General features: G+C 39.5%; 3 protein-coding genes across 19 annotated transcripts; all 3 read left to right on the forward strand.

Moving 5' to 3' along the window:
• The first annotated feature begins 24,458 nt into the window (after positions 1-24,458).
• TNIP3 (TNFAIP3 interacting protein 3) lies at positions 24,459-87,169 on the forward strand. Of its 2 annotated transcripts, none has more exons than XM_080373602.1 (13): positions 24,459-24,588; positions 35,935-36,020; positions 45,159-45,291; positions 55,968-56,054; positions 57,598-57,687; positions 58,824-58,889; positions 60,181-60,312; positions 64,077-64,205; positions 69,681-69,797; positions 72,983-73,108; positions 75,173-75,331; positions 78,728-78,788; positions 84,182-87,169. In XM_080373602.1, the coding sequence occupies exons 1-13, from the start codon at positions 24,547-24,549 to the stop codon at positions 84,259-84,261; spliced, it is 1,308 nt and encodes a 435-aa protein (XP_080229728.1). In that variant the 5' UTR covers positions 24,459-24,546; the 3' UTR covers positions 84,262-87,169. The 2 variants fall into 2 exon arrangements, with proteins under 2 accessions (XP_080229728.1, XP_080229729.1); XM_080373603.1 differs by lacking the exon at positions 24,459-24,588 and adding an exon at positions 27,673-27,791.
• Positions 87,170-87,220: 51 nt separating this feature from the next.
• Positions 87,221-130,935, forward strand: NDNF (neuron derived neurotrophic factor). 14 transcript variants are annotated; one of them, XM_080373594.1, is made up of 8 exons: positions 87,221-95,919; positions 96,590-97,342; positions 98,125-102,134; positions 102,264-102,542; positions 106,170-106,236; positions 126,642-126,830; positions 127,853-127,977; positions 128,876-130,935. In XM_080373594.1, exons 5-8 carry the CDS (start codon positions 106,217-106,219, stop codon positions 130,267-130,269), a joined length of 1,728 nt encoding a protein of 575 aa, XP_080229720.1. In that variant the 5' UTR covers positions 87,221-95,919; positions 96,590-97,342; positions 98,125-102,134; positions 102,264-102,542; positions 106,170-106,216; the 3' UTR covers positions 130,270-130,935. The 14 variants fall into 14 exon arrangements, with proteins under 14 accessions (XP_080229720.1, XP_080229722.1, XP_080229726.1 ...); XM_080373596.1 differs by having other exon boundaries at positions 98,125-101,899; positions 101,979-102,542; XM_080373600.1 differs by having other exon boundaries at positions 98,125-101,899.
• A 24,843-nt stretch (positions 130,936-155,778) lies between these two features.
• On the forward strand, positions 155,779-253,259 carry PRDM5 (PR/SET domain 5). 3 transcript variants are annotated; one of them, XM_080373582.1, is made up of 18 exons: positions 155,779-156,913; positions 161,957-162,040; positions 170,973-171,095; positions 182,517-182,700; positions 183,320-183,494; positions 184,663-184,755; positions 185,031-185,152; positions 187,470-187,549; positions 193,895-193,979; positions 195,225-195,382; positions 198,980-199,066; positions 200,504-200,597; positions 206,028-206,188; positions 210,392-210,485; positions 216,307-216,325; positions 217,369-217,403; positions 221,031-221,078; positions 222,986-223,100. In XM_080373582.1, the coding sequence occupies exons 1-17, from the start codon at positions 156,821-156,823 to the stop codon at positions 221,045-221,047; spliced, it is 1,704 nt and encodes a 567-aa protein (XP_080229708.1). In that variant the 5' UTR covers positions 155,779-156,820; the 3' UTR covers positions 221,048-221,078; positions 222,986-223,100. The 3 variants fall into 3 exon arrangements, with proteins under 3 accessions (XP_080229708.1, XP_080229706.1, XP_080229707.1); XM_080373580.1 differs by lacking the exons at positions 216,307-216,325; positions 217,369-217,403; positions 221,031-221,078; positions 222,986-223,100 and adding exons at positions 224,288-224,373; positions 237,502-237,606; positions 243,083-253,259; XM_080373581.1 differs by lacking the exon at positions 222,986-223,100 and having other exon boundaries at positions 221,031-221,564.
• The last annotated feature ends 35,099 nt before the right edge of the window (positions 253,260-288,358 follow it).

Below are 288,358 nucleotides of genomic sequence, written 5' to 3' on the forward strand. Positions count from 1 at the left end.
TTTAAGGTTTTCAAAGCTATGGGTTTTCAAAGCAGCTTCTATATGTTGTAATGAATTCTGATTAACAGCAGCATTCTGAAGCTGATATCTTTCTGAGAAGTAGAGTCTTAATGCAGAAACACGACTGGGGGTTAGATTGTATATATTCCTCCAGAAACATTCGTATAACCATTTCTTTTATTTCTGTCTCTACTGAAACTCCTGATATGACTGACACCTCTAAACTGTGTTCCAGGAGTCTTGCTGGAAATTCAAGCCATTGTTAGCTTCCTCTGTTGAAGCTCCAGTGAAGCTAATGGTCTATGAAATTACCTTAAAAATCTCTGGTGATTTGAGATGAGAAAGAATCCATGCTATTAATATTTAGTTAATAATTTATTGCAAGTGGCTCTAGTTCCTCAAAACTGTCAAGATGTGAAGTCCTGCTCAAATGTTATGCAGATTTTCTCTGAGCCTGTAATAGATTCTGATTTCAATTACTATCTCAAACACTGCTATTAGGATGTGGTACTCTCTTCACCAGTTTCTGATTACTGCTACTTGTAGGGGTATTGTTTCCTGTTCTGGGATTTCTGGGTTTTGCTCTGTCTTGCCAAAAGTGGTGATTTTTGTCTTACTGACTTGTCTGTAAACAGCTGCAGTGATTAGAGCTGCCTCATTCAGACTTCATTTTATAGAGTTATGAATATATCTGTTTTAAAAAAAGGTACTTAAATATTTAGGATGCTTGCCTTTAAAAAAAAAGAAATCATACTGCGTGGAGTAAATCAGTGTTTAATCCTTGACTGGATGTAACTGTAGGTGGAGCTTGGTGCATTTCCTCAGACTGAGCAGAACTAATGATAAAGTAGATCTTCACCTTGGATTCAGCAATGGATCTGTAACCCTGTACTAAGTATGTCTGGAGGAATAAATAAGAGTGTAGTTATCTGCTCTCCTCCAGAGTCGCATACTGTCTTACTATGAGAGTTCAACCCCCCACAACCTTTCAACACATCAGTACAACAAAACTTGGTCATTCAAAACCACTAAAACCTGATTCCTTTCATTTCTAGAAATATAGGCTACTGATCCTGCAAGTCAACCTGAGATACCAGTTGTTTTGCTGCAGAAGTGCTGTCCCACAAGCCAGGATTGTTTTTGAGAAGGTTTAAGAGTATTTTTGTGTAACATGTACATTCTTAAAAGGCTGTATAATTTTAGTAGAGATACAAACAAACTTCTAGAAGTTGCAACTGCACCCTGTATTAGGGTGTTTAAAGCGCAAACCAAGACTTGAAAGTTGTCTGCGGCCTGAAACATGTTACTTGAAATTTGTTGACAGATCAGCCTCCTGTGGAATACAAAGCTTTTTACGAAAAACTCTTAGTTCCTTACATTTTCCCATTATTGTTCTCAGAGCAGAAACTTTTGCTTATTTCTTATTCTTTGGGATGAGAAACATCCAACATCATCCATTTATGTCACTTGCTGGTGAAAAATGGGAAAACCTCAACTTGGAATGTTCTCGCTTAAAAAAACCCCAAAACTATTTTGAGCCATATCAAAAGAAACAACTTCAGAGATTCAGTAATGGTGTACAAGTGTTTGTGGTTTTTTGAAGCAGCACTGTGTAGCTGGTCAGCAGAAACATTCTGTGTGTTGGGAGTAAGGGGGATGCTTGGATATCTTCACTTTATTTTTCTCTAGTCTGTTCTTGTTTGCAAAGGTGCTCACATTCAGATAAGAACATAAAAACTCTTGGTGCCAGTACAAGTCCTTCCCTTCCTTCATGTACTTGTTCCTACATAATTGCTGATCTCTAGAATTACCACTTTCAGGCCTAAATTCCAGGTCAGCACAGTGTCAGTCCATCCACTTCTTCTGTTGCTAACAGAAAATACCTTGTTTTATGGAGCATAGCCAGTTTTTTTTACAGATGTCTTTTTATTAAGCACCTGGATAGAAATATGTAATTAAGATCAGCTACTGAAGACTATGTCTGTCTTGATTTCAAAGATCCTGTTCATGTTCAGAAAGCCTTAATCTATTTCTTACACACACTGACCACAACTTTTCCCTTTTCATCCAAAATAAATCCTTGCAGCTACATATAATGCTGGCCTATAACGTTTCTGGTCCTATTGCACAGTGCCTTACCATATTTTCTTTGAGAGTTGTTTTTTTTAGTATAATCCAAGTTAGCCTCCTATGAATTTGCTTTGATGCCTAATTCTGTTCATGATTTTTCTTTCTTTTCCATCTATAAACCTGGCTGCTTGTACTATCACTGTTCAAGCAGTTCTTGTGGGTGTGATGTTTTTTTCCACTTGTTACTAAGAAATTATGACATGACTTGGAAAATTGCATATCTTGGAGTTTTTTACCTGTGAATTTATGTATATTTCTCTTTGTGTGATGGTAACAGTGAAAATTAAAGTTAAATACAAAGTTAGCATGAAACAGTCATTTAAAATATTGTCACCATTTTCTGATGCAATCTTACATTGTTTGCTTAGGAATGTATGTAAGCAGTGTAGTTGACTGGTTACATACTGTTGTGCCATATGGTTAGTTTATGAAAAGGACTCTATCCTAAATGACATAATATTTTCCTTTCCTATAGGAAAACTTGTTTTAAGTTTCTGGTTGAAATCTCTTTATAAAAGCTTTCTAGTTTTTGTTTACTTTTTCCAATAACAGCACTATTTTTTTTCTAAATTAATCACACTAAGGTTTCTTGGGATTCTGTCTTGTCAGGTAAGTTTACTGTTCCCTTGCTCATGGTCCTTCTCTCTATCTCTAATCTTTTCCAAACATGCATAATTAGTCTGCAGTTTTTCAGCTAAGGCTTTAACAGTCCCTCATGAAATAAATATTAGTCTTTCCTGACAGTTATATCTTTGTTTGCTCTCACTGCCAGAATACAAGTGCCTTTGGATGCTTAACTTTCTCCTTGTACAGAATTCACGATGTATGAGTGTAAATGTGTACTTTTGTGCCTCTTAGTAAATGGGAAATTCTGGTTTTCAGACTTGAAATGATTTTTTTCCTACCTCTTAAACTTACAGCTTTAATCACATTCAATTTCTTACTTAGAACATCTTTCCCCCCTACCCCCAAGCAAAGCCTTAATTAAATAATTTAAAATTTAAGGCAAGTTGTCCACAATTTCCTTGTTATGTCTTGCAAATACATGAGAAAGTTTTCAGACTTTTGAGTGCACTTGTAGCTGATTTGTAAATCCATTTCATTTTCCCATCTGAAATAGGTGTCCTTGCTACTTGTCTTTATGCCACCTTGAAAGTATTCTACATACAACATTACAGGATCAGTTTTCCAATAGCATCACAGGTGTACTGTTTTAATATACTTTCTACTTCAACAGTTTGTTCAAGTAAATATTCTACAACTGTGCTGTATATTCCAGCACTGAAGAATGCATTCTTGCCCAAATAAAATAAAGCAGGAAGTACATTGACTTATGTATCCATCCCTCTGGAGGGGTAAAAGTTTGAATGCTTTTTTTTTTTTTTAATGTTGTGCAAGCCAGTCTTTTTGCAGGCAGTTATTTGCTGATGAAGTTACAAGACTAATATTCACTAATCACAAATAGCAAATTAGTTGCCACACAACTATTTTAAGAAAAATAAATCTGTAAAAGAAAAAAGTCAATAGATCTTCTTAAACATTTTGTTTTAACATAACTTTGCTTTATAAATACGTTTTTAGGCTGTAAATCTTCCTGACTCCCTGAAGCTGTGACTCCATCTAGCAAAGCTGGTCTTGGTCATCTTGCAGTGGAGCTCTTTCTATTATGAATATCAAATGTATTTTTTACTTTGCTCATACCTCTCAGAACTTACTGATTTAAATCCTCATTGCAGTGATTATCATAAGAAAGAAGCATTTGCTTCAGAGGTCAAGTTTGAGAGAGTGAGAAGGGGGCCTGAAGGTTTCTTAAATTTTTATAGAAAGACAATTCGCAAACCTGTGCTTCTGCTTGCCAATAGCCAGGCAGCTAAGCCCCTGCTGGCAGACAAAGTCAGGACCAAAATTCTTCCTGACAGAGTAAGAAGTAGAGTTTATGAATAACAGAAGCTCCAGTAAAAAGCAAACCTGCATGACTACTATTATTTGCAGCGCAGTCTGAAGTAAAAAATTCAACAGAGGTGTGATGAAAGGCTAGCAGTGTGAATACTGTAAAGTTTATTGGTCAGGTTGGAGCTTATATGCTTTCTGCTGTGGAGCAGATTAGATTTCAAGATAGATGGGGAGGAGGAGATATAACTGTAGTAAGAGAAGTGTCCTAATCAATATATATGGATTGGGATCTAGATGGAGGCAGTCTCTTTGTATGGAAACGTGTGCCCATAATGAAATGTCTGAGTAGATAACATAAAATTGGGTAATAATTTTTTAAAAAAATACAAGAACAAAACAAACTGCTGTACTGTGAAAGGTTTGCTCTACAAATCAGCTTTAACAAGCTTATGAATTGCTTACTCTTCATCTTAAATGTCTTTCCCAGGTGCCCAGATTCTGCTGTGAAGGGTGAGAAAGCTGCTAACTGGCCTGTGTTGGATTCACTCAGTTAAGAGGCTGAATTATAATTCTCAGTTTGTATGAGGGCTACTAATATTCCAGTGACATCCCCAGGAACCTTGCGCTTTCACAGAGTCACTGAGCTCTCTAGTTACCTATTGCTTATGATCATTTTTTCCTAACGATCACCTTGTTTAGTGGGAAGTTGAGATTTGATTTCTGCCTTTTGCCTTGCTCCTTTCTTTTTTTTGCCTCATCAGTTTGTTTACTTTTTCACTTAGTTTCTGTCCCTTTTTTTCTTTTGCTTTCCCTGAAGCAGTTCCTTGAGTTCCCTGTGACCCCCTGATCTCTTATACAGATTAGAATAACCAGGCAATGAATTTTGATGAAGTGAAGCAGTCTTGTGTTTCAGAATTTGTATTCAATCAAGGCTGACTGTGAGATGTATGAACTGCATTTCCAGTCCTTATTTCAAGCTGTCTGCAGCCTCGGAAAGACCTTGCCCACTGGGCTTCCATATGGGAAGAAAACCTGCGATTATTGAGACACCTGCCCTTACCTAACAGAAGGTTTGCATGTGTTGGGGAGCTGGATATCCACTAAGAGGAGTGCATGCAGCTGTCAGGCAGATGCTTGGCATCAGGCCTGGGTGCAGCTGTAATGACAGTAGAGGTGGTGAGATGGGGCAGTATGGAGAGATGTGCAGTGATGCATGATGGGGGCCAAGCTAGGCAGCACTGGTAGAGTTGTTAAACCCCCTGTGGTAAAATAGATCGGCTCCACTTCACATAGTTGGCATAAACAAAGAGCCTTTCCATCTGGTCCAATGAGTATGTGAAGAAAACGTAACTTGCATCAGCTCAAGCTTCCAGGTGCTTATTAATGCTCTCTTCGTGGTAGCTTGTGTGTATCATAGTATAATATAATAATAATAATAATAAATACTATAATACAAAGAACAATAACAAAATACTGTTTCTGAATTTGAATTTTTATATTTCTATTGATATTCTATTTCTAATGCTATTTATTGACATATTTCTATTTACATATTCTCTTTCTTTGACTTTACATATTTAATTCCTAGGAAGTAAGGCTTCTCAATGATGTGCCAGCTGCTCTGGGAGACCTGATTTTTCTTGCTCCAAGTAACAAGTGTTGATGTCCATTTTCATTGTACAGATGACAGCTGAACTATGGCTAATAAAAAGGTGCAGTAACTTTCTTCTGGGAGTCTGTAAAATACATTCTGTGCAGTGCATTGTGTGTGATAAGGGAAACATAATGCTCTTCTGCTTCTAACATGTGGTTTCCAAAGACACATCTGTTAAGCACTCAGCTGTTCTTGGGTTTGGTCCGTAGCTGGAGCCTTAAGGGCCATGCAATTTGAGAACAAATGGCCAGAAAATACATAGTATCTCCATGGGTAAAGGATAAAAATATATCCTACTAACTATCATATTAAAGCTGTGTCCTCAGTCAGACTTGAATTTCAAAGATCAGATTTGTGGCAAAAATGTCTGAAAAATGTCTTGACCTGCGGCAGCTCGGTCTGGCTGTGTTGTGGCCTCACTCCGGCTGCAGATGGCACCGTTGCTGCACACCAGAAGCAGTCCTGGGCTTGCTCTTCCAGTCACCTTATTCCTAAGAGAATTGTTACCCTACAGACTTCTGAAAGCATGTATTTGATTATAGGATTTGATAAGGGTTTGATAGAGCTCCCCTCTCCCTAGAATTAGTATTAGGAAGAAACATGGAGAGAGATGTGGGTTTTTTTCTCCTCCCCGCTTTGTGTGATGATGCCTTTGAAATGCATTGGTTACACAGCTTTTTTTCTCTGATAGTGCTAATAAAGACTGGGTCTGTTATTTTGGTTCCCAGTGAGAGCTGTATGTGTCAAGGAATTTCTTAAAGGTTTTCCATATTGTCATCTTCGGAGTTTCTGTGATGTGTTCTGTGATAATGCTAACAAGTCTAGTATAGCCATGATGTATTATGGAGGATGCTGAAGTTGAAAGCCTACGCTTTTCTGATAATGTCAGTTTAAACATCTAAATCCATTCTTGAAACTTTAAAGTGGTGTTTTTCCCTGCAGAAAGAGGATGTCACTAGCAGGAAAGGGAATGGGTCTGCTCTGGTATGAGGGAGGGTGCAGTATGAGGTCCTTTGGGCTTACCCATGGCCTGAAACAGTGAGAGGATGAAAACCTTAACTAAGGAGTTAATGCTGATGAGTGACCACAGGTCAATGGTGTAAGCAATCCAATAGAAATTGGCTTTATTGGTTTTTTTGAATCTTACCTGAGATGTTTTAAGTTTTCCTTTCTGAGAGGAACATCTGAAAGTCTTCCCCTTTGCTCGGGTGAACTTCTGTTTTCCAAAACAAACAAATACCACCCTTAGGTCTCTCTGTCTTTTTGGCAACTCATTTCCAGACTCCCTGGAGTGTACTAAAAGACCTATTGTAGGATTACTATATGTAGTCATCCTGCTTCCCAAATCTGATGATATAGTTGAGGGAAGCCAAAGGGGAGATGGGGGGCAGGGGGTGGGTGGGTGGGGGATGTGGAATAAAGAGTTGTTTGTTAGCAATCAGGAGGAACCATTGTTCTGAAATGGTGACCTTAAAAATGCAAGGGGACTCAAAATGATCTGTTTTTATTAGTCTCCATAGATATTCACTAAAACATGCACAAAAAAAGCCTATCAAATCTCAAAGGGAGCGGGGAACATCACAAATTTTTTTTAAAAAAACCCCTAACAATACCCTTATATGGGGAAACAAATATAGTAGCTTGTCAAGATCAGCTGTAAAATACAAGTCTTGCCATAGGGACAGAAGTTAAAGCTCCACAAATACTAGGGCAAATGAACAAATTATTATTTGAACCTGTTAAGAGTTCAATGGAGGATAAGAATCCTGGTTATCCAAGGCAGCAAAAACCATGAGAAAAAGTGGGAAGTCTTTGAAATAATTTGCACCATTCTCATGAAATTATCAAGTTCTTCAAAGAGTTGTTGATGTATGTTTATAAAGTCTGAAGTGGAATAAAACTACTTTACTGATGAGGAGCACAGAAGGACATAGCCACAAAAATGGTTTGTTTTGTTTGTTTGCAAAGTAACCTGAAGAGGCAAAGGAACTCTCTGAGTTTACAGTGATCAGATATTTTGAACAAAATAGTTGATAGTCACATGAAAAACAAGGCAAGCACTTTTTGTTTGTTTTTTAAAGAACATATTAAGGAAATGTTACTGTTCTTAGCATGTGGTCTTTTCCTCTCCAAAGTAAACTTACACAGGTTTGAGTTTAAAGAGAAAGATATCAGGAAAGCCAAGCCATTCATTAATTCATCAGCTATAAAGAGGATCCAAACTACAGCCACCAATAAAAGAAGCTTTAGTCCTGCTAGTTTGTCTTGGTACAAATTTGGGTGGGATGTTCTTGGAAAGCAATATTTCAGTTTGTCACAGTTGCATGTTCCAGGTAATGGTTATGGGCAATGCTGTTTTTTGTTGTTACTGCTTTTGCAGTAGCCTTTTTATTACTTCCTGTTTTTTAATATATTTTGGAGCTCACAAATCACGGAGACCTTTTAAAATCAAGTCCAACTGTAAACATAGCACTGCCAAGCCCACCACTCAACCGTGTCCCTAAGTGCTGCGTCTGCACATCTTTTAAATATCTCCAAGGGTGGTGACTGAACCACCTCTCTGGACAGCCTGTTCCAATGCTTGACCACCCTTTCTGTGAAGCATTTTTTCCTAATACCCAACCTAAACCTCCCTTGGCACAACTTGAGGCTATTTCCCTTTGTCCTGTCACTTTTACTAGGGAGAAGAGATGGACACCCACCTGCCTACAGCCTCCTTTTGGGTATTTGAAGGGAGTGGTAAGAGAGACAATACTTCTGGAGCTTTTCTTCCTAGAAGCTGTGCTGCAGTTGTCAGTATCTGGCTCTTTGTCTGACAGATGACCCTGAGGTATTGAGAAACTACGTCTGCATAGAATACATGAAGCCTTATTCTAAACAGTTTTGATTTAACTCATCCATGCAGAATAACTTAGTTACTGATTCTAGGAAATGTAAAATGACTGCCTTGTAGGGATTATGTTTGGACATGTTATAGGCTGTTACTACTGCTGTCATAGTTGTAATGTATAAATCAGTCACATAAAACATTTCAACTCCATCTGAGACCAAAGTAATGTTTTTGTATTAACTGTATACTGGGTAAATAGACCCTGTGTGATATATGTGCTATATTTTTTTATTAAGTAATCTATATATTATACTGATGTGTGTGTATATCCTAAAGAATATATCCTAAACTTTTTCTCCCATAAAGCCAGGATTTGAGCCACAAGAAAGATAACACACAAAGCCCTCTTACTTCCCCTTGTCTTGGTTTAACCCCAGCTGGTAATTAAGTACCATGCAGCCGTTCACTCGCTCCCCTGGTCACCCAGAGGGTGGGGAGGAGAATTGGAAAGGAATATAAAACTCAAGGGTTGAGATAAGAACAGTTTAATAATTGAGATTAAAATAAAAAGAGTAATAATAATAGTAAGTTATAATGAAAAGGAGTGAGAAGGGGAGAGGAATGAAATCTAAAGGGAAGGGGGAAAAGAAAATTAGTGAGGCACAATACAACTGCTCACCCCCCGGCCAACCAATGCCCAGCCAGTCCCTGAGCAACAGTCAGCAGCCCTGGCCAACCCCCCAGGTGTATATACCAGGCGTGACATCCCATGGTCTGGAGTACCCCTTTGGCTAGTTTGGGTCTCCTGTCCTGGCTGTGTCCCCTCCAAATTTTCTGTGTCTCTCCAGTCCTCTCAGTGGCAGGGCCTGAGAAACTGAAAAGTCCTTGACCACACTGTTCCCACACCAAATCCAAAACACAGCATTACACTAGCCCCCAAGAAGAAAATTAATTCTATCCCAGCTGAAACCAGGACACTCATATGTAAACTAGTTACAGATGTATTCCAAATATAAGTGGAGACATTTTAAATTTGATTTTTTTTTTCAATTTTAATTAGCAGCAGAAGTCCTTTCTATGTAAACTTTCTAATGGCAGTTAAACCTATATGATTTTAAAGGCTATGCACTAGATTATGTTTTCTTTGGTTTTTTTTTTTTCTTTGATCATATGCATGAGACTCTGTGTCAGCCAGCACTGTTGTTTCTTGGAGTGGAACCCACCCATAGAAAGTGAGCAGCCTCCTCGCCAGAGTGCTCGCTCAGCTGGTCTGAACTCTTTACTCCTATCTGGAAAGTCTCTTCAGTGTCAGAAATAGGCACCAGGAAGCTTTGGGAGTGTCCTTTTTCTAGCTTTCCTCCTAATTTTCTATTCAGTTGTTGTCCTAAGCATAAAGGCAGCACATAAACCTCCCAGTTGTATCGTGGTTGTAAGTCTTTTGTGGGTGGCCAGCAGCTAAGCACCTGCACAGCCACTTGATCGCTTCCCCCCAGCGTGCTCCCCCTAGTCTTTATTGCTGAGAATGATGTTTTTGGTAAGCTTTGGTAAGTTTTCTATCCAGAAACATCTAGTTAGACATGCCATTAGGACCTTACCTTCTGCTGTTTTTTCAGGCTCTTCCTTGCACAAAATACAGCTTATGGCAATGGTTCAGCAAGTATGGGTCCTTTTAGGGGGAAAACTGATTGCTCAGGTACAACCTATTAGAGGTGTTTTCCTGGCACAATCCTCAGGATCTGTGAGGACAGAATACAACTTTGCGGTAGAGTTAAGACTGAAGCATGAATCACAGCCCTAATTCTTATTTTAGGTGTGCTGTTTAGTGTGATGTGATGAAAAAATGGCCAACCCCCCTCTGCTTTTGTGCTTGTTTAAGAGTCTCTTTGTCTAGACTGGATTGTGTAGTGAGGACAAGGTTTACAAGCAGTTACATTACCTGTTATTGCTTTGTAAAGATTTGTATTGTCTTGGCCTTCCTGCTCCTCCTGAAGAATGAAATAAGGGCGAAGTGATAATTTAAGGGGTTCTACCAAAGAAATAAGGGGCAGTCCTTAAAAGCTAAAGTGAATCAGCCTAGGTCACTCCTATAGATCGCAGCACAGGCATGTAGGACTTGGCTGCTTGCACCATGTAGGGCATTCTTTGGAAGCTGACTTGTAGCACAGGGATGGGGTGAGTTGGCTTAATTTCTGCAGCAATTAACTACAGTGCACTGGCTGCTAGTCAATAAGCAATGTAAGTTATTATACCTGGTGTACTTGAATCTTTCAAAGCAGGTGAGTGCTAGGTCAGTGATACACGTCGGCACTGTTTGTGAGTAAATATGTCCTCTACTAAGGCTGTAAATCATACTGATTTTTCAGAGAATAGGAAAAATTAGGTACTGAAATGTAATTTCTGTTTGAGATCTCTGTACCAAAGATGGTTTTCAAATGTCAATTAACCCTTCTGTCAAGTGAGATGTGATTTTTTTTTCAAGAAGGGGAGATACAGAGGGAGGTGGAAGGGGGAATAATTATTTTTTTAATCCAACACAGTAGTTTTGAGTTCATACTTTGTTCAGACAGTATTCAATAAAAAGGGCCTTAAGCAAAACTGTAATAAGAATACTAGTATGTCATCATATCTGATGACAACAGCTATATGCAGAACATCTGTGTAGCTTTCAGGGATAGGTGTGATTGGTAAAAGATGGGTATGAAACCTGAATTACGAAAATAAAGTGAGATAAAACATCCTTCCTGGTATTAGCATGGAACTGAGGCAGAGCTGATGATTGATTTTGTTCCTCTTTCTGTATTGGGAGTCTGAAAAGGGGGGTAGCGCTTCTTCTGCTTACTATCATTACATAAAAAGTAAAAGCCATCACAAATTTTTTGGGCTCGTTCATTAAAAGTTGATGCCTAAATTTGACTTGTATTTCCCATTGATCTGTATGTACTTGGTTCATTCACTGTTCAAATTACTGTCTAGCAGCTGAATAGGTCACAACTTAAAGGATAGCACTGCACAAGCAGGCTTCTGCTCAGACATTAACTTTTTTTTTCATGTTTTCAAAACTGTTTGTAACATGCTTCTTAGGAAGGGTAAGCAAAGATAGGGGAGGGTGTTTGCACAGGATTTTGGCTGATGCATCTCTAGTGACACCTTGTGGGATGTTTCACAAATTTCGCTGTAACTCATTTTTGAGGAAGAAATAAACTGAAAGCCTTGCTGGGCAAGGGTATGGTTATAGTCACTGTCTATAGTTTTTCAGGATTGTCTTTGTAACTTGTAGCTAGTAGACAGGATGAAATACACAACATCAAAGATGCTGTTTGGCAACTAAGGACAGCAGGGAACTGAAAGATGATTCTTTGTTGTCAAATTTTAAGGTGACTGTTGTTTCCTTCAGTGTAGTTTCTGGAACTACAACGTTATTTATGAGCCAAATCTTCGAGTTTAGAACTAGGATTTCATATCTGACAAAGCAAATTATTTGAATAAGTAGTTAATCAACTCAGCTAAGCAGAAATTTAGCAATTTGGATTTTCATTGCTATAGAAATGCCATTTCTTTATACATTACAAGTAAAAAATACTAGACTGTTTGTTCCAATCTAAGTTGATTTCATTGTTGATGTTCTCTACTGTTGTTTCTTGGAATAATTTATGCTTTAACTCCAGCATAAAGTCTTCTTTTCCACTTTTTTAATTGGAATGCTGGAAGGAGACAGCCATACAAACTTGCCTTTGGATGAACACAAAGCTGAAATATTTGCATGTTGCTTTTTTATATTTTAACCAGTTCAGTTTAAAGTCTGAAGCTACCTCCTCAAGACATCCTTAAACATCATCAAAGTGATTTCTCCATTTTCCTCAACATACAATATTACTTAGATGAAAAAGTCCATATTTACTCTTACAGTCCAGAAATGGATTTGAGTTTCCTCAGGTGTTAGTCAGGACTGTGCAATTCATTACGCACTGACAATGTTTACAGGCATCTAGCAACCCGTTCCTCTCTTGAATTGTCTGATCTTGTACTTGGGCCTTCCAACAGACTTAGCAGGTTGGTGTACTCCGTGGGTGTGCTGAGTACCATGCCTTAGACATTTTGCTGTTACTAGAGAGGCAATTGGGATGGAGACTCTGTAGCCTGGTAGACAGGACTTTTGCCATTAGTACTACAAGGCTGTAGGTGTCGTACTGGCCTGACAATGGAGTGCCTCAGGGCTTGTCTGGCCTTTAGCTAGCTCTTACTGTGGATGTTGCTTAATAGCTAGGCAATTGTTTATTCCTGATGTATCCGAGCTTTGCTCTGTAAAAACTCTTTATATAATATCTGAGAACCTAGATGCAAATGTTTAAGAAACAATAATCCTTTATGTTAGTTGGAATGGGTGAACTGTGTTGTAATTTGAAACTTAAACTGGTAGCTGAGTAGGAGAGAGCTGTGTTAAAAAAACTCAGGGGGACCCCCAACACCAGTGGTGAACTCCCAATGAGGAACTTGAGATGTTGCTGATAAGATGCCATACCACCCTGGTGTTTCAGCATGAAGACAACTGGTGCTGTTGCCTTCAGGACCCAAAGAGCGAGTATAATGCCAGAGGAAGAACATAAGTAGGTACTAGGAAGTTTGTATACGTAAATCTTAACTGTATTATTAACCATAAGTGTAAGTGGACTAATAACAGTAACTTGTGTTTTAGATAGACTGCTAAGACTTCAATTAGAGTAGCTGGATTTTAGACTGATAGCATATACAATACTCTTTATAGAACAGCTGAAAGTAATTACTGTTCTTACTGAATTTTTTGGTTATACAATCAATCCTCTGGTCTTGTTCCATGGAACAAAAAAAGTGCCAAAACATTTAACTGGTCTTTCACAAACAGCAGTTAAAATGGAAACTCTGTAAACAGCCTCCTGGCTTTTGATTTTTGACAGACTTCTGCTCCCGCGCCTGCCCCCGGCCCCCCCGGCCCAAGGTGAAAGGATAAAGTCATTTGATGCAACTTCCCGATGCAAACCAAGCTACTAATTCAACCAGACTTCAAATTAGACTGGTCTTCTAATGACATATTCTCAGTGAAGAGTGACAGATGTAATGCATCAGATTTAAGTGGGTCCTGTAATCATATAACTGACACAGAAGCTTATTTTTTCCCTGAAACATGAAACACAACACAGACAAGCACAAAAAAAACCCTAGATGAAGAAATACTTGATTGTTCAAAGCACTTTGGCATGCTTCTTCAATTTTGTTTCCTTGGTTTCTGCTACACCAAGGAAGAGTAACTTCCTTTTCATTTCTTCAGCTATGAAGTGGAGTACCTCAGCAGCTTGAAAAATAATGACTATCACAGTTTGATCTTGTCTAGCTACATGCCATTGAAGTTCTTGCTAGATTTGGAGGACTAACGGTAGTCTTAAATTGAAAGTTGCCCTTTTCTTCTGCAGGGCCCGTGAGCAATATGAAAAATAAGTTAGATGCTTGTTCCTGCTCCAGTGAGGGTAAATAGTGAACTTCACTACCATGCTGTAGATGCAGGACAGGGCATGGTAGGACAAGAGGGCTGGAGAAGATGCAAAGATGCTCAAAATCCAAGTGCACACAACTGACGAGGCAAAGCTGGGCAGCAGAGAGAACAAGGTGAATGGTAAAACCAATTGTTATTTTTTCTGCAGGCTAATATTTGAGAAAACGAATGTTTTGCTGAGCCAAGTCTGTTGCACCCCAGAAAGACCAGAGTCCTGTACGCTGGTGGCATACCTGCATACAACGAGAAAATATCTATTGTAAGTCCTTCTTTAAAAAATAACTGTTAGTAAAGAATAAGGTTGATTGTGGTAATAAAGTATTAAGAGAAATACTGTGTTTTCACTGAACATGCCTTCTGAATTTCTGTTTCATTTGCTTTTTTCTTATACAGAGAGCATTTTTCTGCTCTCTGCTGTTATTTCTGGGTAATTTGGTACTAAGTTTTGTGGTATTTTTTTTTTCTTCACAATGTGTTGGCCTCTCCTTTGGCAAAACAAGTCTTTGCTTCATTATGTAAAATGCATTTGGGTTGGCTGACTTAGAAGTCAGTATCTGGTCCATAGTTAATACCAGGAAAAAAACATAGTGATGTAATTTATTCAAAGCTTACATGAAATGGTCTCTCTGAGATTATTTTAACATATTATCTCCTTAATAAATGCTAATATTTTCTGTGAAGGAAATATTTTCATAATTAATTTTCTTTTCTTGCAGTGCTTTGAGGATAACTTTGATGTTGTCTTCAGTACAGCTCTGAAAACTGCTGCAAACCCTGGAAACATGAGTGTCAGCCTGTTAAAGGGTTGGTCCCTCCAGTTGTTTGTTTTACATGCTAAGTACACTGAAAATGTCTCTTAAATGCCTGCTGTTGATGCTAAATGGGGGCATGAGAAACATAGTGCAAAAGGGGAACTGAAGAATAGCAGAATTGCTTTTTAATGCTTGAATCAATATATGATATCTCTGGGGTAATCAGTGTAACTGAACTAAAAATGCAATGGGCAAATTTATCTTGATTTCTGTAGTGAATGGTATGTTTTATATTTAGATGTTAAACAAATACACACGCTCATGCTCCTTCTAGTGAATGTGTATCTGGTATTCAGTCAATTCAGTTTGCTTGTTTGATTATAAGCTTTTTCCAAGAGTTAGCCAGATGAATGGCATGCATAGGAATTCATTGCTTCCCAGAAATATGCTAAAAATAAGCTACAAAGATACACTTTGTCATGTGTTACATACTTTACTCTCTGTGTGTATACATATAGTATTATTTAGAAATAAATTTTAAGTTTTTAAAATACATACATTTAGATTCACATTCAGAAATAGAAATTATGAGAATCAGTTGCAGCTGACGTGATTTAGATGGGCTCAGTAGATAGCTCATTGTCCTGTCTCGTAAAGGTTTGCTGTTCTGAGGGAAAAGCTGGTCGGGAAAAACCCCCGAAGAATTGAATTTTTTTTTTTCTGTTCAAAAACAAGTATTTAGAAAACTTAATCAACATCTTGATCTTGCTATCGAAGAGTTCATTTTTTAGAACCCTCTGGTGATTTTTACCTTCTGATTGTAGGGACCTTTATCCCTACTTAGTGGTACTGGAGTAACTATTTTGACTAGGTGCATGGAAGATCTGTTCCCTGTTGCTTGCTCTCATTTTGTGAAAAGTGCGAAGTCTAGGGATAACTGAAGTCCTCAGTACAGCACCATTTAGGAAATGGATCTCTTTTCTGTCCTCAGAGTTATACACTGGTTACAGCTTCACAGATCTGGCATCTCAGCCTGCTGCCTTGCCCCGGCCAGAATAATATGAATCCCATCTAACCCTGGGGGAACAGAGCGGGTGAGACTGAGCAGGCTGAAAGAGGCTGAAACAAATTCTTACACTAAATAGCAAGAGTCTGATCTCCAGCAGCTTGCCTTTTTGCAAGTGGCTTTCAATGTGAATTCTCATACTGGAGCTTTTTGCTGGCAGAAAGTTCTCACTTGGCACGAGCTTTGCCATTTGGTTAGGCACCACAGGAGAGGACTACTAGGGAACAGACCTCAAGAGCTCTGATCCCAGAATGGCTTGCAGTCAGGTGTGTTTTGGATGTATGGCTAGTTGATTTCAGGTGAATTTTGAAGCCAGTTGCAATGATTTTCCAGAACTGAAGCGGTAATACTAGACTGGGGGAGAATGACCAAGCAGAGGCTATGCTGTGTGAGCACTCAGAAGCAGATAGACAACTGGGGGTGCAAACTAAGATGCTGCCTGGCAGGCAGGCATTCAAGATATGATCAGAACCTAACATATGAAAGTCTGTTCTGCTTGGCACAGCTGGATGGGAAAGAGTAGTTGTCTTTATCTGGATTGCATGATTTAACACTATTGTAGTCATAGTTGGGACCTTTGTAAGGTTGGTTTTTTTTGCAGAAAAATGCTGCCTTGGTGAAATAGAAGAGTCCCGCTGTCCCTTGTCATGAAGAAAGTTCTTTTTTCAGGTCTAATAAGGAATGAGGGAGGACTGGACCACCACTGCAGGGGCTGCAGGAGGGGTGGATGCAAGAAGGATGCTGTCCTCAGGTGCTGCTCTGCAGGGCTTCAGCAGCTGTTTGAGGCGCAAATGCAGCAAGGGCAGCAACAAATCCAGAGCAAGGCTGCTCTTCCTCAGCGTTTGCCTTTTCTTGTGTTTGGAGTAAGGAGGGCAGAGAGCCTGATTGCATAGGGGGTTCGAAAGGGGGCAAATGGGTGGCAGCAGATTCCAGTGTCTTCCTGTGCCTCACCTTACCTGAAAGCAGAAGTGTCAGTCTCGGTGCACTTCTCTGCAAGGGGCAGGGGCTGCGGTATTTGTCGAGTGTGTGTGAAGAGCAGCAAAGGAAAGGCTAGCTGTCGTCAGAGCTAGAGTGCCCAAAGCATATACATATTGATTGATCTGAGGCCAGTGGTTATATGTCCTACTCCTTGCCTTTGGCCTGTTATTTGTCCCCTTTGTCACCTGAAAATTAATTCTGCACCCAATAAAACTACTGTTGTGATTAGTATGTTTCTGCATAAGAGTTGTGGTTTTAATGAATTATCATTTTCAAACAGACTATTTTCTGGAAATTTTTCAACCACCTATATTGCTGGGAGGAGACTATAGTGAGGGAGATGTAGCAAGATAAATTGCTTGAAAAAGAGAGATTAGAAAAGAAGACTGAAGAGATTTGAAAAAGATTTACTGTTTCTTTCTTGCCCAGCAGAATGTTTTATCTGCCTGTGTGTATAAATATAATGAATGTAAATTTAGCTTGGTCCTTTACTGACTGAGAAGGAAAAATTGGAGACTTCAAGAAAATGCTGTGGATTCTCTTCCAGCATACACAACCTTTCCTTTTGTTTCATTCTCCCCCTTACTTCCTTAGCCACCCCAGGCCTTTTTACTTCTATAGGGTTGTGTGATTAGTCCTTTAACTGATGCCTTGATTCCATTGATAGTTTTCTTTGTTTCCTTGTTTTTTCTCTAGATGCAAGCTTTGGGCCACCTGAACCTGAGAAGGGTAAACAGGGGTCTCTAATACCTGAGCTTAGAAGTTAATTCAGAGGATCCATTCTCTTAAAAAGCCATCCACAAAACTCTGCTATGAAAGAATGACAGTTTTACAGAGTGAGTTTGACCTCTTTTATATAGTCATTAAGATTTCATAAACAAGTTGGTGGAAGTGTTGGCTATTTCTCCTACAGCAGCTGCTGTGTAGAAGTGAAGCAATATGACACTCCTCATATAGCTTTCTAATTAATTAATGTATATTTGCACTCTGCTTACCTCTTGCTTTCTATGCCTGACATGTGAAAGTGAGATATTTGGATCGTTGCTCAATGCCATGGTGTCTTGCTTTTGTGCTAACAGTGCAGGTAGATGGCAGAGGCAGAAGACATTGACTTCCTGGTATTGCCTCCTGTTCCCATCTGTCTGTAGTGATGAAGTAGAACTTAGGTAGCTAAACTCAGTACAAAGATGATACCTAAATACAACTATACTCATCCAGCAGTAATATCTTTTATTGGAGGATTGAGTGCAGTAAGAACATTAAGCTGTGCAATTTTCTTATACCTCCTGGACAGAAGTAGACAAATGGTGTGACTTGGTGAGGTAGCACTGTGGTTCAGTGGCAGAACAACCACTGGTTTTATCTTCTGCCTGCTGATCTTCTTCCCCATAACATGACACCACTATGAACCTACTGGTATGCCAGTCCTCTGTGAGAACCTCATGCACTGGGCAGTCACCCAGTTAGTAAAAATCTTAAAGGCTCGCCTTTGTATTCAAGGCAGAAGGCTTCCTCTGTTTGTATGTTCTACGTATGAAACATCCCACATAGTTTGTAACCATCCTCCTGCTTTCATTGTGCGTGGGAGTTTATCTTTACTAGAAACAGTAATTGCAAAAATGACCTTCATGCTTACTGAAAGCAGTAGACTGCTCCACTCTGACTCATGGAATGAGCCCAGGTATTGGGTAATGGCTTGTTGCTTGATAACATGTTTCTCTATTGTCTTGTGTGATAGTTAAACTGAAGCCTAGTTCTGTGTCAGATATGATATTGTAAGTGATGCATATGACAGTTCTGTCTCTACCAGAGTCTAGGGTGAAGCAAAAACTACAAAACCACTGCTGGCTGATGTGTTAGCTCAGCTGGGTTTGAGAGAGAAGGCTCACATTTTAGCATGTTTTCTACTTTCGGTTTTAGAATAACAAATCCAGTTTGGATCATACACCTCTAGCTTAAATAACAGCCATTACTTTTCTTTTGTAATCGTATTGCCTCCCTTATGGATCCTTGGGCTCTCTCTTTGCTGTCGTCTTAGCTGATTTTTGTTTTCTGTAATGTTCATTGGTGTTTTACTTCAGTAGGAAATCCCCTTTTTTAAATGCCTTGTAATGAGTCACTGCTACTGTTTGCTTCAAACTGAAGGGGATTCCAACTATAGAATATTGCTAAAATATAATCCTGTTCCATTGCGTAGGTTGTCTTTAAAACAGAGAAGGGTTTGGAGGAGATGTAGGGTAAACAAGCAATGTTGTTGCTCATTTTGTTTATTAAGTTGAGGATTAATGGCAATTCTAGTAAGAAGTAAGCAGCACAGAATTTTGACAGATCAAAACCAATCTCAAACTGAAAATATTATTCAGCAGTTACATATCTCTGAAGTTCTGTACAATAGAAACCAAAAAAGAACCCCAAACCGTAAGAGTTGATGTGTTCCTAGTAATAAATATTAAGATTGATCAGCAAGAAGCACAGTTTGGTTTGGCCGCCTTTGTGTGTATTCATTATGGATTCAAAAGTGAATTGCTTTAAAAATGTTTCTTTCAGGCATGGAAGATAGCTTTGAATTTCCTTCTTTCATTATGTATCTGACTATCCTCACATCTATATTATTGTCAGTTTAGCCCCTGTTGCTTTAAGCTGCAGTCTTCTGAAACCATCGTCTATAGCTTTCTTTTATCTGGAGTAACTGCTGCAACTCTGTCATGCTGGAGTTTTGATCACGCTTCAAATCTCTGTGTGTGCATGCAGGAGATGGAAATGTCAGTTTGCAGTAGCCTTTGGTTTTGCCTTCACATGTCTACAGAGATACGCAGACAGTTCCGGTGTATTCTCTAAACACTTACTTTGCTCCCCCTTTCTGCTCTGCATTTCCTTCCTTATTTCCAGAATTTACCTGAGAGCTTCTACAGGCTGTAATCCAGGTTCCCCCATTCTGCTGGTGACAGCTACCTCCACACTCAGCACTAGGTGAAACAACTTGTTCTCTGCTTCATTTGGACTCTGAATGTCCTCGCAATTTTTTTTTCCTTGTCCCTTTCTGGTTTTATCTGTCATTTAAACAGAACTCAGCAATTCCAGTTTTACTCTAGGCTGTCTAAGAATGCAAAAAACCCCTGAAAAACCAAACCCCCAAAAAACAACAAAAGGCACCATTTAAAAGCAAATTGTATCAATGTCTTCAATATTAACATATGGAAGGCGGTGGTAATACATTGAGATGCAGTGGTTATTGAGCATTGAAAAGGACCATGAGGTTGCTGAAAACCCCCCAAAGTAACACTCAAGTTTAAAAAGAGTCTCACTACTGGTTTTACTACATATTGTTGTAAAGGAAATAAGTTCATAAAAGCCACAAAGATGTACAATTTCCCATAGCCTTTGACTAATGTTGTAAGAGAAAGAACACTTAAAAAAATACTTTTGACTAAAGGTGAGGGGATTTCCTTGGGAAGAGTGCTTTTAATGGGCCTTGCTTTAAACCAGTGACCTCAGGAGGCAGCTGTTTCTGAACAGCATGAGGAATGTCTGTGCTGATGAACGAGAGGACATAGACAGCTCCATCCCTCGATCCCCAAAATGCTTTTGGCTTACCTCTTTTCAAAGGTATTAAAGTGCTAAAGACTCAGAATTTTACACCAATGCACCTAAATTGCCTAATTTGCTTAGCTGCGATCCTCTTAGAGAAACAGGGCCAGAGAAGCTGGGCTGCCCTGCAAGTACTGTGAACCAGGGCAGTGTGGTGCAGAAGCACTCAGGTGGGTCCATGTGGAGCCACTCTGGGTCTGGAAGTGGACTGGTTTGGCCGGTGCAGGTCAGTCTTCTCCAGTGAAGGTTACTGGTGAGTAAATCTGGGATTCCCCATTATCCCATGCACACTGAGGGTGTCTTAGGGGCCAGCAGTGCAGACTTGCCTCATGTTATGCTAAGCAGAAACTGTTAAGTCCCATCATCCCATCATGCTGCAAACCTACATAGGTCTGGGGGGGTCAAAGCCAGGTTTGGGTGGAGTGATTTGTCTGTGTCTCCAGGGTCCCGAGACCTGGCTGTGGAACTGAGACATTTTTGTGAAGTTGCAGCATGGTGGCCCAAGCCGACTGTTCATGGGACTCTGCTTCGAATCTGCATTTGCGGTCTGGCTTGAACTGAGGCCTGGATAAAACATGGCTGCTGGGAGCTGACTGGTTGAGGGTACTCTTGACAGTTCCATATGGTGTTTAGGTACATAACATGGAGTCTGGCTGGTTTGGAAAATATGGACCCAAGTGTTTTTGTCACTTCTGAAAAGGGAAAAGATTCCATGGATCCTGTAGAAATTTTGAAAACAGCACCCCGTTTATGTAGTGAGATCTCTGTGTAGACAACTAAGTTTACCTTGGCACTTTGATTAGGCTGTGAAACTAAGTTCACCTTGGCACTTTGATTAGGCTGTGAACTGCTAAGAGTCAATTTTTTTCTCTTTGTTTCTATGACCGTTACTATTTTTCTCCTGTGGTAGAATGTCTCATCTGAGTATGTGTTAAATTGCTTTTCAATGTCTGTCTTTGGCTTGCAAATGCTGAATGTGCTTTTTCAGGAAATTAGGTTGAACTAAACTTGAATGCATGCAAACATTTGAAAGACAAGTAGTAACAGGATATTTATGAGACTCACTGGCTCATTGCTGTGGTTCAAGGATTTCTTAAAAGTAGGATGCACAGAGAGGTACGTCAAAAGTTTAGAATAAGGATGTACTTAATAGGTGGATATATATCCCTACTTTATAAAATAATATTTTTCTTAATCTTTTTTTTTAGGTTTTAATTGCTGGGAAAGTACATAAGGGAAGTAAAACTGTTTGCTACAGCTTCCTAGTGCTCCAAGCACTTGCTGCCTTTTTTTTTTTTTTTTTTTTTTTTTTTTATTACGGGGAAAAAAAGAAAGGAAGAAAAAAAGGGCCTTATCTCCACTACAGTAAATGGCTTTTCCTTACATCATTTATAAAAATTAATCATTTTAACAACATTTTTCTTTACTGTTCAAGGAATTTTTACATTTTTTTGATTGTTCCCCAGTGCCTATACACTGCCTCTGTCTACATTTTATGAGTAAAATCTGAATAACACAAGGGTAAAGTTTCCATAAAATTAAGGTCATATGAGGTGGAAATAGCAGCCTAAGATCAGGAGTGCCTTTATTTTTATAGTCCTTTCTTTCGGTAACAGGAAACAGCTCTAAGGCAGTTTTCGTGTCGAACAATATATAGGAATGTTTGCCTTCACATTTTTTTTGTGTGTGTGTGTCTGCATGCTTATGTGATGGAGAGCGGCATTAGAAATGCTCGGATCTGGCTTCTAACAATGAGAGTGCTCTCTCTCTAATGTGGTTATTGGCTTTACCACACGCTTGTATGTCTTGCACAACCATATAGCAAAGTTGTAAGCAGATATTCTTGATTTCACAAAAAGGGAAAATTAGATTCATGTGCTTGGGGTGGAGGCAGGGGAGTGGAACTTCTGCTTCAGTGTTATGGTGAATATTAGTGGTTGTGAAAAGGTCATCAGATCCTCCAGGGAAGCTGAGAAAGGGTACAATTCTTGTCTGAAAAGTGGTAGATGTTTTGCCCCTCACAACCTTCCCCTCTTCTCAAGTGCCTTTCTTCCTGTCCACCAACAACCAGGATACCCCCTATGAGATGCCTTCACTTCTCCGTTGCCCTTGGTCAGCTGCCCTTGATCACCTGGGTTTAGATGAAGGCATCTTCCTCTATTCAGCCACCTGTACTGATGGCAAACTAGATCTCAATGGGTACATTAAGCCTTACTGCCTTTTTCCTTTGATTTGTAAACCAGACTCTTGTAGCTCCTGTGCTCGGTTGACAGTGTACAACCTGTAATAGTAGTGGCAGCTGACAAAGGCAGGCTAAGCTTACTGTTCAAGGGAGTGGCTTTTCAGTACAATACTTGTTTATATTATTGTGTATTATCTTACTCAGTGTCATTCTAGTGTTTTCTTGCCATTATGTCATGGTTTACAATTTACTAGGAAGATAAGTAACTATATCCCACCGGAAACAGGACACGATCACAGCTTCTAATGGTGCTTTAGTTAACGTGACCAAAACCTCTGCTGTGCTTAAATTCCACAGAGCTCTACAGAGAGACAAGAAAATGTAATGAAAAGAGCTAGTTTTTGTAAAGTTTTTTGACATATTTTGAAACACACATTTTTGTACAGTGTATCTTAGAAAGACAGGTTAGCATCAAGAGTGTACGCCTTACACTTAGGGTGGGCAGTGGATGGGGCTTGTGATAATTCTTATTGCCTTCCATGATCTTGAACTTAGCTTTGAACATCTTGCAGGCTATCCATGTACCTTGTACCACTGTTACAGGTGAACATAGTATCTCACTACACTCTCTTGCTGCTAAGAAAAAAATCAAAGACCAGAAACTTATTTTTCTGGTAGATAATCTTGTTGAGAAAATTCTGTACTATTTTGTAGTAGTAGAAGATACGTAAGTCGTCCAGGCTCTGTGGCTGATCTTATGGTATCTCAGCCAAGATACAGCCAAGGCAGAAACATGTCTGCAACTTGCAGTTTTTGGCAGTCCCTGAATCTGGGTGAAAAAGCTTTGCCTCATCCAAAACAACCCTGTCTCCAAGAGGTAAAGGTCATACTTCTGTCAAACCACTAGATGCTGCTTTAAAATTTCACTGACTTATAGAGTAGGAAACTTCGTATGGCTTCAAAGTTGACTTTTCTCTCTTGTTAACTGGTAAGCAGGTTAAACTATGTATGGTAGGAAAGAAATCTTTCTAAGCCTACCTGAGGATGAGAAGGAGAAATCCCTTTCATGGAGGATTCATACATTGCCTAGAATTAGATTTAATTTTAGTTTGTACTAGAATTTAAACACCGCAACATTTCAGCAAAAAAAGTCATGGTAAAAACCAATGGGTGGGCAACCAGCTGAAGAACAAGGTGGCCATGTTGGCCAGAAAAAAAAGTTTGTAGTCAAACTTCCTTGACACTGAGCTGTGTGCTTGAAGTTTGTGGAATTGAAAGATGTGATGGAAGTGATGTTCTGCTGGAACCTGCTGCTAGCTTGCTGTAAGGCCTATTTTCATACTTGCTATTGTATCAACTTCATGAACACCCTCAGGAAACCCCAGTGAAATAGCATGAGAATATGAGTAATAATAAAAAATGGATTGAATTGCCATCTAAGATCTCGTAAAGGAGCTGTGGCATTTCCAATTTTTTCTGTGAGGAAGGGAGAATTTCTTGTGGGTGGTCTTTCATTCATGGCTAAGCAGTAAGCCACACAGGGAGTAGGAACAAAATGCGTGGGAAGTGTCTTGACTTTTAATACATCTCAGGCAAAAACTGTCTTGAGTCCAAACTAAAATCAAAGTGGTTCACTAAAATTTAGGGTAGAACTGTGCAGCAATATCTTCCGCCCTAGGAAAGTCACTTCTGTGAGCACAAAAATGTATTTCAACTTTGTACGAAGTGTGGATAGGAGGTACCCTCATCTTTAAGTGTTTAGTTTACCTCAAAAACATCACAGCTGGGACTGTTGGTCTCATGTTGCTATTTCTTGATCTGTGGCACGTGAAACTGTTCAAGAAATATATAAATAAGAAAGAGGATGGTGGCTAACCTATTTCTGTGTGAAGCAGAAGAGAGTGTTTTAGCTTGACAGAAACGTAAATGTGTGGGAGCAGTTCTCATTCATGCACCAAAAAGAGAAGATAGAGGACAGCTATAGACAGGCAGTGAGTAAGCTTATGTTGAGAACAGCAGGCTGCCTTATTTCAGCAGAATGCCCTAAGTGTGGTATCAAACCATAAACTTAAAACTAAATCTTGAAACTTCCTGGACAGCAAATCTGTCGTCAGCTTTCTATCCAGAACACTGGAGTCCCAAACTGCTTTGAGCACTTCTGAAACTTGCTTTTTTCCAGTCTCCTTTCTTCCTTGTATTGGTCTTTTCTCTCCTGAATAATACTTACATGGCAATTAAGCCCTTTACAAGTCACCCAGGATCTGGTACTTTAAACTGCTGTCTTTACATTATATTAAATTTTCTCTAACTCATTTCCTTATTTTTCCCCTATGGAAAGCTCCTAAACAAACAGTTCTTCAGTGGACAATAAAACAATTTGAATGGCAGCCATCCAATCTGGGCTTTCTCTAGATAAGTGGCTTGGGTATGCGTAAGAAGCAATGAAATTTTTATTACTTAGTTATGAAAGGTTTAGCCAAAAGGGTTTTGCTTTTCTGAATGGGGGGAGTGGGGAGATCAGGTAAAAAGATGCATATGTGATTTCTGCTGTACCCCTACAATTTTCCACTGAAGGTTAAGAGAAAGGATTCCCCCTTCAGTTTTCCATTGACTACTTTTCTCTACCTCCACAAAATATTTTGTTGTGCCTGCTTTGCTGTGATGAAAATGTCATTACTTTCATATCACTAACATTTACAGGAGTTAAAAACGAAACAATGTAATAGTTTGAGTCAAGGTGGCTGTTAAGCTGGTGTTAACAGGAACAGAAGTGCCCACATTATCATTTTCTCTTCTCTGGAAGTAGTAAGGATGCTGTTTCCCATTAGTATCTGCAGAAGGCAGCTGTTGCTGCAGCAGACAGAACGGCACATCCCTCCCTGTGCATACTTCGGGCATGGCTGTTGAGAGGTGCTAGAGGTAGGCAAGCATGACAGTAAATGTGTGCAGCTCAGAAAGACTCCAGCTAAAATGTTTGTAAGCATTTTGCATTTTATTCAGGGAATTTTTCCCAGAATACATTGGCATCTTTGGTCACTTAGCTCGTAGGGTGGCCTGCAACCTTTAAGATAAGAAGGCACCTTAAAGGCTTAACAGCCCTGGCTTAGCCTGGTCCTGGATGAGGAGAAATCTGATTATTCCTGGCCTCCTTGGCAGAAACCACAGTGGTGCAGTTGAACAGGTGATGGATATTAAACCCAGGAACAGAACACATGGGAAGTTTTATTTTAGCCCCATCATCATTGCTGAGCTGATAGATGACAAAATGACAACACAATCCCCCGAACTATTTCCAGTCCCATGGAAGTCAAGCATGTTGGTCAGTCCAAAGTCAAAAGCTGTGTTTGAGTGCAGTGAAAGCCAAGGACATAGAAGACCAAATTCACCGTGCTCTGTGTGAATGCATTGCTGAGGAAGAAGTAATGCTCTTCCCTTGTTGCTCAGTCATGTGGTGGAAAAAGCATTTCCTCTCAGACATGTATCTCTTGGTTTTGATTTCTTTGGCTGCTTGGAAGGATTTGAGTACATGCCACTCACCTCCTGAGGCAGTGCTTTAGCAGTTTGCTACTGAGCTTTTGCTGGTAGCTTCTTTCAAACCTCCCCTGTGGAGGCTGTTCTGCTTTTTATAAATGCTTATATAAAACTAAACAAGAGATCAGAGTAAGAAAAAGTAACTGATGTGGAGCTGAGTGAATAGGATGCTGTTCTGAGAAGTGGAAGATGTTTGTGCCGTTGGTTTGGTTTTTTTTATGATTTTATTTTATTTTAACCAGGCAGACAGTATATCTCAACTCTGTTGGTAAATGTCTTGAAGCATCAAACTAAAGTTACTAACATTTTATCCAATGAAGTAATGGTAAATACTTCACACGTAGTGGAAGACTGTTATTACAAAAGACTGGAGAAATCACCCTGCAGCTCCAGCAGTTAAAACATTTATCCAAGAGGTACAAACACAGTTAAACTCCCTTCAGGGAAAGGCAAGGAAAAGAGTTGAACCTTGGTCTCCCACATCCTGACCCTGGCCTGTTGTTTCCTCTGCTATAATTGCAAATGCCTCCAGAACAATTTTAACAAAACTGAATTTGCAAATGATTACTGTCTGTGTGCATGTGAGAAGCAGAGTGTAAATGGTTTGACAGAAAAAGATCCACCCTGCTCTACTGAGCAGCTGTAATATTTCCTGCTAGGAGGATGAGAATGTTCTCAAGGCAGTTAGATCACTAGTATTTCCAATCCAGAAGGCAACAGGAGTCCCCAAAAAATGTCAGAGTGGGTTCTAGTCCTTGGTGCAAAGCTGCGCAGGTTTTGTAGTCATCAAAACCGAAACCAATACAAGAATTTGGCTTAAAGATTAACTTCTCTGAACTTACTTGTCATGAATCTTTAATTTCTAGCTAACAGCATGACAATGATAATTTGTATTATCTGTGAAATTGCATTAACTTCTCTGTGCAGTGAACTATGGGCTGAAAAAGAATAGTATACTTTGGAAAATGCTGCATCACTTCTTTTCTGGGTGGAGGGAAGAAGTTTCTGCAGTCTCCGCTTCTATACGCCCTCTTCCTCAGAGAAAAAATCAGATACGATAATGTAGTGTTTCTGGCTGGGGGCAGAGCTGAGTATCACTTCTGATGAGGCTATAGCTGGCGGAACAGAGTGCTGATTCTGAAGGGAGACCTTTAGAATAAGTTCTAATTAAAACATATTCCTAGAAATGGCTCCCTGACCTATCTGCCCCTTACAGTAAATTATTCTGCTTCTAGATTAATATTTGTGTTCTATACCTTTTGGGTTGATGCAACTTTTCCACCATGCTAGACCGCCGCTTTTCCCACAGAGCAGCTTTTGCTGGTGCGTGGGCGTACCATTGTGTCACTGTTCCATGGTATTCTGAAGAACAAGAGGGAATCCTCTGTGGTCTCTTGCAAGCAGTGCTTTCAAGTAGATCTGCGTGGGCGGTGTTTGAGAGAGATGAATATGCTCTCAACGTTAGAATGACTTTAAGAAAGGGGTTTCCCTAAGCCTGGTGTGTAGGTTAAACCTTGAGAGAAAGATAGATATATATATATACACACACACACACACATATTTGCCTCCAAACCACTTAGTTCTCATTTGATTCAGAGAGCATTTATTGAGACTAGTACATCCTAACCTAGCAGCACGGAGACGAACACCTTCCCTAAATATGGTGAGTAACTTCTGCATTAATTTGAAGCCCGTATCAGCGGGTCTTTGCCTAGCCTCAAAATGGTCATGTGCCTCTTTTCCCTTGTTATCTACCAAAGAGACCTCAAATCAAAAACCTGATATTTTAAGGGTTTTTTTTCTAAGTGACTTCTTTATTTCTTCATAATTTTTATGTAGAAGGTCTATAGGAGAGTTCTTTTACTTTCTTTTCTTGTACAAAGCTGGACAATGAAAGGTACAGGAATAGTGAAAGATTCTTGCTGTAGAGGCTATGTCAAACAGTCACTTTGGAGTAAATAGAGTCATATGGAGGTTCAGTTCACCTGTACTGGGGTTTGACCCACGTTCCTTCCTTGGATAATACTTCTGCTGAGACCTTTGGAAGTTTTACCTGTTCTGTAGAGTTTGGGGTGTTCTCTGTGCTATTGACTGACCGGAGTGGACACAGGATTCCCTTAGCTGGGTCTGTCATTAGGAGACAGGCAGGCGCTTCTCCACACCTGCTACAAATTGTTTTCTATAATCCACATTGCATTTGAGGGTGGGATAGTCTTCTGGGCTAGGTGGTATTTTGCTTGCCTTGTTGCTGTAAATTGGCGTCAGTGCTGTGTCTCAGAAAAAGTTTTGATGCATTCCAACCCTGAGTAAGGAATACTTGGGAGTCATAGAATTATAAATTTTAAGTGGTATGTTTCAGATTAATAAATATAAATGAGGTGAGCTATGAGAACTTGTGAGGTGAGGTTTGTGTAGAGGGAAAAGAAAACTTTTTTTGGTACTTTTTCCCTTGTTTTGATTTCTTCTTTGATCAAAATATAAAGCTGCAGTACTTGTATCCATTGTAGTGAGAAGCAACTCTTCTGTTTTCAGCGGGTACCTGTTGTGCTATGGCAGCTGTAGGGACTCCAGACTGCCCTACCTCTCCCCTCTCAAAATGAAGCAGAAGTTGTCAGTACACTGTGAAGATTACTTTGCTCACAGCAAACCATTTAGAAGCCTAGAGAAAGAGAGCTTCTTGAAAGTCATCTTCCCTTGACTTGCTTCTGCATCCTTAGTACACTGTGATATGCTGTCAGCAGAGTCCTAATTTCTAGCAGCAGCAGTGCAGCATTTCCAAAAGTGTGAGCACACTAGAACGTATGGAAAGCAACGTGAATTTCTGAGTTCCTTAGGACCAGCAAAATAGCCAAGTAATGCCAAGGGTTTTTTGCAAATAGCTCGTTAGGTCGTTCTTACCTTTCCATGGGCTCTTCTTTCTCTTTTCTGTCCTGACATTTTGAAGCATTGCTGGAGAGCATGACGTTTAAGTAAAATAGAGCTGCATTCCTCATCTAAATCAGACCTATCTTACCTTCTCATTGGTAAAACTTCTGTTCTTGTAGTTGCACAGCTCTTTGCAGGTAGGTCTGCCTGTATCTTGAATTCTTCTCTCACAGCCTTGCTTCCTTCCCAGACACCTGGGCCCTTGGAGCAATCTCCTTCCTGTTACTGTGCTACCTTTTTATACTGCAGAGACTTGATTCCAAAGTCATTGGAGTTGACAGATCCTAAATCTTTTCTTTCTTGGATTGGATTGCACAAGAAAGTTCCATCATTTCTCTTTCTTATCACAGCCTCACAGTTTCACTGTAGTGAGATCTCCATTAAAAATTGTTCGGTAAAAACGTCTTGGGCACTATCAGTGAATATTGTAGTAATTAATCTTGCTTTTATCCTGCAGCATTTTTCCTTCTCACTCCAGTATTTTATCTCTTGGAAAGTTTCCTGTCCATACTTTGGCAGTGAATAATAATAAAGAACCAATTTTTTACTGCATAATTTAAAGCTGACATTTAACAAATACCGAAGTACTTTCTTCCCATCTTGTCTACCTCCAAATAATTTGTCATGCTAGTTGGATTCGGATGAGAAAGTACCATTGGAAAAGCTCATGCAGTGCTATTCCATTAATATGCCTAGTTTGCAAATGTTTTTCTGAAGATCTGTATATTTGGCAGATTTCTGTGTATTTAACAGATCTGTGATTGCTTTATAAATGACTTTTGAAGAAATCAAAGATATTTCTTGTTGAGAGTTTTATTTTATCAACACATATTATACTTTTTTTGGAACTAAATTGTACTCTATTAACAACAATTTGCTTTCACAGAAATTACATAAAAATAGGTATGTCCAAAGTTGTTATTGACTTTCCCCCCAGACCTGTGTACAGTAATTGGCTTCAATTGAACCTAAGATTTTCCAGTGAAGAAAAGATCTTTTCTAAATGTATTAAAAATGAGGAGTCTACATGCAGTGTCTGAAAAATAAGTGACAAGGCTACATTTAAATGTCAGAGGAGCTCAAGTAACTTGAAAGTTAAGATAATGTTTCAAAACACAGAAAAATACTGGGATTTTCTTTAGGTGACATTTTTTGTTGTTATTGTACATCTTCTAGCAATTTCTTAACATGTTGTAAACCTCCTCAAAACAGAAAAGCTTTTATCTTCCCAATTCCCAAACTCATAACCTTATAATAATTAGAAGTTAGTATTTTCCTGGGTTTTTTATGGTCTCTGATGATTGGAGAGAGAGAGAGAGAGAGAGAGGGTGACTACAGGAATCCAGAGAAGTACTGAGGGTGTTTTTAGGTATGCTGTATGTGGCTTTGATGGCTTGACGATATTTATGACTTCCTCTGGTCACTTCTTATGTGAGACTTTTGCATGCTGAAAGTGTAGTCATGATATTTTTGGCATTGAACTTATGTTTTGTAGCAATTCGAATTAGCTTGCATGCTTTAAACTCATCTGTGCAGATGCCCATGTGGAGTGACTGATATGGTAAGCTCAAATGCCAAAGTCTGTCACCTGAGTCCTAGGCATGACTGTGGTTGCTTTTTGGTAAAATTTGTGCCACTGATTTCTATTTGAAGAAAGGATTTATACTCACTGGGGAATATTTTTCTCATTTTTAGATCGAGTTCTTGAGATATACAATCCAGAGGTTTTAAGAAACTGTTAAATGGACTGATTTCCAAAGAGAGAAATATGCCTGAAATTTGGTTTTCTCTCTGTTTTAATTTAAGGAAAAAGTGATATATTTACTTTTAACAAGGTCATGTAGTTTAAAACAGTGTTCTGTACTTACCACTTAAACTACTTTGTGTGTCGACGGAAGCATTTTCACATACCCAGGGGTGGAGGACCAGCACTTGTAGGACCAAAGAGCTATACAGCAGGCATTGTCCATCTGTGCAAAGTCACCCTGCTACCGCCAGTACTACAAAGCAAATGCAGAGATTACGCTGCACATTCTCCTTTCCTGGACTGGAGCCAAAGAACCTGCAGTGCAGAGCCTCTCTGGAGTCCCTTCTGCTCTGCGCTGCCAAAAGCCAGGCCTTCAGTTTTGGGTAGAAGTAGTGTGTTCAGCCCTTAACTGGCTCTTTCCTTGGTCTGGTCCATTTCAAGGGGTTTCTGTTGTTCTGGCTTTTACTTCAGTTGCTACATAGTTTGAGACTGCTTATCAAGCTGTGGATATCACAGCTTCATGGGAGGGCATCTGTGAAGTAAGTTCTTTGGGGTGATTGCTGTTCTGAATCTACCGTTACTCTCACTGAGAAGAATTGTACTTAATGGTGAGATCAGTTTTAAGTATTTGGCATTGAATCTTCTTGCATCACACAGGGCAGGTACCGGTTTTAACTGATCTAAACCAAATTGGGCAAGAACCAAGGTACCTAACCCATCTTTATTTCTGGCAAAAATCAAGCTTCAGATTTTAAATTTCAGTTTGAAACTTGTTTAGTATTGAATTTTCAGCACTTTTATCAGGAAATAATGGGGGGGGGTAGGGGGAGGAGAGAACTGGCAGATCTTGGTGTGTTTGTGGCTTTTTCTCATGCTGCATTTACATGACTGAAGCTGCATTTTTCAGCAGAATATTGGATGCAAAAGCAGAAGGACATCTATTGCAATGGCTGGTTGAAGGCTGGCTGCACTGCACACTACTGCTATTATGAGTACCAAACCTGGGAATATCTAGGTAGGAGGAGACCACAAAAACGTTGTATGCTTGATTTCTTCAGAGCAAAAAAATCTTGGAGACTTAATTCCCGTTTCAGATTAGTTTCAGTGAGTGTTCCTTAGAACCTCCTTCATCAAATGTTTATTTCTTCAGTTCTTCCATTTTGATCACATTTACAGTAATAATCCATTTCTTCCTCCCACTCCTCCTACACAACAGCCACACACAAATAATGTATAACCTGCTTGCTTGTTTATCAACAGCATTTATGATTATATATGTTCCGCTTTGTTTCAGAGCTATTTTGCAATATGGGTAATACATAAATGAGGTAAGTTTACTTGGCCTGGCTGTGACCAGCCCTGGATCTTGCACAGTACAAAAATGGGTATCGCTGAAAGGGTAACTTGTCAATGGGTTTATTCCTTATGTATAATTTGCTAGTATGTACTTCCATTTATTTGGCATACTTTCTGTTTTCTGCAACTTCTGCTGTGACAATATGTCTGTTTATGGTGGTGGTCTGTAAAATGAAATCATTGAACTGATTTAGGCAGGGAAAACAAAACAAAAATCTCCTTTCCCTTCTCTGCCTCTTTTAGGCTAACTTACTTCTGACATTCATTTTATATTGTATTTCCACAAAATACTGCTTTGAAACAACTGAAGAACAAGTGAATTACAGAGCAGGTCTGGGGAAAATGAGCGAAGGTCTGGGAAACTAGGATGCTCTTAAGCCACAAATAGACTTGGAGAAAGAAAAAGAATGGAGCAAGAGCAGTGCAGGATTTTAACATTTACAATACAGATGTTATTGAAATGCATTTTGGATCAGATTTTGAAACTCCAGCCTGATGAGTGCCTGTCTGTCTGTTATAATTTTTTATAATTACGATTTTATTAGAATTAGCGAGTCTGGTCATTCTTGAATGATGTATTTTTTTCTCTCCAAATGTGTTTTTTGTGTATGGAAAACCCACATTTGTTTTTCATGCAAATTAATACTCTGACCAAAAAGTGGGTTTTAGGCTTATTTGGGTATATCTAGGAAGTACTTAGGGCTTGGTGCACTGATAAATTTGGTGGGCAAGCACCAAGGAAATTTTGCATGCTTTTTACCAAACATGTTCAATTATCACAAACCCGTATAGATTGGTGAGCAAAACTGATCATGTTTTACTTCAGGGTGTTCCTGTTCTTAAAAGCCGTGACGGAAAACAGAATTCATGTAATTCTGAGCAATCCTTTACATGACTCTTAAAACCCCCTATTTTCTACAGAGCCTTAATTCTTCAAAGTAACTGTTTTTTATTCATCTTGGCATCAATTTGTATGATCTAATAAAAACGTACATTACATTATATATTATAGTTGTAAAAACTTACGGTTGTTTTAATAACAGTTGCACATGGTACAATAACCTAGCTGTGTCTCTTTCATTCCGGTTCACAACTGTGCATTTAGATTTAGCACAATTTGTACTGCCAACACAGGTCAGACTCACTGCAGTAAATTTTTTGTTGTGAAGAACAAGAAATGATTTAAAAAAATAAATAGTTTGAAAAACCTTTTAGAACTGATGCACTTTACAAAAAAAAACCCGTAAGAAATGAAAGGCAAAGCCATGAGTCTCCATCAACAGTCCCTTGCGCATCAATAATTTGGGAAACGGGGGAGACAAACCAAAGCAGGTGGCAGTGCTGCTTAGCTGGCACTAGCCTAACTGTGCTTAGCTGGGTGGATCATGCCAGCTATCACTGCAGGTAATTTTTTACTACTTTTTCCCGTATCTTGGATGGGATAGAAGAGGGCAAATGTACTCTCATGCTACGATAATGAAATGGCATCTGATAGCTGGGCTAGCTTGTACAGACACGCATTAGATCAAGGTACCCAGCATGCAGGGATGTGCTGCAAAATCTGCATATGGCTAAGAGTCAGGAAATACATACAGTGTGCCTTGTTGAGCCACAGGGGAGGGGACCCCCCCAGCCCAGCAAATTCAGCAGTAGGGTTTCTGAAGAACTGTTTGTTTATGCTGGCTGGGTGCTCATCTGGGCCATGCAGTGATTTGAGAATTGTTGGCTTTAGCAGCATCTTTTCATGCATTTCCTTGGCTTGGCAGAGCAGGGCTGTGGAAAACCTGGAGCACCCGCTATGTGATCCCAGAGCGCTCCCCAGCAGGGAGTGTGCAGCACCCCTTCCCTGTGAGGCCCCAAATCTGGCTTCCCATCCTGCCACGGCAGAACCAGTTTTTCAGAACTTGCATGAATTTTGCCAACCTAGGTATTTTCTTTTCAGTAACATCTAGCCTGTATCCCTTTAACATGGCCTGTATTTCAGCACATGGGCTGCAAAATTGTGCATAACTTGGCAAATGCATCTGAGACTGTTGAAATGTCTGTGCCCCATGTGATGGATTAGAGATGGAGTAGCAGTCTGAACTCTGTGTTGGTTTTTTGGGTGTGCGTGGGGTTTTTTTGTTTGTTTGCTTTTTAATTCAAGCAAGTATGGTCAGATTTCATTTAGTCATTTTGGTTTATTTTTTGTTGTTTCAGTGTTGGTGGGGAGCATTCATTCTAGATCAACATTTTTCAAATGTTGTATTTTCAAGTCAGACACCTAAAAGCCAAGTTTAGGTACTCCAAAACAAGGCTTAATTGTCATTAGTTTCCAGTGTTTGCAGCTCCCATTGAAATCAAACGAATGCAGCTTTCCATACTTCAACATGTTTTTGTTATGATTAAACAGACACTCATAAAACTCAGACAAGCTGGAATCAAGTTTCACATGAAACTGAATTGACATTTTTTCTTAATAGGATCCTTGTAATTAGTGATTACCAGATGCATTTAAAATGTGTGAAATGCCTGCAGGAATGGGAATTAAGAGGGGGGAGGGATGCCAAACACCTCAGATCTTCTCCTGGCAACCTTTCATTTTAAATTTCTGCTCTGCACGTAGATGAAGCGGCATGGTTTCTATAAAATGTTCAGCTGTGGTTTCACATTAAGTTGATCTTACCAATAAAGAGAGTCACTTGTAATTGAAAACTTATTTGCTTATAAATAGCAGGTTTCGCGCTTGATGGCTCCCCACTTTATTTCAGTGGTCACATTGCTGTCCTTGTGATAGGTCTAATGAAACCTGACAGTTTTCTAAATCCAACAACTATCAGAATGCTGTTGTTTGTCATTTTGATCTAAAGAGAAGAATAAGACTTCTGGGCGGCTCCTTTTAGGTGAACTAGAGATGTCCTACATAGCCTGGAGAAACATACCCAGGACTATTATCAGCCTGCAGCACAGGAGGAGAATGACTCCTCTGGATGAGTTGTCGTTGGCTCACTCTTTGTACCATCTGTTTTCCCGCTTGTGATGGAGAGGTGGTGGTACCTTATAAAATTAAAAAAGCTTGCTTTTTTTCCTGTTTAGAGTTTTCAACCAAAAGGGAATATCTAAATGTGGACTGTTTACTGTTACCCTGATGCTTGTTGTCCTTTCCACTGGAAGGAGGGGTGTTCTTTTTTTCTTCGCAAGTGCAGTGCTGGGCAGTAGCTGGCCCTGACCAGAGGAAAGCTTGTTAGGAGCCTGTATAGTTCTTGGACAACACATTCTTGCACAATAGCTCACATATGGCTCCTTTTCTCTCAAAGTGATCTAGATCAGACTCAGGACTCAAATTCTCTTAAATATGGAGCAGTAGTTTTACTGGACACTTCCATGAAGCTTATGAATTTTCTGATCAGTGTGGGGACATGCTAGAGTGTTTGAGATAGTTAATTCTTTCAGGATGAATAATAAAAGCTCTTTCAGCAACATTTCCAATGTTCCTGTGGTGACTGGCGGCTTTGCTCCTTGGGTAGATTCTTGCTACCATAGCCAGAAACTGTTACTGCTCCTACCCTTGCAAAACTGTCTCACACGGAGTGGTGGGCATCAGCGAGGGTGCTGCTGGAGAGGAGGAAGTAGATTCCTGGCCTGCTTGTCAGTCATGTATGGTATATGAAAACAGACATGCAGACCAGACATGGCTATCTCTTCTCATTGTAATAGTGTACTTAAATTTTTCTTCCTAGATGGTTAATCTTTTTATTTCCCCTTAAAGTCTGCTTTTCTTCCTCCCTTTTTCTAATAGATTCACTGTGAGCAGCTCAAAAGGAAGAATAAAAAAGCAGAGGAGCATCCAGAATTGTGCCCCCATCAGTGTGTTGAAATGGAAAGGTATTAACTATCTTAATTTTATGTGGAGAAACTTCTTTTACTTTTATTATTTAAAAAGTAATTTAAATTACATTATTGGAAATATATAGTTGAGTGTTTCCTGCGTGTCAAACAATTTATCTGACAGAGACCCAGGTTAATACTTTTTTCCTCTGTTTTAATCTGTCCTGTGGAGATCTGTATCATTTCTGTTTAAATAAGTGAAACATGGAAATTTTCTGTACTGAGGAGCAAAATCATAGAAAATAGTGTCAATTGGAAGGCACCTCTTGAGGTCATCTGGACTGACCTCCTGCTCAAAGCAGGGCTAGTTAGGTCATGTTACTCAGGGCCTGTCTAGGCGAGATCCAGATATTTCCAAGTATGGAGATTTCACAACCTCTTTGGGCACCTGTTCCTTCAGGAAATCATATTAGTTCTACTGATAATGGCAGTAAAAGAGCCGTTGTAACATAGAGATAGAGAAGTCACATTATGGCTGCAAACTCTAATGAGGCTGTGATGATGGCAACGCCTTTCTAAGACTGTCAGTGAGTAATAAGGAGCTTTAAGGAAATTGATAGTGCTGTGTACGTCAGTGAATACGGCTGTATTCAGTGAATATGGCTGTATTCAGCAAGATAACCTCTGGCAAAAAAAAATAAATTCTTTTTTAGGTAGCTGAGAATGATTAAAAGGTAGTTTAGAAAGTATAGTGTGTTGATTTGAGAGAGAGATAAGAAAAATTGCTTTAAGGTAACTGTAGATTGTTTGGGGAATCTTAGGAAATAATACCTTACCCTTCTTTCTTCATGCAAGAAGTGTGTTTTCTCAGGTTAGTTTATTGTCAAGTAACTGGATTTGAAATCCCTCGCAGGCTGGGATTTCCATTTTTTCAAGACATTGTGAGCTGCTGCCACTGTAGTTTGACTCCAGCCTGTCTCTGGGAAGGGAGGGAAGTGCTAGGTTCCTGTCTGGTGTTGGCATCCCTGGTGAAACCATATGCCAATTTCTGGCAGTTCAAACCCTGGACCTGCGACGCAGACAGCCGTGCAGCAAGATTCCTCTTCTTTTCAGCTTGTCTGCCTAACAGCTACCACAAGCAAGACATTGGCTTGACTTAACAGAGCTGTTTGTCCTCTGTCAGCTACTGTATGTTAAATTTCCTGGCTCCTTTCCAAATGGTATTCATCTGTTTATTCTGCTTGCACTGTTAGTAGATCACTGAAAATATTTCAGGTCTGTGTGGGAGATGCTGACCCAAATGAATCGTGGCTTTGTTTTCCTCCAAGGGTGCAGCCCAGCTGCAAGCCCAAGTCAGTAAGGTGTTGGGTGACACATCCACATCCTGGCTAAGGCTGAACTAGGAGGCAGAAGGGGCTGTGGATAGGTCTAGTTCTGTTTGTGGTGATGCTTGATTTAGGAAAAGGAAAGAATAGTGGTGTAAATTTCATGGTTGACGTTTTTAACTGGTACTTGCAGCACAATCTCAGTTTTCCACAGTAATGAGTACATCTAAGATCTGAATAGAATCATGGTGCTTAAACTGTATCTGTGGAGTGAGCACCCAGTCCAGAAAGGGCTGTGGAAGGGGGAACCATTTAAAAAAGGCACCTACTGTGGCTAGGAGAGTGTGTGAAAAGGTTTGTAAGCTTTTCTAACTATTGGTCTTCACAGAAAAAGAGAAAGCACTTGAAAATATCTAGATTCGTCTCTCTTCTTGTTTTTTAACTCTTAGCTTTCAGTTCTTTCAACACCTTCCTGGCATTGTCTGCCAGCTTTATGCATATGTGTATTTCAGTGGGGGAATTCATCTGCTCAGAAAGCATGTGCTAGTTGGTGGCTCTGCTTGGCCGAGCTTTCTATTTGATTGATTTTCATGGCAAAACTTCAGTTCCCTTGCCATTAGCGATCCACACGCAGCTACATGAGTCCTGGGTGATAAGTCTGCATGACAGTGCTCCTTTTACTGCTTCTCCAGGGAGACAGTCATCTGTAACTCGCTCATGGCTCATTTAAAGCCTGAGAAAGTTAGTGAAAATAATTTAATTGGCTTTCCTGAGGTTTGAACTCAGCCCAAATGCTGTCCATCAGGAAGAAACCCAGTTATGAACTTGGTAGTATAATTAAGCAGAAGATCCAAGTGATGTTATATTCCTTATGTACAGTCTGTATGGGGTATGGAAGTGAGGTGACAGTGTTGAAACCCTGTTGCAAAGGACAGGAACCTCCAGGCATGGAGGGGAGAGGCACCATGTGATCAGTAACGTGTCATTTAACATGAGCCAGCTAGTTGTTGTCTTCTTACATGTTGTGTGTTTGTTAAGGGGAATAGTCAGACTGGGAGACTCTAAGTGCCTGTATATCAGTAGCTTTACTTCTCTCTTCACTGACATGGGATGGTTTATAGGTGCAGCTTCACTTAATCACTGGGCCCCCTTTTTTTTAGGAGGGGGGCTTATTTTCAGAGAAACCAGATGTGTTTCCATTAAGAACATGCACCTCTTTTGTTGTCGTGATTTGTGTAATTCTTAAAATTAAGCAAAACTATTAAAGAATAATTGTTTCTGTTCACATTAACAGCACACAACTTCTCCAGATGTGGCATTTGACAGCCAAGCAGCTGCTGGCTATTAAATGTGCCTTAAAAGCTCCATTTCTTTGTCATAAAGGGAACAGAAGTGTAGGGACGTTTATGGGGTGATAGGCAGATGTTTTGGCTACATCAGATTTGAGCGAAAGTTTAAGTGGTTTCTCTGCTATAGTCGCAGTGTGTACATGTTTTAACCCATATAATTCACCTTGCCTCGTGGAACTCTCTTCTTGGGACTGGAGTAAGATTATTTCTAATCTCACACTTACCTCCCAAGCAAATGCCAGCACTTTTTTCGCAACATCTGGGACATCTCACTCTGAAGACAGTGCAGTTCTGCTAGGTGGATCTCAGCTGTTAGTAGTGGCAGGCTTTTGAAATACTGGGTTGATTTTTTTTGTTGAAACTTGAACTAAAAAATTAAGTTGGAAATAATTTGTTGCTTTTTTAAAAAAATAACATAAAAAACCCTAACCCCCCACAACTTTCTTTTTAAGTATACCCTCATAATTGTCAAAGACAATTTTTGTGTTTGTATCAGCACAGTACATTTTATGCCCAATAAACTGCTTTTTATGGTGGTACATGTGAGATGGAATATAGAACAAGTGGAGCTCAATTTCAAGAGATCTGGCTCAAATTCCCAAGCCTAAACTCTGAGCGGAGATCCACTTGCTGGGTGTTGAGTGCTGGAATAGCACCACTGATCCTTAGGGAGCTACACTACGTTGTAACTATTCACTATTAGCTCAGGATCTGCTAATCTTGTAAGAGCTCCTAAGGCTGAAAATTTTTTTGTCTGTAACAAATGTCTCTGTTTTCTTGGCAAAATTTAGTTCGTCCCATCACTTCTTGGACCGGAAGTTTTGTCATTTAGTCTTAACTGGGTAAGCTTTTAATATAAAAATCCCAACGTTTACACGAAAAAAATCTGAGTTCTACAGAACTGAATTACAAGAGAGCAAAAATCCTTTAAAATCATATGGAACATAAAGGAACAGGCTAGTTCTACAGATAAACGATCACTTTTAAGAATTATATGCCTAACTTTATTCCTATTTTGTCTACTTCTAAATATTCTATAGTCCAGATCTCTCTGTCCCATATTCTAAAGGCCTGTTTCTGAAATGAAGTGCATTATCATAAATAGGGGAAATATTAGCTGAAGTGGTTTGCCTTGAAATTTGTGACATTTTTTTGTTTATCTGAACCAGTTCATCCTCTATAATTCAAATGCAGAAATTTATTTCTTGCTGTGGATCTGCTCCTTGGGTTTTGTCAAGCAAGAATCTTATGTCCTAAATGCCCACCCAAGGGGATGAAGCATATGTTTAACCCCTAGACTCTGGAATTCATTTCCCGTCAAAATATGACTCCGTGGTGTTAGCGTCTGGCTGTAAATCCTGACTTAAAACCTTTTTTCACAATTGTTTATGGTATGTATTTGTGCTTTCACCAATTGCACAAGAATGACCCCAGCACACCAGCCTTGAAATTATTATTTCGGAGTTGTATGCCTCCAATATTAGTATTCTGCAATAAATGTCTGGGGCATGTTGTAGGTATTTCCATTGTTGCTACATAACTGCTATTAGTAAGTAATAATGCCGGTTCCCAGTGAAAACCAGGGAGAGCTAAGAGCTCACAAATGGTACCAGCTGCAGAGCTGGGACTCTTCATGAGACTTGTACCTGGCTCTTTGATAAACATCTATTTCTTGGCCATCAATCTATGCTGCTGCAAGCCAAAAGCATGTGGCTCATCAAAAGAGCATGGGGCAGGCCATGAGGAGCTGAACTGGTTGCTGCTCCATAATGAAAGTGTATATTAGTGGGAGTTGTTCTGTCTACTGCTTATTCTCCTGACCAGAAAAAGATGAACTGCAAGGAGTGCCCTTGATGCTATTAGAAGCTGCTGGTGTCCACACATCATGCTTCCTTTCCCATGGCATCATATTTTGGCTTTAGTTTTGGGCCAAATAAAAGTTTTGCTCTGACTCAGTTACATGCATATTTTAACAAAATTCCCTGTGTGTGTACAACCAGCACTTCATTGCTTGACCTTGTGAGGATGGATAGACAGCATGGTTTATTTAGTTGAGTGGCATTGACCTGTGTAGGAATTTTGCTCCCATTCACATACAAAGCATGTGTGGGGCACAATTTTTCGTCTGGTTCCCAGCTGAAAAACTGAATTGCTGTAAAAAGTATGCAGCTTTTTATAAATAATTAATTACAAAAAGCCAACAGAAGCTAGAAACTGAAATGGCATGAAGATATACCATTAGGCAAAAAGTGAAAAACATTTTAAAGGCAACTAGATGAATATGTGGGAGGAATGAAAAATTCTTTTATGTGGTGCACTGTTACGTCTCTAGTAGTTGAAATCCTGCATGGGTATGGCAACTTGCAAACCAAAGAGAACAGGCCTAATTTCTTATTTTTGGAGGATGTGACTAGAGGATATTGTTTACTACTTTTCAGATATGACATGAAAATTATGAGTAAGGATTGGTGCTCTCCTTTTCCTGCAAGCTGCTAAAACTTATGCGGGGAGACCGGCTTCCTTCGTTATATCTTAGGGTTTGCTTCCATGTGAAATGTCTTGATTTTCCCCAAAAAAGGCAATTTAGCAACTAACTTAGTTTACAAAGAGGAGTTAATAGTCTAATCTTTTATTGGCTACTGCATTACCATAACATGCTATGTAAGTGGGATGAGTTGTGTATTTTTTGTATATTCATATACTTCAGAAAGCTTTTGCGCATGACAGGATATACTTTGTCCTATACAACCATGTGAAAATGCTTTTAATGTTCTCTGATGGTTGATTTTACAAAAGGTAAAAACCTGGATCTCCCAAATTTGAATGAATTTCATTTTAACGATTTTTTTTCCCTAACAGATTGCCTATTTGAATAATGCAATTATTAAAAACCAAAACACCCGATTTTAGAAAACATTGGCAACAGTGTAGAACAGTAAGGGTATTAATAATGCAGAAACATACCTGTGAACTTCACCAAACCAAAAATAGTTTTGAAAAAATTGCTTTGGATCTATACACCAGTTTTGATTAATGTTTTACATCACAATAAATATATCCCTATAATTATCAAAGTGGCTACTATTAAAATACAGATAAATGGAGTAAGAGCTTCTGGTTGGAAGACCTCAATCAAAAAACTGAGGGAAAACAGAATGCGCTGAGAGATCCAGTCAATGAAGTCATTTTCTGACTTCTGTGATGATGTAGAAACATGTGGATGTTACAGAGCAGCAATCAATTTGTAGGGATTTGAGTCTTCTGTGGTTCCCTTTCTTTAGCTAAGCACAGCTGGTCCCTGCTCTTGCCCACGTACTCCTAAGCCTGGAAAGGAGAATGCAGGAGACTGAAACAGGGTGGGAGCAGCCAGAGGTGAGCATCATTTACAGCCACAGTGTCAGACAAACGGTGAGGAGAAAGGAATGGTTGCTTCCTGGCTGAAAAGAAATATTTAAAGCCAGTCCACCATATTTATGAAGTATTTCCCAGTTTGATTCACACACTGATCTCGGGAGGCTGTGGTCACCCATCTTCCCTCGCTGTGGCTGAACCAGCAGCAGAGATAAGTGAAGCCTGCCTAAATGCTGCTGCACTCCTGCCAAAGATTGCTGTGTATCTTTTACTGTCCTCAGGACTGCCCCTAGATTTTGAACAGTGGTTTTAGTCTAAGCTGCATTATTTGACTTAAAACAGTTTAAGAAATGTTGACTACTTTTACCTAGCTAGGTGAGTGGGTTGTGCTGGCAGCTGGGATGGTAATTTGCAGTAGAGAGGTCATAAAGGTAGAAAGTGGCTGGGGCTGTAGGGGAGTTAAACTCTGGCTGGCTATGCTGCAGCTGGAGCAGGATGTGTCACGGCAACCTTGGACAATGAGCAAAATAGCCCTTCACCAGAAGCCACTTGTAGGCCAGTTTTTTCCCTCAGCTAAGCAGTAAGCTGGTTGCTCTACTAATCTCATACAGAAAGAGGAGAGCAAATAGCCTACCTTCGGTTGCCTAGGCACAGATAAAAAACCTGACATTTTGAAAGCACGGTCTGAAAATACTGGCCTGTGGTTTTAGCGGCTCTGTCTGAAATCCTTCGATACTGTCAGTAACATTCCTCCTTGCTTTACTTAACCTCTCCCTTCCTTTTGCCATATTTCTAGGGGCTCTAAGAAAGCTACAGCAATAATTTCTGCCTTACTATGCAAATATAATTTCATGCACTTTTCCTAAATCTGCACCATGAATGACTGCTTCTGTACTGTGGCTTTTCAGTTCTTCTGAGCATCCTCAAAAGCACTGAGTGCTCTGCACAGTGTATGTCTGATTCTCTTACACAAAGCCATCTCAGGCTGGGTCAGGCATGGAAGCCCAAATGAGCAGAGTATGGTGTTTACTAGAGAAGTGCACTTGAGAGAAAAGAGGTGTTGATACTGATGTTGCAAAGTTTGTATTATGCAGCTGATTAAAAATGAAGGCTGTAAGCAGAATGCTTGGTCATGCTGCTGCCCAAGAATTCATTCTCCAGGAACCTCAGCACAGAATTGCTTAAAAAAGAAAAAGTGCCACTTGTGCTGGTCTACCCATCCACGATTTGGCAATATTTAGCGAGGCAGAAAAGGGCTGGATTTCTTTTTGCAAGGTTCATTGTTTTCCTTCTGTAGCTTTCTTCACGAGCTGCCACGTGGTGGCTGTGCTGCTGGGGCTTACCTGCCACCCACATGCAGGTGAGGCTTTGAAAACTGCCATGAGTGTTCTGAGCAGCTGCAGCTTGCTGCACTGCTGTGAAGTTCATGAAAATGTGCATTGGGAAGGTCGTTTTCTTAGTCGTCATGGCTTTGAAAGGGAGTTATGGCCAGTTACAGTGTTCTAACAAAAGATAGTTCTCTCTTCAGTTAGATATGCTTGTACTCCCTGTGAACTAGTTGCTGTATTGTTTGGGTTAAAAAAAAAAAAAAATAAGGCAAAATGTTACTACAAAGAAACATGTTTCTGCAGAGAAGAAAAATAATGTGATGTGTTCTACTGCTTCAGGAACTTCCAGTGCTAAAAAACCCTGGTCTTGGTTCGTTGTGTAAAAGTCCTGTTTCCCTGTGCCATATGTCTAGTTCTCAAAACACGTCCAAGTATCTCTTTTTCTGCCATGAAACTTGTTGCAGGCAGGCTTCATGGCAGCTCTGAAACTGCCATGAAATTCTAGCTTGTCCAACTACTAGGTGGCAAGTAAAAAAAAAGGCTCTTGAGTTTTACTTGTCCTTATTTGCTACAGTTGGTACTTTGTTGTAGTACCTCTGCATATGATTTTGCCTTCATGCTTAATGAAAGTACATTTTTGTTACAGTCTCTTGTGTTGCAAATATTGAGAATACAATGAATCATTTTATGCTATCAGCACAAAATTCACCACACTTATTTACTTGTAGTTAGGACAGATGGGTTTGTTTATTGGATAATTTTACCAGTTGCCAACTTTTATCAGTTGCCAGTTTTGTCAGCTTCAGGAGTTTCTTCAGAACCTGCAGTGCAATCCATGTGGATTGCCTGTATAAACTGCAATAAGTATAACTGATAAAATTCTTACTGCTTTCAGTTTTTCTGGTAGTTCAAATGAAGAGTTTAGTGTTCTCTGTCTAAATCAAGAATTTTGCTATAGCAGGTTGGTGATACTTTCGAGGCTTACAGTTTGCTTTCTGGTCGTGCATTACTTATATTTAGAGTTGGTTTAAGCTCATTAGGAAATGAAGGTCTGAACTTGCAAGACATGAGTATTTCTTGAAAACCTGGGTTGGTCTAGGGCTTTTGGGTGTTTGTTTTATTTATGCCTCAATCCATTCTCTGAAAGTCACGTTCCACCATTATGGTGTATCAAGGGAACCAGCCCTAATTGTTAGTTCTGCAAATTTGGAGCAAGCCCTTAAGTGCACATGAGTCCTGTGTGTACTTAGCAAACAAATGGAATGAAAAAAATTTTCCCAACAAACACATATAATTCAGTTTTCACAACAGACCAATTCTTACAAGATAAAATTTTTTTAAAAGGAACTTTCAGGAAGACAAAAATTGAAAATCTGATACTAACTGTTGCAGCAAACAAAATGTTCCATCAAGAAACTGAATGGAGCACCTAGTTTTGGAATTCAAAATCAATTTAACATTTTGATTGCATTTTTGTTAAAGTTGAATTTAAAATTCTTGACACTGCGGGTGAGTGGGTGGGATTAAGAGCACATGACAGTCTTCATACAATCGCCAGAAGGGTCCACTTGTATTTTGTAGATGCAAGTTAGTAAAATTCATAAAGATTGCTTAGTGTAAATATTTTAAAATTAATTTCTGCCGCAAAGCATTTGGAGATTGCCTGTGTGACACTGCTCTAGTGCTCTCTGATTGTGTACCAGGAAGGAAGGTAGCAGGAGCTTGGTGCAGGACTACCTCTGCTGTCTGCACTGTAACATTCAGAGGACAACTGACAAATTTAGCTTCTCTGCACTTCCAGTTTTGGTGTGAAGTTTAACATTGCTATTTCTTTCTAAGCAGGTGTGAAAGTAAAGAGCTTGATGTTGAAATAAGGAACCTGATAGAGAAGAGTAACAGTTACCAGTCATGTGAGGACCCTGAACCTATTGCCCAAGAGAGTCCGAACCCCCAGAGAACTTCATCTTCCCTTAAGGTAAATGCAATCTGCTTTTGCAATGTTTATCTGCCAGGAAAGGACATTCAGGGGATGTTCCCTGGGTGGCTTGATTACGCATGAAACTTTGATTTCTGAAATGATGCAATTAACTTGCTACACTTTTTTATAATGATACAGCTACTTTTTGTTATGAGGAAGACTGAGTGAGAAGATGTGTTTTATAGTGCTTTAAAAGGTCAGCTAAACCTGCTGATTATCCAAAACGCCACCCTCTGTAGCCAGCTGTGTCTTTGGATAACACAAATCCACAAAACTGTATATACCCAGAGCACTGGCATTTATTGAAGTTGTTGCATTTGGTAGTTGTGATTTAACTGAGAGTGAGCAGAGATGTGGGAGACAAAGATCTTTGGAAGATTATTAGATATTATTAGATAAATAGGAAGAAAGAAGAAGAATAAAGATGATTCAAACCTATACTTCTGTGGTATTGCAAACAGAAAATTGTAAGCCATCTGCTAAGATGGTTGTCTTGGCTTGCAGTGAAGCAGCAGTTAACAAGCATGACAGAAACTTGTTCTAGGTTTCCCTCTCGGTTTCCCTCCTCTCTCCTGAAATAGCAAGCTGCTTTTTGTTGTGCAGTAAGAGGACAAAAGGAAATTCCTGTTTTCTCCAAACTGGGAAAGGGAGGAGTGAGAGGTGGGGAGGAGTAATTAAGTCCTGAATACCATCCACCTGCAAGGGGTGACACCTGCACCTGCCTGTGTGACTCCGCTATGGGGGTGGGGGTGGGAAGGGAACCTTTGAAGGCTGGGCCCCAAGGTGTGATGCAGAAAATTGATGAGGAGGTAAAGAAGAGATGACTCTCTTCCATGAAATCCAAAATTACACATAGCTCTTTTCACATGTAAACCGCTATCTCCAAAATGACTCATGATCTTGAGATATGAAGCTGTGCTGAGCATAAGGAGATGCCCCTTGAATTAGAATTATTCTAATTCAAATGGATTTTTGAATTAGAATTTTGAATTAGAATTAAATGCTGAATGTGTTGAGCATAAGGAGATGCCTCTTGAATTAGAATTATTCTAATTCAAATGGATTTTTTAATTAGAATTTTGAATTAGAATTAAAAATGGAATTACAAACAGTGAGAAGCCACAGGGAGGAATGGGGATTCCCAGCTGCAGGGGAGGAATAAGCATGGTGAAACAGAAGTCAGTGCAGAATCAAGTAGCATTGAGCTATGAAATTAAAGGGCGGAACAACAGTAAGCCACAAATAGTCTGCAGAAACCCCTGGTTCCCCATGTTAGCCTCCCTCCAACAGAAGGAGATGTAGGAAAGGATTTGGAGGATGTGGGGAGGAAAAAAAAAGGAAGTGCTCACCTCAACCGTTTCTGTGGGATGCTTCAGTGTTTTATACAGAATACCGTGGCAGTATTTCATTTGTAGTGCTTTGCTTTTTTTAATGTTTTTTGCATTTATAGCATTCATTTGGCCATGGAAGATGTGTGTGTGGTTTTCATAGCTTAAAGGAGGAAGATTTATGATATTTCTGCACTAGAAACATGCTGCTATTTTTAATTTATACTTCTAAGTTGAACAGCTTTTCACTTTGGCTGGTTAGTGAGTTGGTCTTCAAGTGGGTGACAGCTTGACAGTTGCGGTGAGCTCCAAAAACCTCAGTGTAAGATCTAGGAGTACCTGTCTTGGATTGTGTGTTTCGGAAAATAAAGCAATATTTTTAGGTATACTTTCAATTATGAAGGTTATAAAATTGTATTACTCCCCCCCCCCCCCCCCCCCCCCCCCCCCCAACAAACAGAAAAATGTCATTTTGTGAAATTAGAATCTGATGTAGACTTAAACGAAGGGGAACACTCTATATTTATAATGAAACAAAATTGTACGCTTCCCTATAGTGTTGGTTGTTCATCGGGACGTTTCTTGGCAAAGACAGCAAGTCGTTTTTAGTCTGATTTTTTTTTTTCTGGAGTGAAAAGTATAAATTGGACACTACAAAATGGCATTTCCTTCTGAGTTTAAATCACTTTATTATTTCTCTAAATCTGTAATTTTTTTATTATCTGCAAATGTCTGTAAACAAATTCCCTTTTCACTAGGATTTTTTTTCCATAAAAATACATAATATTATTGTGGTTTTAAAGGCAAACATTTGAGAGAGGGGAAACACAGGTCTGCAGAATAAACTAATCCTCAGCACATTCTTCAGCCTACAATTCCTTTATCTGTAGTACTTTAGTTGCACCTTGTCGTGATGCTATGTTCCCTGCAGTGGGAGAGGGAGGAGATTACAGAAAAACATCCTCACAAGCAGGTCACAGTGGTTAGAGCCTGTTGGTGTACTTGGGTCCCTGACACCCACATACAGTCTATTGGTCTAATATAAGGGACTTGGGCACCTGTGTCCCTACATGTAGTTTGTCTGGGTGAGCAAACTGGGTGTTTTAAGTGTTAAGCTGAAATGAGAGGTAAGACATTAATGTGACATCATTATTTTATACTGATTTAAGCTCTTCTCAGTTTATTGAAATGTATTTACTTTTTCTAGAGCCATTGACCAGAAAAGGGAAACATATGATGAAGTCTTTTACAGATTAGAACAATTGATAATTTCTAATCTAAATGTACTTATTTATTCCCCCTGTCTTCTGTAACATCACTTATTGCTGTGATGTGCAGCAGGAGTGTATGTGAATGAGAAGGATTGCAAACTCCAGTCCTGCAGAGGCCATAATCTGTGAAAATGCCTGTTCTTAAAACATACCTCAGGAGGGAAAGGGTTCGTTGTTCTGTCTTCTACAGAGGGCGAAGCTGAGGGCCAAAAGGATCAGGCAGTTTGCTGTTTTAATATCAGAAATCAAAGAAACGTTTCTTACCACAAAAAAGCAGCTTCTTTGTTCAAATTTAACTATAAAACTGATTACATTAAACTGGAATAAGCTAATACAAATATTGCTAAAAAGTACTCATGCAGAGTGTTTTCAGTATGTTTAGGGCTTTATCAAGATTATACACGCAAAAAGGATGTTTTCTGTGGGAGGTAAGGGCAGACAAAAGTATCAGATAGGAAGGGAAAAATAGCAACTAAAATAGCGGTGTGTCAACATAAAGTTGACAGAGATAATATATTTAATGGGATCAAATGGTAAAAAAACCCCCAACAAACAATAAAGTTTCAAGCAGATAAACTGTTGAGTGCGAAGCAAGAAAGTAAAGCTTTCCATTTAAAGGCTATCTGTACTTGCAACAACTATGTTTTAAAACTCTGAATAGCTTGTTTGCTACAGTTAAAAATTGTCATCCAATTATTGTTCCATGAAACTGGGATTTTCATTATCAGGCCTGAGTTTGCAAATGCTTTGGTACTTGAGTTGCATGCCCTTACGGTTCATCTCATTGGCAACGATGGGAAACAGTGGATAAAAGAAATCCTGAAACAGAAGCCTGGGCTATGTTTTACTTACTCTGAGAACACATCTTGCTCTAATTTTTTCTGGTTCCCACATATTAAGGCACACATTTGCATCTGCACATATTTTTCTGTTAGAGTGAATACCTAACCAAACAGAACAAAAAGTTAAGGCTGACATACTTAAGGGAAAATCCCTTTCTATCACACTTCTGTGGGTGAAACACGTGGACCAGGTTTAGACAGGAAGAGGTAGATTCTTCTTCAGGTGTAAGAGCTGATTTTATTCTTCAACTAAAATCTCTCACTTCTTGTCATTTCACCATGTTCACCAGAATGGGAAAAAGGGTTGCAGTGGGTATTGTAGCAAGCACTGGTGGCTAAGAGCAGCCTCAGGAAAAAAGCCAAAAGCAAAGCCCAACCAAAACATAAGCAAACAGAAAGCTCCCCAGAAGACAGCAAATTTTAACCCAGGTAGTCACAGAGTAAATCTAGCTTCTACAATTCTGCAACTGAACAGTACAATAAATTAAAAAATAAACAAACAAAAACCCCCACACCCAACAAATCTTACAGCAGGTACTTGATGAGCTAGAAAGAAAAAATAAATTTTAAAATTATCATTTTGTCATCATCAAGGAAAGATTGAACTTTTACTTGAATCAAGTAATGATTCTTGGTTTCACTGCAGTTACTGAATAGACAGAATTTTCAGAAACTAGTGGCTTTCATTATCTTGATTTGTGAGTGCCTATTTCGTAATACTGTAACAGAAGCCTTTCCCAGAATAAAGATCCAGCACTCTGAAAATGAGAACTTTTTATCTTCTTGTGGTGCTGATGCTTGTGAGAGGATTCAGTGTTGGCCACAGCTCCAAGGCTTTGATTTTTCTTCCGTTGCAAGCTTTCCAAAGACGACTAAAAGGCTTTTACACTCAGAAAGGTCAGGTCTTCCTAGAATACAAACTAAGGTAATTCTCTTTTTTAAACAGAAGAAAAAAACCCAACTTCAAAGCTGCTACTAAAAGAAATTACAGAATATTACAGAAAGAGAATAGAAATGAGTAAAAGGCTTCTAAGCAGTTCAATTCACTTTGCCCTTGCAGGCAGGGTCGTATGCTACACTTGTGAGTTTCTGAGGAGCAGCAAATCCTGCCCAGTCCCATTTGCTTCCTGGGAAGCCTTTTCCATACCTGGTACCCGACTGGTTTATTCTTGCTCCTCAGAGCAGTCACTCTGCAGGAGCTTCTGGCTCCCAGCTCCCTGCCAGGCGTTCCTTGCAGCCACACTCCAAAGTATCTGAAACTTTCTTCCCTGAGTGTGCTCAAACTGTGCTCAAGAGGTTGTTTTCTCTTTCCACCCCGGTCTTTAAAGTAATACAAGACAGCTGTGAACAAAAAGGAAAGATAAACCAGGTACCATCTGTCATAATGATCAGAGCGGCCTGATGAGTTTTGAAAAATACATGGCTAATTCTCTTCTGTCACCATTGCCTGTAGCATGGAGAAAAATGCAAAGGATTATGCTTTGTAGCTTAAGTGTGTGAGTATGAATGGGGAATAAAAAAAGGAGTTTGAAGAGTGGGAGAAAGTTAGGTAAAGGTCCTACTAAGAATTCATGCTGATTAAGAGAATTTAAATGTTTTAAATTATGATTCAGACATTACAAAAGGTTTCAGACTATGAGTCAAACTTGCAGGTGCAGATTTGCTCACTATAACATTAACACATTTAGTCATGTTTTGATCAGCCCCTGTAATAGAGAGAGAACAGTGGGAGCCAAGGAACAGAAGGGCTCATATGGATATTAAGAAAGCATTTTTATAATACATATAGAAGAGAAATTATCAACCACTCTTCTTGGAGCAGCCAGATCTGACCAGCTCTCCAAAGACAGAAAGTGGTCATTCTTGTTGTATTAACTTCATTTTCTTAAGCTACTGAACTTCACTTGCTTATCTGGAGAGCAGACTTTGATCCATTTCTCTCCTTTGTATTCCATGTTTACTCAAAGTGTGCTCAAATGTAAAGAGAAGTTTGTATTCAGCGGTGGTTGATGCTACAATTGCATGTCACAGCCCAGCAGCAAGAGTACTGATGTTTTGTTTCCTTGTTGGGGATGGATAGAAAGAACATGTGAAGGAAGTGACTTTCTGGAGAGAGAGTGGAAGGAGAAGTAAGGGATGAGAAATGGATGAAAAGAGAATATAAGTTAGTTACGCTCTTGGTCTAAAATGTGTGATGGACACCAGCTAGATAAAGAGCTGTATGTGTATTTTAGGGACGCTATATAAAGTAACACAGATTTGTACACTGCACTGTGGTGTGGTTTTACATGTGTGTGTGGAGAAGTTAGAGGCAGTTATCCTGTAAGAGGTTGCCAGGTTTCTATTTCTCCTGCTATTCCCTGCAGTGTTTTCTTGTGATTTTTTTTTTTTTTTTAGTGTAACCAGTAAATCTCATAACACAAACTGACTAGTTCATTTAAAGAGGAAGAGGTGAAACAGTCAGGGAAACCAAGGTTCATGCAAGCATTAGATAGGGCTATATAAAACTTGCTGACCAGTTTGTCACTGCTGTTACATCACATTTAGCAAGTCTTGATTTTGCTCTTTAGCAGCTAATGTAGGTATGATTTCCCCACAGTAAAATCTGATTTTTAGTGTCTGTGACAAGAGTGACTAGATTTTCTCCCCAAGGCCTTTATTGCAGTGTTAGAGATGGCACTGATTTGCATGGCAGTGTCAGGGTACTGTGCATGTCTGAAGTGCCGTTTCAGTCTCTGGCTGCAAGAGTGGTTCCCGGGGAACACTCACCTTTGTTCGTGCCAATGGATGTCCCCTCGGCACACTGCACAGCTGACATCATTCCCACCGTGCAGAACAGGCACACTGGGTTTCTCCTTGGGTATCTTCTCTGCTTTTCTGTAGGTATTTACTGAACAGCGCAACACCTAGCAAACATACACTGCCTTGCCTTTGGACAACACTGCTGTCTGTTTTCCTCCAAAATTTACTTCTTTGTAGACACCTTCTTCAGCTGTCACTTTTGCTACCTGTGAAGCTTCCTGATCTTCCTGTGACTGTGAAGTACTAGAACAAATTTTCCTCCAAAATGTTGAGCTGATCTGGTTATGTTTTGCAGGCTGGAAAATTTTAACAGCCTCTTGAAAGTTTGCTTGTATCTGTAAATGTTTTTTTAGGTTTACCACTGCATTTACAGTCTGATCTTCAACTAGAATTCTCCAATCAATTTGAAACTGCATATTTGATTTAATAGCTTCAAACCAAATATAAATTCCTTAAAAAATATATATATATATTTACTTCTGAGTCTGATAGTTGTCAAAAAGAGTACTCCTTTCAAGGATTTTTATACATCTCAGATTTCTGAAGTGCTGTTGTGCAACTAAGTTGTTCTTCATGGTGTAGCAGTAGACTGATAAACAAATAGTGTCTTTATCTCCAAATACCAAAGAAAATTAACGTTGTGATCCCTTGTATTTCTTTTCAGCGCTATTAACTGTTTTCACAGAGACAGACAACAGTTTTTCTTTAACCTCTCCCAGTTTTTGCTGGAAGAAGAAGAGCTTTTTTTTTTTTTTTTTTTTTTTTTTTTGTTCCCTACTCATTGGTATTTTTTCTGTTCATGTAGATTTTAGAGATACTCTTCTCTTCATTACTCCATACTGTTCTTATGTAGCAGTCACTACAGAAAAGCACTTGGGAGGGACGGAACAAAGTACTGATCTCGCAGTGAACAGCACTGTTGCTCTTGAACATCACGTTGCTGCCCTTGAGACGTATTTCCTATCAAGTCTCTTAAAAGGCACTGACTTTAGGCACTGTGTGAAGGGGCATCAGCGTTACCCGTATGAATGCTAAGCTTGCCTAGCTAGGCACTGAAGAGTACTTAATGTCATTTCTAGTCTGCCATATTTTGTGTAAGAAACTTGTAATGAAGAGCAATAGCTAAGGCTCTACAAGAAAATTTGGCGCTGATTTTAACATTTATACATAGATTAGAAGGCCAGTAACAAAGCTAGGAGCTTCCACATAGGCACGCCTAGCTCGGAGCTTATTGTTTGTTAGCAGGGAGCAATACATCTTTCAAACAAGATGGTAACGTTAAATGATACACAAGGCCAGTATAAATTGCATTCACTGACAGTGCCAAGCTGCATGCAAACAACAGCTATTTCAGCAAACAGCAAAACTTGACTCAGAACTCTCATGCATAGCCCTAGTGTGGGACAGACAGTGGTTGTTGCTGCTTAGTCACTATGGCAGGCTCACAGAGAGTGAAAGTGGACAAATGTGCAAGTCATTTTGGCATGGAAAGCAGGAGATGTGGAGACGCTGTTGCTGTTCTAGCCTCTACTCTTCCAGGAGCTTCACCTTCTCCCCCAGATCTCTGCAGCTCTCTGACAGCATCATAGAGGTTGGGAAGCAGAAAGGAACAGTGCTGCAACTAGTTAAAATCCCTATAAATGGCACCTTCAAATCCTCCAGTCCAAGAGAGAATCAGTCGCTTTCAGTAGCTGTTAATATGGTCATTAAGATACCAACAATAAAAGACCTGGTGTCCTAATGTCCACCTAGCTCTCCAGGAAACTACACAGCTTTCCAGGCAATTGTTTCGAACTAAATAATGATAACAACTGTGTGCACTGCAGAGTCTCAGCCTTACCTTCTCTTCAAAGTCATTTGAGCACTAATAAGTCCCACTTGAAAGTGGGAGCTGTGATTCATGAGTAGGGCTGTGCACTGGGTTTACTCGTGTCGTCTCCCTGCTGCAGGGACCGCTCAGCACCTCAGGTTGCACATCACAGTGTGCTGTTGTGAGGAAATCAGAAACTGGGGCTGGTTTACCTTAGCACCAGGCCTTAAAATGCAGCGGTTCGACCTAAGCTTTCTCCCAAACCTTAACTGCTGCTGAAACAGGGGTGGGATGGCTGAGCATGGGAATTAGGGTAAGGGAAGGTGTCTGTGCTTGAGAATCATTGCCCTTGAGAGCAGGTGTGCAATGTGGAAGATTTCTGATGGTATTTTTGTGAATCAGATGCTCAGTGTTGGTACTTTATAGACAGAGACAGACTGTTTTCATGAATTTATAAACTATAAGACTGCAGCAGACCAGCACAAGGCAGTAGGACCTTGTGAGAAGACAATAGATAATTGCTGTTCACATTATTTGTGTTTAGTTACAGTACTTTCTCCTTCAGCAGCTGACTCTTGACTCTTCAGAACACAAAATTATGCAGCGACAGCCTGCTAAGGGATGCTTAAGACACAGCTGTGACAGACAGGTGGACAAACCGTGGGCGAAAGGCGACATCATCGTTCTCTGATCTGACACTAACATCTGGATGACCTTTAGCATTCAGTTGGTCTGCTTCCCTATGTGTATAACAGGTTTATTGCCTACTTCTGCAAAGAGCTTTGAAGTCATTAGGTGTAAGCTTTGATATGACACAAACTTTTCATAACATTATAATACTTGGTCTCATTTTTAAAATGTGTGGTGCTTCGTCTGCCTTCTCCACTATGGGGATTTTACAGTTTAACTATTATTACATTCTCTCAGGTAGCACAGTATGTTTATTCATTTTAGAAGTTGGCCTTTTGCGTGTCTGTTTCCTGGAGCATGGCCTTCCTGTTTCACTCAACCGTGCTTTGGTGGTACGGAGGCTTACTTTGTTTCATTGCCTGACAGTTATCAGCTTGTATTTCTTACAACATATTAATCACTACAGAAATGTCAAGAAATGCAATTGTGGAAATTGCTATTGTGCTATTGGCCAGTAGTTCTTCCTTCTTTAACCCAGTGCTGTAGCTGGGAGGGATATGCTCAAAGACTAGTTTCAGTATATGTACAGGTGACATTCTTTTATTTTTTGGTGGGTGGTATGACTTCTACGTAGAAACTAAAATGTCTTCGCTAAAATGACATTTTTTTTTTAATTTCTGTCTTTATACCCCATGAGTTTTCCAGCTATTCCATAAACCAGTAAAAAGTAAAAAGAATATCAAGGTAGGCAGGATATAATTCATATAAAAATATTATAAAATAGTAGCTATCTTCCAGATTGAGTTTTGTATCTTGCAAAAGAGGAGTTGCTTAGTCACACATTATGAACCAGCGATCTGGAATGTGGCTGTTAGATTCCAGCATGTCACAGGATTACTTTACTTTGCCTAAATCCTTTTTTGGAAGTTGAAAGAACTCCCACAGATTTATATTATTTTATGTCAGATTTCACAGGTTAGTTTTCATTGTGTTCCTTGAAAAGGAAATAAGCAGCCTCTGCCCCCACTTAAAAAGCCTCAGACCCAGGGATCTTTCCACAATAAGGAAACTGATATTTCTTTTACACTTCCTTCTCAAATCCATCATTATTCAGCATTCCAAGACCCAAGATAACAATACGTTGCACTTCTCCATTTCACCTGTCCTAACTTTGCATGTGAAGTCTATGGAAGCCTTTTCTTTGTTAATATTTCTGAGGAGTTTAACTTGGTAAGCTTAACCTCTTTTTCCAAATGGGAAACTAAAGACATATGTTTGAAGTGTTGGGTACCCTGATTTCTCAAGTGAAGACTTGAGTAGCTTGAATCTAGGTCCATGCTTAGATAAGTACTAGAACTGCAAATATGATGTCCTTAGGAGAAGAATAACGATATGTGTCACTCTCCATCTTTGTGCAGCTTTTCTTCAGGGAAAGTAAATCAATTCTCCAGTTAATGGTTTTCCCCTAAACAACTTGGGGTTTGTACGGGTGGGCTCTTCTCCATAGCTGTTAACAGACTTCGCTATTACTCCTTTATAAGCATGAGTCGCTAATGTTTCTATCATGAACTAGATAGAAGTTCACACTGTCTTAGTGTCACTTAATACTTGTGATACTTACATAAGTCCTTTTTTACAACTGGAAGCAGGGGTAGAAAACCCTGTCCTCTTACTGGAAAAACATACCCTTCCTTCCCTTATACATGCAACTTCCTCTCTTGGGGTGAACTGGCCCCTTGATTGTGATTTATGTGCACACTAAGCAGAGTACTGCCTTGCCCGGCATATTAGTCATAGGCACTGTTCTTCAACCTTCTGGGAAGCCCCAGTCAGGAAGGAGGAAAAGGTTAAAATCAAAATTCTGCCACTTATTTCTAAACCTTGGCTGCTTCCACAGGCAGCACTTGTGGATCTTCTGGATCCTAGTGCAATTCTCCTGCTCCTTTAGCCAACATAAAGTATCTGTTTCATTGCTGTTCTTCTTCCAAAGACCCGTCGTGAAACAAATGCTCAAGGCCATCTTGGATGCATGTGGGCAGATGTGACTGACATGGAAGCCCCAACAGACCCACTAGAAGTAAGTGACTGTTTTGGCTGTCCTCTGAAGTGCTGTCTGATTAACAGGAACAGCTTGAGCTGGTGCAGGTATCATGTGTGTCACTTTGGAGACTGACAATTATGGGCTTATTTTTGTATTCCAGGAGATTTGTTTAAGAATCGAAGGAAATATTAGAAATAGTTTTAGGTGTGGCATACTTAGGATGAAAACCTTTGCTAGCATTCCCCCCCCCTGCCCCAAGAGTATCTGGTCATTTTAATTTGTTGTTATACAAAGGGTAGGTCATTTTAGTGACCCAACAAATTTTGTGAGCAGTATTGGTGCCAGTTGGTGTCAAGTGTATATATAGCTGTTAGATTTGTGAGTTGTCCTAGTCATTTTAATAGGACTCCTAAATATGCACTTAAATACATGGCTAAGGTGCAGATTCTGAAATCAGTGCAGTATGTGAATTGACTGCCATTGACTGCCAGGTATTTGCTTCAGATACTTTTAAGTTAAAGATGTCAGTGAACTTCTACAGGAGGAGGGATTAAATGTTTTCTGGCATGGATGTCAAGTGCTCCACATTAGAGCTTAGCAGGATTGGCCATGCAGCAGATACATGGTCAGGATTTTTGCCTGTGAAAAGACACAGCAAAACTCTTCTTTGATCATCTTCATTGGTATTTGGCATTAAATTCTCTAGCTGAAGAAAATTATTTTTTTTCAGATTTAAGACCTCAGAAGTGCCCACACTTTTGTGCTGGCTTCTCATATATTGGTTGAGAATGTAGGCAAAAAAATAATCCCTTGCCACGTTTATGACCATGTTTAATTTTTATGAGCATGTGTATTTTTTCACTACAATTCTCTTGATAGATATCTTTATATTTATATATATATATATATAATGGATCACATGTTTGTTTTCATGACAATCCATAGAAACTTCCTGGAAACAATGATAGACAGCATTGCCATTATAAAAATGAGGGTTTAGTCGCTGTTGTCCTGCATGGGTAAAACTCCACACGTCAAAAAATGGAACAATTGCAGACTGATTTCCTAATTTCTCCAAATGGCCTGTTATTTTTCTGTATTGCTTGTTTTGAATCCATTGTGCTAAAGTTTATTGCCTTGGGCCTGCAAGCACTTATCAGGGGCAATACTACTAATTATTGTAGTTCTTGTGAATGAAGGGAGCTGCTTACGCTCACTGCAACTTATGCTCAACTTTTGTGGCTTGTACTACTTGTTTATATTACCATCTGTAAGATAATTAAAATCCTATTTTGTGTTCTGTGTCTCAGATGGTACAAGTATACACATTTTTCTTTATTTCAGTGTCCATTTGCATAATACTTCAATTAAAACAAAGTAGGGTTAAAGCAGATGTAAACTTCAGAATCTGCTGTCAGCAGGTGTAAAGGTACTGAAATACAAATGCAATGTAGAGAAAAAGTTGCTGTTTCAGTTTATTTACATGCACATATCAGGGTGGATGGGAGTTTTATATGATAATCTTGACTTGAGGAGAGGACGCAAAAAGCATTCATTTTTGAACATTTATTTTCTCCAGTCACAGCACACATTACTGACCAAGAAGAAGACTGTATCAGCCAGTTCTCTGGAGCAACAGATCCTCTCACTGGAAAGACAGAGACGAGAAGTAATCTCATGTTTATCCTTAACAGTTACAGATACTCACTCTAAGACACACATTACAATATCAGCAATATGCCCAGGGCAGGAAATCACTGAACATGTTATCGCTGTTACTTACACTATGCTGCAGTTGGTTTTACCCGCCAGCCCAGTATGGCCTTTGTTTTTGCTGTGTGACTCTAATCCCATGCTCTTGTAAGGCAGTATCTATATGGAGACTTTCTGCTTTGCTTTTCTTCACAGCCCAAAGTGTGCAAGCCCCTAAAATTACATTTAAACTGGTTCCTATAGTTCTGCTTCTCTCTACCAAGCTAGGCAGAGTTATGTATGGAGAACTGTTCCTAACAATGAATTATGACTTGCTGTAATGGGGTTATGAATCTAGAAGGGCAGAGATTTATACGGTACAAATGGCAGATAGTCATAATGATCACTATTGCAAGGCCAAGGAACCACTGTGAGTAGTAGCCAGTGACGTCTTGGTCACAGGTAGCAGCAAACCGGAGGCCATTCTTTTGCTGAGCATCCTGAAGAGTGAGCCTATATCCTACAAAGCAAAATTCTTCAGAGGGACCTATTTGGCTTTCTCCAATAAAAACGCACACATGCTGACTTTACTCCTGCCAGTTAAGTCTGTGGTGTTAGGCGATCTTTCCATCTTGCATACGTATGTTTGCTTGGTGTAGTGGTGCTGAGAAAGGCAAGTGGGGTTTGCACCCAGTAATAATTGCCATCAATAGGAGCTTTCAATTTGCTCATTGGAAGTCAGAGACCTTCTAATTGGAAATACGTTTATGGAACTTAAAGCGAAATAACAAGAAAGTCCTTGGCCACTTAGGAGTTGCAGCTTGGGATTTTTACAGCGTTCCAAATGATTCACCTGTAGCTTATTGTGTATTTGCATGTTTCCTGAATGTTACTTCCTGAACATTCATGTGCTTTAACTGAAACATCAAAGCACTGGCAGATGGGCCATAAAGCTTGCCAAACTTTAAACTTGCTTTTTCTGAAATGAACTGGCCAGATAATGAGGAAGTTGTGAACACTCATAGCTGGAGGATTAGAATGACAGTCTATTTTTTTTATTTATTGATGATGTTGAAATAAGTGTTATTTACTGTGACTTGCTAATAATTTCAGCTTCTGGAGGTGAACAAGCAATGGGATCATCAATTTAGAAGTATGAAAGACCTTTATGAAAAACAGGTAACAATGTTGAATACTTCCATTGGAATACATATGCCACTTGCTGATAGTTAAGTCTGTGCTTAAATACCAATCAGCCATAGCTATATTAAATATCTTAGGAGAGGAAAGACATCATGTTTATTTTGTCTTTAGCTCACAAATTAAAAAAGCTTCATCACACAAAAGTGAAGCTAATGTGTGTGCAATCTTCAGTAGGACGAAATAACCAGAGAAGCAGGGCATCTCTAAAATAATAGGGACAAGGGTGGACATGACAGCAGAGATCTTCATGCCCTCCGCAAGGTAATAAAAATTGCACGTATTTCAGAGCACAGATAACTGAAAATTAACCTGCAATGCCTGCTGTGCCCAGCCACTGATCTGCATCAGCTTATATCTGTTAGTTCTTGTCCCATATTTTGTGGCTGGCTTGTGAAGCCTTGGAAGTTCACTGGGGCTCCCTGTAACGGGGGAGCTCTCAGCTAAATCCTTGAATGCTGCCCTCTACAAGCAGAGACTTTTTTGCTTTTGAGAAACTGTTCTGTACAAAGTTTCTTCATTAAAAAAATAAATTGTAAATAAATACTATTTATTTCCTTTTTTTGGTAAAGATCCCATTGACATAGCTTTCATTCCTTCCTTGTGGCTGTGTGGTATCTTTGCTGCAGACATATCAGCTGCCTAGTGAAGCTGACTGCTTACAATTTTGCCTGGTATTCCAAAAACCAAGCTGGCTTCTCATCTCCTGTTTCCATCTGTGAAAAGAAAGTTTGCAGAATGACCTCATGAGCTTATCGGGAAAATTTTCTCTCTAATGTTTTCCAGTAAGCTTTACCAAGATCTGGATCATTTCTTTGATTCCTCTCCCCTCAAGAGAAGAGGAGTTTAAATGGCTTTTCCTCATTTAATGTGGGATCATTTTATGCCTCTGGCTAGGTCATTTGAATGTGCACCATTGCAGGGGAAGTCCAAATTGCAAAAGAGACAAAAAAGAACATTAAAATGGAAGATTCATTTTGAGGATCAGACCCATGGTAGCTGTCCTGTGGCAGCAAAACAGTGTGAGACCCAGCTGGGCTAACACCAACAGAGAATTTGCTCAGGATCCTTAAAAGTCTCCACTGCAGACAGAGCAGCGGAGGTTGGGAGTGGGGCGGGGAAAGTCAGTGGCTGGGGACTTTGCACGCAACCAGATCCATTCCTTTACACCTGCCTGCTGAGAGCTGAAAGTATTTGAAGGCGCTTTTGAGATGCTGTGCCTTTCAGGATCTCTGGTCTGCCCACCATGGTCTTTCACTTGCTTTTTCAGCTGGCAGAAATGAAAATAAAACTGGACGAGTCAGAGAGGAGAGTCAGTGAGCTGGAGGAAGAGAGACATCGGCAGCATCTAAAAGATGAGAGGTTCCGAGCCCCGGGCAGCGAGAGGCTGTTGCAGGAAATGGTAGGAGGGTGCGCTCTGTTACCCTGTTTGTGCTCAGTGTTGAACGCTGCCTTGCCTCTCCTCTTTTCTCTTCTCATGAGTGGCAGGGTGTGGGTTGTTGCACAGCCATGAGATGAGATTGTGGTGTCGAGTGCTCTTCAGTATTGTACCCAAGGCAGTGGCTGATCTTCTGTCTAATCAGAGATGTATGTACAGAGACGCATTTCAGTAGATATTGGCAGAGACCGTGGCATTGGTGTACGTGGGGGAGTAAAGAGCAGATTGATATGAATACCACAGAGATTTCCTTCCTCACTGTTCAGTTCAGGATGAATTTCTTTGTGAAGGAAAATGCTACAGCAATTTCAAATGGAATAGGAATGTCATTGCAGATGTTACATGAAGTGTTTGGCCATAAAAGAATAAATTCAGCTCCAGACACCCACATTTTGGTATTGACAATATATTGACAATTTTTTATACGTGTGCTACCTATCTCAGCTCCTTGTAAATATCAGCGATGCAGTAGGGCTGAAAGTGCCTGGGCTGATCAGCTGCTCTAGAGCGGTGTTCACCTCCCCCTAAGTGTGCTTGGGCACCTCTCTCAGGACTCCTTAGGCACTGGCTTTTGTGTAGGCATTCATATCTAAGTTTAGATCCTTAAGCTGAATTCCTACCACAGTAAAACATCAACCTGAGTGATGGTCATATATATGCCCAAAGTATACACAAAACTTTGTACCCTGTTCTGCAAGCACCAGAGTGGTGCTTCCTATTCTCATTCTGCTTCATGACATCACATGCTTCATAAGCCCTCGTAAAGGTTTCTGGATGGTGCTCTTGACAGCTGAAGTCAGGCTTCTCTAGTCGCTTGATAACATGAAACAAACCTGAAAACAAGTGGCAATCATGTGGCTTCCAGGCTCAGTTAATATGTAGGTTAGCTGCTGTAGTAAAAGAAATGCAAAGCCCTTTGTTTTTATCTTCATAAGCAGAATATTCATCTTACTTGCTTATCAGCTATGGTATGGTCTTGGCTAAACACATGCATGATTTCCAACCAATAGGATCATTTACATGTTTTAAAGCAAACTATGTTGTTATGTACTTGCTGAATCACGGCCTGTGTTTGCTCCGAGTGGATTCAATGTAAGACAATCAATCTCCCTGTTCATATTACTAAGGTTTTTACTGCCTACCTTTTAATCTATGATAGCTGTGAAAAATAGCCCTAGCTACCTTTTTGGAAAGCTAAGGATGAGCAGTACGCTCTCCCAGTTTTTTTGCTACATACATTAATAATGAACCAAATGACATAATCCAAAAATCTCTTAGGGGGGCAGGTTAACCTGCATGAAAATTGAGCCTTAGATCAGCAATTCCTTTACAAATTATTTACTCAGCCAGGAAGTGCTTCTGTTTACCCTGAATTTCTTTACTTTTTGGATGTCATGCAGGAGATCTACACCTTTGCAGAGGTAGCTGCCAAAAGCAGAGATTTTTGACTGAGCAACAAGGATTGTAGCACCCATGTCAGCAGCTGTGCAAACTCCTATGCTGCCTATGGGCCAGGATGAAGAAAAAGCAGTGCCAGAGGATGATTCAGATATGTTCAGCTTGAAAGCACGTCAGCAGGCTTGCTGCTTTAAAGTTCAGCAATGTGGAAGAGGCCCAAGCTGACAGATATACCAAGATTAGATTTTTAGGGCTTGATGTTTGTTGGTTTGTTTTCTGCAGCAACTAACATTCCTCATACCCACATTTGGTTTTATATATATGTTTGTGTGTGTGTGTGTGTATATATATATTTTCCTTGAAAAGTAACAGCGCTTCCTGTTAAAATGATTTACTTACCCCCTTGTAGCCACGGAGCTGGGATGGGTTCTACAGGGCAATTGCTGGAGCAAAGTAATAAGATGTTTGTTCTCTACTTGCTTATCTAGTCCAGCAGCCTGACAGTACCTTTAAAATTTGTTTACTTAGAGGGGCAGTTCTCTCAGTGCTCTGCTGAGCCACTTAGGAAAACGAGCAGCACCAAACAAATCTGAGAGAGATTACATGCTGCTTCTGTTTTACTCACTCTGTATGACTCACAAAATAATAATGTGATGAACTTTATCTGTCCCCATGTCCTCCATGTCCCACAGAGGAAAAGTGGCTGTTTCGGAGATGTAATTTTTTATTGTTCTCTCTGGGCTTGACTGTGTACCCATAGACAGGAATCAAAGACTAACCACTGGAAAGTCTAGGTGCCATAACACCTAAGATTCAGTGTGGAATAAGAAGCACTAAGACGTAAGAATTCAGATCGTTCAAAAACCTGAGCAAACTGGAAATCTTTAATTATAAGTGGCTGTGTTCCCAGAAGCGTCAATCCCTGAGAAGGAGAATGTGTGCTAAGAGCTAGTAAAAGAGGACGGCAAAGGTGAAGAGAAGAGCATAGCTAAAAACCTGTATGGATTTTGGTGTTTTGTTTTTCTTTTAATATCTTAAAACATACATGCACATGCCAGCTTGAGCTAGCTCCTGGGTGAGTTTCTATACTTAATGCAGAGGTACCCCATTAATCTTGCCCAGTTTTTGGAGAAAATGAAATGTTCCAACTGACTTAGAATGAAGAAAAACAAAGCTACTTCATGTGTAAATAACAGTTTCTTAAGGATGTTTTTCACTGGCTCAATTAGCACGTGGTGATGTACTTCTCATGAGCTTGAACTGTAAATGCCTAGTAGCTGGCTCCACAGACATATGCCTGTTGCACAGAAAAAAATGCATTCGTGTGGTGTCATGTGTGTGTCGTTGTTGAATCTCATTTTTTTGATCACATAAAGCAGCCGCAGAAGAATATTTGAAATACTTTCTTGTTTTTGTAGAATGGGCCATTCTGTTTCATACATCTGAACAATTTTGGTCTAAGACGGTCTGGCAAAAGTGGGCAAGTGAGGAATGCATTACCCTGTGAGAGAAGATTACACAATGCTGTTTGCTTAGGATCTGATTTGGATCTTAGCTCCCTTCAGTGTAAATCAAAAATAGCCACACTGAAAGTGATAGAGGAAGATAATTAAACTTAAAGTTTGATATAGTGCCATTTAATACCTAATAATCTATAATACTATCCTGAAAGACTAGTGTGTAAATCCTGTTGCAATTAGGGACATCTTCCTGGTAGTTTGCTGGGGTAGCAACAGTGTAGGCACATGCACTAGGAAGGGTCAAGCTCAAGTCAACAACAACTGTGATGGGGTCCAAGAAAGTAGATTTTTAAGCCTTGGTTGGTAGCTTGGTAATTCTTGAGCAGGCTGAGACCTGCCTCAGTCTCTTATGTGGTGGAAAAAGCCCTCAGACTGTGATCTTGAGATCTGGTTTTGTCTGTAATATTGTATGACACTGGGAATGCCTGGGACTCCACCAGCATTTAGTCCTGGCCTTAATGCCATAAGTAATAAGTAATGCAGGTTTGTGGTAATCATCTGTACAGTTACTGATCTGCTTGGCCTGCCAACTTTCTCATGCCTTTGTGCAACTGCGGACTGTAGAGAGCAGGGATTTAGTCTTGTATGTTGTTTCCGTGTCATCATATGGTGAGTGGTCAAAACAATTTCAAGAGACTTTATCACATCTGGGTTTTACTAACAACCTGCCTTCCTGTTGCCTCCCTTCCCAGCTGTGTTTGGGGCAACAAAAATGCAGCACATCTGCCAGACAGCAGATATTCTGAAAGTTGTTCTTGAAAAATGGTTCCATCTGCTTTTCAGCAGCATCTCTCTGTTTTTGCATCCTAGAAAGAAACAAAGGTCCTTAGTGAAGCTCTCCATGAAATGAAGGAAGAGAACAAGCTCCTGAAGCAGAAGAACGCCTCAATGATCAGAAAGAAAGAACATTATGAGTGTGAAATAAGTCGTCTCAATAAGGTATGAACAGGAGTGAGCTACTGACCAGAACCGCTTCCTTTAATTCTAGGGTCTCTGTTGTCAAGCAGTGACACTACCAAATACCCATATTTTCAGTCCCGAGGGAACAACCTTTTCATGGTAGCAAACTCATGATCACCATTCAGGAGCTGGGGAAACAAGCAAATCTTACGTTAGCTAATACCTGTGCATGCTGTTCCTGACAGGTAGTAGGGTTGCATTATAAAGAGGGAAGTTAAGAGACTCTTTGGCTTCTCCTGCGAAACCTCTCTGTATCGTATCTAAGCTCTTTCTACATTCTCTGTCCTTAGAACAAAAAAAGAAATGGCACAAAGATGCTTTCATATGCATCCAGTGAAATGCTGTGATTAAAAGAAGATTCAGACCTATTGTTTTAGATATATTCTGTGTTTGAGAATAACGGCTTCTCTTCACAAGACATGCTCCTATCTTATATATACATACATATATGTATTCATACATATAAGTATTATGTGTATATATGTCTCATTGAGGAAATTGCCATAAAATAGCTAAATGGGACTTTTTTTTTTTAAACTGAGGGAAAGTAATAAATGTAACTTTGTTTTAATCAAAAGATCACATAAAGCAGTGGGTGTTTTCTAACAATTTTATATTTCATGGTGAACCACAAACACTTCCTGAGGAAATGCACTGCAGTAACCATTGCTGTGTAACTTGTGATATGCAAGCTAAAGGGCCATGATGTACAAAAGTCAAGGCAAAAAAACTAATGTTGCCATATTAGAAAAATCTGACAGAACATATGTTGTCTAGCTGTTTTTTGAAATGCATTGACAGGACTTCCATTCAAGGTCTTGTTCGTAAAATAACTTACTTCAATGTTTTATTTTGCTGTGTTATCTTACAGTGTGGTTGGAACTAAGACAGAGGGATAAATAGACCATTCTTTTAAATAAAATACCAATTTCACGTACCACACTTTTCCACGAGTAATTTACTGATTTGCTGTGTATTTTCACTCTTAAAATCTAGTGTCATGAATGCATGTAAGACTGGAAGAGATCTTCTGTGCCCTTTTAGGTCTAGTCCCCTGCTATTGTAGGTTCAGTGACTTGAAGTTCTTACAAATTCCCCAAAATCAAACAAGTTCTTCCATAAAAATACTTAAGCTCCTTCTACCGTGCTTCTGTTGAAAGGCTATTCTGGAACTGTAACCCTTCTTTCATGAAATGCTTTCATCTGTTTTAATTGGGTTGAATTTATTCTGGCCAGATAATATGAATTTGTTCTTCTGGTAGAAGTGTTGAACAGATCTGCTTCACTCCTTGTGTGAAGCAGGTCTGTCCTCTCTGTGAAGCAGAACTGTCCTCTATAGTGAAAATATGATTGCTCTCAGGGGCGCTTGCTCTTCCCCTATAGCTACAGAAAGAAATTGTACTTTTTACTAGAGGACAGTTTAGCTAAGCTGACCCAGCTCTTTTGGTCTTTTAAAGTACAATTATGCCTGCTAATATGTGTGGGTTTTTATCTGAGACGTTTTAAACTGCTTAGTTCTCCGTTTATGGAAGATGCTACTACTTGTTTCCAAGTACATGAATCTTTTAAGTATGTTGATCTTTTTACTTTTGGCTTCATCTGACTTAGATCTGATCATCCAGAGTACCCAAAGTACAGAGTCCGATCTGACCCTGCTTTGTCTGCAGCATGAAAGTGATGTTGCAATGCCATAATAGTTTGCAACACTATATCCCAAGATTATTGGCTTTCCTGTGGCTGTTTCCTTGTTGACCATATGGTTCAAGTATAAGCCAAATTTCTGACTTATTTCATAACGTTGCTGCAGCACCATATCAATTGCTATTTAAACATAGATTAATAAACTATATAATGTATTTGCCCTGAAAAAATTGTAAGTTTCATGAAAAATATCAGGTTAAAGAGTGCGTTACTTCATCCCATTTCTCATGTCTGTAGGGCAGTTCTCTTTGAAATTCTTTCCCAAGCCTAGCACGCTCTTGAGGTTAGATTAAGAGGTTTCTAGGCACATGGACGACTTTTTTCTAGCGATGGAAACAGAGGCAGTTATTTTTCAGTCATACAGTTCCATTTTTGATGTTAACATTCAGAAAACCTCTGTGCTGCTTGTCTTGCAATTTCAAGTTTCAGTTCTCAGTACTTCTGAATGAATGTTATTTAACACCGCGTTAATTAAAGCTCAGTTAAATTTAGCAGTCTGTGTACATCTTCCTTGCTGTTAGCCATCTTGTCACTGCCACAGCGCTCTACATTATCCTCTTGATTGGAAAGACTGTCTTTACTCTTGCTTTCCTGTGTAATGCCTTCCCTCTACTCATTTTTATAGAGAAAAAAATTACATTTTAGAGTTATATGTATATATTCTATAGTTTATTTTGCATCATGTAGACATCTTGTAGATCAGTGTGACTGTTTCTCTTACCCTGCACTTTCATCTAAAACCTACCAAAAGTGGTGGCTTTTGTTGGGATGAAATCCTTTCTCCAGTCCCTCAAGGGGTATTTTAATTTTTCTTCGTGAAATTATTCATCTAGCTGTCCATCGAGCATTTTCCTATACAATTTTTTTTCAGCTTACCTACCCCCCAGAAAATCATATCTCAAGGAAATAGTTTGTTTTGTTGGGGGTTTTTGTACTTTGACTTTTAATGAAGCAGGAATAACCAAATTATCAGAAAAAATTGCATACAGGACCAATTATAGTCGGTGCCTGGAAGTTCTTTGTAATTACTCAGATTTGTGAATTTGAAATTACAAATCCTAGTTACATATTTTAAACAGCTTATTTACTTTTAATTTCAAGTGTCTTATGATCATTTTATTTGCTGTTGTTTTTTTAAAATTTGTGGAACAGTAGTATCTTCATTTCTTCCATAAATGACCCTAAAACAGCTCCACCTTTTGTCATTTCTGAGTGATGGCAATTTTGAAAGAAAAATATTCCAGTCATATCTTTAACTGTTAGCTTTAGTAATGTTTAGTCTGCATTTTGTACTTGGGAACCCAAATCTCCTATAATGACATAATTCTCAATAATGTACTATTGATCTAATAGCAACATTACAAAATCTTAACACCACCACCCCCCACATATCACTTCTCAGAATGTATTTTACAGTCTTTCTTCAAAGATTTTGATCTGCATTTATATATGACCCTAAACCAATTCAGCTTTATTCATGCTGCAGTTTCTTATTTTATTTGAACTGATAAAACATGGTCTCACAGTATTGCTTCCAAGGGTGTTTTTTAAAAAAATCCTCGCCTTACTTTTCTCTACTGTTAACCTTTTGAAGGTCAAACGTTCTGGATTTTTCTGGGTTTTTTTCTCCATAATTCTGAGATGTAGAACCTCATAAAAAAAAAAACCTAAATAAACAAACATGAAGAATTGCCCAAATACCTGATACATTTATGTCATGGTGTAATTCTAGGAAGTGAGCTGCAAGGAAAATAGTCAATGTGGTGACATTTGTTCAAGAATTAGGAGAACTGTCAATAGCTTACGAATATACATATTTCAGTTGTAAAGGTGCATTACCATTTGGTAATGTCAGGGAAGCCATGACGAGTAACCTGTGTCCTAGAAAAGGAGTTTTAACAAAAGACAGTGCCATATAAAAAGCGGGTGCAGGAGATGACTGGGAAAATAGTATGTTGTGAAACAGGACACTCAGTTACCTTTGAATTAGGGCATCTGAAGCACTTTCTTCTGAGGGTGGTCAAATATTAGAAGAGGCTACATGGAGAGCCCATGAAATCACCCTCTGTGGAGGTGCTCAGTACTCAGTTGTCAGGGCCTTGAGCAACCTGACCACCCTGGCCGGGCTCTGAGCAGGGGCTTGGACCTCCAGAGGTACCCTGCCACCCAAGCGAGTCTTGTGATTCTGTGGTTGTCAGCAAGATAGAGATGTGTCCTGCATAGGCAGGGGCAAGAAGAAAAGCATGTTTCACTTGTCTTTGTCCTCAGCAGCATGCTTCACAAACCACAAGCCTGGGAAGGGGTCTGGGTTGTGGTCAGCCAGGGAAGGTCTCATATGTTCCATGCTGTAATCAAACTGCACTGGCTCTTGCTGCTGCTGGCAATCCATGCCCAATCTGAATGCCAACGTGAAACTTGGTTTTATTATTTGTTTTACTATTTGTGCAGACCACTACAATGTCATAGCCTAAAAAAGATTACCATTGGCTCAGAGGGGCAAAAGGAAGATTAAATCAGTAAGCTAGCTGTATCTTCATCCTTCCATGTTTATGTTCAGTCTTATCTATGTATTGACATGGCAACAAAATTTGCTGCTCTTACACCATTTTCTCTTCTGTACAATTCTTAGGGACAGTAGCTCATCAGATAAAAAGCCTCCCTTTTGTCTTCTGTGCTCTCCATGGAAAGTGCTAATTTTGTTTTTTAATATTTTTTTTTCTATTTTGGGAATACTACCCCTTGGGTTACTTTAGATATTGGTTCTCCTTCTTCGCCGCTTCCCCCTCTGTCTCTTCCCCCTCCAGATTATCTTCCCTCCTTCCCTTATGGCATGAATGGAGTGTGGCCAGCAAGGGAGAGCTGGGGTTCATTAGTAGGAACTGAATTTTCTAAAATGGATGAAGTTAGATGAGTCTGTATTTTATTGTGAGAGACATTGAAAAGTACTGAGTGGTGAGTATTCCTACTAGAGTTAAAAAAAAATATGTGTGTTTAGTGTATGGTTATAGACAGGGAGGGATAAAAAGTGATTGAAAAAGTATTTCTGTCCAAGGGAGAGCTGTGTAATACTGTTAAAAATTAAAAAAAAAATCTGCAAAGAACTATGGCAGAATTTGAAAAATAGTGTGAGGGTTACTAATGTAGTGTGTGTATTCATAACTCCCTCTAGTGACAAGCTATAGAGACTACACAACTTCCTCTCAACGAGGGTTTTACTTCAGTTCCAGTTGAAGAAAATTTTACTCAGTGCAAAAAATGTTTTAGTCAGACTTTACTGTAGTCACATTCTTAGGCCATCTTTGAATATTGCTTTTATGTTCTTGGGGGTTTTGTTTATGTGGTTTTGGTCTCAGCTGAGTTTAGACACTTCTTTTTTGTTTGTTTTCCCAAGTTCTGACTTGGACAGGAGAACGAATGTTTACGAGTTGAGATTTGCAACTGTGATTTCCATAGGTAAATGTTGGTTATAGTTATAAGTAAAAGCACAGTCCCCTAAAGAACCCTGTCTCAAAGTCACAGATGTAGTGTGGGCACTTTGAAAATGTGGACCTAGTCATGCATGTATGTTATTCATGGGGTTTATATTCAGTGTATATAATTAAAGCAACTGCAGGTGAAGGGAAAACCCCCACGAATCTGTGACTCACTCTAATCTGTATGTTTAGAGAGCAAACATTCTAATAACTTAAAAGGATTATATATTTTTAAATGTATTGAATCTGTGTTTAGTAGTTTTGCTCTTTAATGTTGCAGGCCCTTCAGGACATGTTGAAAAAGCAGCACTCTCCTGTTCCTGGGACTCTTACAGAGAAGAGTGACAGGAACAGTCTTGAGGACATGAGAACCCAACTTGAAGTTCTCAGACAGCAGGTGAGAACAGCTGGAAGTAAGCCTGAATGGATTTCATACAGCATAATTTTGCCCTTTCTCCCAAGAATTGTCGTGGTAGACTTGCTATGTAGAGCTTTTGAAAGGAAGACCCAGTTTAGCTGTATCCCATTCAAGCGGTGTTTCCTAAGCATCACAGCAGTGTCCACTAAGTGAAACGGAGTCCTTGCAAAGGGCTGGAGCAAGGATTTCTGTAGGACTCATGTAGGACTTGAAGCAGGAGGATGACCCTCCTGGCTCTTGGAGACATCCTGCCAGCTCTCTGCAAGAGGCTGAATTTCATCCAGAGGGAATGCTAAACTTCCTGATTTACTGATTGTGTCTTCTGCTGCTTTTTTCTTAGAAGTTGAAAGTTTAGTGAATTAGTTATCTAAGAATCCTAGTCTTGGAAAACCTGTTGGCATTGCAGTTTGTCAAAGTGTGAGGCAAAACATTTGCATCCGGAACCTGCACACCAGTCACTGTAGAGAAGTGTATTTATATTTTTTAATCTTTGTTCTAAGCATTGCAAGTGCCTTGTGCACTCTTTTTCTTTCTGTATGAAAGAATCTGTTTGAAAACATGATACTTTTCAGATAATTTTATATTTTAGGTCTGGCATCCTGGACAGTGTTAGGGTTAATGTTATTGACACACAAATGGATGTGATCAGAAGGGAATTTTGTTCAATGGGAATAAAATACTTGTTTCTGTCACGTTTGACAGCAGAGCCAGATTTTGCTCTCTAATGTAATGCTTGCCACATGCTGGAGAATAAAATCCTGCACTTGATTGTGCAGTAATGAGTTATTTCATTCTACACAATAACATAGAGTAAACCAATTTTTGTCAGAATTCTCATGGGGTATCCATTTTATGAATGTATTTTTCTAGTTGTATAAATCAGTACAGTGAGTCCAGACTTCCTTCTGCACGAAATGGAGCAGAAATCTCTTAACTGTACAGAAGAAGGGAGTCTTGGGACAAATGGCAACGTGGCAGTCTCACCAGAGCTTGGCTGTCATCAGCCCATCCCTGGTCACGACAGAAGAGATGAAGGCATTCATTCCTTGGGAGGTGTTCCCCTCTTTCTCAGAGCAACAGACTATATGGTGAAACCGTGGCAGTAGATCTTTGCAGCTTCAGTAGATCTTACAGCCGGGGAGCAGGAGGGAGGTGGGACAGCAGAGAGGGAATCAGGAAAGAAGAAACAAGGAAATACTGAGAAGCATGTAGGTGGGCAGGGATACAAGAGACCTAGATATTTCTGCAAGCAACAGCTTAGCCTCTGCTTGGGAGGGTCAGGGGCACGCGTGCCTGATCCAGGCACAGGCTGTGGAGCTGAGTCCCTGCATGGCCACACAGAAAGCCTTTGTTCCTTTTACACAGTGCTGTTCAGGAAAGAGGCTATATCTAGTGGTGGACTACTAGTCCGTTTAACTGGTAGTTAACCGGTAAACTGGTACCGTTTATCCCTTAAAAAGATCACTGTCCTTAGTATTTGCTATATTATAATATATGTTATAAATAATATTGAAAGCTGGTATCTCCCAGTCAGCCTTCTAAATTATAAGGGTCTGAAAAAAACCTTGCAAAAATTAGCTGCAACAGGCAGGTCATGAAAATAATTTATAGAACCCTGTGTTGACTTTTTTTTTTTTCCCCTGAGGTATTAACATTTCTTTAGTCCTCCTGTGAAGTCATAGCACTGCCGCCAGCAAAAAGAAAACTGGATCTGTTCAACGGGCAGTGTGTAAGCCACAGCAAGCAAGTTCTTTGAAAACAGATTGTCATCACGCTTTAGTGACCAACCAAGAGGACATGAAAGGATTTCTGAAAGTTCTGGTGGTGGTTCCCACCCCAATGTGCTTTTGCTGTTACTTGTCAGTAGAAATGCCACCAACCTCCAGCTTCTTACCAGGTGGATACCTGCCAGTTAGCTGAAGAATTAAGCCAGTCAGTTTAACACCTATTAATTTATGGATTTTTTTTTTTTTTATGGATGTTTTGCTTCTGAATCTGTGTGCTTGCTGTCTGTGCCTGGAGTGGTCAGATATTCTTTAGTGGGATGAAGCCTTATGATTCCTGGCAAAGTAAACAGAGCTAAGACATTGCATCCTTCAGTGTTTGAAAGGCAGCTTATCTTCTAGGAACAGGGTCAAAACTCTGTATTTCGATTTTGAATGGTGTGTGTAACATTCCCTGCTGCTTCTGCACTGGGGCAGGTTGGTTCTTTGGGCTGCAGTTTGAAAGGATGAATTAGAAGTCCTGTATTGCAGAGAAAAAGTACATGGGCCAGTTATTTTGTCTGCATACAGTTTCTAACATCTGGGCATGATAGCCTCCCACAGATTTTTTTTTTTTTTTTTTTTTCCCATGGTGCTCCAGCCAAGGTCTAAATTCCTTGACAGTCCTGACTAATCCAAGTCTTCTGGTCATTTAGTATGTGACCACAGCTCTAAATGGTAGCCCTTATTCTGCATGGATTAGTCCTTTGGGCCACACCTTGGTTAGCTAGCACAGTGGGTAAAGTAAAGCTGCAGACAACTATGCAAAGGTGTAAAGCAACACAGGCTCAGGACCAACTGTATTCAATAGGCTATAAAAGGCAGGACATTATTTGATGATAGCGGATCATTGTTAGGCTGGATAAGGTGATAACATTCTGTCAGACTGTGTGCTAGAAGTCAGGTTTTTGTGCTGTGCTAGCACTGCCCATCTCTACCAGGATGGTAACTGCTTGCATCTGAGATACGGGGGATTAAAACTGGTCATAATTGAAGAGAAAACTGGAAAAAATGTTGGTGAAATATTTTTCCTGGTACCATTTATCCCTTAAAAAGATCACTGTCCTTAGTATTTGCTATATTATAACATATATTATAAATAATATTGAAAGCTGGTATCTCCCAGTCAGCCTTCTAAATTATAAGGGCCTACAAATACTGAAGCTGTCAACTCTTTCGATTGACAGGTTCCAGTGGAGAATAGCCATTGCTTGTCATTTTGTATTGGTCATAAAAAAGATGAGGGAAACTTTTTGGTTGCAGGATTGTAAAGAGGAGGGATGTCTTTGGACTGCACCTGACTACTTGGCCAGTGTTTAACAAGCAACCAAACAGCAAAGTGGATGAAAATTTCTGTTGTGGCTTGACTGCAATTCACATACTTGGTCCTAATGATTGCAGGTACAGATATATGAAGACGACTTCAGAAAGGAGAGATCTGACAGAGAAAGACTTAACGAGGAGAAAGAAGAATTGCAGAAAATTAATGAGAGATTACAGTCTCAACTGAATAAACTAAACTCTCAGGTATGAGTCTAAAGAAAGTTACTATTGCCAGCACATGTGTATTTTATTTTTATTTTCTCACTTTCCACACAACTCAAGGCTTTCTGGCTTCCATTAATTGACATTGGATTTTATATGAGGTCACCACCTGGGATGAAATCATTCTGAAGTAATGCAGTAAGAAGATGAGAAATGATTAGAGATGACTTCCAAATTAAGTAGATGAAGGGAGTTATTTACTGCAAAAACTCTTCAAACATATCTTAAAATGGAGGCAGGGGGACCAAAAACAAATCCAGAGGACTGTTGATGGTTTCACTGGCACTTGATGTAAGAGTTGTAACATCAAACTAACTTTTGAAATAAAAGTTTTTGTAATTAATCCTGACCTCTGCAGTGGAATTACAGAGTAATGTTAGTATCACTGAGGAAAAAAAATAGTTTTCTCCATCCAAATTAGGTGAGCAGCCACTGCAATAATTGTTTGCTGCAACATCCTTTTTATCTCTTCACAGTAGTGTCAGTATTCTGTTCACAAACATTCAGGAAGCCATAGTAGAGCGCATGGCATGCAAAACTGTGAGCTTTCTCAATCCCCATTTAAAAATGATGAAATTCCGAGGTTTACTGTCTTGACAAAATTGTGCAATGTTTTAAAAGAATGGCCAAGTACCAAAATGTTCTGTGATGATTTATTGTCCTCCCCAACATTGTTGTGAAACAGAAACTTCAGTATTGGCTTATTCTTAACCAACCCACACACCAATACTCATAGGGTCTTGCAACAGTATCAGAGGCAAGGTGCTGCCAAGTGCCCTTCACTCCCATCAGCTTCAGCAGGAGTGGAGAGTAGGTTGGGTATCCTGGCTGATGCTGGGTGCTGCTGCAGTAAGGCTCCAGACTTGTCAGTGCTTTTATGGATATTATTTGGAAGCATTTCATGTAAGTGTAAAAATAGCAATGCCAGAGGGAATGCTGTGATTTGCTGCTCCGGGCATCCCAGGCATATAGAAATACCTTAGACAAATCTGTTAACACTGCATGCAATAACTTTCAGGTATATTTCCCCCACCCACCAGCCCTCTCCTGGATGGTTCAATAAGGTAAAGAATTTTTTTGTAGGAAGACAAGAGTACTCCAGGATACCTTCTTCCATATATTTTTGCATTGTCTAGAGACTATGAAAGACTAAATCTCTTGCATAACACCAACCAATCAATGGATGCTGAGAACCTCTCGCAGCAGTGACAGTGAAGAGGGGGTCTATAAATGAGGCTAAAAGGCCTTTCCCACTCTTCCCCAGCCACTCTGAACCAGGAGAAATGCCAACAGCACTGCACATGTGCAACATACTCGAAGGGCTGTCGAGTCAGCATCAGGAATGTGTACGTACAACTTGACTGTCCCTGCATTGCATCGATAGTTTACACTGGAGATCTTGTTCGTCTCTTCCTGCCTTAGGATTTGATTAAACAGAGCTTGTGAAGGATCTTAAACATGAGAGGAACCATATAGAATATTTGTTTGGTTTCTTAAGTCAAATTATTTAGTTGTGACTCATAGAATCATAGAATAGAATCATGGAATGTTAATCATCTTTTACCCCACCTTGCTCTGTCCTTAGGCAAATTCCTGTTGACTCTGGTGGATTACAGAGGGCCTAAGAAAAAGCAGACCCAAATCTCGAGGCCATCAACTTTGCTCCTTTACCAAAATGATTTTTTTTTCTTGTTATGCAAGTGCCTGTCCATGTAGTTCTGCTTCAAACTATTGAAAGCTACCATGTGTTATATAAATGTTTCTTGAATATAGAAAACGCCCAGAAATGTGCTTGTCATATCTTGAAACCAGTCTTTTCTCACATAAAAAGTGCCAAGACTGGTGTGGTGCAAGTCAGCTTTCCTAAATAATTTTTAAAATCGTGAACAGTTTGAAGAGGCTAAACGGGCAGCATTGCGGCCCGTGCTGAGAGAGAAGGGTTTCTTTCCTGTTGCTTTTTACTGATGAATTTGTACATGAATATTCTGTGGTCATCACATCCTGCTGCTAATGCATTTCTTCTTGCTTTTCTTGGTTTTTTGACAGACAAAAGACCTCCCGGTACAGCCTGAGAGGCCCAGCTACCCACCTCCCCTCTTTCTCTCACCATGTGTTAATTATGGGAGTTGTGGGTTGGTTCTTCACTATCAAGATCCTCGAGTACATCCAGCATCTCGCAGGGCGCATGAGCAGCAGCAGCATTCTGTAAGGTTCCCACCATCTCTTATTTCACAAGGGCACTGATGTTCTTACAGTGTGGTGACCGCAGGAGAATAACATGGTGCTATCACAGTGCCATCCTCACCAGTAACTAAACCTGTTTGTTCCAGATCAAGATTTTGTACTGGTTTTAGATTTAGCCCTAGGTCTAGAAGAGCCTTGATGATCTCTGTACAGTCTCTTCCCTTACTTTTTGCCCCCAAATGCTGATTTTTCTTGTGATAGTTATGTTCTTTTCTTCCTTGCCATTCCAGTGTATTTGGTACTGAACTGCAGAGTTCTGCCACATGCAAATCAAAGCATAACCTACAGAAATCTGTGCACAAAGAGAAAAAATTACAGCAAATTAAATATGTGGTTGATGAGTTATATTTTAAGTATATATACTTATATATTTTAAATTTACTTTGGTGAATACTATTTATCTATTATATCACTAAGAAGAAAAAGGGGATTATTATATATTTGGTTTCAATGACACTGGTGGTCATTCCTTAATTAAAAAAATAAGGTTGTTTGATTCGACTTTTGCTGATTTCTTAGATTAATGTACTTCCATGATACACATTCAGAGCCCTTTTTAGCTATACAGTTACTGAAATCCATAAATATGAATCAACGCTCTGGAGCCCAGTTCTGATGATATGAATTAAATAATAGTGACAAAAATGAGAATGTAGCTGTGGTCAGCATTATTCTGGTCTCTTCCCTCTATTTCGTTGAAGAAAGCTTGTTGACCAATATGTCTTATTTCCATGTCTTACACTGGGTATTTCTTTCTCTGGCCCTATCTTTGGAGAATGACTTCCCTTCTTCACTCACAGCTTCAATATTCATAGGTAATATAACGGTCCTGCTGTCAGGCAATGCCACTGCAGCCAGACTGTATGGTCCCAGGTTCCCTGTACACTTTCCAGGGCAGGCAGAAAGCTATTGGCAGGGTTCACAACATTGCTGTTAAACTGTAAGGGTGAAATCACAGATGTTGTTGCTTGTCCCCAGTAGTATCTTCCCTCTGGTATGTTGCTGTGAAAAAGGATTACATGAGGAGTAAGGTTCTGCTGAGGGTGAGGCACTCTGTGAATGCTTTAGGAAAGCAATTTTCCCAAGCAAGCCTGTGTATTGCAAAAAAAGAAAAAACGAAAATAAATCGGCAGAAGTGGAAGTTATATTTGAGTGTGGCTAGCACAATGGGAAATTTACCTTTTTTTCTGGCACACAACAGGGTCCTGTCTTCCTCAGCATGAAGAAGAATAGCTTTGAACGAGGGCAGGTTATGTGAGGGGGAGTTATCTATTTCAAAGAAAATACTGCTTCAAAGAATGGTATTTTTGAAGTGCTTTGGGTTATCCAAGTAGGCTGTGCTTGTTCAAATCTAGTGAGAATGCATTTAAACATGGTGAATGTCATTTTAAATACACAATATCTGTTTCTGGCTATAAACCTGTCACATAGGGAAAGATGGTCATTATTTGAGAAATTATAGCCCAATTTTTGCAAAACACATATAAGGCTTTCAGACTGTAGAAATCCAACGGAAAAGCTGTGGTCAAATAAGTCATTTCTGTGCTTCAGGAGTGTGCTTATCTGCCTATTTATCAGAGTTGGAAGTATTGCAGAATGTTTTTCACTGCAATTTGGACACTGTCCCAGATTATTTTGGCTCTTCTCCCTGAACTTTCATCATCTGGGTTTCTAATTCTGCAAGGGATCACTGGGTTTACAACTTTGCCATTCCTGCTGGAGCGCCGGGGTCAGTTTGACTGGTTGCTTTGTAACTCCCAGTTTCATTCTGAGTTTTCTTTGAAATTCTTTGTCTGTGTGAGTGCAGTGTTGCTGCTCTGAGCTTTTGATACGTCCCTGAGCAATTTGTTAGTAATGAAGAAAGGTGTTAGAATTTAATGAGTGTCCTGAGTTAGCGTATGTAATCCTGTGTTTAGTCTGTGCTTTTGCTTGTTCTATCCTTTTATATTTTGCACCTTTTTGTTCCTTTTTACATTGTTAGTAGAAACATTTTGTTCAGTCTCACATGAAATACATCTCTTGTTTCCAGAATTCATTCAGGTTTGCATAGTGTAAGCATGTATGAAAGAGTAGATCAGAGAACAGAAAATTCAACAGAAACTAAAAAAAGCAATGCAAATAAGTGTATTTTGAGCCATGGGCAGAAAAACTACCTGTGCTTAAAGCAAAGCAGTCTTGCTTTGTAGCGAAGCAGAGTCTTGCTTTGTATCAAAGCCTGTTTTGTTTGTCCACAAGCACAGAATTAGTTAACAATTCCTGTGGATGGTATAATTTAAGAGAAAATAGGATAGCTTCTTTTTTCCTGACAGGGTAGGAGAATGATTACTGCTATGTAACTAGGAATGAAAGCACAGGTAGAGGTTAAATCTGTTTTCTGTATCTGCAGCTTCATCGTGCCATCTTAATTTAGGCAAAACATCTTTAGAAGTCTATGAAAAAAGTTGTAGGGAAGAAGAAATCTGTAGGAGTCTCCTTGGGACTACTCAGGATTTTTGTCAGAGTTAATTTCTGCAAAACATTATTTTCCCAGTTTAACTAATTTGAAGCAGTAATTACCTGGAATTTGACAAGTTTGCATGTACTACTTGAACCAGGTAGACAGCTTAATGCAGCTTCAACTGAAATGTCTGGTTCCAAAATTGTTTTCTCTAGTGGTAATTTGCTGCTCATTTACCACAGTTTGTGGAATGAACTACAATGCAGTATTTCTTTCTTCCAGGATTTCCCTGGACAAAACTTTGTTTGCCTGGACATAACCTTCTCAATACTTCCTCTTATAAGAAAGACGGGAATTTTTCCCATCGCACAGTATTTTCAAGAAGTTATTTTGATAACAGCTAATGTTATAGTAACACTAATGCTAACCTGTGGGGAAGGGAGGAGGGGAGAAAACTTTATTAAATGGGTTATTCCTGTCACTGTGAAACATGTTACAGATATTACACATATTCAGAGTGGAACAGCTTCACCTGTCAGGTGTACCAGGTTTCCCTGGGGTTCTTTAGTACAGAGAATATGATGCCTGCTCGTGTTTTCTAATGCACTTTATTCCTTAGTGCTTTTTAAATCTGATTTGATTCTGTTAACATTTCTTCTGATTTGTTGGATCTAGAAAGGTTTACACCAATATTTCTAATGAGTGCAGCATCTAAACCACTTGTCATAAAAAAGGAAGCAAGCTGAAAGACTCAATCAGTGGAAATATAAAGCTAAATGTAAGATTTTTTGGTAAACTACTTTTGTATGACTAATAAAAACCTTCACAGCACTATTATATTTTTATCATGTCACTATTCTTTTGTTTGAAGTGTCTATGAAGTCCATATTGCTGTAATAATGTTTTATTGTTCTGTGCAGCCAGACTATCAGTGGTATGTTCCTGACCAGTTTCCGCCAGATGTGCAGCACAAGGCAAATGGTAAGACAACAGCTGTACAGAGCATATTTTAAATGTACTTTTTTAAAATGAGGGCCTTTGAGGGATGTAGAGTAAACTTTTGTATTTATTTGTTGCGTGCTTATGTGACAGCTTTGCCTCAGAGAGCGGAGGCTGGTGTATGTGCAACACAGGTGAGGTTTCTAATGTAATACCATCTACATTACAGCTTTCAGCTTCAGTGCAATTCATAAAATGTCTCTGTTACATATTATAGGATCACACATTTGCCTCATTAAACACCTAGTAATAGTCCTAAAGAAAAGATATCCTCCAAGTTGTCCTTAGAGCTTCTGTTGCTCCAGCTAAGACTAAATTTAATGATGTGCCGAACCTGGGGGCCAAGATAGGACAGATTTTAGAAGTTCTTGGCAACAAAATACAGACTTGAGGATGTTTTTTTCACCTTAAAGGAAAAATGCTTGTTGCTTTTGCTGATCTGCTCTGATAGTTCAAGGTGCCAGGTCTGATCAGAAAACCATGTAAATGGACAGAGTTAATTAGTTGCCAAAGCGTTGGTGCAAACTATCTTGGAAACCAGGAATTGTGTGTCTTATTTGTACCTGGATTGGAAATCATGCCAAGTTCCTGGTTGTTTCAAAGTACTTGTTTCAGACCACTCAAAAGATGCATGTCAGGGAGCACAAGGAAGAAGGGACATTGTTCTGGCTGAGAACCCACCCCCCTGGATCTTCACCTCCAGAAACTGCCTTAAACCACCCCTTTTCTCTCACAAGTGATTGAGAATTATGGCACCTAAAGTCTTGTGTTTTGCTCTGTTCTCAAGTCTCCTGGCCCATCTCAGATGAAAGACACGTCATCATCCTGTGCTGTGGAGGGACCAGCAAAGTTTGCTGGTGTGCACTGCAGGACCATGTGTGCTTCACGTGTTCACTATTTCATGGTGCAAGTGCGTACCATATGGGGTGGCAGGGACTCATCACCACAAGCTGTTTTGTAACATCTAGAAGAAGAAGATGGCTACAGAGGGACTATTCAGTTTTTTACTGTTGTCCACATTTGCACAGAGGAGAGGGTAGGGTGGGAACGTAGCTCACCAAAGTGGAGGATGAGCTTCCCATAATTACATGGCAACTGTTTGGAAGGTTCTGATGTGGTTGTAGGGAAAGTAGTGCTGTGACTGCAAGAGAGGACAGGAGATTAATTTTGTAGTTCCTCCCACTTAAACTCGAAGTGATTTACTGCACCAGAGAATACAGGGAGGATGTTTATAACAGTGAATGAAACAAGTCCGGCCACCAACTGCAGCTGTGGTCTAGGGCAGTACACTTAGGGGATCTGAAGAAAGAGAGCGTTTCTTTTACCCTGCTTGATTATATGTCTTGACTTTTGGCTCCCTGAAAAAATGTTTTTTAAATCTATACTCTTTCTATTGCTATTCCTTGTCCAGAACATCCAAATACCTCCTTCTCAATGGGACAGTGAGTAGGATGCTTTGAGACTTTTACCTTCCCTTTTTTTATTCAGTCCCCATAAAGAAGACTTCTCAATGAGTCCCATCATAGTGATGTGTAGGATGCCTGCTTTAACATCTTTGGAGCTCTTATTCTTTTTATCTTTGCTGATAAAAGAAAGACTATTTTATTAGCCATCAATCACAGAGAAGTCCAGCTTCTACTGTCATTTAAAAGACACTAGCCTGGGTTTATGTATTCTATAGAGTCACCTATATTAAATCTGCATTTAAGTATTTTGAGAAAGGTTTTAAAGATAGTAACTTCAAGAACAGTTGATGAAAATATTCTTGATGTTCCAATTTCTTTATTCTATTTTGTATCAGTGCTAATTACAATGGTGGGATTAAATGAGCTAGTATGTGCAGCAACATTCCTGGGTCTCATTTCTCATTCTTCATTTCCTCATCAGGTGATAAACGGACCAATAAATCTGACTCAGACAGGGCATCATTATAGAAAAACAAAACAGCAGTGCAGCAACTTTTAGGCATGAGGCAGTTCCCTTTAGGAAGGCTATTTCGGTAGATGGATGTTTCTAGGGAAAAGCCTTAAGTTTTCCGTAACTGACAAATTTTCCTTTGATACTAGGTATTTTTTCTTAAAGAATAATTACAAAATATCACAGGTGGTAAATTTAGAGCTGAACACAAGTGAAATGAATTGGAAAACTGATATTTTTTTTATGATATACCATCAAAAAAAGCCTGTTTTAGAAATATCTGGAATCTGTGAGTGTCTACATTGCCTCAATGTCAAACACTATAATGTCAAAGGCATACTGTCACCAAGGAGGAACTGTTAACTTTTTCTTCAGTTTTGTATAGATGTACCTAGATTGTGTTTTCCTCCCTCTCTCCCCTCCTTTGTGAGGGAGGAAGTTATTTACACCTACGTGCTTTGGCATTTGACTTAGGTTCTCCACGTCCTTCTGTAACCTGCTGTAACCTCATGTTTTCTGCTTCTCCTGTAACCATATCTGTACTTTTCTTCTGAGTGGCACCACTTTTCTTAGCTGCTCTGATGTTCAAAGAAGGCTATCTTAAAGGGCTGCTGCCTTTGTGAAGCCTAGTTTGTCTTCCTATTTTCTATAAGAATCACCACTTTGCCTGTATCTACAGAAATAAGATAATCACTGAAATATTTTTAAAATCTAAAAAAAAATAATTTGCTGCAGAAATTTGATCAGTCCTGTTTGATCCTATTTTCTAAAGTTTCTGCTCCAGTCTATTTTCCCCACAGATCTATGTTTTGGTAGTTGGCAAAGGATCACTTATGCACAAGTCTGAGGAGCAATTTTGCCTCCAGCACTGAACTTTCACCGTAGTGTGATGGTTTGGATCTGGCACTTTTTGATTTGAGCCCTCTCTGATTAGCCTGGAAGTAACTTCATCATAATACAGCAAAGATGAGAGGAATAGGGGGGAAAAATGGGGGGAACCCCACCCCCCAAACTCTGAAAATTCTGCTATTTTTTCCATTAAGCCTTTCTTTCTAAAATGAGAATAAGCAAGCGATGTTCTATGGTAGCAAGGCAGTGGTAATTATCTAAATTAAATCCTTGCAAATTAGCTTTATGAAGAAAGTGAAGCTAAAGGGAGCTGCTAAGATTACAGCTATGAAGTATGGCTTTATGCAAAAACCTCATGTGTCTGTTCAGAATTTGGAGCAGTGAACACCACTTGTTACTTAATCAGGGCTACATCAGCTCCCTCTTTCCCAAGAAATTTGACAGTTAACTGAGGTTCAGCGATGTGCTAGGCAGTCCTCAGTTCTTTGACTAAAACACCTCACAGCTACCCTAGGCTTCTTGTTGCTCAAGTAATCTCTGTGTGTCTGTATTTTGCAGCTAGAGTGTCTAGGGGCCATTTAAGGGTTTCATCCTGCTGAAAAGAGCATAAGGCTTGGTTGTAGTGACCTACCTGCCTGTTTCACAGCTATCCATCTATGGACCAGTTAAGAATCTGGATGAAGAGAGGAAGGGTCTTGTAGCGCTTGTGGTATATAAGGCTGAAGTTGCTTTACAGAGGCAGACAGTTATTAACAGAGTTGCCACAGGCTGGCTTCTGCGGCTTGAGAGACCAGTCCTCAGCCTTGAGCATACCCTTGAACACAGAGTTTAGGGTGTAATGCAACAGCATGCTCGAAGATCTTATCCCTGCCTTGGTTCACGTAGGGCGTGGAAAAGTGATGGTACAAGTGTGTGTGTGTTTGTGAGTATGTGGAGGTGACCAAACACAACTAATAAGCCTGGGGTGTGTGTTTGATTACATTTACTTAACATTTTTACTTCTCTGTATGCCTGAATAGTAAAATAAGAACTGTTGGCTGTATGTAGACATTCTGATGTCCAGGAAGGGACCCTGTGGACAAGACTCGACATTTCTTTATATTTTTGGTTGAGTAATCAAGATTTAAGTTATTTTATCAATTACTTTTTTTATTTGTCCACAGTTGCCCACCATTATTGTTGAATTAGTTTGATAGTTGTCTTCAAGCAGAAGTTGATGGTCTCCCAGCTGCATAAAACCGTTCAACTTGTTTTAGAAGTATGTCTTTTGTTTTAGGGAGTTTACTTAAAAGTGAGCAAAGAACCATTCGGGCCCCTCTGGCTTTGGGACACTAGAAATGGCTTTCGTAGGCTTCATAGGTTAAAAAATGTCTGCTCAGTAAGCATGGAGATAACTTGTTGACTTGCCAGGGGTTGCATGGGACAGTGAAGAATTACTTAGCATATATTTCTCCAAAAAGGATGGGAAAAAAAGTCATGTCCTTGATGATATTTTTAGTGAGTTGATGTATTCCACAGCCTTGCACATTCGCAGTGCAACAGGTACTAAAGGCACGTCCATGGTTTGGGGTGGCTTTTGTGCCAGGCTGCACTGCAGGATGTAGTTGCCTCCATCTGTGTGTCTGCAAGGCCACAGGAAGGTAAGGGTTTAAGCTAGTTTGTCTCCTGCTCTTTTGTGCTGCAATCTCATCAAGAGTTTGGTTTTCCAGTCCACCACTGGGATCCAAACTGAATCCAGAAATATTCAACAATCTGCAAATAGGAGGATGTGGGCTGTATTCAGGTTTATTGGTCTTATTTTACTAGCATTTTCTTCCCACTTGCATCCAGAAAGTTTCATGTTGCATCTCTTGTTAAACTGCTTGAAAACTCAGATAACTCGTACCAGAGTTCAGCTTGTCTGTGCACATAAGTATTTCTTCTCCCTACTTTCCCAAACATGAAACACTCCAGCTGAAAACAGATGGGGTGAAGAGATGGATAGGAACATTTTGTGTCCAGGCATGCTTTGTAGGTGGGCTGCAATGAAGGTGAGGCTGCCAGGGGAAGATCACACAGGTAGTCCTCACAAGGCAACCACCTGTCTGCAAAGCAGGATTAGGGCAAATCATTAGGCTTCCATAAAAGCAAAGGTGTTTCCTTTGAAGGTCACACAAAAGAAAGAAGGGCAGTATGGAAAGGTAAATGGTGGGAGACAGATAGAGATTAAGGAAGAAGTCAATGAGATGTTGTCTTATTATACCAGCAGTGTGTTTCCAAGAGAACAATTCTTCCTGCCCACCTCTGGGCTGCTCCCTCCCCAAGTGCTTTGCTGTGCAGAAAGCCTGGTCCTAAACTGTGCTTAAATTCTTCCAGCTTTGCCTTGTTTGACCATCAGCACTACCTTTGGATGGGCATTAACTCCTAAGTCTCTGTGCTCTGTTAGTCAGTGTTCCTGGAACTGGTTTCTGATCTTTTTGCTCTTTGTTGGGGGTGGGGGTGGGGGGGAATGTGTGTCTTAGTTTTTGTTGTGGTTTTGGGGTTTTTTTTGTTATTTTTTTTCATTTTTAAGAAGCAAGGCAGAAGGATTTCCAGCAAATGTACTTAATGTCACTTTATTTGGCAAGCAGTGTTGACTTCCTTCCTTATCCAACTGTGCAAAATTGAAAAGACAGTTGAAAAAAAGATTGATTTTGGAGATTTTCCCTGAACCCAATTTTAATGAAAAATTCTCTGGAAAAGAGGTTTACTGCTCAAAGCCAACTCCTAGCAAGAATCCTTTTGCATGCCACAACTGCTGGTATGTATTGCCTTTTTTACTTCCAAAATCCATCTTGCTGTATTTGTGTTCTTGGCAGAAAGACTCTCGTAACATGTATTTAAGAACCCCAGTTACCCCTTCAGAACATCAGATGTAACTACTGGTTTTCTTTGACCTAAACTGTATGTTTTTATGTTAGATCCAGTTATGCCAGGCACAGGGAGAAGCCAAAATCTAGCCCCTCACCTACCTCTGAGCTCAAGGGGTAGCTTTTGAGGCTTGTGGGAGAGGTGAGAGCAGCTGGTCACCATCTTGTCTTGGCACACCTAGAGAAAGCAGAAATCAACCTGCAAAGCCCTAAGGGTTCCCAGATGAGCACATGAAGAAGCATGATGTGCCCGCTTGCTTTCATTGTACTATCATCTCTTGTGCCCTTCCACACTCTGCTGCTTTCCAGATTTTTGCCCTCAAGTTACCTACTTTTCTGCTAATGTTGTTATAATTACAGCTAATTGGAAGAAGAGGAGGGAGAAGTGTGGGGTTTTCCACTGAAAATAATGACATCTGTAGGGAGAGGGGGGGAAATGAAGAACTGAAAAATGGATTGCTGGAGGTTTTCAATGAAAACCAGACAGAAAAAGTCAATTAACTGACATCTTAATTTTCCTGGAAAAAGTCCCAGACCCTAAACATTTTTGGTACTAGCCTGTCTCCAGTGTATATATGACATTAGAAATAATCACTGCTCCCAACCAGTCAAGACAGATTTAATTAGCAACTTGCCATCTCCACTGGGAATGAAAATGTAATTTTCAGGATTTTTACTGATACGACTTGATTTCTGCTACTGCAGAAACAAGAAGGCCATTAGCACACCTTTAATTTCTAACTCCAGAACATGAGAAGCTGCCTTTTTTAGGGAGGTATTGCTTTTAAAAGTCAGCTTGAGTTAAAGATCACAGGATCTGTTGTAGGTTTTCAGAGTATCAGGCAGAAAAGTGTGAAGAGGAACAGGGTATCTAATTTAAACAGCTGCATGATTTGATAATTTTATTTCTATGAAACAATGAATCAGGATTTATCATTCAGTACCTGTTAGATTTTAAAAGGCTTCACACACACACTGGCTTTTTTTTTTTTCCCCCCACCCTTTGAGAACAAATCATAGGGAAGAATCAAGGCATTTAAGGGAGCTTGCCTTAGGGGACTGATGGTGGTATTCTGGTGACAGTTGATGTGGTGGCTGTTCTCATTAAATCATTCTCTTTCCTGGTCACTTGATGAAGCATCTATCTGCTATCTGGAAATATCCTTAGTTCCTCACTGATCATCTAAGGAGATGATGTAAAAATACATTCCATGCCTTTTGCCTGTTAAAGTAGGAGCCGGGTGCTGCCTCCCCTCATTATACTTCCTTTGCCTGTTGTATGTGTTTTAAGTGTAAAAGTACACTGTGCTGGTCTCTGAAGCCTGTCTGTACTATGAAATAACCAGAAGGTTTTCTAAACAGTTAATGCCATCCTAGGGGAGAGACACTCTTTGGGGTTTGCAGCCCACATGTTATATCATGTTTGCCTTTCTTCTCTGGCAGCCTATGCCTGCAATGCTGTGGTATCTACTGGTTTGCACCAGCTGGGCAAGAACTTTAGGAGCCAAAAGCATCTTGGCAGAAGCAGGGTGACCTCAGTGTGTCCCAGTGGGACTTGGGACTGGGAAGGAACAGAAATAATTGAAGGACATCCTCCCCACTGTATAGCTGCCTGAGATGTTTGAATAGCCAACAGGTCCCACCTTTTTTTTTTTTTTTTCCTTTCCAAATTATATTGTTATATGAATGCCAACATTAGATGTGAAGCTTGGAAGCATATTTCTTGTTAGAAAAGTTTTGTTCTACCATCTTTGTTGTTATAGGGGGCTATTTGCACAAAATGAAGTGAACACACAAATACCTATATTTATCTACCTTGCACAAAGAAGCAGTCTGCTAATTGTTGCTTTTCCTTTTTGTGAAAAAATAACATGCATTTTAGCTCTGACACTACCTGCAAGGAAAACATGTCAAATCAGTGATTCATGGTACTGCTGCTTGCTACAGATGTGGACCTTTTTAATCAAGTTTTCTTTCATACACATTTGGATACCATCAGCACTGTGGGTTTCGAAGTGAATGATGGGGTTACTGTGTAGCAGCTGCAGAGCAACTCTCCTAGGCGAGTTAAAAACCCTGCTGGAAATATTTCACTCTTAATGTTCTCTTGTAAGCAAAATACTGTGTGCACTTGTGCATGTGCTACTAGAGATGTGTTAGAACATTTTCAGAATCTCTTGAAACTTCAGGAAGGAAGTATGTGTTACACTGGCAATAGTATATTTCCTTTCTTCAGTTTTATTTTGTTTTCCTAGCTCAAGCGAGTTACTCTCAAACACATCTTTGAACCACAGACACCTACTTAGCCATAAGTACTACTACCTAATTCTTCCCTCTGTCACACGTATGTCTCTTGTGTGCACCTAATGCTAATGTGTACCTATGAGCACTGCTGCATGTCAGCTGTTCTTTTTAGAGGTCTAGAAAGATTTTACATGGGGGGTTTAGGTTATTAGACCCTACTGTTTGCTCTGTATCAACAATCAGGATTAGATAAAGTTGGGAGAGAGGCTGCTAGTGCACTGCATGATATCCCTACCCTCTTTCTCTTCTTCACACTTACTGCCATTTGCACTGGATTGATTACAGGCTTGTAATGCTGTACAGTGTTTGCTCCGTGGGTGGGGGGGTTCATATACGTTACAAAATAAAGGGAAATTAATCATAAGCGAGTTGCATTTCTCAGCGTCAAAATAATTTATATTGATTTACTTTTGCAGATGCTTCTTCGGAGAAGGGAGCCCATCACTGACAACCTATGACCTGGAGAAGTGTAGACCAAAGGCTGCAATCTAGTCTTGCAACTGCATTGTTCTGTTTTGTTCTGGTTTGGTTTGTTTGGGGTTTTTTTTTTTTTGTGTTTTTGCCCCTAGTGCCTTATCTCTTCAGTGCATGTTATTTATGCCTGGTGAAATCCCTGTGAGGACAATAGAAGAGCAGATCATACAGGCTAGTGATCCTCAGGATCCAGTAAAAATCTTTTGGGAAGCATTATTGCCCTTTGTTCTGAAGATGCTGTTTGTGCTGCCTATGAGAGTCTGTAAAAAAGCCTTATGAGAAACGATGCAGCTGTTGCTGGGGATTTGGAGACTGTCACATCTGGTTTGAATTCAAGAGCTTATAAGACCAGTAGTGTTGTGATTATTTTTTTTCATTGAGAATTATTGTCATCTTTATTTTATTCCAGGGAACAATTTGCTGATATGCCATCTAGAATTCTGTACTCTTTTTTTCTTGTTTTTTTTGATAAAAAGGAGATCTGCTTAACTTTTTTGACACATTTGTGTAATTGCAAGCAAGGTACCACCAATGCCAGGCCAGGTAGAAGGTGCCTATACCCCGCTTTTTGAGTCGAGGCCAGTTCTCCTTTTCTTCTGGCTTCAGAATTATATAGAAAATGTAATCACAGTTTTTCTGTGTGTAGTTATTTGTATCAGAAGAATTTTAGTAGAAATATTTAAGGGGGTTAACTTCTCAGTGCAAATGGCTTTATATTTCCAAATGAAATTGTTGTAATGAATCTGAACATCATTGTGTAATCTCTAACCTGAGAATAAAACCTGGCTTTTAAAATGAAATTATATTTATAACGTGAAAGTTTTTTAGAAAATTGCAGTGAATGGGTGTTCAGAAAATATTACTTGATAATCTCCTTGCAAGATTGTCTCTTCCCTTCAGGCTTTTAAGAGACCAGTTGCTGGGAGAAAGGTACCCAAAACTGCTGGAATCCCACCTGAAAGAGGGAGCAGAGATTTTCGCACTGTGAGGCTGCATGAGATGTCCTGTGTGCGTTCATCATAGCTCAGAAGTCATTAATGTGAGTTTAAGTTCCCACACTAACAGCTTTTTGAGCTGTGCAAAGACAATCATCAGTTACAAGATTGTCTGCGTGTGTTGTTCTGGCTTTTAGAACAGGTATTTCCATTTCCATCAATATACAAAGGCCTGTGCATTAAAATAATAACCTTACAGGATTAAACATGTTCAGCATTTGATTTTGGACACAATAGGGAACAGTCCATGGGAAAGGATTTTTCTGCTGTTACATTTTACAGCGATGCTGCTTTTGCCTCCACTGATCAAAGAAACAACACTCCTGACTTACAATACAGACTCTGGAAGAACGCAAGCAAAGCACCGAGTGAACCAGCCTCTGGAGAGAAATTGCCTTTTCACAAACTATTGAAAATTAGAGTTTGACTGCAACATTAGCTACAGAATAAACTCCTGAGTGTCTATTAGAGAGACGGGACTTTTTCTCTCTGCATGAATTTGGAGCTGACTTACAGACGCTATAGCGCCAGATAGTTTAACCAGCAAACAATATAACTGCACTACTCCCGATTAGTGATTTGGCTAATAAGGGTGAGATCATGGAAAATGCTAATGTGGTGCCTTCGGAAAATCCAATTATAATGTAACCTAATTCAATGCAAGCTCTCAGCAGGTGACCAGTGCTGTGGGCAGAGCATCCCGCGCTCAAAATGTCGTGAATCCTCAAAACAGACGAGCTTCTGTGTGGTTGATGTGGGAGGCAACAAACCCCCGTTTCATTAATTTCCACTGTTTTTCTCAACTAAACGCGAAGGTTTGTGCCTTCCATTTGTGGTGCTTAACTCATTATCTGACAACTTGCGCAAGCATTATCTGGCCCAGCCGGATGATTCAACATGAGCCATTCACAGTAAGAAAATAGCAATGGCAGGGCTGTCTTCTTTTTTTCTTTTCTTTTCTTTTTTTTTTTTTTCTTTGCTCTGTTTAGTCACAGGCTTTTAATGTTTGGCTGGCTTGGGCACAAGACTGTAAACTCTGACTCTCACAAATCCTAATCATGCTAAGTGTGGGGTATTCCTTGTATTACACAATAGAGAATTTGTATCTTTTAAAATGCATATAAAATGCCCATACAGTTGATTTTCCTCTTTATTTCCTTGTAATGATGTATGTTTCCCAAATGCAGGTGCTGTAATCTATTTGAATTAGCACTGTCAGCTCAAACAACCCCAAAGGATATGCTTTCTGCGGTGACCCAGATAAGTTTGAGGGGGTGAGTTATTTTAGTTAAAATCAACCATAGTACTCATAACAGGCATTTTTCCTTCCTTGAGCTTTGCCAAAACTGGGTATCAGCACTCCCAGTTCTTCCTCTGGCCTCTTAAAGAACCTTCTGGTATTTCCTAGTCTTCGTTACATATTTTATTTTCCAAACGCCTGCCAGCTTTTCCATCTGATTCTTTCTGTTTTGCTTTCTCCAATAGTTTTGTGTATTGATGGGTCGACCAATTTCACAGTAAGGGCTAATATGTTTGTGAAAGGTCTTTCCTTTTTTCCTTCCTTTTCTTGTAGGAGCTACTCAGGGTTTGGGGATATTTGAATTACTGTGCACGCTGCAAGAGGAGTAATTAATATACAAAGAGTAATTTTCTTTTCTGGACAAATACCTGAACCTGTAGCAGCAGAAATGAGCTACACCTGCAGTTTGTGCCCCCCGGTTTATCTCTCACAGTGGCTTGGGGAAACAAGACAAGCATAAAGTGATTTTCTGTCAAAACTTCTCAGCAGTTTAAGGTGATGTTTTCACTAGTCTAGCAGAAAGACTGTTGTGTCCTGCATCAATGCTGGCCATTCTGCCTGCCAGGCAAGATGTGTTAGGATGCTTGACTTGAATCCCTGTGTGACTGTGTTACAAGGACTCAGACTGCCATATGAAAAATGCTTACAAGATGATGAACTTGTAGGTATGTGATAAGGAACTGACCCATAATGAAGCTGATTGCTCAGTATGTTAAATGATGGAGGGGGGTCCAGATGTGGGTTGCAATCAGTCCTTGGAAAGCCTTGTTAGCTCAGGTGGGAGTGTGCATGTTGACACAAGTTTGTACAGACTAAATGGCGAGTTATGACATCTAAGAGACACTTAAAATTTTATTAAATAACAGATTCTAGAGAACATTCTATGTAACTTCTGGCATGGTTTTCTGTAGACTTTTCTTCTAAAATGAACCTTTTCCATTTGGTTGCAGTGTTATATACTAAATGGCATGGAGAAATATTTGTTTCATATGTCTGCTTACAATATTATTTTACATTATTTTCAACATGATATGCTGGATTCACTAAATGTTTTCATTACCATAACAGTAATTACCCCATAATAAAATAAAATAAGAGTACGTTTGAACTCATGGAGTCATTAACACAAATGAGGTACTTAAAAGCTTGGGGTCTTTGGGAAATTTTTGTCCCATCCTTTTTTCTTTCCTTTTCTTTCTTTTTTTTTTTTTTTTTTTTTTTTTTTTTTTGGGTGGAGCTAACAGATGGGATTGAAGTTTTTTGTTTTGATTCACCACTATTTTACCTCCCATATATTTTAAGCTCTGTGCCTTGTCAAAAATGTGTGTTGTTTTAAAATTATATTTTTCTTCTGAAGGCCTGAAGTGCTATTGGTGACAGTCATATCAATGCTTATTCCATTCTATTTCGATAGGTACTTATTTTTACTCTTATACATAGTGTGGCATGATATAAAGGTTTTGTTAGTGATAAGTTGTCTGTCTTTATAAATCACTAAACAGCACCCCTTCTTAGTCTCAGGCTGTCATTTGTTTTAGGGAGAAAAAATTGTTATTTTGAAATTGCTGGTAAAAGGTGGGAGCTGTTTGAATTGCTGGATACAAGAGAAAGTGGATCCATGATAATTCTGTGGGCCAAGCACATGAGATACCCAAATACACACCTATGCTATCATATGATGGGAAGGTTAGGTACCACAGCTGAGGATGATTTGGTAGATTACAAGCAAAATCCTGGATCGCATTACTTTCCTCCTTGAATACATTCACTACTGTTTTTTTTATCTTTTACTGCATAAATATTAGATTTCATGTCCAAATAATAAACTTTCATCTCTCATTTATGTCCCACATAACATTTCACTCTCAGGCCTTCCCAGCTGCTTATCTTTTCTCTTGCACAACTTTTGTGTCCTATATAAAATGATGTTGCTATTGCAGAGTTTTCAGCTTCTGCCTGTCAGAAACACTTCAGTCTTCCTTCAAAACTCTCCTGTAACCCCAATTCCCAGCTTCTCTCTGTGATTAGTTTCTAAACCTTCTTTACTTGCAGTGGCCTTTCAAATTCTGGCATAGCATACTTGTTTTTTACATAGAATATCTAGGCTTTTTGTAATATCTTTTCTTATAATAGTATCTAGGGGAAGGTCAGGGCTTTGTTTCCTAGATCTACGGGCAAGGAATGCCATTCTACAATCCCGTAAGAGGGATTAATGTGTTACCCACTGCAATCCAAAGAGTTACGTTGTTTATATATAGTCTCATGAATTACAGTAAAAGCACGTCATCAATGGAAATATTTTCTTCTGAGATGAAATAAATTATACAAATAATAGAACTAGAAATGTGAGGTGAATGCTTCAAATGAAAGACTGCACTGTACCCTTTGGCTCTGGCTCCCCACACCCAAAGACTTGCATGTCATACTCCCAACCTCCTACCAGTCATTGCTCTGTCAGCATTTCACTTTCCACGACAACACATTTTGGAAGAATTGGGATTATGAGATGCCCCAGACTTCTGATCTTCATCCCCCTCTCCTTTCCTGTAGTTGAGAATAGAATGAGAAAAACCTAGTGTTGTACGATGATACCTTTTGGTCAAGCAAGCTCAGCTGCTCCAGCTTCCCCTATTCATCCCCCTATAACAGACTGAGAACACAACCTTACCATAATGAGCTGGAAACTCTGCCTTGCCCATACCACCCTGTGCTGAGCTTAGAGAGTATTTCTAATCAGGTTGAAGTTGTCTCTCTTGTTTAAAAAAAAAAATTAAAAAATCCTCAAGTTTTAAAAATGTTTTCTGTATTTTTACTTTGTTGTGAGAATGACAGAAGGATTTCTCTGATTTTTGCAGATGCAAGTTTAAAGGTCTGCAAGACACCACAGGGTGGAAAGTATTTTTTTGATTAATAAAACACTTTCCCACCAGGAGCCAGGATGCTGGCTAATGCTGTGTTTTCACTTACGGCAGCAACAGCCTCGCTTCCACCTGCCCAGTAAACGGGGAACACCCAGGTGCTTCCTGTTTCCAGGGCTGCTTATGCAAAAGCAAACGGTCCACACTGGCTGCTGACCGTGAAACGGGCTGGTGGTGGTGAGAGCAGGGCTGAGGGCAGTGAAGGCAAGCAGGTAGGGTGTGTGATAGGCCATGGTTCCTGATACAAGCTGCTGATCGCTGTAAGAGTTAAGATCTTGCAAGACTGAGACTGTAGATTGCAACTTTGTTGGTCTAATGGGAGGTATCAGACCAAGGGGGGTCTGGGGCTCTTCGCATGGCTGAGGGAAAGGACTTGGAAAAGGGAAATCTCATGGAGCGAAAGCAGGATATGTGCTGCTAAAGTTTATATCGCATGACCTGATTAAGAGAGATGTTACAGCTTTCATGGAGGGTGCAGCTTCTTTGTTGGCGTTTTCATCATCAGATTGGTTTCTTTCATTAAATTGTTTGGGTTTGTTGAGAAGAGAGAGGGAGATGTTTTAATTTTCTTGGAGGAAGTTTTCACTTTGTGCCTTTCGGTTTTCAGGCATCCTGTATTTCAGCTCTTAGTTGTGTTAAGTCCCAAGTTAATCGATTTAAAGCAATGGCATTACCTTCTAGAGCTGGCATACACATAGGTCCTTTGCGAGTTAGTCACAAAACCAGCTCTCTCTTTGACTAAATACAGCAGTCACTTAAAACTGTTACTTAAGGCTAGGCATAAAGCACCAGCCAGAGTATTTCCCTATGCTAAAAGTGGGGAAAGAGCCGCGTTTTTCTGAGGATTGAACTAAGAGCTGATATTTTTGTAATTCCTGTTCTTTTTCCCTTTTTCTCTGCAATGTCAAATTTGCAGCCTGTCCTTTGTAGTCGTGACCCAGCATGAAATCTGTAGAAATAGTGTCTCAGAAGAAACATTCCTAGTTGTGCTAAATGGAAGGACTAGCAATGGTATTAGAAAACCACAGTCATCAACACCAAAGAGCAGGATATTCCAAATAAAATTCTTTCTACATAAATGACCTGTTTGGACACTGAAACAACTTTGGAAGGGCAGTCAACCTCTTCATATTTTTAGCTTTATTTTAGGAAGGAGCATTATGGTCATACAGGAGAAAATCCAATCGCTTTATGAGCAGGAATAATCATGTTCTCTTACATTGTCAGTAGCAAGGGAGGGATTACTTTATTCCCTGTTATAATTCCCCTGTGGTCAAGAGTTAGTGAGGGTGGGGATACCAAACAGGGACTTGGATTCTCCAGTGATGTACTTGCTCTAGAAAGGAAGGGAACTTGCTAAAATCAGTTTTGAGGGATGAATATTGTGTTACAGTTAGCTGAAACCAGGCTTGAATCTGGCTCAGTAATGCCAGCAAAATTAGTTGCTCACAGGGATTGTTCCTAATCCTTAACAGTGACAATTAAAATTCAAAGCATGTGTTTAATGTTGTTATCTCACTGTTCATGACTTCTGAAGAGACATCTGACTTCCCTGAGGATTGGGGTGTGGTTGGGTCAGGGCGCTGTAGCTGCTTTTCTATTTCTGTCTGATAAATTAATAGCTTGCAACTTTGAAACGCAGCTAAGACAAAGCTGCAAAAGCAGAAAACCTCACCGCCAAATCAAACCCACTGTGTTACAGGGTGACCTCTATGAACCACAGTTCTGCATTACAAGATACCTGTTGGGCAACTGGGAAAAAAAAAAAAAGGAAAAAAAAAAAGCAATTAATCTGAATGTGCTGTTAATTTAATAGTATTCCCATGGGGAGCCTTAGACAGTACTACTATTCACAAGCTTACCGTAACTTCCTACTGTTCCACAGATGCCTGTGACAGGCTCCACTTTTCATGCTCGTTCCTCTGGAGTCCTTTACTTTGGAGTCACAGCAAACCATCCATTTGTGGTTTTTGAGTCAAATGAGATTTGCGGGAAGTTAAATTCCCATTGAAGAGAACTTAAAAAAGTGGTGCTGTACTGCCAAGAAACTTTTCCAAATAATTGAATTCTTATTAATAGAAGTTTTCACTTTGATGAATGCAAACGTTCAAGCTGTAGCATGTTGTGAGGTTCTCTGTATCTGAAAACACAGATAAGAGATGTGGGAAAGGCAAACAAAAAACCCTCTGAGTAGTACCAGGGAGGGGGAGGATATTAATAAGTAAGGAACATCCCTCACTAGTTTCTTGTTTGTTCCGATTCATTCGGCTTATTCCACCCCATTTTGTTTAGTTTCTGTGTGTAAACATCAGTACTGTTTACAAACAGTATTTAATTTTAGAACAGCTCAATCTTATGAAGACTGTAAGCCTTTCTTCATCTAAGAAAAAAATGATACAGACGTTGCACCTCAATTTATGTATGCTATTGGGGTGTAACACCGACACGATGTTTCATGACTACTAAGCAGATACCATTCATCTTGGTCAATTGTTCTCAAAAATTTTACATTTCAGTTGCAGGCATCTAAATCTCCATTAAATTCTTCAGGCTTCTTTAAACTTCTACAGATTAGTCCCTGCAATTCTGCAGGCTTTCTGCCTCTGAAGTCCCCAGCAGACCTGCGGGGCTCTGCAGAGCCAGGCTGACTCTGGCTTTGCTGAACTGCATGGGTTTTCCTTGCTCTATAGGAAAAATGTGTGCAGATAGCTCAAGTTCAAGGACTGTACATGCTGGTGGGGATGTTCATGCACACACGAACGCATCCCAGGTTGTGCTCATGTATGTACTTGCATATTTATATTATACACATAGAAAATAAGTGTTTAGTTATGAAGGTTTGAGTGTAAGAGTTAAATATACATGCTATTTCCTCTAGGAAAGAAACCTAGCAGGATTGCTAAAACTTTTAACCTGGCCACATAACAAGAGTCAGTGTGCCACGTCCCCAGGGAGGAGTGTTGTAGTAAGAGAAAATGGAGATTTCTTTTTAACCTGGAGCTCAAGCTGCACCAGGCTTTCATTTTGTGAGTCTTTCCAGACTAAGAAGCTTTGCCTCTGTTAATGATGCATTGTGTTCCAGGCTGGCAGAGTCCACTCCCTGCCACCATGCTTGCTTTCTCAGTGCCAGCTTTCTCTTTATACACTGGTGAGGGGAAAGTGCATTTCCATTGATTTTTATTTACTCTTTTAATAAGAGTACTTTTTAGTTTACTATAACAGTTTAATTGGGCTCCAAAGCAGTCTGTCCCGCTCACAAAAGCATACTGTTGTTCCATCTGTTTTTCCTTTTGGTATGAGGGGCCTCCAGAGCTAAACCACCATCTCCTCTCTGCCCACAGGCTGTGGAAAGGCTCACGGTGCACCTCTGTGAGTGTTGCTGGAGTGGCGATGGGCAGATGGCACCTTCCTTCTCCTCAGCCTCCTTCACCCAGCGGCATGTGGGGTTTCAGCAGGAGGGAGCAGCAGGTCAGTGCCTCTTGAGCAGAGCTGCACTCGCAGCTGAGAGGAAGGCTGGAGTTTTCTGAAACAATATAATTTTAGACAAGCCTGAAAAACCACTCCTGGCAATTTAAACACCTTTCCTTTGTAGTGAGAAAGTACAGTATAAAATCTGGCTTCCTCAAAGGCTTCCCGGGCCGTTCTCTCACCTCGTAGAGCTGGTTTGCTTCGTGCAAAGCACAAGCTCTTTGTTACAGGGAGTAGATTATTTTGGGGAGTTTCCAAATGCAGGTACAACCCTGCCTTACTCTTGCATGGAGGGGAAGTGGCCCAGGCAGAACAGGTCCATCATGCTCCTGGTTTCCTACGGAGCAGTGTTTATGAAGCTGTGCTGGCTGCGTGCGTGCAGGTGCGCTTCTGCCAGGCCTTCCCAGTGACTTTTATAACAGCTATGACATGTCGTATTTGCCAGCTTCAGTCAAATTTGATAGAAAGCCAGCAGGTCTCGAGGGTGTTAGTGTCCTAGAGGTGGGCAGGTAGAAGATAGGGGAACCTCTCAGCTCAAGGAAATCTCAGTGCAAACTCTGGGCTTATTAGGCATCAGAGAATCCACACCACACCTTAGCCAAGTGAGACCTGTCCCCTAGGGGACCCCAGTTTCATGCTGTCTGTTTGATTTCCATCCCTGGTGCTGCAGGTTGCAGGGCTGGTGAGATTTTTCTGAGGAAGACAGGCCGTAACAAATAAACGTGGGATGTGTCTATTATGGACTGTGGACACTCGGAAAGGTATGACATTAGGGTGATGTTTTTCTTGTTATTATGGTCTGCATGACCTGAATCTTGTAGAGTTTGGCATGCAATCAACTTCTGCCTGAGTGGTTATACTATGGACCATCAGACATTTTTCTGATGTATGTATTGTTTCCGTAAGAGTATTCTGTTTCATACTCTTCAATTTGTATAGGAACAGCTGTCTTTCAGAAGGCTGTCTGATAAAGCCATAAAAGGCAGATAGGTGGGTCAGTGATCAATCTTTCCTTCCATTATGGTCATATAACACAAGGCAGGGTTACATAAGGTTACACTCATGTAACACGATCGGTTGGTTTTCCAGTGTTTCTGGTTGACGAGTGCTGCAGTGAAAGAAAGCTCTATCTTTATTCAGCGCTCTGAAGATGTATCACGAGGGGAGTGCACACCAAAGTAGTGTAACCTCACGTATAAATTTAAGCCTGTTGCATTCCTCTAGGGAACTGAGGGTTTATATTTTATGTTTTTGGTAGTCGTTCACTGGTGAAATTATATGTCAGCAGGACAATAAAATAAGAATATAAAATGTGAGTAATACGTGTGCGTATTCACATAGGTAGACACAAAAACCAGGACATGTTCAGAAGATGGAGTCCAACCTGTCTATTTTCATCAGTGTGATCTTTGTCTGAATAAAGGTATCAAAATAAAGTCATTGCTGTACAGACTCGTCTGTGCTCTGGAGATCATAAACTTCTTCAAACAACGGCATATGTGACTTTATGCTGGGAAGGAGCTTTATTGACTCTAGAGAGAGCAAGCACGTAAAATGCAGAGCATTTGTAATCCAGATCCAGGCCAATTTAGAGGAGATCTGTAATGTTATCAATAAAGCAGGAGAAGGCTATAAATTAGCGCATGATAAACGAATTGATGGGCTGGCAACTAATCTAGACAATGCATTGAAACGGTGTTATTGATGCCAGGCTGAAGTTGGCACAGCTGAGTGCTTTGACACTGGTCTTCCCTTGATTTGGCAATGGGATTTTTGCGGACATGGTCACCACCATCCTGATGGTTTCACAGAGAAGCCACGCTATCTTCTTTGGAAAAGTGGGGCATAATAATCAGCACTTGAGGATGCTGCCTTGTCTGCATTGTGCCAGACCTTTAATGAAGTGGCATTGCATTACTGTGGCTAAGCTGTAGCTGGTGTTAATGTTAATGTTAACATCCCATTTCTTTCTTAGCAGGAGTAAAATATCATTTGAAAACGAATGTGCTGCATCTTTTCCTGCTTTCAAAGATTATTGTGGTGATGGGGAAAATAAGTGGCTTCTAAGCTGTACGTTTCCTATTTGGCTTTTGCTTGGTTTTAAAATGCTTTGGTTTTAAAATGCTTTGGTTTTAAAATGCTTTGGTTTTAAAATGCTTTGGTTTTAAAATGCTGTTTCCTTTCCCTTCCTCTTTGCTGAGCCAGCATTCACAAATCTTAGAAAGAAACCCTGCCCCCTTGAAAGACCTGTTCTCTCAGCAACACTGAGGATATTGCCAGGTAGGAGATGTCCTTATTCTTTTGGGGACTTGTCATCAACTGTTGGTTGCACGTGAAGGTGTTGCATGTCTTTGCCCTCTCTGACCGTGTAGCTGGTTAGCACTGTGCAGATCCTCTGTGTACAGTGTGGAGTGCTTTCCCAGGGGGTATGTTTGCCACAGGGACCTCCTTTTCCAAGTTTGGATTCCGTCCCCAGAAACATAAGAAAAAACAGAAGAGCTACGCGTGGACCCCAGGATAAAGTAGATTCCAGTGAGAAACTTGGGGATTGTGTAATTTTTACCTATGTGTTTCTTGTATTCAGTTTAAGAGTTTTTAAAGCAGTGCTCTTAGTAACATTCCTTAGAGCCTTCCGGCACAGCAAGCTCTGGTGTTTACAGACAATAAATGCCTGTTCTGTGTAGAGGGGTGGGAGAAGAAATTGGGGTTGGAAAATATTTCATTGGCTTGTATGAAAAACCTTAAAGCTGGTGCTGAGAAAAAAATAATTATCTTTAAGTAAACAATTAGATTTGGAGTACTAACACCCCAAAAGTATTTCCAGCCAGTTAGTTCAGGGGTGCTCTTTCCACTCGGACTCTGACTTAGTTGAGACTCTGTGTTCCTCCAGCTGGCGTTTTGAAAATGAGAGGAAAGATGAAAGAAATTTATCCTGCCAATTCCTCCGTGGTCCTTATGGTAGTAAGCTCATCTGCACAGATTTCTTAATGTCTTGAGGCAAGCTCTCCCATGGGCTTTCCTGAAGACCACACACAGACTTTCAATTCTCTTGCATTTTTTCTGTTAATTGCCCATCTTCTAACAAGCAGTCCTTGCGCTTATCAAGAGTCACAAATAACTTCTTTTGAATAGCTCTGATGTGCTTAGCTACAAGGAAATTGTAAATAGAAAGCTCTCTGTTGTGCCTTTTGCTCCTCACAACATATGAATACTATGAAAAAACAGACAAACTGGTCGGGCGTGTTGACTGCACACGCACATCTGAGGCTATGTGTGAGCCCTTCACAGAGCCATATGAGTCCTGCAACCCTGCCCAATTTGTGGAGGCTCCTACCAGAGACAACACAGTGAGTGCTTCTGAAGGCAAGTTACGTGCACTCCCACATGCTGTATTCTTTAGTCGGAGACAAATTCCTGCTTTTATATAAGATGTTGGTTTTTAAGCTTTGCATAATTGTGTTCTGCATCATTTTGATCTTGTGTGTTTTAAAATTTTGCTTTCCTGGCCAATGCAATTTATTACAATTAACTTTTAATCTTCTGTATTGGTCTTGATCGTCTATTCACTTGAGATGGGAAACAATTATAGATCTTTGAAATAGATGTCCTACTTAGACTCAGCAAAATATCTTTAACAGCATAATAAGAGAGGTTTGAAAATTATAGTAACAACCTAATGTGCAAACTTGGGAACTCTGTTGTTCCTGAGCTGTGCTGTCTGCCATTGATACAGCTGGGTGCAATAACTGGAAAAGGTACTGAGGAATCAGGGTTCCTGTTGCTGGTTTGCTGTGTGACCAGAAACTAGACACACCTGGCTCAGTTTGTTGTGTAAAGACAGTCACCTAGTACCGTCTGAGATGCCACTGGGTATCCAATACATTGGCAGATATGGTACAGGGCACCTGGGAGGCTCATACCCTTCGTACCAAAAGCTATGGCCAAACAGGAGCCCCAGAGATATCTCAAAGGGTGTTAGGTGCCTCTCTTCAGGAAACTGAAGTAGCTTTTGGTCTCCCTGTGTCTTGTTTTCTCCGTCAGTAAAGACCGTGATGCTGGTTGCGCAGGGATGTTGTAAGGCTTGACATCGAAAAATGCATTTAAGACAACTCCGTAGGTTATTTTCAGAATACAGAAAGTCAGAGACTTTCCTCTGCAAGAGCTGAATGGCCGGCAGGGTGAGCTTTCGGTTAGTTGTGCTGTCTGAGCACACGGCCAAGGTGGACCAAATCAAGACCAGCTCTGCGGCAGAGCGCTGACGCTGGACGGCTGGTCCTGTCAGCTCTCGTTGGAGGGGTTTGTAACTCTGGGTTTGACCCTGAGGACCAAAATCGGTCCCCCGCAGTAAGTTATGGCTGAAATCCCCACGCGTCGTTGGGGCACCTGAATTTGTGGCCCTGGGGGGGGGCTGGATGCATGCTTCGACGTTTTGGGAAAGTCCACCAGATGGAGCTCTTGTTTGAGGGATAAAGCTCTGGCAGGCTCTGCAGAAGCTGAGAAAAGAGGACATAGACTTCGTTTTTCTTGGATTGTTTCACGTAACGGGGTTGAATTGAGCAAGCCTGACTTCCCAAGCGCTTGCTTTTAACAGGAAACGGTTGATGCTAAAGATGCGGAAAAAGGAAATGTACATTTGCAGCTAGAAGCGCTTGAAGCTTTCACTGATGTTTTCATTTTCTTGTTGCTGTCTTCTTTTGCAGAACTGTTTTAGCATTCGCTCCCTCAAACATTTCTGTCCCTTAGTATGCTTCCCATATTTAATTAGAATAATTGCACCCCTTAGCTATTAAACCCATATAAAATCAAAGCACCAGAAAACTTGCTTAATGGTTTAGAGGAAAAAAAACACATACAATTGCAGTGTGAGAAGGAAAAGTATCCAACCTTAAACTTAGTTATCTAAAAGACAGCTAATAAAACTTCGGAGCGTGACCAAGAAAGCAGAATTAAGCGTGCCTTAGTCTGTTTTCTGAAAGACGTAATCTGTGAGTTCAGAAGTCCAGCTACATGCCATTGCCACCAGGACCGTACTCATTTGGTATGCATGTCACCTCTCAGATTTGTGCCTCAAAAGCTTTGAAAAACACATTTTTAGAAGCAGTGTAAACACCCCAGCTCTAAGGACATTCTGCTTGTCTTCAACATGAGTAGTACGAGCACCGATGAGATTTGGCCCCTGCTCCATGCAATGTGAGGTAGTGATAAGCCACGTTCTTCGTGGAAAGCAAAATGAATGGATAGCACTAATTTCACCTTCTAATGAGGCAGACAAGTCATTGCAGCCCACCTCTGTTCTTTGTAACACAACGTAGCCATCTTGACATAGCATCAGGGATGTCCTGGGGGTAACATAAAGCTGAATTTGACTCACTTGCTATCGGATTTATTTTAAGCTCCACCAAAAAACATGTTTATACCGATCAGCCTCGAGCTTCAGACAACACAAAGCAGGCCTACTGACTGCCTCATGCCACGGGATTTCTTGGTTTGTGAGATGGAAAACAGTCAGATGATCTTTCATTCTAAATCATGTAGGATGAGCTTCCCTTCAGTAATGCCTTTAGAAGAACCATTTTATAGGTTGCCTCCCCACTCTTGTTGCCTGGAGCTCTCCTCCGCTCTGTAATTGAATGCCAGCACACAAAACATCACTGGGAATCACTGGGTGCTACTGGATATACGTGGATAAGAAAAAAGCAGCATATGTGAGTTAATGTAGCTGGATGTGTACTTTCAAGTGCGGTGTGGTGGCTAGTTGTAGTTTTACAGTAGCCAGATGTTGCGCCATGCTCAATTTAACCTCTTTTTGTATTGTTACAGCCCATAGTGCAGACTTTGAAAATAGATGAAGTTGAAACCTGGGGCTCCCCGGAGGAGAGAGGTTAAGAGTTCGTTTTCTTGTTGGTCCTTCTCAGTAATTACAGAGAATCAAATCTTAGTTCTGAAACATTTCAGATTCTCTCAGCAATGGTGTCGTCTGGTGAGTGACTGACAATTCCCTTTTCCTCATTCTTTCTCAGTGGTTTCTATTAAATAAATACCGTATTCTGATTTCCTAGGGATCACAGGTGTCTGCTGATTAAATACACTCAGTGGCATGGGTCGGCGCTTACTCACGGCTATTCTGTCAAGAGAGCGTGATGCTTACTGCAGACAGCAACGTTATGGGCAAATATGTACATAAACAACGTAGATGTACAAGAATACTAAGAATTGTGAGCATCTCCCTGTTACACTCAGCTTGGCATCATCTGGGAAAGTCCAAAGGGAAAAATGTCATGAGGGTGATTTGGGTGTTTCTGCTGAGCAGAGTTTGTAATATCTTCTTTTCTTCTTGTAATTAGTTAACCAGAAGGGAAAAAGTCTAAATCTTGAAGTGGGAGCTGAGGATATCGAAGGCTGGTCATCACCTTGAGGGAGAAAGGAGAAGAAGAGGAAAAGGAGGTTGATGCCATGGATTTTTCAGTGGCTTGGAGGGAATTAGGACACTGCAAGCTCCCCTGGTCTGTCCTGGGTGAAAGCAAATCCTTCTCAGTCAGTTGCCATCAGATAAACCCAAAATCAGCTCTTCAAATTGGTTCTAGTTCTCTGCCACGGACATTACAATCTTTTGTATTCCACAGGTAAGCACTTAGAGTTCTCAAATTGGCCCTAAACATTGCAATTAGTACTTTGGCACTGAGGTTTTACGAGGAGCAGAATGTCCTCTTTGTCCAGATGTGTGCAGAAGCTGTATGTTATAGCTGAACTTCAGGGCACGTGAAGCATTAAATGCCAAAAAAAAAAAAAAAAAAAAAAAAAGTTAGCGTTTAGTTTTAGGTACCGTTTTTGAACGGCTGATTCTTATTGCCAAGGGAAGAATTTGTCGCTCCGTTCTCTGAGCATGTAATACTGTGGTCAAAAATAGTGACTTGAATAAATACTTTGCAGCGACATGTCAAAAAATTCTTCTTTGAAGACAGCAATATAATGAGAACCTAGATCTGGGCTGTGTCTATAGGAACACCTAGTCACATAAGAATGAAAGGGTGTGTGTTCTAGATTGAACTTCATAATACGTCTAATTATCATACCATTCTCCTTTATTAAGTTCATTTGCTTTAATTAGAGGAACAGATATTTTGCATCAGAGTTTAAGGGGTCTATGGCACACTTGAGATTCAATCAATGGTTTGTTAACAGTTTTATCTAGAAAGTAGATTAGGTTATTTAAATTATGCAAAGTAGTATCCTTTTTCATTTCTCAGTAGAATAAAGTTATGATTAAGAAATAACGCTTGGAGCATGAGAGCTTTGCTTGTCATTATTTTTCACACCCAGATTTGAGATTTTACAGTGAATTTGTTCATCTCTAATCTGGTTTTATAATATTATATCAAATTTGGCGAAATAAAACAAGTGCTACAGTAGTGTATATATTTTAGATTTGTGTTTTTATTTTTGGGCTGTTGGAGCAAAAAGTCTTGTTAATTAGTTCATAAAACAGTAGGATTAAAAAGAATACACTGGAGGTGTAAAACAGTCAACACCAAGAGAGTTTAAAGATTAGCTTAATAAATAAAACGTAATTGGATAAAATAGGCAAGTAATGAGTTAAAGGCAGCCCAAATGTGTAATTTCTTGGGGTCAGTGGCAATGCCTCAGTTTACACCACAGCTGGGTAAAGCCTAGAGGGCACGTAACAGGGTGTAGTGAAATGGTATTAACCATTAATGGTAACACTGCTGTTGTGGTGTCTTGTTTTATCCTTCTCCCACCAGCACTTTTAAGTAATGCAGGAGGAATATTGGGTTAAATCACAAGCTGCACACCAACTGCGGCACCTGCTTTTGATTTTTCTCAAGATAGGGTAAAGAAAATGTCCCTTATTGGAACAAGAAGCTGTAACTGAGGCTAGAAGGGAGCCAGCAGAATGCTTGCAGGATGCTCAAACCATCCTGCTGCGGGTTGCAGTAGCTCCGGGTTTTCAGTGGAAGTGCGTTGGGCGCAGTGCCCCTTGCCTGCCTGCCTGGGCTATGCTTGGTGAAGCTGCAGTGCACGCGGGGAAGAGGTTCTTGTAGGCTTGTGCTTTGCCTAGCCCTGAAAGGCTGTCACCTCTCATGCAGGTCACTGCTTCAAGCAGCACCCGCTTGCAGCCTAACAGGCAGAAGAAAAACGTACTCAGATGAAACCTGTGGCTCAGCCTCAGGCAAGCAAAACCCAATAAGCAACATCAGCGTTTCTACTGAAAGCAGGGGCATCATCTCTGTGCTTGCAGGAAATAATGTTGGGTTTATCGCTTACCTGCATGCTGTCGCTGCTTGGACTCCACCTGGGCATGCATGTGTTCCTCAGCAGCAGCTACTGAGCCAGATGCTTCCTGGATGCCTCTCGAGGCCCCTGCTGCCCAGCCAGTTCCTCTTCTGAGAGAGTGAGCACTGTGTGATGCTGCATAACTAAAACCTATCATGGCCTACGAGGCATAATTGATTGTTAAGTCCAGTTTAGCATCTCCGTTTCTGAGATTAATAAATAACGATACCATTTACCTAGCAGCAAATATTAATTGATGGTTTACTGATAACAAATCCTCAGATCTGCATCACATACAAGAACCAGATAATTGGGTGAAAAAAATTATATATACATGCAATTAAACACACACATGCAAGCACACAGAGTGTCATCTGTCCTCCGCACCAAATGCACAGCAGCATTGGGTGCTCGAATTTGCAATGAATTATTTATATGATGAATTATCCCTCTTTCTCTCCTCCTAGAATATCCAATTGCCCATTTCCATTTTTGTTTCAGAAGGATTTATTATTCAGATTTATTCACTGTTTAGCTTATTAAACATTTCCTCCTCTTTTTCTCCATAATGTATAACACACATCTTGTTTTCTGGTAGCACCTATCCCTCTGCTCTAAATAGGGTCTGCCAGTGTGGTGAAACCGTGAACAGTGCAATTGTTACCCAGACAGTTTACACTCATATTTGTGAATCAATTACATATGTTCCAAATTTTGGATATGTATTTGCTCACTTATGTCAAAAGGGTTTCAGCCCCCAAGTAAAATCATCCACAGCTACAGACAAAGATTGGGACTGCATGGGAATGAATAGTTTGGTTCTCACCAGTATTTAGCGTGTAGCTTTTGAAATTGCACCCATTTTTGCTGGTAAAACTCCATTCCCTGGAAGCCTTTGAGAGGGTGGAAGGAGAAGATGAGTGCCTAGAACCAAGTCATTTAGAGGTTTGCTGGTCTTCTCCCCTTTGGTTTCTCGGTTTTGCCGCATTGGCATAAGGAACAGCGTTTTAAAGTCAGACTTGTTGCCCTGGGTGTTGCACGCTGCCACACCTGGGACCTGTTCCTGCAAAGATTGTACGAACACAAGTCATCTCTGGGTGCAGGGGGTAGCATTGCAATGCCAGTTTCCTAGGTGCTGGGGTAGTACCTGGGACAGTTAAATGCATTTAAAAGGGATCACGTACCCACAAGAATTTTCTGTATTTTGGGCTTTCATTGTTTGGTTGCCATTTAACTGGCTGCCCTAGTACCTTCCAGGCATTCACGTAATTTTCAGCACTTGAAATCCACCTTCCATACCTGTGTTTAATATTTTTGTACCTTATAAATTTTGAGAACAGTGAATCTTGTTCTGAAAGTGTTTTAACTGTTCCTCTGGCTGGGAGTCAATCTGTGCTACGCTTTAAATCACGATAGAGATTTACAGTTGTGATAGAGGTGGAGCTGCAAGCATCCGAAAGAAGAGTTATCTGTGTGCGGAGGAGTCGGTGTTCACATACCTCAGTAAATAATATCCCCGGGATGTCATCTTGCTTCCCCTGAAATCACAAACAGTAATACCCTCTAAGAACAATAGCACTAAAACTGTCCTCGGGTTAAAAATAATCGGTTTGCCTGTGTGTGAAGCGCACAGTCTCAAGAGCTCTTTGGCTGGGTAGCAATATTTTACCTCTAATGACCTCAAACGGGAGCCAGCCATTTTTGCAGGCTCTACAGAATACCGTTGTGCCACGAGTCATACCCGAAGGTAGCTGCCTGCCTTCACCTGAGCCCATCCCTCCCTGCTGGCTCTGCACACTCCAAAGGCTCGGGGAAAAACTAGTCAGAATGCACTGGGTTTTCTTTGCTAATTTTGGCTTTCTTAATTAGGCAGATTCTCCCTGTTTCGGATGACTGTGTCTTCTGCAGCAGAAGAGGAGCACGTGTAGTTTGCTGAGATTTTTTTATTTTTTATTGAGGTGTTGCAGTTGGAGGCGAACGATCTTCTAGAAAGGAAGAAGTCGGGATGCTGTGTGCGCATACCAGGTATTTTTAGGTTCTCCTTAAACATGCATAAATTAATTCTAAACTTCTGTGTCTTTCCTCCCTTCCCCAAACTCCTGCCCTTGAGCCTATTTGAAAACGATAAATAGAGTTGTGAATATGTAAAAACAACGATGTGAAAACAGAAGGATAACCGGGTGGGGATTCCCATGGGACTTCTTTTCTTAATGGTGCGGGGTTTTCAGTGAACTTAAATTTTTGAGCAGACCCTTGGGTGAAGTGCTCGCTGGCTTGCAGCGAGCGACCCAGCTGCTCCGTGAGTTAAGGGAGCGGGAGGTAAGTGGCAGTAACTAATGGCAATTAGCAGAGGTCTGGACAGCTACGTCTCCCTTAAGACATGAGCTCTTTTGGGGGCTGTGTCTTCACCCTACAGAATATGACAATTTGCATCCCTCCGCTGAGGCTTCGTTGTCAGATCGGTGCGGCAGGCTTGTCAAGGAAGGAGGTTTTATTTTATTTTTGCCCTCCCAGTCTGTTGTAGCAGTGGGGAAGGAATGATTACCTTCAGGGAAATTGCCCATCAGCTGCCGTTGGTAGTAACTTGTTTAATGCTTAAGTAGCACTTGACGGTTTTATGACTGATGTGCCAAAAGAGAAAGAAAAGGGGAGAGGGTATGGTTTTTGAATGGCAAAGGGTCCTTTCTGCCTTTTCGTTGCAGCTTGCAGGTAATAGGAAAACGCCGACGAAAGCTGCCTCTGATCAAAACCGAGCGAGGGAGGTTGGCAAGGGGTCGCGTACGCGGCTGCGAGACGCATTTGCTAACTTACAGGAGGGCTTAATAAATCCCATTTCTCCCGCATCCTTGACCGCTCTCCCGCCGCCGCAGGGATGTTAGGCAGCATTCCCGCCGCCCCATCCCCTCCAAGCAGCGGCTGCGGGCAAAGGAGGAGCGGGCGCGCTGCCCCCAACTCCGCCCGCTGCCCCCCCAGCCGCCCCGTCCCGGCCGCGGCCAGGGTAACGCTCCCAAGATGGATGGTGAGCGGCTGCTCGCAGCGCGCCGCGGCGGCGGCGGCGGGCGCGGCACAAAGCCGGGCGGCCGGGCCGGGGCCGGGCCGGGGCTGGAGGCAGCGCGGGGCGGGGACCCCCGGGGCCGGGGGCAGCGCGGGGCTCCCCGCGGACCCGCCCCTGCGCGGAGCGGCGCGGTGGCGGGGCGGGGCGGCCGCACCCGCGGGGCACCCCCTGCCCGCCCGCCCCGGCGGCAGCAGCGAGACGCGCCGCCGCTCCGCGCCGCTCCGCGCCCCTCCGGCAAACTTTTGCCGGCGCTCAGCGCCGCGCCGCTCCTGCCGGGAGGCGAGGCCGGGGCCGTCCGTGCCCTCGCCCCGGGCGGCGCAGGGGGCCTGGGGGGGGGGGCTCCCGGCTGCTTCTCCCCGCGTTTTATTGTTTTTCCCTTTTTTTTTTTTTTTTTTTTTTTTGTCCGCGGGGAGGGGTGGGGAAGGGAAGGGGCTATAAAGCGCGAAGGGACGTGCGTGACACAGTCCCTGCTGCAGCCTGTCCCCGCCGGAGCCGGGTGTTAGGTAAACACCCACCCCCCTAAACAAAAAAAAAAGCTTCCCTCCCCCCCCCCCCCCGCCTCCGCGGGAGGGACGGGACGGGACAGGACGAGACGGGACTGGACGCCGCAAGGTAAGCCACCGGGCCGGGGAGCGGGGCCGCCGCGCAGCCCCCCGCTGCTGCTTGCCGTCGGGCTGGCTGGACCCCCACCCCGGCTGCGGGACCCCCGGGTGCAGCGAGCGGCCAGCCCGGCGCGGTCCCTCCAGCCGCGGCTGCAGCGCCGAGTCGCCGGCCGGCACCGCGCTCCGCCGCTGCCGCGGGATGCAGCCGGCCGGACCTCGCCCCCTCCCGGTCCCCTCTCGCCCCTGGCAGCTTTGGGGCTTCTCCTCCCCGCTGGTCCCTGCTCTCAGCCCGCGGCGGCCGGTGCCCCGCAGCTTGGGCTGCCGCCGGGAGCCCTGGCTCGTTCTCCGGCGGCTGGGTGCCAGGCAGGCAACGGCTCCGGCCCCGCCAGCATCCTACCTTGTTTGCGGTCGGAAAAGAGAAAAACAAACCCACCAAAGCGGCTACCAAAGAGAAGTAGACAGAAAACTCAGCGCTGGGCTGTAAGTGCTGAGATTTGCTAGGCGCAGCTCGGGTCATGTTTTTATTTCGACAGCGCAGAGACAATGGCTCCAACGCATTGTTTAATCACTTGCAGATAGAACTTTCATGGATTTAAACCTTCACAGTTAAAGGCTAGTGCAGGTTTTTGAAAAGTGGTGACTCTCTGAACATTTTTGTTCTGGCTGTATTTAAAGCTTGGGTGGTAACACGCCCCGATTCCCGGGACCGGTGAGCTCGGTGCCAGGGATGAGCGTGATCCTGTCTGTGCCGCGCTGCCCAGGGCTGCTCTGGAAATCATCCCGGTGGACGTTTCTGTGGGCAAGGCAGCCTCTGCAAGGGTGGTTTCAGAGAGCGGCTGGCAAAGCTTGTAGCGTCCCTTGGACTTGCCCTCCCCACCAACGGATCTGGTTAGCATCTAGTTACAATCTTTAATTAAAACACTTAAACAGTATTACTGTTCTGGTGGCTTGCCTGAGCTGCAGGAGGTGAGCTCAGAGAGGAGGCGAGGTCCCCAGCGTAAATCCACCGCTCTCCCTGGCCTGGCTGGCTGTTTGCGAGCAGATGCCTGTGACACAAGTGTGGCACCAGTGCTCTGCTGGAGCATCCTACAGTCAGGCTGCGTTGGCAGCCTCGTCTAGCACTGTCTTACAGCTGGTTCCCAGCCTAGGTGCTCCGGTTTTATACTTGGTCAAGCTGGTAGAGTTGTGTCTGTGTAGAACTGGAAGAGGCGAGAGCGATTTGAGGGTGAATTCCTCCCTGGGCGGTTGGCAGTGAGTGATTTATACACCAGTGACCCCGGCAAGGCACTGCTGGCTTGGCCGTAACCTGGTTTCCGTAAAAATAGTGCTTGGGTGTTAGACGTCGTCAGCACCTTTGGCCGTGCTGTAAGGGAGCAGGGGGAAAAACTTTGTGATTCTGTTCAGTCTACTTTGAAAATCGCTGATTCTTAGCTATTTTAGGAATGGCATTTCAGATTGCTTCTTGTCAGGAATGCCTCATCCTCCCAGCCTCGCTCTCCAACCTCATAGCAAAATGCATACCTGCGAGAGGAGAGCTGCCGAGGTCAGCTTTCTGGTACCACTAAAAATCTCTGGGAATACTTAGAGTAACGTTTAGAATGTAAAACTTGTTAATATTTGAAGGAGGAGAGGACATTTTAAAACACCGAGAGATTTTATGTTCTAGTTTGACCATTAGAAATGTCACGAAGCAGGAACGTGCAGCAGTGCACCACGTGTGGGTACTGTAGGCATGTATTTGGGGTCCTGTGGCTGTGTTTTGTCCTGTTGCAAGGAGAGTGATTACCTGTTCCTTGTGGACTGACTTTCTGTGTCAGCAGATAATGAGCCCCCCCTAATTTGAAAGAGCTTTATCGTATGTCTGAAAAATTCCTTTAGCCTTGTTACGTTTCTGCGATGAGAACTGTGGGTGCATCACGCTGGCCTTGTTTCTGCGTGGCCCCAGACAGAAAACCCATTGATTTTTCTGCTGTGGAGGGTGGGTGCTACAGGGTGTCATCACAGCCCTGCCAGTGAGGTGACACAGTGCACAGACATGCTGTGCTCTGCAGTGCCTGTGAGAGATGCTGGCTGTTCCCTGGCATGAACCACACCTGGCACGCATGTGATGTGCTGCTGGCGTCATCAGCCAGTGTGTTACCTCATACCCCAGCCCCCCGGGGAAGTTTGGGGTTTGGAGATCAGATGCGCAGTTTGAGAGGGAATTTGAACACCGCGTGGGGTGCTGGTCCCGCAGAGATTATACGGGCCCTTTTTAATTTTAAGAAGGTTGTCACAGAGGTGAGGCAGAGCTGCACAGGATCGCCCTGCGTGCCTGTTTTGTTGTGGATGACTATTTCGGAAACACCAAGGAAAAGCATTTAGGTTTCCCCAATGTTTATAAATACAATATGGTGCAAACTGTCAAGCAAGCTGTTCAAAATCACGTAACGCCTGTGCTGCCTTCCCTGTTCGGCTCGAATGCCTTCACCACATACTCGGCGTTCATCTGACGTTTAAAGCTCCCGGCACGCAGCTCTGGTCCATCTGCCGCGGTTGTTCCAGCGTGCCTCCCCTCCTCCCGCAAGCTGGGCTGGGGATGCGGCACTGCGGGCAGGGTCGGTGCCGCCGCTCCGCTTGCCCCACGACCTGCTCCTTGGAGCCCTGGCCCTCCTTTGGTACCACGCTGCTCTCAGCTGGCTCCACGAGAGCCCAGCCCGGGCTGCCCCAAAGCATCCTGGCTTGCAACCGAAACTGCATGTAGGGGCAGAAATGGCATCTTCAAATGCGCTTTGTCCTCCTTAGAAGTCCCTGAAAATGAAGGGATAGACCCCGCTCTGGGGAGATGCCCTGAGAGCTGAAGCTGGCGGTGGGTGGGTTAACGGGGCCGGGGGAGCAGGGGCTCACCTTGGCTGTGCAAGGTGGTTTCAAGCCTCCAGCCACGTAGTTGTCTTATGCTCCCCGTCCTGCAGCTTTGGTAGGGCTGGATGAAGCCTGCTCGTTAGGCATTCTTCTCTGAAGTGTACTAGGGTCTTTGGCTTTAATATATATAAAAAGATGAGATGTTTATTAAACTCAGACTCTGCTTTTTCTTCTGTGCTTTATGGTCTGAAAGGCCGGTAATGAACAGTTTATTATATAGAAATCCCGATTTATTTCTTCAAATGGTTACATTTCAAGTTGGTACCAAACAGTTTTGTAGGAGACCACCTTTTATGCTTCCCATGGCAGTTTAAAAGATTGCTAGAAAAATAATCCAGAATCTAAGTAGGTTTGGATAAAGGCAAACCAGGACTGTACATCAGGGTATGTGGCGCTTTTATGCAGCAAAGCGGCGGATTTTACCACAGAACATCTGGGTACTGGCTTCGGTTACAGCACAGATTTTAGTGGGATAACAAGTCTTGTTTGGCTTCGCGTTCATTTTGAAGTCACTAAACTTTATACGAATAATAAAACTGTAAGCCCATTACTTCACTGTTTTCAAGGGGCTATTTCAATCCTCCTTCAGGGTCTTGCATCTTTCTGGAGCTGGTTTTGTTTTATTTTACTAAGTGGATATTTATCTTTTCAGTCCCTGGTTTGCTTTCGCAGGAGGCAGATTTACTAATTTGTGCGGATGGACACACCAGAGATGGCAGGTTTCCATTCGACCTTGCCGAATGTGCACGTTTTCTGCATTAAGGCCAGTCTAATGAAAACTGCACGTTTCTCGTTCAGTGCATTCAAAGGGGCTGATGTTATTAACGTGGAAGACTATATAGCTGCTCTGGGCTACCAGTTCAACCGCTCGTGAGAGTTGAAATAACGGGGGAGGTTTTGCTCTCTTCCTCTCTTTTGATTATGAACTGCAGAGGAGAAGGGTAGTCCTGATTGAAGGGGAGAAGGGCGTGCTCCTTCCATAAGAAAACAAGTTTGCAAGCCCTTACAAAAGGGTGCGCATACTGGTGGGAATGCCCAGCATCGAGGGTGATAACCTTGACTGATTGTATATCAAGAGATACGTGTTTGGAATACGAGGCTTCTGTGAGACTAACGTTTGCGGAGAACCCGGTGTGTGTGATACTGAATGCTGTTGATCTCTCTGTGTTGGCATCACTGACTGTACAGGCGGGAGCGAAAGGAGAGTAAATCAGAATTATGTTAAAGGACAGATGGTGTCTTGGGTAAGACCAGTGAGAAGGGACTTGAGTAACTGCTTGAGCTTTGCTAACTAACAGGCGGTGCAGTGAGTGAGCATCGCCTTGGAGAAAAGGCAGAGTGCAGGAGCTGTGTTCCCCACTCTTTGTTTTACATCGTGACTGAGGATACACCACTTCGGTGACAAAAATCTTCATTATATCAAACAGGGATAGTTTCTGCTCAAGAAGGCTCAAATAAGCTAATACTTATGGATGGATGGAAGGAGCTTTGAAGGCTGAGGAGATGTTATGTTTGAAAACTTTAACAAGATGTCATTAAGAGAGGAAGTGTTTTCCCTTAAATCAGGAAATGGGTCAGGGTAATAAATCATAACTCCAGGAGAATGTACTTAAAGCTGGAAATAAATTAAGAGGGAGTGAGAGAGTAAATATTAAAAAGAAGTCTGTTCTTTCAGAATTAATTTTCTCCTTTGCAGTATGCGAGGACACCCACTGAATGGGAGAAAGATAAATGTTAACACAGAGCTGTAACAGGAACCAGCCGAAAAATCTCGTGACTGCGTAGATGGCTTTGATTGCACCCTGGGGAGCCCATCAGTTGTGCGGGACACGTCAGAAGCAGGCGAAGTGTCATCATTGTTGGTCCGAGATAGCTGATACTGTAACTTCACCAAAAACGTGCCAGTCTTCTGGGGGACATTTTACAGGGTGGGTTTTAAATGCTGTTCGAGAAATCGGCCTTATGAGTGGTCTGAGAACCCAGCCCCCAGTCCACAACTGCTTCACTAAAGGAAAATAGACCTGACTACCAGAGGGATGCAGGTGAATCCTGCGCCGAGTGTCTTCCACTGGGCTGTGTCATTCCACCGGGGCGGGGGCGAGTGCACAGGTAACTGCAGCGTTGTCAGCATTTCTCAGATTGCCCAAGATCACCCAGGGTTGTTCAGCTTTTGGCCTGAATCGGGACCGCTCTGGTTTTAGGGTAATTAAATTCAGTAGTTGGAGAGATGTTTGTTGCTCGCGTGACAGCTGAGATAAGAAGCAGTGGGTACTTATTGCGAGCACCTGGAAATCTGAAAAACAAAAGGCAGTAATTTATCGCTCCTACTTCATTCTCCCCTCCACGGGTCCGGATATGAGTGCCCCTCCAGCGTGACCCTCGCACGCTCACAACGTGACACACCACCGAGTCCAACACTTCCCCTGTGATTTACAGGGGAAAGGCATTGTTTGCCTAATTGAGCGTATTTCTTTTTCTTTTTTTTTTAAAAATTTAAGGAAAAGGAACCTTAAAGGGTTTGAAACTTTATTAGAGTGTGAGAAAAATGATGCTTTTTATCTTTCTCAATTTTAACTTGCTCAGTACCAAAATAGAGCAGCACTAGACCAGCTGCTGCTCCTGCTGCAGAGGCTGGTGGGGAGATGGGTGGGAGGCGCGACGGCATCACAGGTTCTTCACACGCATCAGCAGGGATTGTTAAACAGGGTGGATGGTTTTTACAAAGCAACCAGAATATTGTGAAGACGTGAGCGCACTCTCTTTCCCTCTCTTGCTACTTTGTTTAGGTGTGGCAGATTTACTGCTGATTTGTTTATAGTCAAACAGTCTAAACGTGTCTCAGCATTTTGAAATCCAGAAACCTGATGCAAATCAAGCAGTTTACAGATCGGGATGATGATGGTGTGGGAAAGCCAAGTGTCTCGGAGCTGCCAGCTGGTCTCTGGATGCGAAGGAAAACATCAGTGAGCAGTGTTAACGATTTCTAGTCCCCTTTCTCTTCCTTTGGCTACTTCCCTTTGGGGTTTTTCTCCTGGGTAAGAATTACTTACTTGAGTATGATTTGTAGGACTAATAGGATCTTATCCTTATTTGGGGAAGACCCTAGGGTCTCTCTCAAACTCATTTTTCAATAATGAATAAAAACCTAATAGTCCTAGGGGGCATTAAAGGTACAATTTTGCAGGGAAGATTTAACGTTAGTCAATTAAAACTTTTATAATCCTGTTATAGTACAATAGTTGAAAAAAAAATCATACTAGGGAAAATAAGTAGGTTTAAAGACCCTTTCTCATCAGTGAACAAGTCTAACTGAATTTAACATTTTCATTAAGCAGGCATTTTAAAGCAAGAGTATAAGACATCTCTTGCAAGTGTGTGATAGCAGGGCAGCAGGCTCAGGGAACGACATGTGCTATGTTAATTTACGGAGCACATCCTAATTCCCACTCATTTAAAATAAAGCAGTTGCAAAGCATTTATAAGATCCAGGCAATTAGGACTTTAACGAGAAAATGCAAAATTCATACACGTCACATAACATGAGATTTACTTCCAGTAGGACAAAACATGCTTTGGTCTCAGCCTTTTGCTCGCTGGCTTCATGGCTGTCCCCACTCGGCACGATGGGCTTCGCGTGGTTTTCTTCACCCAGGGACTCTGCAGACACTGGCTCACAGCCCTCAATGAAATGTGCACGTAGGGAGAGAGGCTGGAGCTGGGGGCATCGTCCCCGCAGGCAGAGCCCCCTGCCCAGCTCCAGCCCAGACCTTTTGGGCCTGCTGAAATGCCTTGAGGGGTCAAAGCACCAAAGAACAGATACTTTTTTTTTTTTTGATTTGTAGCTCTTTGGTTTTTACAATGCAGTATTAATGGTGATGTTGATATGACACTTACGGTCCTTTAGCAGTAACTTTCATCCAAGGATCTCAGAGCCATTCCCAGTCGCTAGCAAAGGGACACCTCTGGAAGGCAGCACTGGGTCTCGCACCACAGCTCTCACCATGTCTTCCCTCTTTGGGAAAGGAAATGTCCTTGGCACGTGTTTCAGCCATCTCTGAATGCAGAAATTGTTCTTTCCCCTTCGTCTTTCCCCTTCGTCTTTCCCCTCCTTCTTTCTCCTTCTGTCAGCCAAGGATGTATGGTTACCATCAGAAGGCTTGAAGGTTCTGGGGTTGTTTGGATGTTCGCTCACCCATGACAGCCTGACCTACCTGCCTGTCCGCTGTTGTTCGCAGTAACTAGATGAAGGACTAGCCTTTTGCCTGCCAGCCTGGACAAATAAACACTGGCCCAGCAGTAGAGTGGAGCTGAAACCGACCCCTTCAATAATCTGATTTCGGAGATCGCTTATCACAGCTCTGCAGTTGACCCTGGCAGGTTTGAAACTCTTAGGGTATGGTACGTCCCTTCAGAGCGCCTATCTTTTTCCCCTTGGGAAAGACTTTTCAGCTTAGTCAAGCACAAGTCCACTGCTTAGAAAACCCAAGAAGTGTTAGAAGGCCACCTTGAAGACTGGCAGCTCCCAAACATGCTCCTATCCTGCCTTGGTATGATGGACTGGTGGCCGGTGAGCTGTGGTTGGATTTGTAGTGTCTTGTAACCTCTTCAGAGAGATGCACATGCTGGCTCCTCGTGGCCATGCTTCACTGTCTCTCTGGGCACGTACCATTTTGCCCTTTGGAGACGAATCCCTTCTCCATCGAATGGCTCCTTAGCCCTGGGGAGGTCCAGTGGTGCTGGGTGAGCAGTGCCCGCCGAGCGGCTCAGGATGCGGGCTGCGTTACGGCCATGGCTCCTCCAGCATCTGGCCATGCTTGTCCCGAATCTTTCGTCCATTTCTGTGAGAGCCTTGAGTAACCCCAGGAGCCACCCCAGCACCACCTGGGCGCTCTCCTCCAGTGAGGGTCCGCGCTCCCTCACAGGCATGGGGCGGGCTTGCTGCTGTCATTTGTCCCAGTGACTGGCGGGAGGGTTAGGAAGGAAATGGGGGCTGGAGCCTCCACGCAGGGATCTGGGCAGGGTGAATCTCACCCACCACGCTGTGGGAAGGTCGGGCTGTTGGGTGAAGCAGACGTTTGGATTTTCTCTGGAGGCAGTGGGAAGTGTCAGGCACCACAGGGGATTACCTCAGGTAGCTGCATCGAGAAATTCTGGGCAGCTAATACTGCCCACTAACAATTTTCATTAATTTGCTGAGTGGCCCTCTATGGGAATCTGTGTCTTTCTTAAAGCAGGATGTTAAGGAAATAAGTGGCGGTAGGCAAAACGTAGCCAATGTGAGTGTTCCTGCTTTTCCTCATCACTATCCACGTAGCGTACAGAAGTGAGCATGCGAAAGCAGTGATTTTCGGAGTGACACACAGGAGAAGTGGTGAGGCTGGTCATCCTCCCTGTGATGTGGTTCACTTGCAATGGGCCGTCATGTGCTCTCGGCCACCGCAGCCTCTGAGGAAGCCACCAGAGCTAATGGTGTGACTAAGAAATTGTGTGTGCTGCTTTCTAGGACAGTGCGGACCAGCATGGGGGACAATACCCACGCGGGGTCTTGGCAAGTCTTGGCGGCTGTAACTGTGGCTGAGGTCTGCCAGCTCTAATGCTGAGCACACTGGTAGAAATATGTAAATAGCAATATCTTTAGCACTACATTTGATACTTTCCATTTTCAAACACTTGACAATTGTTTACATATTTTCAGCAACCCTCTTCAAACTAGGGAAAACGAGACACAGCATCTGTGAATTGCCGTGATACGTAACAAATCATTATCAGAGAGCACCTGAAGGGTTCATTAAGGACTTTTAAGGACTGACATTTCTTTTGCATGCCTTTAAAGCTGAAGGCAGTTAATATTAAAAGTCAATGTGGTTTTGGACAGCAAGTTCAATCAGAAAAAAATGGATTCTGATGGTGATTAAGGAATTGGAAAGTCTGGGCGGTCACCTATCAGTGTAACATGTATTACTGTCATCATAACTAATATGGGCTAGACTTAATTTGGTAGAAAAAGTTACAGGTTTTTTTAAGTCATAGTTTTTTTGAAGTTAGCCGAGGATTTGGGTTACATGATTCAGGTGTAACTAAAAGCAACACCAGGGTAAGACTTAAAAAATAAAGGAAAACAGAATAAGAGAAATAACTTTTTTCCCCTCTGTTCATATAAATTATCTTTTCTTCTTGTCCCATATCTAGTTAACTATGGGTGTTCCTGGATGGAAAAAAACTAGAATCCAACTTACAATTGGAGTTGGTGCCAGATGCCTCTAGAGTTTCTGTTTGAGTTCATGTTGCTCTGTCTTTGCTCCAAGATATCCACTGCCACTGCGGGACATGGTCCTGGCAGCAGCGCAGAGATGCGGTCACTTCCCTGGGGGTCGGAGAATCACCTCCTGGGCGTGAGCACCCTAACAGGGGCTGTTACCCATTCTTCCAGCTGCCAGAGGGCTTTCTGGAGAGCTGCTGCTGTTACTCTCCTTGCTATCGCAGGCATCACCGGTCATTACTGGTTAGCCTGGAAGCACTGAGGAACCCTAGGCAGTGAAAGGGAAGATATGGTAAAATTGCAAATGAGAATTTCTGAGTAGCTGTTGCAGGAAAACTGTGCGCAGAGGTATGGAAGTGGGTAGGAATACTAATGTGCTGGGGCTGGCTGTGGTTTGTAATCCTGCGTGCACGTGTGGTGGTGTTCCCGACGCTGAAGAAAACTGCGTGGCTGATGGAAGCTGAGGGAATCGGCCTCCGTGCACTGAAAAGGGTTTCAAAGTAGCCAGCAGTTTTCCTTTTTTTAATCACCTACCAAAAAGCAGAAGGGAAGAAGTGCATAAGCGATTCCAGCACACTCACAGCACAGCTTTCCACAGAACGTGAGCATTCTGGTTGACACCAGAGCTGCCGGTGGCTCGGCTTCCCCCCGCGGCTGCCCTGCAAGTTGTGCCGGTGACCCGGAGCCCCTTCGCTGTCGCTGCTTCTCCCGCAGCTCCCGGCCCTGTGTGAGCCCTTGGTTTTCTCCCCTTTAACAAACACGTTGCTGGCCGCAGGCAGCTGCCAGCCGAGTGGTGTTCCCCAGGCCTAGGAATGGCTCAAGCAACTTTAACTCCTTCAGTAGTTAATGCAGTTAATGACTTTGGGTTTATATTTTGGTGTTTTCCAAAGGTCTTTCTGACCTCCAGCTGTAAGCCCCGGCAGTTTGAGGATGTGATTGCAGGATGCATGGACCCTGGTTCTGTTCCTGCTCTTTATCATACCCTGATGCTTCAGTTATCCCTGTCCCTCGTGGGTTTTGGCAAGGGCACTTGATCATAATGTCATTCAGAAGTATTCCAGAGAAACAGTGGGAAACTCTACCAACATGCTTGTGTTGGTTGTAATTTGTAATTGTTCATTATGTTCCTCCCCGCTAATCCCTTTGCTGCAATTCATTGTGGAGAGACAGTACCATACACTCAGAGAGCTGTGCTAAAGGCAGAATGACTTGGCCGAGGAAAGTAGCTATTGTTTCATGATTAAAGGAAGGGATTATATTGGGATTTCCTTGAACAAGGAAAGTCGCTGCCCCACTTTTATTGCTTGTAACAAGAGGATAATAATTACTCTCCATTATAAAACACCTCCAGAACTTGCAATGAAACACTTGTGGAGCTGCGTGGCATTCAGGGTTGGTTATCTTAAATGGCCTGGAGTTGTGCAAACTAAGATTTCTCCGCCTTACCTTATTTCTCCTGCTGGGGCTCAACCCCTACTGAGACTATGGAAAAAAGTCACTTCCCTGAGTTGGGCGTGAGATTTTCCTCTGGCAGAGCCGGTACCGCTCACCTGTTTGGTGATGCTTGCCCTCTCCAGGAGCGACGTCCAGCCACCCTGGGGGTTTTGTACGGGCTTGGGAGGATGAGCAGGTATGACAGAAAGGACCCAGGCCAGCCCGTGCCCGAGCGGCCAAGGGAAGTGGTGGAGCTCGGTGCAGGGGGCCAGCCGGCAGCTGGCTGCCACCCAGTGCTCCAGCACATCCCTTCTTCCCCTGCCGCTGCCACCCCCTCGCAAGCAGAGGTACGAGAGAACAACTGAGCATTGTACCAGAGGTCGCTGGGGACTCGCTGTTTGTTTGGTTTTGACACTCACCGCTGAGTCACATGGGTCGAGATGGCTGTGAAGGAGAGAAGCACTGGTATGTGGTCTCTGATTAAAAAAAGAAAAACTACGAGGCATTTCCTCAAGTGTCCCAAATGGCATCTCCTGGCTCAGCTGGTTTTTGAAGCATCCAGCTACGGCCAGCTCGAGGATGGTGATTTCCATGTGATCAGAGTTGAATCTGTTTCCACTAAAAGTGGAAAAATAAATAAGGCTCATCTTAGAAACAAAATAGTCCATGTAAAATTTGGTTTCTGATACCGTATCTCCCTGAGTATGTTTGCTTTTCAACATGTCTAATTTGAGACAGCTCTGCATTTTACAGTGTAACCCCTTCAGACTTAGCCTCTTTCCTATTTGTAGTCTGTTGTCACTGTTGTTCGTTAGGATTTAGTGGAAATGTACCCTAATTTCTTCATACTTTCTTATTTTTATAGTTGGCTTTTTTATCCCGTGCGACTGTGATTTGCTTTGCTAAAACAGTGCTCCCAGCAAAGGAAAATTAAGGACTGAATTAGAATTGCAAGAGGCTGTCGGTTAATCCACAGATTACTGACACGGTGGACCCTGAGTGCTTCAAAGGCACCATTATAGTCCATCGTGTCCGTGCGTACTTAGGGAGCTTTAATCCATGGATTACAGGTCTGTAAATGCTCCTGCCCTCCCAGTTACAGCGGGTTCTGCCAACAGGAGCTGCCATGTCAAGCTGGCCGCAGTGCTACACAAAAATACGTCTCTGGCAAATGCATGGAGACAGCAATCCACTCCTGCATCCCTGTTGGGGCTGCATCCCTAGCCCCCACCCGCCTGCTCTGTAGGGAAAGGTTTTGGGCTGGTGCACACCTCCGGCGAGGGGCTGGCTGGGGCTGCGCTGGCTGAGCTCCTGGCTCGGCTCCTGGCTACTGCAGCCCTGCACAGCCCATGCTTTTTCCCAGGCACGAGGCAGGACCGGACAACAAGATTTCAAGAGTGCTGGTTTTAACAAGAAAACAAGCCACCAAAACCACCCAAATAAAAAGCATACCAAACATTTTCCAGATCCTTTAGGGAATAGTAATATTGAATGGAAGGCCTTTGCTTTTCCCCTCTGGTCTCCCCCTAAACAAACTGAGCAGCTCCCAGTAACTACTTAAATTTTTTCCTTGTTTGCACGTTAAAAATAACTAATTGTATTACTGTCGAAATTGCTGGGTGCTTTTAAGCTCCTGTGTGGCTGAGGCGATAACTCTGCATGCTGAGGTACATGCATTTATGTTATATATCTTTGGAAATGAAGTGTATAATGGAAAAGCTCACAGCCTCTTTACTTGCGGCGTTCCTATAATAAGTCAAAGAAGTCACACAGTGCCCTTTTATTTCCGAAGCGGGACTTAAATCACATCAATAAATCTACAGACTTATTAAGAGATGCAGCATGGGTAATGTAAACAACCAGAAAAAAAAAATCCCAACACACCAGAGTTTAAAAATAGGACAGAAGGAGGAAAAAAGTTAACCATCCATACAATAAAAAGAGAAGAAATGTAACACAAAAGCACTGTGGCGGGCAGTGCCTTGAAATTATCCTCAGTAAATTACAGTCGTGCACTTCCCACTCTGTAATTAAACATTAGAGTTCATTTATTCCAGATACATTTGCTTGGGGTAAACTCAGTTCTTTTGATTTGTTATTGTAAATCCTTTACAGGCCTCTGTGACCTGCAGACAGTTGAGAAGCAAAGCAAATGATTTCCATAGATCAAGGCACTTGAAGATGACTTGTGAACAGTCCTGGCGTTGCGCGCGGTGAATCTGACCCTCTCGGCTGCCTTGTTGTGGGGTGTAGGTGTGCTCGGTGCCGTGGAGCCTTCCCGGGAGCGTGCGTGTCTGCACGTGCCATACGTGCACAGGGAAGTCTGAATAGCAGTGCATGACTGCCTTGATCCCAAGCGGCTGAACACAAGGGATTCTCGGCTTTCTGCGTGGAATTTCTGTGATGGGATGTAAGGGGGGAGCCTCTCCTACCTCCTGGAGTACACTCTGTGCAACCGCTGTATTTTGCTGGGAAAAAACGGCTTGCTTAGGGCAGACAGAAAATACCGTAGGCTTGATTGGTGAAATCCAAAACTGGGTGATTTTACCTGCCCCCGAGGCTGCCCGTTTCTGGTTTTGGTTGTGGATGCACCCACCGCGCAGATCCTGCAGCCTGCGGGAAAAGCCGGTGAGGTGCTGCCCCAGCTCTAGCTAATTTGTCTCCTGACTCAGAACCTAAGCCAGCTGCAGATCCCGTTATCCTCTCGGTTTCTGCTTGTAATTGTAGTTTGCCCAGATATTTGCAGGCCTTTTGTACAGTGACGTTTGTTATGCAAAGGTCTTAAAGGCTGGACGGAGAGCTTGCCCACGTGGGATTTTGGAAAGGCTGGGTAACGCTCGCTGCCTGAGTGGCAATGGTTAAAAAGATGGAAATTAATTATAATCATCATAAAATCTGTGATCCAATGTAACAATATTTCCATGTTTGTGCTTATAGCTAAAATGTATGAAATGGCCAGACTGCTGCTTTTGTTTATTTAGTTTCTGAAGGGAAAAAAAAGAACCACCACCACCTCTGGCAAGGTGGTATGTTTTGAGGTGTTTCAAATAATATATATCCCTCTCCAAATGCACAGCATGCATTTTTCATCTGTTGATCTATTTAGATGAGTATGTTGGCGTTCATGAAGTAAACCTTGCAAGGCGTGGCTGTTGTCATGGGAGTGTTTGTGAGGCCCAGGAGCCGCGCACCTGGGGCCAGGGCTGCTGCCTTCCCGATTACAACAGAAGGAAGGAACCCCAGCCCCCTGCCCCGGCATCGTGCAGCCTGCCCGGGCTCCGCGGCCAGGGTCGGGTGGCCCCAGCCAGCGGGCGGGTGGGCCAGGAGCAGCCCTAGCTGGGAGGAGATGGGGACCCCCTGGCTGCTCCCTGCGCGCAGCCTGGCTCCCCGGAGCAGGTCAGTCTGCCGGGAGAAGGGGAGAGCGGGGGGGAAAAGGAAGGAAAAAAGAAAACTTTTTTTTGCTTTCTTTTGGAAACAGAGGAATATACAAGCAAGGCCTGTTTTCTCAAGGACGTTGCTCTTGTTGCTGGTCGAGAGCTGCTGGTGCCTGTGGTCCCTCCAAGCTGCGGTGGGTTTTTAACCTTACACTTTGTGCCGCACTCGGGTCTCTGCATGGGATCTTCTCCCCTCCAGTAGTGCAGGGGAGGCTGGCGTCCTGGCACGGGCTGGCGAGCCATCCCGTTCCCATGGACCAGGGTGTGATCCCCTGGGACACGGGTGCCGGCTGTGTCTCACAGCCGCTGCTCTGTCCCCCCTCTGTAGCCCGCAGCCGGGGGCCAGGGCGGGAGGTTTGCCTTCGCGCTGGGTTTGAGGCTTGGTTTGGAGAGTTTGGAGAAGAAGTGAGAGGTAAAGATGGGCCATTAGAGGGCACTTTTGCAATCCCGGAGAAGGAAAATGGTGCTTATTATTTCACTTAGGACTGTTTATTTTGGCACTCTCTTAAATTCGGTGATAAACAGCAGGCAAATCCCTCCAGTCAGCAGGAATATATCAATAAAATATTGACTCAGAGTTTAAAAGAAAAGAAAACAAGACAAACTTGTAGAAAAGGGAATAAAAGGCATTTAGGAGGTGGCACAGCCTGGAGAATAAAAAATCACACAACATATTTCACATAATTTGTATGGCTTTACAGTGCAGCACTTAGGCCTCAGCTTGTACCTGGCTTCTAGAAATGAAACCGGCTCGGAGCACGGCACCCTGAGACAAGAAAATTGTTTGTTGGAACTATCCGAGGGCTGGATGGGAGAGCATGAATTCACGTGCTCACATCGAGCAAGTGCATTTTCTGAGGGCCTCTGCCAAAGTCATTGCCTGGTAGTGAACTGGCCCAGACAGAAACAGGGGACGAAGAAATGGTTGGTTGTTTTTTTTGCTTTCCTCTTGATGTTTTGCATGTGTAAACTATAGAGGATTTAGTTTAAAACTGCCAAATTGCAGTGAGTGCGCTGCAAAAAATAAAATCTGTTGATTAACTGGTGTGAAAGGGTGGTATAGCGCTGACAGCACAGTTTCCAAAAACCGCGAGTGAGTTTTGAATGCCTCTTTGCTGTTGAGGTGTCTCACTTTTGGAAGTGTTGTGCATTAAAACTGGGCCCACGTGAAGCCTCTGAGGTGGGGTAAGTGAAAAAGAAAGCACTCAAAACTTTATTTGCTCGTTAAGGAGCAAAGATTAGAAAACTTTCCTTTTGACAACTTTGCAAGCTGTTTCGTGTATGGGATGGGCCAGTGCTGCGTGCCCAGGCTGGGCAGGGATCACAGAGCTAATTGTAATGTGTCTTCTATTTTTAAGCCAAAATACTATTACAATTAGATAAAGAAACCAGAGACAAATCTGTACCCTGTTACTGTGCCATGGTTGTTAACAGGGACAGGAGCGCTGTCTACGGGAGTTTTTTAAGTGACTCAGCTAGTGAAATTATTTAAGAAGTGGAGCTTAGCCTGGATAGTCCTATAATCAAAAATCGTTTATTTTAATAGAGGTTACATTGCACTGGAACGGACTATGGGAATATACAAGATTGCAGTTTCAAGGAGTTCATGTGGAGGACGCTGTCTGCAGAAAGCGTCAGAGTTTCTTACCTAACCAAATAATCTGCTCTAACTGTTGTGATTAAGTTGGAAAGAATTTGTTCCCTGTTGGCTAACGGTAATACTTGAAAGATCAATAAACAGCATGTTAGAGCACAGGAAACTCATCCTGCTCTGTGTGAGGGGAGATTTTTGCTGACTTTGGTGACTCAAGTCAGCAAGTATTTTGACTTACGATCTTTGCTCCAAAAGGTCAAATGTGGTCAAATGTCATTAACTTTGCTGATAAGTATCAACACTTCAGACTGAATTTGAGAAAATATGTCTGTTGTCATCAAAAGCTAACTCAGGACCTGGTCGGGAGAAATTTTGACAAACGTTGGGAAAGCTAAATCAGGATTTAACTGTAAGTAGCAATTGCATGTCTTAGTTTGCTCCCTTCCGTAGGGCAGGCTGCTGCAATAACCTGTTAGGAAAACATCCCAGACACTAACGGAGCGCACAATTTGAGAGCTGTGAGTGCCAGAGGTGAAGCGTTACAAGCCCTGCAAACGGGGAACCATGGCAGTATGTTGCTCTCACCAGGTTATCACCAAATAAATAAGGGCGCAGCCTTCTCCAACTTCAAAATAACTTTTGGCAGCCTCAGAACAGGCAGGGCTTCCCCAAGATGCTGGGGCCATCGACTGGCAAGCTTGCCGCAGGGCTCCCTGGCACACTTGCCACTTGCTTGCAGGGGGATGGAGCTCCCCCATCGTCTCCATGCCCACCTGGGACTCGACTGCGGGGGAAACTCTGCCAGGTGCACCTCTAGCAATCACCTTCATCTTTCCTGTGGTTTTCCACTCAGGAAGGGGAGGGTCTGGCTGCAAATAGAGGAACATGGGGCAGGCCAGGGAGCGAGAAAGCTGAGGAAGGCGTAGCAGCTCTTGGCGTGAGGAAAGCACGAGCGAAAGGAGGCGAAGATAACATTGCATCCTGGCAGGGGAGTTTTCAGTACGTGTCATTGGTGGCTTACGGTTACTTCAGGGTTTGCTAAATGTTTTCTCTTGCGTCACCAGTTTCAGTGAGAAAACGAGAGAGATGAAGGATGGGGCCCAAGCTGGACAGCAGGAGTTGGAGGAAACAGTAGAAAGCGGGGTGGGAATGAGCTGAGGTAACGGCTCTAGGGACAGCAAGGAGGAGGGGAGGGGGGTGCAGAGGGAGGGGGTGAGCGGTGCAGTGGGGGCTGCGCCGTTGGTGGAAGGAGCAATTAAATAGCAATGATGTCAGAGGCAGAGGAAGCAAGATGAGGGTGAAAATAGCCCTCTGTGGGCCTTGCTGGTGCTGGGGGACCTGCTGTCCTGCACGTGCCTTTAGCCGTGCTGGAAGTGGGGCGGGCTGCAGGGCAGGCAGATGTCGCGGCCTCTTCTCAGCACACGGCAGGAGGAGAGCTAGAGGCAGCAGGGCGCGGGGATTTGGGAACATTTTGTCAGGAGCTTGGGCGTGAAAAAGAGGACAGGACCTTGTGCTGCCTGTGGCGAATTCCCACGTTTGGGGTGCTGGTACTCGCGGTGAGCTTCAGCAGGGATGTGGCGATGAGGAGGGGGGCAGAGGCTGGCAAGCTGCTGGCCACCTGCCTCTGCCAAGAGGAGAGTGGGAAGAGGCAGGTGGGGATGCGGGGGCTGCCGGGGAGTGGGGCTTGGGGTCTTGCTGAAAGCTCCCAAAAGGTGGGCTGGGGTGAGAAGGAGGGTCCTGCGTCCTGGCCGCACTGTCCTGTAGTGGCTCCTTTGGGACTTTTGGAAGGTAAAGCCATGGGAGGGTGGAAGGAGGAGCCTCCTGGGCTCTGTTTCTATTTTCACTAAGGCCTTGAAGGGGAAGAGCAATTCTGCTGTGGCTTAGATGGCATCATGCCACTTCTCGAGGAGCTTTGTGTTTGCTATTTTTACATAAAATATTGGGGAAAGGTCAAGTGAAGGGGAAAAAACCCACCTCCAATCTCAACAGCAGATTTGACCTTAAAGGTAAAAAGCAAGAGTGCATTACAAAGCCAGAGTTAATGTGCAGTGCAGTACAAGGAGCGCTGTGTGACCGCACATTCAGCCAAGTAACGAGATAAAACTGTTCCTGCCAGCTCAGCTTTTTATCATGCTTCTCCCCAAAGGCAGTGGAGAACATGGTTTAGGTAACAGCCTAGACCTCTTTCTTCTAATTTTAAGAAACATTACCATTTAGCGATTTAACCTTGCTATGCTCATACCAGAAGTGGGCTTTGTTTCCTCCCCGGCCCCCCCGCCCCATACCAGAGCTGTTATATATGAGATCATCTACTGTACTGAAAGGAGATTTCCAGCCTGTCCCACTGTATACGTTAGGGTAGTCATTACTGACCTAGTTGTAGACATAATAATGAGAGGCTGAGATTATGAATTATTATGCCCAATTTGTAAGGGATTCTCTGCTTTTGTGTTTTGCAATTCCCATCAGGTTTGAGGATTAAGCCCTGCTGAATTGCATGCTAATACCAATGTGCTTTGAATATGTGTGGGTTTATATCACATGTTTTCCCAATTCGCTATTTTTATAAAGAACAATTTCACTGGAAATATTTACTTTTCAAAGGATTGTTGGAAGCCCAACTGAAATCTAAGGAAAGTGCAGTCGATGCACTCTCCATCTGCTCTGTGCTTACTCTAGCTCCCATGTCCAGCGAGCTCTGTTCCTGCTATGGCAAAACACCAACCTGTAGCTCTGCCAGAGTTGGTGGCTTTTTCTCTTTGTTGCTGAGAGATACCGGTTTGAAACCAGCGCGTGGGCTTGCTTTCCATCGCAGTTCAAGTTGGAAAAATCTTATATACATACTTGTCCCAAGCTCTGTGATGATGTGAGCTTAGTCCTTACAATAAGTATGCCTAGCGCTCATATGGCCGTACAGCGCAGGTGCCTCTGCCAAACATACAGTGCGTGTAACGCTGTCACAGGTGTGCCTGCGTTTCAGCAGTAAGTCAGCCCACAGGAGCCACACAAGGTGGCAGTTAGCCGAGTCAGTGACTGTGGGGCACGCGTAAACTGGTGCTTCACCACAGCCTCGCCCACCAGTGTGGGACAAACAGCTCCTGCTGCATGTGGTGCGGCCCCCCTCAGGTGGGACTCCCTGTTGTTGCTGTAGGATGCTCCTGCTGCGCTGCCCGCTGCTGCTGCTGCTGCTGCCGCTCAGCTCCAGACCCCAGAAGTTACCTACCAGAGATGAGGAGCTCTTCCAAATGCAGATCCGGGACAAAGCGTTTTTTCATGATTCGTCAGTCATCCCAGATGGAGCTGAAATTAGCAGCTACCTCTTCCGAGACACCCCTAAAAGGTATTTCTGTCCGGCTCAAGCGAGGAGATTGTACTTTGAAGATACTAGCTTTATTGGCTGGGTGTTTTGAAATTAAATTTGGATCCAAACCAGAAAAATACAAATGCCAGTATTCTGTCTGGTGGGGTAACAATGCGAGTTTCCATCCCAATCTGGCCTCCCCAGCTGAGGGTCTATCCAGTTTATTTGATTTCTGGGATAAGCCCAGAGCTCCCACAGACCACAGAAGTTCCCTGAAGTGGGGCCACTAACCATGTCTGGAGGCAAAGGGAGCAGGAAGGAAATTAGAAACTACAGGCTTACCCACCACACTGGTCTCTCTTCATTATTTCATATTGTGCTTTAAAGAAGCAGCATAAGTCAGTCTGGTCTGAACTCCCCACTTCCCAGCCTTGACCCTATGGGTCCAAGAATGCTGAGGTTAGACTGGGGAAGAATCTGAGGCTCCAAAATGTTCAGGCAGGACGAGCACTGCCACCTTCCTGCTCATATCACGCACCTCCTTCAGCCTTCATCAATGAAAAACATTGACTAAATTATGTGTAGTGTCTGGGGGGATGTGGGAGGACAGCTGAATGTGTATGTATCTATTTGTGCTTCTAGGGCCCTTACCTGGACATAGCATAAAATGTGTGGTCTCCTTCAAAAAGCATATCCCTAAATTCCAGGAAAGATCCCGTTTCCCTCATTTATACCTCTGTGACCATTTATACCGTATATAGTTAGTGTAGGGGTAAAAAATGAAGCTGATGGAGAGGAGAGCAGGAGGCCAGAAACCCCTCTGCCATGTCTTGACAAGCAAAGCGTGAACTCTGCACTAACGTGTTAGTGGGGGCACTCCCCTCACCTCCTTAGCTCTCGCCCCCCAGCCTTTCCATAGTCCCTCTGCACACGCTTGCCTGTCAGTAATGCTTCTGTCTCTGTTGCCTCCCCAAGACCGACATTGATTATGTCAAGTCAGGCCCTGCCAGTTGGCTGCCATCGGGGTTTATTGACGTATGGGTCTGTTAACCTTCTCCTAGGTATTTCTTTGTGGTTGAAGAGGACAACACTCCCTTAGCAGTGACAGTGACCCCATGCGATGCCCCTCTGGAATGGAAGCTGAGTGTGCAGGAGCTCCCAGAGGAAGCCAGTGGAGAAGGTTCAGGTAACAGCCCATCAAGGACTTCCCTTGCACCTCAGAGACCTGCTTTTCTCCTGGATGCAAAGCCCCTCAAAGCAGTCTCGGTGTGACGCTGAGTCTATCTTTATGACCTCCTGCTGCTTGGATCTTCAGTCTCAGTCCTGACATTTTGTAGGAAACTGGCAGCTGGTAGCAACATGACAAGGAAGAGGGCTGTAAGAAAGGAAGAGTAAAACCTGAGGTTATAGCTACAGAGTGCACTGGATGCTGCCACAGCAAACTGCGTTTGCACAAAGTAACTCGATTTCACAGGGGCTTTGCTGTGAGCTGTGTACACGAGATAAGAACTGGAGAGACAGGGCTGGCATTGCAGCAGGGCTGAGCTCACCCCTTTGAGGGGACTCACCTATAGAGTGGAGCGTATTACAGCCATAGAACTGCTACTCAAAAGAGAAAAGGTCTTTGGCTTTCAGAGCTTCTCACACAAGTGCTAGCGTCTCATCCATGCCACATTGTAAGGTGTACACACCTTTGCCCCCCGCTGTATTTAGGCACAACATTTTAGTGTGACTGGAAGGGCCAAAGCTAAGAAGTCCAAGTCCAGAAACAGGCAGCGGAGTCAGTTCCCCCAGGGGAATGGTGCGGCATCTCCACGTTGGCTGCCTGAAGTACTGTAGTGGAAGGCATTAGCTACCATTCACAAGACTCCGTTAGTACTGCTCAGGTGCAATTTCTATTGCATTTTTTTTAACCTGAGTGCCAAAGCAATTTCCCTCTCTTCGACAGAAGTATCAATTACATCTTCCTCAGAAGATAAACCCTTTTTCATCTCACTTTGTGTGTTTTGTGTCTGTGTCTGTTATTATTTTCTCGTGTTTGCAGATGGCGTCTGTACAAACATTTTTCTTTGCTTGTAATCTAGGTGAACCAGAACCTCTTGAGCAACAGAAACAGCAGATTACTAATGAGGAAGGCACAGAACTGTTCTCTTACAAAGGCAATGATGTTGAGTACTTTGTGTCCTCTAGTTCCCCATCTGGTTTGTACCAACTAGATCTGCTGTCGACAGAGAAAGATACACATTTTAAAGTGTATGCAACCACTACTCCAGAGTCAGACCAACCTTATCCTGAATTACCTTACGATCCCAGAATTGATGTCACTTCTCTGGGACGTACAACCGTGACGCTGGCGTGGAAGCCAAGTCCCACTGCCTCCTTACTGAAACAGCCGATTCAGTATTGCATAGTCATCAATAAGGAGCACAATTTCAAAAGCCTCTGTGCTGTTGAAGCCAAGCTCAGTTCTGATGATGCCTTCATGATGGCTCCAAAACCAGGTCTGGATTTCAGTCCATTTGACTTTGCCCATTTTGGCTTCCCCTCAGACAACAACTCTGGCAAAGAACGCGGTTTCCTAAAATCATCGTCAAAGTTTGGGCGCCATACGTCCTCAAAGCCGAGAGTTGACCTGCACAAAGTTTGTATCGGGAACAAGAACATCTTCACAGTGTCTGACCTGAAGCCCGACACACAGTACTACTTTGACATGTTCGCAGTGAATACCAACACTAACATGAGCACCGCGTACATTGGCACCTTTGCCAGAACGAAGGAGGAGGCTAAACAGAAAACAGTCGAACTGAAGGACGGCAAGGTTACAGATGTATTCATCAAGAGAAAGGGAGCCAAATTTCTACGGTTTGCTCCCGTTTCATCTCACCAAAAAGTCACCTTCTCCATTCATTCATGCCTGGACGCTGTTCAGATCCAAGTTAGAAGAGATGGAAAACTTCTCTTGTCTCAAAACGTGGAGGGTGTGCGGCAGTTCCAGCTTCGAGGAAAAGCAAAAGCTAAATATCTCATTAGGTTGAAAGGGAGCAAAAAAGGCGCTTCTGTGCTGAAGATCCTGGCTACAACAAGGCCTAACAAGCAATCATTTCCATCTCTTCCTGAAGATACACGAATCAAAGCCTTTGACAAACTCCGCACATGTTCTTCGGTCACGGTGGCGTGGCTGGGCACACAGGAGAGAAATAAATTCTGCATCTACAAAAGGGAAGTGGATGACCATTACAATGAAGAGCAGAAGAAAAGAGAGCAGAACCAGTGCTTGGGTCCAGATACAAGGAAGAAATCGGAAAAGGTTCTCTGTAAATACTTCCACAGCCAGAACATCCAGAAAGCAGTGACCACAGAGACAATCAGAGGCCTGCAGCCTGGCAAGTCCTACCTGCTGGATGTTTACGTGATAGGGCACGGCGGGCACTCTGTGAAATATCAGAGCAAATTGGTGAAAACGAGGAAGTTCTGTTAGTGCCCGTGTACATAGAAATATATGGAACTCCAGTCCGAACATTATCCTACTTCCAATATATGGATTGACTACTTGCACAGCTGAGAAGTTGTGACCTGTATTTGTACTGTGTAGAAAAGATATCAACTTGTATATTTATGTTTACATAAGTAATTGTTCAGAGGAACTGAGGCTGGTGCTCTCTGGTAGCGTCTGGCAATGGTATTATCATGTGTCCGGTGACCCACATGTGATGCTCAGTAGATGTCCAAGGTAGCGGGAAACCTCAAAGGAACTGGCACTCCTTTGCTTCCATATTGCATGAACTGCTTCTAAATTATTTTATACTTAAAAGGCTGAGATACATCATTCGTCCACCTTGTTATTCACACACCAAACCCACAGACATACACCCTTTCTCTCAGTGTAGATGGTAGGGTTTCTGTAAATTGTTTTATAGAGTCTTGTTTTAAATGTTTATGTTTCTATGATTGTAAACTATTAAAATCTTCCCCAATAAAATACAGATCTAAACTAAGTATTAACTGGGCTGCACATGAAGCAGTTTCATTGCTAATGTAAATTCTTACCTAGCTGATTTTCATGTTTAAATACTGTATGTATTTCATGTACAAAGTTGCCATAACGTTATATTCCTGTACATAAAATTAAAAATATTAGATTATATTTTGTTTCTTTTTTCTTGACCTTCTAAGGGGGCAAACAGACTTGGGGACAGAAGAGGCATGCTGAAACTTGAATTGGATTCAGCTGGGACAGGCTTCTCTTCTGTCATTCTTCATCCTTTTGGGCAAGGTGACTGAAGTCCAGTAGAATTACTGATGTTACCGAGCCAGTTAAAATCTGCAAGGGAGTGCAGGCCATTGAAGGAGGGGTATTTGTGGCGTACTCTGGGTCTACCAGTGATCCAAGCACTAAAGGAGCAGGACAGCACAGAGGAGCTTCCCTTGTCCCAGGTGAGAATGGATCCTGTTTCATCGTGGTTGTGAGTGCCACCGGTGCTTCACAAGGAGATCGCAGTCTGAGTTAGACAGACCATATGATTCAAACAAGTAACACACCAGAGAACCAGTTGTTATTTTTGTTAGATTATCATTGGAGACGTTTGCTTTCTGGATGCTGCTGGTTTTGACTGCAAGTAATAACAAGCTGAGAGTATTATTTTTTTTCCATTGACAAGAATGGTAATGCTAAGAAAAAATTGTGTACTTTCATTTAAATTGCAGTTCTTTCCAGTGTTTAGATTTCTTTAAAATATTAAACGTCTGGATCTCATCTTTTCTAAATTTTCTTACTTGTTTTCCCACATCACCTTCATTCACTCAAAAACTTCTATCGAGCTGCTTAATGGAAAACACGCTTCTGAGAACCAACCAGACCAGCCCCCTTTCAAGCAGCTAAGAGCAGGGTACGTACTGCCTCAGTCCCCGCACTATAGTGTGGGTCAGGGCCTCAGGACAGGTGACGGAGACCTTTTTTCTCAGTCCCATCGTACCTATCAGTCTGCAGCACTCAGGCAGTGGATGTCAGGGCTTGTTCAAAGACAGTCTCTCTCTTCATTAAGTGCGTACCCAAAAAACACTTCACTGCTGTGACTGCACACTTGCAGCCCCCTCAAGGCTCTGAAGATACACGGGGAGAAACTGGGGCACGAGGGAAAGGGATCAAAATCCACATAAAGGCTGCAAGCAGATTCCTCTTGGGCTGCTCACAGGGGAGATGAGATTTTTCCACCCCTGCTGAGGTGAGCTGCAGTTTTCCTTGGCCCCGTAGTGCTAAGCTCTTCAGGTTTTCCTTTCTGCTGCCTCCAGCACATTTCAGTTTGCAGACTGGTGGGTGGCAGCAGGGTTTCATGGCTGCACAAGCTCCCACACTGTTCCACATGCTGAGTTTATGACGATTCTCCAAAAAAGAGACAGATACTGTGTGGAGACTGATCAGAGAACGCCTGCTGTGTTTTATGTAATTATATAATAAGCCTAATAATTGAAATTTAGATTTCTCTGGAGACGATCTCCACTCCTCATTTGAAAACATCTTTCTGATTTTTTAAAGCAAACAATTTCAGTAACACACATCTGCCAGATTACCGTGCCAGGGTCTAGGTGAACAGTAGGTGACTACAGCTGGGAATCCCTCGAGAATGGGACCGTGTGACCAGTGTGTTAGGTCATCGGTTGCCAGGGAGATATTTTCCCTACATTTCACTGTCCAAAAAGCTACTGAATCCTTCAGTTAAAGGCAACACTTGCATTTTTTAAGCATTTCTCTGTTCACTGCTGCCCTTTTTGTGGAGAACGGTACCCCTTCCATTGGGCTGTTATGATGTTGACTTGAAACCATGTTTCATCCCAGTTCCAGCTCTATTCCCTTTAGCCAGATTTCTCTGGATATTCATCCAGCTCATTTGTTTTTTCTGCCTGCTAACCACTTACGTTTGCAGTATGTCACAAAATGAAACAATTCCCCAAGATGCATGCATCTTCTGTTTCTGAACACTACATTTTCAAAGAAAAATGTCATAATATTTGTCTTTATTCCCACTGGAATTCTCCTTTTCCCAAAAAACTAGCTCTATTCATTCTGGATGAAACTGAGACCATAGTAGTATCACAACTACTAATCATCCCATTATTATTCAGGTCTTCATGGAGTCAAGTGGATCTGAGAGAAGCAGTTCTTGTTTTGAAGGATGGAGTAAAAATAAGAACACCAGTCTTTACACAGTGCAAATGTAAGTCACCCTTAGGTGGGAGGTGACCAAAGTGGGTATTAAAGTAAAACAGGTGTCATTGCTGGGAAAGCTCCAGAACGGGTGTGTGAAGCCCAGAGCCCCGGTAAGGAGTCACAGCATGGGTGAGCACAGAGCTTTCCTTATGCCCCATCACTGCCAGTCAGCCTGGCTGCGAATGCAGTTCAGGCTACGTGTGCCTTCATCCTCCAGCTTACCTCATCGCCAATTTACAGCTTTCTTCCACTGAGAAATAAAACAAACCTACACACTCTTTTCACATGGGCTGCAGAACAGCAGTAACTTTGAACTGGTGTCCTGCATGAGGTCTGACAGTCACAGATCTGGATCCTGTTATTAACGCACTGTCACATCTGTATCCCTAGTTCCACATCAAAACATAAATTAAAAACTTCTTACAGAATATAATAGATGGATGGATACATGGCATAGAAGGACAAAAAAAGCAGATATATCAAATACATATACAAATATATATAACATATAAAAAGTGTTTTCATGCACAAAGCTGGAAAGGTAATTAAAATAGAAACATAAGCTTGGAAATAGAAGGTTCAATGAAGCTCAGCATTCATATTGATGGTATGTGTCCCTCTGGGAAAAAAATGCCATGCTGGAATATGCAGTTGAGGAACATGCAAGGCCAGCCTGGTGACAGCACCTCATTAAGGCATGTCTGCTGCAGGAGTGAGTAACAGAGAAGAAATCCTCCACATATTTTGTTGTTGTTGTTGTTGTTTGTTTCAAAACAAATAAAGAGTCATTGAGCCATTGCATACCACAGCAACATAATCTTCAACACCTTCATCAATCAAAATGGAAGTTATCTAATTTTGCTGATTGACTTACCGACATATGTGGCAGCAGCCTTTCAATATAAGCTTCAAAGAGGTGGAAGGGCAAAATAGTCCATGATTTACAGAACACAGGTTAAGGTTGTGATGGTAGCAAAACTGCAGAATAAATCAGTTATACATGCAGACATACAATTTCATTTCAAGAACTCCCCTTGTTCCCAGGGTATGGGTCTCAGAGTCATATTTGTTTGGGTTCTAAACAGCAATGTTAAGACTGATAATGTACCAGGGAGAAAGAAAATCCTTACTCAGAACAGCAAATGTTTTTTACCTTAGTGCTTGGAAAAGAAATGCCATAGCTGTGGTTGCTCAAAGTCCTTTGAATATTTAGTTTTAAGGTTATCATGTTTGAATACACTCAGATAAATGGGATGTGAGCATGCATGTTACCAAATTCAGTACATAAACCATGATGAGCAACTGTGTACCAGGAACCTTGAACTCTTCTTTCTCAGCCTCCCTCTACCTGGGAACTTACTCATAAACCTTCGCGACAGCAGAGATCAGCCCTCAACTTTTGTGGCAATACACAACTCTGGTCTGACTGACAACGCAGATATTGTCCCAGATCTGCACAGCACAGCTAGTAATTTGGGTTCTCAATACTACAACTACTAATCCAAATTACTGTGGCTTCAATTATTTAGAAGTAAAGACATATTTCAATAAAGCATATAATTTACACTTGGCTTGTACTGAGTAGAGAACATGAGGCTGAAGGCCGGTGTACACTATGAAAAGCTTTTACCGTAGGTTAAATTCTGGGAGTCATCGAATGTTAGTCATACTAACTGTTGGTTAAGTAAGCTGTTGGCCTTTGACAGAACCTTAGGAAAAGTCAGCATTCACCTACTCCTGTCTGGCTCAGTTGGAGAAGCTGTCTCTTCCATCTTCTACAAGTGGTACTCACTCTTATCTTGTCTTGTAAAAAATATACTTCTAATAAAACCAGCAACAAACCTTGCACTTGTGAGTGCAGTGTTTAGTTCCAGATGCCAGTTGTCATGCAGTTCTGCTCATCTGGCCAGCAAGCCTACTCAGGTTTTCAGGCCACTTTCAACAAGCACATCAGGTCAAAGCTTTAGTCCAGGGAGACCATCTTTTTATGTCTCAGAAAAAAGAATTCAAACCCACAGTTTCAGCATGAATGCATATTTTATCTTCTCGCTTGGCCAGCACCAGGAACTTAATTAATGTTTGAAAAGTGCAGCATCTCCTTGCAGTATTTTTGTCTGCTTCAGCAGTGCAAGCCCATTTCCCAGAGAAGTCAGACAAACTCACTCTTGGCATAATGAATGAAATTAGCAAACAAAGAAACTATGCTGGGAAGGGTTACTTTGCTGAAAGCACTGCATACTGGCTTGCGGTGCAAGGGACTGCTCTCTAAGCAGTCTGTCTGGCAATTTCCCCTGGTTTGTGTATCAACTTAATTAGTAGCTACCTGGTACAATTACTGTCAGTTGGATCCCTGTCTTGTAACGTGATGCTCTGCGTCCGCACAAGGACCTGCTGTGGCTGGAAGTCTGTGTAGGGGCTGGGGTTCCCCTAAGCAGATCTCATTTCAGGATTTGGGTTTGAAACTATGAGGCAGACCCTCTAGAGAGTACAAGGACTGTGTGAATTGACAGCATTTGATAAATAATGTGTGTAGACTAATTTAAGTTGGTTTTTTGGCCAAGAATATATCTTACTATTTGGGAAAAGGAGGTTGTTTGGCTTCTTTTTCCACAAATAGTAATCTCTGTTCTTCTTAACCACAAACTAATTGCTTATGGCAGAATAAAGTGGAGAATGTAACTGTGTATTTCCAGTCTTGTCTCCCTTTTCCAATTCCATTTTGCAAGCATTCCTGCAGGTCCAAGCTAAAATGAACAGATAAAGTCTTGGCATATGCAAAGAAAATATTTTATAAGATTCTGGATGCCAAAGTATACGTTAAGCTCTTGCCCTAGCGCAGAAAATTGGGAAGGACTGGAGTAGTCCTGAGGTATTAACATTTTCTTTTATGTCCTCTTCCATTTCATAATGTTTGCTACTACTTAAAAGGTCTCATAGTATTCCAGCAATGTTAGAAGGAGGCTAGAAAAATGTGAATGTTTTTTTCTTGCTTATTACACACTTTCTACTTTTTTGCCTGTTATTTCTTGCCACTGGTTTTCATTCAAACACATCTGCTTAGAAGTTGCAGCAGAGTAAGATGCACAGTTTTGCCCAATAAACAAACTCAGAGCAATTTTACTTCCTCTTCTGGGACACAAGTAACAAAGATCATGTTAAAAAAACCATGGGGCTGTGGCATATCAGCAAAGCCACCTACCAAGGCCATAAAACCTGAGAATAACCCTGTAAAAACCCCCTTCTCTGCTGGCCTTCCCTCTTACGTAGACTTTTTACGGCGATATGGGTACAAAATAAAGCCACATGAAAGAAGATGGCTTTTTCCATCTGCTTCTACCTTGCTTTCACTGATTTGAGCGGCTACACAAAGTGCTCACCAGTTCCACAGGGAACTGTCAGCCGGCTCTCCAGAGCGTGTGGCTCCCTGTCAGCCCCGCAGGGCCAGGGAGGATGCAGCTGGGCTTCATTACTAGCCCCACCACTGGGGCCAAGTGACCTTGCTTCCTTTAACAAGCCTTTTAACATGAACTATAAAAGACGCCTGTCCTGCTTTAGGAGGAGGGAAGGTAATAGTGAGTTGCTTGAGTTAGGTGAGTCAGTCTGTCTTTGCCTTTTTAAGTTTGTTTTTTAAGGAAAATTTTCAGATCTGGAGGTGTTTTGGTTTTTAGCTCTAGCAAGGAGAATTTTTTTTTTCTTATTGTGATACTGGGCTTTCAGCCAATTGTTTGTGATTTGTAACAGTAGCCCAATTAAAAAATGTTTCCTTCTTTCTTTATTTTGCCTGAAAGTATATGTATTTCTGACCTGTATTAGGTCTCCTGAGTCAGCTAACCTCATATGTAAGAGGTTTAATTTAAGCTGCTGTGTCTTCTTACTTAGAAAACAAACATAAGAATTCTAGAAGCCTTTCTTTGCTCTTTGAATAAATAATGAAAACGTACTTCATATCATAAATGTTTGTTGATAATGTAATGGTAAAGTTGTTAAAAGGCTGATACAGAGGAAACTATAAAGTGCAGGGGGGTTTTGAGTATTAATGCTGTGTTAATACCCATGCTGACTCTCATTACCTGTTTTGTCCACCCCTGCAATGCCTGTGTTTTAATGCTGGGTTTGGATGGTAGTTCAGGCTTTTCCTCTGTGGCAGTAAGGGTGGGCTTAAGGCTACAGGTGTTCAGAGGCTTAATTTGTTTTTATCTGAATGTGAACTAAACATACCTATATGCTCTGTGTATGTGTATTTGTATTGCTTGGTTACAATGCTAGCTATGTACTTATTGCTTGAAATAAGGTACAAAAAGGTGAAGTAAATTTTCTTACAAATACACAATTGTCTTAGCTTTTATGGTATCAGGCAGAGGTATGAGTATTTTCTGTGATGTTGTTACAGCCTCTAGGTATTACTGGGAGGCACTCTCTTGCTTCAGACAGCTGAAGTGAAACTTTCAGCCTTTTGAAGTCAATGGATTGCTTTCTTGACTACATCAGTCTTGTACTTCTGTAAATGGTTTCAGTGTAGGCAATCTAAAAAGGCTGCATCCTAGATTCAACACATGCTAAGGTATCTTCCCTCTACAGCAAATTGCATTTGGTATGCATGGACTAGTTTTATGTGAGGCTTTTCTAGAAGGCATTCGTTCTCAAACTTACTTCTGCTAATTTTGATGATAGGAGGGTCCAGCCATCACTGAATATTTGTTTGTTTTTTTAAACCTGTCCTAGGTACTCTGAATGCCAAATAAGTGATGGCAGATACAGAAGCTGACAGGAGATGTTACACACTCTTTTGTGTCACGCTGCATGTGAAAACCATCAGTTACTAGTAATACGTAGTATAGCATGTGCTAGAAGTAAGCAGCCATGTGCTTAGTCCTTTCCCTTTTTAGAAAAGTATATCCCTATGTGTTTGTAGCAACAGGCAGCAGAAATAACTGTGAATTTCTGCTCCAATGGCTTAGCTTAAATAAATGTTGACAGGATTATTAACTATTAATCTTATAATGCATACCTTCCTAAAGGACCTGAATTCTCATTTTAATTGTATCAAAATTCTTTCTAAATCTAGCAGGTCTGGTAGTGAAGGGTCTGACCATGTGAAATTTGTAAGATGGGAGTAGGACTGCTTCTTCATTAAATCATAAATGGGAAACACTGCTCTAGCTTTCCACGCTTGTAGAATAAGAGGTAAGAAATTATCCTGCTTATTCTTACAGTATGCTTTTTTGCACTCAAGGAAAGAGATCAGACAGTTTGGATTTAGAAAATGATCTTATGTCTGGTGCTCAGTGGTTTAACTTGGTTCCTAATCCATGCCTATTTTGTTACCTGTGCTGTTCCACATCTGGGACTGCACACCGTTTCAGGTGAAACAGAATAAAAACTGAGATTTAAATGTTTTGTGAAGTAAAATATTTTAATTTTTTCCCCTGCCCCCCAGTTTCTGTGCTGTTAATGTTTACAGCACGCTCATTTCTCCTTGACTTCCCCGCCCCTCTGCCTTTTCCAGCTCCTGTTTTACAAATGCTGCATTCCCCTCTTGAGCTATAGCAGCTGTAGCTGGCTGTGTAACTTAAACCTGTATGTAGAGGAGAAGCTGGGCTTTTCACTTTTCCATATTAAACTTTCCCCAGTAGCTCCATGAAGAGAGCCTCCCATTTGTTGTCTTTAGGTCCTCCATGGATTTCTAGAGCCTGTTTAGACTTTCAGTGAATCTGTGAAAGGCTACAATAGCAACTGATATAATTCAGAGATGATCTAGTCTTCTAAATCAGTGTTTAGACTGGTTTATAAACTTGTAGTATTAACCCTGTCAGAGATGCGAGTTCTTACTTAATTTCATCTGTTCACTGGTTCCAAAGTAGGCTTTGGAAGATTTTTTATCGCTTCTTGAAAGCCCAAACAACTGGTTATAATAATCATAATCCTCAGCTTTCATTGACAACCACTGCTGATACTAGGGCATGTGGAATATACCCCTCCTGTCTCTTTTAAGCCATTTATTTTAAACAGAGATGTTCTTAAATGCAAATTCAAGTGACCCAATAACACTGATAGGTTTTTGAATGCAGCTAGTTATCACTTTCTAGCACAACTTGCTCTGTAACGGTAGGTATCTGCCTGTGTAACAAAAAAAGGACTCTCCTATCTCATAATAGGCATGAATGTATAGTTGGCTGATCTTGCAGCTGTTGTGTATTTTGGAAAGTCTGCTGATTGACAATTTGATTTCTGCCCGCTGAAAAGCGTGGAGTTGAGGTACCTTTTGATGAACTGCTAGATAAATGTTTATAATTCACTTCAAAAAGATATCCTCTCTCCTCTCCTCTGAAGATTCTTTTTTTACTGATACTATCTACCATGAGGAAAACTGGAAAAGCACAGGAGGTAGAAATGTTATTATTTGAATGCCTGCTGGTTGTAGACACAGAATAGGATGCCTATTAAAAAGGTTGTTCCATTTCAAAGCCAGATAACATCATCAGGGAGGGATGATGTTGGTGGGAGGGTGTTTCCTTTCAAGCAGTTAAGCATGATTCTTATTTTGCTTCTTGGTGGAATCAGGACTTATTCATCCTCTATGTCTTGGGGAATTAATTAATTCTTTGAGGACACAAGGATGAAGTTCCTGCTGTGTGTAGGCAGGGCTTGCACATAGGCTGTGGGCACTTCTGGTACTTTTCCTCCCACATACCCATGCATGTGCCAGCTGCAATCTGGGCCCATTATTATTACTGTGTTTATTCTCTTCAATTTCCCATCATACAGCTAGGAAGTTGTGGTAAATGTATTGTGTTTATTTTGCATTCAAGTTATTTTGCATCGTGTTATAATTAGAAGCTGGAGACAACTCTCTGTTGTTCAAGTGAGGCATTGTTCCTTCTCTTGGCTTTACTTTTTCCAAGTGCTGCCTCTTCATAGTCATTCTTTCACAGACCAGAAGTTTTGGGCTTTTTTGTTTGACACATTTAAAACTAATGGGCAGGTACACTGAGCTAATGCATATAGTGTGCTGTCCTAGAGAACTGGTTTAGTCTGTTTTGAGAGCAGGAGCAGCTGCAGACCACCTGCAGATGTTGACTGGACGGACAGTTGCTCGTCAGTGATTCGATTATGTTTCTTCAGTTCCCTTTTTGAGTCATGTTGGGCAACTGCTCCCAGCCCTTAATGGCTTCCTTATGTTCTTTCACCCTCTCTTGTTCAAACTGTGCAGCTGGCTGCTGGGGAGGACAGCACAGTGAAAATGGCTGGTGCCACATGGTTTGCAGGCAGATGATGTGTGACACTAGACAAGACAGTGGTTCCATTTCCTCTGTAACTGGTGGCTGCTGAGTGCCAGGTGATTTGTCTCATGCCTTCTTGAGAGAGGGTGAAGGAGACCTAAAGGATGTGGAGAAAGTCATGCCTGCTGCTTTGGTTTGAGCAATAGGTTAAAGCAAGTTACAACTGTTTCTGGATCCTACTTAGTTGTAGATTCCCTTTTGATATTGACAAAGCCCCTGTTATCATTGTGTTTTAGAGATGTCTGACCACTTTCTCCTGGACTTGCTTAACCAGCATTACAGCTGGTTGTATAATAACCCCATCTAGCATTCACAGCATTCTTTGCAGGAGGCTCGGCCCAGAGGTCTTGATCAGCAGTTCCTAGTTTGGATGAAGTATGGGAGAACTAGAGGAAAACTATGAAGTTATGAAATCCTTTTTATGAGAGCCTCATGCTGACTTTATATCCAAGTGTGAAGAAATTGCTTCTGAGATCATAGCTGTTTCTGAGCTCAAATTGTGTCCTTGTGCATAGCTTGTGATGTTGCCACTCACTAACAGGTATGGCTTGACAAGGCCAGTACTTAACATGCTGCACATGGTAGCAAAGTATTTATTATCATACTTAAATGAAACCCCAAAATACCTCTGTCATTAAAAATATATGTGTATCTCTGACCAGAGCTTTGAGGTAGGTCTGTCCAGCCTTCTTCCCTCAAAGAGCTTTTAAACTCAAACCTCAGGTTTTCCGTGAACAAAGCAGACATGAGACAAACCTCTTAGAACAGAGACAAGAGAGAAAAAAGACAGACTAGACATGGGGAAGGGTTTATAAACAAATCTCCTGCTGCTCACTTTGTCCTTGCTTCCAGTCTTGGTTTCAGTCAGCTCTGTGGCTTTCAGGGTTGAAGCAGACTGTGAGTTCACTCTAGTCCCTAGCAAGTTTGTTTTCTGTTGTCACTGTGGGGCTTATTTCTAGCTTTTCCTGCTGCTTTTGGCTATCTCCTGAGCCTGAACTGCATGCTCATGCCTCCTTGCTGTTTGCCTCTCCCTTGTCTTAAGCACACCCAGTAGCTCTCAAATGCAGATACTGCATCCTTTTCCCTGCAGAGGGGCCCACTTGGCTCTGTTGCTCTCTTTAAAGGAAGATAATATACCAAGAGAAACAAACAAATTGGATACTGTCTGTTCTAGCCCCTAACAGAGACATTTTTCTGGAAAAAGAACGGTATGTTGTGATAAATGTGAAATGTACAATCTAAATATTTAGCTACTGTTAAATCATCTGTTAATGTTTTCTGGCTATCTTTTGAAAGTTGTTTGTGTGCTGCTTGGTATAGTTTCCATCAAAAAATACAAAAGGCAGGTTTTTGAATTCTCATATAATGGAGAAAATGTACAGTTAACCATACCTTTGGTTTGTGCAAAGATTAACTGGGAGATCTCTGACTGCCTTACACCTCAGCTGGAATTTGTGCTTTTAAGTCCTTAATGGCAGTTTTGGTTGTCTAGGCTGCTTAGTTCTGCTAGTTCAGCAGACCTCTTCGTAATGAAGAGCCGAGGTTCAGTATTTGGTATATTTTCTGCATGGGATGAATAATTTTGCTCATATCTGGTACTGTTGTAGTAGACCTCCTATATGAATACAAGTGTAGATTTCTGCCCATCAGATCTTTCCTCTTAATCTAATCTAAGCACCTACACTGAGCAGACATCTGAGAAATATAGCAAGTTTTTGTCTGGTAAAGTAATGCAGCTCCCATGTTACTCTGCACAATGAATATGGTTGCTTGTATCCTACTTCAGTCTGAAACTTCCCAATGAGTTCAGAGAAGTTTATGGTGGAAACATACCCATCTGTAAACTAACCACTAGTGTAATGAAAAGTTATACAAAAATGTAACATCTAACGAGTTCCATGGCAACTAGAGGAACAGCAAGATACTTCACAATATGATGACAAACAACGATATTGAGGAGGAATGTACATGAAAGAAACAATCAAACAATAATAACAAGAATAGAGGCACATTTTCATTAGATGAAAACTACTTAAACAATGACCTTTCTGACAAACCACAGAAATAGCAAACACGCAAGCTTTTTAATAAGTTGCATATTGCAGTTTTGCACACATCCCCTGGAAGCTTGATACAGTCCAAATGTCTGTCCCTTGGTCAAGGCCTGTGGGTATGTGCTCTTTGATGGCTGAACGAACAAGTGAAAGCTTGCAGGTTACTCAAACCTGCAGGAAATCAGTGGTTCTGACTACTCTTCCGGAACTCTCCTTGAATATGAATTTTTCTCATTTGATGTTTTCTTAGTCCTTGTTATTACTTTTGTGAGGGAGAGAGGGGAACAAAATTGTTAGTATATGATCTGTGATCAAAGGTATGGTTGGGATCCAATAAAATTGACTTGTCTCTGAATTTAGTCCAAGCCAGCTCTAGTTCCTGCTTATGTTGTAGCACTCTTTAATGCCATATTGCATTTGAAATGTATAAATGTCTTGATTTATATTATGAATGGGTCTTTGGTTGCTTTGTCCCATTAGGCTGATGCTGTAAGATGGAGAGGGGGGAACAAAATATCATGTGGGATGATACCAGAATTAGTAGCTGTTCCTTCCAAGACTTCTCAAAGCAGTAGGTTTCTTCTGAAGAAAGTATTTCAGATACATTGAAACCTTTTTAATTCTCACTTCTTGCTAACAGTTGTCATTGATGAGATCTATCAGGTCTATCTGGTTCTTAAATCAGGGGGTTATGTGTCTTCAATCTGTCATAATGATATTTATGAACAACAAATTTTCAAGAGCATTAGAGATTAATTGTGTTCAACTAAGTGTAGGCTATTGAGAGTTAAAATCTCTGCAATGGAAAAATGATTCACCTATGTCTATTTAACATTTTGCTCACAACTCTTGGCTTGTTCTAGGGTTTTTTTCTTGTCTTTTATCATAGTTCAATGTTAGTTATTACAAACATTCTCCAACCTTCAAAATGGCATTAGAAATAATGTTTATTCCTACTGTCTGTAAAGATGCAAAACACATGAGATAACAATTAAACTGCCATTCTTATTTGGTGTTTTATCAGAAATGAAATGTATGGTGTATATCTGCCAGTAACTCTTACTGCAGTTTTTAAACTAAAAGGAAGTAATGCAGTGTCAAGCACTATTGGACAAATAATAAAATTCAGCAACCCCAAACAGAAAAAAAGATGGTTTCTTGCTAAGAACACACGAGAAGAGAAATAGACTCTGCTTCTGTTTTTTGCTGGGGGCTCTGTGTGTATAGTTGTGTGCCTGTGCCTATGTGAGGAGTGGGCTGGGTGGGTTCAAAAATCCACTGGTTAGACAGGCAGGACCATAGCAGCAGCTGCATATTGAGTGCTCGGCATCCACGGTGCTTCCTTCTCTCTCACTTCTCTTTAGCTCCCTTCATGCTGTAAGAATAACACTGCTTAGGCACAGATCAGGCAAAATCATGTTAGTTGTGTTGTATCCTGTGACTCTGTGCAGGTTAATGCTTTTCATCTATGTTAACAGAACAATGAAGCATGGTCAGCATGCAGGTTGGCCACAGCCATGTTGTACAACAAGGGCTAAATATGGCTACTTCTCGAGAGTAGACAGAGCTTCATTCAGCCCTTCTGTGACAAATTATTACAGTTTGGGCAGACTTTCATACAGTTTCAGAAAGGGCATGTTAATGTCTTGTACCTCTTGAAAGACACACTTTTAAATAAGATGCAGCTGCACTGTATTTTCAGTTCATTCCCTTGCTGCTTTATGAGAAAAGATGACTAACTCATTTACGGCAACACTGAGCAGTAATAACTTCAAATTTATGGGGCACCCAGTGTCTAGATGCCTTAAGGCGCCTGACAGGCTATAACTTAAAATGTAACTTGAAAAAAAGCAGTCTGATTTAATACAATAGAACTGATGGAGAAACAGAAACCCTATTGTGTGATAAATAGAACAGCGTCCCACAAACAATATCAAACCCAAACTCTCTGCAGCCTGACCCAGAGGGGTGCCATTGTTCTCTCTGAAATGTCATAGGCGTACACATTTGAGCTAGGAGAAAGCATTTATATAGGCAGGCTTTGCACATGGTAAACCAGAACTAGCTACAGCTTTAGACTGAGCAGTAGGATTTGTTTGCCTTGTTAACCAAGGATGAATACTTCAGAAAGGAAGCAACATAGTGGCAGACATCTTTCAGATGTCTTTCTATAGGTATTACTTTGAAAAGTGTGCTTTTCAAAGTACACTTCTCCTATTAATCTGTACACACATATACACATTTTTCCACTGGTCCCTCTTCTCTACTAGTTTCAGATAGTTACAGAACTACTTCCTGGCTTTAATCTCGTCTCAAAATAAACTTCTGCCCCGAAGTGTGGGTTTAACAGGCTTCTATCAAGCTTTTCTATCAGCTGCTGTTCTGGGTGAACAGTGAAAGTAGTTCCTAGGAGGGTGCCATGTGAGATCCTTTCCCCCAATTATTTGAGAATCTCCAGACATCTCTGCTTTGTGAAGCTAAGTAGGCTTGTAAAGTTTAAATGAAAGGCTTTGTCTGAAAGAGTGAACTTGTTTGAATCATTCTACCATTGCTTGTAAGGAAAACTATTACTTATTTCTGTCTCAATTTTGAAAACATAAAAGCAATGAAGGGAATAAAAAATATATTCTTTAATCCTTCTAGTGTTTTCAAGACTGAGTAGCTTCACTAACCCATGTTAAGCTGCACAAAATTTTTGTAATAACAGAACTTAATCTTTGAAATAGCTATTGGCTTTTTTCACTTTTACTGTTTGCTTGTTTTTCTAATGTACGTAAGTAACTTTACAATTGATCCTTATAGTCCTTGACAACAATATCTGCAAATCATTTGAGCTAGAGTTGTATACTTGACAATTGCTGCTTCTTAAATTCTTTTTAGTCTAGTCTGACATATTGTATAACACAGACTTGGCAATAAGACTCCTGCAGTTAAATAAATTATCCTACTAAGTATTGCGAAATTTTCTTTCTAATAACAACAGAAGCCCTATGTTTGTGATTTTCTTATTTGGTGTTATGACTGTACCCAGGGGATGGGAGAGTGGAATTAAGCAGTTTCTAGAGTCTGGCATACGATTTCCAAAACAGTGCATTTCACAGTCTTTATCTACCTCATGGCACCCCAGTTAAAAAAAGTTAACAAGAAATACAGTGCTCCAAGAAGTTCTGTAGCCTGGAATTTACACATCATGGCATCAAAATATTTCTATTTGTCAGATAGCAAAATTGTAAATAGTTAAAATCTAAACATAAGTATTATTTATAAAGATTAATAGAGGAATGGAGAGGGCACAATTTTACACAAACTGATGCTATTCAGTGGGTGGTTGTAAATCAGAACAATTTTTATTGAAATCACTTCTTCAGAATGTTATAACATTTTTTTAAATATTGCTAACATGCAATCTCACTTTTTTAAGGTGACTCTTCTCTGCTTATTTAAAGTTCTGCAAAACTACAGGCTATGTAGCTGGATGTGTTGCTTTAAAAAAAAAACAAACCCCACAAGCATATATAGTACATACCAACAGGTAACTTACAGCTCAGTCTCTGATCCTGTATTTTCAGCTGACTTGACTTTGAATTCTGAATCTTTGAGATGGAGCTGCTGAGTACCCATGGTGTCAGATGGAATATAATGAGGATTAGTTTTCAGATGGGAGTATTCAACAGAAAAGTCACTTCCAAATATTCATCCTGTATGGTTTAATGAAAACCTAATTCCTGACAAATGTTGGCGTGTTAGTTGGTTGGCTTGCTTTTTGTTAGGCTCAGTTCACCCTAAACAGGTGCATACGGTACCCCTGATTATTCAGGTTCTTAAGTCATATAAAGCAGCTCATGACCATGGGTGTTGGTGAAGCTAGTTCTGCTGAGGCCTGTAGGTGGAAAAATCTTAGATTTGTTTTACATTTTTTATATGCAGGACTGACTTCTCTTTCAGAATTCAACATGTATTTGGATGGAGTGAAGCAAAGATCCACTGAAGAATTAAAATATGTCTTCTAGGCCTGTGTTAAAGCTCCAAGAATTTCCCATTCTTCCAGAGGAACTTGTTACAGCACTGAGAATTAGGTATTCCTGGCGGAATATTTTGCTCACTGAGAAAGTGACTTGGCGGAAGACAGGCAGGTAGAGACTGAAAACTAAGGAAAGCACTAACGTGTGTTTTAAGATAGTTCTTGCCCATTATTCAGTTAGTAGCTCTCATTTTAATGTGTACTTTAAGGAAAATGCTCTTTCAGAAGCTCACATAATGCTTCCAAAAAGGTTTGGAATGATATTTAATTTGTATATTTGGATTTTCAAAAACCCCACATATTTTCTTTGTCAAGAAAAAAATTTAAATCTGTATTCTTAAAATTGGCACAGAATGCATCTTCTAATCATGTTTACACCACTTACCCAAATCTCTTGTTATAACCTTGCATTTTGTAAATGGCACAGAATTGCCAGAAAACTAACACAATTTGAAATGTAAAAAAATATTACAGCATAACTAAGGAAGGGTGTAGGAATGACTGTCAGCTTAAGAGTCAAAGCAGAGCTCAATATTAAATAATTCTTCACTGAAGCAGTCAGAGGACGCAGTCTTCTTTCCAACACTGTACTGTGCATAGGACTCAAAACCTCAAAGAAACAATATTCCATTTATGGGTCTGAATGTCATATTGCCTCTTATGAGATAATGTCAAACTACACAGTGTGCTGATTTCAGCTGTTCTAAAAATAACTAAAACCTAGGAAAAAATTCCAACAGCCTTCTAAATAATACTCCCAGATACTAGATCCCTGCAGTCAATGAGAATTTATTTTGCATTTTGAATCTACTGCCTCCACCCCTAATGGTTTGGCTACCTGGTTTTTTTGTCTAGTATCTCAGGTCAAATAACATAGATAGCTGTGAACTAAACATTTCATAAATGGGGAGGGGGGAATTAATAATCGGGGTCTGTAAATACTGGAGGCATATGCTGGTCCTTGAAACATGATCTCTTTGCATTCAAAGTCTACAAGACAGACTGAAGTGGTGCTGATGGCGAGACCAGTAGTGCATTGAGGAGTATTAATGGAAAAAAGAGTTTGGAGTTCTTTGAAGGGGGGTTGGGCGGAAGTATTCGGTGGCTAAAAGTTGAGGGTGTTTTTCAGTAGAAAGGAATACTAGAAATGCCAAAATGAAGCAGGAATGAAGACAAGATGTGAGTAAAGAGGCTGGAAAGGAGTCAGAAGGGAAAGTAGCAGGTGTGCAGGCTGCAGTGCAGGAAGATAATACTTGACCATGGGATCTGGTCTAAGATGATTACAGCTATGTAAATACTCTTAGGTGGACCTGTGAATTAGGCTTAGCTCCCCAAATAAATGATCTTTTTGTGTTTCCATTTCCTGTAGGCCTTAAAGAAACCTCTTCTCTTCTGTGACCGGGTTTCCTGACCATGGGAATTAAATTGCTCCAGCTCATAGTTCAGGAAGAAACTAACAAGTATGTAGTGTAGCTCATCAGAGGGTTTAAGCCCTCCACTGGTGGTTCAGACACAGCTAAACAGAATACAGAAAGGTAGAAGGTGGAAAGGGCATCGATGCCATTGACAAGGGGGTAACACAAGTGCTGTTTTTCTGAGAACGGGAAGAAGACAGTGAGGCTAAGAAGAATAATAATTATGTGAAATGACCTGAGACCAAGCTCTGAGCAATGAACAGGACAGATCTTGAAAATGTTATTAGAGTGCCAGGATGATTTTTCCATATCTGGCAGTTCTGAGAAATATTTTCTGCATGTATGTAGCTGTTCTCCAAGGATTTTAAAACCATTTTGTTTAGCAGCTTTATGATACCCTATGCAGTGGACTGACTGCTAAAGATTTCATGGAGAAATGAAAACGGGGATATCCAACACCATGTGGCAGACATGAAAGGTAGAGGTCAGTAATGAGAGTTGTCACTTGTCTGCTATAATATTAACAAACCACTGTAAGTTCATGGTACGGTAGTCAGCGCTCTTCCTGCTATAGGAAAACCCAACATGGTGTTCTAGCTTCCATGTCCTGTTCAGGAATGGTGGAAAAATACTTCACAGCCTTAAAGCTCTTTCAAGGTTTTATAAAGAATTTGTGTGGTTGGGCTGCTAAGTATGAGTTAAATAACAGGCAGGTACTGAAAGGGAACCTAACTTCTGTCTTTTCAACAAATAAAAATAGTTACACAGAGTAGGAATGATCTTGGTGACAAAGTTCATGTTACATGAAGATCCCTCTCAAGATTAGGTTGCAAGTAGGAGAGGAAGTAGGTAAGTTTAAGACTTATTGCTCCTAGAAGGAGCATATGATCAACTCAGCGCAAACCCTAATGGGAAGCGGGGCCTGGGAAAGTATGACCTTTATGCAATGGGGCATGTATGTGAATGGTTAGGATTGAAGGAACTAGCTCACCAGGGAGAAGCTGGATCTGGAAAGTCACTTTCCATTAATAAAGGCAAGAAAAGGGGTGAGCTGATTCTGAAGGGTCTGACAGGAGACACAGGGTGGGTGAAATCAGTTTAGGAAGTAACTCTTGAGCTGAAATAGGATATTGATGGGCCGAGGAAGACACTTCTAGAAAGTGTATGGATGTGGCCCAGCAGTTCATTTGCTGCATAAAGTGGTTCTGATAGTTCCTGTCATTGAAAAAAATAATGGAGATGGCTTCATCTAAAACATTTAATGTATGTATTTTGGAGTTTAGTGCTCCAATTTCTGATGTTCTGAGACTCCCTAAGTTAATGTTTTTCTAGGCTTTTTGATATCAGAGCATAACATGAGTATACCAGAGGTCACTCCACAGCAGTGTCCAATAGCAGGTGTCTAGGAGAAATTGAGTGGGTCAGGTGTGCATGATGTTGCCCCTGGGTACTTGTCTGGCCTCCAGCTATTTGAGGCATGGACACTTTCTTAGCTAGACACAACTTCTCAGTGTAATAATAACCTTCAACAAGCTTTTCTTACATCAGCCTGTTGAACAGCCCTTTGAATCTGACTGGCCAGCCAGAGCTATGTAGGCTGGGGAGTTCATGGTGGTTGTTTTTTTTTTTGTTTGTTTCCGCCCCCCCCCCCCCCCCCCAGTTAAAGCTGACTGACCGACACCAACAACAGGGGAGGGGGTTGAAAAAGCAACGATATCAAATCAGAAAAGGTCAAAAGCTGGAGCCTGAAGTCCTGGCTGGATATGGGAAAGCTACCTCACGTTTTTTTCTAAGTACTGATACTTTGTGTATCAGTCTGACACCACTTTTTGTGCATCTCACTTTAAACTCAGAATTACAGGAAATGTGACTAGAAAAGAGCTCAGGAAATAATCTGGTGCAGGTTTATGTCAAGCACTGGCTGTGCCTGTGTCACTTCATACGCTTGCCTAGCCTATTCTCAAAGACCCCTGCTGATGAGAGCCCAGTGACCTCACCAGGTGGCCTGTGCAAGCACTTTACTCGCTTAGGAAGTATTTTCGACATCTAAATTCTGACTTGCTTCAATTTGTGTATTCATTCTTCTTGTGTCCATAGTGGTCATAAAGAATATTTTTTTTCTAGTTTTCTTTGAAGTATTTATAAAGCATTTGAAGACTATTATTACATATCCAGAAGTTTTCTGTTATCTGGACTAAACAGTTGATTATCTTCAGTCTTGCTTCTGAGGCCGTAACTACTAGGCTTCTGATCAATGTCTAAGGTTATCATCTAGCCTTTATTACTGTGTCTATAAAGGCTGTAATACCTATAGAAAGAAATTGGATACACTTGACGTAATTTTCTTTTAACAAAAGAATAGGCTGCCCAAGACAAGAGGAAGTGGCCTCAAGTTGTACCAGGGGAAGTTTAGATTGGATATTAGGAAAAATCTATTCACCAAAAGGGTGCTCGGGCATTGGAACAGGCTGCCTAGGGAAGTGGTGGAATCACCATCCCTGGAAGTACTTAAAAACCACATAGATGCAGTGCTTAGGGGCATGGTTTAGTGATGGACTTGGCAGTCCTGGGTTAATGGTTGGAACTGATGGTCTTAAAGGTCTCTTCCAACCTAAATGATTCTGTGATTCTAAAAACATGCTAGAACTTTGCTGTTCAACTTTTTTCTAGAACTGTGATACCTCAAAATGAATCAAGTTAGCCAGCTGAAGCTGAACTGATACTGAAGCTGACTTTATCTTGCAGTCTTTCATGATGGGGCATATAGAGTATATAATATATTTTCACACCAGCATAATAACTTTGACTCAAGTTCAGCTGAAGACCCACTACTGCTTCCAGTACTTTCTTTTTAAAGACAGCTAGCTATGGAATTGTATTCTTTATACCTTTTACTTATGTTGTGTAGCTATGAGATTTTCACTTTTGAACTGCAACCTGTTTTATCAGGTCACACCTTCAATCTGTCAAGACAAAAATGTAAATACTACAGTGCTCAGGGCAGGGCCTGCTATTCTAAAAGCAAGTTACTCCTACGCAGTATTTTAAACCACTTTCTGCTAGTTCTTTAGACTTCTTTCCTATATTGCATACATGAAGCTATGTGAGATAGTAGCAAAAATCTACTACAGTCAAATTATATTGTGCCTCTTTTAGGTCCATACGATGTGGATTAATTAAGTGGTCATTACTTAATTCAGGTTTTGTAGTGATGCATTACTAGCTTAATCTGGTACTTATTCACTTAAAAGTTTTGTCTTAAGAACTTTTTTAAACCCTGGTTTAAAAACCTCTGAAATAATAGGGGTGGATACTGAATATGCCATCAGCTTAGGAACAGAAATGTGAAAACATGTATATATTATTTTCAAAGAGGAATGAGAAAATTCTTAATTCTGAAATCCTACAGCTAACTTCTAGGACTTCGAATAGCTGAGAAAGAAACTTTGACAGTAACTACTCTGTATATGTAAGCAAAGAGACAAAAGTTAAAAACTAATCTTACAACTTACTGCTTTGCATGACCTTGAATATCACAACACAAGAAGTCTGTATCGGTTTACAGTGAAACCAGAAAATCAAGTCTGCATTGATTAGAAGAGAGATTTCGTGGGGAAGTATTTTTAAGGTTGAAATGATTACTGAATTCAAAAAAAGCTCTGAAGGAATCAGTGTAAAAAAACAACCAAACAAAAAAAAAACGGTCCTTCAAAATAGCTCTGAAAGGCATTTTCCTCGGCAAATTAAAGTGCATTAGGGAAAGAATAACTTAAGTTTTTCAGATCATCAGAAAATACAGACAAAACAAACACTGATAGAACTGGAGAAAAAAATCCTGAGACACTGAGTAGATAGGACTTACTGCCATATTTACAAAAGGTACATTTAACTATTTTGGAAAATTGATTGTCTTAGATACAAAAGATTGATTTTTAGTTGGTAGTATAACATGTGGTTTAAGTTGACTCCATGTCAACACAATTTGTTCCAGGTACTTGCAGTCACAGTGCCTGGTGATAACTAGTAGCAAGGGTGCCATTGTCCCCAAAGCAGAGCAGACTTTAAAGGCATACGCATCTCCTCCTGAGCTCTGCTAGTCAGCTGCTTCTGTTTCCAAATCTTTCATTTGAAAGTATTACACTTCTTGGATTTGTCTTCAGAAACAGAAGAAGAGTCATTCTGACTGCATGAGCTGGCATATTGTGGGGACTAAAGCAATACTGTTTCATATTCAGCTTGTCAGCATTGCATATCATAGTTGTTGCTATTGGCTCTAAAGAAGGGGGAAATTTTTCCTATATGTGTATTAGCTGGCTTCTTTGGGGAACGGAGTAGTTTAAAAAAAAAAAATATTTTTTTTTTGGTTGAACTCTACAACTGAGAAAAGAACAAAAAACGGAGAGGTCTGTAGGCTATTCCACTTCAAATGTTCCCCTCAGATTCTGTCATCACACAAGTTGAAACCTTTGTTTCCTGAAAACCTCAATGCAAAATGAGAAAATACAAAGCCCTTTTTCCATCCTGGTCCGGATACTGCAGTGTAGAAGGTCTGGGAAGTCATTTACAATGAAAAAAGAACAAAGGTCCCATACCAAGTTAATGACCTTGTACCCAGTCAGAGAAATGGGCTTGGCGAATTCCAGGGAAATATCTTACTGAAATCTTAGCATACCTGGTCAAAGCTAAACATTATTTGCACACTGGAAACATGCAGATATACATGAACAAAGGGAACAGTCTGATAATATTGTAAGTGTTCTGCAAATGGGGTACAAACCAGTTAAGAAAAGATTGTTTTTAATGTGCTGATCCTGATCTTGCCAGGTAAAGAGGAAGTGGTTAGGGTTGGAAAGGAGATATGTAGATCGAGGAAGGAAGTTTTGATTCAAAACAGTAGCTGCACATTGAATCTGCAGTGCAGAAATGTTTTGTGGACCATTTGTGAATGTACAGATTTGGAAGGGGGAGCCATTATTATGAACAACACCCTTTCTCAGATCTGTCAGCTGCCAGAATCAAATTTGGTATTGCTATGGATACTGCAAAAGCTACTATTTTAATACTTAAGGATGCAAGGAACTCCTAAAAGGATAAAAACCCCCAAACAATTAGCCTCTTTGATTTCAGTCCAGCTGCCTGAGGGGCAGGAGGAGGGAAGAAAGAGATGTGAAGTCCCTGAAAACCTTTAGGGATGATAACACCACCATCTGAACAAAGGATTAGCTATGAAAAGCCATCCTTTCCTCTGGAGAACACATTTTCCTTCTAAGCTGCTGGATACTTCAGTGGCTGGCATGTTTATGTCTGGAATCCTGAAGACCATTTTTGTCTTAAATCTTTCTGTTTCTTAGACTGTGACATGTGAACTTAAGTATGACGCTTAACTGTTCCTTGGGTTGACTGAGTATCATACTGTGCTTCTTGTATGTATTGTTACAATTATTATAACTCCAGACAAGCAAATCTTGTAATTATTTTGTCACCACATGTGGATTCCTGCCATGGTATTTCATTTAGGGCACAGCAGCTTCCATGACTATGTAAGAGCTTTCTTCTGAAAATACCTCTTTCTCTTTCCAAGAAAGTTATGTAAATAGTTCCTGACACCATTAGGCTTCAAATCTGAGAGCTGCTGGATTCCCTTGTGTTTCTCCTTAGTGTTCCATGTAGTTGTAAACAAGCAGCTATGGAGCTACATAGAAACAGTGGGGTCAACATGTTCAATTTCTCTGTGCTAGATTGCAAATGAGTTAGTTCAATGTTTGCTTTTTGAGGAGGGGTAAGATTTTTCAGCTGCTATGCCAGCGAACCCTGGTGGATCTGCAGAGATTGTAACAGAAGTGTGTATTCACTCATTCAGTTGGTCACTTTAGAGATGATTTAGCTATGTCAGTAAGAAAACACCTTTCACTAGTGTATGCTGTGTACTCAGCTGAAGGCAATGCTGGCATAGGTATGTTCTGCAATTGATGTTGTTCATGATGGGCAACTACAAGAGCCTATATGCACCTATGCTATTTATGTACCAAATAGAAAATAGTTCTATTGAAACTTACAGGGCTCCACTCCTGCCACTGACTAGGGATCAGCATACTTTCAGCATGATGCGATGTCTTTCACCTTTGTTTGGTCCAATTTGATTCATTTGGAACTTTCAGACCTCATCCTTGTTGCGACTGCAGCTAGGACAAGATAGAACAGAGTTGTAACATAAGTGCTACTCCAGCAGACACGTATCAACTTCATGCTCAACAAGGCTGACTTTATTTCCTCCAGTGGCCCTTCTATGAACCAGAAAGGAAAAATACCAACACCAACAGGGCATGAAGCCTGTTTATAAGACCTTATGGTCAACAGCTGATTAATTTAAATTAAAAAAAAATAAAATGTTGGTACAGGTGGCTAGGCAGTTGTGAATATCTGATTAATGTCACAACACCCATTAAACTACAAAAGGAGATACTGGTGTCTGTTTTGTCCAGTGCTGTAGCATTTTTCTTATGGTTCAACTGAATGAGATACAGGTAACTCCATTTCATGTTGGGATAATAGTGGATGAAGTTTATAAATGAAAATAGTTATTCTTGCATATTTCAAGAGCTTAAAAACAAAACATGCAAATGCACTGCAAATTACACTGCATTATTTCCTCTTTTTGAAGTTAAATGTAACCCAAGGTTCAAAATGAAGAACCCCCAAGTTCTTATTTTAAAGAGAAGAATACTGAGGCCTTCATAAAGTGGAAAATGATTTTAAAATTTTCATAGCCCTTGGAAAAAGGTCAAAGACAGGGGCAAATGATGCCAACACCTTAATCTGATATACTAAGGCAGATTGGTCTCCATTCAAGAAGGTATTCTAGTCTACAAAGGTATTAAGTATGTTGAATTATGCATATTGAAGCTTTGAAGCTGTATTTTTAAAAGAATAGTTAAATTATGCTCTTACTCTTAAAAATGAAACAGTTGCCCTAAGCAAATTAATTTCTATGTTCAATGTATTTTGTTTTTGAGGTGTTTAGAATTCTTTCTTACATAAATTTAGATACTCCATTTTCATTCTTTTTACGTTTTGCTAAATTAACAGTTGGTGTCTAGGCTACCAATCTAAGTGTAAAACCTGTGTGTCTGTTTTCATTCCCAGAGTTATTCTTCCAGCCATATTGTTGGATTCTCTCTCTCATTTTTTTTTTTTTCTCTCTCATTGAGGGCCTCATCTAATGTACTGGAGCAGTTGCTCATGTATTGAATGGCATCATGCAGCACCATATACTTATTTGTGTATATATGTGTGTTGGCAATAATAAACATTATTTTGGTAACATTTTTTTTTGTAAGCTTTGATAGCTACCATATGACTGTAGATACTAAACCAAATGGCATCATTGTGCACAACATCTAAGGGCACTAGAAAGTAGTCAAAGGTTTTCTGGTGTTCACCTAGCACTGGTTTAGGTTCTTTTATTTTTCCCTAGATGTCACCCTATGGACTGGCTGAAACCCAACTGATCCAAAACAACATAGTGTCTTACAATTATCTTAGTTATAACCATGTTATAACTAAAATTATGTACATTTTTTCATTCCTTCTAGCTGACATCGATACAAAACTTTTTTAATACTTCAGTGGAAACTAGAGACTTGTAATATTAAACTTCTAATTATAGATCTGTTAATGTCACTGCAAGAATACAGATAAATTTTTATGCTCCAGTGGTCTAATTATTAATGTTAGCAGCACAATTTTAAAATGTCTATAAATACAGCATTTTTTTCAGGTTTTTCCTTTTCCCTCTGCTTGCCGCATGTGCCTTTGAACTTACTTTTAACTACATAATCGGATGTAACCAAATCCCTTTTCCAGCTACAACACTACTTCAATTTAGAAAGCATCAATAGTTATGATGTGGGCTGAAATTCCAACTGGAGTTCTTCAGTTTTTCTAGAAAAAGTTCAGTGTTGGGTATTGTACTTTAATGAAAAAGAGAACGGATGCAATGTAAGCAATAACTTCTTTTTCCCTGTTCAAACTAGATTGTCTGTGGTATTAGAACACAATGCCCCTGTTGGGTGCCATTATAAGAATATATAGGGTATTACTTTTTAGACAGAAACAGTGTTATGTTATGGTTCCTTTAGGGTTGCTAAATTTCTGGCATTCCCTTGGCGTTCCCTCAAAAACAATCCATGAAAGTGAAGGATTACATAGTTTCAAAAGTGAATGTAAATCTGCATTCACCCATTCCTGCAACAGAAAAATAATTAGGGTAAGTCAGAGTGATGATTGAGGAAAACATATAGTTCATGGGAAGTGTTACCTGGCGTTGAAGTCTGTTTGGGCATTGTTTCTGGTGAGCATGCTCCCGTACTCTTAAGCAGTCGCACCGGTAAGTACCAGCAGACATATGCATGGTTTTGGGCACCTCTGTGAGAGATCCCAGGTCTTAAAAACAATGAACTGGATTTTCGTGACAGGGTGAAGCAAGCACCTCCATCGCTCAGATCCAAGCCCCAGCAGGGCCTCCTTGCCACTCTCCTCACACCTGCTGTGGGCCGCACCGCTGCAGGCACCCAAGCCACAAGCCAACCCGCTGGCTGTGGGCATCGCCTGGATGGTGCCAGACCACAGGGCTGCAACCGGGTGGCGAAGAGCCCCTTTCTCTGGAAACAAACGCCAACCCTCGGGTGAGGAACGCGCCCTTACGCCTCGTGGCTGAGCACACCCCACGGCGGCCCGGCGGGACGCGGCCTGAGCAGCCCGAGGGCTTCGCGTTTCCCGTCACAGCGCAGCCGCCCGCCGCCCCTCGACGGCGCGAAGCCCCCTCGCGCGCGGACAGCCGGGTCCCGCCGCCCCCCTGCCGCCGCCCCGCCCCGCCCCGCCCCGTCCCGCCAGCCGCCTGGCTCCGCCCCTCTTCCTCAGGAGCCGGGAGAGCCCCGCAACCAGCCCCTCTTCCTGCCCCCTCCCCTGGTCTCTCTCTCCTTGCTCTCCTGGTGGGATGGAAGGCCCCGGTAACCCTCCTCCCCGGTAGCGGGCGGCGGCCCGAGTCGGTGCAAAATGCTGGGCATGTACGTGCCGGATAGGTTTGCCCTGAAGTCGTCAAAAGTGCAGGACGGGATGGGGCTCTACACGGCCCGCAGAGTCAAAAAGGTGGGTGACGGCCGGGCGAGCGGGGTAACGGCCTGTCCCGGCCCGGCGGGGAGCGGCTGCCACGTATCACAGGAGAGCGGGGCGGCCCCTCCGCCCCTGGCCGCCGCCGGCCGCGCTGCCGCACTCCCGCTTCACCTCAGCCCCGCCGAGCCGGCGCTGCCTCCCTCCACTTCCGTCCTCCCGCGCTCCCTCTTCTCAGAGGAGGCACCGCCCGCCCGCCCCCCGGTAACGGGGCCGGCTGGGCCGGGCCGCCGGCCGACCTACGGGGCCGCCGGAGTGTTTGCTGCGTGGCTTTTTGTCTTCTCCCCGTTTCTCTTAACTTCGTCTGTGTTTCTGGCCCCGTTCTGCGGGCAGAGTGGCTCCGGGCAGGGCTGCCGCCTTGGCGGTCGCCTGGCCCCAGGCCGCGAGGCGCCTCTGAGGTGAGGGCTGAGGGCACCCGCCCTGGGCCGCGGGCTCCTGCCGCCGCTCCGCTCCGGGAGCTCGGTGGGGTGGCCGGCTTCGTTCACCGTTTCGGAATAATAAAGCCGGGCCTGTGGAAGATATGATTCAGCTAAACTGCAGGTCTCTCGTACCCCAACCGGGTCATGCCCCTTGACACCTTGTAATTAAATTGAAAGTCTCTTGATTGTCTGAAATCTCAATTCTAGTTAACCAGGTGACTTGTTAGAACAGGTAAAGGCATATCTAAAATTATGAACCCTGCATTAGTATATGCTTCTATGTATTTTATTTATGTGCTTTCCATCTTTGTCCTGGTTTTGGCTCTGAAAGGGTTGTAAGGGCTGCCTAATTTTTCAGTGGTTTCATCAAGAAGACTTAAGATACTGTGGGGTAGGGGTTTCTCATTTTCAAGATGCCCCTAAGTGTTAATGGGAAGTGGAAGTGGAACAATTTTATATCGCATGGTTTAATTTTTTTTTCCTCAGAGGTTCTGAGCGTTCATTTGAAAACTTTGGGAGTTCATGTAGCAAGGAAGGTTGCATGCTACTAGTGTATATTAATCCCTGGACTCTGAAATAGAGCGAGCTCTAAAGTGAAGCTCAAAGAAGCCCTCATTCGCATGCCAGTATAAATTCTGAATGTCAGTTCAGGGTCTGAGTCCCCTTACTTTACACTATTGTCAATTAAACCATTAAAGCTGCATGCTTGGAAAACCAGAGCGTTTTCTTTCCTGAATTACTCCAAGTTGTTTTTGAACTCTGTACAGGCAAGTCATATGCTGTTAGAGCTCTGTCTGCGCAGCTCTTCCTTTGTGAGCATGTCATTCAGGACATCCTAGCAAAACTGAAATGTTGCAAGTGCGACAGGTATTGCATATGGAATGCAGAAGGTAAAGGCAGAGGCAGTTATAGTTAAGATCTATTTGTGTTAATAGTGTTTGTTACAAGTTTGTCCTTTGGCACTGAATCCTCTGTGCTGGTAGGACAGACAATTGTGGTATGCAAAGCCTTGGTCAGAAGTGGTTTTTGATAGGCTGAGGAACCAGCTCCTGAGTTGCTCTGTGGGCAGTGGTTGAAAGAGGTATTCCTAAAAATGGTGGGCGACCTAAGCACTGTGTGTTGCCATGGCTGCTCAGAGGAGGGTGGATGTGTAAATAACAGATGATATGTTGGATATAGCCAAACTGTGTTAGGCTTTTCAATGGAAACTAAAAACACATCTGAAATGCTTTCAGTGTGTCCTGTAATGAGGCAGCGGTACTGCACTTCATGGCTGTGATACAGAGTAGCTAATAGCTGTTGAAGTAATTCCTTGGAGGTTTGGGATTGGGAGGAGTTGTTGAATATGACACTTAATTGTGAAGTAAGATCTGTGTTGCTGAGTAGGAAATACCGTACCATTTTCTCTCTATTGCTATCACACAACTGCAGTTGTTTTAACTGAAAGTAAAACACATTTCAGATGATCTTATAATCAGAAATTGTAGTACCGACTCCCCAAGTGCTCGATAATCATAAGTAGGCCTCTTAAAATTCTGCTATTAGCGAAGTTTTGGCAATAATACATTTTCAACTGCTGTTGTCTGCCATCTGCTTTTGCGCCTTCAGGCATTGTGCTGTGCTTTCAAGTTTCTGTCTGTAATCATAAAAGGTGGAAACTTTTGGGGTTTTTTTTTGTTACCTTAACAAAAGCTGTGATTCTCTTGAATCTTTTCTTCCAACAGCTGGCCTTTGGTTACAGCACAGGTATTGTAAGTCCTTTGGTATAATCATTGAAGCTACCTACATTTCTTAGTGTTTTGCTGTGACTGGAAGATGATTAGTCACTGCTGCTTTCTGAAAGCAACTGTTGAAACTAGCTTTTATAACATTTGAGTGATATGCCTTCATATCTTGAATCATTTCTGTGGTTGACTTTAGACTATGTTGTATGCCTCACTTTTATTGATCAGAGATGAAGTCTTCGCACATTTTTTGATCTATATATATAGGCATACAGCAGCATGTTTATTAACTAGGACTAATAAATATATAGAAATATAAAGAAAATGCCTTGAAAGACTGGATGAATAATTACACTTATCCCCACGGACCTTTGTGTTCCAAGATACCAGATTTTGCTGTTTATAATTTCTGCTTTCTCTCCAAGTTTGAGAAGCTTTAAAAAGTGCCTACTGTTTATGTTACATTCACTTTACATTTAGAGGTGGACGTTGTGCCTTTTGCTTTTGCTGTAGTTTTGAGCTTCTAGAAGGTCTTAAACGTATTGCAATAGAGGTTTATTGGTTTGGATTAGCTGAGATAGGAATGATGTATGGTGTTTCTTGTTTTGATTCCGTATGCAATATTAAGCTGTTGCTGTGCTTCATCCCAGAGGTGGTGTGCTTCAGTGATGGGTAAAATTTACACTGTATGTGCTTTATAATGTATCTAGGGGTCCTTTGGATTGCAAGGATGTAAGTATTAGTGAGGTGAGGGTTGTGGAAGCCTCCAAAGTACTTAAGGAAGAAATTAATCTCTTTATGTTATCTTTAGAAGTGTTACTCTGTTGCTGAAATGAGTGTGGGAGACTAGCTTTTTCAGGTTCATTATTCATTGTCTTTCAATAATTTCTCTATTAAATTTATGGAGCTTTTTTCCTTTTTCTTTCTATAGAACTAATCTAGATTACAGTCTGATAAGCTTCTTTTCATCTTGATAATTACTACGTGTAACGAGAGATCCAGCAGATATAATTATGCCCTCTCTTAGATCTCAGCAATTGTAGTGAGCTATGTTCCCTCTTGCACCAAAACTACTTGTTGCTTTCTAAGCAAATGAGGAAAGCCAGCTCAGCCTGGCAGGAGGTGTCTGCTCCAGAAAGAGCCTACCTTATCTTTACTGAGCTAGGAAGGACCATACATTTCCAGAGCAGATTTCCTCTGCTACCATCTTGACACTTCCTCTTCCTTAAACCGAGAGAAAAACACAATCAAAGCAAATTGCTTCTCACATAATAGCTGCATGACCCCTATTAGACAGCAGTATGTTTGCTGGGGTGGCATGCAGCATAGGCCGAAACTGTTGATGGCTTCACATGTGTAACTGTATTCACCTGTTTTCACTTTCACTGCTGATGAGGTAAAAGAAGAAGGAAGTTTCATTTTGAGTATTAATCCCAGGATTTGTAAAGCTGACAGGGGAGGAACTCTGACCTCATTTGATTAGCAAAACACTGAAGGGTGGTATGGGGGTCAGTGAGAGGTGAAGGACATGACACCCTATAGTGCTAGTTCTTGCTATCGCTGCCTGTATCTGTGTCTGCATTACTGCTCTGGATTCCAGGTATCATCTTTTGCTCTTCTTGTGTTTTTACCTTCTGCCTTGCTGTTCTTCCTAATGAAATCTTTGTGCGCATTTAAAAATATTGCCTCTCAGTTCTGTTGCCTTGTTATGTAATGCCAGTTTTCGTTTCATTTGTTTCCTAACAATGTAATGTTAAACTAAACTCTTTAGGTTGGACTTTAAATACAAGGATTTATTTTGGTTTGGTTCCTTGTTTCTGAAAGGAATGATCCTGGAAGTTTTTCATTCTTCTTTCCATTCCACTTCTTCCTCTCTACCCTACCCGTAGGCAGTCTGTAAAAACTAAGCAAGAGAGAAGATACGTAGCAGGCTGTTTCTGGGATCATGGAACGTGCCTGAGGGAAGGGATATGTGGACAAGATAGATACTTCTATTAGCCAAAATACTATTTTTAAAGAAACAACAAAGTTGCTTTTCATAATGCAGTTATAATCTAATGCATAGAAGTATATAGAGCTTTTTCATCTGAATACTGCCTAAAGGAGCATAGCGTTCTGCATTCCGGTTTGTAAGGCTTGTCACTGCAAATAAGGACAAGGCAAGGGGGGGAGTTTGGCCTGTGTAAGAAGAAAGTCCTGTTTGAATAATTTGCCCTGCTGCTGGTGTGATGTCTGTGAAGGAAAAAAACACCGATACCCAATACTTTTGGAAGAACATATCAGTGGATGCTTTCACAGCATGTGTTATGACTAGCAGGTGGTGTAACATTCTAATTTTGTTTATGAAGGCTTGAACTAATTCATAGACACGTGCATACTCCCTAGATTTTTAAACAAATCTGTCTATGATCAGACCCTCAGCTATTCAGTATTTTGATTTGTGGCACTTCAAAAAGTAGTGTTTCAAATAATCTTGCAGATAAATCTAATGTAAACTTTGTGCTTGCCAAATACTTTACGTTTTAGTTGGATGACTATTGCAAGGTGCTTCCTGAAAATCTTGTAAGAAATATAAGAAATTTTAATTTTAAATTTCAGCCTTATTTGGGAAAAAGCATTCTTCTTTATTTTAAAGGGGAAACAAGAATGTAGAGGAAAGGCTTGGGTTTAAGATATTCTCCGAGGTATGAAAAGAATGGGAATTAGATTGAAGTTGAACCCTCACGGATGTGCACCTTCTTGACATATACTACAATGACAAAGAAAACATGTCCTTTTCCATTTGAAGCTAAAAATGATACCTCTGGTGGAGTATGGTAATTCACTTGCCTTCCCCCCCCTACCCCACACTGATTCTTTCTTTTATAATTGTTCCTTAGGGTGAAAAATTTGGCCCCTTTGCAGGGGAGAAGCGAATGCCGCAGGAACTGGATGAGAACACAGACTGCAGGCTCATGTGGGAAGTGAGTAGTGTGTGTGACATCATCGCACAGAGCAAAAAGTGTTCTCAGAATTGTTTTACTGTAACAATGTTTTTTCTTTTTTTTCCTAATTTAAAGATACTATAGTGAGATTTTGTGCTTTTGATGCTTTTAAAATATGCTTTTTAGGCAGAGGGGGATTGAATTCTTTAAAACGATAAAGAAATAGCAAACTATAGTTTGTAATCAATGAAGTGTGAAAGCTATCAAGTCAAGCAAAACACAAAAATATAATTTTGAAAAATTACTGGAAAATATGAAAATAATAAAAACTAAAATAATTTGAATATGGGAAGATGATTGTAAGTTACTGAGATACTGCTTTGTGCTATCAACAGGTGTCAGCTGATAGCTTCCTCCAACTGCAATATAAAACCTTTCCTGCTGTGGCACTTGTGCTAGGGTTTGGCAGTTGTGTAAGTGAAGTTTTTAAATTTTAGCAAGTTTGTAATGCAGTGTGTTACCATGAGATCTTTAGCGGAATAAAAGCTTGGTGCTTTAGGCAGATGAAGACGACATCAGTTTCAGGGCTCTTCTAAAATTTTTTTATATGTGTTAGGCAGCAACAGTAGTTTATGTGCTAGATTTTGTAATTAGGTTCTTAACCCATCCTGTCATAGCTGTCTGCCTGTAGCAAAAATCTGTCTGAGTTTACCAGTTGAGTTTACCAGTTGAGATTACACCAACTGAAAGATAGTTGCAATAACATTTCCACCTGGTTAGAAACACCTGCTTTTCAGTGCCTCTGTTCTATCTTTGTAATCTTGCTTTTCTGCTGTAGTTCTTTCAGCAAATTCATTTCCTTTGCCCCCGTCCCTGTCAAGCAGTTTCTATTGAATGTGTATTTAGTCCTTTTTTATACTGAGAAGGGGACTCATTTCCTACTTTTTCACCTTTCTGTGGTTAGAGGTGGAAGGATGACTGATTTTTATGTTGTGTGCCACTGTACAAAAAAAAGCTTGTGTTTGATATCTGGCTTAAAGCACTGCCTGTGCATTTATTACAAATAAATGTTTATTTGAAAAAAACTGTAGCATTAACATCACTGAGCAGCTTATAAAGAGAGCATAGTATTGATACACTCTTTAGCAGAGCTATAAATAGATTATACACACTGGAAGAATGACTGAGAGAATGGTAAAAGCCCATCTCATTAAACCCAAACTCAACATATATACAGTGAGTGGCAGAATATTTCGAGATGGGTACTAACTCAGTTCTGTGAATCCCTGTGCCTTTGTTCTCCCCCTTCCCACCCTTTTGTAAAGTTTTTCAGTCTAGGGGTGTGCCCAAGATATCCTTTCCAAGAGAAGATTTGGATGCTTGTTCCCCTCTCACCTTTGGTTATATGCTCAGAGCAACTGTTTAATCTTCTTTACTTTCAGCTGAAGGCAAAACAATACAATGAGCTTTTATTACAAATGTTTGCTGAATATGGTACATGTTAATGTGCCCTGTCTCACTTGACTTTTCATGATGTTTCTGCAGGTTATTTTAAATCAGTAAAATACTTGAGCTAGAACAAGGTTTTCAGAAGGGATGGTGGGTTGATTATAGCAACGGGAAAGTCTTTAATACAAGTTTGTTGGAAAGCCATATGATTTTCCAGATTTGTCCCTGCTGATGATTAAATGAGATTTATCTGTTTCTGTAAGATAGAAAATAATAGGCAAATACATGTATTTACTGGTGACACTAACATGACCCCATTGACAGCAAGCCAAAAAATTATTTTTTTATTAGCTGGTCTAAAACCATTTCATAATATCTTATTGTAACCTAGTTTTCAGAGTCTTGAAAAGATTCTCGCATACCAAATTTTATGACTTCCGGAATGTTTGAAACAGAGTTGTTCATGTTTACTGAAGTTGATCTGAACATGAGCTTTACAATATAATTTAAATCGTGCTGAGGGTAGTCTTAAGTTGAAAATCAAGACCGGGAATGCGGAAAGTAAAAAGTTGAACAGTCCAAGTAGATGGTTATTCCAGAGACTGTGGGAGGCAGTCACAGCAACTAGCCAAGTTTGTGTGTAGTCAGCTGTACGAAAGATATTAAAAATAATTAATTTGAAGACTATTGGATGAAGGCATACTAAAGCCTTACCTCACAGCCTTATGACAGTCAAAAAAATGCATTTTCAGAGAGGACATCTTCATAAAGAAAGCTAAGTAGTAGATGCTTTTTTGTAAGTCAAGTAAAAATCAACCTTAGTGGAATATTACTTTTCTTGGTACGTAATGCATGTGATCTAAGCTTCAATTTTGTGGAATAGTCTTCTCTGAGGAAGTTTATCGCGTGCATTTCTAGTTGTGTAGAGTAGCGGTCTGTGATGTGGTCTGTTTTGATCAAGCTATTCCTTTATCTCCAAGACCAGCACTGTGAGTTGCCATCTTTAAGATGTCACATTGAGATAGGATTGTACATGTTATAGGGTTTTTTTGGTTTTTTTTTGGAAAATATGGCAGTCAAAACATTTGTTGGGTCCAGTGATTTTGTTAAATAAAGTTCTGAGGATGTTACAGTTTCTGTTTAATTTAAATATAGCACAATGCCATTAGTCTGCCTGTAACTTGCATAGTTTTGAAGAAATCAAAGGTGTACGCTTGCCCATTCAACAGATTCCAGAGGACTGGGGCAGGGGAAGCACCTTTGGTCTTGCTGTTATCTTTGTAAAGAGCTACATGCTGAAATGTTTTAGCTACAAGTGATGTGACAAGGAAAAATCCCAAACCTGTGGTAACCATATAGTTAGGAATCATAATAAAAAGCCAGGGAAATGTCCAAATGGCTTTGTGCTGCTTCTTTGTTCTTTCTGTCAAAAAACCACCTCCCTGTTATTCCCTAGTCCCCATGTCATTATCTCTCAGACTGAATTACATGTTGTGCTAGTTAAGTACCCAGCTAGTGGCTGGTGATGAGTTGAGAGCTTTGTTCTTTATTCTTAGCATCCCACTAACACCTTGATTAAATACTGCTTTGTTGGTCTGCATTGGTATACTTGGCATTGCAATTTTAGATTATGTGTATTTGCTGGAAGAGCAAGTGCTTTAAGGCAAGAACAAAATAATCTTTAGGTATTAAAGGTCACAGAAGTTTTTGCCTCTGGAGGCTCAGATTTCCCTTTGCAAAGGGAAGATATCTATTCAGTTTATTTTTTTTATTGTCCCTAACCAAGAAAGTGGTATTCATTTCACTACTATTGGGTTGTGGCAAGCATATACTTTTGGTGGTGACTTTGGCTAATGTTAAAACAGGGAGGGCTGGAAAGACAGTCCTCCTTAAAATACTCTGACGTAATATGAGGAAATGTTGGTCAGGATTGGATAGCACGTAACACTGAATGTTACATATTGCAGGTTTGGTTTCTGTCTGTCTGCCAAGATGATGTTTTCTTCTTTGTTACGTTAAAGCGAAGAACAGAAACATGCTGGAGATCAGTCTTTCAATGGAGGCTAATGTTCATGTATGTTTATAATAGAAAATGAAATGAAGGTATGTTTCTACTGCTTAATTATCGCCACTTTTGCAGTGACAATTGTTTTCAGTTAAATAAGCCTGCCTGAAAAATAGTGAAGGCAACAGAAAATCTTCTATTGGCCACGGCCAGCTTTAGATCAGAGCTTTAATGTTTAGGATTGAGGTATGAGAAGTTATGCATTTCAAGCTAATGGTGGAGCGTTTTTGAGTTGTTGGGTTGGGTTTTTTTTTGTTTTGGTTGGGGTTTTTTCTAATTTTTTTTCTTTGGTATCTTGCCTGTAAAATTTGGCTCTGGCATGGGAAGGCTTTGATATACATTAAGTCAAATTAGGTCCTCAGTTTCATGATCAAATCTTAATTTGAAGAATTCTGTGTTTGATCTCAAGATGAGAATGTAAGATTAGAAATCTACTTCTCAGCAATGTAGTCTTTACGTTTTTTGTATAAAGATTACCTTCCCAGTCGTTACTCCTCTGGTAGTATTTACATTTAAAATTATTTACGTTTAATGTTTTTGTGTGAATCTTTGTTTAACTTTCAGAAATGTTTTTGGTTTTCTCATTTTTTAGACAAATGCATCTGGATGCATTTTTATGCAAGTTGCATTTAAAGTAACTTTTGCCACAAATAAGTCAGATATTCATGCCCTATCTCATTTGCAAGTTTGAAGCCTAGATTTTCAATTTTGTTAAATTCATCTCCATTGGGATGGGTAGGTGTCTAAGGTAGTTTATTAATATTCTTACCAGTTTGTTTATTTAGTGAAGTTTCATTAATCAACTCCTTTAAAGCTTGATTTAGTCATCTTTATTCATGTTAAGTGCATGACTTATAGTGACTTTTGGAATAGGCACATTAATGATCTTCTGGTTTTGGTGATAAGAAGAATCTGCTCCCGAAGGTGACTGAGAATATTAGGCTCACCTCTTGAGTTATGTGATTTATTTAAGAAGTTAGAAAGCACAGGCAGATAGGTTCTAATATGAGCTTATTATAGACGGTAACACAATTTGCTTTAAGAGTTTTGAGTGTCCTTCCAGTTAACATGAAGTTCAACCCTTCTTATGAAAACTCCACAAAATGTTAGTGAAAGCCTACCAATGAGCCTTCTGAACTGCTCTGTCTCTGACAAGGTCAAATAACATCATGCACCAGAAGGAGCTTATCATAGAATCACAGAATGTTTTGAGTTGGAAGGGACCTTAAAGATCATGTAGTTCCAACCTCCCTGTTGCTGTATATTTTGGCTGAAGAAACATGTCATGTGCTGTCTATGTCCCTGTAGTTCTTAGTGAGTAATCAAATCAACAGTTCCTGCCTCAGGTCTCCTTTGCAAGTGTTATTTTAATACTTCCTACAGCAATGTTAAATGTTTCTTCTCTACAGTGAGTTCTGTGATAGAGATCTGAAACTGAGGATGTACAAGTATTGCATCTAGCTGTTTTATACTATTAACAAGAAAAGTCATGTTTTCAGCTAATCAGAAAAGTACAGTGCTGAAAACAGTACTATTCTTTACATGATTGTTTGAATGAACATAGGCTTTTAGATTTATAAAATCTAAATGTTTAGAAAATGGTTTCCAGAAAGCAGGCCGTGTGTTTACTGCCTTCAGCAAAAATAACCATCTGCTTATTTTCAGTGAAGTGTTTTTTCTTCTCTTGCCAGGTGTGCATGGTAAAGCATTTGAAATTGCACTCATGAGTGTTTTGAAGTAGCATACATGACAATTTCGGATGTATTTTGAAAATCTGGAGATAATTTCATCATAGCTAGCAGATGGAGTAGTGCATGTTGTTGATGGGCATTGCAAGCAGCTGAGACATCATTTAGACCTGTGCAAGGTTTCACATGGTAGCTTGTACAATGACTAGGGCCACATTTTTTTTTCCAAATACTTATATAGTGACATGGTGTTTGTAAATGTGTCATAATTCAATGATTTCCTGATTGATCTTGAGGTAACGCCCCCCACCCCCCATGTAGTAACAGTGAATTTCAGGTATTTCATCTTACTGTGAAAACATTTGACTAAATTAGTTCAGTTGGGTGATTGGAAAGGAATCTCCTGGGAGTGGACTGGAAGCTTTGTTGCAGAATAAATCCAGTTTAGTTTTCCAGCTCTTGTATGGAGTAAGTGGTAAGGATATGCGTGGGAATATTCGTAAAAGAGGGTCCTCGGAGATAAAGGAAGCCAAGAAACCTTCTTCAGTATGGGGAGTTTTTTTGTCGTGCTCTAGAAATGTACATGCTGAATCCTGGTTCTGGGTGTAGAGAGGTAAATTGCAGGATCTTTTAAGTTTCTTGAGTAGCACATAAGCAGCTTGTCACATCATTTTCTCCCCTTGCTGTTTGTTATAGTTGGTGCAGCTGCCAGGGTTGGGGGAAGATACTGAAGCTACACTATATGTTTCTTGTGCTATCCAGTATCACTAAAGGAGGAGTGCAGGAGGGAAAGTTCCTTGTTATGTGGCTGGCAGAATTGTGTGGGCCTATGGTGCAACGTCTGTCTTAGGATCAGAGATGGCTGTCACTGTCTTCTGGATATCAGAACAGATTTACAGGCACACCCAGGTGTAAGCATTTTAGCTTGTATTTTATGATGTATCTATTAATTAAACTGATTTTCTTGTTTGATGATTGTGCCACAAAGCAGAAGCATGACTGAGGACTTTTATGGGCTGTTATTGGGGAGGGAGCATCCTTTGGGACATATTCAAATTCCATTTTGATTCATTAATGATACAATATGGATGATATTTTGGTGCACTTATTTTAAACTGAAAATGTAGAGCCTAGCTTTTTTTCATTTTATTTTATTTTTAGTTCATTTAACTGCTATGATTAGCTTGTACTGGCCTTGAGTTTGAGACATATATATGCAAAGCAGGAGATGATCTTTTTGTCTGTTTGTTTTAAATATTGATTGAATTTGGGATTCACAGCTGTGGTGCTCAAAGATAGGTTGTTCTTTTAGGAAACTCACCTATCCATGCAACCAGTGAGAAAAGGAGTGGTAAATGTGACCAGTCTAGTCTGTGTTAAGTACAATGTTTTGGCTGTTTTCCTTGACTTTTTTCCCTCACATCTGTGTATTTGATGAAGCATTATTTCTTTATGAGGTGAAAAAAGCAATAGGAAAATATAGCACGTCTTTAAGGGATTTATTGTATTCTTTTATCAATTGTTTCCTTATGTATTAAGTCTTTGCTTTGTATTTGATATCTCTTTATGGATTGGCAGAGGCTGAAAAAGCAGAATTGGGATGATCATGTATCATTGAAGTGAATATAAATTATTCTTATAATTCAAGGATCAAGCAAATGAAAAATGGATGAAAAGGTGGATAGTGTAACGTATGGTTTTTATGATAGGATCTTGATTGCGTCTTTTTCCAACTGAAGTCAAGATGTGCTGGAAACCTTTATAGGACCTACGTGGTTGGCTTCTGTAACCCATACATTGGTAGCTAAATCAGAAAGCCATTAGTTTGACTTCAATTACTCAAAGATACTAATCTGCAATGTTAACCATTTTCACTCAAAGTGAAGTTCTTCTCTGTGGATTACCTATTTAGAACTGGATGTTTATTACAGTATAATCAATGAAGTGCTTCTGCTTGACAGGTGGCTTTTCAGGAGGTGAATACACTGTTGGCATGTATTTTTGTATAAATTTGGAGCTTGCTTTTATGGTTTGATTGTACTTGTTCTGCCCATGTTCCTAATGAAAATAAGGGTTCCAATAACGAGCAGGCATTACTTCTGAAGGTGATAGTCACAGAATGACAGAATGGCTGAGGTTGGAAGACAGCCCTGGAGGTCGTCTTGTCCCATCCCCCTGCTCAAGTAGGGCCACCTAGTGCCAACTGCCCAGGACAGGTTTTGAGCATCTACATCTCGCTGGGAAACCTGTTGCAGTGCTTAGTGTTAGATAATATTGTTTCCAGGTGCACTTAAATATATGGTATAAAAATAACTGTTTACTGTGGTTAATCTGTGTGTTTGAAAGTAAAATAACTTTTAAAGTTTGAAATATTGACACTTTTTCCATTACATATCCTTCTTATCATATGCCTTCCTTTGGAAGAACAGTTTGCAGAACTACAGTAGGTTTTTTTGGTTTAATCTGGGAACAACATGCTGTTACCAGCTATTATTGTAATAGAATACAATTTTTTCTTTCTAATGATATCCTGAATGTTTAGGTAATTTAAGCAGTCATACTGAAGAAATATGATATTGCATTTATTAGAAACAAATACAGTGAGAATGTGAGCAATTTAAATACAAAGCCATGAAGACAATCTGATTTTGATCTTACATGGTTGAAATCCCTAGCTCTTAGGAAATACCTGCACGGGATACTTCTTGTTGACAGATGAAAAAGGAAATATGTTCATTATATAAATAAATCACATGGAATAATAGTGTGGCTGTATGACCTTTTTGCATGGTGCTCTATCTTCTTTATCAGTGGAGATTCAAGTGATCTTTTATTTAAAACAAAGCAAGCCATTTTTTTATATGTCAGTGGCAGCTGTATTTTTTTCAGCAGTATGTCTTTGTGTTTTGAGGGGGAAAAATGACTTGGTTATTATCAAGTTTCTATTTCTATTATTTTCATTTTTTCAATGTAAGCTGGAATTTTCTCACAGTTATAGAAATTCTATGGATCTGCAATGACAGCCAAAAGCTTCTCATATTGACATGACTTACCTTGTGTGTGCAGTTAGTTTTTTAAAGTGGCTTTTTCATTTAGTGGACAAAAACTGAACATATTTTTTTTCTCTACAAAATAATTTACAGCCCTTCACGTACATAGTATTCTAATTTGTTTACTGAAATAATCTCCTATTCTCATAAAATTTCAGCTAAGTACAGTTTAAGACTGGCTGCTACTCATTGAGGCTACGTATTTATATTCCATTTAGAGGGACATATATAGAAGATGTTCAAGTGAACTATATAGTAGGATATATGGAGGGGGAAAGTGGAAAAGGAATCATAGGGTTGGAATGGGAAAAGACCTCTTGGGTTGTACCTGTTTCTGGCAAGATTATAAAGAAAAAGAGAACCTGAAGGAACAAAGAGAGAGGAAAGAATATGAGCAGCAGTGACCGTGCTGTCAGATTAGGGACACCCAGGAGTCAGTCATAATACATATTTACTAAAGGAAAGGCTAAGAAAAGAGAGGGGGAGCTCAATAAAGGAAGCTGCTACCAGTTGCTGGATTTAAGTTGCCCCCCTGTTCTGAGGTGAATAAACATGCTTATAGGAAAAGGTGAATGTGCACCACAGCTACAAGTACCCATTGAATGCAAGATTCCCATGCTGAGTACAAGTTGGTTTTTTTGGTTTTTTACATGTTTGTGTGTTTGCTAAACAGTTTGAATTTTGCTTGATTTTTATTTTTTTTTCTTTTAATATTTCAGGTTCGTGGGAGTAAAGGTGAGGTCCTTTATATCCTGGATGCAAGCAATCCACGTCATTCTAATTGGCTGCGTTTTGTCCATGAGGCTCCATCACAGGAACAGAAGAACCTGGCAGCCATCCAGGTAGATTTAGTGGATTTCTACCATTTGCTTTCTGTTACTGATTTACTAATTGGATATCCTCTTTGGTCTTTTTTTTCTCTTGCAGTAAAATTGCAAGGTCTAAGAAAAGTAGCAAACTACTTTCCTTTTCCTACCTTTCTTTTTGCAAGTGAACTCTTGTGCTTAAATATAGTACCATAAATACGATAGATAGAATGAAAGACCAAAGGGGTCCTTAGAATGTGATATTCTTTGGAATTGCACTGAATCACTTATATGAACTATTTCTCTTGGCTTAAAGTGAACAGTTTACATTAAAAAAAAAAAAAAAAAAGAACAAAAGCATGCCAAATTCAGCTATGTGCTTAGGTGTTTGGACAGTAAAATCAGGCGCTTGCTTTAAAGTTTAATATAAAGATGTGACAGATTTGAAAGCAAGTGTGGTGCTTAAAATATTCCAGTTGAAAACAGAGACTTGAAGGATCTAATTATCTGATAGGATGGTCAGGCAGTGTTTGAGGATAAATTAATGAAAAAAGATAATTTTCTTTTTCTAGTGTTGGCTGTGGATCTCTGTTTCTCCAGCTTACTTTTACATTTTTGTGTTTGCAGCATCCTGTGGTAATGTGTTCTACTGTTTTAATTACACATTATGTTGCAACATGCTTCTGTTTTTCTTCTAGAAACTTCTTAATTTTACTTGATTCTCTAGTCCTTTTATAACAGTGAATGGTTACTTTGTGTTCATTTTTCTATGCCATCCTTGATTTCATAGAACCCTCTTATTTGGCAGCTCTTTTCTCAAGTTGAAGAGTCTTAGTCTGTTTAATCTCTCATTTTTGGAAGCATTCTGTTGCTTTGCAGAATGCAACAAAGGCAGAAATACTTTTCTTGTTACAGCTCTTGTCCTTTTGGAGATTCTGAAAGAGATGAACTACCTGCATTTTTGTTTTCAACAGCTCAGTTTTACAGTACAATAATTTCCAGTCCCACATAAGTAAGAATTACATAGCTGTGTTAAAACTTTTGCTCAAAATGTATACTCTCCAAAATGTTGTTACAGGCTAACCCAAGCTATTTGCTGATGTAATTAGGAAAAGGAGAATTATTTATCAGCATTTCTTGAAATTATTGTTCTACTTTTTCATCATGAGATGACTTTTTTCTAGGATTTGCCTGCAGGCAAATATAGTTTATTGTATAGAAAACTATACAATAGTTTTTTATAATAGTATTTTTTTATATAATAGTATTTATACTGTATAGAAAAATATAGTTTATTTTGATGCAAAACAAAATGAAAGTATTTTTCCATGCCAAGGAAACTAAGTTTATTTCTGATGAAATGAAACAGGAAAAAAAAAAATTTTAAAACTAGTAAGTAGAGAGAGAATGCTAGTAAAGTCCTTGCATGTAGTTCTGTGAAAGATGCATTATTGCTGTTCTCCCCGTTAGCCCTTCCCCTCTATTCATATTCAGTGGCACTCAGCACTAGTAATTTAAATTTCTGTGTTGTGACCTATGCAACTTCTTAAATCTCCCACTCATCAGAGGGACTGTGTGCTTATTTGGATCTTAAACAAGCACTGCCCAGTGAGGTTGGTGCTGCCAGTTCCCCTGCAGACCTGGTATCAGTTTCCCTCTTCCTGTCCCAGTTGTGAGCATTTCTGGGATTTCCATTCTGTTGTTGTATCTCCTACCATGTCTCTTCTACCTGGCTACATTATCACAGTAGTTGAATGCCACTATTAGCAGTGAACTGTGTTGGGGAAACCTACCTGGTTATCTGCCAGACTTCGCTTGATTTGCTGCTCCTACTTTCCAAAGCTCTAGTTTTACTCAATGTCTGTGTGTGACATTCCATCAGATATTGTTGGCTGAACGTGACTGAAGTTTTGCTGCTGATACTGTTTCCTTGGACCTTGTTGCTGTTGCTGTTTTAGGTCAGTGTGGACAGCTTCATCATCTGCTTTTCCTCTGGGCCTGTACTCTAGGTTGTTGTCTTTGGTTCAGACCTCTTTAAGTCTTAACGTCCAGACTACAATTGAATTTTGAGCAACAGATAAGAAAGAGCATTCTCTATTCATCCATTCAGCAGAAATTCTTGTCAGGACTGACTGCTTTATTACACTTTTCCTGATGCCTATGACGAGTCAGTAGTTAATTTGGTATGACCACTGCCTATGCAATTATTTCTCTGTTTTCCTTCTGTCTTTGTCTCTCAGTTATACCAAGATCTATCAAAAGATCTGTTGTCCTACTTATAGTACCAAATATGAAAGGTCCTCATACATGAGGAGTCCTAGGCATTAGTCAGTAATTACCATGTCATCAGCACATAGGCAGTCTGATAGCAAATTACAGTCAATGTTAGCAAATGCAGAGTAAGGTTCACAAGAGGGAGCAGTGTGAACAATTAATGTTCATTATCCTATTTTAAATAGAATGCTCAGTTAAAATGACCATAGAATGCTCAGTTAAAATTACCTGAATTTCTGAGTAGAAGTTTAAATGGAATATGCAATGTGTACCAGTGGGTTTTTTTGATAATGAAAATGATTATTTAAATAAAGGCATGGAAAGAAACTGTTATTCTGTATTGCACAATGTTATACCTTGCTGAGAGTGTGCTTAGTGCTTTTTACATGCCTTTTTAAAGAGTCATACTGGACTTAGAAGAATAGTTTAAAAAGAAAAAAGAGTGGCAAGAATGTTAGTCCTATAAAAGCTTCCACAGGAAAACATTGGGAAAAATTACAGGGAAAAATAGAGTAAACACAGTTGTGTACAAAATGATGAAAATTATAGGGAAGGCAAACTTTGAAAAATCAAAAAAACCACCACTTACTAAATCATCTCAGGCTTTTTTAATACCATCAATAATTAGCTGCCAAAGTAACTTTTGCATTCTGTATGAGTGACCTTGAAGCTGTGTAGACACATTTATGTAAAAGTATTTAATTGCATATAACATGAATATATTTTAACTACTTGTGTTGAAAAAAACTGAATACACATGTATTTCTTTGCAAGGTTTGATCTCACTTTAGTAGATGGAGATGGAAATCCCAAAGCTTTGCTATTCCTTTAGGGGGAAAAAACCCCAAACCAACACAGCCCACAAATCCTTCAGTACTTTAATTCCACAATTTTTGTCTGTAATGATAAAGCAGATTTAAGGCCACTTGGTGCAGTAGCACTTTATTTTATGAAATCGGTGGGTAAAACATTGGTGGAATGTTTCCACTAATGATTCCCTTTACTTTGAATTGAGAGTTGCCTGCTTGCCACTAAGATGATAAAATGATGTTTTGCAAAGAGAAGCAGTTATGAATTACATCAGTAGAGTTGTTTTACCTTCATTATCATTACTCAAGTTAATGTGGCTGTGAAAATTAAAAGTTGCGTTGCTGAACAAGTACCTAAATTAATTAAAAAAAAATAGGAAAATTAATAATAGAGATAATGACATCAAACAAAAAAAATCATAATCTTAAACCAACTGCGTGATTCCATATTGTATAATATAGTAGACTATATCTGCATAGCTATAGAAAGGGCTAATTCACTAACTAGATAGCATACTTAGAGACTTTGTGTTCTAACCAACCCATTAATAATTACCCATGTAAAATGTAATTTTTTCTCCAGTCATTTGTATTTTATGAAGATTTTTGTGCAGTTGGCTGAATTTTTAAACAAGTATTCAATTTTTCTCTCTCATTTCTATTTCTTGCTCTTGAAAGTGAATCTTTAGCAGTGAATCTCACAAACTAAAGTTGATTCATTGAGAGTATTTGACCAAGATTAATGTTACCAGCCTATAAAATGTGAAAATTAAGTAAACCACAGTGGTAGAACAGGGACTTCTCTTGCTTGTCCTAAGTCTGTTCTGTGAATGCTTAGGGACTTAACACTGGTTGTGTGCTTCACAGCTGCCCCTCTGCAATTTTCTAGGAGACACTGTATGAACTAACAAAAATGAGAATGGAAAATAATGATTACCTTGTTTATACCCACTAATGCTAATTTCCACTAAAAATCTTTCACACTAGGGTTCTTTCCAGTCTCCAAATACTCCAACAGGGGCTTTTTGGTCTACTCTAAGAACATTTCCAGTCCTGATGGCGTCACTCTAGTAGTGATAAATGTTATAATCTCATATCTGAAATCGTGATTAATAATCATTTTGCTGCCTAGCGCTCAGTATTCAGTTTAAAAGAAGATGAAGTGAATGCATATCCCTGTATACAAATAAAATAAACCATATCCTGGATTGACTGCAAAATATGATTAGTTCATCATAAATTAATTGTACCCAATAATCATGTTTAGGTTCTGTGCAAAATGCTTCCTGTGGTGAAAAAGCAACTTAGAGGGCATGGGATTCTTTTTTTAAGTAAGATTGGGGGGTTTTGTTGTATTTTTTGTTTGTTTTGGTTTTGTTCTGGTTTGTTTGTTTGTTTGGTTTTTGGCAGGGAGGGTGTTTTGAGTTTTTTGGTTTGGTGTGGGTTTTGGTGTTTCTTTGTTTTCTTCTCCCTGTAGTGCTACATGTGTAGTAAAACCCATGTTCTGATGAGAGGTCTAGTGGGAAGCGTTCTGAGTGCTGAGTTCTGCCTCTACTTCTGGAGGGGCAGCTGTGGTGGTTGGGTTGGTTTTGACTGGGAAGGGACAGGAATATTTTTAACACCTGTCTGGTAAGTAATACCACTGTGTGATTGCTAGAGGAGAATGGAAAGGTTGGAGGGTACCTGTGTATGTATGAATTTCTTTTCTGGGTGTTTTGTGCAGCTTAATTCCTGGAGGCTTCTCTAACTTATTTCAAGTAATAATTGAATGAGTTAATCCTCTACTATATTTAAAGTAGCTTTAGAATTACAACTTTTGCATTAACAAACTGTATGAATTGTAATCTCTTCTGCCCTTGGTTATTCCTAGCTATTTACTTATAAATATGGCTTTGGATATATAGCAAAAATGCATTGTAATTATTGTATTCAAAAGGAAAGAGCTCCTATCAAAAATACCACAGTTTTTGGGTTTTTTTTTTCAGTTTTTAGACTGCTACAGCATTATATTTTCAATATTCCTTTATCCAGAATGGATAAGTTTTTGATTGTTAGTTGTAATTTTATTAAATACTCTCTGCTGGAGATAACTATGCAAAACAGATCCTGTTGTTAACATCAGAACTTTTATAAACAGAACTGCAGCCAGCTAGAGCTTTAAATGCAAATATTTTTTCATTAGCAAGCAGAGACTGAAATGGTCTGCTGTCATTTAGAAAAGAGTGAGTTAGAATAATGAATAGCAAAAACTAATGTGGAATAGGACATTTACTGTGAGGTGGTAGAGTGGTTTAAAGTCATATTTCACAAATGTGTGTTTGTTATTGTGGCATAATTCAATGATGCACAGGTTGATCTGGAGGTAAAAAACCCCAGCGCAGTAACACTAAATGTCTTCAGAGGAAGATTAGTATGTGAGAGACAGTGCTGTAAGAAATGTAGTAAAAATGACTACCTAAAAAGCAGGAGTGAGAGAAAACACAAGGAAAGCAAGTACAAACTGTTTAGGCTGCTAAATTTTAGATACTGCAGGGAACTTTTCAGGATTACTTGAAACTTACTGGTGGCTTAAGTGCCACAAAGGAAAGATTAATTTGTTATGCAGTGTAAGAAGGAACATGAACATAGTTGTTGGCTTCCTGCACGCTTAGAGTGGAGAACTAGAAATCTGCTTGATTATTGATTTTTTTGTGGGGAAAAAAGAGAACTTTTTCATTCCAGGGTCATATGCATTTATGTGTTGTTGAATACATACCAGTGCTGTTCAGATACTCTGTTACTGAAGAATTCAAAATGAGAAGTTTCTGAAAAGTGAAATAAATGTTTTTCTCCATGAGATTCCTGAAAATATGCCTGTTAGGTTTTTATTTTTTTGCAACAGGAACTTCAGTAATACGAAGCCACCGTGAATGTGAAAATCATTTAGACCCTTTTCAACACGGAGGTTACAGTGTCCTTTTTTTTTTTTTTTTTTCTTTTTTTAAATGTAACTAATTTCTGATTTTAGGCTTTCCTAATACTAAGTTGGTGCATCGAGTGGGATATTAAGGTTCAAAAAGTTCTACCATTCTCATCTCTCCATGGATTTCTTAGGGCCTCTCTTCCCAAGTTCTGCTTTTGCATCCCTTGCAGTGTGTGGTGCCATACAGGATGGTTCATTGCTCTTGAGAGCTTGTCCAGTTGGCGAGTTCAGTGGTTACTTGTGGCAGTGCAAGTCACATATGTGAACTTCTTTATTTGTTTTACATGGTTTTGGAGTGGACACTAAATCTGAACATCTGTAAACTTTGGGGAAAACAGAGATTTAGATCCAAAGTGGAATACCTATGGCTTTGGCTTCTTCCACTTTTTCAGTTGAAAAAGGAAAGAAATTAAAAACTGAGCTTACTCAAAAAGCACAAAAAATGCAGGGTCATGCCTGTGATGCTTTGGAAATAATGAAATGAGAATTGTATATTACTGCTGGAGTGGTTAACATCCTCTGCAAAAGATGTGTGCTAAAAGCAATATTCTCTTACTAGAGTTGTACAAGGATGTCATGGAACAGTTGAAGAGTGCATATATCAAAAGAGAAATGTTCTGGATGATGGGGCAGGGTGTACCTTCAGCAAATTTGCTGGTGACACAAAACTGGGAGGAGTGGCTGGTAAATCAGAGGGAATCTAACAAGAAATGGGGAGAAACCATCTGACAGGAACCTCTGCAGGGAGGCTGGGTGAGATGGCCTCCAGAGGTGCTTTTATTCCATGATTCTAAGAGAAGGTATAACTGAAGTTGGAACCCTGTAGATTTCCTCTATAAAACATCTGTAAAAAGAAGGATGTAAACACATTGCCCAAATCTAAGCAAATGGTTTATTTTTTTGCAATTGATGGTTTATATTTTTCACAGAGCCTCTAAAGGAGACTTCCAAGAGTAAGTTGCAGTGTCTTGGTTCAGGATACTCTATAGGTTCATTACTATCTGCTAGTACTGGAAGAGGTGACATACTGGGCACGTACAGAGCCCATGTCATAAAAATGCTGCTGATGTCAACCTTCCCAAGGTGGGTGGTGGGGGTGGGTACGGGGTAGGGGACGTGCTTCTCACAACAGAAGTTTTCAGTGAGAAGAGTAATCAAAAGTTCCAGTGCTTCTCTATTGAGCCACCAGAACTGGCATGTTGCTGGAATTAGTTTTTTTAACTCCCATTTTAGTGTTTTTTTTCTTCCCACAGAGAAACAAGAATATTATATTTTTAAGTTGGAAGATTGGAAAATGTGTACTGAATTGAAACATACAGTGAAGGGTGGGAGGAATACCTTTGGGCAGGGAAAAAAAATATAAATTCTTCTAGCTTTCATTTGTGCTGCTACTGTACACATAATCGAAATTCCTGAGGAGTTTAACTGTAAGATTTGGGTATGTAGTATCATTACTGCAGTGAAACATATTCTTCTGCAGATGGGAAACTAAAAGCAATTACTTCTAGTTTAACGCAAGATAATAACTGCAGCCAAAGAATAAAGCAGAAAAAGTCTATCATAGTACAGAATATTCAGCTGGAAAAATATTCTAACCTTGACAGGGCACTATCGCTAAAATCTGCGGTATGGCATAAGGACACAGGAGAAATGTAGGAATTGCTATATTAGTTTAACGTTGTGCTCTATTTAATCTCATGGTCACATCTCAAAGTTTGTGTACCTTACCACAAAGGCTGCCTACCTTACCATGCAATACAGCATGACAGGAATAAATAAGTAGATAGACCTGATGCTTCTGTGTCTCCTTATCTGTGGTTCAGGTGTTTGACTTCCAAATAGATATAGTCAGAGTTCTTGGGCTGAATGTCTCCATTGCACGTGTATATTAAAGGTGCTTTGGTTTGTTTTTTTTTTGAAGGGAGGTCTCTCTGGGATCCATCTGCTTCCTGGCCAATAAGAGCCACAAACTTGCTGCACACCCAGCAGTAGACTGAGTGGGACAGGGATATGTGCCTTAGTCAAGCATTTTTCAGTGTATGAATTGGTGTGAACACCAGAAAAGCTTCCTTCATTTGTGCCATCCATTTCCCCTTCCTCACTTGGGGGGTGGGGTAAGAGTCTCTTGGTCCCCAGCATCACTTCCGGAAGGCTGTGGTGGGCTTCACCCACTCTCCCCCCAGGGGTACTTGGTTGGCTTTCTCTCTTGGGAAGGCTTCATTATTCTGATCATGTCTTTCCTTGCACCACATGCTGGTTTTGACCTTTCCTGTGCCTGAGCTTGTGGCTTTATCTTCTGCCACAGCCCGCAAGAAATCACCTCCATGCATTTCCTGGATTGGGGTTTCTGCCATCACAGACATTGCCAAGATTGGTTTTACTCTGGCAAACATGACGTCCTGGAGCTGCAGGCAAAGATCAGGAAAGGGAGTGTGCTTGTTTGGAGAGGTAGCAAATGAGAACTGGCAGAACAGGTAGGCTGAAGAGCTGGCTTGCTGCCAGGCAACTTGGTGTAGAGGGAAGCCAGGTAGCACTTTTAAGAGGAGTGGTTACGGGCACAGGGGGAAACTTGGTAAGGATTAGGAAGGCTTAGGTGGAGCCACTGATAGAGCTCTGAAGGATAAAAAAAACACTACTCCCCTCAGGTAATACAAGACTGTCTGCTTCCTCCTCCTGTGTTTTCAGCTTTCAGGAGTGATGACACGTGTGTCTTACGCTTTTGGATGAAAGTGTGGTGGGCTGTCAGTGCTACTTGTCTCATGTTCCCTCTCAGCATCCCCTCTTACAAAGCACACGGGAAGAGTAACTATGGAAAAGCCAAGAATCTGAATGGGAGAGGTGCCTGCAGTGGAGCAAAAATGGAATAGCAGGAGCTGTTGGAACAAAAAAACCCTGTATTTGCTGGGCAGATCAGTGTGGTTTATAGCATAAAAGATGACAATTGAGGCAGGGGGTGAGAGAAGCGAAGTGGAATAATAAACTGGCAATAGCTCGCAGGGAGGTTGTGGCCCACTGTAGATGAATGCTGTTAGCAAAACAGCCAGCTTGGCCTAAGCAAATAGGCAGCGAGAACAACTGGAGATGTGTTCTTAGAAACAGGAGGATTATTAAATTTATTCAAAATATTTCTTACTACGTTCACTGTGTTTGCATGCATGTAGGTAAGTGTCCTTCATGCGTGTGCTGCTACTGGAGACAGAGACTTAAATTCCTTTGTGGTTTCTGGAGAGCTTCCATTGGTTTCACAGAAATTACTGCCTTGAGGAGCTACTACAGTGTGGTATATCTGGATTAATTAGTGCTCTGAATACCTGACTGTCAGCGTTTGTTTGGATGGAAAAGCCAAACAAATTAGCCTTGGAGGAGAAATGAGTTTGAGCTGTGTTTTAGTTTGGGCTGGCACCAAAGCTAATTTCTTTTCGATGCAAATGCGACCAAGAGTACTCAAGCATTGAGAGTTCTTAGTACTTCTTCCATTAATCTTTTTGCTAACTAAAAGTACACAAGTGGGAAGGAACCAGTATGGTTTTAGACAAAAGGTATAAATTAAGCCCCAGATGCACATAAGGGTAGTAGAAAGATGGTGAGGATGCCGCAATACTGATAAGAGCTTGATTGTTGGGATTCGTACACTTGGTCTAGGTTAACTGGAATAATCAGTTATGGTTGCTGTTCTCCCAGATTCACTGTGCGGTGTACGATGTGTTACGTATGATGCAATTGGAAGGTGTTCTATTTGGTTCTTTAATGTGTAAGTTTATGACTTTATTTTTGCCTGGGATACATGGCTTCCTTTTTCCTTTTCCTACTCTTCTTTTTCCATTTTGCAAGCCAGTAATAGGTATATGCTTCAATTTATAAGGTTGTCTTGCTTTTAGAATAAGGTTGTCCTAAAGAGCAGTCTGTTGAAGGTTTACCCCAGTGATTTTATCTTAAGTGGGGACTGTCAGTAGAAAGGCCTTTTACTTTTCCTCATGTCAAGAGTTTCAATACATGATTTGAGTTTAGACTGTATTAAATTAAAGGTCTCTGCAACTTGACAGAAGCATGCAAGAAACAGCAACTTCTAGATGTATGCAGAAGTTAGGTTAACATGCTGATAGAAATCTGGACTGCAGAATGTATCTTTAAAAAAATACATAGTTTTTTTGTCAGATGCTGCAGTTGAGTTAAAAACAGGAAAGTTGTGTCCTTGAAAACAGTAGCTGTATCAAGTCTGTTGAATTTAATAGGTTTCACTCTTGTGTGACAATTAACTTGCGTAATATATAACAGACCTTAAGCACAAAGAATGTTACATCCCTGTTGACAGTTTAAATTAATCTTAGTATATTAACAAAATTAAAAATCATTATCTTGTCCTTGTGCTAGCAAGCTTGTTAAAAATATATGGCTAGATGTAGTGTAAAGAAGCTTCCAATTAAATTTTCTGGATGTTAATCAGATAAGCTTTAAGATTTACAGTAGAAGTTGGAAGTCTTCATTGCATAAGAATGAGTCTCCTTTGGTGCTTTGGCTAGTATCTAAAGCAGTTGGTTTGCATGTGGAAAAAAAAAAAAGCAGCTTTGTGTATCAGTTTAGGAGACAGATGGGTTTGCTATAGTGCTATAGACCTCTGCCCTCAACCCCCTTCCCCACACCAAAATTGGTAACTTTAAGTGTTGTCAAAGACCAAAGTTGTTAGCTTATTTACGTATTTGGAAGCTTGCTTATTCATTGTAGAGGGTTTAGGACTTACCATGTAGTTTGTCCTCTCGTACAGAATCTGGGCTGGATCTCTGTCCTTCTGTGGATCTGTGTACCTACACTGATTTAAAGCAGCAAAGCATTTTGATCTAGTGGTTTAAAGTGCATTTTACAGATGTGCCTCCTAACTTGAGAGTGAAGATAACTGACCAGGGTTGAAAACCTGTTCATGAAGGAGGCTGGGTATCTTAAAGAGGGGGAGAGAGAGAAAATAGCACTACGTAAACATGTTACTGAAAGCTGGGTTATAATTCAAGCAACCAACAGGGGACAGAGTTAAAGCTGTATTAGGTATTTAATATTTTTTTAAATTATATTTCTAATACTCAAATATTTCATTTTCAAACTCTGAAGTCATTGTCAGACAAATTGTGGCAGGAGAGGACTTTTAACACTGCGTTCACCTTGGTCTTGGCTACAGTGTATATTGGAAAAGCCTCACAGATGAGGCAGGGGACTATTTCCAGAATACGAGGGCACTTTGTCCATGCAGCCACATATGGAAAGAAGTCTTTGAAGGGTGGTCCTAGCATTGTGGTCCCTGAGAAATGGAGCCAGCCCTTCCATAGGTGAGGGCTAATATTAGTACAGGGTCCTATGCTTGTCTTCAGATTTTACTTTTTCTGACGTAATTATTCATTGCTTGTACTCTGTTGTTTGCAACAGGAAGGGGAAAATATTTTCTATCTGGCTGTGGAAGATATTGAAACAGACACAGAACTTCTGATTGGGTACTTGGACAGTGACATGGAAGAAGAGGAGGAGGAGGAGGAAGAAGTAACTGTTATCCAGGAAGATGAAGACAGTGGCAACAATAAAGAAGTGCAACCAGCTGGTGAAAAAATAGCAGGTAAGCAACCTGTAAAAAAAAGTAACAAAGAAAGAGAACGCTGAACTATATAGTATTGGGGAACTGGAATCCTCAGGTTTAGTCTGAGCTCTGGTATTATTTTTATCTTTTTATTTTGGCTTGAACTGAGGTTCTTTTCTTTACCTAATAAGGAGCAGCCAGTCCCATGAATTACTGAGTAAATGAGTGAGCCTAGATTTCATGAGAAGACATATAGTCTTATGAAAGCTAACTTTTTGCTCTGAGAGGGGTATTGTCTTAAATGGGAGAGAAATAAACCTTTTCATAAACCTGTTCAGCCAATCCTAAGGTTAGAAGTCTAAGAAAAGGTAGGTGACCTGAGCTGTCTGGTGAATTCTCAGCATCTTTGTCACAGTAGAGACAACCTGGATGACTAATTTAGGCTAACAGCACCCAACTTAATATTTTGCATCCATTTTCAGTAATGCTGGTGGTAATCCACTCAAGATAGTGTGCCTATAATCCATTCAGAGACAATGTCTTTTGTGAATTTTGCAATGCCATTTTGCATAATTGGTTTCTGGCAGAGTATCTCTTAATGTAATCAAAATATTCCCTGAAAACTATTCCTTTGCTGTTTTTGCCTCCAATCGTGCAGATCCCCTTACCTGTAAAGAGGACCATGCGTGCCCAAACTGTGAGTCCAGTTTTGCCAGCCAGGAGATTCTAGCTGAACATCTTCAGACTTTGCACCAAAAACCCAGTGAGGAAAAGGAATTTAAGTGCAGAAACTGTGGAAAGAAATTCCCTGTTAAACAAGCTCTACAAAGACAGTGAGTAAAAACAGAAGTGTTCATTTTGGGGATAGTTTAAAACAATTTTATTCAATCATTTGTTTCTCTTGCCTTAACGACAATTTAAGGTTTAATTTTTATGTTTATGTATTTGTACCCTTACCCTTTACATTAGTCCTTTACTATGTTAATTTCTTTTATCGGAGACTTCAATTTGAATTGCAGAAGTGTCACTATAGTTTTAAAGTGTCAAAATCATACACTGTAGATCAGATCAGAGCTGCTGTTTGATGCAGAGCCATTGGTCTCCATCAGTGGTCTATTTAGTAGTTTAGGAATTTTTAAACTGTGAGTGTAGTTACAGAACTGAAGTAAGATTCAGGAGAAAAAAAAGATGGTTCATATTAGCTTAACTAAATATTTGGGTGATGGTAAAAAAACAAATAGGAACATGAAAGATGTGAGATTTAAGACCCCATCTTTACTTTTCTTGATAATGTAAATGTACAGTTTTGTCACTGAAGTCATATATCTTACAATTACACTTTTGTACAAAACTATAACTGTTTATATCTTTTGTTGTTTATATATTTTTTACTTGCAATAAAGTAGACATATTACTTATTATACATTTAATTACAGATAGCGCATTAGATACTTAAGTAATTACAGATAGTAATTTAATCTAACTCTCCTGTACTGGAAAGAATCAGATTCATATTGCATAGAATGCCCTTAAGGCTGCTCTTGTAATAAATTGTTCTTTCTTACATCTAAATAATGTAAACGTTCCTAGAACTGGCAGCTGTGTATGAGCTCTGTGTTCTTTCATGGAAATAAATAAAATTACATAGCAGAGAAATATTTGGTGGAGGCAGTTAAATATTTTCTCTTGAACTTAGATTTGTTCCTTTTAGTCTGTAGTGGAAGTTGGGTTTGTGCTGTACAGCTAGTTAAGTAAAATTTTACATCATGCAAAGTAAGATTTATCTGTATGAGGATACAGAAGTATGATCCTGACTCTTGCTATTTATGCATTTGATTAGTCCCATTAAATTCTAGAAGAGTTCACATATGGAACAGATTACTCACTTAAAGATTTGCAGAGCTGTATATATGTTTTTAGCTACTGCAAGCCTGTGTAAGTTGTAGAATTTTCCTCTTATTTTGTGTTTTTTAATTTTTTTTATTTTTTATTTTGCTGTAGTGTACTTCAGTGCACAGAGAATGTCAGCCCAGGAGACTCTTCAAGAAGTTTTCAGTGCTCTGTTTGCAATACTTCCTTCAGCTCAGAATTGAGGTTTTGTGTCTGAGTTACTGGACTGCTGTCATATCATTGCTGGCCTCCCTTTGCATGTTAGCTTTGAAGCTTGTTAGTTTATATGAATCCTAACAGTGAAAGAAGTCAAATGCTTTCATTCCTATTTGCTGTAAGTAATGCATGAGGTGGCCTTGGAACTCTGCAGTGCTGCATGCATTAAGCTCAGAGCACTTGTGATGTGTCTGGTTTCTGTAGATACTGCTTTATGTGTTGCTTTTTTTCTGTTGTTTTTTTTTACCAATTACCCTGTATAGTTATGAACAGCACAAGGAGGCATGCAGAGGGGACGCCAGATTCATATGCAAGGCAGATAGCTGTGGGAAGAGGTTCAAGAGTAAGGATGCCCTGAAAAAACATAAAGAAAATGTTCACAGTGGTAAGAAAGAGTTTAATGTTTCTTTGTAAAAAAACCCAATCCTCTAACATGGTTCTAGCCTTGAATTTGCAAATCAGGGTAAACATTTTCTTTGGTTTCTTTTTTAATGGATTCATTTGTAGCAAAAAGAAAATTAAGAAGTAACGAATTGCAAGAATACCTATTTCTCCTCCCCTAGGGACAAATTATTATATACCTGATGAATCATTAGTCTACTGCAGAAAATGTAATAGGAATCTGGTGAAGTTTAAACTAGGCAAATACTAGATAAAGCAAAACATTTCAGTACTGAGGAAAATCAACCACTGGCACAAACTGCTACAGGAAGTGGCGAGTTCTTGATCTTTTGGTATTTTCAAGACACAATGGGATGTCTTTCTGGAAGATATGCTTCACAAACGATTAGGCTTGATGAGGGTATTGCATAAAATTCTATAGCCTCTGTTGTGCAGGAAGCCAGATCAGACAATCCACTAGTCCCGTTAGGCTGTAGCGTTTTTATATCTGTGCACTCTGAATCAATAGTTTTCAATCAGGCTTCACTCTGTTTTCATGAAAGGGCAAAATACTGCTCTCAGGTCCACAATGCAGATCTCAGTTCTGTCATTCTGGTCTCTGCATGTTCCCTCTCAATGTCAATGGCAGATCAGTCTGTGTGGGGACAGCAGAATACCAGAGTGCAAAGAAAACAGTCTTTAGTTGATGATGACAGCACTGAGATGCTTTGTAAGATTTTTCATTACATGAAAGCTCTTTCTTCTGCCAAATTCTTCCAGTGTACAGAAACCCTTCCAAAACTGTTCTTAGAAAGGATTATCTCCTTTTTTCAGTATCAGTTAAGAATTTTCTTCATCCATGAGCATTGTTATATTTAGGCTTAACTTTGGTCAGTTATGTATTAGTATACAAATTCCGCATTTCTCTTGAATGATCACTCCAGACATGACTGAGAGCACATGCCTGGAAGATATTTTTGCTCTGGCTGCACAATGAGCAGAGCTTTTATTTTACTGCTTGGGAGTCACAGAAACCACAACTGATGTCAGTGCAGGAAGGAAAATAACCTACTACTGTTGGGGGAGGCTTCTAGAATTCCTTCCTGCCTTGTGTTTACCTGGAGGCAAGGGAAAGTAGAATGGGTTATGTGTGTTGACTTATGCAAAGCTGTGAACAGATACTCACTATCACCCTTCTCTCCTCTGTAAAGGTATCATTAATGTTCTTGTAACTTGAAGTACTAATAAGTGTATTCCTGTATTTATATGTATATCAGTATATATAATTACTTGTAAGTTTTATAACAGCAAATGCGTATGTGAGATTAAGTATATCTTTGTAGTACAAACTTAAGTATCAAACCAATAAATTGACAGGATACGTTGTAGTAAGAAGAATCAACATAATATGAATACTTTAGGACAGTAAGAGGAGGAAAGATAGAGGATGCTGAGAGTCTGAAAAACTGAGCTGAAAGCTATCTTAAGGAGTTCGTTTGTGATCCATACTTGCTGTGTGGTTGACTAAGGAGTACTCCTCTTTTTTTCTGTGCCTGTTCTTTTTAGTGTTCAATGTAGTATGAGTACTTTTTACATAAGCTAGGAAATATCTTGCATGAGCAATTATAACAAAGAATTAAGTTTGTGGTAGCTTTGTCTTGTAATAAAATAGCCTTGTGGGTTACTAAAATTAATTTCAAAAGGTAAATAGATAAACCCAATTAAATGCTTGGTGACTTTTTAAAGCAACTATGAAGAGGGAACGAAAATACATCTGGCAGCTGACCTGTAACTTGTTTTATAATTTACATTTTAGATGAGATTTGAATTTATGATCTGGTGCTAATACAATTTCCCTGTCTTGTTCAGTTGAAGATCATTAATAATATTTGATATAGTAGAATGCTTAATGTTTTCTGAATGAAGAAAAAGGGGAAGTGGTGGTTTTTACTTCAGTTTGGGATCTTTTTTTGTCATTGCTGCACTAATTCCTTCTGGGAGAAATCAACTGTTTAGTTATGAAGTGAGTTGTTCTCAGTTTTGAATTGTGCTCATCGAGTTGGATTGATGATACATAATAACATCTATTTGAAGGGTTTTTTTTCTTTATTGTTCTACTTTTCTTGATTTACATTCCATCAGTAACTGGTTTGTTGGACACCCACAGAGAACTGATATGGAACACTTTGAAGATGGGATACAAATGTAAAAATCTTGTCAGTCAAATGACCAGTGAAAAGTCACAGACTCAGTGGAAATATTTAGGTTCTTTCTTAGCACTTCCTTTTTAAGATGGTGGTGGTATTTTGTTTCTGTTTCAGGAAATTCTAGGAAGAAGCTGATGTGTTCCGTGTGCAATAAAAAATGTTCCTCAGCAACAAATCTCCAAGAGCATCGAAAGGTCAGTAAGATGAAGGCTAACCCACAGCAGGCTTTGACTTCACTAAGATGAGAGACTGTGGTGCTTAGGTCACTTAAAAGCTGCTGTAATGCAAACCTTTGGGGTAATCTCTTTCATGGTTGCAAACCCAGTGTATTTTATTGTGGGTATTTATTTTTGTAATCGCAAGTGGTTAAACCAGAAATCTTCCTAAAGTTTTAATGCATCTTTTACCAAATACAAAGATGTTTGTGCTTTTATTGTTCACACATTCCAGGATTAAGTCAAAGTTGCCTGTTGTTCTTCTTAAACTCTAAACTTCTGAAATATCTTACTGCATTCTTAAACACTAAGCTAAATGATGTAACAATAGGATACATACAGGCCATAAAATAGGTTCATGAGCCTTCAGGTTTTGTACAAAATGAATTCAGTCTTTATTACTTTGTGACATACCAGTAAGGGTGTGGGTTTTTTTTGTTTTTGTTTGTAATTTAGTTGTGCTGTAGTAAAAAACTTTCTTCCCCCAAACCGTATTTTTAATGTCTTTTTGTTGATGCCCATAATCTTTTATAATCGGAACAGGAGGGGTTAACAGTTTTAAAAGCATCTATTGGAAATAAGGGTGTTCATACAGAAATACAGATGGACTATGAATATGAGATTCTGAATCCATTATACCCAAAGGAAGTCCCTGCAAGATTAATTTGATGAATCACTAAACCCCAGGAGATTCTGTTTTTGCAAAAAGCTACATTGTACTGTTTATCAGATTAATTGTAAGTCTTTAATAATGCTCTGGTTATAACCTGAATCCATTGAGGATATAGATGATATCAATTAAAATATGTTGTTGTAAGGGAAATAGTGCCCCCCCTCCCCCCTTTTTAAACTTGTTTTTCTCTTTGCTTCTATTAATATGCCCTGCATTTCTTTTGTAACAGGGTTATACTTTGTTACTTCTCAAACCAAGTGGTGGTATGCCTGGTCACATATAATTAGAAGTTTTTACACATCAGTACCCTTTATGTTGGCCCTGAAAAATGCAAAGTATCGTAGTTAGTGTGTCCATTTTATTAAAATGTTTGTTTTGTTTCAGTAGTTCTAATTCTGTTCAGACACTATGACACACACAGGCTTTCCAAGTAGCATTGATGGTATGTCACTTGAGTGCTTTTTTATCTTAAAAATCACCGTGAAGATTTTGTGCATAAAAATGTATTTCCTCTTCTTGATTCTGCGAAGGAGGTTGTATGTGGGACTCGTGCCTTCTGTTTGATTTATTTACTTTGCTCTTGTAGGAAGTGGGGTGGGAACCATTACCAACATTGCCAAAAATATTTAGACAGGCAATAAAACCAGTGAGAAAATAATAGGTGAAACAGGGAGGAAAAGAGATTATTTTTTTCCACCTGTTTCCTTTCAGTGTAAAGAAATAAAAGTAGAGAATATGAAGGCAAAGTTTAGGAATAACAGAAAATACAACAGAAAGAGAGAAATTTGACAAACATAGAGAAAGAAGGTAATGAGGGTGGCTATAGGGGGGATTGAGATCTGTTTACTCTCTGAAAACATGGTTATTCAGATCTGTAGCTTTCATGTTATCTTTGAAACCCATTTTTAGCTTTGTGGGTCTTGCATATTGCTTGTGCCTGAATGTCTAAAGATAAGTCCTTTCTTAGCCATATATAATTAAACTTTGCTGTCATCATTGCCTGTCCTTTAGTATTAACCTTCTTGTTTTCCAGACTGTTGCTTGTACCATGCTAATTTTTGGTAGCTCAGCTTTCCTTTTTTTTTTTTTTTTTTTTTCCTTTTTTCTTTTTTTTTTTTTTTTCTGTTTTGTGTTTTTAAGTTTATCTCAATAATTTCAATGAAATGTAGGGCTGGAAGACACCTCAGGAGGTTTTCTAGCCCATTCTGTTTCACAAAGGGGAGTCAGCATGTACTTCAATCATCCTAGATATGTACTGTTTCATCTCCTGAAAAGTTCCACTAAAGAGAGTTCTACCACCTCCATAGATCTCTCTTTGACTTTCAGCTTTAGTGCCATCAGCTGTTTAGAATGTGTTCATTAATCCAGTGTTCTCTTTTGCTGATGTCTATTTAAGTCTTTTTCACTGTAGATTGAGTTAATTGTCTTACCTGAGAGAATGCCAAAGAAGTCACCACTGTTGCCTTCGTAACAGTTATCATATTGCAGAGTTGTTATGAACTCCATTTGCAATTCCTAGGCTGTATGAACAATTATCTCAACCTTTCTTCATACATCTGTTTTTCTACTTTTTCTTCTAGTAAGCTTTTTCTTCCTGTGGATTCTCTCTTTTTTTATCTGTATGCTTCTTGAAGTCAGCTGCCCAAACTAGAAGAGCAGTGATGCTTAGTTGAGCACTTGGTAGTGCCAAGTATAGAGGAATGATTGTCCTGAGTTTATTAATACAGGGAATATGTCTATTAATACATCTCAGAATGACAGTGCTTTCTAACAGCATCATCAATCTTGTTATTAGTATTTTGTTTGGAATTCATTAATGTTTTCTGTAGTGGTGCTATGTAAACTGTTGGTTATCATGTAGCATTTGTTCGTTTAGTTTCTCCTTCCTATATACTGAGCGTTTTGGCACTTTATTCAGTGTTCTAATTATTTTGGATTCTGATCTTGTCTTCCTTAGTGATCACAGTCCTACCTAGAATAGTCTTATCTACACTTTTTAGTTTTTTTGATTTCCAAAACTACTTACCCTAATACAATCCTCATCCTGTATGATGCCTACAAAACTTTAGCAACAGTTACAATGTTAATCCACTGGTATTATTGCTTTTTGTGGTGATTGGAATCTTCTTTTCTTCTTTGTGGTGATTGGAATCTTCTTTTCTATTCTGTCTATATCCACCTGTTCTCTTTTCTCTTATCCTCCAATTGTCATGTGATATCCTTCTGTCTGATATTTATAACAGTCCATGATTTGGGCTGCTAAGTGATACAGTAGTATTAAAAAGAATAAATTCCCAGCAAACATGACTCAGGAAATGCTGTATAGGAGCTTACAGAAGACTGGGTAATAGAATGAAAAAGATTGCTGTAAAATCTCCTTTCTGTGAGTTTCTGATGTCTCCTGCCATAGCAAATGAAACACCACCTGAATTATATTCTGATACTAAGTTCCAAAGTTTAAGTAAAATGCAAAATGCATTCATTCAACTGTGATAATAGTGAGCAAGCAAGCAAGGGGAGTGTTGCCTTCATTGATGTAGATTCTTGCTAAAGAGTTCCTTTTGTACCTTAGGCATAAGTGTCTCATGTTTGGGATTTGAATTGATTACAGGAACTTGAACTTAAAAGAGAGCATATACGTGTGAATAGCACAGACTGCCAGGCTTCTTCACTGAGGCTTTACTGTTCTTTAAGTGGAAAGGGAAGAAAAATTCGAACAAATTTCAATGTTGTTCTTTTCCCAGGAAGATGCAGTCAGAATTGATAGTGCTACACTTTCTGTACTTGTTAGTAGACAGAGGGGGTATGTTTCTGGCTGTACAGCAGTGGAGTGAGATTCTAACTCTTGTTGTAGGCAGGTGTTTTCAGCGATAAAGTAGCTAATTCTCCTGTTAAGAAAGAAGATTAAGGACACCTTTGAGTGTCAGACAGTATAAAGTTTTTTTGACTTTGGAAAAAGTCATGAAACAAGTGCCTGTATGAAATGCAGGATTGTGCTTCACTGGTAAGACTAGTTTGTGCTGTTGCCTTTTTAGATTTCTTAGCAGGTTTCTTAAATTAATGTGTAAGATTCCATTAGGAGGTATCCTTTCTCCTGGAGAGAAAGCAACAGAACCAGGAAGGATCCTGCTCTTACCATTTGTTCTAAGAGGTTGAGAGTGTTTTATTGCTTATGAAAAATCCCTGATTCTGTTTTAACTTTGTTGTAGAGCTGGACTTCTTGCAAAATTTTGGTGAGGAGAGTCACCCTTAAACATCACCTGTGATTCCTGTCCCATCCCCCCACTTTTTCACCTACTGGTTCCAAGTGTCTCTGTGTTGTTTTTTTTCCTGCCCTTTTTTTTCAACACTGGGCAGTGTTTTGTTCTACTGTGCAATCTTTATTTTTCACAATCACTGTGAAAGCCATAGAAAGGTAGAGGAAACTAAATTTTGAACACAACTCTAGAATTGTCAGTAGCATTTAATAATTTCAATTAGATGCAATATTCTCGTATCCTTGTTCTCTCAGAGCACTGCCTTCCAACAGATAGTCTCATCCAGTTCTTGGAGTGGTAGATTGAAATTCAGATTAGGTTTTGGAGAAGCCGATCATGGATTACTTGTATCTTCAAAGTTTTAGCTCAGTTTCACCCCTAAAACTTTTGAATGACCTCTTGCTTTTCAATAGACCTCATGAAAATTTTAAGATCATCAGTCTTCTAAGTGAAGGAGTATATTTATCTAAGCATATATTAATCTTGTTCAGATGTTTGCTGTTTTATATAGCACTTAGCAAGTTGTTATCTGAAGGTGTAGCTCTTCAAATGCCTATGAAACTATTATAAGTATATTCTGACTTTAATGTAGCAGAAGTTAAAGCTGATAGCTGTTAGAGACCCCTAACGAGACTAGTTTTGTTATACGAATAAACCATTACATGAGTACTTGTCTGTGGTATTACAGCCTGTATACTTGTGGAGCATGTTGCTTGACAAGTTTTCTTAAAATGAAAATCCATTTGAGTATTGTGCTGTATTTTATTACCATTGTTTTACCATGTAATTGTGCACTTTTCTGAAGAACTAATTAAAAAGTGCCAGCTATAGAATATGTGCTTGATAGCTACAGCTATTTAATGCACATGCACACAGGTCTGTCTGATTCTTTTCTAAAGAATTGATTAGAGTATCAGCTATGGTATATATGTTTGATAGCTGTACCTTTTTAATGCACATGCTCCGAAGTCTCTGTTTTGATGCAGATATAATAAATGAGACTGTTTATTGAACAATGCTCCTAAGCTGGAATCAGACATTTGTAGTGTTAAAGCACAGTCTGGGTTCTGATTAAGTATTAAATATTATGTTTAAGAATTACTTACAAGTTATTTCAATTAATTGCTTCAGAGGGGATTCTGATAGTGCTTGGTTGCAGGATTATGTAAACTTCAGTCAACAATTAAAGTAAAATTTGGATCTGTTGGGGAAAGGGTGGAGCAGTAGATTGTGTGCGCATTTCAGAGAAATGAATCTTAAATGCAGCTGGGTAAACAGAATATTTAGAATGAATGATCTTCATTTGAGCTTACCACCTGATTCTGTTTGAGCACTTCCCAAAGTGTGCAAGGTTGCAGAGGTTGTAGGAAATAAGAACCACTTTTTAGTTTATTAAAACATTTAATTTGCTCTAAAGTTATTTTGTGAGTAGCAGCATATAAACATGGTGAGATAGAATACTTATGGCAAATCTCTTTTTGAGTTTTTTGTTTGTTTGAAGTCTTAATTGAGCTTCTTTACTGTGATATTCACAAATGTTTTGTATCAGAATATTGTGTTGAACCTTTGATATTTGTTATTTTTAGCCACTAGATCCTCCTACAGAAGTTTTGCTGTCTAAGGCTGCAGTTCAAAAAGCAATGTATATTCAGTTGCACTATAGCTAAGCTGAGGAGAGGCTGCTGATGGCAAATGTAATACAGAGCAGGTGGTGAATGGTAATCTTAGCAGGTGGAGAACTATGTATGTGTTGTGATTTTGGGGGGAGCAAACAATAAAAGACACAGGTGGGTTTTTTTTTATTTAATATCAGAAGTTTCAGCTCTCAACTGCCTCTTCTATTTTCCAGTATTTAGTCCTTGATGACGTTATGTGCTGTGTGATGTTGAAAATCTTGGTAATGCTTACTGCATTTCCAGTTCAAGAGCCACTGCTGCCCCTCCACTGTCTTACCTCTAAAAGCTTTTAAGAAAAACAGTCCTGAGTTTGATAGCAGTTGTTTTTTAAAATTCTTATAGCAGCTCTGAAGTAGTTACTGTGTTATTTTTATTTATGTCTTCTTGACTGGAAGGAAATGTTCTGAAAAGGTAATCTGCATCTGTATTTTTAATGCTTTCATAATAATGATATTTAAAACAGATCTGATACTGCAAATTTGCATAACTTGTGTTTCTAAATATAGTTTTAGTGATGATTTTTTCTTTGCAGTTATGAATATTTATTTTTTGAAAGATACTGTTTTTCACCAAGGGACTAGTGAGGGGGGAACCACAGAATATTCGTAAGTATTAGTGTAGCTGCTGACTAAGAAATAGTTACGGGCTGTTAGAGAAGTTCTGTACGTGATCTTGTTTGAGACGCATGTTTATTTATCATTAAACACTTATTTTGCAGGTCCATGAAATCTTTGAGTGTCAGGAATGTGACAAGAAATTTATTTCAGCTAACCAGCTAAAACGCCATATGATAACTCATTCAGGTAATGTGCAAAAATAACGCAAACCTCTCTATATGTGTATATGAATTTAACAAATACTGAATTTTACCCGAGTTGGTTTCTCATAGAAGGCTTGATAAATTCTGTGTTGTCCTGAGCTGTTTAAGCAAATCTCAGGTTCCAAGGAAACCTTCTAAGCTATCCTTTCTAAGCCTTTCAAAATCCAGGTGTAATGCTAATAGTCGTCTTTCTGTTGCTGCTTTGTCAAATGATTTTTTCATGCTAGCTGGATAGATGATGTCAGTTAGCTTGGATGGGGCAAAAGACTGCTTTTTGGCTTAGAGAGGAGGTGAAGAACCAGTGGTTACAATCTCACGTTTAAGAGAAATGGATGGAAGCTGGGGTATGCTGTCAGACAGAGATCTGTGATAAAAAGGGGAACATTCATTCATATGGACGAAAGCAGCTCATACTCCACACAGTTTCACAGACCACACAGAAATGTTTCATTGTGCCTGTCCTCTGCCAGAACAGGTCACTGTGAGCGGGGAGTGGCCTGTCCCTAGGTTTGCCAGTATGACACAAATTGGCTCTGCCAGGATTTCTGATCGCTGCCATCTAGTGTTTCTATATCTTTCACCAGTGATTAGAAACATCAACCAACACAACAGAAACACAAACATTGTTCTGTCAAATACATTAGCATTTAGAACAAGGTTTTTACAGCTGCGTAGGCTTACAGTTTAACATTTCTTGGTATCAGTCCTCACCAAATGCTCATTTCTTGTAACATAATCTATATCTCAGAGGCTCCTAGCTTTCTGTTGACACTTTTGAATGAGCATTAACGTAGTTAAGTTGCAGTCACCATTTGAAGCATAAAGGCTTTTTGCATAGGAACTTTTGGTTTTGGAAGCTAATATGTATATTGTTAATTAAGTTTTAAAACATTTAAACTGTCATGCCCTCTTTCACATTCGTAATCTGGAAACAGAGTTTTAGTCTTTGAAGTCATTCTCTTTTGATTTAAGCTAATTAATCAGAATTCAGTTTTAGTGATGATTATTGCAAAGAATGTGCCAATTTCTTGAGATACACCATGGCTCATCTTTTGTGAAGTGACTTAACTGTCTAATATAGAGGGCATTAGATGTCTTTCTAATTGGTTTAATCTTAATTGGGTTGACTTAATTGCAAAAATCTCTCTGAGGAGATGACTGTCTCTGCCTTTCATCTTCTCCCCCCGTATAAACAGGAGATTAAATGTCCCCCACTCATTTTCTGCAGAAAAACGCCCCTACACCTGCGAGGTTTGCAATAAGTCCTTCAAACGACTTGATCAAGTGACTGCACACAAAATAATACACAGTGAAGATAAACCTTATAAATGCAAGCTTTGTGGAAAGGGATTTGCCCACAGAAATGTTTACAAGAATCACAAGAAGGTAAAGCACTCTGCTGTTGTTGTTTACAGGTCTGCCAGCCTCAGATTTGCAGATTTTTTTTTCTTTTAAGTGGTTCATCATTAAGCTCTGGCATGCTTATAAACATGGGATTGAAGTATTGGAGAATGTATTTTTTAGTGTTACTTGTTATATCCAAAATCTCAAAATACTAAATGAATTCTAGTTAAAAAAAATAAAAAAATCAAATAAGCAGAAGGAAATCACAGTTAAAAGCATGAGTAAATCCCCATTTTGAGTTTTCTGGGGGTTTTGTTGTGTGGGGGTTTTTTTTGGTTTTTTTTTTTTTTTTAGTACTAGGTTATCGAGTCAAAATGTAACTAATGTAAAATGTCTTCAAACTTTTGTTTTTTTAAAAAAATACCATATTTGACTAAAACTGAGTGTAGTCCTGTTGCAGTCATTGCTGCACCTAGCAGTAGATGCTTTCAAACTATGTTGTATTTGCACTGGGTAGTTTTCACACATTAAAACATGAGAAGAAACATTACCTGAAAAATAGGCTTATGAAGGGATGCTCTGCTTCTGTTGTTTTAAACTCAAATCTGCTTGGCCTAATTTCTATAATGCCTATCATTATTTTTAACCTGGGGTTACATTTTTAATGGCAAGGCTATATCCATGACTGCTATTTCAGAATTACAAGACTCTAAAAAAGAAAGGGGGGACACCCCACCCCACCCCCCCTCGATATACCCATATTTACAAGTCTTTTGCAGTTTGGCTCACGTTATATGTCATCTGGGAATTTGGCACAGGATCTTTGCACCATTTCTTGCACTTTCAGCCATAAATCATCTAAGAGTAATAATAACGCCTCTTTCAGGATGGAAGTGGTGATGGCTGTCTAAAACAGAAAGAATGCAGAAGCCTGCTGAAGGACAAGATTAGCTCCCCATTATGCTGTGATTGTATCTTATTTTTTAGACTTTATTAAGAAAATGGGGCAAAAATCTCACAAATTGGATATATTCTAAGGAAAAGGTATAAAATACTATCTGGAAAGATACTTCTATATCTGAAATGAATATTTTTTACATGTTTCCTTATATTAATTTGCAGTGGATGACTGGTAGGGAGTTTGGGCTGAAAATGGACTTCAGGATTAAGTATGAATGAGTAAACACTTTGACCCAATTCTGTGTTTAAAGCAGCAGCACCACTAGCATAAGTAAGGATTAGAGACTTCACTAATGGGAAAAATATTAAAATTTAGATAGATTTAGTGAGTGCCTTATTTTGACAGAATTCCTTAAAGCATGTCGGAATGCTTATTTCCTGAACCTGTTTGCACATAGTACTGGCTGTAAATCAACGCTGTCCTATAATGAAAGAAACTTATTCCTATGTTTACATGAAGTTTACCCAAACAGCTGTGAATATTCACCCATCCACACTTAGGTCTCTAATTTCACTTGCTAAATGAAGAGATGAGCATGAGACAGGAGATTGACATAGATGTCCTGTCCTGAATGGCTTCTTTAGACATGCCTCTGTTCATTCAGTAAACAGTGTAAATAAGGAGACATAGTAGATAATGAAGGGGAGTAAGGATGTGTATGCACAAAACGAATTGTAAGGTATAAATAAGTCAAGGATGTGGTAATTTAGGATGCCAAAATAGTTTGAAGTGCCATGATTTTGGGAGGGCTGCGCTACTACTAGGAGATGATGATAGTTCTTTTGCTTGTTCGCAGGAATGCTGATCCAGTAACTGGAAATTTAAACCCTTTACCATGTATCATACTTCTGTGTATTTCTTCAAATTGGGTTTTTAATGATTCTTTAGGTGTGTATTCCTTTAAGATGTCCTCCTAGGTTTCATTTTCTTTTGGAGGAAGAAAAGTTGGACTCTGAATAATTTCACAGTGCTTTTTTGAGTTCCAGGACACAGTTACTGCGCTGGTAGCAGGGAACTTAGAAACCTGCACTAGGAATGATGGGTATAGTAGTTAAAAACAGTTAAATCAACAGCATTTAACAGAAAACATGCTTTCAGGTTGGATAGCAACATGCTTGAAAAAACTCTTGGGTTTTAGAGCAGCGCTATGTACTTTTTATTTATAGTAGGAAACAGGATACATCTACATTTTATGCCTTTGAATTCCTATTTTGTGTGTTAGATGGAAATTTGTTGTTGCTGTTGTTTGTGATTCCTTTATGGGGGTGGTTTAATACAATTTTGTGTTGGAAGTACCAGAATAAAAATGGCTCCCGCAACATGTGTTTTTAAACATTTTTCAGGTGTGGGTGAATGTTGGGTCATTCAGAAGGAATGTCTGGGTCATAACAGAAGGAGATTAGTTCCTCACATTTCACAGGATTTCACTGGGAGATACACTTAGCAACTCCACCATTTATCTGCTCTGCTCAGTAGAGCATTGTGATGTGAACCCTAATTTAGCACACGTTAGATCCTTATAGCTACAAATCTGAGAGGCAGGAGCTAACTCATAGTCTTCCTGTAGTACCTCTGATGTGCTGTTTCTGCATACAGGTAGTATGCTGCTCTGTGTAGGTGCACGTGAAAGCTTGGTCTCTTCTTGAGGATGTCAGCACTGGGAAGTGTTACGCGAGTGGAACTAGCTCAGATGTCTTTTGAAAAAGCTCAGACTATATGACTGAGTGATCCTATGAAGAATATGGTTCCATTTTTGTGACAAGGGAAGAGAATAGTATCTTAATTTCAAAGAGGCAAATGCAGTATTGGATTGTGCTACAGAAAAAAAGTACCCATCTTTCATCCAGGTTACATTGGATGAAGGTGCGTGTTCTGTGCCATATAACGCAGACTACTTCCATACAGGAGAAGGTGAAGTTTTTGCCCCATCTGCTCCTTTGTTGCTATGTATAGAGGATGAATTCAGATAATAAAATATGAGGATATGACAGTAAGTAGAAATAGGTCAGCAGACACAGGATTTTAAAGGGTTTATGGTTAATCCAGGGTTATTTGGTCCTGTGGAGCATAATGAATTGAAACAACTGTGTTCCCTCAGTTTCTCTATTGGGAATAAGTAGCCTTGGGCTGTGTTTAAGACTCCACAAATGCTATGGTAGGAAAGGCTGCCATGAAATATTCCGTAAGAGCCCATCCTCAGTTGCTTTAATTGTATGGCTGTCCCCTGTTGTGACTGAATGGAAGCCACCTCTGATCTGGAACCTATTTGTACAAAAAAGGACAGTATTAGAACCAACATGCTTCTTTGGGGGATACCTTTCCTCATTAAGAATTGCGTGGCTTTTTGTAATAGACCTAGCTTGTTTCTGGGTCATTCACAAAAGAGGCAAATGATCTGTATACCCTTGCATGTGGGTATGCCTAGTTAAGTGTTTTTATTTGTAGTGAAGTTAAAATGTGCAGATGAATACTTGTATTTTGACTGAAAGACTAGGAGAACTGTCAGGGAGATGCTAAGTAGGAATTTTGTACAAATCTCTGTGCTCTTCAGAACTATCACTCAAGTGGTGAGTGTTCTAAAAAAGGGCATTTTTTTAAATAAGATGAATTTTGCGCTCGTGAAAGGTGCCAGATTGACAGCCCTAGAGACTGAACCCTTCTATTTATCCACAGAACAGGTACAGCACAGACAGCAGCACTGCGAGCTTCCCCACAGTGTCTCGTCAATATGTCTCAACCCTGTTCTGGAGGAACCACCTGTTGAGGTGAGAAGGTAGTTCAGTCTCTTCATGTCCTGTCAATCCTTGGCCTGACTGCTGAGACTGCCAAGCAGGGTGTCAACTAATGTAAACTGTGGTGTAAACCTGTGGAAGCTGAACTGCAACTTTCAGCAGATTTATGTAATGTGTGATATATTCCACACATTTGATGATGCTCCAGTTGCCTTTTTGCTAAGTGACATAGGCTGAGGTCAAGGAATTGACTTTGAATCCAAAGCCTTTGTATTCTGTTGCAAGTACTCTAATGTTTTGGTACTGTTGTGTACGTAAGAGGATGTTTGTGTTAAAGACAATCTGGGTTCAAGGCCCTCAGTCTACATCAAATTAAATATGCTGACTCCACACAGTCCTTTTTTCTCCATAGTTTAAGAGTAGCTATAAATATCATAAGGTATTATGATTAGCAGACATAGATTATATTAATACGTACTATGCTAATATTTACCCTCAGTCTACAAAATTAATTCATCTACCTAATTTCATTCATATTATGAAACACTTATTGTCCATCCCCTTTTCCTCTTGGCCTTTCAGCTTCTGCATAAGGTCCTTGTGAGCTAATACAATGTTTAGACACTGACGCTTTAAAAGCTTGCTTTCCTTTGCAAAAATAGTAGGAAATTGGGTAGATAATAAATTGTATGGATTAAGGTACTATCTGCAGTGGGACAGCCCTTAATAACACTAGGAAACGGGAAAGTGCTTTGAAATTTAAAAAAGTAGGATGAATCTGGATGTTTCCCAAGCTCCAGAAAAGAAATCTTCTTCAGGAACTCTGCAGTTTGAGACTCATCCAAGCTTAACCTTTTATTTTATTTATGGCTTTGAGTCTGTTTCTCAGCTGTGACAAATTTTTCTATAGCAAACAAGTACTTCTGTATTGACACTTCTATGTTTTTTGGGGGATTTTTTTTCTCTTAATACAAGAAGCTGAAACAAGGATATGTAAGACCAGTCTCATATTTTGAGAAATTTTCTTTGCCAAATTTTAGATGGTATCTTGAGATAATCAGATCAGTTATCAAACATAACTGAGAAGAAAGATTTTGTGTACATGTGTTTAATTTTAAAGGATTTATTCATATTATTAAGTACTTAAGGCCCCAGTGTTAGTACTGATGAAGCAATGCAACTGAGCTTGTATTTTTTTTCCCTTGGTTATTCTATATATTATTTCTCTTTATATGCACACCTCCTGTAACACTTCTGAGAACTGGGAAGGTAAATTTGTGCAGTAGCTGCTATGCTGACTTTCAGGATTCTGGATAATGGCAGAATGGTTGTTTTAATTCTTCATCCCCTGGTGTTTCAAATTGCTATGATACCCCTCCTGAATCCAGTCTAGAAAATTAGCTATAATTACTGTAATGACAGTTAATTGATTTCGCTGAGCCTTTCCTCTGACATGTTTTTCATCTGCAGACGCATTCTGAAGAGAGACCATTCCAGTGTGAGGAATGCAAAGCTTTGTTCCGAACCCCATTCTCTCTACAAAGACATCTGTTAATCCATAACAGTAAGTGCTAAGTCAGAGAGGAAGAAGAACTTCCTCATTTCTCACATTTGACTGAGAAAAACAAACATATGGCACCTTGCTCCAATATGCAACTTGCTATATTAAATTAGTATTATTATTCAACTCTAACCCCAGGGAGTCAGAAAATTCAGAGTCAAATCCAAACCTCATCTTTAAAGGCACTTAAATGCAAATCCAGATATGCTGTAGAAAATCTAGCAATGACTTGAGGTCTGATGACAAGAGATTTATTTCTGCTTTAAGTGTGATAGTGTTACCTCCATTTTAAGAAAGGAGAAATGGAAGCTAAGATAACTTGGTGGCTTACTCAGCTTCTGTAGGTAATCCAGTTTAGAGCTTGAAACTGAGTCTCTCTCCTGTGCCAGCCCAGGCTGATGTTTTCTGCCCCTGGCATAGAATTAGGAGCCCAGAGAAATGCTGTGGCTGTTTTCCCTCATGAGCCACTTGTTCTTGGCATTTTGTACTGGTTTTTAACTGACTGTGTAAAGATTTTGGTGGAATTTTCTCCATCTTTACAGAGCCTTAGACTACCATTCAACCCTGTGAATGTCAGCAATTTAGATTTTTAGAAAATATTTGTGATCTAAAATCCTTGTAGCTTAGAAGACAGTGCTTTGATTTGGGGAATATTTACATTGATATGATTAAGAAAACCACAAACCTTTCTTTTTTTAATCCTGTTTAGCAATGTTTCTGTTAGCTTAGACCAGCGAGTTTTGTTTGTTCTTTTACAGTTATTTTTCAAAGTTGCTGGAATTTCATAAAGCGTTGAAATTTTGTACAATCTTTTTCCAATGTGCAATGTTAAAAATGATGGGGGAAAGAGTTAAAAGCCTGTTCAGTAATGTGTATTGTAATGAACCAAAGATTTGCAGAATATCCAAAAGCAGAAATTCACAGTATGCAGAGTTGTAGGCCTTGGAAGAGGTCTCTAAAAACATATACTTTGGCCATTTCTTTGAAGAGGTTGCGAGCTCAGGAAATTTGAGATCTTTAAGTTAGGGTTGTGATTTGTGGCAGGTTTAGCTGTTCCTGAACCACCACTATTTAAGCAAATATTAAATATATCAGACTGTGAAATGTAGTGGTACAATGTCTAGTCAGTCTTCCTTGGTGCAAAAGGAGACATGTCTTGCTGAAGGACAGGGTAGGTGTTTGAAGGTGATAACTTCTTCCATATTGGCTAGAACTGTCTCCAGAATGAGTCAAAGTCTTAAACTGATAATATTTGGTGTTTTTATTAATCATGGGGAAGATTTTTAAACCTTTATTTTTTTTCTTACTTTGCCAACTCAACAGCTGACCAGCTTCACAAGGCGGCCTTAATACAGCAGAATATAAGCACAGCTTTTATAGCCATACTGTGTCTCTTTTGCCTGTAGAGTCCTATAAAAGAAGCGTTGACAGACCAATAGCAAAGTGAAAGTCATTACTAGGATGAACTGAAGAATAAACAGTTTTCCGTTCAAGGCTGTGATTGAAACAAGGGGCTTCTGCTGTTGTCTGAGAAGAGCTTGTGTTCCCAGTGAAGATATGTAGAACTCTTCCCCTTGTGACCTAACTCAGAGTGATAAGATGTGCTGCCATGATAATGAGTTTCTCATATTTGAAATAACTCAGAATAATAGGCGTTGTCCTGCTACAGCTGGGTGAGTCCCTCTCATAACACTGAAATATACCTGGTCTATAAAGAAAGGAGAGAAACAAACCAGTATCTCTAGGTGTGTTTAGCTGGCTTTACTGTTCTGTGTTGTGGGAAAGGAAAAATTTTTTGAGAAGCTTGAAACTTCTGGGGAAATTTGAAGTTCAGCCTACATCATATGTTTTTTTTAAATTCAGTGTCTCCTTTTTGTTTTAGAAGTAGGCGCTGTAGAATGATGTAGAATGACTTAAATTTTATTTTACAAAGTTAATTTAATGGAAAAAATTGTATTTCCTAAACTCACTTCTGAGGTGTTCCTGTCTTAAAATTGGAAAAGGCGTCATGGATGCAACTGCTGAAATTCGAGATCAAATATGTCTAAATAACAAATAATTTAAAAAAATTCCAAAATTCCACACACCACACACCACACACACCCCCCAGATTCTAGGTGTGTGAACATAACTTGTCTTCTGTGACAGACAAGCTTTTTGTCTTAGGCATGCTCCTGATAATGCTTTTAATGGCGGTGCTGTCATTATGTCATTGGCAATGCCAGAGCTGACTCTTTATTCTCAGCTGTAGAGTTTGGAAGGATATGTGATACATAAGTGTATAGTAGCTCATACTTGGCTAGTACTACCTCATGAGGCTGTAAGAGACCTGGCTAACAAGAATGAGTAACCCTAAGCATCTTCATTTGGGTGATTCAGTTGTCTAGGATTGTGGAGACATGCATGAACAGTATTGCATTTGTTGACAAGGGCATCGTCCTTTTCACATATTTGCTTTCCAGAATAAAAATCTACATGCAGAATGTTTATTAGTAAGAGAAACACTAATTAGCTCCTTTTATAAAGGTCAGCAGAAGTGGGCACTGAAGATTGCTCATTTCATGTAAAGCACAGGTAGCTCTGATTTTCATTGTCTTGTTTTGTCATAAGGAGAGTGCATCAGTGGAGTGGATAAAGCCAGTCCCAGTAAAGACACTCATTATGTTGTGTATTACTGGGGGAAAGCACTGTAGGATATATTATGTCAGTGCTTGGTTTTTCATCTTTGGAGGCATTTACAGATATTGATATCATAGTTTTATGTCAAGTACTCTGAAAAAGTTTCCCTCCTTCGGTGGTTTCAAGAGCTGAACTCAGTGATTTACTTTCTTGTTTACTTCCATTCTCTAGAGTGCCTAGGCACTGAAGAGAATCTGTGTGTCTCTTTTGCTATTTTATTTTGTTACAAACCTCTTGATCTAGCACAGTGCAAACCTGTTGACTGAAAATACATAATGGAAATTCTTTATTTTTTACACATTTATAACATAAATTTATTTGGTAACCTTAATACTACTCTTACCTGCCAAAGGCAATGGAAAGAGTTTATGTTTTGGCAGTGATAGTTCTTAAGCAACAGACATAGTCTTACATTTATCATATAAAATCTGTTTGTTCCTTATCCCAGGAATGAGGTATCATGAAAGAGGTTGCATAGTTCTGTTTTTTCTTGCAGTTTTCTACAAGAGCATTTTCAGAGCTGATCAAGGAGTTTCAGTACTTGCACCTTGTTGGAAGCGATTTAGGCTTTTGCTTTATGCTGTTCAGGAACCTTCCAAAACTTCCAAACTTGTGTATTAGTGTTTTAGGGTTTTTTTATGAAGTTTTCGTGTATCTTTGTCTATGGCTTAAAAAAAAAAAAAAAAAAGACATAACTATTCAGTGACCCAGCAGTGAGTGGAGACAGTGTTCTGATGGCTCTACTATAATGAGATATAGGGTTTCTGCTAAATAAGGAAGCTGAGGAGAAACACTGATTATTTGACTTCATCCAGGATAACTTTTGAAAATATACCTAATTCTAGGCTTCCCATTACTTTGCACATTGAAAAAGTTTGCTAAACTGAAGCCAGGACTTGGTTAAATACATACTTGGCATTGCAGCTATATATCGTTGAAGGGTATTGTAATGTGTACACACAGAAGAGATATGGTTTAACAGTATGTTAGTTTGAAATTCCCTGACTTTGGAGGGTTTTTGTTTGAAAACTGGTTGATCTTTTACTACCTTATTTTTTTGGTGTTGTTTGAAAGTTGTTTATGATCTGAAATCATAAGAGAAGCCTAGTTCCTATAAGAAGTAACATTTAAAAGAAATTACTTGACTATTTTTCCTTTGTTGAAGCAGTAGAAAATTGCATGCTACTTAAGTAAAAAAAGTAATGACTTCACTTTGTTAGCAGGTTAGTCTCATGTTCCCAAGACAAGGACTGAAGTGATTTACTGAACATTAGAAGCAGTAACAGCGTTAAACCTCCACCTAACAGCATATTAAATTGCATCCCTGCTGACCTTGAAAATTTTTCCGAATAGCTACACTGAAAGTATTTTAAGATAACACAACTTAGACTGTAATACCTTTCATCATATTCTTCTTGTGTCATCCAAGACAAAACCACTTTTGTTTCCAAACCAACAGAGAATGAGAGGTTGTGGGGAGGGGGGCAGTTATGGTTGATTTATGGGGAGGGAGACAGGTTATCTAGGCTTTGGAATGTGGATACTTGAGGCACCACTGTATTGATAAGCTTCACTTGTGTGTATTACATGTGTAATATATAATAAAAAAGTTTTTTGGTGTTTCAACATGTAGCATCAAATGGGCTTTAATATGCAGTATACTGAAAACAATTTCCATTCCTATTGGCCTTTGCACTTGGACCAAGGCTGGGATGATTTTATCCTTTAATGAGCTATAGGAAAGAAATGAGTGTACCTCTACATGTGCATCATTGCTACTGGAAAAAGTAGCTTGTGCTTATACAAGTCTGTCTTAGTCATATGGATCAGGAGGCTGCAGATCAGACCTCTGTCTTGAAAAATAAAAAATGGAGGATGGACCTTAAATTATGGCCATCTTTCTTTGTGATGTAACTGCCTGGGAGGTTTTTTGGGATATGGGCACCTGATTTCCAGTTTCAACTGTGGATTTCTGAATGAGTGCTGTTGCAGATGTTTAACTTGTAATTCTAATCAAGAAGTCAACAATTAGAAGAGAATATTCTCTTCTGCTTTCCACAGTAGTCATAAAAAGAAGGCTCATTGTAATGATTTCTCTGAAGAATCACATCTCTTTTTTTTCTTTTTCTTCTCCCCAAAATATGTATGCAGATTTTCAGAATACAATGTCTCTTCCCCTCTCTTAGGTAATTCATTGATTTTTAAAACTCTTAGCAATATTAACATGGCCTCTGCCATAACCTTCAATGATATCACTGCAGTTTGAATAGTAATACTGCAAAAACAGAAGTTATTTCATCTTTGTTACATGAGTTTTCCTCTACTGATGTGGGTGAGATAGGTTACTCAAAGGAAGTATTTCTTGTTTTGAAAATTATTTCAAATTCAGGAAGATGTCTCTTACTGTTTCAGTTTCCAAAGAGGAAGCCTAGTTCATCTTTTTGCTTGTTACTATAAAGAGAGTTTATTACTGGAGGTGCTGATAAAACCCTTGCTCTGTTTCACTGGAAGCCATTTCCAGCGGTTGCCATTTCACCTTAGGCTATAGAGTTTAATCTCATATTTCTGGCTACTTTGTTGTCATTGCTACTTTCTTAATTTCCCAATGACAATTTTACCTGACACGGTGTTCCTTTTCTTTCTGTTCTCAACACCCAGCTTTTTGTTTCTTTGCTGTTTTTATTAATTTTTCTGAAACAATAAGCATATCCACAAAAACCTGGTTTCTTTAAACCTTGTTGTTCTCTTTATAAGGTGAGAGGACCTTCAAGTGTGATCACTGTGATGCTACTTTCAAAAGAAAGGACACGTTAAATGTTCATATTCAGGTTGTACATGATGGACATAAGAAATATAAGTGTGATCTCTGCGACAAAGCTTTTGTGACACCCTCAGTCCTGAAAAGTCATAAAAAAGTGAGTAGAATCAGTTCTGTCATATTAATTCCTTGTGTCCTTAGGGTTGTGACTAAACATAAAATCCCCGGATGCTTCTGCATTTCTGGCTTTTCACTGGAAAGCTATGATGGTGCTTAACATCCTAAAATGGTTATTGCAATAGTGGGATTCTTGATAGCATGTAGAATCTGCAGCAGGTGCATACGAATGAATCCAGTGGAGGTACCCCATCATGAGGTGTGTGACAGGATGAGACTTGCTGCATTGCTCTTACCATACTCCTTTCCACTGATGTCTGCAATGGAATTGGGGTAAACTTTAGACAAAAGCTTGCTCGCTGGTTTGGTCTGAGGTAAGATTTATGTTACAGGGAAGAAATGCGAAGAAAGTAATTGAATCAAGAACGAATCAGCTTGGGTGTTGCCACCAAATGCAGATTGTGAGTTTGCTGGAAAATCATGCATATATTATTTGTCATATTATATGCACTTCATATATGCATGTAAAATTGTAATAACAAAACTGAGTATAACTGAGTTACTTGGTACAATATTTTCAGCACATGATTATGGTGACTACTGTGCACGACAACAAAAATCTATGTTTAAAATTGAGGAAAAAAATGTAAAGGAGTCTTTCAATGTCTCGCCAACCCTACCGTGTCTTACAGGTGTGGGAACTAGCACATGTCTTTGGAGCCTAAACCAAGTTGTTGGCAGATAGCAGACTATTGAATTCTCTAATGTAATGGATGGCACTGCATCATTACTGTGCATTTGTTGTTTAACATATTTACAGGTTGCAAAAAAGTCACTTCATTTTCTTCTGTGTGTCTTTTAAAGGTCTTGGTAGTTCATCAAATACATGTTAATGCATATGACATCTGCCTGCAGTCTGTTTTAAATGCTGCTTGTCTCATGTATTAAATACACATTAAGTTATTTAGTAATTGTAGTTTCTGGAAAACGATTTCCTGTGAATGAGTGACATAACTGTGTAACCATGATGGATTTCTCCCAGATACACTTAGTGGAAGATTTTTCGGCTGTATTTCAGAAGAACTGGAATGACATGGGGTCGCCTTGTTTTTAAACTCCAGTACATGTAGTATAAGATAATTGAGATTCAAATAACCTGGTTCATCAGTTGTTCAGCATGTGAAGTCAGTGGAGTTTTGCTGTAATAGAGAGAACTTTATGTTATAGGACATTTTTCCTCTCTTTTTACATTAGTTTTAGAATAAGGAGTGTTAAAGCACATTTGTCTTTCAAGCCTGAATATATTGGTGTAAGGAACTAACCTTCAACTTGGTCATCATTGACCTGGATGAAGGGACTGAGTGTACTCTCCACAAGTTTGCTGATGATACAGAACTGGGAGGAGTGGCTGATTCACTAGAGGCTGCGCTGCCATTCAGTGAGACCTGGACAGGCTGGAGAGTTGGGTGGAGAGGAACTTCATTAAGTTCAACAAAGGCACGTGTAGGGTCCTGCACCTGGGGAACAACCCCACGCACCAGTACAGGCTGGGGGTTCACCTGCTGGAAGGCACTTCTGCGGAGAAGGACCTGGGAGTTCTAGTTGCCCATGGGCCAGCAGCGTGCCCTGGTGGCCAAGAAGGCCAATGGATGCTGGGGGGCGTGAGGAGGAGCATGGCCGGCAGGTGGAGGGATGTGGTCCTCCCTCCAGGCCGCACCTGGAGCGCTGTGCCCAGTGCTGGGCTCCCCAGTTCCAGAGAGACAGGGAACTACTGGAGAGGGGCCAGTGGAGGGCTACAAAAGGGGTGAGGGGACTGGAGCAGCTCCCTGATGAGGAAAGGCTGAGAGAGCTGGGCCTGTTTAGCCCGGAGAAGAGAAGACAGAGAGGATCTTATCAACGACTACAAATATATTAAGGGCTAGTGTCAAGTGGACAGGGCCAGGCTCTTTTCAGCAGTGCCCAGTGACAGGGCAAGGGGCAATGGGCACAAACTGCAACATGACAAGTTCCAACCAAATACAAGGAAGAACTTCTTTACCTTGAGGGTGACAGAGCACTGGAGCAGGCTGCCCAGAGAGGCTGTGGAGTCTCCTTCTCTGGAGACATTCAAAACCCATCTGGACATGACTCTGTGCAACCTGCTCTAGGAGACCCTGCTTTAGCAGGGGTTGGACTAGATGATCTCCAGAGGTCCCTTCCAACCCTGGCCATCCTGTGATTCTGTGATGAAAAAATAAAGGGTATACAAAATAAACTTGTGATTTGTTTCTGATTGTCTTCTTGGGGAGCAAGACTTTAGGAAGGCATAGCATCTTTCATTAGACAAGCTGATTTGTTTGGAAAAAACAGACTGCTTTTCGGACACACAGTCCTTTTCATCCTTATCTACATGTTTTAATCACTTGAGTAAGAGACCTAGCCTGTAATACTGGTGCATTGATTTCAGGTTAACTTTTTGTGAAGGATCTTGCTAAGATGGATCGTGAGATCCAAAAATCAAAAATATTATCTGGAATCATCGATGAGCTCTGCATAAGTATTTAAACTTTTCCTCAGATACCTTTCTAAAAAAAAAATTCAGTATGACTCATTATTTCACATTAAATATGGCCATATATGTATTTGTATTTTAATGGAAAACAGCTAGTGCTTATTATTTATCCTTGTTCTTTCTTTAACATTCCTTCTTAATTGTACTTGCTATTGCTTTGTGCTGCTGTCAGACTAGGACTAGCTGTATGTTTGTGAGCCTTGTAGTTATAATGTAAGGTTTTTTTGTTGTTGTTTGGAATGAATTAATAGCTGTCTGTCTTGTATTCCCTGATGTTGCTGTTAGAGATATGAGTGATTTCAAAAGAACTGTATCCTAATCAAGATGGATTTAACATTCATATCCCTAATGCCAGAGGATGAAAACTATGCAAGTCTGTCCAGTATTGATATCTCATTTACTCTTCCTTCAGTTGCAGCATAATATGTACTGTGTGAGATAAGGTTTTTATGATATAATGAAGAATGTCTTTCATAAAATAAGAATTAATTTTCCTATTTGAGGAGAGTCATGTGCAAAGCTTGAAACCCAAATAGTCAGCTGTACATATAATTTAATTATCTTTTTAGTTATTTTTCCTTTTTTCCTATTTAGTTTCCTTTTTAGTTATCTTTCCTATCCCACTTAAATGAGTTAACACTTATAAATGAAGTAATCCAAAATTCTCCACTAAAAGAGCAGTCACAGTAATAAGGAAAAATTATTCGATAGGCTGATAAATCTTCAGTTCAGAATCGGATGTTAAAAGTACGGTGTGAAAAATGATGAGAACCCATGTGTATAACTTACTTCAAGGCGGTCTGGCTGTTAACCACACAAGTTGGATGGGAGAGTTTGTGATTATTTGTTTTTTCCATTTTGAAATAATTCTTCTTATATCAGGAAGACACTGTAGCCTTAAAAGCTTGATCTCAAAAGAGAAGCTTAGTGTGTGATTTAGTGTTAGTGACAATGAAATTATACTTCTTGTGATCAGTTCTCTAAATGCAATCTGATTCCAGCACTTACTACAAACTAGATAGTGTCCCGTGTTCAATTTGTGTTGACTGAAATCACTGAAAACATGCACTTTGAAGGATTGTTGTCTGTTACACTTCAGATGAACTGATGGCTGTGTTTCATTCACGTCAGATAGTCAGAAATCATATGCACAAATCTCCACAGAGACCTTTTAAGCTTCCAATTCTAGTTTGCAACAGAAGTTATACTGGGCTAGGTAAACTGTTTTCACTAGATTTCATAATGTAATAAAATTGTGTGAAATTATAAACTTTTTAAAATAGACCCATTTATGAAGATTGATTTTATTAGGTAACCAAATTATTGCTTGCTGATTTAGAAACCACTGTCATAGATATCAAACTGAACAGTAGGTGTCTTATTCTTGTGATCGTGAAAATACACAAAGGCGAATTTGGCATTTTTTTAGTAGTAATTATTTAGGAAATAGTAAACTTAGGAACTGAAAAGCCAGTTTATTTTGCCATCAATAGTGGGATTTGTTTAGAAATTTTAGAAGAAAATTGAAAGAGCACCTATAGCTGATTCCTAGAATCTGTGCCTGATGTTATGATATAAAATATATAATGGAGATAATAATGGTCAATGTCAATACAGTTAAAATATTCCATATTTCATTTCTTTTAAAGCTATGCTTAAGCTTTCATTCTTGTCTTTCACCACCCCATGTAGACTCACACAGGAGAAAAAGAGAAGATTTGCCCATATTGCGGACAGAAGTTTGCAAGCAATGGAACACTGAGAGTTCATATTCGAAGCCATACAGGTACAGTGTTTTTTATTGTAGTGAACAGAAAAGACTTTCTAAATATATAACAAGATGTCTCTAAGCATGTCCACAATTTGTCTGTCTACAAGCAGAAATGCAAATTTACAAGTAGGCCTAACACAGCATATTTTTCAGACTTTTTACCTGCTTAATGTGTAAAACTGGATTATATTCTCAAATAATGTATGAATGTATATGTGTGTGTATATATATGTGTATATATATAAATATACACATATATATGTGTGTATATTTATATGTGTTTATGTTATGAGTTCATTCACCGCTGTGGCTGCTAAGGTGTTTTGAAACTGATTTCATATTAATGTAACTTCTGACCTTATCACAACCTGTGTGTTACCCAAGGTAGAATGTTCTACCTTGATGCTCTGACTCAAAATTTATTTTCTGTTGCAACATCTGATTCATTCTGCTGGTCTTCTAATATTTCTGGGTCTGAGTTATGCAAGTTATTTTATATTGCCACCCAGATTGCATTATTATTTCCCTATCATGTTGTGTATGTTCTTCTGTAAACACCCTAAAAAGAAATTAGTTGTGTTGTAATGTTTCATTTTTTGAGTTTACACTTTCGTTCAAATAGGTGCCAGGCAACTGAAAAGGGGTTTCTTTGTGGCAAAGCTTATGCTTTCATTCAAGCAAGTGGCAGGGTTTCTTTGTGGCAGTTTTTTTCCAACAGAAAATTATATAGATTTGCCTTTCACAGTCAAAGCATCAGTTAAACAGATAACGTTCCTATGACATTCCATTCATTTTGAATAATCAAATTTGCTTTGCGGGGAGATGAAAAAATTGGTGTTTTTAATCATTTGGCTTTCTATTATGTTTGGAAAAGTCTTAACCACTTCAGTCTATCAAGACCACCTCTTAAGATTACAGGTTTTATTAGGTTTTGATATGCTGGATTTGACTACTATAGACACTAGCAAGTTTCTATCCTTGTCCTGCAGTCAGGATAGAATTGACTTTTATCTTCAGCTCTTATTCTGTACTAAATTTCATATTTGGAACATTTATCCCTCATAGCAACTGTATAAAAACATATATAAGCCTCTATATGGATTCTGCTCAGGTGGTTTCTGTGTACTGTATAATCATAGACAGAAAAGACAGTGAAGGTCAAAGTTGTCAAGACCCAGAACTGCAATCAGTTCCGTCCGTTCCTCCTCTTTATTCTTGTTCTTTCTTCTAAAACTCCACCTTATCAACTCCTTTTGAAGTCCTTCCTGGACAGTCTCACCTGTTCTGTCTTTGTCTTCAATCTTCTGTCCTGTAAGCAGTGGGTTTCTCTTCTTTTTTTTGGCTTCCTGAGGATGCAGAGAAGAGAAAGAAAAGAAAGTCCAATGCTCATGGAGCATGTGGTGTGAGGATTTAGAGAACTCTTGGGGACTGTGCCTTTTGGAAGGACCAACCATTTGCCCACCTAGGCTGTACTTTAATGAATCAGGTAGACAGGAGGAAAAAGAAGCAATTCAGTAGCATTATTAGTTACTCGCTTAGTACATCAGTCCAGGCTTCTAGGAATACGGCTGCCTCCATTTCTAACCTGTGTTAACTTTTTTCATGAACTTATTTTCCATTTTAATTGCAGATATTTCTTCACCTTCATCTTGTCATCTCATGAGGGACTACATTACCCTTTAATTTGCTGGAATTTCAGCATACTAGATTTTAATGAAACTTAGAACTTTTATAGATTTATTTTTTTTCCCCCAATGCTTATAGGAATATCATAATGTTACTTTTAATTCTTCATTAAAATCCTGGATTCACATTTCAGTGTTTTTTGCAGGCAAGTCTGTTTTATTGCATTTACTAGCATGATGCTTCTGTGTTTTCTTATTTTACAGGCCCTTTCCTTAAACTTTAGGTATGTTTTCTATGTACTATTCATGTTATACATCAGTTTGCACAGAGTAGAATGGTCCTAGTTTTTTAAGTTGATAGTGCAGATAGCTCTAGGGAAAATGCATTATAGCTGTCTGAAGGAAAATGCTTTTAGCACATGTGCTGCTACCAGTTACATTTAATGTTTCAGCTCTCAAGCAGGCTTTCCTAAATTTAGGAGTTGGCTAAGGTGAGTTTTATGAAACCACACACCAGAGACCTCTAACCTTGACTGTAGAGCCTTGCAAAATTTGTAGCCACTATTATAGGAGAAAAACTTAACTATAGCATTTTGAACTTACTTGAAGTAGAAAGTTACTGATGGTTTCCAGTACACTTGTAAATTAAATATAGTGGGAGAAACTACTTTGCCAGGAGATGATACATTTTGGAATTATGGGAAAACATGTGGTGTGAAAACAACTTATGAAAGAATAACACTGCAGAAGGAAGGAAACATTCAGGGCCTCTTTCTTCACTGAAGAAGCTAGAAACACTTATTTTAAAGAGAGTTACTAATTCAAGAAAAATGCCTTGGTAAATTAATTTATAATGACATGTGATAAATGAACTCTGACTCTATTGTCTTTCAGTCTAGCTGCTATTTTGATCTCAGACATGTTTTTGGTGGAGAGTTTTGTGATTCACATCCTGCACTGGAGAATCAAGTAAAATACATTTTCAGGGTTGTTTCTGATGTCATTCTGTTACGTTTCCTGACCATTTCTTGATTACCCTGATGAAACTGGGGGGGTGAGGGATGGGGGAGTTAGCACTGGGTTGTGACTTGTGGCTTAAAAAAATTATAAATTTCTTAAGTTATATAATAAAATGCCTTATGTGGGGTTTAGTGAGAAAATGTCAGGTAGATTCACGTTGTACTTCTGGAGAAGTGGTGTTGACTTGTGCTGTACCTGAAGACTTCAGCCAAGTTGTCCATGATCGTAATACATGCAGATTAAGCACAAGAGGAAATCGTCCAATGTTCAGTGGACCTGAGGAGGCATAGGTTTCTGAGGAATAGCTTGCATCATTTCAAAAGAAAGCAAGAGTCATTGGTGAAGCGATTTCGTGTCATCTGCAAACAGTACAAAAAAGTTGAGTACCCATTTGATGGCTCTTAGTAATAAAGTTTCACTGCATCATGAAAATCCTTGCCTACTTTTTAGGGATTTTCTGAGCAGTAAGAAATTTTCAGTTCATGAGACAGTGGAACCACAAACTTACTTTATTCAGTGATGGATGTTTGGTTTCTAAATGTTGCAGTGTTGAATACCTCATGCTCTTGGTATTGATTAAATTCTGTGGTTTAGAATTAATCAATTTGCAACTGTGCCCTTTTTTTTTTTTCAGTCAGACTTCAAAGTATCGCTTTTCATTCTGAGCTAGAAGTGAAACCAGCCAGTCTGTTTTCCAGAGATGATTCATCTTTGTGAATAAGCCTTCAGCTGGGGCTAAGCTTTTGGTGCAACTAGGTAGTACAGTGTAAGTGTAAATATTGCAAAGACCTTCATGTCTTAGTGATTACAGCTGATTAGGTTTGAGGTACTGGTGCAGACATTTGTGTTATCCCATTTTCTGTGCAGGTGGTCAGCTAGACCTTGTTTTATTAGCTACTTTGTATAAGAGGCTTTGTTCTGTATTTACAAAATAAAGCCAGACAGGGTTCTTTTAGACCCGTATATTAATTTCTGTCCTTTTTTATTTCTAAAGCTGTTCTTTATAAAAGTCATGGTTCTTGCGTACCCTTGTGGTGGTTCTGCTTCGGAATTATATTTTTGATATGCTTAGTCATCCATACACAAAAAAAGAAGCTCAACAGGTTTTTGGCTTTTATTTAGTATGCAGCATGTATTCTTAAACACTGTTACTTACAGATGTACATATGCTTCCTTGATAAGCAATTTTCTTCCCTCTTTTACCTTAGAGTAAGACTCTGTAAATGAGCCCTAACAGTACTTGGCCTTTTGCAGAAACTGAGCTGGTTTGGGGTGAGTGAACATGTCTGCATGTACATGTATAGAGGGAAGGGGTTGATGTTTGCATCTGAACCTTGCATATTGCTCTGTAATTCATCATCTGGGTTTGCAGCCTTGGCATGACAGAGACGGCGCTCTAGGTCAGCTGAAACACTATAGCACATTCTCCCTCTGCTGTGTCCTGTTGGTTTATGACTTCTTAGGGTCAGAGGGAGCTGGGGTTAATTCAGCAAAAGAATCCTCTGACTGTGATATAAATTCCTTGGCTTGTTCATAAATTGTAAAAGAAATTCTATGGTCTGCTCCTTGGGCTTGAAAACTGGGGGCAAGGAGGTTAATTACTTCCCTAAAGTTTCAAGCAACTTTCAGTGTTAACAGTTTCTGGCTGTGTTTTGTGCAGCTTCTCAATTGCCTTACATGTAACTATTTAAATCTGGTAATTGCCATCTTCTGTGTGTATGCGTGTGCATATGTATTTGTGTATGCGTGTGCATATGTATTTGTGTATGCGTGTGCATATGTATTTGTGTATGCTTATATAATATATATATTTACACACATGCACACATGCATTTTATGTCTGATATTTATAGCATTACTTTCCTAATTGGTTGTATCCTAATCCCCTCCATTGCTGGGATGTAGCACATCAAGTTGTGCAGCAATGCAGGTTGTTGTGAGGTGGTTTATGTTTGCAGGTAAATTTATTTTTGAGTTAATAGAATTGAGTATTTTAACTGTAATTCTATCATTTCTATACTGTCTTTTACTTACTCCCTTTTACCAGGGGCAGGTGAGGGACAGCTAATGACCATACATATCTTCTAGAAACTGCTTGTACATGCAAATATAGGTTAAAATGTAACCTTACTTTGCTTTTTCCATCACAGTTAGTCAAAGTCTGATAAAAAGTTAGTAAGATGACTATGAGTTTACATCTGTCCAAAACATTTTCTGAAAAGATTAATGTTTCTATTCTATGCCATTTAAAAGCCATGACTTAATGTGGCATTCTTACATTTCTGTTCTCTGGTATGTGGAAAAAGCAGCTTTATTTTGTAAGAATGAGTTGAGAAAGTTCTTTGTAAATTTGCTTTCATATACGTGAGTAAAAGATAATACCAAGAGATTAAAATAAGGCAGCAAAAAGCATTCGGACCACGGACTTCCATATCCTTTGTGTCAACACAGTTAAACTTACTTTTGCAATTTCCATAACTAAACGCTGTTTTATAAGCTCATGAAAACATTTCTTCATACTTGTCCCTTATACATTTAGGTGCTGATTGCCGCCTTGATATGTCTGTCATCCTCTGCATTGATGTTATGGTCCTAACTTTGCCATTGTAGTCTCATTTCTACAATGGGATTAACTAGGCATTTGAGCATATTTAAAATAATGTTTAAGGTCCAACTGTATAAAAATCTGGGTCCAAATTTTGCAGTTTCCTGTAAAAATTCCTGAGTAAACAAACAAAATATTAGTTGTGGAATTACAATAAAAATCTTTGGTTATTAACAGTAGTTCAATCATTTGTGAACATAATACTTCAAAGTAATCGAAGGAAGCAATGAGTTGAAGTACAGTGTAACTTTCACTTTTTACTGTGTAAAATATGTCTCCAAACTTTTAATAGCTAAGAAAGCAACTGTTTATTCATGTATGTAAGAAATAATGTACATCCAGGATCCTCATTCTAGTGAATTGTCTGGCAAATTACCTTAAGTAATTTATATTTTCTTATATTTAAAAAAAAAAAAAAAAAAGATAAAAGGCAGGCTTGAAGGAACTTCCTCTTATCACAATGACGTATATGAAAAAATGTATCTGTATCTAGTCAGTGAACAGCTTGGAAATGTCTACAGATAGGTTGTTTCTATTCAATAACTTATAAATGATCTCTCTTTTATCTACTGAATTTAAAATGCAGCTTGCAGAAGGCCTCAAAGGTAAGATTCTGCATTTCTAACCTTTCAGTTTATACATCATTGTCCTATTTATCTCCAGACAACAGTTAAATCTTTAGAAATACCTGTAAAGTTTCATGCAGCTGTCAGCTTCTTGTTGTCTGCTTCCATGAAGGAAGAAATGTTCTTAAAAGGATAGATTATTTGAATGCTAGTGACAACTTTAGATCAAATGAATTATGGATTGATTAATGCATATACATTAAAAGATTTGGTTGATCATGATGAGTTCACTGAAGTCATAGATGTTAATGGGAAATCAGATTGCTTAATGCTACTGATGTAAAGAATGAAGCTGTTTTATTTTTTAAAGTGTGTTGGGTTTTTATTTGTGGCTAAAGTTTTAATACTACTGTGGAACTGATGAGAAACCCTAAGTAACAATGGTAGTTTAGGGTTTTACGGTACAGATTCAGATAGCCTTAGTTTGTGTAGGGTCCTTTAGTAGTCTTTGTGATCCATTTAGTTCTAAATAACTAAAACCTCAGTTATATCAGGATAATTTTGATGGACCAGATAGGACAAACATTTTAACTATTGGTCTCAACTCTAGGTAATCTGAGTTCTCTGAATAAACTCCAAACTTCTTAGAAAATAAACTTCTCAGCTGTGAAAATACCGTTTCTGTGTCTCAAAGAGTAAGGCATAGCTAAGTACTTCTAAGAAAGAATATTAACAGAAAAAAATGGTTAAAACAATCTGGTTTCGAAAAGAGTAACAGTTGAGGGTTTTTTCTTATTAAATATGTGACCATTTTTAGTGAATGGGAAATGCATTTGGTTGATTCACATAAAAACGATTCTAATTCTTCCCTGTGCTGGGAAATTACACGAGTATTAGAGCTTGGTTAAAAAGAATTCACAAATACACAGACTTAGTGTTATTAATCATCAGCAAAGAAAAATAAATAATCTCTTGTCTTCAGAGTCTGCCAGGTTTGAATATTGGTTAAAATGAAGTAAATAATGTGTAAGAAATGTCTCTAATTGACCCATACCTGGGCACTGTTTTTCCATTTCCCTCAGGCAACAGGACTGTTCTCCTCATAGCAGTCAAAGAGGTATCACTTTCTTTATCTGACTGACTGTGAGTGTAGAATTACATGTATATTTGGTGTTTCTGGGTCTTGTCTCAGCTGTCATTCACAGATATTTTATCTTTCAGATCATAAAGTTGCTTGGTTCTTGGCATGAGAAAGCTACTCCTGTGTGGATACTGTTGTACCTTCTAAAGTGCTGAATTTTGAGTGTTTAATGTTTGAAAATCAGGCAGGTCAGAATTTTGTATAAGCCAGATAAGTATTTTTATTGTCTACTCCAGATTAAGACGAGTCCAGGTGTCATAAAGAGAGCAGCTAGCTGCTGCAGGTGGCCAAGCTTTTTGATTATTCTCCCATTTTTTTCCTTTCTTAGAATCCCTGGTCAAAATTATAAAAATGCTTAAGAGACCTCAGGTATTAAATGCTTTTGAAAATGCTACTTGGTATCTAGAAACTGCCACCTGTACACAAGAGGAAATTTAATATTTTGAAGAAGTGTTTGTCTTGTCAAGGGCCATTTGATGTGCTGTACAACACCAAGGTGGTGAAATTTATTGAGTATTTTCTTGAAGTATGAATATGTAATCTTCACTCAATAAATGGTTTTCTGGCATTTTCTAAGTTAAGTTCTGTTGAACTCACTTGGTTCCTTGAGTTACTATTTAGCTTAACTTTAATTCCTAATAAGTTCTTTTCATATGGGAGAAATTCAGTTCCGTGTATCTTTAGGTTACTTTGTGTGGTGTAGATACTTGTAAGGTGTATTAAATTAATTCTGTACACAAACTTCCTTTTTAATTTGATGGGAACACCATATACAGAGCAACAGCAGCTGAGGATAAATGTGTAAAGCTGTCAAGTGCTCTATATGAACAGATAGTGTTCTAAAGCATATGTCACAGATTATAATTTTGTTATATCTGTTAACCTTTTGCCCATCCTTACTTGCTGTTGAATGCTGTCATCACACCAGATTATCTCTGACTAAAAAAAGCCTTCTTGCAATTCCCATTCTGGACTGCCCTGTTGATCATCTGGTACGGAGTGTTGCATGTGTGATCCAGATGGCCCCCTTGCCTCCAAATTCCTCCGCAGGTGAACTGCCTTCTTTCCACCACAGTTGTGTAGAGTCTCCCTTCTTCCCCTTTTCCCTATTCCAGTTTTAAGTTAGGCCTTTAAAAAGGATTGTACTTTACCATAACTGTTCTGAAAATCGACATTTTAAAATAATACACTCAGAGAGAGATATAATTTTTTTTTAAGAAATAATCTTCTAATACTTTGTAATAAGTAGTCCAACATCTGAAAAGGAGCTATGTTTAGATGGTGGTAAATGGTCTGTGGAAGATTCTGAGGGATCACATTGCCATAATTATGTGTTAATTTTGTAAAGAAAATCAAAGAAAACTATTTCTTTTTAGTTACATACGCTGCACATGATCTCACATTTAGTGCAGTCTGTTGGAGATCTTTTCCTGATGTTCATGTTGACCTAGACCACTGGTGCTGAATACCGCAACTGACCAAGCATAGAAATAGTAAAAAGTACAAAAAAACCGCCTTGATAATTTTACTGCATAATTCAAATTCTTTATTCCTTAATACAGCAGTTGCAATAGAGACAGAAAGCCAGGAAATTTGTACATGAAGGCTAATAAACATGCCTGAGAATTATATACAGGTGACCAAGCAAGCTGCATGGGAATGGGGACAGTAAATATGACTCCAAATTTAACAGAATGAAAAAGAAGTAATGCCTGTAGAGCGTTTGAAAGAGTTCTGTTGAGACTGCTTCTAAAACTGAATGTGGTAGTTCATCAAATGCATACTTCAGCATGCTGTTGACCCATCTTTTTTTGGTTTGCTGGTCTTTTCAGGTGCTATTGTAACAGTCTTTTTCAGGAGTCTTTTTCTGTTGCATGTTTCATTTGTCTCATTTGATGGGCATATATTTGTCACTGAAAAGTACATATTTGGTTGATCTTACTTGAGGTCATTGTTTCAAGGTAGTCACTACTATTGGTGTTTAATCAGCCTGATTTTGTAATCAGCTTTTTTTTTTGTGGCTAAACTGGCTGCAGGGAATACAAAATACAGTATGAAAATAGCAACACATATGACTAATTTGAATTACTTAGTCTCAAATTCTCTATTAAATGTCTAGCTGTAGTCACTGAAATCTTGAACTAATGCGTATTTGGCTTTGTTTAATAGTTTTGCTCCCAGGCAGGGGTATGTGAGTTTGGGAAATCTGGGTGCTAACCTCATTGTAAATACTACCTTACGGCACCTTTGATTGCAAATGCCTTGTGGGAAGCTGTCCATCCTTAGCTGAACTGCAATGGAAGGATGTGGTGTTTAACTTTTAATGCTATGTTAAGGTCTAGTAGGTGCTGTGATCACAAGCTAGACATGTACACACTTGAGGAAAAAAAATGTATCGGTTCAATCATGACATGTTTTCAGATCAAGATCCCATATGGTTTTCAATCGTGGAATTGTTTTTTGTAATCCCTGTATTAGGATTAAATTTATTTTTATTATGTTAAAAGCTTTGGGTTTGTTCATACAGAATCTGGAAGTAGAATGTCTAGACTTTGCATTATATTAAAGCCACTGCAATTTATCCAAGGATTATTTATTTGGGGTTATTTGTACAGCAGTACCATTAATGTGTTGAGCAGTTTGTTCTTGGACAGCAGGGACATGACAGTCAGCTGTAACTTGAGGGTAAACGTAGCATTTATTATGTCTGTCTTATCTGAGTGTTTTGCTATTTTAATGATAGCAATTGTTCTTGGTTATTGTTGCATTCACAAAATTACTTCTGGTCATGTTAACTGGACAAGCTGTCAAATTAAGATATGTTTAATATGCCTACTGCATTTTGATACTGTACTAAAGTAGAAAGCCTTGGTGAAATGCTTTAGTGAAAAATGTGGATCATAGTCTCAGTTGTGGTTTCATGTCAGAGTTGCAAACAAGAACATGGAAGGTCAGGCGTTTTTGGTTTTTTTTTCAGATATTTTCCAAATGTGAAGTGGTAGGGAGGCTGCGTAATGTATTTGGAAGTTAAAATATTCCCTGTGCCGCTGCCACCCCCCCACCCCCTCCCCCCATATTTTTAAATATAAATTAGATTTTTTAAAAAAGAAACAACCCTCACTTTGTGAAATAGTAAATAATACCTTTGAAAACTTACTCTACCATTGACTGCATTGAAAAGGCATCACAGTAAAAAAACAGTGCACAGATTTACTTCAGTGTGATACCCCTGGTAAGGATTTATCATTGCCTCCAAACATAAATATATTTCTATGTTTTATATGTATTTATATATAAAAACAGATTTATATAAAAACGTAGAGTGCAAATGGCATAATTGTTAATTGGCATCAACAACTTTACCTAAGGTGCACCTCCTCCTAGTATGATGTTATCACACATTGACACCATGTCTCATAAGCATGCTTCTAGCAGTAAATCCAAGAAGAAATTGTAGTTTATTGTAGGGGAAATAGCTTCCTTTCATTTTGGTGTTTAGTATCTCCTTTTTGTGAGGACTAGAGAAAGAGATAGATAAACAACTTCCAACACCATTTCACTTGCTCATCTTAGTCATTTTTCCTTTTAATCTCCTTGTAACAGATCCATTCCTTTTCTGATCAAAGAAGCTATACATCTGGAAATCTGCAAGTATTTATTGTGCATGAGTTGATCTGAAGTTTAATATTCTGATGCTTATAATTGATTTTTGGTGGTCTTTGCTTCATTGGGGACAAATGTGAAAGCACTGATGGATAATGTCACCTTCCCAGGAGCTTTCATCACACCATACTTGCTGTCCAGTTTTTCTTACTGACAATTCTAAACTTTGACAAAAAGCACAAAACCCTCTAATTTGTGGACGTTGGCAATAGTTCTGTATAAGACATTGCACTTCAGCAAACCATGTGTAGGAGGAATATGTTTAGCATGCATTATTTCAAATCTGTTCTTTTTCTGCTGTCGTCTCATCCATTTACATATCACGGTATTGGAGAAAGGATTCACTGCTCCTGTTTATCTTACAGGACTTCATGTGGGATAGACTATATAAGACTTCTTTTGGGGAATACCTGCTTCACCAGTAATTTCATTGATGATTCTATTATTTGGATCATTTTTATGAGCAACTAACTGGTAGGATGAATAATGTTTGCCTAGTTTATCTAGTTATGAAGCAAGGAGAGAAGTTAATTTTTACTAGAGATAGAGAAGTTAAGAAATAGGATTATAATAATCTTGCCAAAATCTGCTGCTTGTAAGTTCAAACATCTAATCTGAATTGGTTGCCTAGGTTCCTGATACAGTAAATAGAGAAAAAAGATACTTTGAGTGAAGGCAGTTTATTCAGTTCTCAGACAGGCAACAAAGTTAGGCCCTTTCCAGAGAGCAATTAATCTTAACTTTCTTTTATCCTTAATTTCACTGGGATTCCAAACAACTAGTTAAAATTAGATGTTATATATTTTCACAAGGTTGATGTCAAATGAGGGGAATCTTACTCTTTTTCACAGATAAAAGAATTTTTAAATGCAAGTTATTATTTATTTAAAAAAATTATAAATATCCATATATTTCTTATACACAAATATAGGATGTCACTTAGCATTAATGTTAAGTCAGAGCTCACAATCTTGAGTTACATAGTAAACTGGATTCTTTGGAACCGCAGAGATTTCTGAAAATTCACAGAATGTAACAACTGCTGGAAGAGTTTTTCAGGTGTAACATGTTGATACAAAGTCATACTGTTGCCCTCTACTGGCATCTGCTGAAAGCTCTTCAAAGCCTTACCCATCAGCTACCATGTCTCAATGGTTAATTTCTGAAGGACACAGTTAATCCATTTCAGACAAACTCCAAACCATCCTTTGAAAGCAAAAGTCTTTACGCTTTAAAGAGACTTGGGGATGAGGGAGAGAGGGAGGAGGGGTACAACTCCTACCTGTCAACGCTCATCTGCTTACAAAATGCTGAAACTTTAACTTCTACATTCAAAAGCCCTAAACCATAAAAATGTCAGCTGAATTAATTAAATATTTGAGTACTGACAACTGTTGGGAGTGTTTGAATTTCGAAGGCATGGGTTAAAGACACTGAGGGTCATAAGAGTATCATATTTCAAACTGCTTGACGAAAACACAGCTATAACACAGTGATAGTTGTCATCGTCCTAAGGAAAAAAAAAAAGCCAAATTCACAAAAGTGTGCTCTCTGAGAGATGGCAGAACACAAGAAAGAAAAATATTTGTATTTCACGAATACTTTGCTACACAGTGTTTTGCTGCTGTCATTAACAGAGTTATCTAAACAGTAATGACAAAACAGTCTATCTACTAAGTAGGTTTTTTAAATCCCCTTACTTAAATAACCATTTAATCTCAGCTGCCCTCAAACTTCTACACAACCTGTAACTATATGGAGATTTTACGTACTACAGTGACTATCAACTGATCAGCTGTACTGTAATCATAGCTGGTTCTTCTAAAAAGCTGTTTCTGTAAGCTGTCCCTGTTACATAGTTTTTGTGATCCTTTGACATCTTCTTTCCAAGAAAGGAAACTTCCAGTATCTTCCCTCTGAGCAATCACGGGGGAATACCTCATGTAGAGAAAAGATGAGAAGAGAGATGAGACTTCCTTTCTCCAAGATGAATATTCCTGTTATTAGGGTCTGTGAAGCTTTAAATGTTTATCTCTGTTACTGCCACTCTCTTGCACTCTGATCTTTGGCATATTGGTGAAATATTTCTGGGGGCTTCTAAAGTGTAAAATGTAGTTAATCTTCCTTACCTATTTTCCATGAATGAGTGTGAGTGTTAATGAGTGTTTGACATTTGGACTATGTTAAACCTCTCTATACATGCAAAGATTCTTTCATGAGCAGAAAGCTGTGCATTGTCTTAGCAGAACAGACTTTGCTTAACAAGTATTTTCAAAGGTTTGTTACACCTTCAGTGTTATGATTACATAGAACAAATAGGATTTTTTTAATAGGAAAATATTTGTTGAACTGTGTGTTTGTACTAGAAACAGCCGGATCATTTGCTTTTAAAGCATTGTGTACAGAAAAAAAGAGGCAATAGACTCAGGTTCCAGTGTATTGCCTAAAGCATTAAGAATTAAAAAGCCCTTAGGGAATTATAAAGCTTTATCACTTCTTCCAAATTATGGAACTAGCTTAGAAACTCTTCATGTGATTCTGAATAGCTCAGTATCCACATTACACTAATATGACTTTCAGAAAATCTATGCTAAATGATACCAGTTTAACGGAGCATTACACTAAATACCTCTAAGATACAGGATGCTGCAAGGGAGATGCTAAGATTGTTCTGCTTCTGTTTCAGTTACAAATTGCAACACAAAAATTGCAGAAACTTTTGATTAACTGGCTTCTAACACAATTCAGATACAGCATTAAAAAAAGAGTAGATTTTATATTTCATTGGGATTCTGACACCCAGAGGGCTCTAATAACGACCAGATGTGAAATAGAAGAAATACTTGGGAGCAGTTAATGCCTAACCGTAAAAGTGACCATGTGTAAATCACTGCAGAATGTGTTTGAGCAAGGGCAGTAGGTGTTTTGTTTTTTTTCCTTTCTTCCCCCCCCAGCCCCCCACCCCAAGGTTCTCTGTGTGTATTCATGTATTGCTAGAACAGAATCAAGCAGCAAAGAGGAATATTTTCATCCAGCCCTGCATCCTGCTGAGGTGGACCTCTATTTGTCATTTTTCTAATGCTTAGATCTCTTCTTGTTTGAATTGAGTGAAAACGAGGCCAGAAAAACCTCAATTTGAGAAATAACTGTGCTGCAAGGCCTTCATATACTGATTCTAATGCCTGCCTTGTTTTCAGGTGAGCGTCCTTACCAGTGTCCTTACTGTGACAAAGCTTTCAGCAAGAATGATGGATTAAAGATGCATATTCGCACCCACACAAGGGTAAGTCCTACATAAGCATAAGTGTAGCTCGGTTTTTATGGTTACTTGAGGATTGTCTATGAATCACGTGTGGAGAAAAATAAATAATTACTGTTTGTGTAGAGATTAGCCTATACCAACCAAGATTTTTTATACTTATCGAAATAAGAGGCAAAGATGTAAGTTATTAACTTGTGAAATTCTAATTATGACTCCCTTACTGACCTATTTTTTCTGTGTTAGATTTCTTATATGTTGTATAAAGTAACTCTTCCTTTAAGCTGTGGTTATTTACAAGATACAAATCAATGTTTGTGATTGTTTACTGAGTAAACAATTCTGTGAAGGCTTCACTATTCTCACTATTCTTGAAAATTCAATACCCAGTGCTTTGGTTCTTACTGTCTTCTTAAAATCCAATCACTATGAGCTTTTGTAGCAGCTGCTCTTTGGTAACTGATGACAAAAATTAAGCTGCAAAATGACTTCAACAACTGAAGGCAAAATAGAAGGCAAATTGCATATGTCGCGAAGATTATTTTTGAACCTTGAACCTCAGTTAGCACAAAGGTTCCCTGTTTCAGGGGGGAGCCTTATTATGTGTGTGTATTTACTAGAGGACAAAGGCGAGATCTTGGCCTCACTAAGCCAGCAAAGAGATGGTGAGCTGTCTTCAAACTGCCAGATGTGAATTCCCTTACTAAAGGGAGATCTCCAGGTTAGGCTGGTCTAGCATTCCATATACTACCTGCCTCTGGCCTCCCTATCCACCATAAGAAAGCAAATGAAAAAAATAGAAGTATACTGTAGCCTGTAGCTTTTGCTAGTAATCCCTTGGGAGCTGTTACTGCTTACAGCAGTCAAGGCAGCCTTAAGGCCAAACCAAGAAAGTTCTTTATCTGTTTGGAAGTAGAAAAGGGTGATAACTTAGTACTCTCCATAAGCAAATCTGCAGAAATAATAGCTTTCAAAATAAGATCAAAAATGTTTAATTTTCTACCATTTTACCTAGGTCTTGAGTACCCCAGACTTTAGAAGTAAATTAATAGTTTGTGCGGTGTTAATGGTGATTCATTGGCAGCAGGCTAGTTCCATGTTGTTAGTTGTTTCTCCTTCTTTTCAGCTGTTAAATCACTTTAAGAAGTGCTAGGAATTGTTTTCTGTTGTTACTGTCCCATATTACTGTTTTTGCACTAGGAGAAATTTCATTATCATGTATATATTCTTCGTGGCTGTCAGTGGGAGGAGTGGTAAACAAGACCAGCTCTGAAATAGTGCCAAGTTTAATGTTTTCCTGATTTGTCACACGGTTTGAGTAAGAACAACAAACCCCCCAGGCTCTGTAGAAATAAGAGGACAAAAAGAGTTAAGAATAGGCCTTTAGAGCCTATAAGGATGTATCTCCATTGATGTACTGATTTATACCAGGTGATGATTTCTTCTAAAATCCATGCTCATGAGTGAGGTTAGAGAACTTTACAAACATTATCTTCATTGCTTAAAGGCTGTAAATTAACTGATAAGTCATTTACAGCAGGATTGCATATCCTAGTCTTAGAAAAAGCAGTACTTCAGTGGAGAAAAGCCGTTGATAATTGTGGGTGGGGTTTTTTTTTTCAGTTGTATGCATAGGTCCTGATTACCCACAGAGGGCAGATAATAAATACTATGTTAACAATTGAAAAAAAAAGTAATTTTGAAGTAGAGATTTTTAATTGTACTGAATGGAAAACTTATAGTTGTTCTTTAGCTGAGTGTAGTTTTCTTGGGATGTTTCTTGCTCTTAGCTATGCTCTGAAATGTATTTAGTGTTTGGTTGCATGCTGCTTCTATGTAACTTGTTGCTTACATATATTCCCATATTCGTCATATTCTGCCGGTGTTATATGGAAGAAAAAAAACAAAACCAAAACCAGACTGAAATTTGCAGGCGGCCTGCAAAATGCTTATATAAAATTGGACTGAAAGGCAAACTGAGGACTTTAATGTTGAAACAGGACAAAAAAGAAAATAATTATTATATTTATATATAAAAATATGATTTATTATTTATTATGAATGATAAAAGGACAATTCAACCAATGTTTGTTATTAGGCTAATAGGAAAGGGAAGAGTTAGGAAAACAGATTTTTACAGAGTGGAGATTCCTTTTTAATATATGTAGATGTTGTAATTAGATTTTTTTTATTGCGCTAAGAACATAATTGCACTAAGAGCATAATAACATTTAATTTAAAACGTCTCATAAAATATTCTGCTGTATCATGTAGTCAAAATATCATCCTTACAGAAAGTAAGTGTGGTTCCCAGTGAATGTAATATGAGTGTTTCCATATACTTGAGATGTCATGATCATCTAGATCTGAACACATTATATTTCAATTTTTCTTGGGAGTATGCTAAGCAGACTACTCAAAAACTTTAAGATTATGCTGGAGGATTAAAATATGCAGGCACTGTGATGGTTTTAGGCCTTGGTTTGGCGTTTTGATTCTTTTTGTGGTCATGCTGTTTATATGCTACTCCTATTACAAAGCTCCAAAAAAAATTTTTTTGCTTTGAGGTAATAAGAATCAATATTGATAATGTTAACATTACTAATAATTTTGAAAACCAAAGCCTGTTGCTACAGTCTTGCATCTCCCAACTTTCCCTCTTCCTCACACTTCAAGACCTTATTTAATATCTAAATAAAGTGGACAGCTAAAAATTTTAAAGTTTTAGTAGGAGAGAAAAAAAGTTGACTAATAGTATTAATAAAAACAATAGAACAGAGAGCAAAGTTTATGAAGAACTTTCATAGATTTTAAAGTCAGAAGTGTTTATGCTGTGTCTGTTCTGCAAAACATTCATGCAGAACTGTAGGATAATAAGCTGTAGTTCAATTGTTCAGATGAGTCAATATTAGTACAGGTATAGGGGAATAAATATGTATTTTAGGTGGTGCGATTCAGACGTAAGTGAAAGAGAATGGAGTGGTGAAGGGAGTTTGGGTATTTGGAAGGAATAAGAAGGAAGAGGGGGAGAGAAAATATGGAGAGGTAAATTGAAAAGAGACCATTTACAAGGGCACTTGTGTGCTTGGCAAGAATATGAAGATTTATTTAATGTTTGTAGTAGGTTGATGCTTGTCAGGAATGTAGTGGTTGACATTCAGGATCTTGTTAAGACACGCTGAAAAACTTAAATAATTGATCCTTGTGTGTTTGGTGGTGTTTATACATGGTTTCTAATTTAGTAGTGTGTTGAAAGAAAAAATATCTAGAAAAATATACAGGAAAAACAATGAAAACCCTTCAGTAGAAAAAAACAGCTGTTGAGTATGTAGGTTATATAATAGTTTGATAATGTCAGTATCATGTGCCTTGGAGTTTCTCTGAACACAGGGATACTAGCAAAGTTGAGGTGCAGAAAAACTGACATTTTATGCCATGTGCTTCAAAACCAAGCAGGTCTGTTGTCACTGCCAGAGGTGTTCTCTCTTGTGCTACCATTTTACCCTCAAGCAGGTGCAAGCTATTTGCTGGAGGTGGTGGTGGCAATTCTCTGACAGTCTTGCTCATTTAGTCAGATTGTCTTGTTACTCTGTTTTGTAGAGGTGATTAGGTATTATGAATATTAAGATGGTTTACTTTGAGGTTGATAGCCTAACATATTTCTATGTAGTACTGATAGTTGAATTACCAATTTTGAGTGTTTCAGGTCTTTAACCAAGAGCAGTAGAAGCACAACTGAAAATTCTGAGTGATTCACATGTATCTTTTTTGAAGTGAATGCATGCAGTCACATTGTAGTGCTCAGGCTAGTAGTGGTCTAATTCATATTAACAAGTAGAGGAATGCAGTAGTAGGTATGTAAAGTGAAACAGTGGGTGCCAAGGACCTGATGTTTTTCAAGGGTTTTACTGCAGATTGTGGAGTATGGTCCCATGGACTGAATGCACAATAGCACTCTCTGGAATGCATTAAACCTTCTGGTTTATTTTTTTCTCAAAAGGAATCCAGGTTACGCAGTCCAAAACATTTTGAAAATGTGCACCAAAGCACACTAATGGGACATTTGGGAAGTGTGCTTCAAAAGCGCACACCTGATCTGAATACAAACACTAAGGGAGATGTATTTTAACTGTGCTATGTAAGAACATTTCCGGTGAAGAAAGATTATACCTGTGCAGACAAAGCTTGAAACTCCTCAACGTGATTTTAATTCACTTTAACTTGTTCTATGATCTTAGGCCTTTTCAACAAACACAAAACTAAAGATCAGGAAATAAAAAATGTAGCGTGTTTGCCAATGTTTATTTTTGTCAGTTCTAAGAACAAGAAAAGCCAGGAAGTCACACTTGAAATTTCTCTCTTCAGGCATCTGACGTGTTGACTTTTCAAAAGATTGTAAGGATGGTGGCTATTCCTTTTCTTACCCTTTCCTACACATACATTTTATTCTGAAATTTATTCTTGCATGTAAAATAATTATTCAAATAATAAATTACAAGATGTATAAATCCAGAAGGTGTTTTTGTATCAGCTAAGCCCAGTAATGTGAAAATAAACATAATCATAGCACCCTCCCTTAAGGGCTATGCTTGTAAATATCTTTTAAAAAAGTCTGGTCTTTTGGCCAGAAAAATTGTGAAGTAGCTTAAAATTAATAATACAACATCCAAAAGGGAAAATGTCATTGTAGATATAAAATCTAGCTATATTTTGCCAGTGGGATTAAATGCCAAAACTGATCCTGTGGATCAGGGAAGGCTGCTGGAAAAATCATTGTAGAAAGCTGATTAAGGTCTGGCAGCTGCTAAACTGAGTACAACCTGGGTGGCCACAGGTGTCAACTCAAACTCTGAAGTAAACAGAGGAGGTAAACCAAAACCCCTACCGACAGTGTAAGGAGATGAAAATACTCAACTACCTAATATTGAAATGTCACCTGAGTATTGATTTGTTTCTATTAAAGTAGATGTGTTTCGTTTATGGTTTGGTTTTTTGGCTTTTTTTTTTTCCCTGAAGAAAAAGAAATATAACAGCCAAAGAAATCATACATAAAGAATTGATTGAAGTTCTTGATGAAATGAATTTACAGACCATATCAGCTTTGCAGAAATACATGCATACTTCCAGCCTTCACAGTGCAGTAAACTTCATCTATTTCCTAAGGCTTTATTCAGTGCTTGACGTAATATTGCATAGTTTGAGCTTAAATGCGTAGAGAAATTGTTGTATGTTACTGCAGTGTAATTGTTAATGTTTTGAAATATGATCATTGATGGATGCCCAGAGTTATCGTCATGTCAAATTGATGTTTTCATTACTTCTGGAAGTGGTAGTTTTATTACAGTTTGTTTCAGTTAAATACATGGCAGTGATGGAAAACAGGAAGAGTAGAAGCCATTTGCAAATGTTTTTTCATCGCTTGGTTTGAATATTTATACTTTGAAGGTATAACAGACACATGTAAATTTTATAGCTTGTTTAAAAATCTTATTTCTGGTGGTTGGAAAGTGGCTGGCTGTAATGCTCAAATAGTACATTTCTAAGATATTATTTAAAAATTAAAGAAATTAAAGTGTATTAATAGGTACATTTCTTTTTCATGCGTAACTGCCTACTATTAGAGATGCATTAATCTTTAAGTATGTTTTTAAAAGCACCTAATGTTCAGAGATTATACTGTAAGAAATAGAGCAATTTAAGTGATAAGCGTATTTTTGGTCACTCTGCAACTAACTTTACTTTTCCACATTTGAAATGCTTGGCCAGTGTGTGTGTATATATATATACATACATATATATACACTTTGCATGGAACTGATCAATAGGTTGCAGTTGATATAATGTAGTTTCTGGACACTTAAGCTATCTGTACTCACAGTAGTGTTTAGGAAGCTTTGTCTCCTATTATTTATTTGAAGCTGGGCAGCTTGGATACTGTTAGCAGTGTAGCCTCAATTGCAAGGATTGGTGTGATCTCGTAGCCTGAGTATTAGATACGTTTTGAAGTCAGCTCATGAACACTTCCTTCTCAGAGTGAATTTGTTAGTGGTGGCTGAGTGTATATTTTATGAATATATCTGCATGCGCTGCAGTCACGTGAGTGACTTCAGTGTAAAGGTATCCTTAGAAGCTAAGGACTCGAGGCCTGACACAGTATGTGAGAGAGTTAGCCAACCTCGAGTTACTTTTATTTATGTATTTCATGGGACTATGAGTCTTCATAAGTCTGGAAGCTAGGCAATCTCCTGGAGAGGTGTTCTATTCCAGTCAGTGTTTCAACTTGTTGCTGGGACAGTACAAGGAAGTTGTCCTTGTCCAGGTCCTGAGTTAAACAGGCTTTCCAAGGTACACATTTGGAAGTTTATGCAAACCCCTCTATTCTTTTTTTTTTAACCCAGAAGAATGTTAAAATGAAGTAATTTTAAAAAAAGAACAATATTGACAACTGTGAAATAATTTCACTTTTTCTGTATTTCCCATGAAATATTTGGGCTTAAAGTTTTTAAAAAGGTCATGTGTTCTAGAAACAGCATACCATGCTATTGCCAAAAATAAAATTAAAAAAATACATTGGGTACTAAATATAGTCTTATGTGTACATGACAGTGTGTACTGAAATCATATGAGGTGTTGATTGAATTTTGAAATTTTTTCAATATTAGATTTTTCTCTGTATTTCCCTGTTGGTGAGACATGAGTGAGTTCCCAAACATCTGTCTGAGGATGATGACTTTGCCAGTGCTGTGGTTTCCTTGCCTGTGGAATCTGTATTTGTATACAGAATATAGAAGTTTTGAATCCCACTGCACCTATATTTTCACACATTTTTTATGTTATGTTGACTGATGATCATCTATTCCTCACAGAGTGAAAATGTATTTTATTTTTTTTTATATTGATAATGTTCTTCTTCCAAGAGCAGAATCAACATTATTGAATTTTCATCCTGGCTGATTAAATAAGCCCCTTTCACTAAATCTTAGGGGCAGAAATTACTTCAGTGGTTTTAAAAAAACAAAGAAACAAAAACTTTACAGATTTTAGGTAGCAAATAGGCAGAAATACTGTGGAAAATGGGAAATTAATGATATAGTAAAGTCCAACCAATTGCATATACTGAGTTTTTTAAGAAATATACCTTTTATTCTTCTGGCAGGCATTGCAGTGAAGATGCGTGGTTTTATTTTCATTACAATTTTTATTGCAAGAATTTCAGATTTTTTTTCCAAACACCCAAAATGGAATTTACTTTTATTAAAAATGACTGATGCTATTGTTAGAAAAGTGACTTTTGTTAAAATTTGCCAACATCCTTTCACAACTGTTTCAACAGGAAATTTTCTGTGCCTGCCTTAGTTATTGGAAATATTTTTTAAAGGATTTTACTTCTCAACTGAGGAAATGTGTACTTTTAAAGTGATTGTTTATTGAATTTTAATAATTATAAAATTCAAATCTCACCTCTGTAGAGCTGTGTATTCTCATCAGCCTTTGTTTCCCTGTGTCAATATTACTTTAGTAATTAAATGCAAGTCTGATAGTTCAGGTAGGCCTCTTGTCTGTGGGTGAGCCACTTGCTGCAACTTCCAGAAACCTTCCAATTACTAAGAGACCATCTTGTTAGTTATTGCACATTTTTCACAAATACAAAACTGGACTCCATTAATTCACACCATCTGTGATCTTAAGTGACTCAGCCTCTCTTCTCAATGGGGGATGTGTTGCTAGTGGTGATGACCTAGCAGAAAGTATTGCTGATGGGTTTTTTTGACATTAATCAGCTTAGTCTTGTTTAGTTACATTTCAGCCCTAAAAAAAAAAAAAAAATCAGCTACCTAAGCCACCCTTGTTTCAGTAGATGTTTTACTGTCTTTCGTACTGTATAGTACCTCTATTCCCAGCCCTTCAGGTAAGATGAAAACTGGTCTTTTAATAAGAACTGAGCAATATATTGCATGTCAGCACTTCATTGATAGTGAAACTACCCATCATTCTTCTTAAATGTAGAAAACAACTGTACTTGGACACTGGGATTTGCTGAGGCTTAAAGGTCTGTTACCACAGCTGCTGTCTAACAGGTTTTCTTGTTAAAGATCTACTTGCTTGGCCTGACCCTCAGCATGGTCCGACACTATCTGTGGGCAGTTTCTAGACCAAGCAGAAAGATCTAACTGATTCTCTAGGACTTCTGTTACTTGTTCATCACTGTTCTGCTGAAGTTTTGGTAGAAGTTTGCTGTTAGCAGGGCTGCAAAGTGGGTTGTGGGTTGCTTGGGGGTATGCATCATGAACCCTGTGTTAGGTTGCCTCTTGCAGGACTCTTCTCCCGGCCTCTCATGCTTTTCAGGCTGTTGTAGCCCTGAACCTTCACTTCACATTCAGGTGGGGTTTTTTAAAGGATGATACCTGTGCTGTCACCATCTTTGATACATGCCATGTACAGCTGGCTAAAGAGCTCCTGAGTGTAGTTGGGAGGGACACATCAACATTAAGTAATAATTGAAAAAAGTGTTACTGGCATTAGGATAAGTTTTAAAACACACAAAGCACAAGGATTTCAGGTTGAAACTTTTTCAGGCTTACTCAGGTTTTACCAAGAATCTTCATGTATGCACTGGGCCATACTGTTCATTTTTCCAAAATGCGTTGTGTTTATCTCCAGCTTTGTCTGTTACACAGATTGCAATTTTGTATGTCTCCAGAGGAAAAAAAAAAGGATATTTTTTCGTCCTGTACTATTGCTGTTTTTTGTGTCTGGCAATTTTTACACTCATGTCACAAGTATAAATGTTTACAAGTAATATAAGATCTGATAGGGTTTTCCTTGTTTCTCTGAACGTTTGGTTTTCAGCATGTAGAAAATGCAGTCCCAGGAAGCTGATAGTTCTGTGAAACTTATTGTGGTCAGTATGTCTTACCCTGAGATGCTAGTAATTCTAATGTGTGTTTAGATATATGAACATGATCTACAAGAAGAAACATGCAATATGTGAAATTCTGAAGTAAATCTGCTGAATTCAGGATATAAAAAAGTGAGCATAAGAGAGATTATATCCTAGATAGCTCTGGGATTTTAAGTATGCTCTTACAGGTCAATTAAAACCTAAGTGTTAAAAAGGATTATTGAGTAACATTTCTGTAGTCAATAAGTTAACTTTCTGAGTAGTACAAGTGTGTAATCATTGTAGTAAATTAACGTAACCAAAAAAGTAAAGAATAATGGGGTAAGAACGAGTGTGGGTTCAGCCCAGTTTAAACTTGCTTCTGCCACCTTGGAAAGAGTTACTAGAACTGTTCTTAACTCTTATTTATTTGAATCTTGAACTATGATTATTTTGGATATATTAGTGTCTAGCTTATGTTTTTCTTGCTGTTGAGCTCTTGTAATAGTTTTAATTTCAGATCTAAAAAGTTATTTGGAGATACTCCTACCAAAGTACTTTGTTTTAACTGTGTAATTAATTTTACCAGGCTTACAGAAAAAAACATATGCACTAATGCTAAACTAATCTTAATATATAATTTTAATATAAGTTATTTATATTTCTCAAGGGAGAATACAGTCAACTACAGCAGCAGTTAGCAGTTCAAATATTGTGCATTTAAGTATTTCCATCTGCTGTGGTTGCACGATACTCTGTACACATTCTGCCAATCTGTTAAAGGTGGCGTCAAATGGCCTTGAGAATTGGTTGTGTTCTGATGTCTTTCTAATGCAAAGCACACTTTGCATAGAATCCAAGGTAGTTGTTTGGTTCAGCTATCCACAGACAGATGAAGTGTATTATAGTTGCTGTTTTACTTGTCATAATTGTTAAAATATTGAAATCCTCCCAGTTTTAAAGTAATGAATAGAAAATTATCAGAGATGAAAGCTTCTAAGTTAGCATACCAGTCTTACAGCAAAGCACCTTCCAGAATACCACGTCCCATTTGGGCTCTCCTTGGCCTTTCTTTGTTTAGAGTAGTATGGTTATAAATCCTTATCTACATATTTCTATTTATACCTGGTATACTTAATGTAATATTAAATCACTGCTGTATCAGCTACATCCTGTCTCTCACTGTCTCTGCTCCCTTCCTCATTTCTATCAGCAATAAGAGAAAACACATGTAATCCTTTGGCTTTGCTGCTACCATAGTCATGGCCTGACAGATGCTTTTTGAATAGAGGGTAGATTTATAGTACAAGCAGTTGATAACTCCTCTGAAGTCAGGCTTATATGATCTTCCCAATGACCTCCTGTTTTGTTGACAGTTAGCAGATTTTTCCCTTTGCTTGATGTTTTAGATTTGTCCAACTTGCTTCTAATCTCATCATTGGTCCTTATTGTCCTTTTGTGGTGGCTTTAACTTTCTTTCAGACTTATTACTGAGGGTTTTATCTATTATTTTTCTGTTCACATTTAGAGCAGTGATGCTTATGCCAAGCCAACATCATCTTTTCCGTGTTACAGTTGTTGTCTTCTCCAAGTATTGTGAAATGGAAATTTGATATGACAGGAAGGAGGGGGAGAGAAAAGGAAAAGCACAGAATGTTTTGTTTTGAAGAAATTAGGCTCTGAGAATGACGTCTTCTTTTAAACTGACAAAAAAGTCTTTTTCTCTGGAGAGAAATGTAGGGCCAAGTTTTGCTCTGGACAGCACTACGGATTTTGCTGGAATGGACACAGACGTGAATGAAGGGCAACATAGCTTAGAGGAGGAGGGGCTGGTGTGAATCAGAGTTGTGTCTGCTGAAGTCACTGGAATATACGTATGTAAGGAATCTAAAATTAGATCAAAGACGACTTTGGTGTTTTTCATGCACTACATATGTGAATTTGACTACAAATGCCAAGGGGATGGTTAGATACACATTTCTTTGCCATAGAGAATAATAGCCAAACATAACCTTAGGGGAAGATATTACAGCCCAGGTTTGTGACTTCAGCTTCCTAGAGTTTATAATGCCTCTTTCTTCTAATTGGAATCCTGAAGTCCATTTAAGTTTGAGATGAATAAGGTAACCGTGATCAAGTGAACTCTTCAGATACCTCAAGATGATAAAAAGAGCAAGTACACCTGGTACAGTTTGCAATAACGAATGTTTTCCTAGGTGTGTAAGATGTACACATATACTTTAATTTACACTTTCTGTGGAACAGCCTTCACAGAGAAAGGCTGTTTTCGGACAACTCACAGAAAATGTGGTTTATGTTAACCAGAAAGCAAAACCAATTGAGGGAGTGATCAGAAACCTGCTTTTCACATGGCTGCTTCATACAGTTCCTTAAAATTTACAGACCTGCTCCATGAAGTCCTTAGCCAGTTGAGCGAAACTCCCTGTGACATGAAGTTTTTGGTCTAGATGATGATTTTTTCTTTAAGGTCAGCTCAGATTTTTTAGGTTTTTTTTTGTTTTATTCTATACTGAAGAATCATGGAGATTACAAAATTAAGATGAGATGGAAAAACACAAAGATGATAAACATGTGTAAGGAGAATCTTGCACAGAAAAGCTCATTTGTGGCTTCCCTTTAGGCCAGTTTGATTATATGCAGCTGGGAACCATGTACTCAGCCTGTGTCAGCAGGAAGATTTGTCTTGTATCATAATGAAATTTATTTCTCATGATTTACTCATATCTGAAAGCAAAATTGCTGGAGAAATGCTTTACCCTATGTACGCAGCTAATGACCTGATTTTGGTGAGCTAGAGGATTCCTGCCACTACAAGTTGAGACATTTCTGTCTATGACACTGCCTTAACCCAGTCTTCACACCCACTGAGATCTCTGGACCTGCAAAGAGCTGCCCTAAAGAGAGAGCGAGCTTGGGGCAGACCCAGAACAACACTGATTTATAACCCATTGTATTATGTATATGTGTACAGTTTATGCTGTGTACCTGGCAGGATTCAGCAATACATGGAGACCTCATTGTCCCCTACATACTGAGAGTAGGAATTCAATAACCAGAGAATTTCTTCCCACTGTACTTCGACACCTAAGCTGAGTTGTTCCTTCTTACTTATCCTTGGATCCCACGTTATCTCCCAAAAGTCCGTTAAGGTTACTGCCTATTATTTGTTAGTTCATAGACTTAGCATTTTTATTGCCTATAGATTTTCAGTCTTTAATTTAGTAAAAAATGTTTACTTTGTCATCTAAAATAGCCATCTTTAGTGTGTTGGTTTTTTTAGATTGAATTTAGAATTTTAGAATGAAGAAACATTAGAAACATTTTAGAATGAAGCAATACAGAATTTGAGACCACAGAAGAAAGTAAAATGAGAGTTGAAAGAAGTATAATTGTTCGATTAAAAAATAAAGGTGCCTCTAGAGCATCAAAAATTTAATGAGGCAGTGTGTGATGCCATAATACTACCTTTTACATTTAATTGATTTTTTAAAATGTTGTTTTCCGTACAGTTCTTTTTTAACTTTAGTGGAATAAAGGAGGAATTACACCTTATGTAAGTTCCTATATTAAGGAAGAACTTCAAAGAAGAAAATATATAAGTGGTTTTCCATACATATCTCTGATTTTTTTGTTTGAGGTCAGTCAGCTTGCAACTTTGATAACATAGTGTGTTACAGTAGCTGCTAACCAATAGTTCTAATGAAAATACATATGGCTTCATTGTCATCTGCAATTTTTTTGAGATTCTGCAATGAATATGTGATTAACCTTCTGTCACCACGTTTCAAAGTAAGCTTTTTCTCTACCACAAGCTTTCATTGTACTCTCTGTTCCTCTCCTTACTTCTTCCCTTGCTTGGAAACCTGCTAAGAAACCTGAGGTTTTTATAGACATCTTACTTTTCTTTATGCTTTAAGCTTTTGTGGAGGATAAAGGAAAGCACATTGGAATTTTATGTTTCTGTACCTTTCACATTACGAAAAACAGACTCCTAAAATGGCTGGGTTTGAAAGACTAGAACAGATAATTAATTCATAAGTGGGTGTTGAAGTGGAAACTGTCAGGCCACAGCTTTCCCAGCTTTCACTTAATCATTTAAAAGTAGTTTTCTGTTGTTTTCACTGACTGTAATCCCTTAGAGAGAATATAAAACTTGCACCATCCAGCATGGAATTCCACTCCTTTAATGACTTGGGCTCTGTGTTGACTCACTTTCACTCACTTTTGCTCACTGTTGTCATTTCATACAGGAAAAACCGTACCAATGTTCAGAGTGTAACAAGGCTTTCAGTCAAAAGCGAGGCCTAGATGAGCACATGAGAACCCACACCGGAGAGAAGCCGTTTCAGTGTGATGTGAGTTGATCTATCCCTTTGTCTCCTTGACTTTATTGCAGCAGCAAGACAATTGCAGTGGGACTACGGCCTTGCACCTATTGGCTGCGGCATAAAGTTACACTTCGTATGGTCTTTGATTGCCCAACTAATGAAAGACCATTCAGGGAATTTTATGTACCCTCTTCAGTTGCCAAGAGTGTTGCACACACTTTTATTTGTACTTTTGCATCCTTTAAGAGTAATTTTCACCATTATTAATACAATTTAGATGTTGCAGGTTACAAGTTCATGCTGATTGGGTTCCTGTATAAGTTGTATGGCAGGATAATAGTTGGAGATTAGCTTATACAGGAAAAAGTATCTAATTCATTACATGGAATCTGAATGCTTCTGATGTTTTCAAGTGACACAAATATGAATTCAGAAATCTCTAATATCTGTTTAGTGAAATCTGGTTTGATGTTTTCAACATCTGCTCATAGGTTGTTTTTTTATTGTTCAATGAAGAAATCATGGCTGCTGTATATGCTTGCAGCGCTGAAATGCAGCGTATCATATTACAGTTCATAGATCACTGTCAAGTACCTTTCATTCAGTATACCCCATCCTATATACAACATATCTCACAGTTTTTGGAAGGTAGATGGGGAGGCTGAATGTGCAGAAACTGTTGGAAAAGAATGTCTTTCAGAATGATCAAATGCAAGAATTTAAGTTGTTGCTCAAGGATTTTGAGAAGGGTATCAGAACAGGGTATAGAATTAGTATAAGTGCTTTTGTTTTGTGATACTGGCTCTTGATGAACTAGTCACAAGGGAACTGCCAGCTTTCAGCCTTATCCTAGATGGCTCAGTCAGAACAGTTGTACATTTGTTCACAAATATCTAAACTTAGATGCAAAATTAGAATAAGCATTTAGCAGGAAAGTCTTAAGGGTTTGTTAATCGATCTGGCTTTTAATAAATAATCTGGTGACATTTCACTGACAATAAAATAGTAATTTAATGAAAAATTGCAGCTATGATATTTTGCTGATGTCTACAGGTCAGGAGATTTGCTGTATTGTTTTAGGATAATCTCAGCCTGGCTCTAGATAGTACCTTGAGAATTTCTCTATTTTGAAAACATCATCAATAATTTTTTCAGCTTTCAGATTGCTGTGCTGTTTATCAGCTCTTGGCTACCTTGCAGTGTAAATGCAAATTTTTGCACACTGTGGATCCAGGATCCACTGGTCTTGAATTCACAGTGTGCTTTTCCAGACCAATTTGGGGCAGTGGTTATGTGTATTCTTTTTTCTTTCTTTAATTGAAAGTAGGAGCTGCATGAAAGCATGCTTTCCTGCTTCAATTATACCTTCAGTTTTCCTCATTACTTAGATAAACCGTATTTTCCCAAATCAAAGTATTTCTAGAAACAGCTGTAATCTGTATCTAGTCCTAGTCCTTCTCTGAGAATTTTTATGTACCTTCATTTACCGGAGATATTCTTAATACTTTAAATTACTGCCATGTTTCACCAAAATTATTCTTCATCACTAGCTTTCGTCAGCTGCATATTGCAGAGATTGCTGACTTTTCAGGGTTTGGACATGGTCAGCAGTTGCCTCTACTATTCATTCATACACCCTTCAGTTGCCCAGGTGCCTATGGCAGTCTGCTGCTTCATGCACACTTGGAGAGTGTTGAAAGTTTTGTTTTCAGTAGTTACTCCTTATTTCATCTGGCTTCTGCTTCTGCAGATGCAGGGGACATAGTAAATTTCACCCAGAGCAGACTGTTCCTGTAGAGCTGTCTGGCGTGTTGGATGTTACCAGATGTTTCAGCAGAAGTTACAGGAAAAACAGTAGTGGACAGTTACAGAAAAATGGACCTATGGGAGACGTTTATTGTTGGCTCCCTGATACTAAAGATTGCTTTTTACACTCAAGTATTCTCACCTACAATTTTTTATCTGGCTAAAGATAGCTGTAAATGTTCTCATTATTTTCTTATAATTACTTGACTTGTAATTTATAGCAACAGGATCCAGATATTCTTAACTGTGGAAAGAGATTTTGGCAAGGGGAGTGTGTGTCAGGTTACTGCAATGGAATTTCAATAACTATCTTTTAGTTCTTTCATTAATAGAAAGGGTTAAAAGCTATTCCATTCATTGCTTTCTGTACATGTGCCATTTCCTTCTTAGTCAGCTTCTCTGAAGTCGTTTCTGTTTCCAGAACTTCGCATGACTACTTCCCATGTTCATAATCTTTTTTGTTACCGTTTCCTAGACTTTTTCATTTCCCAATTTCCATTGCATGTCTTAGGAGGTGAAGGCATATATACTATTGACATATCCTTGCTCAGTAAGCTAATTGAAAAGTCCTTAAGTCCAATGCCCAGACCTACTAAGAATCCTTTAAAGGTGAAAAAATGGGCTGTGTTTTCAATGATTACTATATTCATAAATGTAATCATACATGAAGCCACTATGAAAGTTAAGTGTCTTTAAGAGGATGAGGGGTTTGGTCTTATTTCCTGTGTCGCATTAGAAGCAGTCACAGAAACTATTCAGCTCTTTCTTCTAAATAACATATTAACATATGCTGCCAGGATTTTCTTTGTTTCTTAGTACCATTAGCATTTACAAACAAGAACTGCCACCAGTGCCAAAGAACTGAAGAAAGAAAACTTTCAGCAATTGAAATGTGTATTTTATGGACTTAGGAATAGACACTTATTCAAGGCATCTCTCCCCACCCATTATAAATATATATATATATATAAATAATTATCAATAAGGTATTATATACCAATTTTTTTAGACTGCATTTTTGCTTTAAATAGAATTTTCTTCCAGAATCAGAAATAAAAGCCATGTCTCCTCTTCCTCTCTCACTCTTCTTACTCTCTGGCATATGGAGCAGGTATTACAGCACAAGATTGTGCTACACGTAAAAGTAATCCTTGTACCCTGTTGGATGAAGGTGCTAGGGTTTATTTATGTGGCTATTTCTGTGTCTTATCAGTCAACAATAGCATTTTCAGAACTTACTGTTAACAACTGAAAGCTCTCACATCCCACTGGTGACAGTGGAAATTGAATGTTACCATTTTAAGGTGAAAATTGTAATATATTATCACATAGAAAAGTGAAAATAACTGAAATATGGAAATATAATACACTAGAAAAAAACACATTTTGTATTTCTGGTCTCTGAAGACCAGCTTGCTTTTTACTGGAAGGCCAATTGAACTTCAGTTGCCTCAGAGACAACAGATTATTCTTTGGGGGCAGAAAGATCAGGTACTGCCTGTCCTGGTTTCTTTCCAGTACAGTATTTCCCACCACTCTGCTTTTAGTTGACCCTACACTTACTTTCAAATGTCAGTCTTTTCCATCCTCCCTACTCAATCAAAACTTTGATCATTTTGAAGAGATTGATTAGAGTTCAAATCACATTAGCAAGCATGGTTGTAAATCTAAAATGTCAGTCTTGCTTATAAAATTGAAATATGAAGCAAACTCTTCAAATAACCCAACAAAAACAAACCTAAAACTTTTATGCATAAGTACTGCACAAAATGTATCATATCTTTAATAGTCCTGTGCATTCCATGTTCTTTTTGAAGTTAGGTGGTAGAAAATGCTAGAACCTCGAAGGAACAGCAGGACACATTATACTATTTACATAAGCATTATAAATGGAAAAATGTACTTTAAGTCTGTGTCATAAGCTGTTTACTTCAAAAATGGAGATGTGTGTAAGACACACAGAACACATATTTATCTTCTGTGTGTGCATATATACTTGATCGTCTTCCTGTCTTTCAAGAAATATGTTGTGTTTACAAGTATATGATACTTTTAACATGTTGGGGCTTGTGAGCAAGCACGATGGTTATGATTCGATAAATGTTATGAGTTCACTTTGTGTGTTCTGTGGAAGCAGAATAGAAAATGGTACTTGGCAAAAGCAAAATTAAGACCTGATTAAGATGCTGAAAGTGACGTTCACTGTCGCATAACAAAAGGGTGACTGTTGCTTGGGTCTGAAAGAGGTAATTATACATTGAGGGGAAAAAAGTTTGGAGAGTTACAGTTGCTGTATAAAAGTCCTTGGTATTACGTCATGTCATAAATTCAAAAGCGTTCCATTGCAACAGTGCATACAGCGTTCTTGTCTGGGGAAAAATTATTTTGGGTACGAGACTTGCCTCTGGCAATTGGCCTTTTTATGGTCATTTTATGTTTTCGCCTTAATTGGCATAAAATACATGTACTGCAGGTCAAGATTATCTACTTGGATAGTCAGCTTCATTAGTCTGTCTTGGTTTCGAAAAGAATCAGTAATCATTCCGCATTTTCATTAGTAGTTTGATACCAATATGAGTTTAAAACTTCATTTTCCTAAAGAGGGATTGTGCTGGGTTCCCTGAGTTTCCTCTGCACAGAAGACACTTTTGTCTGGAATGAACCTGGAATTCTAAGATTGCAAACCTATGTATGTTCATTCTTACTGAATTATAAGACTCTTGCCTATTTCCTTTGTCAAATCAGGAGCATGCTTTCTGTACTTTTTCCCCCCCTTGGGAAATTCATGCATACGGTATGTACCTGAATGGAAGATGAATGTGACATTATGACTGTGTGATTTCAATTGACTTGATGGCTTGCCTACAGATTCTTAACTTTTCATTCTAAAATCTCTTTGCTGAACTTGTTCTTAACCTTTCATTTTGACTTCAGCACAGGAATTTTTATAGGAATTGATAGATTTAGTATGGCAGAGTCCCTCATCCCTCTATCCGTTTATTCAAATGGCAGAATGAACCTGGTGCCTTGGAGCATAGTGGAAGAAGGGAAGCAGCACACCAGATAATAAAGCAACGGAGTTGCACCTTCATTTGCTGGATACCTTCTGTTTTCTTGGCCAGGCAGAGGAAAACTGGAACAATGAGGTTTCTTCTATAATAATTATTAACCTTTCTTGAAGTTTACAGAGCCTCTTTTCTTACTCTTCCCTCCTTGTAACTGAGCAGTTTGAACTAATTTTTTTTAGGAACCCACAGATGTCATTCTGGAGGTCAGGAAAGAAATATTTGAATTGAATATGAATTGACAGAGGCTTGTGATGTTTTGTCATAATTTTTGCTGCAACCCAGATAGACCAACAGGTTTATTAAAAAACTGTAACCAAACAGAATGTAACACCTCAGTGTGGCAGTATTTTGAAGACTGAGTCTTTTCTCCTCTTTTTTTAATTATTTTTTTATTTTACTCCCCCTCCCCATGCCTGTGGTACCATTGTTAATGTACAACTTTGAAAGGTACCAGTCAAGTAATAATCTTTAAGGTGTTCTCTGAAGGAGTTATTCTTCCAAAGACCAACTCATGTATGAACTACTGCAGGTATATGTGACTGTGGCCTCAGTGATGTAACATAGGGAGCATTATACATGCTTGAAGTTTTAAGACTTCTTTTGTCTTTGTCTTGTCTTCGCTGCCTTAGGTTTGTGATCTGTCCTTCAGCCTAAAGAAAATGCTGATCCGACATAAGCTGACTCACAACCCTAATCGACCAATGGCAGAATGCCAGCTTTGCCACAAGAAGTTTACAAGAAATGACTACCTCAAAGTGCACATGGAAAATGTCCATGGTGAAACTGACAGCTAATTACCGCCTGTGTGAGAAGAATGAATCTCATGTTCGAAAGTACTCCATTTGTATGTGTACAAACTCCAGACTTCTCACCTGACTAGTAAGCATAGTCAGGAGAAACAACTGTAATATGTTCACATGTTATTTTCTCCACTTTTTAAAATATACTAGTAGGATAAAAACCTAAGGAAGGTATTCACCTGAAGTAAAACATAGATTGAAAATAAAAAGTTGAAGATAAAAGAACTTTGGGAAAATTTTATCCTTGTTTAAAAAAAAAAAAAAGACAAAAAAAGAAAGCGTTAAACAAAGTTCACCTTCTCAATTAGAGCCTGAAGAAACTTAGATATTGGTTGCATTACTTGGAAATCCTGGACATTTGGAACTAAACCCTTGGCTGTCTGCAACTGTATTTCTGTATCTAAGCTTAAAGACTCCATTAAAATTCTTTAATTTGAAACCACACATAATTTGTCATTCTAATTGACTGCTGATTGCATCCAGGCATATTTTATTTAGATCTTAATTCTGCATTTTGTTGTAACATGATTTTTGTCTCATTTTATTTACAGCTTTCTCATTACTAGATGCAACTCATTAACTTGAATTGGTTCTTGAGATGCCAAAATGTGTGGGTACAGAAACTGTGGAAATCTATCACGTGAAGTATTACTGTATGAGCATTGAGGAGGATGTATTTCTTCTGGTTACGTGAAACAAGACTGAAGTGAAAACTTTGAGCAATTTAGTTTAAGTACTGTATTCATACTCATTGTTGTGACTGGCAAGGCAAGTGGAAAGACGTCTTAACAGAGTGGCTTGAGCAGCTACAGTTGCCTAGTTAACATGTATTTGATTTCTTGGTGAACAGCTGCTTCTCAGAGTGTTTCTTCCTGCTGAATCAGATGCTCTGGATTTTTTCATCCCACTTAACTACCTTTGTTTTCTTAATTCTGTTAATGAGCACTGGAAAAAATACTGCTTTACAGCTAAGTAAAAATCAAATTCTACACATTACCAGATTGGGTTGTTTACTGCAGTGAAACTCCTGAAAAGAGTTCCCACAAGGCCCTTTTGTACCACAGCTAGATAGTAAAGAAATTTTTATCTACAAGGACAGTGAAACTAACTTCAGAGAGTGATTGCATGTGAAATTCCTGAGTTAACAGCAGTTAATATTAAGGGTCTGTCATTAGTAAACTGTTAGTATTCATTTTGGACCTGGCAATGTTTTGTAAAATTAACTTGCATTGGGACATTTTGCTTATAGTTTTCATGGGAAAAAATTCAGCTTCTTTCTGAACTGCAGCAGGAAAAATCATGCTGAAATGAACAGCATAATTCTTTATCTCACAGTAGACTCTCAAATCTGTTTATCACACGGTAGATTTTCTAAGAAGAGCAAAAAAGGAATAACAATAGTATTGCTAGCAGTGGAAATAGCTAGCAATAGATGTTGATATATTTAGTCATTAACACTTTCTTCCTTCTCTACTAATAGTTTGGATCCTATTCTTCTGCATGGACATCTGTATGTTACATGTTCAGTTTTGACACCCAGCACTGGATCCCAAGAGTAATCTTTTCCAAAGCTATTACTTTTCTCCAGAAATAAGCAGAAGACACTGTGTTTTTCTCAGAAGCTGAAGACGGCATGCCACTAGTAGGGGTGATTATAATTACAGGGTCTGTGTCAGAGGGTGTTAGTTTTTTATAGTAAGCTTCCTTTTTTGTTATGAAACAGTTTATCTTCAGCCTCCCTTTGCTTCTTGTGGAAGCCTATAACACTCCATGACAACAAAGAAACAAGTTTACAGACATTCTCATTTACAAGGAAGATGTATGCTCAGGTTTACAGGTTCCTTTGCTTAACGAAACCAGGTCAGTTACTGCTAGCAACTCTAATAAGTTGAGCAGGGACCTGTCACTGTTTTCAGCATTGCAGAAAACATTGAAATGATGTCTTCCCATTTATTTCTAGGATCCTTGGCTCAAACTGCATATAACTAGTTAGCTTGAATGAGCTGCCTGAAAGGTCTCTGCAGGCAAAGGGGTAACCTTCAGCTGTATCTGCAGGTTTAAAATTGGAATCCAGTGCCCCTAGGCTGATCTGAGTGGAAAAAAGACTAAAGCATAGTAAGGCACCAGCCATATGGTCTGGACCATAATGCAATTGTATAAAATAGATCACAGGAATTACACTGATGTAAATTCATATGAAGAGGGTCTGGGAGAAGACCTGCATATGGAGAACCCGATTTCATATAATGTTGTTCTGTAATGTATCAGTTCAGTGTGGAACAAGTGACTTAGGTGTTACACTGCTTTGTGACAGAAAGGCATATTGCTACGTGTATATGTTATGTAATTTTGTTAGGTTTTAAACTCTATGGCATTATATAATAATATTTATGCTCTTTTAAATTTTAATATAGAACTTATTTTCCTATAATTATAGTAGTATTTTTTGCAGTATAAGTTTTGAAGGCAAACTGCACAGCTGTGTTTCATGCATTTCGATTATTCAGTAACACGTGAATATCTTACTGCTTTCAGTTTGCCTGTGGAAATGAATACACTTATTTGTTTCTAAATTTTTTACCATTCCTGCAGATTTTGAAGAAGTGTAACCATATTTTTCTTGTTTGTGACAACCACCTATGTGTCAAAGCATACTAAGTTGTCTTCATGCCCTTTTTGTTCCTGAGAGGTAAGTGGAACTTGGGGTCTTTACCAGTTCCATACAAACCATTTGTTCATATAAATCAAATATGTTGTATGTGTGTAAGACAAGTATAATAGGCATTATAAAGTTGAGTAAAAAATACATCTTCTCCTTATTTGGAGAGCTTTTATATATTTGGAGAGCTTATCAGACTAGTATATTTCTAGGTCCAGAGAACTTTAATTTGTTGCTACAGTTATTATAAAAAAATAATATAATTTAAGTATTCAGGTAATTAATCAGTACCATATATTGACATGTCTGATGGTGTTCTAACTCTATGCTAAAACAGAGAAATAGGTTCTGACTTTTTTGACATGACTGGGATGGGACAACATTGCAAAGGTGACTTTGCTTTTTTACATCAATTTAGTCATCAATTTGACAATAATTTAGTCATAGAAAAACTGAGATTACAATCTTTTATATTTTTCTTCCTTTATATTTTTCCTTCTTCCATTTGGTCAATGCAAACTAAGGCACAGAGAACAGCAGAAGGAAAAAAGCCCCCAGAAGTTCAAAAATGAAGATTTTCTAAGCAGTTTTTGAGGGACAATGCTATTAAAAAAAGGATAATGTGGTATATTTTACATATTTTGCATGGAGTTTTTGCCAGAGATCTTTGCTGCAAAGTTGTGTTACATGGTTAGGATTAATAGCTATATTTGAGAAAAATAGCTAGTTGCTGAAAGTCAGTACATGAAGAGGAGAATGTACTTTTTTTTTAATTATTACTGGACAAATTACAATATATGTATTAAGATTAATCATGCTGTATGTAATCAATAGCAGCAGTTAATACGTAAAGCTTTGATCTTATTAATGGCTTCAATAGAACAAGAGAGAGACAAGATTAGTGTGCAAATGGGAGACCTTCATGGGAAACACAAGAAGTAGGTGCAGGACGTTGAAGCCCAGCTCCAGGTGATGACTCTTTGATCATGGTCTCCAGGAACTTTCCTTCTGTGTTAAAGTGGCTGCAGGTCTGCCTCATCTCCTACAGAGCCAGCACCTGGCTCAGCAGCTGCAGGTGTTTCCACGAAAAGAACTGCCCTGTTCTTTCCATGAGGTGCTTGAATTTCTTGCAGTTGGAGGTAATGTTATGCAGATCACTGAATTCATGGTGGTGAACTGTATAATTGAGTTCATATGCAATGCAGACTTACATAATGCAATATACTTGTATTTGGTTATAGCTTTCTTAAAGAAAACCAAACAACAACAAAGAAACACAACTTGAAAGGAAAAAAACAAAACTAGAAACTCTTCTCCTTTGAGTAAAAATTTCCACTGACAGTCTCCCACTTGGTAAGACAGGGAACATTCCTGTCAGCTGATTTTGAGAAATGAGAAAGTGAAACCTGTTAGTTAAAAGGTAATTGTTAATTTTGTAGTGTGTGTGTTTGTTTTGCTTTACTGTACTGTCCACTACGGCAAATTGACAAAATTAATCATTAGTTAAAATACTGACTTTTCCATAGTCAGTCGTGCGGTGGAGAATAACATGAAAAGCTGGAGATATTCCTGAAATAACATGTAGTTGCTACAATTTTAGAAGGCTGTGATTTCCACCCCACCCCACCCCCCCCCCTTACATTGTATAGTTTTTTGCAGATCATAACATTGAATTTGTTCTCTTTATTTTTCAATTACAGTTGACCCCTCTTGGAGAGATCTCAGTCTCTCGTGTTAGGAACAGCAGCAGTCTTGCTAGTTCCTTCTGCTTTCCATTCTGATCAGATGTGTGGCCAAAAGCTGATACAAAACATTAATATGATAAATACCCTTCACACTTCTAATGTTATAATTTTGTTTTGTCTATAAGATTGCGAAGCATTTGATGCATCCTTTAGTTTACACTAGCAAGTCCTAATTAGAAATGAGACAAAGACAGAAACAGTGTAAGTTAACATGCATGCCAGGCATTTTATGTCATCGTATTTGAATGTACAGACATACTGTAGTTGAAGGAATTTGTATGTTCTGTGAGTTAATTTGTGGTGTTATAAGAACATGTTTCTGGTCTGTGTTTTAAATCACAACCTTTAACGTGTGTCACTGTCTACTAATACCATTATTTTTCAAAGACCTAATAGTTTATTTTATTTTTTCAGTTTAAAAGAAGTAGCATGATAGTCCCTCTAAAGCTTCACTTTTAGAGGTGGAGGATCTCAGTGTGCTGTTGTCAGTGTATGATCAGGTTATAATAAAACTTTTTAAGTTCAGTTACATACTCATTGCACAGAAGTATAGGGATTCTCTTTACAGTGAGATTTGAAATCTGCCTGATTTTTTTTAGGCTAGAGTTAGCTCAAAATATGATAGCAATTACAGCTGTAAAGCTATATTCTGGAACATGTTTGAATTCTGACAGCTTGTTTTTGTCTCCTGTATGTGTTGTGGCACATACAGAAAATGGAGTAATTTAAGGATGTGCAGGAACAGCTGAGAAATTGTCACTGGCAAACACTTTCCTTGACCTGGAAAATTATTTGTTGAACATTTCAACCTGGGACTGCCAGTCTTCATTTTATTAGAAATTATTGGCTATTTTTTCAGTCTATTTTATCTCCCATCCCCGATCCCTTGTAAGGTGTTACTGAATCTGTAATTTCCTGTGAACAAGGGCAGGCAACATACAGGTGAACTTGGTGTTTCCAAAGCATTTGCTGCTATGTTGTGTCACTGTCACTGACCCCTGTTTGTTATGTTCAAGTAGCATGCCTCTTTGAGTGTGCTAAACTCACCTACCTCTTGTGTTACAATAGGAGAATGGTAAGAGGCTGTGTATGATATATGAACTCATCACCCTCCACTGATGAAAGAAATCAGGGGGAAACACCCATGTCACAAGTGGAGGAGAGACTTCATGGCCCATTTCTCTCCATGGACTCCAGCTGAGGTAGGCAAGAAAATATTCTTGGATCTCCATCCCTGCATGTCTCCTGGGTCTGATCGCCTCAGAAAAATCTAGGTAGTAAGATGAACAAACCCAAAGCTACTTAGTGTTTCACTTACCAGTAGAAATGTCCATACTAGTATGTTTTGATGCCCACCTTGAAAGTGGTATCAAGTGCTTGTAGCTTAAACAAAAACAAACACCTTTTGGTTTGACTGTGTGGCAGGAATGGGCAAGAAGTGTGTTATTGAGATGTATGTTCATTTTAAAGTGGAACTTTCACCACTTCTGTTGGAATTTTGGTTAACGCAGTTATTCTGTGCTGATCATGCAATAGTTGGTTGTAACCAGAGTCAACTGAGTCCTGAGAGAGTTTTCACTGCTCTTAGTCCTCTTGTGTCCTGAGTGGAATAGGATTTTAATAAATTACTTAAGCAGTATATCTTAGGAATGTACATGAGATGCATTGTACATACAAACTGAAACTGTTCTAATTCAAGTAAGTTAGATTCTACCACCATTCTACTGTATACAGCTGAAATCTCAGACGAGGTGTTTTTAAAGGATGAAAATGGAACCTCCTGGTCTTAGTCTGTAAGACTTTATAACTACTAACCTGAAGAAAACCTGGAGTTAGGCATTATTCTTAAATTTAAGAGAAGAGTAGTAAGAGTTGCCACCTAGGTTTTTGAAATGGTGTGATCTCACGTTTCACAAACAGGAATGCATGCATATGCATAAATTGTTATATAGGTCAGATATATAAAAGGCAGTCTAGTCTGATAGCATGAGATCACAGTTTTCCAGAGCTCTGAAGCCTGGTTTGTGTGTCTGCTCCTGGAAATCAGTGGGATTTATGTACATTTTGGAATTTGGTTGCGTTCCTAAGATTTTTCTTAACGACGATGTCCTGGTAACCAGGAACTCGGTTCTGTACAAATAGAAGCATAGATGGGAAACATTTGCTCTTTGAGTTAATAGAGTCATGTGAATACAAGTGAGAAGAGAATTGAAACCTTTATCTTCAGAACAAATCATGTTTATCTGAGAAGACATTTTAACAGAACCATGGCTTCTGAGACCTTTTCGCTCTCTGGAACAGCATGAGGTCCAGGCTGGAACGTGTCTGAGGAACTCTGAAGCATTGCAGGTATTCAGTTCCAGGATCTGCTTTTTGACTGTCTTGGAGCAACTGCTATATCTCTGTTTTCTTCTTCATCACTATTTTCTTCCTGATTAGCCTCTGAGCTCCTCAAGACAAAATATTTTTTTTTCTGCTTATATAGCCACTTGCACTTGCCTTTGCTGAGTTACTGTACTGAATGTAGCAGTAATAATAGGGGCATTGCTTGATAATTGCTGACAGGGTAGTAGGACCTCATAGAGAAACGAGTATTTGAGACTGTTTATTTAATGTGGCTGCAAATAACCAGAAAATTTCACAGTTTTAATTTGATATTTCTTTTGTTTAAAAAAACCCATGAGAACAGCAATCAGACAAGACTGTGGCCTTTTTATTAATATGTCATGTTGGTTCTGTGTAAGATTAGTTTCCCATGAGACATAAACATCTCACATCACAAGCAAATACATGGTTAGCTGTGGTGTTCCAGCTGCTGAGCAATATAGTTAACTTAAATAGCTATACTTCAAGTATCATTGATCATGTGTTCATACCCTTTAGCTATAAAATCCCTGAAGTAATGAAAGTGTCTCAGCATGTTTGTACAGTAACTAGCATCAGGTAGATCTAGCAAGTAGTGAACTGTGAGTTCACAGTTTTCTTGTTCCATTTATTGCAGCGTGAAGCAACATGTTTGCTGAATGATAATGGAAGAGAGGTTGTGCTCACTTCTGTTTTTCTTTGAGAAGGGCATTCAGAAAAAAGGAACCATTAGTAAAAGTTGTTTTGGGTTTATGGGTTTGTTTGGTGTTTTGGTTATCCTTCTACAAGGAAAAGATTGTAAGCTTTTAAATCCACAAGTTAATTTCCAGTTTAACAGCTGTTCAAACAAAACTGGGAGAAAGTGCTACAACAGGTAATGTTGCTGCCGGATTAGAGACCTTCACTGCCACATTATCCAGGTTAACTCTTTGGTACTGTGGTAATTTTCTGTGTAGTGCCTCAGACTTTAAAATATTCTTTAACAAACTTAATCTGTCAAATTCAAGGTAGATCATAAATCTACTTGGCAAGCCAAGAGGCACCAGTTATTTCACAAAATGTCATCTTTTTTCTAAATGTTATAAAACATGGAAGTCCATTTGTCTGCATACACTGACTTTTTTAACATAGGTCATTTATACTGTGATAAAACTCAGAAGAATTCATCTCTAAATTATCTTCTGCATCTGTATGCAGTTTGTTCAGTTTCGTAGTAGGTAGACTGGGGATTGAATCTGCTGAGATGAAATAATAAAAGCCTTTTGGGCATGGAAGAAAAACTTTGTCATTACGGATCTCACTTTTACCTTGTTTTCTTTCTTTGTCACTTAGAACTAAATTATTTAAAAATCTGAATAATACTACTAAGGTTGAAAATATCTATTTAATTTTGTATATGTTATTTATTGGAGCTTCCTGTTTCTGAGCAGGGCTACTTGCTACCTTTCCTTTTCATTTTAAGCACAGAGTTTAGTTTATAACTTAATTGCGTCATATGGCACTTATCACTTGTGCAGAGGCCATTTTCTGCTGTTTTGCTTTTACAGAAATAAAAGATTGTTGAATTAGTTATTCTGGGCAAAGCGTGCCGAGGCTTGAGTTTTCATATCCTTTCTTGTGATTTGAGCAACCTTGAGTCATGTAAGAACACCTTCTGTTAAATCTCTTCCTATGCTTTTGTTTTCTAAAGTCACTGTGTGTCTGAGAGAAAATCCTGCAGTTATGTTTAGTGACCTGGCCTAAGAGGCTTTCTCAAATGACTGTAATGGATAGTTTCTTGTGCCTTGAAGGGTAGTTTTGGTAAGCCAAGCAGGTGAGGTTATCCTTTTCTAAACTATCTCCTCACCCAGATCCAAAATATTTGTATGGGATGATAGGGCTGAATGAAGAGCTAGGCTTAGCTCTTCAATATAGAAAAAGACCAAATGATCAGCAAGCCCTCTGTTAGAGCTACAAATGAGGCCAGCTGTACTGACCTGCAAACCAAAGCTTCTGTAAATTCTTCTTCCCACTCCTTTACAGTGCATCAAGGATGGGTAGAAGCAGTGATTTCTCCTCCTTGCTTTAATGCTTTCCATCAGTTAAGAATTCACATGAGGATTGGTGCGGAAAAAAGCTATGAAATTAATGATTTGGGCTTTAGTTTTGTTTGCCTGAATCTAAAAATCAGTCTGTAAAAAGCAGGCTGCCTGTGCCAGCACAAAACTGACATCACTCATCTAATCACTGGAGAGATGGCAAAGGGGATTGCTGTTGGTTGGTGGGTGTTCTCAGTCCGATGGAAAACCTGCTATGCTTGGCATGCAGATTTGATGGTTTCTTTTTAATCTTAAAGAATTGATGGCCCATCAGAAGGAAAATTAAAAAATGTTGGTTTTCCATGGTGTAAGTTAGTGCCTTTGCTTTGTACCAGAATGGTACCTTTCTGTTGTATCTTTTCAGTGACAATATGAATTATCTACCCTTTCAGCTGAGTTTGTCTAATTTTTTTTTTTAAATCAACAAGTATTACAAAGCATCATCCTATTTAGATTTCAGTCAGCTAGCTACCAGCCATGTGATGGCTTACTATGGACGGTGAACAGGGTTCTATTTTCTCAGTCACATTAGTATAAGGACTTCATTATATATATTAGTATATCTTTATCTTTTAGGATTTATGATTTGATTTTTTTTTTAAAGGACTAACAGTAGAAGATGGTATTTTCCCATTCAATAATGTCTCATTCATCAATGATAAAATGCCATCAGTAAGCAGAAAGCTCTTTAGCCAGTAAAACAACCAGTTTCCAGTTAAATGTTACAAGGCAAGATTTTTCCACAAATAGGAAAGTAATAGATTTTAGAGTCCTTCATCCTAATTTTAAATTGTTACTTCTGAGCATAGTACTGATCATTGCATCAAGTTATCAGTAAGGTGTAAGTTTATTGAATCTAAGAAAGCTTAATATGTGTGTTTCCTAGCAGACTACTTTCATAATTGCTAGCAACTTCCCTTGTGACTGTAAAAGCCTAGTCAGTAGTCACTTCTGTAATTGCAAGTTTCCTATGATTAATAATGCTGTTTCATAAATTAGAGTCTGGCAAGGTATGCTGAGGTTACGGGCTACTGTCATGTTCGCAAGGAGGATGTTCATTTTAACCATAGTTCATCTCTCTATCAATAGAGGATAAATACTTAAATGTTTTGCTTCAAAAGATGTTTTCAGAAAGATAAAAATAACTTAGGTAGGCACTCTACTCAAAAAGAATTTAGAGCTACATATTTGCTGTGCACTTAAAATGGCTGTGGCATTTGCCTTTCCTTTTTCTAAATGCAGATCTGGCTGGATGAAGTTTTTACCATCATATTTTTCTGCTCTGTATTCCTCATGCCATATTTTGATAAAACCCAGACAAAAAGACCAGCATTTTCTAGAAACCAAGCAAAATAGATCACAGATGAATCCTTTGGTGTGTGTTCCATTTCAGACATACCTTAGGTGAATCCATAGCTGTCTTAGATTTTGGCAATATATAGTCTGAGAAAATGGAGCATATTTTGTTGTTTTGATCTCATACTTACTTATTTTTGCTTTTGGAAGTTGATTTATACTGGTGTGAAAAAAAGAAATTGCTATAATCAATACACCTGCAAGTGCGTGGTTATGGAGTTCTGTGTTTACAACAGGCACAAGCAATATATTTAAGTTAAAAAAATTATGTACATGCATATACATAGATCAAAATGTGTACGCAATAGGAAAGATGTGTTATGTATACGACTTAAGTTTTACATAACTGAACAAGGCAAATCAAGTCCACCTTGATACTGGAAAGGATGAAAACCTGTTCTGTGTGTTAGGCTGAGAACAGTCTGTCTCTACCTTGCATCTGTGAGGAAAAACTGACAGTAGTAAGAAGGCCTTTCATTGATGAAGTTCATTGACCAACCTGTTAATGAAACACAGGATATGGCTTCCATCTCCAGAGACTTAACAGAAGCATCCCTGTGTATGAACAGACTTCTCCAAAGTGCGAGTTACACATCTGATCTATATTGACCCTGTCTGTGGCTTGGATCCCAAAATAGCTATGTTGGAGTCCTTATTGTAATGGAGAAGAGTGAAAACTGAAACAAAATTTTTCATATTCTAGATAATGATAACATTAGTAGAGAGGCTGCAGTGAGCAGGTTTCTTTCTTGTCTAATTGTGTCTGTCCTTGGGCACCACAGAGAACAGGGTTTAGAGTAAAGAATCCTTAATCAGGTAGATGCTTACCTGCTTTGAAATGAAATGGCTAATCATTCCTCTGACTTCATACTGATTACATGAGCCAGCTTCCCTCTTGTGCTTAGTTTTGCATACTTCCCATGTGTTTTACAAGATGGATCTTGGTATCTAATTTAGGACTGTAGGTTCTGTTGGGTGAAACAATGTCTGGGAGTAAGTCTATTTATGGCTGTAGCTCCAAATACTTCAATGTCTTTTGAAGATTAGTTTTAGGCTTCCGAGTCAGATAGGACAATTTTGTTCGGTCCTATCAGCAAACAGCATGAGATACTGTACGTGAGAAACCAAACTCTCCAGTTGCAACTCTTATTTGAGTTTGGCTAGCTGTTGTACAAACTGATCATATCACTGCCAAGCTGAGGGTGCAGGCTTCCTCTGTGTATTTTTAGAAGTCATTACATCATTGGCAGCGATTAATCACTTTCCAGCTGAAATCAATGAACAAATATGAATGACTGTGGTCATTTTGATTGACTGTGAAACTAAAGCAGGCCAGTTTCAGAAGAAAGGAAGAATTGCCTGAACCTGGTTAATAGGTTTCATGTTTTCACCATATGGCAAGGTTATATGTTTAAGTAAATGCTATCATGAATCTAAATGCAATTATGAATCTTATTTTCCTTACCAAATGGTCAATTTTTTCTTAAAAACACCCCCAAAACCAACAAACCACGTATTTCAGAAGACCAGGGTCTTGAGCTTCTTTCTATTTGCTGTCTGTTTGTGTCTCTTCTACTTTCTTCAGTTTACCTATGCTTCTGCCCTCTTGTGGATTTTAAATGTATTAAATACTGTAGATTTATATTATCCAGGTTTTAAGACTACAGGTCTTTGTAATGATTTTATGACTATTTTGCATTATCTAGAAAAAAACTGGGAGTGCGTGTTCTAGGCTTCTGCTGCATTTCTTCTGAGTGGATTGTTTGACTAAAAGAATTGTTCTACCTACCTTGTGGTTTTTTAAACCATATTTGTCAAACTGGCATAGCTGCCACATCTTTTACATGTTCTTCTTGTTTCTCATGCCCCTGCTGTCATATAGTTGCTCTTGAAATTTGACTGTCTCGGGAAACCACAAATTGAAAGATAATACCAAGGCATATGAAATACCACTGATTTATTTCAAAGCTCTGGGAACTTTTTCTAAGGTCATAAGGTGAACAGATCAGAGCCTTCTACAGCATAACACTTTGCCAATACTGTCTATAATTTCTGTCTAAAGTATTGCTGTGTGTGCACAACTAGTAAATTGCTTCAAAGCTAGAGGCCAGGGATCACTCTCTGTGCTGAATACATCCAGGAGGATTAGTGTATGTAAGCCTGCAAGGTAGAATATAGTAAATAATACATAAAAATGGAAATCTGGGCCTAGATATTCAAAACATTCTGTGGATTTGGATTGTTCAAATTATCTGTCACTTTCTTTGCGTTTCTGGTTTTTAAGCCAATGCAGTTTTGTATTTTGCAACAGAACTAAGAGAAAGATGTCTGTTATGTTCATAGTGTGCAGCTGGGACAGAAGAACTTGGCTAATGTAAAATGACCTGTCAGACAGTATCATCATGGCAATATAATGGTCAATGCAAAATAATATAAATAGCCTCTTGGCTTATATCTTGGAAAATGTAACAAAGGACAAGAAAGGAGAAATGAGTAGTGTGGGCTTAAAGTCAGGAATTAAGTGTGAAAAGTGGATTCTTGGTTAGAAATTTGAAATAGATTCCTGGTTTCCTCAAAGGAAGAGGTATTCTAGCACCAGGGAGCATTCTGGAGGAGCATTCTGAAGGGCATTATAACAGAACAGAGGTAAAGACAAAAGCCCAGTCTAATCCTGCTCTTTTTCTCTTCAGTTTTCTACCGCTGCTGCTGTCAACAGCTCAATGAGCACAGCAGCCAATGATGCTATAAAACTGTCTCTGGCAAGAGCTTGCATCAATCGCGCTATATTTTTTGGAGTCCTGTTCTCTTCTGGATGCACACAAACTGACCTACTGGAAAAATTCAACATGTTTCTGGTACAAGCCATGAGAATTTGGGCCATAGCAGAGATGTCCGTAAGCTGTTGGGGGGTGTGAGTGGTGACCAGGGTGCCTCTTGTGTTGGTATTTTGTGTGTGAGCAGCACCCCTGCCACTTGTGAGCCCAGGCTCACCCTGTCCAAGGTGCTGATGGCACCTGAGACACGCGGGCCACCTCTGCACCACCAAGGTGGGGGGACCTGCCTTCTGGGAACGGACAGATCTCCCAGAGCCAAGCTTTGTGCTTATCTGCACAACAGCGTGTGCAGTCAGAGCCAACAGTGTCGATATGGTGATCTCTATGCAGGCATGGTATATATATAGCCATCACAAAAGCATGGCAATCTGCATTTTGGCCTGAATGTCTCATTAACTTAACCTTATTCCTCTGTGCTTACATTTGCATCATTTGCATGATGTTGCAGAATAATTTTTCAGAAAGTAGCAAAAATATTCAAAGCCTATGAAAATAAATTTCTTGTTGGTAACTAAGCTTTTACCGTACAGTTGCTGCCTCATGTAGACCTTGTTCTAATCTCTGTAATTCCTCGGGTCAAAACCTGTTTTGTTGTTGTTTTTCTTTACTTTTTGTTTTATGGTGTCTGTGGTAATTTTCATGACTGCAGTATTACAGCAGAGGCTTTAGAGGTCACTTTGGTGACGGTGGAGGTAGTACCTTGCTGCTTTGAGTAGTGAAACAACAGATACAAACTGAGAAAGGCATTGAAGTAAGCCTATGCTGTTTCTTTGGGGGAGATCACAACAGACCACAACTCCTGGGCCCAGGAAGATGCTGTTACCATACTGTGACATGTGTGGAAATGGAAGTAAAATTTCATTAGTTGTATTTGATAATATTTGTATTTGATATTACAGACCATTTGCATCTCTTGAAACTGTAAGCTCAGTTTTGACTGGTGAAGCTGGCATCATCTTTTCTGTGCTTTTGTTTCTTCTTTGTTTAGCATCAGAATTCTCAGGTGAAGGATTAAAAAGCTTATCAGAAGACTCTGTTTCTATAAAATCACTTGCAGGTTGTGGGGGGGACTTGTTATTGGGAGGAATTTATTTATCCCAGCTGATAATGGAGCAATGGTTCTCCCAGTGGGAAGCTTTAAATACCTGACAATGTTGTTAGGGGGAACACAATGTGGAATATTCAGTTCCTGAAAGGTCAACTCATTTTCCTTTTTTCTCCCCTGCATTATTTCATTGACACAGGAATAGAAAAATGAGATCTTTCAGAAGAGTAATTGATCATCTAGCTCACTCAGAAGGACTGATTCAGGTTCAGAGAGAATGTTCCACAGCTGTGGAGGATCTGAAGGAGGATATACAGGTGGTTTAATGTTTAGCCTGGACTGTCAATTACTTCTGCTAACTAAAGGGTAAGCTACAGAAGTGTATTAAAAATGTAGTTCCTTTGAAAGAAAAATAATGCTTTTGAATTGAGGGTGTATATATTGAGACTAAAACCATGCAACTTTAGGGGCACTAACCAGCTTCTTTTTCCTGTTGTACTGCAGACAAGTGCCAGCCTTGCAGAATTACTAATGGATAGTGCAATAATTATGAGACTTCTAATTACTCACTGTACTGTTTTCATGATTCTGAACTTGGAAGTCAATGCAACTAAAATTCAGAAGGTGGTCATAGTGTAAATATTTGCTGAGTGCTTCAGATGATCAGAAAGGCAGGAAGTGTGGAAAGGCAAGCATAACTCCGATGTGAGTGCAGTAGTGTCCCTCACAGCATCTTTTGCAATGGATCTTGTGGTTCTAAGGAGGTGGATTCTAAAAGCAGATGGATTCTGGAGGCTGAACATGAAGATTTCAGATATTTTACCTTTTCTCCAGCTAGGGGAGAGAGAAGTGTGTTTTGAAAGAATGAAACTTGGAATCTCAAAATGGCACAATTTCTGAGTAGAAGCTTTCAGAAAGATGACGGGTATCATGAGGCATATAAAAAGTCCTGGTGGCTGTCAAGGCTAGAATGGAAATAACATTTGATTAATGACTTCTTTTTTAAAGCAAGTTCATGTCTACACGTGAAAATGACCACGTAAATGTTGAATAATGTTTTGATCAGTAAGCCTTTATTATAGTTATAACCATAAATTTGTGTTATCGTATGTTGTCCTGCTGTGGTGCTCTTCGATGTATATGTGGGGTTTTTTTACTCACTACCTAGGACATAAACGTGTGTAAGTGTTCAGTAAGACTCCAAGGAAACATTTAAATGCATGTTGGAATTCTGGGAAAGTCCACAGGATGCAGATTTTTTTCAGAAAATAAGGAAGAAGGATTCAAACACCATCCTAAATAGGAAAGGAAGGATGTGAGGAACTGAAACGTAAGGCTATTTTTCGACACACTTGTTCTTGCAAAGTAACAATATACTTTGTAAATGTCATGGGGGTTTTTGTAAAGTGCTACTTACTCTGAATTAGTGAGAAAAACTTCTCAGCATATTTTAGTATTGACAACAAATTCCCTTATTCAACCAACATAACATTCTCATTTTGCTGAAGAAAGCTTGAAGTCTGTTGCTCTTTTTTGTATCTCAACTTTCAATTCTACTAAATCTTTCAGTCACTTCTCTTTACATCTTTATTTTCAGCACATTTAGGTAATCTGTTGGGTTTTAAGTTGTTTTAGCTTGATTCCACTGTGAGACATTAATATAGCTTTGACAAGGTACATGGTGTGGAACGTTTTGGTGTATAACACCAATAAAAACAGATGGGGGAGCAGAGCTGTGTATGACGTAAGGCACGCAAAAATGTGGATCTTGCCAATTAATCATGGCATACTGCTGACAAATAAGTGACAGTAATTGATGCAGCCCTTTGAGAGACAATCTGGAACTACTGCAACCTGGGAAAGCTCATTCATTTCTTTTCCTTTGCTAACTTAGTGGTGAATAACAGCCCTACTTAATTGCTGCCCAGTATTGCTTTATAAGGTGACAGTGTCAGTGACAACCTAGGAAGTAAAAGAGTCTAGCATTATAGTACTGTCTGGCTGAATCTTGTCTGTGTTCTGTTTCTGCAAACTATTGATATGTTCTTTTCAGTATATTGGCCGCCAAAGGGCTGATGCACATGCAGCTGAAGTGTGTTTGAATATCTAAATGTGTTCTGTTAGGCTTTCTGCTTGACAGTCTAATTATCAAAATGTTTTCATTATTTGTAATGATCTTATATTCTTAGACTGTAGCATCAGGATTTCTAAGATGCTCGTTAGATTCCAGCAATAAAATGTGTGCACTCTGACTAGATCTAACTTACACTCTGTGCTTTGTTTTAGGTGAACTTGTCTGACTCAGAATAAAGCTAGAACGTCTTATGGCTGTAAGAAAACGTCTAACTGTTTTAATAGGCGGTGTGCCAGACCAAGGCAACATATATTCAAACCAATGTCTGCTGCTAAGGTCCTGCTTGCTGAGTATTCCTTTTTTTTGACAGCAGGGAGAGAAATCAAGGCTTAGTCCAGAATACTAGAACAAAGAGATATTTCTGCTGAATTTTCTTTCTAGTAGGCAGTGGCTGCTTCCATCACAGTGAGCAAAATTTCCTTCCAGAGCAACAATAGCCTGCCTTGGTTATTACTGGAGTGAAGCCAAAATATTTCACTTCAGTGAAATAATATTTTTACAGCAAAAGAGCTGCTGAACAGAGCCTGCTAGCACTATCATATTTGCTGGCAAGGCGACCTCCTACCCAATCATGATTTAGATCAGCTGCCATTTCCTTGTAATTATCAGGCTAAGTAAGGTAGTATTCAGATCCCCGTTACTCTTAAATAAGTTCTCTGATGGTTTCCTTTTTCATGTTTTTACCTCTGTCCTGCTGCAACAGAACAGGTGTCCCCAGCTCTGAGAAAAGGAAGAAGTGGCCAGATAGAGGTGGCATGAATAGCTGTGTGGGAAGGTGTGCAAGTAGGAAGGAACTGTTGAGGACTTCCAGCTCATTGCTCTGGTGGTTTCACAGAATCACAGGATGGCCAGGGTTGGAAGGGACCTCTGGAGATCATCTAGTCCAACCCCTGCTAAAGCAGGGTCTCCCAGAGCAGGCTGCCCAGTCGCATCCGAGTGGGTTTTGAATGTCTCCAGAGAAGGAGACTCCACAGCCTCTCTGGGCAGCCTGCACCAGTGCTCTGCCACCCTCAAGGTAAAGAAGTTCTTTGGTTGGAATTTCTTGTGTTGTAGTTTGTGCCCATTGCCCCTTGTCCTGTCGCTGGGCACTACTGGAAAGAGCCTGGCCCTGTCCACCTGACACTCGACCTTAAGATATTTGTAGACATTGATAAGATCCCCTCTCGGTCTTCTGTTCTCCAGGCTAAAGAGGCCCAGCTCTCAGCATTGAATAGAAGGGCAGCTAGGCAGGCAGTGACACTGGATAAAGGAGCTGGCATAATGACAGACCACCATGGTCTGTAGGAAAGAGGAAGATTTCAGCAGTTTTCATGTAAGATTCTGCTGGCACTTTAGAAGGAAAGAATAACTGCTCCCATTTTATGGATGTGGGAGCTGAAGCACAAGGCAGTTAATTGCCCTTTTTGCTGACAAACACTTGCAACTTCCATTGACTGGAACAAGAACTGTGGAAACTTAGGACCTCTGTGAACCAAGTTGTTTATATCTGATTTGCCAACCTCTACAATGATTCAGCGACAGAACAGAACGGAGGTCTAGGTATAGATGTAAGGTAGAGGAAAAGAGGAAAGCTGCTAATGAATTGTGTGTTTCCTTACACTGAAATCCCTTGCAGTGTCACTGGAAATTTAGATCTCGTTAGCTAAGCACTGCAGTTCCTCTGTCACCACAAGTGGCTGATGTGAAAAGCAAGAGAGAACTAGAAATGCTGCACAGAGCTGAGAAATGCATTGTCACCTGCATGTGAAGTAATCTGGCAAGAAAGGCAGCACACTGTCAGAGGGGATGCATCTACCTCTAGTCTTAATTCTCCAGAGCCCCCCAATATGTTAGAGAATAATGTATATTTCATGCAGGTATAAATAAACATGCACTGAAAGGTTGCCTATACCAACCTGACCATTTGCATCTGTGTCACCAGGTTTGTGGCCGGGCCTCTGAGCTACTGAAATCACAGCACAGTAGTATTTCTGGACACTTGACCAGTTGCCAATATCAGTGAAAATATCCTATAGATTCAACCACTGCCACAAGTTCTTTCCAGGTGACATACCAGTCTCCTTTTGTGGAACAACAACTTCAATAATAAATGTCCATTACTTAAAATACTTCATGATTTTCTGCTGACACTGCCATCAATCCATGGACACTATCATCTGTGTCTAGTCTGAAGGGTTTTGAAGGATGGTAATGCCAAGAAAAGAGCAGTCACAGGGGCTTTTTTCAGCCTTGAAAATCTTAAATCTGTTGAATATAGTATTTATATAGGCTTATAGTATTGGCATACCCACAAATAAACCTATAGTTAAAGCAGTGATGCACAGAATTGCACTTCTGGGAGTGCCTACGGAGGTGCTTTGTTCAATGCAGCCCTTCCTGACCATGTACAAAAGGTAGATGATCTCTTTTGGATACACTACGAACATTTCTGGATTTAGCTTCAGATTGCAGGCAGCATTGTAAAGACATTGGGTCGTTAAGCATGCATCATGTCATCTAAGCGCAAAACTGAATGAACCATGCTTTATTTTTCCATTCAACTCATCATCCAACCTTTTCTTCTGGAAACACTCTAAATGATGCTTCCTTTTGTGAAATCTCCAGCTCCTGATTTTTTTCTTTTTTTTTTTTTCCTCCTAGCTTGTGAGGTTTTTTTTTTTCCTTTTTCTTTTATTTTAAGCATTCTCTCCTGAGTTTCAAAGTGCTGTAGGCATTGGTAACTGAGCAGCAGATTTTTTCTTACTTCCATTTGCCCATATTTGTGTTTTGAATGCAAATGTACCCCTTTAGTCTGAATTTTTTCCTCGTATCATTTTTGTTGCTCTGGTATTGCAGTGCTGTTGCTGGAATAACTAGCAAGAATGTGCTAGCAACAGACTGCAAGAATGTTATTCTTCTCTAGCAGAAATAGTCAAAATGTGGGGCTTTGCAGGGAATTTCCAGTCAGAGAGAAAACTGATGGCAATGTAAAGAAAATCTTCAGTGGGATTTTATTTGTTCACAAGGAAGGTACAAACCTCTGTTTTTCTGAAGACAGAAAAAATTAAAAAAAAAGCACACACCAAAAAACCAAAACACCCAAAACATTAAAAAAAAAAGTCTAAAAAGTCTTTGAGTGCAATTACAAGAATTTCTTGTTAGTGGGTAGTATAAAACATTCTCTTTCAATCCAAGCTTTTTTTTAGGTATAAGCATGATTCTTCTCTGACTTCCTTCTTTTCTTTTGTCTGTACTGTTTTGACTTCTCATTTCAAACATAAAGACACACAGATCTGTCAAAAAAATACCCAGTAAAACATCCCCACCTTCATAGCTCATGTTTTGAGGAGGCCTTCATGCTTTTCATGAAAGGGTATGTAATGTTTCATCTATTTTACTCTCTAAAGCATCTTTAATGGGTTTATAAAACTGTCTGAAGTGAAAGCCCAGTGTTATTCCAGCCAATCTTAATGAAGTTTAATCCAGTCTGTCACCTAATGACAGGATCCTTTTGACTCCACATTTTACATTGGAGTTAGTAGATGTAAAGATGTACAATAACAGAATGGATTTTCTCCTCCTTGCAGCTCAGGTTATTTGCACCATCTGCTATTGTTACTGCATCACCTGCTGAAAATTGCTGATTTTATTGAAATGGCTTTCGCTGTCTAGTACCGAAGTGTTGATGTGGCTGTGCCTGGAGGGAGAACAGCAGCAATTCACAATTTCTGTGGTACATTTTGGATTTGCTGCTTACACTTAGTAAAAGTACATCTTTGTCTGTACATGGTAAAGGACTCCTGAGGTAAGTGTAGGCTACAAGTGAAAAAGCTACAGAAAGGAGATGTTCGTGGAACCTTAGGTAGATTTCCATAGATTTGTATGTACACTTAATGAGAAAATATCTTGGAGACTAGGAAATGAGATCCAGAAGGAACTTACAATTTAATCTAAGTTGAGGTGGTTTTGCATGTGAAATAGAGGGAACTGGAATTTTAGCTGTTGCAAACACCAGGAGCGTTTCCCTTGGAAGACTTTACCACTATGTTCTTGATTCCAGTGAACCTTTTCTCTTATTTTAGTAGAATTTTTGGAGTATATTAGGTATGATACAAAATCTGTTTCCCTCTTAAGTTTTTTTTTTTTCCCTTCTCTGCCTTTTCCCTTCAGGTTATTGTTGCTCTTACACATGTCAGCTTCTCAACCCTTTCTTTCCTGGCTGTCTTTCTCTGTGTTTAGATCTGTCTCCAAGAAATCTGGAAAGATGCACTCATCTATTTTCCTTCCAAGAAGAAGAACAAAAGCCCAAAATGAATGGTGTATTCCCTGCTGATTTCACAACTTGAACCAATATTTTTCACAGTGTTTTTGCAGCCTTCCTCCAGAGGCACCTGCCAGATCTTGATCCCTGCTCAAACTCTCACTGCTGTGGCTATGCACTGATGTGGATTACTAGGATAAGATGTGACCTAGGAAAATGTGACTGCAAGTGGTAAAAGCAGGAATGTTTTTCTGTAGGGAAAAGTTAACACTTCCTTTGCATCTGAGTTTGTTATAAGTAATTATGCAGAGAGAGTTCAAGGTCCCTGGAAATCTATGTTCTGGTATCTTTGACACACCTTACAATGTATTTTTTGCTTTGATGCAGTGTAGCTGTCACTATTTCCTGCATGCTATAGCTATTTTACTGAACTGCTAAAGTACTGTCTTTTTTAAACCATGTTTTTCTAACATTTTCAGAGCTGCATGGGTAGAGGCAGTCAGCTTTGTTAGGTTCATTCAGAAGAGCGCTTGAGACTGGCTGCTGGTGATTACGTGTCTAAGCAGTGACTGGGAATATAGCTACCAAGGTACTTAGTTCCTTACTACATTTTTAGTTATTTACCATTTCAGTATTTCCAAAAGAAAAAGCTGAATGAGACCCACAAATACTAATGAGAGAAGGAGGCACTGTGTGGGGTGATTAGGTGGTGTGTCTCTCTGGGGGTGCTTCTCTGCTGCCTGCCTGACACGGGGATGAGGACCCATTGTGTGGCAGTCCTTGTGCAGGCTGCAGCTAGTGGCAGCATTTTCTTAACGTGACTTGTGGCCTCAGGAAACTGGCAAAGGCAATTAGAAAATTAAATGTGGCAAATTTATTGAAAGTATTTGTTAGTAATGTCATGGTTTATTTTTGGTATTTTTTTAAAAAAGATATTTGTTTATTGCAGATACTTTATTTGTTATATCTTGTGGTATTTTTTTCCCTAAAGCATCTCCAGTTTACATAAATGCTGCTTCTCTAAGCATTGGTCAGAGTCTATGTGTGAGGAGGGCACTGGGTGGATTTTTGTGCATGTTTTTCCATTCAGTAAGATTAGTGCTAACAGTGTAAATGAACATTTGTTCTGAAAACTTTGTTTTCAGCTTGAACTTGTTTGAGTGCTACGTGAACGGTCAGCATTTTCCTGCCAGTTTGTACCTGAAACTAGGTGTGACTCTGTGTAGAGCGTGATTTTTTTTTAATTATTTTTATTTCTCTTGATTTGGTAGTAGTTCATTACCATGCTAAAATGTTTTGATTTGGGGAAATATGTTTGTGAGTGATTTTTGAACTGAAAGCCTCACTGTCAATTGAAAATGATACTTGATAAGAATTACAGTTTTATTTGATGTGTGCAGTGTGGTCTTCTGCCTTGTTCTCACCTACAGCCTGGGATGCTATTTTACTTTGTATTGTTTTGCGCCTACCTAGTTAGTTATTCCTAACTAGTGAGTGTATGGTTTAGATCAATAATTAAGAAAAAGGAAGAATGCTGTTTCTAGTTTGTGGTTGATAAATGAGGAATGAAATAATGAATTGGCCTGGCCATGCTCTGAAGTCTGTGGCAAAGCTACAATTTGAAACTGCGGTCAGTCAGGTATTAGATTGGACTCTTCGACTGAGAAGAGTTTCAGCTGTACAAAACCTTTTTTGATATGGAGTAGTTTGAATGTCGCCTAACAAACCAAGTTCTTTTCTTGATTTGACATGAACAGCTGAGATTTCCTCTTTTGCTTGTAGACTTCATTAACTATGTGGCTTTTTTAATCACTAGGCACTCACCCAAAATAGCCTACGTGTATTGTTCGGGTGTCCTAACTGGTAGGAAGCATGACCTTCTCTCTGATACTGGGCCACCAAAAAGAATGTAGTAAATTTTTATGTGATTGTAACTTAGCCAGCATTTACATAAAAGAAAACAATGATCTTCTTGTTATGGAGATCATTAATGAAACATCAGCACTGGTCTGCAAATGCTACCATGTTGTGATCCAGCTGAAAAAACAGCCTTGTGTAACTTGAGTACGTTGCATAACACAGGAAGTGGAAAAACAAACTAAAATTTTCAAGGCTTGCTTACATTTTAACTACATCTGAATGAAAAGTCTACAGTGAATAGCTTTTTGAGTAATTTAACTTATATATCCTCTGAAGGAATATCTATGAGGCTGAATATATTCTTTTTCACATATTCAATGCTGGTATTTGTGGTCACATTTTTCAGTGTGTTAATGTTCAAAATTCCAATAGCATTGAATTTCTGATAAGTCATGTGGCAATTTTCTGTTTCCTATTGAAGAAGGGTATGAGTGGTCTGCGGTTGGGATTTGTAGATGATTCAAAATTCATCTTCTTTATGCAGTCAGGCATGTAACTTTGAAATTTGCTTACCAGTTAGCGTCTTGAAAGATAAAAGCAGTAAGTCACGTTGTTATAAGTGAATTCATGTTCCAGTAAATTCATGAGAACATAATAATTAGCAGAACGTGCTTGATTTTTTTTTTATCTAGCTATAGTTAAATGTGTTTCAATGCCAGTGCATTCAAGACGAAGTAATTTCCCTCAAATAGTATTCTTCAGTTATATTTCACTGTAGAAACGCAAAGTTGTAAAACTCTGCAAGATTTCAGGAGGCAGCAGTCAATCAAGAAACTGCAACTATTTCTTATAAGGTCTGCCATTTTCAAAAGTGTTAAATTCCCATGAGGATCAAGTGTGTAAACAGTGATCTGAACCTAGGTTCTGGCATTCAAGTCTGAAACATTTGTTAACAGCTTTAAAAGTCCTCCCCTGATATTTTTAAACTTCCCAGATCAGAGATTTCTTTACGATGAGTTACAGCCTGTGGAAGCATATCTTGTTATAAAGTTTTGAAGGAAATTGCATCCAAGCAAAAAGGGTAAAAACTGAATTTAAAGACTGACAAATCAAAACTGTGCTGCAAAATGAAACTGTCAGCTCTTGTTAGGAGTAGTGTGTGAACTAAGACATATACAGTTTAAGACACTTGGGTTGAATTTTCACTAGCTGAAGATCTGTTTCAGTGACCGAGCTGAAGGGACACAGACGTTGCTGACCATAGAAAGGTTGCTCAACATTGACCGTGAGATTGATACTGGCCCACATGTAAATTATTACGAGATAGGACAGCCACATTGTGATTTGTATTTTGTTTTTTTATTAGTGGGAGAAGAGGGGAGGGTTATTTTAGGAAGTAGAGTGGAGTTGTAAACTTTTCTTTTGTACTGAACTGAATTGCAACGCACACATTCATTATTGTTTCTTTTGTTATCATTAAAATTAATAGCCATCTGGTGAGCATCAGCTTCAGAAGAGATGTTCTTTAGTTTGGTCAGCCTTCAGTAGATAAATATGAGGCACAGAGGATCTATGTCTTCTCAGACATTGCTTGGCATTGGATTTTTACTGCCAGTGGGATCTAAGGGTAGATGATGAGAAAGTAGCTGACAATGGATAATTGCTGTATACCATGGGGCTAAATTAACATTCTCAGCCTATATTATCTCCTCAAATAACAATGTAATATTAAGTATGCATTAAGTATTGTGGTTTATTTGATCAACAGAACTCTCCCATCTCTGTCCCCCAAGCCATAGATGCAGCAGTGGCTTTTCAATTGAGTGAGGACACCACATAATTTATGGTTGCCTGGAGATTGTTCTTTGGATTTGGGTTAACTTAAAATTTGGCTATGTTTTTATAATTAGTTTTCCTTTATTTTATTTTCCCCATGTGCAAAAAATATGCTTTTGATATATATTATTACCCATGTATTTAAAATATGTGACAATATGCAAATTGTATTTCAAATGGCGCAGCACTGGCCAATTTCCAACCCACATTAGATTTATAGGATGACAGTATATTGTATTGTTTTGTGTCAAATTCCTGGACTGACATAACACTTAGTTAATGTCAACACCCACCCCCCCCCCATCTTTCTCTCTATAAAACAGATCTTACGAAACACAGCAAATAGGTGGAAGATGAATGCTTCTTTAAAGGGGTGATTGTTTCAGGGAAAATGTTCTCTGTAGAGATTTGTTGAGATTAAATGTGTGTGCTCCGTTTTCTGATTTGTTCTCTGCATTTTAGTAAGGTCAAGACAGTTGTGCTAAGTGCTGTATGCACATAATAAGAAAAGTGGTCATCCCTGTGGTTGAAGAAGGGAGAAGCCAGAGCTGGATGTGAAGAACAATTGTAGAAAGCATAGATCGTGCTTTGTGAACATACATTTTCTTTTCTTTTTTATAACCTTCATATGTGTGAAAACAAACTTTCCTGTTCTTCTTGCTGCTTTTCTTCTTTCTATTGAGTTGCAGTTCTCTTTTCCTGACAATGCTTCTGTCTATATAAAGTAAACATGATTTAATGATTTAAAGATTTCATAAACTCAAAGGGTAAAACAGACATGACAACTTAGATAAGTGATTTCACCTTTGTGAAAATCTAACCCTATTCAGGCCATATGCTTTTTTTTTTTTTTTTTTCTCCTGTCTGCCATTGCTTTTGAAGCAATGTAGCTGGGAAGATCTCTAAAGCAAATATTTTTCAAGTATGCCAAGAAACAAAAAAGTGTTTTTAAATTTTATTCTTTCTGTGCCCATGTCCTGATATAAAGTACTTGTATTAGTCTGAGCAGGTTGTAACTGAATGTGTGTGTTGCAAAATGTATTTAGGTACAAAGTATCTTAAAGATTTTTTGATTGTACATGTGTTCAGAATGTATATAGTAGGTACTTACAGGTGGATCAAAAATTATTAAAAATGTGGTTTCAGCTCCAATAAAAGTTGTAATTAGAAGGGAAAGTAGAAAGAGGTGAATAAAGGCAGAAATGTCAATATGTTTTAATTCCATGTATTTTTTTTTAAAATAACTGTATTATATTTACTGCAGTTTTCTGGGAAATATATACAGGTGAAAGTGTATTTGTAATGCTTAAATGTAGACCCAAAACATGTTGTTTACTAAAGCCTGTTTAATTGCTTCCTAAACCTGGGAGGGTGTTGGTTGTTAGTAATACTGTTCCCAGAGATGAGTAAAGTCCTGCAGCTCTTTGTTGCTGAAGGTGACTTACTGCTGACAAGATGGATCTTTTCTCTCATGCTTGCAGTCTGTAGGGCACATGTATTAGGCACGTAACTTCCTGTATCTCTTGAAGGCTCGTATCAGGAGTAGTCCTGGCAATATAACTAATAGAAAACTACTCTACATTCAGCACAACAGCAGTTGCCGCTTTCCCTTAGAACAGATACAAGGAGTTGACATCTGTTCCTTTTATCCAGTATTTCAGTGACTGGAGTGTACACATTGATCTTGGGGAACTTGGATTGAATTTTGTCCTCTAGTTTTCCTATTTTGCAGAGCAATGGCCTGGAATAAAGGAGTTTGTTACAGTCAGAGATGTGCCACTGTAAGGAGAGAGGCAGGGAGGTAGGTGCATTGCTGTCTTAAAAGGTGGATTCTGTGCCTGTCTTTATCCCTGGAAAAGCTGGTTTTATAACCCAAGGCTGTGAATCCCAAATTGGAAAAGTGACCTCTTTATGAACCTTTGCTTCTGATGCTACAGCAAAGATGTTGTCTTAGCAGCCAGATGGGACATAGACAATTTTCAGTTTAAAAAAATGTACATTGTTTTTGCACTGCACTCTCTGTTTTGTTTCTTTTTTGTCTAGTCCTTAGTTCATTCTCCTTGTGTTTCTCCGTTTACAAATCTGAACAGGAAAACATTTGCCACACTGGGAAGTAATACATTAGAAATCTAAAATGAAAAATGGCTGCATGTTTTCTTTATCATCTTAATTGAAAGTAGATTTTTCTCTAAAGTACAAAAATTTGCCTGTTTTTAAAGAAAGAAAAACGTATTTTCAGTGCAAAATGTTGTTTGAGAACTGTAAACTGCTGAATGCCTTGTGTACTGAAGTTCTGCAGGAGTACTTAGGAAACAGCTATAATCTAGAACTCTGAATAATTTACTGTGGCTACTTTATTCTGTGATCTGTCAGAGCCAGGGTGCAGTAATTGAAACTGAAGTAGCTTAGCCACTGGAACTGCACAAGACAATAGGGGTGAATGTATTTCAACTGAATATACGGGTTTGATCAAAGTTCTGTGTGTTATCAAAAGTAATACCCTGTTGTAACAGGAGATTGCCTGCTGATACACATGTTTTTAACAGATACCAAAGCCTATTTTCTATTATTCTTGCAGGAGAATGAACTTCTGTTCAACAGCCCATCCTTTAGTAGAAGTAAGTTCAAAGAAATGTTGAGCAAATGTCATGCAAATGTCGCTAATCCTTTTGAATTAGTGGTGCAAGTTCATGAGGTCACTTGTAAAAGTGATGTAATATGCAGAAAACCTCTAATAACTGAACATACGTTGCATGTAAAGCAAGAAGCAAAGTAAACTGAGACACTGACATGAAATGGAACAGCATGTATTCTCTATCCATACCAAAGGTCTGGATGGAAGGCATTTGAGACAAGGACTCGGAACTGGTAATGTCTGTATTTTTCTGGCTGTAGCATCAAACATTGAATACATTGTATTCCAACAGTCTGAACTTGAACCCCTTAAAAACGGGTTAGATTTGAGGAGATTTAGCATTAATGGCACAGTTGCAAATATTTGGGGGTATTGCTTGCTTGTTTGTTTACCTCTGTGATAAAATTTGTCTGGATCAGGTGATGTGCATCTAATGAAATGCCATGTATTAAATACCATTTAATATTTTTCGTTCTTTTTTCTCCTGAATGGGCTAAGTGGTTGCATCCACGAATCCTGATGATGCTTGTTGCAGTGATATTAAAATGCACAAATTCATTCTACATTAGTTAACACTACTACAAATTAGCGTGCTATGAATTTGTCATGTTTTCTTGAACTAAGCAGAATGCATACTCGTTGAGCCCAGTGCTTCATAATATTCAAACCTTTGCATTTGCTGCTTAGGTTTCTCTATAAACCTGTGCTAATAATTAGGACAAAAGTAACTGGAAAAGGAGGAACACAAATACCTCTAAGTTAGCCCTAACTAGGAGAGGCCATAAGGTGCAACTCAATACCATAGATAAACTAGCATTGATACTTGAAGCAGCAGAGCCTAGCTCTTGGCCTGAGTTAGCAAACCCACTTTTCAGGTCATCTTAATTTGGGAAAGGGCTGCGCAGTCTCAACTAAATGGTTTCAGAGTTTGAAGGTAGCTCAGTGCATCGTAGTCTTGGGTGTTTGCTTTGCAATTCATCCTGCAGTGTAAATTCTTCTGTGATTTTTTTGGAGGAGGGACAAAACATTGTCCGCTCCTTAGAAATAAAATGTGACATTACATTGACTGCAAGATAGGTCATGTCATGTGAGTGCATATGCAGCGCAGAATGACTGATTCACTGCTTGCCTGTGCTGGATGTAACCATTTTATACCACTGCAAAGTGAGTACAAACTCATGGCTTATACTGGGAGTTTTTAAGTGTGCTTCACTTTTGTATTTCTGAGTTTAGTGGAGCTTCCAGTGCAACGCAGCTCTGGCAGGCAGCCCAGAGAGGCTGCCCAGTCCAGGTAATGGGTGGACTGGGATTCTTACTGCCTTACAACTGTACCCCAGTATCTAGTTGTGATGCATATTGTACATGTATGGGGAGAAATGGTGAATGAAGACTGTAATATTCTACCCTTGCTTAAAATGTAATATTTTGGGGAACTTATGACATACATACTGTAATACCTGTCGTCTTCAGTGTAATTGGCAGTTCAGCTGAGGACCTTTGTACAATATGATTTGTAATTTGATTTATTTTGACTGTCGGCTGTGGTGATCTCTTAGCAAATCACTCTGAAGTAACTCAGAAAATACTTCTCAGGAAATAAGTCTTTTGATATCTTCAAGGCATTGGTGTTATTCTCCATGCTCAGGATGAGCAAAGAAATAAATTCTTTACATTCACTCTCTCTCTCTTTTTTTTTTTTTTTTTTCTTTTTTTTTCCCTTTTTTTCCTTCTTCAGGTGGAGGAATAGCACAGTGCCTCCAAAATGGCTAAGCGTTACCGTGTGCAGAATATGTGTTTGGAGAGCAGAGCTTTTCACCTATCAGCTGCCCCTAAATGCATCAGCTGGAATTAGATGGCTACAGAGTCTGTAACATTAAAGTTCAGAGGGAGATGCTGACATTGTATGATTTCTGGTCCTGTAGCTTTCATGCAAAGTGTGCAATATTCCTCCCCTCTAATCAGAAGCGGATCCTTCCCTCCCAGCTGTCCCCTGTACTCTTGCTCACATTCTTAAATTAGTAGCATGGGCCAGGCAGTGAAAACTTCATTTCCCATAATATCTTCAAGGAAATCCATGGGATTATCACCACTTGTTACCACTGTGCAGCATTCAGATGCTGTTCCACTCTCCAAGGTGAGATAGAAAGTTAATGCAAATGTGAATGACAATGGCAGGAGTGGATGGCTGCAAAAGAGAGCTTTGCAGGTAGGATTTCCTGCCTTGGGACCCCTGTCTGGATATCTCAGGACTCTACACTTCAGTCCATGTTCCTCCTCTGTTTTTTTCCCCTTCGTCTTTGTACCTTTTCTTGTTACCACTGTGCTTCACTAATGCTTTTTGCACTCTTGTTTTAAAATTTCAAAATCTCAAGTAAAACCTGCCCACCCAACCAACCAAAAGTTGAATTTACCCTAATAGATTTGAACATGCAGACTCTGATACTGGTGAGGCACACACTGTGGGTGGGATTCAGTTGCCTAAGCATTGAGCCCTATTGTGCTCTGGAAGATGCCCTAGGGCAACTCACTTGGGCCTGCATTTGCCCAGGAGGGCAGGAGGTCCTGTCTCATTTGTCAGCCTCACAGACACATTTTCACATGCCCCGAGGCAGCTGAAATGCCACTGACACCTATGTTTACACAACTGAATCTCATCCGCAGTGAGGCATTGCACTCCCTACAAAGGTTGAGAGAAAGTTTCCTGATGAGTTTTTTTCACAGAAAATTGGGGGTTTATTTATCCTTTTGTGTGGTATGTGCCTTTCCTGTGGGCAGAATTCCCAACGACAGCTTGGTGGTTCTGCTCACGGCATGCATGCACCCTGCCAGAGGGGAAAGCAACATTTTCCAACCAGTTTTCATGGCAGCAGCAGCAGCTTATGCCGGTGACTCCTGTGCTCTGTTGTACATTGTCGCCACTTGTGAAGCTTTGCATTTATGATGGAATAATGTGCTGTTTGGAGGGTAGTTTCCGCTGTTTGTCAATCCTGCTTTTTGTCAGAAAAAAAAACAAAACCCCAAAACAAGAACAACTGGCAGAATAACAAGCAATAACAGGAATATTTGCCTATCATAACCCCAAATTGTTATAATAGGAGATCATCTGGAAATTGAACAATTGTGTCTTGTTTTCTTAGTGGTCTTAGAGCAAGTAATGAAGAGGTAAAGAAGACTTGAATGTTTTAAAACGAAAGAGAATAAATTCCTGGAAGAATACAGAACAAATTGCTGTTCTGGCCCCTTTTGTTCTCTGCCTTGCCTTGTGCAGTCTTTGTGGAGAGTGCATAAGGATCTATTTAGAAATGCAACCCTCACTCCTGTGATCATCTCCACATGGGGCCAGAGGTTGGTCTGTATCATTTTTGCTGGGTGGGGATATTAAGTTTGAAAAGATCTGGATAACAGACTGCCTGTATGTTTCTGATATGTCTTAATGTGGTTATGGTGGCTTGTGCTTCTCTCCTGTCACCGAGGAGGGGATTTTCAAAAGTGCTCTGTTTGGCCAGAGTCTGTTTGTATTAAAGACATCAAGGAGACTCTTCTGAGTGTAAGGGAAGCTGAGACTGGACAATAATGATCAGTCTTTTTAAAAATCTAAGTTCTTAATTTTGTAGACAGCAGATAGAATAGCTGAAATGAAATACTTGGCATACAGTCAGCCTGTCAGTAGCTGCTAAGAAAACGTGTGTGTATGACCTCTGTGCCAGGAAATACAGTTACTGGTGCATGCTGACAATTTTTGTTGTTGGGCAAGAATGAGGGGAAAAGAGCAACCAAGGGTAGAATATGCTGAGAACGTAGATGCTTATCTCAAAAAAACCCAGTTGAAAATTACTCTTTGTTTTGTTACTTATCTACAGGTATTCTTGACTTCAGTATCGTCGTGTCATTATAATCCCCCCATCTTTTGCTATGATTTATTCCAGGATACGCTTGATAGGCATCATGCATGGTTGGAAAAATATTGATACAATTTATACAATATGTGAATAAAGGATGTTGGTGGGGGAAGTTCACCTAAGTGGACTAGAACAGGTAAAGTACAGCAAAGACCTGAAAGTATATTTTATGTCTCCTCTCAGTCACATCATATTAGCAATGACATTGATTGTAGCTGTTCTGATTGCCTGAAGATCGTGCTAGCAATATTTTACCTATAGCATAAAACGTAATATGGACATAGTATGCATAAGTAGTGCCTGTCTCCAAGCAGAAGTTAAAAGGAGAAGAAGCAGACATCCTTGAAGCACTTAGGGTTTTGCTGAAAGGGGCAGGATTTATATCCATCTGTTTTATCAGTGCACTTTATATAGTGTTTCAAGCCTTTTGAATGTTGTTAGTCCAAAGCACAATTTTTTTGAGAACTGCTAAGGATAAGGGTTGTTCAATGGTGTCAGATGCTTTTCTGGAAACCTGTGATAGGATAGTTGAATATTCAGATGATCAGGCCTTGGGCATTAACCATATTATTCCTTGGATATAGCTTTTAACACTTGATTTATGAAACCCATTTGACCTTTCTGTAAATTTTAAGGAAATCCGATAGTGCAGTCTGACCACCATGAGTTTTTGCTACCTTTTGAAATTTAGTTAGGAAAGCTATTAGTTGGAAATCCCTGATACAGTTTCCCATTTTATCCATTTTGGGATTGGTGTAATCAGATGAGTTTTCAAATCGGCTTGAACAATGCCTATATTACAGTATGTCTCCTATAGCTATTTTAGTATCATTGGTATTTGTCAGTGATAGGTCCTCTTTAACACAAAATTACATTTGTAGCTTATCTGGGTTTTTTTCTAGCCTCTCTACAATATGTATCTCAGCTGTTTCATTCATGTTAGTTTGTTAGCAAAATGAGATATTTATCGGTCTATATTGGTAGATGTCCTAGTAAAAGGGTAAGGGGAGGAGTTTGGCTTTTTTCAGCATTGGGCCTACAGATGTTTTTATTAATCAAGTTACTCTTCCAGGAATATTTTTTGTCTTTATCTGCTGCCTTGAAAGGGAGGGAGAAGTGATGCTGAATTTCAGATTTGCTCAGTCACATTTATCTTGTAAAAAGTTTCTGCACTTGACTGGAAGTTGCTGTGACAAATGTGAATAAAAGAGGGAGCGATAATTACTACTTTGCAATAAACGAAAAATGTAATTGCAGAGTCAGTGCTACTAGCTAAAAAAGCCGAAAGAGAGCCAAAAAATGTGCTAATGCTGCAGAGTTTGGTTCTGGATGCCAAAACTGAATTTCATCTTCCCCATTGGTATTCTAGTACAGTATTCTAATCTCATCTTATTCCAGAGAGAACTGTGGTATTTTGATTTATTTCTGATATACAATCTACATTTCCCTAAGCTAAGCAGAGTTTCTGGAGAGGGATGCAATGTCCTTGTCAGAGGACATCGTTCCCAAGTCCCAAACTGATCCTCTGCTTACAAAAGTGAACAAGACATGTTCTGGCACCTAGGTTGTTGTTTTTTTTTCTTTTCTTCTTTTTTTGTTAGGCTCTATGGCAGTAAAATATTACCTCTGTCAGGAAAAAAAAAAAATCACAATCCACATCTGACCACCTCTAGCCTCAGCTATAGGTCCTTGCTTAGGTTTACCAAACCTGTTCTATCTTATTGAAGCCTGAAGCTGTTTAATGCAAAAGCTATGAGGATTGTCTTCACCGTAGTGTTGCTAAACTGGGAAGTGGAGAACTACTTCATCATCTGTCTCCTGGATAGCTTGCTTTGGGGAGTTCCTGGAGTCCCAGCGAGGATTTAAATCGTACTTGCTTTGGTGACAGCTCCGTCTGTTAGCAGTGGTGGCAGTCTCTGGGAATCATTCCTTGATGCTCGCAAGGGCTGTTTCTTCCCTGTGGTTAATGGCATTGAAGTAAATTAACTATTAAACACTAAAGCAAGGAAACACACACCTTCTAAAAATGAACAGAACATTCACTCATTTTTTTTATACTGATCCACTGTGAGAACACTTAAAAAAAGTTAAATTAAAAACCCTAGTATCTTAGAACCATTCAGCTCATGGCTTTTGTGATGAGTTGTGGGCATATAGCATATTTGGGATCAGATTGTGACAGATGTGACTTGCAAGGCAACACAGTGAGCAAGATTTGGGAAAAGAGATTTTTTGTGTGCTTTGACCCTGAACTAATCTACACGCTTGTAGGGACTGCAGACCTACTGGTGCTGACAACAGATGGCTCAGAATATTTTCAGAAGAGAGCGTCAAGTAAAAGGGGAGGTGGATAACACTGTGTTCATGCTATTGTCCCCAAAGTCCAGAGTAGTTACAGACTGCAAAGCGCTGCAAAGAAAATAGTTGACCACAATGATGTGTAGCAGTAACAAGGTGAAACTGCATTGCCATTTTCACAGAATTGATAAAGTGTTTTGAATATTCTACTTTAAATCATTTACTTTGGGGCAAATAAAACGTCAGGGAGTCCTTAGGTGTCCAATAAAAATGCTAATTCAACTGCTTAGCTGGGGTTGAACAAGCTGCGCAGATCTGAGGAAGACTGTCTTGTGCTTCGGTTGTTTATGTTTAAAAGTTTAAATTTGGCTTGGTCATTTTGTTGAATATATTCAATAAAGAAATAGCAACAGTGTGCAATTGGAAGAATTTCCAGATGGGTTCTGTGTTACAAGTGGGAATATACTCTGTGGGATATTTGTGGGAAAGGATATATGCCAATATGAAGAAACAAAGAGTATACCTATGGTTTGAAAGTACATTTAGTGTAGGTGCTCATAGTAAATCCCCAGGATGCACCTGAAGGAGTGGAATGCACTCTCAAAGTGATGCTTCATTGTCGTCCCATATCGTTACTGCTAGTGCCTACCTCCAAATAAAATTTTCAAGGAGGCAAGAAATGTGGAGTGACAGTACACTAAGGAATGCATTGCCACCTCTCAAGCCATATGGCAACATTTCTTTTGGAGAATTGATGCGTTTTGCTTCTAATCTTATATATGTAGAGCTGAGAAGCACATACAAAGGGTATTACGGAACACAGCATCAAAAGAAAACCCTGATGTGTTGGCTCTACAAGCTTCCTCTAGGGGATTTTACAGAAACCATAGCTTCATATCTTATTGCACATGTCTAAATAAATATTTAAGACAAGCATATTGCATAAGATGTGCAATGGTACAATGACAAGATTATGAATTTATTTGCCTCTGGCAAAAGCATTTCATGGCTTCGGTTATCATTTCCAATTATTTTTTTTAGCATCTTAACTTTTTTGAGTATTGTTTATCCAACAGTACTTACACAGAAGCTCATTCGTGAGAGGTTTTAACATTTTTAGAGGTTGAGGTTGGGATGTGTTTAACATACATGCAAATTATTTTGGAGAATGAAGGCAAGACACACACATCATAACTGGCTGTAGACTACTGCCGGTTTCACAACAGGGAGTTGGACTTACATGGGTTTTAATACTTCAGATTCCTCCCCAATCCTTTTCTTTCCCCTGTAGCAATTTCCAGCAAAACCACATCTCATTTCCCCTTGCTGAGACAGACCTAAGCAATCCCTTTCTTTGAGAACATCCAAATTCCCTTAGGCAGGCACCCAGGAATGTGTATTTTAAAAAAAAGTAGGGGAGAAACAGAAAAATAAGATAGCTTTGAGAGTAAGTCTGCATTCATAATTAATTCCAGAAAATAGAGGCAAATATAAAATGTCCTCTGAGTGTAAAAACTTAGTAGGTAGGCATTTGTACATGTACATATTTGATAGGTAAACATTTGATTTGTACCTCATATATGCATGCTACTAGAAGATAGGGATTCTTACATCTTGTCTTGCAACAGATACTGCTCTATGAGATGACAAATGGATAAATCTCTGATTCTCTCATCAGAAAGAGAATTCTTGGATATTCTTCTGCTCCCCCAAGAAATAATGAAGCATTCTCATCCCTGCCTTGAACATCCTGTGAAAGATAAAGGTAATGTTTCTAGGTTGTGTAAGTTCTCATTTTATTATGGAAATTATGGGGGCCTTGTTCTGTTCTGTAGATACCTCCATTCCACCAGCAAATCCCACAGTCTCCCTTAAACGTTTTTAGAAATTAACCTCGTGGCCTATCCTGCCACATTTCCCTCTGGAGGTCAAATGGCTGCATGATAGGTCTTTAGGTAGGAAAGAAGAAAGGCTGCCAGATTCACAGCTGTGCAGATATCCTGTACCCATGTGTGCAGAACTCTTCAAACTGTGCACCCAGGGTGTGCCAGAGTTGCTTCAAGATGGACTGGAAATAGTTCACACTATTCTAGAGAGGATTTCCAGCCTGGGCAAACATCTGACGTTATCCTGGTGGGGATGCAGCTGGTCACTGATCATAATTAGGTCCAATTCTCAAGGTCAGTCAGTCAAGTCCAAAAATCTTGTAGGATGAACATCTGCTAGAATTGTTTTTGTTGTTTTTTCATCCCATGATTTGTGCTTTCTAGTTCTGGTCTAAGCAGCAGATAAAGGGCTTAACAACTGCTATTAAGAGTTGGTATTGATCTGACAGAAATTAATCTTTTAATACAGCTAATTTATTTATGAACAAGAGAAAGGTCCACAGAGGCAAAAAGCAGGGAAAACTTTAAAATAGCAGGATTGCCATTTTGTGTGCAGAAAGGACTACTGAGGCTCTGCCTCAGTCTTGTTTGCCTGCTCAGGTTTTGAGGGAGGCTTGTTTCTTTCATAAATTCGTCTGTGACCTGGAAGAGCCATGGTAGCAGAGATTCTAAGAAGATTGTCCACAGAGTCGTTCAAACCCCAGGGCAATGTTTGTTCTGTCTCTAACAAAGGCCAAGATACTGGATTATAACACAGTCTTTGCCATAAATTTAGTGTTTCCTCTCTTTAAAACCATCAATTTAGGTCATACTGCCATTGTGTTCCTTCAAAAGTCTTTAAAACTGAAACCCTTCCAGAAGGCGAAAAATTAAATTTCCTGCCTGAGGAGTAGTGAGAGATAAAATCTGTTTCCCGTTTCTCTTCAAAAATCCTACCATTGGATAAAATGCACCAGTTGCATTTTAGTACTATTTGCATCATGAACTGTTAAATGAAAGCTTTAATTCATCAGTTTCTGATGAACTCTTTTGGTGCTACGTACATTATTCTAGAAACAACTTTGTATATTAGATCAAAAAGAAAAGTTGCTGTGATGATGAGAAATATATGAGCAATACCTCTGTAAGCAGTTCAGGCTTTGTAACTCCAGACGTACTCCTGTTGCTTGGTCATTCCCTGTGTTATGTTATTTCTTGTCTGATGTGAAGAGCAAACTTTCTGAGAATGGGAGATGTCTCCCCTACATTAAAGCTCTGGTCCAAACTAGTAGTATTGCAATGACTTTGTAACTAGTCAAAAACCATGGAGTTTTTGACTGTCACTTGGTGTTGAAATTGTAATACTTGAATGTGTGACTAATTGCTCCATTGTGCAAGACACATGTGAAGGTGATGTTCTTGCAGCAAGTTTTCAGCTTGAAATGATACAGCAGAAGTAGAGGTGTGAAGTAGCATCACAAAATGAGTCAAAGAATGGTAAAAATATTCAGTTACTGAATCTGATGTAGACTTGCACACAAAGTGAAAAGTTGGGTGTTTTTTTCCTAAAGCTAAAGAATTTTCAGGATTTTCTAAAAATATCCCTTTTTCCTTTGCTTGTGATTTTGAGAAGCACATGTGTAAAGCAGATAAATTAATACTCAAAAGAACTAATGAACGTAATGCTTCAGCAGGCACAACTGTGAGAGAGACTTATTTTTCTGTGACAGCAGCATTCCTGAAAAACTCTAGGTGCAATTATTTTCATATTCAGTAGTTAATAATATTTCTGAAGTGGCTGAAGCAACTGGCTTGGCTTTAATATAATGTACTCTTTGAAATGATAGTGTTTTGTAATCCTGTTGTTTGGTGATGAATATTTGCACATTTTCTTGGACTTGTTCCAGTAATTTACAAGGAGATGCTTTGTAGACTGTGGAAAACCCCAGAAAATTTCTTGGCTGGGTTTACTCGGGCAAACTGAAATAAACCTTGAATTCAAAGAGTACATGCTATTCCTATTCTGAACACTGTACCTTCATCACATGTGACCTTGCTGTTTGATGATTTGGCACAGTGCCACGACATAATTCGATGATCCACTGAAAATCGTGATTCTTTCATGTGGAAAACAATAAAAAGCATATGGTATCAATTATACTTCACTATTTCTCTGAGAATTCAAGCACCAGAAATAAAAAACACTGTCTGAAGACTTTGAATTTCCATTAACCGGAAACAGTTGGTATAAATTATTTTTATTGAAACTGCTGTTTTGGTCCTGGGTAATAAAAGGAAAAATAACATTGGCATTTGATTGACTTCATAGGTGCAAAACATGTCATGCTCAGAGGGAGCATAAAATTCTGCATTAGGCAATGGAATCATTTTATTGAGTACCGTGTTTGTCAAGGAGAAGCTAGGAGGAATAAGTTTCCCGTTACCTTAATTTCTACTGCATCTCTGCTGAGCATGATGATTTAAGTGATGAAATACACTGGATAATGGATATGATGACTAGCTACAGTAAAAGTAGGAGGTAAGAAGGGAGGCTTCTAGAATAATAAGACACTTGGTGGAAATCAAAGCTGAGTTATTCAAAGAAACAGTTTTACTAGCAATGTATTTCTAAAGCATGGCTTGGATCTCAGTTTTAGAATTTTCAGAGCTGTATGTATTTTCGTGCTTTAATCTCCCAGTGAGCACTTTAATTATAACTGACCTTACAGAAGTCAGTTACTATGCAAAGAGGGAGTTTTTATTTCTTTGTTCTTCAGTTTAAAATAGAATTACTCTGCAGAATCTAGAGTAGTTCTGATGTGGCAACATCTCCAGTCAATTGCAATCAAATTTATATTACACTGTTTGACTTAATGCCCAAGATTTATCTTTATTGCTTACTACCACACTTAGTAAATAGCATTTTTTTCTGTAGTTTCTGTAATAGGAACAATTCTACAAAAGTGGTAGCATGTACTCAAATAGAAACTTAAACTGATCTGATAGCAGCTCTGATAGAAACTTAAACATAACGCATCTGGAATTATTACGGTGAAGCAACAAGCAAGTCAATAAAATGCTTGTTAACCAGAAACTAAAATAGGAAAGCAAGTTAACTTCCAGACTTCTAAATTTTGTACATGAGGAATAGACTCATATCCATGTTAAATATGACTTAAACCAGTAGGGTTGCTTGTGAAATTAAATACCACCTAGCATTAGGAGTTTATGTGCCTTATAGATTTAGGCAATACTTACTACTTTCTATTTTTATTCTAGAACTGGAGTTACATGAAACAGAACAGAAATTGGCCTTCAGACTTGGTATAAGTCTCACTGAATGAGTTAGCAGAGGAGGTAAGTTGTGCAAGAAAGGTTGAACATTCTTGCTGAAGTTCAGAAACAAGAAATGGAAAATTGTGAAATCAGCAATGGAGAGAAAGGAAACCACATTATACTGAAGCTTTGTGTCTGTGTATAAAGTCTGCCTGGTGACTGATACCTGTAAAAGTGAGACATTTGCTGTAGATTAAAAATAAACAAATAAAAAAAAAAGAAAAAAAAACAGGTGGGGATGATGAATAGGAGCCAATAAATCCCTGAAAACTCCAGGCAGGCCTCTGTGGACTTCTGTTAGCATTTGTTGACAAGCAAGACTCCATTTGCATGTCTTTTGTACTGCAGTTAGGATCATTGCCATGTTAAAATATGCTCTATTCTAAAGCTGTGGTGAGAGCAGTGGTAGTACTGAGAAAAGTAAATGGACAAAAGACTTGTGTCCAATAAAATTAAGTATGTTTTCTTTTTGCAGAGGGTCTTGTAGGAGCTTTGGGCACATGAGAAGAAAGAGATCCCGTCTAGGAATTTGATAAAGACTCATTGACTGGCATGTTACCAAATCCTTTTTAAAACAGCTGATTTTCAAGCTCCTGCTCATATCAGTTTAATGGAGTAGCCATTATCCTCTGTGCTGATAAAATACTGAGTTGGTGATGAAGGGATGGCACTAATGTTGCGTGGTTTTTTAGTTCAGGCAGAGCTACAAAGGTCCTTGGGTTTAGGGTCTCTGTGTGCATGTCTTCCCTGGTATATGACCTCATGAGCATAACTGCATAATCCTGGAAGCTAGTATTGGTGTTAGGAGCCTGGATCTCTTCCTCAAAGCTGAAGGTCTGTCAGCCCATGTCCTGTTGTTGATCCTTGATGTTGGCTGAGAGTCTGGTCCATTATCTAGGGTGAGTTATCACTGAGGGCTGGCCCTTGGCCGCAGTTTTGCCTGTTGTAACTTCCAGTAGCTTGTGATTTGAATGGTGACAAACAAAGCACCTTCCCACTGATTCCTTGTGTAGCTTACTCCCTTTTAGGCTATTCAGAAGACATCAGGCCTTGGCAAAATGGAACTTCTAGGACTATGCCCATAGCATGACTTTCTGCCTTTAGTTCCACTTCTTTGAAGGTGGGTGCATAGTTGCTTCCAGTGCTTACACCTGAAGCAAATTCAGGCAACTCCCATCTACATTAGGATCCTGAGGTTCTTATACTTGCCTGCTTTGCCCAACCAATTATTTCTGGATATCCCCAAGAACAGAAGGTTAACTCACCTGAGAGCAATCCTGCTCCATGCTGTCCCTGTTTTGGGTCAGTTAACCTCCACGCCCACCTGGGTCACCGGGCAGGGGTAGTGCCCTAAAGTGCTTTCACTTAACTGGGCAGTTACCAGAGTCAAAAGACCCTGCATCCTCCCACTTGGGAGGAATGAGTGACAGTGGTCTGATGGGAAATAGTGAGTTTTCTCTTTGAGGTACTTGGTGGTAGAGAAATTTCATAAAATTAACTGTATATTACAAATAGGTCACTTGTAAAATCTGCAAATAGGTTGAGCTTTAGTACTGATGGCCCAATATACAAATGCTTTCAACAACATAGCCAGATTCAGTGATATTAAGAAAATCATACGTATTTGGAAACCATTAGGATTTATTTTTATGAAATAACATCTGATAGTTAAACTGTCATATTTTTTCCAGGCTTCTTTCATTAGAGAGACTGATGACTGTTACTACAAATATCCCACAGAGTGTTCAGTTATGCTGGAAGGAGGGTGAAAATGACATGCCAGAAGCTATGCAAGAGAGATGATGCACATTATTCTAGTTTTATGAGATTGTAGGTCTTGGGAAAAGGAGAGATTTATAATGCCACTCCCTAAAATAATTAAGAAAGTGTGTGTCTGATTTATGTATATGCAGTGGGAAGATGGGCTAATTTACTGAAAATATCATGGAAAACAGAATCTCTGAATAAAAATGATCTGGTCAATCCATGTTTTCTCAAGGTACCTAGCAAAAGTCCCCATCTTCTACACTAGTCACGGGATTTAAGTTTGTCCGTCAAATGCAAAAATGTCTTTCTTTGCTTTGGTGGTGAGCCATTGTTTTCTCTTTAGTTTACAGTGATTTGAGGCTAGCTAAAAATAAATGTTGTATTCAGTGAAAAGCACACCTGATGATCCATCAATATGTTTTATAAATCTTGCTTTCTGAATTGGTATGGAAATCAGGTAGTGTTTCTTTACTTCAAACTGAGCATTGGCATGATTCAGCAGGTCAGTAAAGTGTATGCTTGTTGGTAGTTCATAAATGCTATTAAAATAACTTTTTTTAAAGAAAAAAGTCATCTTTGTAGGAATGACTATTTTGATGACTCAGGAGCAGAGAACAGTGGCAGGCTTGTATACTGTGCTGACTTGAGGTCAGGGACAACTGTATGCATGCGGATCTTGCGGTAGAGTTTGTTAAGGCAAGTTATTTTTCAAAATCTTTGAGACCAGATCTTGTAATTTTTTTCCTCTTCATTTACAACTCATTACTCTGTGGACAGTGAAATAGTTGAAGTCATTTGAACGAAGTATTTTTTTGTGTTCTTCAGGTTGCTTTCTTTGATAATTCGCTTTACACATATTCCCAGAGCACACAGGGAAAGCAAGCCCTATTAAGAATAAAATGCAGTGTCTAGGGAAAGTTATAGATAAAACTTAGTTGGTTTCAAGAGAAAGTGCAGGGACAGTAAGTTAATACTTCTTATTCTCATAACTGTTAATTAACATGTCAGGCTGTGAGACTGTCTTATCTGTTTTCAAGGGAAAAACAAGTCTTAAGGTTGGTTTGGTTTTTTCCTCAAGTTTACTCCATTTTCTCCAGCAAATTTGGGTTTTGACTGTGATCTCACTTCCGGTTGTTTTAGAGAAGGGAAACTCCACTGATGTTAAGTATTATTATTTTGATGTTAAATATTATTGTTTTGTTTTAATACAGGATTCAATCAGAAAATTAAAAATGTCACCATTGTGTGTCTGATTTCCCATTGTTTGTATTAAGGGTAAGTAAGCTTCTCTAAAGAAAGCAAGTGTCAGTAAGTATCTCTTAGATATGTGAAGTGACACTGTCAAGTTCTAAAGGATTTTTTTATGGTTCTCCAGTGGTGTTATTTTTGTTCCTGCAAACTAAATAAAATGTTATGACTTCTGTACCTACATCGATCTTACTTATTCTCAATTAAGTGTTCTACTTGTAATGTTTTTAACAGAGAAGGAAACACACTATGTGAAAAACTAGTTCCCTTGAAATACATTTAAATCATACAGACATACTGTTGTATCCATATGATTGTGTCAGTCTGGCCACAGGCATGTTACCTTATGTATATAATGCATTTATTTGGTGATCATAGCAGATTTTCTTCTTTACTGTGAGTAGCTCTGAGCTTACCTCTTTCTCTCTCACCAATGTGGTCACCCACTGGGGAATTAAAAATTGAACTAAGTGGACTCTAAATATGATATTTTTATGATGATGTACTTGTGTAAGTATAGTTCTTATAAGCATTATTTCTTGAGGCTTTTCTTCTCCATCCCTAATCTCAGTATTTTACTTCAAATTTCTGTGCTCATAAAGATATTGCTGGCCTGTGCCAAAAAGGGAAACAGATCTGTGCATCTGTTCATCTTGCTGGTAGCTCACAGACAATATTACCAGGTAATCAAGACAGATATGGGACTGTGAAACTCTTACATCAAGATTGCAACCAAAGAAAGACTTTTTTTTTAAAAAAATCATCTGTTTCCAGGATTAATGTATGTGTTCACAAAATGACAGAAGCAGCAAATTGTTCTGAAGTAAAGTTTGCTCATAGCCATGTCAAATGCAGGTGTAGTCTGTATTTCAGTATTGCAGAGAAAAAGCTTGTCTTCTCCAAGCCTCAGCAGTCCAGCTCTTCATACAATCATGCGAATCAGGAAAGCCAGAAGTTACAAATGTTTTGCAGAAAGCAAACAAGTAGTCATCAGAAGTTTTTGTTACAGGATCCCAGGACAACCATGCACGCAAGAATGAGGCCTCCAGTCTGACTTGGAACCAGGATATATATGCACACCTGCACATGGCTCTGGGTGTGAAGTAAGGACACCAGGAACTGGTAAGTACGCATGTTGCTGCTTGTACCAGATTATGTACAAGCTTTTTGCTGCCTCGTGGTATCTTTTTCCCTCTTTCTCAGTAAGTTTCTTCTAATGGTTGCAGGTGTCAGACCCTTTGTCTAAGCTTGTTTTCTTGTGTGTCCCAAGACATCGAAAGGTAATATTTGAAATGGGGGTAAATTGAAGAGAGAGAGGAATACTGTGCAAGTAGGATGAGTGTACTCCATGTGAGTTTTGAGAGAGAGAAAATTCTAAGAAGGGTGGGACTTGGGGAGTTGTCAGTGCTGTACAAAAGTGCATTTGTAGGAAAGAAGGAGAAGGCATCTCATTGAATAGTCTTACCAAACCAGGTCTGTCTCATTTCTTTTTCTTTATACGTGAGTCAAAAAGTATATTTGGACAGCTTGAGTTAAATTCTGGTTTTTAGCTGGAACACTACAGCTAAATCCTTGTGTACTATGAATTGGCACCACTGTACTGAAATCAAGAAAGCTTCCTTGATTTACATCAGCTGTTGCATATTCTTAACTAGTAAAAAGTATAATGTAATGCATGTTGTAGATGTCCATATCCAAAATTTTTCAAGTCAGTTCTTCAGCTGGCTGTCTTGAGTGACTGAAATATCCTGAAGAATAGATCAGAAAAAAAAATAATTTCACAAAATAAAAAGAATATAGCGGTCCAGGTGTTCCTGGTTGGGCTATATGCTGTACCACAGTAGTCCTAAGGAACGTTTGCTTCATATACATCCTCTGAACTTTAGAATATTTGGTGTAGCTCCTGTTTTGAGGAAGGATTATTTATGCTTGATCTTGCATAGAGTAGAGAAACTGTAGGATATGTATAAACAAGTGGTGTTTAAACTGAGGTTATATTCTGGATCTAATTATGGTACTAAGATACAAGAAGATGCAACCCACTAGAAGCAAGGTTCACAGCTTTAAAGCTTTTACTCAACAGGACAAAAGCATCACACCAAATTGATTGATTGGCACATGCCAAAGCTCACACAGGGACAGACCTTGAAGTACCTGCCACAGTGCTGTTTTGGCTGGAAGCCTGGAGGAGCAGACTTTGAGGAAAGCATCTGTAAGAGGCAGTGACACACACACACACCCCGCCACCCCACCCCCCCCCCACCCCCCCCCCCGATCAGAACTTGGGGGAAACCAGAAGCTGTTGGTCTCAAACAAAATGAATGTAATTGGTCTCATCTAGGGAGGAAGAACTGTTTTAACTGGCACCTTTCCTCCTCAACTTGGCAAAGAGCAGTATGTTATGGTAAAATCTTGGAAGACCATAGACCATAGGCTCTCTGTGGGCTGTTGCTCGTCTTTCATGTGATCCATTTTCAGTACCACAACATATATTTCTTCACAAGGTAGCAGCATTACAAATAGGATTTTTTTCTGACGTTAAAATGGTTCCACATTCTCTCCCCAGGACAAGTTACCTCTTGAGCCAAGAAAGCTTCAGTTTGGGTGCCTGGAGCCAGGCACACACTGCTTTTGGCTGCATGTGCCAGGATTTGGCATTTGTATTGCTGTCTGACTCTGCCTCCAGCTGTAGCTTTTCCTATTCTTACATTTGCATGTGAAAGGTACTGTGGTTCTTTTGCCGGTATCCTGCACCTTAGGCAGTTTTATAGTGGCCTAAAAAGGTATAAAAGATAATTCTTGGCATAACAGATCATCCAGACTGTGCTGCCAGAGCTGACCCACCAGGGACAGCTATGCAGGAGGTCTTTGTGTCTTTATGTGTTTAACCATAACTTCAGAGCATCTTTGTTTCTCTGCTTATAAGAGAAGGGGATGTGGGTTACAATGTCTTGTCACTGATTCCCTCTTCTGAAAGGCTCCCAGGAGTAAGTGAAGTCAAGAGAAGGACAGGCTTGTGTGGAGAGGAATAGTATGAAAAGTGTTGTGAAAGGATGGAAGCAGAGTGTTGGAGAAAGCTTTGGTTTAATGTGCCAGTGAGTTAAGAATTTGCAATTTTGACCTCTTTTTATTCCTCAGAGTGAAAGATTGAAAAGGAGTGGTTTAACTTCCCATTAAAAAAAAGCTTTAAGCATAATGATCTACATCTGAGAGCAGGCATTGCGCTGGAGGACAGGACTCTTAGCTTTTCAGGCCAGTAAGAGCCTGCTGTGCTCACAGAGGTAGTGAAGGATGAGCGACCACATCCCTTATTGATAAGCATGGGTCAGCTGCTCTACAGAATATCACAGAGGTGGCATTGAAAAAAGCAATCCTAAAGATTGCTTCTGGGAACCTTGTAAAACGAAGTTTAATCCTACTGTTGAACAGAAGTCCTTCTGGTGGATTGCTTAAGCTGCACTCTTTTTTTTATCTGACAGTAGAACAGGCAAAGGAGGACAGCTTAGGGGAGAACAGGAGTTTGGGGGTGCTCTACCACACCAAGACTGTGCAGAGCTTCATCCAACTGATTTACAGCTGTTCTCTCTCTTTCTCAAAAGAAAGAGGAAGAAAAGGCTCATTTACCTGGAAGATTGGAAAATAGCTTGTGATTACTAGTCATGCAAGAAAGAGGGGGATCGGAGGGGGTGTGGGGATTACTGGGCCAGCTGGACTTTCAAAAATCAAGAAAAAGTTTGGCTTGCACATTGTGTAAGGTTTCTTCTTATTATAACTCCACGGTTTCCTTGTTCCCTGTTTATTTTGGCAAGTTGGTAATTGGTAATATGATTCTTGTCTGTGACAGTTTATATAAAGTATCCTGTATTCTTGAGCACCCAAAACTCTCACTGGTTTTAATGCAGACTG

Source organism: Falco punctatus (assembly GCF_963210335.1).
Source record: "Falco punctatus genome assembly, chromosome: 1".
In the NCBI taxonomy this organism is placed as follows: Eukaryota; Metazoa; Chordata; class Aves; order Falconiformes; family Falconidae; genus Falco; species Falco punctatus.

Bases quoted from the DNA above. Each gene is read 5' to 3' on its own strand.
- TNIP3 (XM_080373602.1), top strand. From the start codon at position 24,547: ATGCACCAAAAAGAGAAGATAGAGGACAGCTATAGACAGGCA. The intron at 73,109-75,172 runs GTATGAGTCTAA...GTTTTTTGACAG, and splicing joins TGAATAAACTAAACTCTCAG to ACAAAAGACCTCCCGGTACA. The intron at 75,332-78,727 runs GTAAGGTTCCCA...TGTTCTGTGCAG, and splicing joins ATGAGCAGCAGCAGCATTCT to CCAGACTATCAGTGGTATGT.
- NDNF (XM_080373587.1), top strand. From the start codon at position 122,705: ATGGGAGAGCATGAATTCACGTGCTCACATCGAGCAAGTGCATTTTCT. The intron at 126,831-127,852 runs GTATTTCTGTCC...ACCTTCTCCTAG, and splicing joins TTCCGAGACACCCCTAAAAG to GTATTTCTTTGTGGTTGAAG. The intron at 127,978-128,875 runs GTAACAGCCCAT...CTTGTAATCTAG, and splicing joins AGCCAGTGGAGAAGGTTCAG to GTGAACCAGAACCTCTTGAG.
- PRDM5 (XM_080373580.1), top strand. From the start codon at position 156,821: ATGCTGGGCATGTACGTGCCGGATAGGTTTGCCCTGAAGTCGTCAAAA. The intron at 162,041-170,972 runs GTGAGTAGTGTG...TTAATATTTCAG, and splicing joins ACTGCAGGCTCATGTGGGAA to GTTCGTGGGAGTAAAGGTGA. The intron at 183,495-184,662 runs GTGAGTAAAAAC...ATTTTGCTGTAG, and splicing joins AAACAAGCTCTACAAAGACA to TGTACTTCAGTGCACAGAGA.